At 42.8% G+C, this 288,358-nt stretch overlaps 2 protein-coding genes, 2 long non-coding RNA genes and 1 other non-coding gene across 18 annotated transcripts in view; 2 read left to right on the forward strand and 3 right to left on the reverse strand.

The window, feature by feature from the left end:
• LOC119089260 overlaps positions 1-622 on the forward strand; it is a 2,737-nt gene extending 2,115 nt beyond the window's left edge. The window contains exon 3 of the long non-coding RNA XR_005093128.1: positions 307-622. This is a non-coding gene — a long non-coding RNA (uncharacterized LOC119089260). The remainder of the gene's footprint in view (positions 1-306) is intronic.
• A 49,894-nt stretch (positions 623-50,516) lies between these two features.
• Positions 50,517-58,566, reverse strand: LOC114695647. Of its 2 annotated transcripts, XR_005089427.1 has the most exons (5): positions 55,889-58,566; positions 52,398-54,688; positions 52,194-52,304; positions 51,200-51,522; positions 50,517-51,102 (listed from the first exon to the last, which is right to left on the reverse strand). It is a non-coding gene; the product is annotated as an uncharacterized LOC114695647 (long non-coding RNA). The 2 variants fall into 2 exon arrangements; XR_003734894.2 differs by having other exon boundaries at positions 52,398-58,558.
• Positions 58,567-79,601: 21,035 nt separating this feature from the next.
• On the reverse strand, positions 79,602-82,818 carry Bbs10 (Bardet-Biedl syndrome 10). Its single transcript, XM_028873057.2, has 2 exons — positions 82,495-82,818; positions 79,602-82,139 (listed from the first exon to the last, which is right to left on the reverse strand). Exons 1-2 carry the CDS (start codon positions 82,677-82,679, stop codon positions 80,195-80,197), a joined length of 2,130 nt encoding a protein of 709 aa, XP_028728890.1. The 5' UTR covers positions 82,680-82,818; the 3' UTR covers positions 79,602-80,194.
• Positions 82,819-84,177: 1,359 nt separating this feature from the next.
• On the reverse strand, positions 84,178-226,919 carry Osbpl8 (oxysterol binding protein like 8). Of its 13 annotated transcripts, none has more exons than XM_037196774.1 (25): positions 226,831-226,919; positions 183,972-184,080; positions 166,918-166,956; positions 161,184-161,220; positions 153,711-153,848; positions 132,884-132,954; positions 125,774-125,851; positions 123,356-123,457; positions 120,907-121,110; positions 119,100-119,184; positions 117,430-117,601; positions 115,711-115,948; positions 114,844-115,028; positions 110,778-110,859; positions 109,008-109,106; positions 108,281-108,377; positions 105,088-105,186; positions 101,629-101,726; positions 99,942-100,031; positions 97,901-98,037; positions 96,110-96,295; positions 95,339-95,441; positions 91,672-91,777; positions 90,130-90,232; positions 84,178-88,257 (listed from the first exon to the last, which is right to left on the reverse strand). In XM_037196774.1, the coding sequence occupies exons 2-25, from the start codon at positions 184,014-184,016 to the stop codon at positions 88,125-88,127; spliced, it is 2,727 nt and encodes a 908-aa protein (XP_037052669.1). In that variant the 5' UTR covers positions 184,017-184,080; positions 226,831-226,919; the 3' UTR covers positions 84,178-88,124. The 13 variants fall into 13 exon arrangements, with proteins under 13 accessions (XP_037052669.1, XP_028728882.2, XP_037052671.1 ...); XM_028873049.2 differs by lacking the exon at positions 226,831-226,919 and adding an exon at positions 226,526-226,796 and having other exon boundaries at positions 95,354-95,441; positions 153,711-153,839; XM_037196776.1 differs by lacking the exon at positions 226,831-226,919 and adding an exon at positions 226,526-226,796 and having other exon boundaries at positions 153,711-153,839.
• A 30,694-nt stretch (positions 226,920-257,613) lies between these two features.
• On the forward strand, positions 257,614-257,715 carry LOC114695674. Its single transcript, XR_003734898.1, has one exon. It is a non-coding gene; the product is annotated as a U6 spliceosomal RNA (small nuclear RNA).
• Positions 257,716-288,358: the final 30,643 nt, after the last annotated feature.

Consider the following 288,358-nt stretch of genomic DNA (forward strand, 5'->3'; position numbering starts at 1 on the left):
TGTGACCAGCAGCCAGCTCAGGCTCCCTAACTTCCCACCACAGCAGACTGTGCCCGTAGACTGTTAGATAAAGTCAACCCTTCTTCCTTCATTAAGCTGCTGATCTAGTTTGGTTTCTGTTGCTGTGAAAAAAAAAAAAAAAAGCCAGCTGAAAGCAGCTTACAGGAGGGAAGGGCTGGCTTATTTGGCGTACACTGCTGTGTCGTGGTCCATCATGGCAGGGGGTGGACAGCGGCTCAGGCGGGGACGGGAGCAGGAATCATGACTGAACACTGCTTACTGGTTTGCCCTTCTGCTTCTGCTCAGCTTGCTTCCGTTTACAGCCCCAAGCCAGGGATGGCTCCGCTTCCTTTTCTCACTCCGCCCCTGTCTCTCTCACATCTGTGAAGACACGAGGAGAAAGTAGCCATCTATAAGCCTGGTCGAATCTTCTCTGACACCCTCATCTGGCGCTTCCTAGACTGTGAGGACAAATGCTTGCTACTTCAGCCAACTGGTCTGTGGCATTTGGTGATGGCATCCTGGGCCAACAAACTCACAAGCCAAATATACTACCACTTCTGCAGTGAAATAATGTTCAAACTAAGTGTGCTAAAGACAATAAATACTTTTTTTTATGGTTTTTCAAGACAAGGTTTCTCTGTGTAGCTTAGGAGCCTTTCCTGGAACTCACTCTCTAGCCTAGGCTGGCCTTGAACTCACAAGAGATCTGCTTGCCTCTGCCTCCCAGTACTGGGATTAAAGGCGTGCGCCACCACCACCCAGCTACTATTCTTATTTATAATAGATCACTAAGCAAAGTAGTTAAATAAATATAGATTGAAAAAATACCCTTCTAAGTTTGACTCTAATTATGTACTAAGATTGATTTTTCTACTCAACTGCTCTGCATGCAAATCCATTTAACAAATTTCCTCATAGAGTAGGATTTGTCTGTTGCATTAGTTATCAATTACAGATGGATAGCCTGTTAAACCCTGGGAACTACATTTGGAAGAGACATTCAGGTCCCTGACAAACCGTCCCTTTGAAGATCTCAAAGCCAATCATGGAGAATCCACCTACCACGTCAAATCTCTTACTAGACAGATGTTCTCCTTTTCACATGCTCACATGAAGAGATCAGTGACCAGAAATGATCTCTGTTTCTTAGGAAATAACTGCATCACAGACTGTAATCTAATTCCAGGCGTGCTTGGCCCATTACATTCACAGTTCATGCCTCAGTAGGGCAGTATACAAAGGTCTACATGCCAGGAAATATTTATAACATCAGGCTTTGCCACTGACATTATAAATACTTTCACAGCTAACATCTACCTAAGAGAGGACCTAACAAATTAATCAAAATGTTAGTTGCTTCCCCGTTAGCAGGAATGCTGTTATTCCAGGTTTCAGATGCATGACGATCTTAAACTCAGTGGGTAGCTGTGATAAGTTACATTTTATATGGTGATATGTTAGAGCATGGCTACCTGCTTGGCCAAACACGACTCACCCTGGTGTTGTGAAGGTGTCTTGTAAATGTGATTGACACTCTGCAAGCAGTTGACTCTAAGTCAAGGAGTTGTCAAAGTACTATAGAGTGATTATGCATATACACATCAAAACATCCTTCTAATTCTGCTTTTATGAGAAAAATCCAACCTAACACTTGAACTTTCCAAATGCTCACATTGCTCTCATGATTTAATCCTTGTTCTATTTTATAAGTTGCTTCTGACCAAGGATTGGTGCACACTTCCTTATTGTGACTGCATTTAATTAATATGTGCTTAGGATCTTGCATTATTCGGCCTTAACAGTGTTTTCCCATTTCCACTAGTTTTTGATTCTCATTTTACAGAGCATCTCCTGTGACTCGTCACTCACTTTTGAAGTTTCTCATCCTGTTTTGACTTCTGATGGTCTACTTTTCAGTACAACAGATGTCACGGTCCGTGACCCGTGGTCTGTAATAACTCCACTCGATGCATTATTGATTGCAACAGATACCCCCTCTCCTTCTAACTTCACTGTTACCTACAGGTTCAGCACTAACACATTTTAAAATGAATTTAACTCCAAATTTCAAAGGAGCACACACACACACACACACACACACACACACACACACACGCGCGCGCGCACACACACACACACACACACACACACACACACACACACACACACGCATGCACAGTGGGTACAATAGCAACAGACAAGAACGCTGAGTCACAAATGAGATTTGTCCTCAGTGTGGCCAGAAGGCTTCTACGGTCAGCACTTTGGGGATTCTGTAATTGCAGGGAAATGGATGGTGGACCTGTACCTGCCTCCTGACGAAATGTCACATGTTTCGAAATGTGCTTGTCCTTGTTTGAATAAGTATCAAGACAGAGTGTTCTCTGCAGAGAGAGCTCTTCCTGCCGCCCACTTTGGTTGCATGTGGGACATTAATAAAGTGACAGTGATGTCACCCTCCTGGCTTGACTTCCCTGGCTGAGGCTCCAGATGCACTCGGCAGAGCTGGCTGATGAGCTTGCCCTCCCAGCTCTCAGGACTCTCATCATTTTAAGTCCTGAACAACCTTCATACTCAGACAGAATCCTATATACACTAATGCCACACTCCACAGAGCTTTCTTCTCCTGCTGAGGGCCTCTGGCCTCCAGATTCCGGCCCCCCACTTAGCTTAATTACCTTTCTCACCAGTGTGACCAAAGACCCAACAGAAATACATGAAGTAGGGCTGGAGAGATGGCTCAGCGGTTAAGAGCGCTGGCTGTTCTTCCAGAGGTCCTGAGTTCAATTCCCAGCAACCACATGGTGGCTCATAACCATCTGTAATGAGATCTGGCGCCCTCTTCTGGCCTGCAGACAGAACACTGTGTACATAATAAATCAATCTTTAAAAAAAAAAAAAGAAAGAAAGAAATACATGAAGTAGGACAGGCTTCTTTCGACTCACGGTTCCAGAGTTCCAGCCCTTCATGGCCCTTTGAGTCTGGGTGTGTGGAGAAGCGGAATAAAACTCAGAGGAGGAGGAGGCTGCTCATCATATGGCTGGCAGGAAGCAGACAGCAGCAGAGAGGGTCTGGGGTAAGACACAAACCCAAACATACATCTTGAGTGACCTACTCCTCTGTCCAGGACACGCCTCCTAGAGCTGTCAGAACCTCCTAAGACAGTTCACCTAGCTGGGAGCAAGCATTCAGCTTATGAGCCTGGGGAGACATTAACCCTGGTGAATATGTTTTCTTAGTCTACTGACTCTATTTCATCTGTCAGGGCTACAAGGACATGGACAGGCTGATAGACCAGAGACCCTGAATGCCCAAGTTCTGTTCTGAAACAAAACATGTATGGAAAACCATGGGGGCGGGGGTGAGGAAGCATGTTCTCTTTAGATGGGTTCTCATACAATCGAGAGTGGGCCACGTAGACGTGAGTGTATGTTGCCCAGACTAGGCTCAGCTCCTGGGTCTTCATCCCTAGCTCTGGCCCTGTGAAGGAAAGGCATTGAGAAGCCTATAGCCTAGCCATACTCTTCCCTGTTCGGGGTGAAATGAGGAGATGCTGGAGGAAGAGGAAGGCGCTGGGACTGTCTCCTTGCCAACAGCATCTCTTGAGTTTTGTCCTACTTGTTATTCAGCCCTATTATGCAATGGGTTTCACATCCATCCTCATCTACTCTGGCTTCTGGGGGATGAAGAGTACCCAAAGAGCCAGGTTTAGTGGAACACCTTCCCCAGACACACTATTAATCATGCACAAAGAGTGGACTCCCCAGAAACCTGCCTGAGCACGTCCCCCTGCTTTTGACAGAGAGGCAAATAATGCAATGTGGGATGGTGGAACTCTGAGCTTCTCCTGGCTGACCCAGTGGGTGCTTTATGGAGTGAGACTGAGCACACGAAAACAGCCCATCTTCTTTCTAATCAAGAGCATCCCTCAGCACTGAATACAGAACAAAGAATACTGCTCAAGGGACCGGGGACATAGCTTCCTGGTGGGACTCTTGCCTGGCGTGTGCAAAGCCCCGATTTTGTTCCCCAGCATTGTAAGAACCATTACCACAGGCATCACCAACAAAAAAATGGCCACACCAGCCTCTTGCTTACCTACCACCTCAGAGGAGGTCATTCTCTTCAGCCTGGGCAGCAAATTAAAGCCACTGACAATATAGCTTCCAGTAGACCTCAATAGGCCCTCTGCGGTAGAGGTCACCCCAAGAACAAAGTCCGACCCACAAAGTACTTTCTCGCATCCTGTTTTCTCATTTAGAATCTTGGCCTGACGCCCTTGTCTGTTTGTGTTCCTTCCAGAAGTGTCTAGACCTTAGGTCTAATTACGCTGCATGTGAGAACACCCGCGCGGAGGGCGTTCCATCAAGCCCTGTCATCCTTGATAAGCTGCATCCTTTAAAGGGCCTGGATTCGTCTTCTGTCATTTCACGTGTGTGCCTGGATCTGCCCGGGGGCGGGGGGTGGGTGGGGGGTTCGTTTTGATATCTGGCAAGATCTGGGCTTACTCTCAAGTCTCACTGGAAACTCACTGTTAACATAAAAATTCATTTGTTAATTAATTGGAATTCTATCTCTGATGAGCTAATGGCACTCTCTTATTAATTATCATATGCTAAGTGGTCTGAAACAGCACCCCCCCAGTGTGGTTAATACAAAAGCCGCTTTGGGTACTAATGTAAGTAAAGGCTTAATCCTTTTCGTGAATTACAAGTTTACATGAGGAACACTTTTTCATCTCTAGCTAAAAGCCAAGAAATCACTAGAACTTGCCCAAGCCTAATTCGATTATTTCTAATTTGATTAATTAATTAACCATTAATTCTATTTGGCTGATAAGGAAACAGATTTGATTGTTTCTAATATGATTAATTAATTAATTATTAATTCTATTTTGCTGATAAGGAAACTGAGGCACAAAGAGGTATGATAAAATGCTCAAAATTATATAACCAGTAAAGCTGGAATTTGAACTACAGAGAACTTGCTGATAGACACTATACTTATAAACACTGTACCCAACTGTACCTCCCCGTCGGCCCATCTTAGCAAGGCCAAGAGGCCTTCTGTGACCAAGCCGCACACCCCTCAGAGGGATCATTCTTTTTTTTTTTTGAAATTTTTTTATTTTAATTTTAAATGCCAAATGTCATTTATTGAAGGAGGTAGGAGGTCTTAATCACAGGCTTACAGCACAATGGGAGGACCCCGGAGGGCAGAAGTTCGCTATTGATGTTTTACAGTTTTGCATCTAAGCTGTTAACGCCCATTATTCAGGATACACAGACAAGGAACTTCCCTTTAGCATTCAGGAGGGTGAAACCTGGCAGGGAATTAGCATAGGGAGGATATCAAGGTCAAGGTCTGCAAGCAAGGCAACAGTTATCCAAAACAGGGACCAGGGACCTACAGGTCCCCCTTTTATTAAAAAATGAGCTTCTGACTTGGGTTGCGTGGGACATCAGCAGGTCACCTTAACCGTCATGGAGATGCCTGCCTAGGCCACACAGGTGCTCTGTCTTAGGTTGGTGAGTGCCCCCCAGGCATTACATGAGGGATCATTCTTAGACAAGGTTATTCCACGCCTACCAGACAAGCCTCCCTGCTGCTCCTTGAAGATTTTCAACACACCCTCACTTTAGGGCACCTGAACCCTGTGCTTCCCATACCCACAAGGCTGTGTCTCTGGATAGCCCCAAGGTTCCCCCCAACACTTCTGTTAGAATCTAATCAAATATCACCTCCATAAAGCAGCCTCTTGATCTCTCTGTGCGTGAAGGGCCCCGCCTCCTCACCTTCAATCTTTTCATCTGGATTACGTCTCTTTGCGGCGCACACACACGAGCACACGCACAGAATAAATTGATGTAAAAAAATGAAAAACAACAACACACAAACAAAACAAGCTAGTATCCAGGCTCTGAGCTACATGCTTCCTGTGGTTTATGCCATTTTATTGCTACAATGTTCTTTAAGAGAAAGTGTACACAGTGTTTACATGTGTGAGCCTCGGGTCTAGATCTCACCGGGTCGGACTCCTCCGTTCCTCCATCCCCTCCGCCGTCTGTAAAGCGATCATACTGCTTCATGTTCACGGGTAACTGAGCAGCTGTGGGGGTTACATGGGTTTATTCAGGCGCAGCGCTTACACAGAGTTTGGAGGGTAGCAGACATTCAAAGTCCTAGCTATGATCAAGCTTAATTTCCAGAAAACCAAGGTGGAATGCTGTTAAACTCCTTGTCTAAGGTCTCAGACTGAGGCCTAGCTGGGGTTCAAGGCCTGGCTCTGTTTAGCATCATATTTCAACTAAGCAGTATCTTCTGCTCATCTAGCTCTGTGCAGAGAGCCTTCAGGGAAGTAAGGAGAGTCCAGAAAGACCCCAGGGTCTGGACCAGTGTTCTTTTTAGACATAGTACACAAAGGGCTGAATATTTATTACAGAATCACTGGGAAGCATCACTAGGGAATTGTTATGGGCTTGTAAATAAAACCGGGCTTGATAATGGTGACTGTGAGAGGCACTGATTTTATATTCTGTCTTGAAAAAAAAAATTGTTCCATTTTTCCTATGATGGGTTGATAAAGCTGAAAGGGAAAATAATTCTTCTAGAAGTAACTTTAAGAGTGAGCCTTCTGTCTTGATGCCATGCAAATATTTCTTAGGACACACAGAACATTAGCCAGGAAAAAAATAAATAAACTGAACTTTAGGAAATTAGGGTTTTTGTTTTGTTTTGTTGTTTTTCATCAAGACACATCAAAATAATGAGGATGAAAGCCAGAGAGTGGGGAAAGGTATTTACAATACTTACAACCAACAAGGGATTTATGTTCAAGTTATATACACAGACAGACAGACAGACACACACACACACACACTAATGACAAAAGTACCAGGTGACTCCATAGGAAAGTCAGCAAAGGCTGTCCTCCCTCCCTGACTCCATTCCCTGGGGACTCCTCCAAACCTCTGCACACCCAGCTTTCCTCCTTTCGGGGGGCCCTCTCGGCCCTCCATTCCAGCCCGTTTCCATTCCTCTGGCACTCTACCCGGGAACCCAGCAGCTAGGCAGGCTGGAATCAGGCCGTCTTCACTGTCCTTCCTGCTCTCCATTACAGATCCCCCAGTCTCATCCCCAGCCCTAGCAGACCCCTTGCAGGGGCTGTCCTTCTTTACCCCCTTTCTGCTTCCATGCTTGGGAACTCCACTGAACCTCAAGGCAGGTCCAGCTTTCTCCCTCCCTGCGGCCCTCTCAGCACCCGGTTCTAGTCCACTCCCTTTCCTCCGCTGAGTCAGCCACCAGTACCTGGAGGGACTCCATCTGGGAACTCAGCAGCCAGGCTGCCCAGGAATCTGCAGGCTGTCTGCACATTCCTTCCTCTGCTGCACTGCAAATCCCCCAGTCTCAACCCCAGCCCTGCAGCAGACCACATGCAGGGGCCTCTCTTCCATCTCTACCTCCATTCCCTGGAGACTCTACCAAATCCTGTGGTAGCTTTTCTCCTTCCTGGAGATGTTTCCCCTTCTAGCCCATTCCCATTTCTTCATGCCACCCCCTGTGGTGGTCTGAATGAGAATGGCCCCCATAGGTTCACAGATTTGAATTCTTGGTCACTAGGGAGTGGTACTATTTGAGAAGGATTAGGAGGCATGGCCTTGTGGGAGGAAGTGTGTCACTGGGGGTGGGCTTTGAGGTTTCAAGAGCCCAAGCCAGACCCACTGTCCCTCTCTTCCTACTACCTGTGATCCAGATGTAGAACTCTCAGCTACCTCTCCAGCACCATGTCTGGCTGTGTACCACCAGGCTCTCCACCATGACGAAACATTTGAAACTGTAAGCCAGCCCCAATTAAATGTTTTCCTTTATAAGAGTTGCTGTGGTCATGGTGTCTCTTCACAACAATAGAACACTAAGACAGCCACAATACCTAGAAACATGTTCTACCCGGGACCCCCAGTGGCCACACCTGGCAGGAACTCAGAAACACTACCTACCAGGCCACCCACAGCCACCACACACTCTCAATATCCAACAACAGAAAACAAGGAGCAGACTATCCATCCAACAAAGACAAGACCAGATATCAGCATCTCGAATCACAATCATCCCAAGTGTAAAGACACAATCCTTCACACCAAAGACAATATGTCTCCACCAGAACCCAGCAACCCTACTACAATCGTCCTGAGAAATACAGTCTAGCTGGAGGACAAGACAAGGACTTCAGAGACAGCCATTACATCTATGTTCAGGGACCTTAAAGAGATTATGAATGGATCTATTAATGAAGTCAATGAAATCACCAACTAGGAAGAGATGAAGAAAACTGTTCAAGGCATGAAAGGAGACATAGATCCACTCACTACAGAAACCCAGACTGGGATAAAATTGGAGATGAAAAATTTAGAAAGTCAAACATACTACTGCAGAGATACTTGCTCATCCATGCTCTATTCACAATCTCCAGAAAATTGAAACAAGCTACATGTCTATCAGTGGTGAATAAATTTTTTTAAATGTGGTACATTTATACAATGGATTATCACTCAACTGTTAAAAAAAGACCATAACATTTATAGGTAAATGGATGAAGCTAGGGGGAAAAAATCATCCTAAGGTAGGTAACACAGACCTAAAAATACAGATATGGTATGAATTCTCTTAGATGTGGATGTTAGCTTTTAAGTCTTTGATAAGCAGGCTATAGTCCATATAATGACAGAGGTTAGGTATAGAGTAAGGGACTAGGGCAGAGGGAAGAATCTCCTGAGGATGGGGAAATAGAATATATAATTATAGATGGTTGGGGGCAGGGAGACTGGAATGGGAGAATTAATCAGAGAGAGGGGAAGAAAGGAGTATAGGAAAGAGCAGCTAAAACTAAAGGCCATCTGAGGGTTCATATGGAAACCCACTACAGTAGGAACTTCTTAAACTATATACACATATGGAAGAAATCTAAGAAGAATCACCAAGCACTGAGGGAGACAAAGCCCCAGTTAGACACCTCTCACCACCAAGTAAAATCTCCAGTGCCAGGAATGGCTTATTTCTAATTGGTTTATTGGCCATGGGAACCCCATGGAAACCCCCAAACAACTCAAGCTATTGCCATTGCTATTGGTTGCTCCCCACAAACTCTGGTAAGGCCCTATTGCTGAAGACAACACCCATATAACTCATTGAACAAGGAGGGGTCGAGCTAGTGCCTACCTAGAGCTTTCCTCCCTACTGACCAGTGTGCATGGAACTAGAAGGTCCTCTGCATGCCACCAGAGGAGGAAGGTGAACCCAACCCAGCCACATACCCTTCGATCTACAGTGGTGGCCTGACTACATGATACCCTGGTGCAAATAGTACCACAAAGCTCCCAGGAGTAACCAACCACTGACTGGATTAAAGGACCTGGAACCCATGTCTGACATTGCTTGGGCAGCCAAGAACCTGAGACTTGATAGGCCATGGACCTAGCGGAAAACCAGACACTACTGTTCTGTATCTACAAAATGACTCCTAATAATATTCTGCTATACTCGTAGGTCATGTCTCGATCAGCCATCATTGGAGAAGCTTCCTCCTGCATTAGATGGCAACAAATACAGAGATTCTCAATTGGACAATGAACAGAAAATGAGAGGCCCTGGAACGCCCAGCCCTAAATGGATGTCTTTATCAAACCCTCCCCTCAGGGCTCACATAGCTGTGGATGAGGAGGCAGGAGGATGATAAGAGTCAGTGGGGATGGAAGCTATCAAGGAAGCTAACTCACTGATGTACGTATGAACTCACACAGACCGTGGCCGCATTCACAGGACCTGCACAGGCCCAAGCCACATGGGCCCAGCGCTGAGACAGGGAAGTAGATGTGAGTGCCTATCCCTATCCAAGACGCCACCCCCAACTGACGACCCCTTGCAAAGGAAAAATTAGTTTCTCCAAGGGCATCTCACTGGGTACACAAACCACACTCAAGGTCAGGCCCCAGGCCCAGCAGGAGACGGCCAACACAAAATGAACTCAGTGGTATCTTTGGAAGGTTTTTGTCTGATAATGTTTTGTCTGAACATTTTTTTTTAACCTAACAGGTCTTTTGCTTATATGGTATGTTTTCTAAAGGTTTGTTTTTATGGGATTTCTGTGTGTATGAGTATGTATGTCTCTGCATCGATATATGTTTCTTGTGCTTTTTCTTTGGCTTTTTTTTTCTGTTTGTTTTGTCTGATTTCATTTTGTTGTTGTTGTTGTTTCCTGTTTTCTAATGAGAGCAAGAGAGGAAGAAAAGGCGTGGATTTGGGTGAATGGGGAGGTGAGAAGTGTCTGGAAAGAATTGGGGAAAAGGGAACAGTGATCAGAATATATTGTACCAAAAAAAATCTATTTTCAATAAAAATTAAAGTCATTAAAACAAGAAAAGTCAGCAAAAGGCATTAACATGAATTCCACAAAAGAGGTCCCTAAAATGGCCAATGAAATTTGCTTATGTTTTTAAATCCAGAAAGTGTGACGAGTTCTCAATTAATATTCAAGGTAAGAAAATCCAGAAAAGTCCAATAGTATTCCAGCAGGATGAAGTGCCGAACTCTATCCAAGAGTCATCTTGCTGGAATACCGGACATGGTCAAGCTCCAGTTCACAAATGTGGAGGGAAAGTTTAAAGCACGGGGCACTACCAGGGCTTGAGTTTACATACAAGGAACAAGAAGACTTGGGCAGAGGTGACAGTGAGCTGTCCAAAGGCTGCCTCTCTTTAACTAGCAGCTTGGACAATGACGCTCTTGACAGTAGTTGGGACTGAGATCAATAGGGAAAAGTCTCAGCAAGTCTCCCAAAGTGACTCCTTAATGACGGATAAGGCATGTCAGTAAAAAGCTCAAGGTTGTACTGTGAGCACTCAAAGAAACTGATCAAAAGGAACCGCCTCTGTGGGTCATCTTTGCTCCATCCCCTTGTGGGGCAGCCTCCCTCTGGCTGGGGGGCTGATCTGCCTGTGGTCTCTTCCAACTTCCAGCCAGGCCTTTTCATTCCAGGCTACCGAAATAGTGGCTTCTCTCCAGCCTGATTTGTTCCATGTTTTCTTCAGGGGGTCGAGGCTGAGTCCAGACCGCTACAACTCATTCAGGGTTTCCTTTGTACATTTTCAAGGAACTCACTCCTAGAGGTCTTCAACCTGCAGAGGTTTCTGCACGGTTTCTGCTCATTTGTGTGAGACACAAAGAAGTTCCCTTAAGCAGCTTCAGCCTTCACAGAAAGAAGGAAAACAATGCCCACCAGGTGGCTGAATTCCAGAGCTGCCCTTTATCTCTTCAGTAAGGGTACCCCGGGGTCAGCCTCCTTTCTGCCAGTTATTCTAGTCCAAGGCACAATAGTATCACTGTTGACCTGGTGTCATTCCATGAAGAGATTTTTAAAAAGCCAAACCACAGCGTCTCTGCTATAAGAGCACTTTCCAGAGAAAATAATCTCCAAGTGATTTTTCTGTTTTACACAGGGTCTGACTATGGAGGGCAGTGGTTCTCATCCTTCCTAACGCTGCGACCCATTAATAAAGTTCCTCATGGTGTGGTGACCCCCAACTATAAAATCATTTTCATTGCTACTTCATAACTGTAAGTTGGCTACTGTTATGAATTGGAATGTAGATAGCTGTGGTTTTTGATGGTCTTCCAATCTGGTGCTAAAAGCTTGATGGATTCTCAGGGGGTCGCTGGTATACACTCCACAGTGGAAGACCAAACACCCAGTTCCGGTGTCGGTGAAGGAGGAGAGTAACAGTAGCAGCAGCAGCAGAGTAGATGTGCTCACCAGCAGGCAGCTAAGCAGGGCAGGCAACAGCAGCACGGCTTTCCCTGGGGCCTTTATATTTAGGCTTCTTTGGGACAAGGTGCTGTCTGTCCATTCTGGGGTCAGGTCTTCCCCACATCAGTTAATCCTTCCAGGAAACACCCAAGTTGTCAAGGTGCAAATCTGATCAAGTTTTTTCTTCTTAAAGTCTCTTCAGTATGGAGGAAAGCAAATAAAAATTCCTTGGCTTGGGATATAATTTCTTTTATGGTCTGGCCTCCCCTTTTATAAAACCCCTCTCTATGTTGGAACCATACTATTAGCAGTTTCAAAATCCTCAGCGCTCTGTGTATTCTGTGTCTCTCCCTATGACAGCCAGCTCTGTATGACTTTTAAAAATAACTTACAAAGAAAAAGGGGTTGTTGGTTCCATCATAGTCACCCATGCCCTTTTCTAGTCCCCTTCATTGTTCCAGACATCTCTCATGTCATATATGATATATGTGTACAATCTATGATCTTGTAAATGAAGAAAACACGTGCTACCTGTCTCTTTCTCTCTAAAGCCACTATAAATCACAATGCATTAGTCAGAGTTCAAAGTCACCAGAGATTTCAGTCTGTGACAAGTAGGCTTTATTGTTCTGGGCAACATCATAGCTGGAGTGTCTGGGTAATAAAATTACTCCTCTCACAGTCTAGGAAGCGGGACGGAAGGTTCTGGGGAGCAGACAGAAATGGACTGGGGTCCCACTCTCCCCTTCAAGGCTGCTTCAATAATCTGAAAGCCTTCTGCTAGGCCCCGTCTCCTAAAGGCTTTACCACCTCCCAATAGTCACCTGGGGAGCAAGAGTCTTAACCATCCATACCATCCTTGGTGACCTTGGCAATGGTCACTGCCATTCTCTTAGCACTGCTTGACTTTGTGGATGACCCTGCATGTCTGTCCAGCAAGGCTCCCTCGGTTCCCCACCACCACACCCACATCCACTCCACTCTCCAGGAAGAAGAAAAGGAAGAAGAACCAATGCAGCATGAAAGCAACGACGATAATAGTTAAGGTCCGAGGAGGTGGGGTACCTAGAAGGCCTCAGGGCCTTCTATTCTGAAAGCACTAGGAAGCCGTCTTCCATGAATTATGCTCCCCCAACTCATACAGATTATATAGTCCCCGCCCAATGCTCATCTGAGCTGTCTGTCTCTATGGCAACGTTCTGGAGCCGAGTCACAGAAGGTACGTCAGCTTCTGCTTTTGTGCTGTGGACATTCCTGAGTCACTTAGAGGAGGTTCAGCTACCCTGTGGAAGAGGTCATGGGAGGGGAGAGATGGAGCGAGAGAACCCACAGACCACACGGTAATGGGAAGAGATCAAGTCATCAGAAGCATCTGTCTATCCTTGGCATAGGGCCAGGCATGTGAAGGAACCACCTTGGTTGTTTCCACCCCATCCCTAGCTGCCTGAGAGTTTCATGAGAATTCCACCCGAGGGACTGGAGAGGTCACTCAGGGCTCAGTAGTGCGTACTGCTCTCTCCGAGACCCTGATTTGGTTCCCAGCACCCACATCAGATAGACCACAATTCCAGATCCAGGAAGACCTGACACCTCGGGCCTCCGAGGGCACCTGCACTTTAGTGTACATACCCAGACACGGATGCATAATTAAGAAGTAAAAAGAGCCGGGCGGTGGTGGCGCACGCCTTTAATCCCAGCACTCGGGAGGTAGAGGCAGGCGGATCTCTGTGAGTTCGAAGCCAGCCTGGGCTACCAAGTGAGTCCCAGGAAAGGCGCAAAGCTACACAGAGAAACCCTGTCTCGAAAAATCAAAAAAAAAAAAAAAAAAAAAAAAAAAAGAAGTAAAAAGAGAGGGAGAATCTGCCTGAGCCCAGGAATCATGGGAAATGATGTTTGTGCCAAGCTACTCAGTAAATTAATTGCTAAGTAAACCGAGCCCCCCTAGGTGAGAGTGATCCTTAGCATCAGCTTCTGGGAGAGTGTGTCAGGGAGAGGATGTGCAGCAACTTTCAATGAGATTCACATTTGGTTGAATGAAGCAGGACTCGGCCCGGACAGGTGGCCGGAGGGAGACACCACACATCCAGCAAAGCGTTACGCCCACACTTGTTGACCTAGGCAACCCTTCTTATTCCCTGTCATCCAATCAGTAAAAACGAACAACTTCAGTGTGACCTCTATCCAGGGAGCTGGGACAGGCAGGAAGGGAAGGCAGCCATCCAGCTGGCCAGGAGGGGGAAGACAGGAAGCCGATATCTGATTAGATGCTGCGGCAGAAATGGCTGGGGCTGATTACCCGCTCGCCCCGTGAACTTCTGGTCAAGGGCACAACTTTCATCCCAGCTCATTTGGCCATCGTCCACAGCCACAGACCAAACCTTTAGCCCCAGCCAGCTGTCCAAATTGGATGTCCTCTGCTAGCCTTGAAAACGCTAGAACAAGACACAGTGTTCAATGCACAGCTTTTTTTTTCTTCAGGAAAATGCTCTACAGGATGAGCCCATCTGTCAGGGGCAGTATCCGCATCCGGACAATAGGATTCTGACATTCTCCTTATCTCCTCTCTCTCTTTTACACCATCCTAAATTTGGTCCTCTACTTCAGTTCCCTATTTTTGTTAATAGGAACAGTTGCTTCTCCTTCATCCTTCAGGGTTAAAGCTTTGACATAATTTCATCCTTTTTTTTTAATGATTCCTTCATCCATCTATATACCTAAACTAAGTCTTGATCTTATTTGGTGTGTGCGCACGCGTGCATGCATGTGTGTGTGTGTGTGTGTGTGCGCGCGCGTGCATGTATGTACGCATGCATGCATGCACGCATGAGCCTCATGAGTGTTAGGAGTATAACTGTGTACCACCAGATGTGGCTTGATCTCCCCTTTCACATTGCTATTAATTTTTTTTTTTTGTTAGCATCCAAAATTTGTTTTCATCCTGAGGACTTCACACATGCGTATCATGGCACCTTGCCCATATTCCCCATAGACTTCATGGCTGGACTACTTCTTGGTGTGTCCCCTAATTCCCATTTCCATAGCTCTGCTTGGGTATGCGTAACTCTTACACAGAGTTCCAATGCTTCTTTTTTTTTTTTTTTTTTTTTAATTTTTTTTTTTTTTTTTTTTTTTTTTTTTGGTTTTTCGAGACAGGGTTTCTCTGTGTAGCTTTGCGCCTTTCCTGGAGCTCACTTGGTAGCCCAGGCTGGCCTCGAACTCACAGAGATCCGCCTGCCTCTGCCTCCCGAGTGCTGGGATTAAAGGCGTGCGCCACCAACGCCCGGCCCCAATGCTTCTTAATAGCTATTGCAGCTTCCAGGGTTTTTTGCTTCCCTCCAGTCTAAGCTTTTAGACTCCCTACAAGAGCAATTTTTGAAAAAAGAAAAATGTCCTGATCATGTTATTTTCCAGCTCACAATCTGCCCGTATTTCTCTAATACCTGCAAAATGCTTGCAATCCCAAGAATGCTCAGGCCATTGAAGCATGAGACCTGGCTGAACATAAGAAAACTGGGAGTTTTGTGACCTCTCTGGTGAGCAGAGAGCATAAATCCTGCTAATGGTGTTTAATACTGTCTTAACTCTTGTAGTCCACTAGGTTTCCTGGTGGCTGTACCCAGCAGGACTGCATAAGAGGCTGATTGAACCACGGTCTTGGGTACCAGGTGTTGTAAGGGTCTACACTTGGCTGTATCTAGCAAGGGGGAGGTCCTTTGCCACGCCCCTTGGCATTGTTATAAATAGACCTTTGGAATAAAGCTCTAGGCTGTTGGATAAGGATCCAGGCCCACCAGAGGCTATCCTGTGTTTCTATTTCTCTCCCCTCTTTATTTCTAACTAAGTCTCTTATCCCTCATTCCTCAAGAATCCTTGAGGTAAATAAATGTGGGGGCTGGTCCCCCATACTTAACTACATCATAAAATTCCACAAGACTAGAGCCCGTCTTCATCCTAAAGGCTTTAAGATTTCCATGATTGAGTCACAACCCAGAGCTTTCAGTGGCACTGTGTAGGATGTATGATGTGTGATGGCATTGGTACCACCACTCTCCCACCCCTGGTTGTAGTGGGTGCCTGTTCCATCTATGACCTTAAGGTGCCAGCCCCTAGGGTGTGGCCTTGGGGCTATCTTAAAACCTGAGGGGCATGTAGGCCTCGCTCTCTTCTCTCCCTCGTGAGCTTGGATGGTGTGGACTGACTCAGGCAGCAGAAGCAGCGTGGGACCGGCCATCAGCCTTCCAGGACTTTGCCATGATTTGCCCAATCCTGTTTAGTGAGTGTTCTCTCTAATTTATATCCTTATAAACTTCCTAATACTCCTTAAGCAGACTCCCTTGGATTTCATGATATACCTGGTCAAAGAAATGCCATCATGACTCACAGTGCTCTTTCCCTCAGGACACCCTCAGGATCCTCCTCATCACAGCTTCTCAGAGAGCAACGACAGACTGTAATTTTTTTTTTTTTTTTTTTTTTTTTTGAGACAGGGTTTCTCTGTGTAGCTTTGCGCCTTTCCTGGAACTCTGTAGACCAGGCTGGCCTTGAACTCACAGAGATCCGCCTGCCTCTGCCTCCCGAGTGCTGGGATTAAAGGCGTGCGCCATCATCGCCCGGCCAGATTGTAATTTTAACACACTCATTAACACCAGTTTGCTCCCATGTGCCAGTTTGTTGTCTGGGGGAAGACCAGTGCCGTGCCGACCAAAGTACTTGGGCATTTTGAGCAAACACCCAGGTCATGGCTTTCTTCTGGCACTCAATCAGTCACTTCACAAGCTGCTGGGGTAGAGAGGCTCAGTCATGACAGGTGAGCAGCTCTGTCTCTAGGGTCAGGGTAAGGGGCTGATTCTGATCCTGGCAGGTTGCCCAGAGATGGCCTGAAAGCCTCATCTCAGCTAAAGCATATTTCATGGAAAATCCCTCTGGTGATTTGAATGAGAACCATCTCCCCTAGGTCAGGTATTTTAATGCTCGGTCCCTGGTGGTTTAGATAGGTTTGGATTAGATAGTGCTGTTTAGATAGGGTTAGGTCGTAGGGCCTTACCGGAGGACGCAGATCATTGCGGGAGGGCTTTGAGATTTTATAGCCTTGCTCTACCCCCAGGTCTCTCTCTCTCTCTCTCTCTCTCTCTCTCTCTCTCTCTCTCTCTCTCTCTCTCTCTCTCTCTCTCTCTGCCTCACGTTTTGATTTGTATAAACTCTCAGCTTCCTACTCCCGCCACCATTCCAGACTGCTGCCATGCCTCCCCGCCATGATGGACCTTTATCCCTCTGGACCCGTAAGCCCAAATAAACTCTTCCTTCCATACGTCACTTTTGGCCATGGTGTCTGATGCAGGGTGTTTATAGCGGCAGAAAGTAACTGATACAGTTCCCTATCCCCACATGCCCAGTGTGGAAAGTGCAGGGTCAAATGCTGACTTCTGATCCACCCCTGCCCCTCTATGCTGATGGGTTAGGTTAACTCACAGCGGCCTAGCTAGTTCCCAGCATCCTGGAACTGGTGGGCCATTTGCCAATATCTATTAATGGGCCCAGCAGTCTGAGGAGCGTGTGGGAGATGCAGCTGTGGTACATGGCATCGCGGCCATAACAGACACAGTGAGCGGAAGATTTCTCCTTGAGGACCCTTTCCATTCTGAAGACATTGATTCAATGACTTGGCATGTGCTTTACTTTCCCTCACTGAATCAGAGCCAAAGACACAGCTTTCGTCCTTGTTCGGCAAGACTTTTGTTCTTTTTTTTTGTTTTGTTTTTCCCTAAATAAACTGGCTTTTTTTTTTTTTAATCCTACAGGAGAAAGTAAGACAGATCTTAACAGTATCTCACGCACTAACTCAGAACCTCCAGGGAAAGATCCACTTATTTTATGAGGTATTCAATGGAGTCAGTTCGTTCTCATTTTTGATCCCTTTAAGAGGTCTTCAGCCTGGAGCCTTCAACATTGGACATCACACCCATTTGATATGGATATGATATCCTAATAGAGCTGGACTATAGCAACATTGAATATGACAAAGGAGGGGTGTTTCATATATCATTCTAAATGCTACTCTGATTTTTTTTTTTTATCCAAGTTAACTTGCTGCTTGCAAAGCTATAGAATGATGATGGGGTTACTAGGGCAACCAAAGCTAGGGATGCAACAGATATGAGAGTCACAGCGTGGCATCCCACATTGATGAGCTAGAGCTGGGCGCGTAGACCTCACAGATACCCACTGTCTTCAACCACTGAGCATCATTTGTCTGTTAATAAGCCCTAGTAGTTTGGGCCAGTGAGAAGGAGTAAAGGCTCTTGATGCATGAGTCTTATGACCCTGGAACCCCATGGTAGGGGTGAATTAGCTCCTGAAATTTGTTCTCTGACCTCATGTATGCCCCCTTCACCCACAAAAATAATGATAATAAATAAACTAAAAAGAATCACTCTTACTTTATGTATTTGTTTTTATTCAGGAGTAAACTCTGCTGAGGACTGAATATTTATGTCCTTTTCATATCCATGTGCTAAGATCAGTGTGGTATGATGTTATTTGGAGGAGGGATCTCTGGCACATAGCTAAGTCATGAGGTTAGAGCCCTTATGAATGAAGGGAATCACACCCTTATAAGAAGTGAAGTGATATCATTTGAAAGAAATGATCTCACTCTCCATCAAGGGAGACTACAGTGCAAGGGTAGCCACCTGTCAATCAGAAGATCCACCAGACACTGAGACTGCCAGCATTTGATCTTGAAGCACAGAACTGTGAAAGAGAAATATCGTTTCTGAGACACCTAGTCTATCATGATTTGTCATACCAGGCAGATGAAAACAAACTCCCAAAGCATTAGCTACATGTTAAGACAGGAAGGAGATAAGAGCCATGCAAAGGACCATTTACAAAGGCTCTTTTCTAGGGAGAGAAGTTACTGCTATCGGCACAAAAGGCCAAGGAAACAGCTCACCCACAGAAGTACCTCCAGCAAAAAACCAATGTGTTTGTGTCTGCCTCCATCTCTACTAAAGACAAAGATACCAATGTGAGTGTGGGCAACGGGGGTGGCTTTTGCAAAAGGCAGAACGTGGTGGCAAAGAACCCCCAGAACCTATAATCCAACTGTATGTTCATCATCAAGAATTCTCAGCTGTGACTGTAGCATTGACTTCCCTTGTTACCTGACTACCTTGGCTCAAGGTCTGCATGCAACCTTAACTTCCCCACCCTGACTCTATGCAGATATCCAAATACAGGATGCTTCTAAGCCTCAAGGATTACCGAGCACATGGGGCTATCATTTATGAAAACTCATGAAGGATTTTAGAAATAATTTCAGTTTTTAGTGACCATCTTTTTTCCTGTTTGATTGAAACGATCACTTTCAGTGAAGACTAGTCCATGTCTGCTCCCACCATGACACTATCCTAAGTCCTTGTTTCATTAGCCACAGGGTAACTCTACTAATGTACAACACCATGGTGATGAGTCATGTCTGGAGCAACCTCCCCTCTGAGCTGGCGAGCTGTAGACTAAGGATGAAGACGATGGTTGGGTAAGAGAGCTGGAGATGTGTGGTGGTATTTAACACAAGGTCTACAAATGATGTTCTGGAGAAATGTTTCTCAACCTCTGAGTCGTGACCCCCAAACACCATCAGAAAACCTAGATATTTACATTATGATTCACGACAGTAGCAAAATCACAGTTATGAAGCAGCAACAAAAATCATTTTAAGATTGGGGGGTCAGCACACCATGAGGAACTGCATTAAAGGGTCACAGCATTAGGAAGATTGAGAACCACTGCTCTAGATAGTATAGTGGAAAGCTGACAAAATGGTATTTCTCCTGATCACTGTACAGATTTCAGCCTCTGTCATTAAGATATCATGAAATGAGGAGGATCTGGGAGGCATTGGGGGGAAAGGAAAGAATATGATCAAAATATTTTGTATAAAAAAATCATAAAAATCAGATCTTATTAAGAAATAAATAGAAATACCCAGTAAAAAATGTTTTTTAATCACAAGATGCCATAAAGAAATAATTAGAAAAAAAGTCCTGAAAGTGGTAACCTGTGTCGTTACGAGGTGTGGGTAGCAGGCTGTTCTTTCAAGGCATTAGTAGTCAATCTCTATATCATTGTGAGGTTTCTTGCAAGGCATTAGTAGTCGATTGTTTTATATCTCTAATTTTTTTTAAAGTCACCTTTTATGATCCTCAATATTCAGATTACTTCTCAGCAGACACTTCTTCTTTCCTGCTATATATAAAGTTATAATAAATCTCCTGTGATCTTCTCCCCACTGTAAATGGCAGGCCAGGCGACAGGCCCTGTGATGCTCTCTGAGTTACTTTGAATGTGGGGCTGTAAATAAATCATAAATGGCCCACATGGTTCATGAATTATTCATTTTGCTTGTGCTTTCTATATAACAGAGCGCATCAAAAGCAGATCCACACTACCGTTAGCTTGGGGGGGGGGCGGTGATCAGATCACTCCAACAACTGGTTATTCAGCCCCGGAGAAGAATTTTTTAAAAAAATCCATGTCCACATAGTAAGTAGCAGTCTTTCCTACCCCTACCAGGGACACAGAGAACAGTGGGAGCTAAAGGAAACAGAGTCATAAGGTCATGGGTGGGGGCTGTTCCAATAGAACTAGAAAGCATTGCTTTCTGATCATGTGTATTCTCGGTCTTCAGCCTTGCAGACCAATACCTGGCTGTCTACTAGGGTTTGTCCTCTTTCATAAAGAAAGCCAAGGCTGGACTCCACTCATGAGAAACCTCTAATCTCCAAAGTTCCAGAACTTGATTCTTTGGAGCAGATTCACCATTTTCCCCAAGGAAATAGGTAAGTGATTCTATCCCCAGGTTAGCCACAGACTACCAACTCACAGAGGACCCTAAATTGGGGCCAAATGGCAACCTGGAAAGTGGCCGAAGCGTGACACATAATTCCCGGAAACTCTCAGGCAGGCTTCAGTGTGGAGGAGGACGAGCTGCTCTGTGTTTCTGACTTCCTCACTTATGCCCCAGCTTCTTGCCAGCTGGTCCAGGGGTTGGAAGAGTGGGAAACAAGGAGATGTTTGCCCATCCAGAGCTGGGATGTATGCCCATGTGGGGAGGCGGTCATCTATTCCAGAGGTCTGTGAATTCAGACCCACGTTTTGGGTCTGCTTTCTGTGTGCATGTTTTGTAGCAAGGTAGCCTATTCAATCCCTTAAAGCAGTGGTTCTCAACCTTCCTAATACTATGACCCTTTAATCCAGTTCCCCGTGTTGTTGTGACCCCCAAACCATAAAGTTATTACATTGCGACTTCATAACTATGATTTTGCTACTGTTATGAATGGTAATACATAGGATATCTGATATGTGACCCCCAAAGGGGTCATGACCCACAGGTTGAGAATGGCTGCTTTAGGTCTCAGCTACCTACACTGGAATAAAAATTGAGAATCACCACTGTGCTATGTACAAAGAAGGCTCAGGTGAGAATTCTCAGCACATCCTCACACCATTTCCCCCTCCTGGCAATTCCCTGAGACATTTAGAACAAGTGCTCCTGTTATCAGGGCTCCAGTGATACAGATTTTTACATCCAAGTTCATCTCCTCACTGATGCCCCGGAAATAGTACCTGTACTGACTGGGTTTGTGTCAACTTGACACAAGCTAGAGTCATCGGAGAGGAAGGAGCCTCAGCAGAGGAAATGCCTCCCTGAGATCCAGTTGTAAGGCATTTCCTCAACTAGTGATCAATGGGGGAGGGCCCAGCCCATGGTGGATGGTGCCATCCCTGGGCTGGTGGTCCTGGGTTCTATAACAAAGCAGGCTGAGCAAGCCATGAGGAGCAAGCCAGTAAGCAGCACTCCTCCATGGCCTGTGCATCAGCTCCTGGCTCCCAGGTTCCTGTCCTGTCTGAGTTCCTATCACAATTGCTTCAGTGATAAACAGCAATGTGGAAGTGTAAGTCGAATAAACCCTACACACACACACACACACACACACACACACACACACACACACACACCTTGACATGCACTCCCTGGTCTCTTTTGGAAATCATGCTGAGAACACACACCTGTCTCCTGGACCCTTACCTCAGGAGGCTCCAAGGTCTGGGGTGTCTTTTTTGAACCTGCTTCCCTCCGGTGACCAGCCAGCTGGGTGTGACATCTGCAAAGGTGAAGCAGGAGAGGTTTTGCTGAGGTAAAGGACCATGTCCAACAAAGAATATCACAGAACTTCTCCAGTTGGGGCCCAAAGGAGCTCTGGAGTTTTGTAGTGAACACATCTGAGTTAGAGAATGCAAAAGCCCCATTTATCTGGAGTTTCTCTTTCCAGTTTCAGCTTCCCATGGTCGACGATAATCCAAGACGATTAAGTGGAAAACTCCAGAAATAAAAATGTGCCAGTTTATAATCGCATATCTTCTGAGTAGCACTCGTGAAATCTCACGTTGCCCTGCTCTGTCCACCCAGACACAGATCATTTCTTCGTCCTGCAAATCCAAATGACATATGCTACGTCCCCACGGGCCACTTGGTAGCCCTCTTGCTTGTCATGGCATCATCTGGCAAAAGTCTCACGGTGCCTGTGTTCGAGAGACCCTGGTTTTATATGGCAATGACCTCAAAGTTTAATTGTCCTGACACTGGCAATTTAGACACAGGGGGCTAGAAAGTGCTTCCTTTAAGCGAAATAAAGGAAAAATATTAATAAAGGGGGAAAAAACCCTCAATCTGATACTGCTAAACTCTACGGTAAAAACAAATCTGCCGCCGGGCGGTGGTGGCGTACGCCTTTAATCCCAGCACTCGGGAGGCAGAGGCAGGCGGATCTCTGTGAGTTCGAGGCCAGCCTGGTCTACAGAGTGAGTTCCAGGAAAGGCGCAAAGCTACAGAGAAACCCTGTCTCGAAAAACCAAAAAAAAAAAAAAAAAAACAAAAAAAACAAATCTGCCTTGGACACTGTGGGAAAGGAAAAAGAAATCGGTGCTAGTTTTTCTGTGCACACCTCGAGCTGGAACAGCGACAGTCGCAGAATGTGAAAACAGTTACCGTGGAAGGGACGTGAAATTTACCTGCGTGTTGTGTTGGTCAGCTTCGTGCGGCTGCGGCACAATGCCTGGCGTCCCTTAAGACAGGAAAGACTTCTTTCCTTCTCGGTTTCAAAGTTCCAGTCCTTCATGGTGAAGACGGTACCATGGAGCTGCTCACAGGAAGTGCAGCGGTGCAGTGACAGGAAGTGTGGCAGTGCAGCAACAGGAAGTGCAGTAGTAACAGGAAGTGCAGTGATGCAGTAACAGGAAGTGCAGCGATGCAGTAACAGGAAGTGTGGCAGTGCAGCAATAGGAAGTACACTAGTACAGTAACAGGAAGTGCAGTGGTGAAATAACAGGAAGTACTGGTGCAGTAACAGGAAGTGCAGTAGTGCGGTAACTGGAAGTGTGGCTGTGCAGTAACAGGAAGTGCAGTGATGCGGTAACAGGAAGTATAGCAGTGCAGTAACAGGAAGTGCTGGTGCAGTAACAGGAAGTGCGGTAGTGCAGTAACAGGAAGTGCTGGTGCAGTAACAGGAAATGCACTAGTGCAGTAACCGGAAGTGTGGCTGTGCAGTAACAGGAAGTGCAGTAGTGCAGTAACAGGAAGTACAGTGGTGCAGTAACAGGAAGTGCGGTGGTACAGTAACAGGAAGCAGCCAGTGAGGCAGGATAAGCAGCGGGTAGCGAGACATCAAGAATTCTAGCATGTGTAATAGTATTTGCTGTGATGTTGCAGGCATAGAGACAATATTCCTTTTAGATACAGATGTCCACGTAAGAATGTTAACAGCAATGGATCGTGCTCGGTGCCTAAGTATGATGGCCTTTCTCCTTTCCCACTCATAAATCCATAATTTCCCAGAAATCCTCTGTACAGTACAGGTCGCGTCTTAACCACCTTGTGTAACCTGTGACACAGGTTTTTTCTTCTCAGATTATAATCCTGACGGTCTTCATTAGCCACTTCATAACCTCATGTATCGAACAAGAGGAAACAGGGAGGAAACGGTTCTTAGCAACCCTTCGAGATGTAACTCGACAGCCACAAAGATCATCCTTCTGCCTATCGCTGAGCCGCTGACCCACAGCTGTCCTTTGGGAAGCCCGCCCTTTCTTTGAGAGCGTCTCTTGTTGTTGACCCCTGAACTTAGTCTATGCTCAAAACTTCCTTTTAACAAACCCAACTCTGCTTCATGCTGGCTTCTCTAGATATTCTTCTCTGCAGCATAATCAAGGATTCGCTTTACCTGAGTGGAGGGCCCTAAAGCGCAGGAGGACTCCCCAGGTTGCTGGTGACACTTCCGGGCTGAGTTTTGCTATACCACCAATGCTAGGACAAAATATTCCCCAAGGTTGTGGACCAGGGGGCTTTTGTCCTCCAGTCAGTTTTTCCTTCCTTGATGTTTACAGTTTTACCACCTTCCAATAGCCTGTTCAAACTTCAAACCTGTCACTGGATCGAACCGTTCATCAGGTCAGAGCCTCAACGGAGTCCTTTCTAGAAACATCCTCACAGGAACACCCAGAGTGCACCGAGAACCTTGTAGGTGTTTTCAATCCAGTCAAGATTAACCTGGTGTGTGTGTGTGTGTGTGTGTGTGTGTGTGTGTGTGTGTGTGTGTGTAGTAACACAGTGCTCAGAGTTCTCCACAGCTGGGATTCTCAGCATGCATTACTTGTGAATAAGGAGAATTGAATCTGGCCAGAGAGTGACTGATTTGGAGATAGACTTGAGAGACAGATGGCAAAATTTTCCTGAAAATGGAAATTTAAGTTCTCTGGTTGACTGAGCAAAACTGTGGTCTCAATGAGTAGGAAGTGGAATTGCCCAATGTGTGTGTTAAATATGTCACAGACTATAGTAAAGAGGTCTTCGAGAGGACAGGAGCGTGTCCTCCAGGGATCCACAAACATTCCTCATGAGGAAAGTGGGCCAGCTCCTGGTCTTTTTCCCTGAGAGAAGATACTCTGCAGCCAAGAGAGATGTTGAAACGGCACCGGCCAAATACCATTTCCGCCAAGTCCCATCACCCCGCTTCCCCTCTACCCTTTGCTCCAAACGTGCAGGAATCAGCGGAATCCTGGGGGATGGAAAAGGAGGGGCAGGTTGCCACAGCCCCCCACCCCCACCCCCGCCCCACCCCGTTTCCTGAATGCAGGTTCTGAACAGGAGACGTTCTTAATTAAGAGCCTGAAGGCTTGATGTTTCATCTGTCTGGATTTCCCAATAACGATAACTCGAGTTGTTTGACTATATCCAGGGGTGGCGAGTGAGGCAGAGGATCTGCCCGAGATGAATTCAAAAGTCGGGGGGTGGGGGGGGGGAGAGAAGCGACAGAGGTCTGAAGCCGTAGAGGGAGAAAACCGAGGAATCCTCCCGAGTGCCGCCGTTTTTTAAGCCGGTTACCCTGGTACTGTACACACACTGCACAGGATGGGGACGTGTGTAAGGCCACTGTTGTCATGGCCTGACTTAGCCACCAACTGGGGCTCAGGGAAAGGACACCCGTGTGCTGTGCACCGGATCTCTAGATTTCTCCATCCTACAAAATTCCCGTTGCTCTCTCCCTGGCTCCTGCCTCGCCATCCACTCAAGCGTGCTCTACTCCATTTCTATGTATTTGTTTACTTTATATATTTTTAGATTCCACAGGTAACTGGTAGATGTTACCGGTGAAGGTTTCTCCTCAGATCTTCTCAAAATAGATAAGTCAGCCAAGAGACACAGGGTGAAGCCGAAATTAATTTAACCAAGCAAAGGGATAGTACATTCCAGAGAAAGCAAGGGGTGGGCTGAATGGAAGGAGAAGGCAGGGTAGAAGTTCTCTGAGTTCTGTATTTTTTTTTTTATTTTTTATTTTTTTAGTTTATGAAGCACATGGAATATTCATGGGAGTAAGGTGGCCCTTCTCCCCCCCACCCACCCCCCACCCCCGCTGCCCCAAATCATGATGGATCGAATTTCCCTCTCGGATCAAACACCAAAAGGGGGGGGGGTCAAAATCACAGTGGAAATGACATTATAATAAACCCAGGGTCTCTTGGGGGTACAGACCCTTCGTTAGTGCAAACATGGTAACTGAGAAATCTTCTGGGGCCTGGGTTTCATTCATAGCAGGAGGATCCTAAACACAGTGTCAGTAATGTTTAACCACAGGATCATTCTTGGCATCAGGGGGCGGCACCCACAGCCCAGCTGTGGTTCCCTTGGTTACCTGTTACGTAACCACATACCTAACAGGCCGAGATGGTGCAGTGTCTCTCTTAGCTCAATGCCTTCCACTCTGAACCAAAGCAGCAAAATCATTTTCTTCCTAGTGACTGAATAGTATTCAGTTGTGTATACATGGAACCATTTCTCCATCTGCTTGCCTGTCAATGACACACAGATGCTGTGAATAACACCACATGTGGATCAGTTTAGGAGGTGTGACTTCATTTCTTTCAGTCACATGCCCAGAACAGGAATGCTGGACCCATGGCTGCTTTACGTCTAGCTTTGTGGGAACCATCCACACCATTTTTCAGAATAGATTTAGTAATTCCCTAATTTCAAAGAGTACAGATACATGGAGGTTCCTTTCTTTTTAATTTCGACAGTCTGTCTCGCCATGAAGGCCAGACTTCCTTCAACTTGAACGCTCTCACCTCAGCCTCCTAAGTGTTCCAGGTGTCTTCACACCTGACCAGAGGCTCCCTTCCTCCTTGTCCTCACCCAAACTTACTGAACCCTCTTAGTTAAGGCTGTGATGAAACACTATGACCAAAAGCAAATTGGGGTGTGGCGGGGAGGGGTCGATTTGTCTTACACTTCCACATCACTGTTCATTGTTGAAGGAAGTCAGGACAGGAACTCAAAACAGGACAGGAACCTGGAGGCAGGAGCTGATGCAGAGGCCATGGAGGGGTGCTGCTTATTGGCTTGCTCTTCACGGCTCACTCAGCCTTTCTTACAGAACCCAGGACCACCAGCCCAGGGATGGCACCACCCTCAATGGACTGGGCCCTCCCCCATCAATCACTAATTTAAAAAATGCCCTACAGGATTGCCTACAGCCTGATCTTGTGGAGGCCTTTTCTTAAATGAGGCTCCCTCCCCTTAGATGACTTCAGCTTACGTCAAGTTGATGTAAAAACTAGCCAGCACATGTACCACACTGGCGTGCTTGCTGCCGGTGACAGATCTGTGGTTCTGATGCGCATTTGCAGGATCATGACTGATGTTCTCACTAAGGGAAGTTCTACCCTCTCTTCATGCCTTCTATCTTCTGAAAATTTACATTTTAACCAATCATCAGTTAAGATGCAAAATTCATCTCCTGTAAACCCTGGTGTTACTAACTGGTACTGATAATATTTAGAGCAGTTTGGACATATTTAATGTAAGACAATATGCTATAGATATTAGGGTCTTCGATTAAGGAAAACATTAAGTGGATACTATTATTAAAACAACCATCCTGGTTGGGTCCACTGTGAAGCTGGTCAACAAGGTCTTGAGCACACTGAGCTCATAAGTAGTTTAGGTTTCTCTTATGTTGCTTGTTCTAAAATTTAGTGTAGTGAAGAAGATAAAACTAAGACGGGAAGCAGATAGAGACCCATTAAGCACTAGACGGAGTCCTCAATACTGTGTGAAGTCAGGAGAGGTGTATGTGGGCAGGTGCAATCAAACTCTACAGAAGTTCAGAGGTTCTTTAGCCACTCGAAGGGAGAGGGTGGGCCTTCAAGGGCTGAGTGAGAAAGAACATCACAGGACAGGAAGAAAGGACGCAAATGAGCGAGCAAATGCTCCCATCGCCCCGGTTACTTTTCCTTAAAGAAAGAAAAGCTATCTACATCTGTGCCTTTAATTATAGACATAGAGGATAAAATCCAAACTGTCATGTGATTTAAGATGTTTTTTCGTCTCCCGCTTCATTTCTAGCCACCTCCACCCCCAAACTCCATTATCAGAGCTACCAAGGGAAGGAAATACCCCAAGTTTCCTGAGACCAAGCCCTAAAAATCATCTTGGTTCCACGCCTCCATTTTCCTGGCTTGTCACCCAAAGAGACCCAGACACCAAGTCTAGAATTTTCACATTCTCTTTATAAATGCAAATCAGATTATTATCACTCCTCTGCTTAAATTATAGATACATAGATAATACATGCATACATACAAACATGATGGATGATAGATATATAATTGATAGATGATAGATAGATAGATTGACAGATAGATAGATAGATAGATAGATAGATGTCCTCCCTTTTCTCTCTGTGAGAAATTTCTATCCTTTTCTTTGAATGGATTTTCTTTAGGAAGTACATCATGTTATCACTTTGGAGAGGTTCTCTCTCTCTCTCTCTCTCTCTCTCTCTCTCTCTCTCTCTCACACACACACACACACACACACACACAGAATGATTTGCCCCTATTCTGTTTCACTAATAAGCAACCTGTAGAGTTATACACAGGGCTTTTTAAAACATTTTTTATTCATTTGGTTGTGTGTGTGTGTGTGTGTGTGTGTGTGTGTGTGTGTGTGTGTGTGTGTACATGAACATGGAGATCAGAGGGCAACTTCAGGGAGTAGGCTGTTTCCTACCCAACAACTGGCTCCTAAGAATTGAACTCGGGTTGCCAAGCTTGCAGACAGACACATTGACCTGCTAAGCCATCTCACTGGCAGTATATGGAGTTCTGCTGATGAACATATGACACTGTGTGCCAATTACTCGTTACTCTCCCCAACCAGACTTTGAACTCCACGGTGACGGGGTCTATGTCACACTTATCTCCAACGCCCACAATGCAGCATGCTTGCTGAACTGTATTGGGTGTTCAGTGTTTGTGAAACTAGTGAATGAGTTAGAGAATAGGTGAATTAAAATGCGGAGGTGGGAATTCTCCACTATGCCAACCTATTGCACCACGCTGTTGCAAGCTGTGCACGTATGGCAGAAGCAGAACATTGGTGCCCGGGTCAGAATACAGTGGAGAGTTCAGAGATGAACTTTGTCCCGTCGCTCCCCAGAGTTGGTTATGAAACCCATTTGGAATTCTCTTCTGTTGTTGGAATTCCAAGAACTTGCCTACACATTGCTCAACCCCTGTGGCCCCAAACAACATGAATCTCTGTGTTACAGACCTAGAGGCAAACTGTAAATTACTTCTCAGGGATAGGATAGGCTTGTTTTCAAAAGTGTCTCTCTCAGGTATTTCAGAGCCCACTGTCTTAAATAATACATCTTGGTATCTGATAGCATGAACTCATATACTCATTGATCCAGCATTCAGAGGAGGATTATAGCTGTTTTTGTGTGTATGTGTAGTGCTAGGAATCAAACTCATAGCTTCACATATATACTAGGTGTATTAGTAAGTGTTATTTAAAAGAACAGAACTGATAGAATATATACATATACATATACATATATATATATATAATGGTATGGGATATATTTGATTGGCTTATAGATTGTGGTCTGGATAATCCAACAATGCCTGTCTCCTGACAGAAAGGCTAAGAACCAGTTATTGTTTACTAACAAGACTGGTGTCTGAGAAGTTCCAGTCTGGTTCCGGAGTCCTGGAGGATTTCTAAAGAGTCTTCAGTCTACATCGGAGTCCCTAAGAAGTAGGTTCTAATACCAATAAAGGAATGCCTCAGCAGCAATGGTTAGATGAACTTGCCAGTGAGAATGAGGATGAGCAGGTAAAAAGCAAAAGCTTCCTTCTTTCATGTCCTTTTAAGTAACTGCCACTGGAAAATGTGGCCCAGGTTTGGGGTGGGTCTCCCCACCTCAATTGATCTAATCAAGAGACTCCCTCTTAAGGCATTTGTCCAGCGACATGAATTTTAGTTCATTATAGATATAGTTGGGTTGACAACCAAGATCAGCCATTATGCCAGCCAAGTGCTGTTCCCCTGGAGCATTATTGAGAAGGACATCCAAAATGGATACTGGCCTGGTATACAGGCAGAGGTTAAATTTTGCCATAACTTCACAGAGATTGTTTTTGTTTTGTTTTGTTTTAAGGCACTTCATCTCCCTGAATACAACCCTAGGTGCCCTGAGACTTCCTGAGGTACCTCTTGACCTCAAATAAGCCAACAACTAAAGGTTAGGTCCCAGTTTAGGAGACCCACTGAATCTAGCCATAGCTCATCTGTATTATCTGTCAAGTCCCTGTCATACCAAGTGTCAGGTTTTTGAATGATGCTCTTGAAACTGAGGTGCTTGAGGGGAAAGGCTCTGACAGGAGCGTATAGAGGGTTGGAGCAGACAGACCCTAGAGCCAAGGAATTCAACAAGCCTGGTGCCCTTAGGGAGGTCATACTGTAAGTTAGCTTTCCACCCTATACCAAAATATCAGACATAAGCTTGTAAAGGGAAAAAAATTGGCTTGGTGCTCAGTCTTGGAAATTCTAGTCTATAACTGAGTTTATAAGGAAGCAGCAAATCATGGCAGAAGCATGCATTTCTGGGAAGAAAAAGACAGGAGAGAGATCAAGGTCAGGGACCACCCTCAGTCACATGAAGATCTTCCATGTGGACTTTACTATTAAGTAGGCCCTAAGATTTTACCACCTCTCAAAAGCGCCCCTGATACATGAGATTTGGAAGATACTAAAGATCTAAGCTATGGAACCAGACTAAGGAGTCAGAGGAGAGAGAGCTGATCTGAGTGGCCTGTCAGCACAAGAGGAGCAAGGGCCATGTCTCTGGGGAACAAAGACAAGTCAGAACTCAATCCTGTTTCCAGGTTAATAACGTCAGAACAGGACCACCAGCCACAACTGCCTAGTTTAGCTTATTACTGTGTCTGGAAGATTAAGATTAGGAAACATGGCAAATTCCCAGTTCAGTCCAGTGTGCCTTTCCAGGGCTAATGAGACATCTGAGCAATGATCATTCTATCTCAGAGTTAAGGATGCAGAAGTAAAGAAAGGGCTCAGTTACGAGACATTTGATCACACTGTGAACTCTGACATTTCATTATTTAAATAAAATCAACCATAGGTCAAGAGGCAGAGCAAGCAGCCAGTTGACTGGAAGTAAACATAGAGGGTAAGTCTAGAGGTGGGGGGAGGGAGGGAGAGATAGAAGGGGGGAGACACAGGAAGTAGAAGGGAGGGACATCTGGTTGGAGGAGTGTTTTTTCAGATAGCATAGGAGGGAGCCCTCTTTCTGGGACCACAGCAGAGGAGGAAGGTCAGTCAGCTGCTTCCTCTGCCTCTCTGAGCTAGCAGGTTTTCACCTGAGCATCTGGTTCCTGGATCTTTATTGCTAAGATAAAAAGATAAGAGATGTAGTTAGCCGGGCGGTGGTGGCGCATGCCTTTAATCCCAGCACTCGGGAGGCAGAGCCAGGCGGATCTCTGTGAGTTCGAGGCCAGCCTGGGCTACCAAGTGAGTCCCAGGAAAGGCACAAAGCTACACAGAGAAACCTGTCTTGAAAAACCAAAACAAACAAACAAAACAAAAAATAACATTTGCCTCCTTACTTAAAGGCTGTGGTGGGACACAAAGGCTCTCCTGGCCATGGCCTCAGAACCAAGGTGGTGGCAGCTGCAGATGGTGCAGTCAGCAGTTGAGGCAGAGATAGGATCAGGTGCAGTTGCTGCGCCTCAGATTTAGAGCAAGTGGGTGGTCACCAGTCAAACCAGAAAAGCATGTCATCAATACAAGATGGAAAACAGACTCAAACTCTCCAATCCTGAGAGACAAGAAGTGATGTTACCTTGGGAATGAAGAAGAAAACTGAGGTAACATGCCCCAGGAACTCTTGAATCTCCACCTACCTGGACTCACCAGGAAGAGGTGCAGACACCCCAGAAGCCCACACTGTCGCCAAGTGGTTACGTGATGCATCAGTGAAAACTCGGAGAGAATGTGCACAAAGTGGCTTCATGTTTATGTCCTTCTTGATCATCTTTAGAAATCCAATACTGAGAACTGGATGTCGGCAGGGGGAGGACATTCTTGCTTTTGTTTTGGATGGCATTTAAATATTGGACTGGGAGCAACAGCTCAGTCAGACAGATAGCAACGACAAGGCTGAATTCTGCTCACGTGCCAGATGTAGATCCCAGACTCCTCTGGAATAAGAGAGGAGATGGAAAATTTGGGTCCAGTAAGCAGACATTCTGTCATGCCAGGCGTCAACAGCAGGACATACCCACAGGGTCAGAATCCCACTTCCTCTCAGAGGAACCATGAAAGTGTGAATTAACTATAGGAGACCTTGAGCTACCCTCTTACAGTCCTGGGAAACTTTAGGTCCCATGTTTTCCAACTCTGTCTCCATGACTCTTTCATGATTCTTAAATATACAAGAAGATGATCTTCCTGGTAGCATGGCTTTTAAGTTTCGTCAGTGTCTCTGCTGCCAGTGACCTTGTCTCTCACTCCCATACAAGTGTAAGTTTTCCTAGGAATACTCGTGGACTCCTGGTACCATTGGTGGGAAGGGGGAGGAAGAACTAACTTAGGGGAGGAGGGATAGAATACAGGTGATAGGAAGAGGAAAAACGAGTAACAGGGAGGTTTAGGTAAGGACACAAGAGTAGAGCAGAGGACAGCACAGGGACAGGGATGACACTAAAGGTGTTTGGAAAGCCATACAGAAACCTACTAATTGATATATATATATATATATATATATATATAATATTTGCATAAAATAGTTTATACTACATAGTCACCTAAGAGTTCAGTGTGTGTGTATATGAACTTAATTGGAGTTACCCTACATAGGGGGTAATGCTCCTCCCAGAAGCCACTGGTTGCCAACTTAAAAGCCCAGTGCCATGTGTAAGACACCTCCTATGATTTGTTGGTTAGCGATATCGCAGGGACCCCCCAAAATACAGGATACTGTCGTTGCTCTTGATTGCCCACTAGACCCTGAGGATAAGACCCTGATGCTGAAAATGCCCCATATTTTGGTCACAGGACTTGGAGAGATCAAGTTGGCACTAAACAGGATGCCTTCTTCCCACTGGCTAGTGTTCATAGTCCTGCAAGGTGCTAAGTAGGCTTCTGGGTGACGAAGTCATCAACCATCTTACCCACCTGTGAATCCCGTGTTCACAGTAATGGCTAGGGTAGCAAGATGTGCCCATGATGTAGCATGAATGCTATGGGTCAACCAATCTCTTTCTTATTGGATTGATGACCAAGTGCACAAGAGGAAACATATGCTTGATACTATGAGTCCCATGGTTGGGGAGCTAATGGTCCCTAAGGGTGAACCTCATACTGCTTTCTTGCTAAATGGACATAGTGTTGTAGCTGGAGTTATCTCCATTCCCGCCTGGGCCCACAGTCACTCAGATCCAAATAAACACACAGATGCTTATATTATTTAAAGTGTTTGGCCTAATGGCTCAGGCTTCTTGCTATCTAGTTCTTACATCTTAAATTAACCCGTTTCTATAAATCTATACCTTGCCACATGGCTCGTGGCTTTCCGGTATCTTACATGTTGCTACTCATGGCGGCGGCTGGCAGCGTCTCCTGCCTCAGCCTTCCACTTCCCAGAATTCTCCTCTCTGTCCCGCCTATCCTTCCTGCCTGGCTACTGGTCAATCAGCACTTTCTTTATTAACCAATCAGAGCAACACACTCACAGCATAGAGAACACCCCACAGCACAGTGTCAAACTTTCTAAACTTGTTTCTCTATACCTATAGATTAACAAATCTCTCAGACCTCACCAGAGGAGTTTCTTTGTGCAGTGGATGGGAGCTAATTTAAAAAACTCACAGCTGATCAGCATGCAGAGAATAAATGTCAGTAGAGGCCTCAGCAACAAACAGAACATCTGAAACACCATCCCGCCCCAAGGCTCAGTGGGGGGACATTTCAGCAAAGGGGTAGGGGGAGATTGTGAGAGGCAAAGGTTGTGAATAACTAGAAGGAGACTGAAGAGTCAGACATCATAGGACTGTGGCTCTCATGAACACAGCACTGTGAGTGCCTTCGTGAAACCTGTAGAAGATCAAGCCAACCAACATCCTGTCATGGAAGAAAGAGAGACTCACAAGTTCCTTTCCCTAACTGAGGAGATACTCACATTGAAGGTTTCTATAGGTTTTCTTTAAGGGTGTGCCTGGTAGGCCAACCTGCGCTCTAGTGGGTAGGTATGTGGTCAACGTGAATTTAGTTCAGTGAGGTAAGTATGTGGTCAACATGAATTTAGTTCAGTGAGTTGTTACAAAGGAAAGAGGGAGGACACAAGATTGGGCGAGGCTGGGGAGGTGGCAGTGGACCTGGGCGAAACTGGGGTGAAGGATGGGGAGGTAAATGTGATGAAATGATGTGTGTAAAACATAAACTATCACATTGCTCTTCTGCCCCAAACTCGACAGGGATATGTCATCTCCGTGAAAATCAAATCCAGCGGCTCAGCCGTGGTTGGCATGGACACATTTCTGGTTCTTTCCGGCACCGCTGTCTTCTATGTCCCAGGCCTCTGGCTCTTGTCATTAGCAGGACAGGGTTGGTCATTGTTGTTCCTGCACCTCAGGTAGTCTTTCTCAGAATGCCGTGCCAGTCTCCGCTCAAATCTTATTTCTTAGAAAATGTTTTCTTTCTTCCCAGTAGACAGAATGGCAGCCTTAGGCAAGGGAGGAAGGCCAGGTGTCCTGCAGAAGGAGAGCAGAGAAGGCACCAAAGCCATTCTTGTGTAAGAACACTGTGTGTGTAGCTGGGCCTATCAGTATCTAAGTAGAAGCTGTATTTCATGGTCATGCTTCTGGCAAAGCACGTCCAAGTGCTTGTAGCATGAATAGAGAGTGATTTAGGGAGCAAGCATGCCTTTGGAGGAGGTTGGAAGGAAATTTCTCTCTGTCTACTATGCCATTTTTGGGCTTGAGTTATTTGAATGTAACTGACCCAGAAACAAAATCAAACTTTCGAGCACAGATCTACCCCACACAGGGAGAAAGCTCTTGAAATAGTAATAAGGACCTTGATGTAAGAAACACAAACTGCGTGTGAGAGAAAAGCTCGGAGAGGCACAGTGGCAAATCAGCAGGATGCTACAGGACAAAAGGATGCAGCCCAAAAAAGAGAATACTTGATTAGTTCTACCTGGCTTGACATTTTTCACCATTTGTGAGAGTGTGGGAACATCCTTGCCTGGCAGGCTACAAAGGGAGGAGCATGAGGAGGTGGGGCAGCCAGCTCTGTTCATTTCCTTGGGGGAATTTCCACAGCCCTGTGCCTGGCTCCTCAGCAGACTCACCAACAGATTTTTGTCAGCATACTGGATGACTGTCTCAGGAGCTCACTGAACCAAGCTTGTGGGTGTGGTCAAGTTATTATAAGAACCGTCCCAGGAACTAGACTATGGCAAACCTACATGGGTACCTTTTCCTTTATGGGTAAAGCTATGTGGCAAGTCAGGTCATATGCTTTGTCAGGAAGCAGGAGATCAGGCCAGAAGGAATCAATGCACTGTACTTCTTTCCAGGCTGATCATGTCCCAGTTCCCCAAGAACAGACTGGGCCTCCCCTCTAATCGCACCCATGTCCTAGGAGATCCTAGTTAACTATAGAGTTTAGACATCATGAGATGTTCACAATTCAAAATTTTATCATTTTATCCCAGACTTCTTTTCTGGATTTACAACACCTATATCTATATGTATCAAATGCACAGACGATTCTCCTGCAATAGCACTAAGGACCTTGATCTAAACAGATCTAATCTATGCATAAAAGAATGGACTGCAGCCCTCTGGGAAATGAGCCCTTTCTCCCCCAAGTTGATTTTGCCTAGGTGTCATAGCAAGAAAAAGTAACTAGGACACCCACAAAAAGCTGGAAATGTACAGTGAACATGAAATACTGCCAATTAGCATTAACCAAGTTTATTCATGTATATACACACAAACATAAACACACAGATTGGTGAGCTATCTCAAAGCAGGCTGTAGATATATTTTTTCTCCCAAACTGCAGTGTATATGTCTCACAAGCAAGGATCTTACCCTATATCACTAGGTGGTTCCTAGGAAATGCAAATCAAATTATGTAATTCCTTTGCCAAAAATTCTCCAAAAGTTTCCCTCCACATGGAATTAAGGAAGAGAGGGATTTGGGTAAGAACAGGTGTTAGGCTTGTGGGCGTGCATGGAGAGAACAAGGTGTTCAAGAGTGGTGGGGGCGGGGCACAGCAGGGAGTGAATGCAGTGAGACAGGCATGCACTGAGCATCTATCCCCAGCAAAGCAGGGAGACAGGCATGCACTGCGCATCTATCCCCAGCGAATGCAGCGAGACAGGCATGCACTGCGCATCTATCCCCAGCAAATGCATGGAGACAGGCATGCACTGCGCATCTATCCCCAGTGAATGCATGGAGACAGGCATGCACTGTGCATCTATCCCCAGCAAAGCAGGGAGACAGGCATGCACTGTGCATCTATCCCCAGCAAAGCAGGGAGACAGGCATGCAATGTGCATCTATCCCCAGCGAACGCAGGGAGACAGGCATGCACTGTGCATCTATCCCCAGCAAAGCAGGGAGACAGGCATGCACTGCGCATCTATCCCCAGTGAATGCATGGAGACAGGCATGCACTGTGCATCTATCCCCAGCAAAGCAGGGAGACAGGCATGCACTGCGCATCTATCCCCAGCAAAGCAGGGAGACAGGCATGCAATGTGCATCTATCCCCAGCGAATGCAGGGAGACAGGCATGCACTGCGCATTATAAAAAAACAGGCAATGCACTAACGATGCATGAACATATCCCCAGCAAAGCAGGGAGACAGGCATGCACTGCGCATCTATCCCCAGCGAATGCAGTGAGACAGGCATGCACTGCGCATCTATCCCCAGCAAAGCAGGGAGACAGCATGCACTGCAAAAAAAAAAAAAAAAAAAAAAAAAAAAGCAGGGAGACAGGCATGCACTGCGCATCTATCCCCAGCGAATGCAGCAAGGTAGGCATGCACTGCGCATCTATCCCCAGCAAAGCAGTGAGACAGGCATGCACTGCGCATCTATCCCCAGTGAATGCAGGGAGACAGGCATGCACTGCGCATCTATCCCTAGTGAATGCAGGGAGACAGGCATGCACTGCGCATCTATCCCCAGCAAAGCAGGGAGACAGGCATGCACTGCGCATCTATCCCCAGTGAATGCAGCAAGGTAGGCATGCACTGCGCATCTATCCCCAGCAAAGCAGTGAGACAGGCATGCACTGCGCATCTATCCCTAGTGAATGCAGGGAGACAGGCATGCACTGCGCATCTATCCCCAGTGAATGCAGGGAGACAGGCATGCACTGCGCATCTATCCCCAGTGAACGCAGGGAGACAGGCATGCACTGTGCATCTATCCCCAGCAAAGCAGCGAGACAGGCATGCACTGTGCATCTATCCCCAGCAAAGCAGCGAGACAGGCATGCACTGTGCATCTATCCCCAGCGAATGCAGCGAGACAGGCATGCACTGCTCATCTAGCCCCAGCGAATGCAGGGAGACAGGCATGCACTGTGCATCTATCCCCAGCAAAGCAGCAAGACAGGCATGCACTGCGCATCTATCCCCAGCAAAGTAGGGAGACAGGCATGCACTGCACATCTATCCCCAGTGAACGCAGGGAGACGGGCATGCACTGCGCATCTATCCCCAGTGAATGCAGGGAAACAGGCATGCACTGCGCATCTATCCCCAACAAAGCAGGGAGACAGGCATGCACTGCGCATCTATACCCAGCGAATGCAGCGAGACAGGCATGCACTGTGCATCTATCCCCAGCAAAGCAGGGAGACAGGCATGCACTGCACATCTATGTCCAGCAAAGCATGCTGTGTCCACTAACAGGAAATCAGCAGCCGGCGGGACAGGGGAAAGGTTATGAGGGAACTTTGGGAAATGATGGATTTTTGTGTATCTTGATTATGACGGTTACGAAACTGAATGTGCCTGCTTAAACTTAGCACCATAAAATGAAGGAGCTGTGCTTTGTTACTACTTGTAAATTACATCTCAATAAACTGGACATTTAAAAATATTCTTTTTGTGTTAGCCAGCCTGTCTTGGTTTCGTTTCTGTTTTTATGATAAAATACCCTGACAAAAAGTAATGTAATGGGAGGAAGGGTTTGTTGGGCTTACAACTCTATGTGACAATCTATCGTTTTGGGGGAGCCAAGCAGGAACTCAGCAGCACAGCACATCACATTCACACCCGAGATCAGAGGGAAATGAAAGCACTCCCACCCCCTGCCTGCTGCTCATCTAAGTTTTCTACTGTCCCCACATAATCCAGCGCCTCCTGCCTAGGGAATGGTGCCGCCCACAATAGGCTGTTCTGCCTACATGCATGAACAGTCCAAGACCATCCCTACAGACAACCCCACAGACCAACCTGATGATAAAAAGTACTCTGTGGAGACTCTTCCCAGGTGATTCCGAGTTGAGGCAAGTTAACATTTAAAACTATCACAGCGGCTTTCTGTTACTGTAACAAAATGCCTGAGACAATCAACTTTAAAAGCAGAGACGTTCACTCTGGCTCACAGTGGTGGAGGTTTCCGTCTGAAGTTGGTAGCTGGGGAGAAAACAAAAGAGAAGATAGGAGCTAGAATTGGTCCCAGTCTCCCCTTGAGGAATGCCCCCGACGACATAACAACTGCCACCTAGACCCCACATAACAGCTCCACAACCTCTCCATAGCATCAAGTTGGAGACTAATTCTGATCCAAACATCAGCATTTTTCATACAGAAATTTTAGTGTTAGTGCATTGTAATTGAATTTTTCTATAATGTATTTTTCAATTCAAACAGTATCGATTCCTAATGTATCACAAAAAGACTGCAGCAATGAAGTTTAATGCCTATAGTGATTTATCTATAGTTAGGCCCTAAGTTAGTGTGAGGGGTGTGTGTATGTGTGTGTGTTTGTGTATGTGTGTTTGTGTGTAGGTGTGTGTATGTATGTATGTGTATGTGTGTGTATATGTATGTGCATGTGTGTGTATGTATGTGCATGTGTGTGCGTGTGTGTATGTATGTATGTATGTGTGTGCATGTGTGTGTTTAGGTGTGTATGTATGTATGTGTATGTGTGTGTGTATGTATGTGCATGTGTGTGTATGTATGTGTGTGTATGTGTGTGCATGTGTGTATGTGTGTGTATGTATGTATGTATGTGTGTGCATGTGTGTATGTGTGTGTGTATGTATGTATGTATGTGTGTACATGTATGTGTTTAGGTGTGTATGTAGGTGTGTGTATGTATATATGTGTGTATGTGTATGTATGTGTATGTGAGTATATATGTGTGTGTGTGTGTGTGTGTGTGTTGGTGTGAAATCAGCATCCATCAAAGTAAACTAAATACAATGGTTTTGACACCAACAGTAACAAGCTCTTACATCTATGTAAAAATCACAAAGAAGAGATATTTTGGATGTAATAAATCAAGGACTTTATTGTGAAAGCTGTGCTGTGTCCTACTTTATTCTGAGAAGCTGTTATACTGGGATAAGAGGTCTAGGATCAAAAATCAGATCGAGGAGACTGCTGCTTTGTGTCAGACTTCTTACCCACGCGAAGCAAGACAGATTTTCCTGACTCGGAGACTGATACGGTGGTGGAGACACCATCCTCGGTGAAGAGCTGGTACCTTAAGCTTTTGTTTCAAGAATAATGTGGCTAGTGGCTGCACCAGATTTAATTTTTTTTAAAAAGATTTATTTATTTATTTATTTATTTATTTATTTATTTATTTATTTATTTATTTATTATGTATACAATGTTCTGCCTGCATGTGTGCCTGCAGGCCAGAAGAGGGCACCAGATCTCATTACAGATGGTTGTGAGCCACCATGTGGTTGGTTGCTGGGAATTGAACTCAGGACCTCTGGGAGAGCAGTCAGTGCTCTTAACCATCTCTCCAGCCCCCAGATTTAATTTTCAACAGCTGAGCTCTTCAGAATTTCAAGATATGATGCTACTTATGAAAATATGAAATATGGAGGGAGGCCAGTGAGGTGCCTTTGTGAGTAAAGACATCTGCACCCAAACTGGAGGACCTGAGTTCAATCCCCAAGCCCCTCATGCTGGAAGAAGAGAGCTGATTCCCGTAAGTTGTCCTTTGACCTCCACAGGTGAGCTGTGGCACATGCATACATGCAGGTGTGCGCACACACACACAATAAATGAAATGTAAAGACACGAAAAGAAGATAAAATTGAGAGCATTCCATTGTGCAAACATACAGTCCATCTGTTCGTTACAAAGCAATGGGGAGGAACAGCCTTCAACAGCAGCTGCGCACAAATAACCAATGGCTCTGACAAACAGAAAGACCAGCTGCAGAAGAGCACAATTCATAGACCAGATGTGTAAAACCGGGAGACACTACTTAATGTTACAATGTGTCTGCTGCAGAGGGGCTAGGTGGTGTTGGGGTTTTTCTTTTGGCTTTTTTTTTGGGGGAGGGCCTGCCACCCAGCTCCCAAATAAATCACACTTGGAGTCTTATTATTACTTATGAATGCCCAGCTTAGCTTGGCTTAGTTTCTAGCCAGCTTTCCTTAAATTAGCCCATCCATCTTTTGCCTCTGGGCTTTTCCCCGTTCTCTAACTTCTGTAATCTTACTCTGTGCCTTGCTGGTTGTGCGGCTGGGTGGCTGGCCCCTGACGTCCTCCCCTTCTCTGGCTCCTAGCTCTTCCTTCCTCTCCCAGAGTTCTCCTCCTATCTATTCTCTCTGCCTGCCAGCCCCGTCTATCCTTTCTCCTGCCTTGCTATTGGCCGTTCATCTCTTTGTTAGACCAATCAGGTGTTTTAGACAGGCCCAGTCACACAGCTTCACAGAGTTAAACGAATGCAACATAAACAAAAGTAACACACTTTAAAATAATATTCAGCTACAGCTTGGAGCCGGCTACTGAAGGAGGAGGGCATGATGGGGATTCCCTGGGGTGGGCAGTGGTTACACAAATACAGTCTGTACTATTTGTTGAGCTGAGGGGGTCATTGTCAACAGATCACACCTCTCATATCTGAATGATTCTTCTCCTTTGTCAGCCCTAGGATACTTTAGCTGGCCCACAGACAAAAACTCAAGCATGCATCCTCTCCCTTTCCCATGCCTTCTCATTGACTAAGGTGTAGCCTTTTAATTTAGCGTCAAGGTGCCCGGACCAAGGGTGGCTTGGAAGATCTTGGAGCTGCAGATAAGAAAGGTGCAATAGAATGACTGTCTACCAACACTATTAGTCTTCTCTCTGGGTTTCTATTTGTGTGACTCTGTTCAAATTTGAGCAGTTTCTCTGGACTCCGGTGTGCATGTATGTGTGTGCTCCCATGTGTGGGTGTGCATACACGAGTAAGTACGTGGAGACCAGAGGTCAAAGCCAGATGGTATTCCTCATCTTCTATCTTGGGTTTTAGACGGACTCTCCCAGCGGGACCTGGGGCTTGCCCTTTACGTTTGGCTGACTGGCCAGCAAGCACTGAGATTCTCATCCTCTGCCTCCCTAGTACAGGGATTACAAGCACTCCCCCACTATGCCCAGCTTTTACACAGGCTCTGGGGATTAAACGTGTGCCCTCTTGCTTGTGTGGCAAACACTTTACCAACTGAAGCCCCGCCCCCGCGTCCACCCCCCCACCCTCTCACCGCCATGTTCTTTCAAGTTGCATTGGTTGTTAAAGCCACCAAGTTGCAGCTCATCTGAGCTGTCAACACAGCGGCAGGTCTCCAGGGCAAGATGTTCAAGATGGCTGACAGGGTGTAGATCGACATGGTTTTCTCGCAAGATCCCTTCAAATGACAGAAACAATTTAAAGTAATAACTCAGAAATGCTGGGGACTCAATAGAGACAAGGAAAAGCCTTTGAGAAGCCAAAGATGTTGAGGAACTGGCGAAGAAACAGTAGAGGGGTTGGATTGGCTGAAAGAGCCCAGGAACCCTAGTGAAGCCAAAGCCTCGAGTTTTTAACTGGGACCATTGTTTCCTTGTTGTTGAGCTTTAATAGATCTTTGTATATTTTTGGTGGAAGTCTTTTATGAGACATTTGCGTTGTAGCTATTCTGTCTTAGTCTATAACTTGCCTTTGATTCTTACAGAGTTTAAGTTGATCTAAGTGTAATGTATCGTTGTTTTACATGGATCTTAGCTATACCGGTTTCCACCCATCTTTCCTCTGAGAAGTTCTAAAGTATTGCATATAGTATGTCTATGATTAAGTTCAAGTAATCTTTGGGATATCTATTAATGTTATTCTGTGTTTGGGTGTGTCTGTGTATGAGAATGTGCACGTGAGTTCCAGGTGTCTGAGAAGGCCAGAAGCCTCAGATCTACCGAGAACTGGAGTTACAGGTGGTTGTGAGCCACCCCGTGTCAACACTAGGAATTGAACTCAGGACCTCTGCAAGAGCAGCGCATGCGCTAACTGCTGAGCTCCGTCTCCAGGCCCCTGTCTGTGTTTAAGGGAGAAAAAGCAGGAGGAGAAGGAGTAGAGTTTCTGCCCTCCAGGTCCAGTGAGAACATTGGGGCATAAATCCTCAGGATTTATGAAGCACTATCCATTTCATAACCACTCTCCTAAGTTAATTATCTAATTAATCTCTAAGGATGTAATTGATATGACTTCCTTTGAAAACTTTCATTATTTATTAACGGTAGAAAGCTGATGGAGAGATTTTTGTCTGGGTCTTTGCAGGCAAACTGGAATTCTTTGGAAACCAAATCCCAGTCCTCTCCAGGTCTGTTTTCTGAAAATCAACAGAACCCAAATTCACTGCAGCAGGTGGAACTTTGGGAAGATTACCTCCCTGCCACAGTCTCCTCTGGATAAGGTGGGCATCATCAGAGTCAAGACGGGGTAATTAAGATTTCATTTTTATTTTAAAAGTGTGCGTGTGTGTGTACCTGAGTGCAGGAGCCCTCAGCGGCCAGAAGAGGGTGTTGGGGCTCCAGGAGCTGGAGTTACAGGCTGTTTTGAGCCACAGCAGGTAGGTGCTGGGAACTGGACTTGGGTCCTTTGCAGGACCAGCAAGCGCTCTTCACCACCACACACCTCTCCAGTCCAAGGTAGGGTAATTCTGAAGGCTAAATGAGTCCTTATGTTGAAAAGGACTTAGCCTGGATCCAAGCCCGTGGTAAATGCCCAGGAAGTTATACATACGCTCCACAAAGAACTTAGGTATTTTGTGAGAATGAAAAAGAGACCCAGACTTGTGCTTGTATTTTTCTCTATGTCCAGATGGACACCGAGCAATGGTCTGATACATGGTAACTGCTCAAGGTTCTCTTTCTTTTGACCTCTCTTTGTCCTTCTGTTTGTCTTTTTACCCTTTTATTTTTCTTTTTCTTTTTCTTCTTTCTTTCTTTCTTTCTTTCTTTCTTTCTTTCTTTCTTTCTTTCTTTCTTCTAGACTTTCACTGCCAACTCTTTCTTAGTTTTTCCTCATTATGCAGAACAGTGAGGGGGCTCATGATTGGCTGACTGGTCTTGTGGGAACTCTTTGATCTAATGAAGTGACAGAAACAACCCTGGCCCCCTGAAGGCCTCTGAATTTGCTGTTTTCACCAAATTTATATCATGTCTGCATCTTTACCATGATTTTCTAAAACGATTTTAAAAGTTATGTTTATATGTGTGGGCATGTGCATGTGTGTGGAGGTGCCCAGGAAAGCCAGAGACATGTACTTCCCCTGGAGATGTCAGTTCTGGAACCGTGGAGAGTCGTGTCCTTCCTGATAGTCCCTAAATGATACAGACTTTAGGCTACATGTCTGTGAACAGGCAATCATGGTTCTCAGAATCAGAGCAGAATGCCTAAGAACAGAGGTGGGTTCCAGCCAAGGCTGCTTATATGGAGTGAGGTGGGCACCCAGTGATTGTCTGTAATCGTGTGGCATGGTGATTAAGACTAAGTGGTGAGGGGCAGGTGCAAACGAGTGTAACCACTACACTATTTCACAGCTAATTTTTATTTCCCCTTGCAACAATGCCAACTCACTATTATCCATGATCATAGGCACTGTTAACAATTTCCTGATGTCACATCCTGTTTAAGCACCATATCCCACGCACATACTCAGATGCAGGCATACACAACACACACACACACACACACACACAATGTAACATACACACTCACATGGGCATCCATATGGGTGACAGCTTGTAATGCCTACAAACCACAACAATCACCAACACAGCAAGCTACTCCTAAAGGCACAACAGTGGCACTCAGATCCTTGGAGTAACCAACCACCACCTAATTGGACTTACGGCCTGCTCAATAGGGGGAGTTCATGTGTGGCCCTGTAAACCTAGCCAACACCATGGCTGGGGTGGTCATGGACCCCTAGAAGAGAACCTGCTACCGCAACTTCCCTAAACCAGTGCGATTTCTAACTGCATTATGAACACTTGCCTCTGTACCCGCAGCGTGGCTCTCACCCTTCATCAAAGATGCTTCTTGTTGTGGGAGATGGAGACCATTAGAGAAAGCCACAACTAGTCAAAATGCAGAGAGCTCCTGACTGTGGGGTGCCTGGCCTGAATTAATACATTCACAATGCAGCTCCCACAGTTAAGACTCAGGGAGCAGGACAGAACAGGGGCAGGAAGATTGTCGGAACCCAAGGACAGGACCTAAGCTATGGGACGCTTGATTCTGAAAGACAGGGGAGGGGAAGAAAGAGGGAGAGGGACACAAAGTTGTTGGGGTAGAGAGAATGGGGTGGGCCAGGGAAGAGCTGTGAGGATGAGATGGGGGGATTTGATCACGACTGTATGAAATTCTCAAATTTTAATTAATTCTCAAAAAATTAATGAAATATTGTATATACGTGTGTGTGTGTGTGTGTGTGTGTGTGTGTGTGTGAGAGAGAGAGAGAGAGAGAGAGAGAGAGAGAGAGAGAGAGAGAGAGAGAGAGAGTTTTCTGAGCTCCTTCTTATCCCCAAATTTCTTTTTGGTGAGGGTTGCTTCCTTTCCGGTGGACAGGGTGGCTAGGAGGAAAAGGCCCTGCTAAGGGCCAATCCCGGGCTCATTTCTCATGGGGGAAGGCAGGAGGAAGGAGACCATGAGGAACAGGATCAGGATCCGCATCACCTCCCCAATCCACACTCTGATCAAAACAAGAAGCCCCCACAGATCTCTCTACTGGAAAAAGGAAAAACGAAGATGCTTGGATTAGAAAAAGCACACACCCCTTGGTTCCCTAAGAGTATCCATCGCTCCAGGGAATGCAAAACTCAAACTGGTTCAACACTTGCTAAGGAGCCAGGCCAGGCACTAAAGGAATGGCTCACTGATTAAAGGTAAACTGCTCTTGTAGAGGGCTTGAGTTCAAATTCAGTTTCCAGCACCCACATCAATCACTGTCATTGAGTGTTGACAATCTACAACCCCATCTCCAAGGGAATCTGATGTCTTTGGTTTCCACAGGAACCTACACTCACACTCACACAGACACACACTCACACACACACACACACACACACACTCACACAGACACACACTCACACACACGGGGAGGGTGCCCCTGGAGCTGCCACAAAACTTGCAATAGAGGAGAAAGTGGTTTTGGTGTCTTAAAAGCATGTCTACAAAGTGGCAGCGTCATGGCATCTGAAGTGTGTGGAGCAGGCAAAAGCTTGATACCACAGCAGCTTCTGATCAAAACCTGCAAGCCATTTTTATGTGAAGTGTTTTCATTAAAATGTATTTACAACCCGGTCCCCAAAACCTCCAAAGCAAAGCATCTTGGAAAAAACTAAGTATTGAAAAAAGGTGATCAAGTCTGAAGCTAGATGGGTAGTTGTTTTGCTATTTCAAAAATGTAGAGTTATTCACGCAGCCACGGCAGAGATCTTTTGCTGACATAAATGTGGAACTGCCGTAACAAAGAGGCTCCAGGAGGCAAGGATAAATAATGGCAGTTGATGTCACCCTCACGCAAGTCTGGAGTGTAGAGGCCAGGGGATTGGAATGACTCTGCTCGGTCATGCAGGGATTCAAGTCCCTTCCTTCATTCCTGGACCTTGCATCCCCCAGGGCACTGTTGTTGACTGTGGTCAAAGCTCAGCTAGAGACAAGTCCATATTCCCATTCACAGGTAAGACTGAATGCCAACCTTATTTTCTCTGATGCCAGCAAACAGAAGTTGCATACATCCCTTTTTGGAGAGAATGAGCAATTCCTGATCATGCTTAAATTGCATTCGTTAGACCCAGTCCTTTCCATTTGAAACACGGATACAGTGACATCTTTCCTGTGTCCTATGAGTAAATAGCTCTTTTGGCTGCAGTAGTTCAAGGATGCTCAATTATTTATTGCCTATTGGTGTGAGGATAAAAATGGCTCACGCAAGCTGGAGAAAAATAAGGTTGATAAGGTTCCTGAGGGCGTGTGCTTGTGGGAGGCAGGTTTACATGAAACTTTACAAAAACCCAGCCGAGGAGGAGGCATATTTGTTTTCTTTTCCTCCTTGTGGGGTAGCAGACTGCATTTCCAAAGACAGCTACCTCTACATATCCACTCCACACACGATTCTTACAATGTGACATCAACACTCTTACCACTGAGCTGTGAGGCCTGAGTTCTCTCCTTGCACCTTGGCTCATCCTGTGACTGCATAGACGAGGTCCAGGTGAGCTCAGCCAACCCCAGAGCCCTGGAAGGAACACAGGGGGCTGTTTATCACGCAGCACTAGAAAATGAGAAAATAATATTAATTTCAAATTGTCTCCACATCCTCTTGTCCCTGTTCTTTATTTCAGATTCTTACCATAGCTTGTTTCTTATTACAGGTCCCTTCAAATCCCTTGCAGGATTTAATTTAGTTACATTAAAAAAAAAAAAAATCCGGATCGGAACATGAGCGATCAGGTTGGTTGGTGGAGGAGGGAGCGAGAGAAGGTTGAGAGTACTGATAAGACTACTGGAAAGGGGTGGCATTTCAGGGTCAGGTAAAAACCTGGCACAAGGGAATCTCCCAGGAATCTACAAGGAGGATCCTAGCCTAGACTCCTAGCAATAGTGGATACACAGCCTGAACTGGCCGTCGCCTGTGACCAGACTGGTGCCCAGTCCAATCGTCATGACAGAGGCATCATCCAGCAACTGATAGACAGATGCAGACCTTCAGCCGGACATTAGGTGGAGTTTGGGGAATCCTGCGGAGGAGGAGGAGGGATTGTAGGAGCCAGAGGGGTCAAGGACACCACAAGAAAACTCACAGAATCAGCTAGCCTGGGCTCATAGGGGCGCAGAGACTGAATGGACAACCAGGGAGCCTGTGGGGGACTGACCTAGAAACTCTACAAAGATGTTAGTTGTGTAGCTTGCTCCTCTTGTGGGGCTCCTAACAGTGGGAGCAGGGGCTGTTGCTGGCTTTTGGGACCCTATTCCTTATGCCTTGCCCAGTCTTACTACATGGGGAGGTGCTTAGTCTTACTGCAACTTGATATGCCATGTTTTGTTGATATTCATGGGAGACCTGCCCTTTCCTAAAAAGAAACAGAGGAAGGGATTAGGGGTGGGAACAGAAAGGGAAAGGAGGGAGAAACTGGGAGGAGAGAAGGGAGGGGAAACTGCAGCCAGAATGTAAAATTAAATATATATATAAGGATTTAAGCCAAATATGTAAACACCCTAGTTTTTTTTTTGTTTGTTTGTTTTGGTTTTTCGAGACAGGGTTTCTCTGTGTAGCTTTGTGCCTTTCCTGGAACTTGCTTTGTAGACCAGGCTGGCCTCGAACTCACAAAGATCCACCTGGCTCTGCCTCCCGAGTGCTGGGATTAAAGGCATGCGCCACCACCGCCCGGCTAACCATAAAAATTACTCATCGGTTTCAGCAATCAATGAGAGATATATTTTTATTTTGTGTAGAGCATTTCTACATTTCTTTCCCTTTTCCTTTCTACCTCCCTCCCCATGCCTGATTTCTGAGATGGTCTCATGTAGCCCAGGCTAGCCTTGAACTCCTGACCCTATAGCCTCTAACCTTTCAGGGCTAGAGTTACAGGCACACACACAGTGAGTGCTCTGTTCTATGCTTTCTGTCCTCCCCCAGATAGATCTGTTATAGATTTTTTTTTTTAATTCTTCAGCTGAGACAGCAAGATGATTTATTGTACACAAGTTACACTTGGCCACAAGTGAGAACAGAACTAGTCCAGAATGTCTTGCGTTCAGGACAGAGGGCCAACAGGACTGTACTGGTTGTAATGAAGTCTCTCAAGTGGTCTCTGCGTGCAGATGGTGATGTTCCAGGTCCATTGAGACTTATACCGACAGTAGCACACAATCCAACAACTTGTACCAGTGTCCCAGCCTACAGCATCCCTTGCTTCTGTCCTTCAGCCTTGTGGGTGCACAAGCTGGCTCACTTGGGCCTCTGCCTCATTTTTGTCTTGTTCTTCAAGCCTGCACATACGCTTCTTCCTCCACTTGGCTCTCATGGCGCAGAAGTTTCAAGGAAGATGGTGCTAAGGCCAAGCAAGAAAATGCTCTTATGAGATTGTCTGTGGGGCATTTTCTTGGTGATTGATATCAGTGTGGAAGGGGCCAGTGTGGGAGGGTGGTAATGCCACCCCTGGGCTGATGGTCCTGAATGCTGAGAGAAAGCAGGTTAGGCAACAAGACATAGGGAGCAAGCCAGTAAGCAGAACTCCCCTTGCATCTGCTCTGCATCAGCTCCTGCCCTGTTTAAGTTCCTGCCTCAACTTCCCTGAGTTGTGGAATATTCCTTTACACTGTGTGAAGATATATCACTGTGATTAGTTTAATAAAAAGCTGAACAGCCAATTGCAGGCAGGATTTCCGGGCACAGAGAACACTCTGTTCCAGAAGGGAAGTCGGGGGCCTGTTATAGATTATTTTAAGATGTGTTACATTTATTTGTGTTGTGGAACATTTGTTTAATGATGCAAAGATGTGTTGCATTCTTCATGTTTCATTTGTTTCACTGTGTGAAGCTGTGTTACTGTGTCTGTCTAAAACACCTGATTGGCCTAATAAAGAGCTGAACAACCAATAGCAAGGCAGAGGAAAGGATAGGTGGGGCTGACAGGCAGAGAGAATAAATAGGAGAAAAAGAGAGGAATGAGAAAAGAAGGGGCCAGCCACCCAGCCAGCCACGGAGTAAGAATGATAGTAAGATATACAGGAGTAAGAAAAGGAAAAAGCACAGAAGCAAAAGGTAGATGGGATAATTGTTAAGGACAGCTGGCTAGAAACAAGCCAAGCTAAGGCTGGGCATTTATAAGTAAGAATTAAGCCTCCCTGTGTATGATTTATTTGGGAGCTGGGTGGTGGACCCCTAAAAGAGCTAAAGAACCCAAAGAGTAACATAACAACCAACAACTTTGTCTTTTGCCTCTGGACATTTCTAAGAAAACTGACCCTGTTCCCTATAAGCACCATGTGACTAACTCATTCAATAAATATGCCCTGAACACACACTTACTGGAAAGTCACTTTATGTAGACTGGAACACCCAGGTAGCAACCTTTCAAAGACAAACTTTTAGTCTACAGAAATCTAACTATTGACCTTTGACTCAGATTAAAAGATAACCAATACAAACCAATGGCACATCTGCAAGTCTTTCAGTGCCTTCAAAGACTGAAGAGTAGTTGAGGCAACAAAAGACAAAATGAAGCAAACAACCTGGCAGGCCATTAGAACTGCACAGAAACGTTGTGTAGCAGTTTAAGGTAGGCTCATCCATCTGTGAATGAATGCAGGAAGAGGCCATTCAAGGACAAGTCACTCCTTTTGCAGAAATGGCCGCTGGAAGGTTGTTCATGCTCCAGGAGGTGGACTCACACACATGGGCACATGAGCAACACTAAGTGGCCTCAGAGGATCATTAACAACAAAAACAGACACTGGGGACCTCTCCAGGGAGTTGAAGGGATGAACCGGTCAATGGATATAATCAAAATATATTGTCTGGATGGATAAGCTCTTCAAAGAATAAAAAATATTTTAAAAGGTACTCGTTAGATAATGTGGCGGTTTCAATAAGAATATCCCCCCCTAGGCTCATATACTTGAATGCTTAGTCATCAAGGAGTGGCATTATTGAGGGCATTATTGTAAGGATTAGGCAACAGGGCCTTGCAGGAGGAAATGTGTCACTGAGGGTTTTCAAAAGCCCACGCCAAGTCCCAAGTCTTTTCTCTCTCTGCCTAGGTATGGGTCAGCATGTAGTTTCAACTACTGCTCCAGAGTCTGCCGGCATGCCACCATGCTTTGTGCCATGATGATGATGGGCCAAACCTCTGACACTGAAAACAAGCCCCTGATCAAATGCTTTCTCTTGTAATGGCTTCCCTGATCATGGTGTCTCTTTACAGCACTACAACAATGCTAGATAGTTAGGCTGTGGTTCAAGTCATATAGTTCACGTCAGGAATCAGTTGTAGGCCAAATTTAACATATATACTATTTGATGCAGTTTTTATTTTCCCAAAATATTATTTTAATTATTTGAAAATTTCATACAACACACCTCAATCACACTTGCTTCGTATTCCTCCCTTGTGCCATTCTCCCCCAGAATAGAAAAAATACACTACAACAAGTCAAATATGTGTTGCCCATATACTCATTGGAGCGTGGTCAAACTTGCAGTGGCCAGCCACTTAAAAAGGAGTCCTTCCCCAAAGTCCCACCTGAAGCCAAAACTGTGAAGAGCTACAATTAAGCATCTTTATTACAATTTTCAAGGGCTCTCTTCAGTAAGGTCCTGTCTAGAGTGTTTCTTTTGGAGAGGGTGGCACAGAAGCCTTCGATGTCGTCATTTCAGTTATGATTCTGCAGCCATGGATACTACTACAAAAGAAGCTTCTTTGACAAGAAATGTCAGTGGCAGTACAGATCACGGACGTCCACATGCTTTCCAGCAGCAGCACAGGTCATGGTCCTCAAGATTTCTGGTGACAGCTTGGATAACTGACATCCATCTGGTCCCTAACTTCAACACAGATCACCAACATAACATGTTGCGGGAGGCATCACTGATCACTAACACCAGGATGCCTTCTTGTGGCAGTACTGACCACAGATGACAACACAGTCTCCATCAGAATCTGAGTCATGGATATCCAACTGGTCCTCAACATGCAGTCCAGACCATGAACACCAGCGTGGTTTTTGGTGGCAGCACAGAACACAGATGTCAACAGATCGGTAACATCAACAAAGTTTTGGACGGTAGGTTGGATCAACGTGGTTAGAAGATGCAGCAAGGAACAGTGACATCAACATGATTTCCTGCAGTGGCATGCATCAGGAGTATCAAATTAGTTCTGGATGGCATGTGGGATCAAGGAAATCAACATTATTCATGTTGGCAGCACAGAATACTTACCTCAGTGTGGTCTCAAGTGTCAGGACAGAACATGGACATCAACATCGTATCCAGGGGCAACAAGGACCACAGGCATCACCATGGCTTCCGGAAACAGCAGGGATTGAGTGGTGGGGCAGATCATGGGCAGCAACATAGCTAACAGGCAGCAAGGATCAGAGACGTCAAAATGTTCGCCAGTGGCAGTACAAATCAGCGATATCAACACAGCTTGGGGGGCAGATCAAACCCCAGACACCAACATGGTTAACAGCGGCAGCATAGAGGAGGGACAGCAGCATGGTTACTGGTATCAGGATGGAACAAGGACAACCACATGGTCTCTAGTGCAGCAAAGACAAAGACTATCAATGTAGCTTACGGAATGAGAAGGGTCATTGTAGCATGAATCTTAAAAGTTCTTATTAATAAAAACAAACCTGAGGCCAGCTATTGGGGTGAATGTTGGAAGGTCAGAGAAGCAGAACAAGCCACAGCCAATCTCACCTTGCTAGTTCCTCAGCTGATCCTGGTTCCTCAGACTGGATACCTCTGAGCCCTCATCCAGAATGAATCTCAGCTGAACTGCTGCTCCAAAGCCTGAAAGCTTAACCAGCCAAATGCTTCTAGTTTCTGGAAGCCTTATATATCTTTCTGGTTTTGCCATCACTCCCTGGGATTAAAGGCTCACTTCTTGGAATTAAAGGCGTGTGTCACCATGCCTGGCTGTTTCCAATGTGGCCTTGAACTCACAGAGATCCAGAGGGATTTCTGTCTCTGGAATGCTAGGATTAAAGGCATGAGTGCTACCATTTTCTAGCTTTTGTATCCAGTGGCTGTTCTGTCTCTGACCCCAGATAAGTTTATTAGGGTGCACAATATTTTGAAGAACACAATACTACCACAGATCATGGAAATGACATGGTGTCCAAAGAGAGACTAGATGCATCAACACGGTTACCAGTGGCAGCATAGCCTCTGGTGGCACATTTTACAGGGACATCAACATGCTTACCAGAAGTCAGAAGGATCTATGACATCACCAAAATTTTGAATGGAGGGTTGGATCATGGATATCACCATAGTTAAAACATGCAGCAAGGATCAGTGACATCAATATGGTGGCCTGCAGAAGCATGGGTGATGAGATACAACTTATTATTGGATATTAGGTTAGATCATGGAGAACATACTTCACATTGGCAACAAAAACATTTACCTCAGCATGGATTCAGGAGTTAGGACGGAACATCAACATCACATCCAGGGGTACCAAGGACCACAGGCATCAACACGGCTTCCAGAAGCAGTAGAGGCAGCATGGTCGGTCAGATCGTGGTAATCAACATGATAAACAAAGGAGCAAGGATCAGTGATATCAACATGGTTCAAGGACAGAATGAATTGCAGATATCAACTTAGGTTCAGATCAACTCATGGAAATCAATATTCTTCATGTTGGCAACACAGAAAACTTACCTCAGCATGGTCTTGGGTGGCAGGACAGACCATCAACATCAGCATCTTACCCAAGAGCAAAACGTAACACAAGGTATCAACATGGCCTTCAAACCAACAGGAATGGCATGGTAAGGCTCATGATAGACATCAACATGGAAAAGGAGGCAGCAGGCGGCAGGAACATCAATGACATTACAGGTGGCAGCATGTACTATAGATATCAACCTAGTTCACATGGTAGTTGAGATCACGGAAATTAACACTCATCATGATGGCAACACAGAACTCTTGCATCAACATGGTCTCAGGTGACAGAAGAGATGATGGACATCAATGTCATATCCATGGGTAAGAAAGACCACAAGCATCAACAAGACTTCCAGAAATAGGAATAACATAGTAGGTCCATCCCATAATGGACATCCATTTGATTAACAGAGGCACTTGGAATCAAAGACATCAACATGGTTTCAGGAGGCATCATGAATTATGGATTTCATCTTACTTTTGGATGGTGGGTTAAATCTTGGAAATTAACAATTTGCATATTGGCAACACAGAACACTTACTTTAATGTGGTCACAAGGGGCAGGAGAGATGTTGGAAATCAACAATGTATGCAGTGATAAGAAGGACCACAGGCATCAACATAGCTTCCAGAAATAGTGGGAATAGCATGGTAGGTCCTATGTTGGACATCAATCTGGTTAACAGAGGCATGTGGGATCAATGACATCAATGTGGTTGCAGGTGGCAGGATGAAACATGGATATCAACTTATTTTCAGATTGTAGATTAAATTTTGAAAATTGACATTTTTCTCATTGGCAACACAATGGCAGGAAAGATGGGCATAAACTTCCTATCGAGGAGTAAGAAGGACCACAGGCATTGACCTGGATCCCAGAAATAGTAGGAACTCCATGGACTATCTGATCGTGGATATCAAAATGCTTAACAGAGGCCGCGGGAACACTGGCATCAACTTGTCTGCGGGCAGCATGAACTATGGGTATGAACTTAGTTTCAGATGGTAGTTTAATTCTTGCAAATCTACATTGTTCACACTGGTAACACAGAACATTTACCTTAATATAGTCACCAGTGTCCAGACAGGTCATCCATATCAAGATGTTTTCCAGTGGTAACAAGTGGTACGATGGCCATCAACATGGCTTCCAGAACCAATAGGAATAGCATGGAAGTTCTGATCATCGACATCAACATGGTTAACAGGGGCAGCAGGAATCAATAAAATGACCATGGATGCAGGTTACACCGGGGATTATGAATATAAAATTAGTTTCCAAGACTGATGAAATCTTGGAAATTAACATTTCAATGGTTAAATCTTGGAACTTAACATTCTTCATGTTGGCAGCACAGAATATATAATTTAACAAGGTCAAAGACAGCAGGAGAGATCACAGGAATCAATATGGTATCTACTGGTACAAAAATAATGGGCATCATCGTGGATTCCAAATGTCGTAGGAATATCATTATAATTCCAATCATAAACATCAATGTGTCTAACAGAGGCAGGAGAGATATCAATGACTTCAACATGTTTGGAGGTGGCACCATGCATTGTGGATATCAACTTAGTTTTGGTTGGTATTTCTGTTCTTGGAAATTTATATTCCTCATGTTGGCAACATAGAACACTAATATGTTCATAAGGGGCCAGAGAGATCATGGCCATCAAGATGTTATCCCATGGAAACAAGGACCACAAGCATCAACATGGCTTCAGAACCAATAGGAATGCATGAGAGTCCATTCATAGACATCAACAGGGTTAACAGAGGCAGCAGGGATCAATGGCATCAGCATGGGTGCAGGTGGCAGCATGAATTATGAATATCTGCTAAGTTACCAAAGGTTCATTAAATCTTGGGAATTACTATTCTACACATTGGCAACAAGGAACACTTACCTTGGTCACTCATAGCAGGAGAGATCATGGAAATCAATTTGGTATCCAGTGGTAAGAAGATCATGAACATCAACATTGCTTCCAGAAGCAGTAGGAATAGCCTTGTACTTCTGATCACCAACATCCACATGTTTAACAAATGCAACAGGGATCAACGATATCAACTTATTTAGCAGGAGCAGCATGCATTTAGGATATTAACTTAGTTTCTGTTGGTATTTCAATTCTTGGAAATTTACATTCTTCACATTGGCAACACAGAAAATTTATTATGGTCATACAAGGCAAAAGAGGTCATGGCAATCATGATGTTATCCCATGGTAACAAGGACCACTTACATCAACATGGCTTACAGAACCATTAGGAATGCATGAGAGGTCCATTCATGGTCATCTACAGGGTTAACAGAGGGAACAGCATGGTGCAGGCGACAGCATGAATTATGTGTATCTGCTTACTTAGCAATGCTTGGTTAAATCTTAGAAATTAACATTCTACACATTGGCAACAAGCAACACTTATATTAACATGGTCACAGGTAGCAGGAGAGATCATGGAATCAACCTAGTGTCCAGTGGTAAGCAGATCATGAGCATCAACACTGTTTCCAGAAGTAGTAGGAATAGCATAATCTGATCATGGACATCCATATGGTTTACTGAGGCAGCAGGGCAAATCCACCTGGTTTCAGGTAGCAGCATGTAGAATGGATAGCCACATCTTTTCCAATGGTAGTTTAGATCAGGGAAATTAACATTCTTCATGTTGGAAAGACAGAACTCTTGCACCAACATGTTCTCAGGTAGCAGGACAGATGATGGACTTCAACATCAGATCCATGGGCAAGAAGAACCCTGGCATCAACATGGCTTCCAGAAATAGCAGGTCCACTCATGGACATTCACATGATTGACAGAGGCAGCAGGGATCAGTGACAGCAACTTGTTTGGAGGTAGCAGCAAGTATTCTGGATATCAACTGAGTTTCAGCTGGTATTTCAATTCTTGGAAATTCTTCACATTGGCAACACAGAACACTTAACTTAAGATGGTCATAAGGGGCCAAAGAGGTCTTGGCCATCAAGATATTTCTCATGGCAACAAAGACCACATGCATCAACATGGCTTACAGAACCAATAGGAATGCATTGGAGGTGCATTCATAGACATCAACAAGGTTAACAGAGGCACAAGGATCAATGGCATTAGCATGGTAGCAGGTGGCAGCATGAATTATAAATACCTGCTTAGTTACCAATGTTAAATCTTGAAAACTACCATTCTACACATTGCCAAGAAGGAACACTTACCTTGACTTGGTCACAGGTAGCAGGAGAGATCATGGAATCCACCTGGTGTCCAGTGGTAAGAATATCATGAGCATCAACACTGCTTCCAGAAGGAGTAGGAATAGCTTTGTAGTTCCAATCATGGACATCCACATGATTAACAGAGTCAGCAGGGATCAATGACATCAACTTGTGTGGAGGTAGCAGCATGTATTCAGGATATCATACTAGTTTCAGTTGGTATTTCAATTCTTGGAAATTACATTCTTCACATTGGCAACAGAGAACACTTACCTTAATATTATTACCTTAATAATAAGGAGAGGTCATAGGGGTAGAGAATTCATGGCAATCAAGATGTTATCCCATTGTAAAAAGGACCACATGCATCAAAATGGCTTGCAGAAGCAATAAGAATGCATGGGAGATCCCTTCATTAATATCAACAGGGTTTGCAGAGGCAGCACTAATCAATGACATCAGCATGGGGGCAGGTGGCAGCATGAATTATGCATATCAACTTAGTTACCAACAGTTGGTTATTCTTGGAAATTACCATTCTACACATTGGTAACAAGGAACCTTAAGGTGGTGACTAGTAGCAGGAGTGATCATAAAAATCAACCTGGTGTCCAGTGGTAAGAAGATCCTGAGTATTGCATTGCTTCCAGAAGTAGTAGGAATAGCACTCTAGTTCTGATCATGGACATCCATATGGTTAACAGAGGCAGCAGGGATCGATTAAATCCTCATGATCGCAAGTGGCAGTATGTAGAATGGACAGCAACATAGTTTAGATGGTAGCTGAGATCAGGGAAATTAACATTCTTCATGTTGGCAACACAGAACTCTTGCATCAACATGGTCTCAAGTAACAGGACAGATGATGGACATCAATATCAGATCCATGGGCAAGAATGAATCCTGGAATTAACATGGCTTCCAGAAATAATAGGAATAGCATGATAGGTCTGCTCATGGTCATCCAAATGTTTAACAGACACAGCAAGGAGAGAAGACATCAACTTGTTTGAGATGGCAGCATGCATTCCGATGTCAACTTAGTTTCAGCTGATATTTCAATTCTTGGAAACTGAAACTCTTCACATTAGAAACAAACAATACTTACCTAAGGAAACAAACAATGCTCCTAAGGAAAAGGAGAGGTCATGGCCATCAAGATGTTATCCTGTGCAAACAAGGACCACATGCATCAACATGGCTTTAGAACCAATAGGAATGCATTGGAGGCCCACTGATATCAACAGGGTTAACAGAAGCAGCAGGAATCAATGGCAGCAGCATGGTAGGAAGTGGCAGCACGAATTATGGATATCAGCTTAGTTACCACTGTTTGGATAAATATTGGGAATTAACATTCTACACATTGGCAACAAGCAACACTTACCTTAACATGGTCACAGGTAGCAGGAGAGATCATGGAAATCCACCTGGTGTCCAGTGGTTTAAAAAATCGTATCACATTGCTTCCAGAAATAGTAGGAATAGCACTCTAGTTCCAGTCATGGACATCCATACAGTTTACAGAGGCAGCAGGGATCAATTAAACCACATGGTTTCAGGTGATAGCATGTAGAATGGACAGCAACATGGTTTAAGATGCTAGTAGCTGTCAACAGGGAAATCAACACTCTTCATATTGGCAAGATGGAACTCTTGAATCAACATGGTCTCAGGTAGCAGGACAGATGATGAAAATCAACATCAGACCCATGGGCAAAAAAGAACCCTGGCATCAACATGGCTTCCAGAAATAGTAGGAATAGCATCGTAGGATAGTCCTGGACATCCAAGTGTTTCATGGCAGGGATCAATGACATCAATTTGTTCAGAGGTGACAGCATGCATTCCGGATATCATACTAGTTTCAGTTGGTAGATCAATTCTTAGAAATTTACATTCTTGACATTTGTAACATAGAACACTTACCCAAATATAGTCATATGGGGACAGAGAGTTTTTAGCCATCAGGACACTATCCAGTGGTAAAATGGACCATATGCATCAACATGGATTACTGAAACAATAGGAATGCATAGGAGGTCCATTCATAGACATCAATAGGGTTAACAGAGGCAGCAGGGATCAATGGCATCAGTGTGGGTGCAGGTGGCAGCATGAATTATGGATATCTGCTTAGTTATCAACATGTGGTTAAATCTTGGGAATTACCATTCTACACATTGCCAAAAGGGAACACTTACCTTAACATGATCACACATAACAGGAGAGATCATGGAAATCAACCTGGTGTCCAGTGGTAAGAAGATCATGAGCATCAACGTTGCTTCCAGAAGTAGCAGCTTTGTAGTTCTGATCATAGACATCCATATGGTTAACAGACAGCAAGGATCAATTAAATCCACATGGTTTCAGGCAGCATCATGTAGAATGGATAACAACATGGTTTCACTGGTAGTTGTGATCATAAAATTAACATTCTTCATGTTGGCAACACAGAACTCTTGCATCTACATGGTCTCAGCTGACAGGGTGAATGACAGACTTCAACATCAGATCCATGAGCAAGAAAGAACCTTCATCAACATGACTTCCAAAATAGTAGAAATAGCATGGTAGGTCCACTCATGGACATGCATATGTTTAACAAAGGCAGCAGGGATCAATGGCATCTATAGATGTAACCAACCGTCTTATTAAATAAGAAACACAGAAACAATGCAAAAGAGAAAGCCGAGAGGTCAGAGCTCAGAGCTAAAATCTCACCCTTCCGCCTGCGGTATCCCAGCTTCCCGAAAGAGAGCCTATTTCCTGTCTGTTCGTCTATTTAAAGTATTTTGTTCTGCCTTCTCATTGGTTGTAAACCCAAACACGTGACTGCCTCGTCACTGTCTGAATGTACAGCCCCCTCGGTCTTAAAGGCATATGTCTCCAATGCTGGCTATATCCCTGAACACACAGATATCTATGGGATTAAAGGCGTGTACCACCACCGCCACACTCTTGCTATGGCTCTAATAGCTCTGACCCCCGGGCAACTTTATTTATTAACATACAATCAAAATCACATTTCAGTACAATTAGATTACCACCACATTTCCCCTTTTCTATTTTAATAATAAAAAAAAAGGTTATAACTAACAAAAGAAAAACTATATACAAAAGCACAATAACTATATACAATATATACAAATAATAAATACCTAAACAGGTATTGGACAAATCAGAGAAAATAATTCCATTATCTATCCTATTTTGGTAAATCCAAGATGTATCTAATACACTTTCTATCCTAATTAATTTTCAACTATAACTAACTAATCTTCAACCATAACTAACTAATCTTCAACTCCCTCAGAGACCCAAGAAGGAAATAATATTAGCTAACAAAAATAAAAAACAGGAAGTGCATGCAAGCAACTTCCAAAAAATTTGTGAGTTGACAGAAACAGTCAGCTGCCTGGGCAGTCACCTGAGGTTTCTCAGCAGTGTTGGGGCATCATCTTCAGCTTATGGGCTTAGTGTATCTGACAGACTCATTTGTGAAGTAGGATGTACACAAGGTCAACAGTTCAACCTCACATTGGGTGAGAGCAGTCCATGTACCAGAAACACCTGAATTCCACTAGTGTCATGTCATGATTCAGGATTTTGAATTCTGGAAATTGTTGACCGCTTTTGAATTCAGCTGTCCATTCTTCTTGGCTGTGTATATATGGCTTCATCTCAGCATCCCCTTCTTCTCCACATCCCTCTATTAAATGCCAGTCTACTATTGAGAGGCATGAGCTTTCTGTTGCTGTTCCATTGCACAACAGAAGCCATCGGCCCACTGCCTGTTCAGCTGTCTTCGAAGAAAAGGACACTGTACCTTTTCCAGATTGTGAAGGCCACTTCAGGGATGGTGCCATATTGTCCTGGCCTCAGAAGATGCCTTTTGATAAAACCATAACCACACTTGTTTTGGCAGGAATTGGTAGTCCTTTGTTTCGTGTTCTGTCTGTCCATTTTTTCCTGTTGATTCGAGGATACTTTGTTGTCCAGTGGCTAACTTTTGCCACAATGAAAATTAACTCCATATGCAGTTTCTTCAATGCCCATATTTTCTCTGAAGTAGATTGGTACTGCCAGGAGCCGACATGTCTCAAAAAAGAAAAATTTCTAAGTTATTAAAACATTTTAAATGCCATATTCAGTAGATCTCTGAAGGGTTTGAAGATGACCTGTCTAAAATATCTCTGCTCAATTTTTAAAACATATCTAATATGACTACAAGTTCTATTGTAATGTCTAACTACTAACTTTCATTTCTTTATATCCTAGTAGTTGGTAATAATAACATTCAAGGATCAGAAATTTGTATTACATTGTTAAATGAATGGTATAAATACAATTAGAAATATACATATAGCATTTTCTAACAATATCAGTTTCAAATTTGTATACAATATAAAACAATTCAATCCAATGTAAAGTATTAGTAATTGTCTTTTTCTTTTCTTTCTTTCTTTCTTTTTTTTTTTAAACAAGAACCTTAAATCTAATCTCCTTTGCTTAGCCTTTTTCTTAACCCTTGACAATAACTTCAAAATTGCTCTGAGCACCTTGTAGTTCAAAGCTGATCTGTGGATGATGTTTGTCAGCTTAATGATATTATTATTGTCCACGTGGAATTGTTGTTGTTGTGGGGCCCCATCTTCTTTTTGGAGACTTCAGTTGATGTTAGGCCTGGCCATGATTTCCTACAGAAAACTGATAAGAGACTCGAACACAAAAACATATATATGCAGCTAGCCTTTTTTCTAGAATTAATTAGTACTCTATATGACCATTCATATCTTAACAAAGTTTAAAATGTATATATATCTATATATCTTTATATGTTAATCTTGTAAATTTTGATATAAAATTCATACTTTAAGAAAAGTTTAAAGAATCAGAATAGAATCAAAGAGTTGAGATTAGTAATAGAATAGTCCCTTAATTAATTTTGCTTTTGTCCTGTACCATAGCAGAAGATGGCTCTTATTCTGGCATGATACAGGGAGTTTGCATTTTCCTTTTAACAACATGCTTGAGTTTAAAGAAGGAGAGAGCCATTCTCCAACTCCAAAGTCAGCTTTAAATTTTAATTGAACTGGGACTATTAGAAGACCAATAGTGTTAAATCTTTAGAGAAAAGCAGAAACAAACATTTAGGAAGACATAAAATTTTTTAGATAATATATACCCATACACCGTTTCACTCTGTTTCTTGGGATAGATGATTTGTCCCTTTTCTTCAGTTGTCTCATTTGTCCAGTGTTCTTCAGATTCCTTAACCTTCATTCTCCTAAAAGACAAAAACAAAAACCTTTCCCCAAGACTAATTTTGGGGATGTTTCCTTTTGACAAGTTATTATCTGATTAAATGAAAAGGCATGTGTTATTGATACAAGTTAGTTTAAATTGGATGTTCATGCTGGTTGATGAACTATCACCTCCTCAATTAAGAGGTCTCTCTTGTTCAAATCGAACCTTTATCAATTTTGATGGTACCCACAGCTTATCTTCTCCTGTAGAAACAAAAGCAAAACCTCGTCCCCAATGTAATACATACCCTGGTTTCCATTCTGAGGTCAGCACATCCTTAAAGTATATAGGCTGATTTAATTCTGTAGTTTTTTCTATTATCCAATGTCTCTCTGCAGCCCGTTGGAATAGGTTCCAGGCCCTCTCGAGGCTATCCTTTATTTTCTATCTGTTTATCTCTGCAAGATTCTCTGCTATAAATCCTTCTATCTAATATTTCCTGCTGCTCGCACTCAAGAAAACTCTGGGAAGCTGTGGGGGTGGTGGGTAAACGCCCCACAGGCATCAACTTGTTGGGAGGTGGCAGGATGCATTCTGGATTTCAACTTAGTTTCAGCTGGTATTTCAGTTCTTAGAAATTTACATTCTTCACGATGGCAACACAGAACAATTACCTTAATATGGCCATAAGGGGCCAGAGAGGTCATGGCCATCCAGATGTTATCTCATGGTAACAAGGACCACTTGCATCAACATGGATTACAGGAACGCATTAGAGGTCCATTGATGGACATCAACAGGGTTAACAGGGGCAGCAGCATGGTGCAGGCGACAGCATGAATTCTGTGTATCAGCTTACTTACCAATGCTTGGTTAAATCTTGGGAAATAACATTCTACACATTGGCAATAAGGAACACTTACCTTGACTTGGTCACAGGTAGCAGGAGAGATCATAGAATCAACTTGGTGTCCAGTGGTAAGAAGATCATGAACATCAACACTGCTTCCAGAAGTAGTAGGAATAGCGTTATAATCTGATCATGGACATCCATATAGTGAACAGAGGCAGTAGGGATCAATTAAATCCACATGGTTTCAGGTGGAAGCATGTAGAATGGATAGCAGCATAGCTTCATACGGTAGTTGAGATCAGGGAAATTAACATTCATCATGTTGGCAACACAGAACTCTTGCATCAACATGGTCTCAGATGGCAGGACAGATGATGGACTTCAACATCAGAGCAATGGGCAAGAAAAACCCTGGCTCAACATGGCTTCCAGAAATAATAGGATAGCATGTAGGTCTGCTCATGTACATCCGCATGTTTAACAAACAAAGCAGGGATCAATGGCATCAATTTGGTTGAGGTGGCAGTATGTTTTCTGGATAACAACATAGTTTCACTTGGTATTTCATTTCTTGGAAATTTACATTCTTCATGTTGGCAATAGAGAACCATTATCTTAATATGAATATAAGGGCTGGAGAGGTTATTGCAATAAACACATTATCCTATGGTAATGAGGACCACTTGATCAACATGGCTTCCTGAAGTATTAGGAACAATAAGGTATGTCCATTCATAGACATCAACAAGGTAAACAGAGGTAGCAGGGCTGAATGATATCAACATGGTTGCAGATGGCAACATATTGTTTGGGTATCAACTTACTTTTGAATGGTGGGTTAAGTATCAGAAAGCAATATTCTTATTCTTCACATTCAACACAGAAAACTTCCTTTATATGGTCACAATGGCAAGAGATAATGGAAATTTAAGTCAGTGGTAACATGGTCCAAGGTCATCATCATGGCTTCCAGAAGCAATAGCAATAGCATTATGTATCCATTTGTGGACAACAACATGGTTAACATAGGCAGCAATGGTCACTGAAATCAACATGGTTGCAGGTGGCAGTATGAAATAAGGATATATACATAGTTTGGATTATAGGTGAAATCACAGAAATGAGCATCCTTCATGTTGCCAATGCACAACACTTACTTTACCATAGTCACAGGTAGCAGGAGGGATCCAGAAAATTAACATGGTATTCAGTTTTAAGGAGGACCACAGGCATCAGCATGGGTTCCAGAAGCAACAGGAAGAGCATGGTATATCTGATCATGGACACCATCATGTTATACAGAGGCAACAGGGATCAATGACATCATCTCAGTTGTAGTAGACAGCATGAAATATGGATATCCACTTAGTTTGTGATGGTAGGTTAAATCATGAAAATTAACATTCTTTACGTTGGCAGCAATGAACACTTCCATCAACATGGTCTCACATGGCAGCACAGATCTTGGTTATCAACATCATTTCCAGGAGCAACAAGGACCACAGGCATCCACATGGCTTCCAGAATCAGTAAGGATAGCATGGTAGGTTGGATCATGTATATTAGCATGGTTAACTGAGGCAGCAAAGATTTGGGACATCTACATGGTTGCCATTGTCAGCATGGATCCTAGATATCAACTTATTTCAGATGACAGTTCAGATAAAATAAATCAACATTCTTCATATTGGCAACAAAGAACTCCTGCATCAATTTGGTTTCAGCTGGTAGAACAGAGCTTGGACCTCAACATCATATCCAGGGGCAACAAGGACCACAGGCATCAACATGGATTCCAGAAACATTAGGGACAGCATGACAGGTTGGATCATGGACATCAGCATTGTTAACAGAGGCAAAAGGGACCAGTGACATCAACATAGTTTTGTGTGACACCTTGAATTCTAGACAGCAACATCATTATAGAAGTAGCAAGGATCAGTCAGATCAACATAGTTACTGGTAGAAGCATGAACCAGGAAAATCAACCTCCTCTGCATTGGTAGCAAGGACCAAGGCTATCAACATGGCTTAGAGAATCAGTATGTACCCTGGACATTACATGGTCTCTGGTGGCAACAGGAACTATGGGCATCAACATGCAGCAGCAGCAAAGATCAGTGACATCAGCATAGTTTGGATGGTAGTTAGGATAACGGACATCAACATGGTCTTTGGAAGGGGCCCTGATCAAGGACACAAACATGGTGTCTAGCAGCAGCATGGACCGTGGACATCTCCATGTGTTTTGGTGGAAGCTTGGATCATGGACATCACCCTGGTGCCCAGTGGCACCATGGATCGGGATAACAACAAGGTTGCTGGTGGCAGCTGGCATCATGGACATTCTTTAGCACTCATATTACTTCAGTATTAGCTACATTTTGTTATTGTTAACATTGTCAGTGCTTTTCAAAAGGATAAATGTAACAGAGCAAAATGTGATATGAACATACAATATGTCATCTTTTATGATTTTATATACAATATCAATTTTGTCATTTGAAAATTTTTTCTGACATCAAAAATCTAGATTTTTAAATAATCTCTTCCAAGTAAAAGTGCTATACACAGCTTCCCATGAACTTACAGTTAATGTTCATATCTGTATGTTTTTCTTGTTCTATGTCTCTTATGCTTCCTAGAAGTTAAAATGTAATAAAATACGAAATGTGTAAATTTAATGTTTTGCTTCTCTCAAGTTTTCTAACCTTAGAAACATTAACTAGCTGGATATAAATGCTAAATTTTCTTCTATACAGGTGATCTATTTAATATTTCTGTTTTCCAAACATTTGTGTTTCACCTCTATTATCTTAGCTGTTCCCTTATATATAACCCTTCTTCATGCTTTATATTTATTTGTTTCACTTACTTTCCTTTCCTTTTGTTGCTTCATACGGTCCTGTATTTTATGTAGTAGTAGTCTTCCATTCTGGTAGTCTTCCAGTTTTTCTCTGTTTATCATTTGTCAAGTGATAAACTACCTCAAACATCTTCCCCTTTACTTCAAACACTTAACTTTATGTTGAGAAAATGCTAGTAGAGAGGCAGTAGGCAAGAGCTCGTTTTAGAGAAAGGGCAAGAATTCAGAGAGTGCTAACAATGACTAACAGGGAGGGACGACCCAATGCCCCTAACTATAACGTGTCCCCTTGAGAATGTGAAGATGCTCATCTCTATGGGTAAATTTCAGTACAAATTTGAGGAATATTCAGGTAACTGTGGCAAGCACAACAAGAATCTTACTTATGCAATGTTTTCAAACTTCATGTCTCATTCAAAAATTATAATACAATGAGAAAAGTAAATCAAGGGTTTATGTTGAATAACTGAAATATTCCAGAAGCCAAATAACCTGGTGTTATTCTTGCCTTACTAATATATGCAAGAAATTACTCATATGAAAGTTCACTGCTTTCATTATAGTTCACAATTTTTAACATTGTTATTTTATTACATTTCAGGTACTGTGATAAATATTTAATGACACAAAATTTTAATTCTCAACTAGTTTAAACAAGGTAACTATTGGAAAGATGCGAATCTTGAGTTATTCAATGTTAGGGAAATTTTCTCAAATGTTTATGGTGATTCCTTTATACGACTATTTCTATGATCTTTGGGCAACCACAGAAACGATATCCATATATGCGTTTTAATACAATAGAAATACTGTCCCCACTACAGAGAATTGTTCTGAAAATTAAAATGTAAACATAAGGCATGCTTTATAATACCTAGTATGGTGGTCAGTATTAATTAATCAACACTTAGGCAAGCCACTCAGCACACCTATGAGGAATTGTATAAATTAAGATTAATCTGCCGGGCGGTGGTGGCGCACGCCTTTAATCCCAGCACTCGGGAGGCAGAGCCAGGCGGATCTCTGTGAGTTCGAGGCCAGCCTGGGCTACCAAGTGAGCTCCAGGAAAGGTGCAAAGCTACACAGAGAAACCCTGTCTCGAAAAACCAAAAAAAAAAAAAAAAAAAAAAAAAAAAAAAAAAAAAAAAAAAAAAAGATTAATCTGAGATTGTCTTTGAGGGAATAACGATTATGTTACTTGATACAGGACAAGCCAACTTAATTTTGCTGAGAACCAAGAAACCAGTGAGATGAAAGGGACCACTGCAGGGTTAGTGGTGAGAGCAATGAGGGCAGCAGGATCAGGTTACACGTGATCTGAAGGAGGCCATGGAATAGACAGACAGCGAGGGAGAGAAATACAAACGGAGGGTAAAACAGCAGTAAGGATGTCTGAAGGAGTCCTAAGAAATCACGCTGTTAAATGACTACATAAATACCTCTAATAAACATACATAAGTTGGTAAGTGAATGAATGCACATGGTTTAAGTAAAATGTTCTAATTTTAATTTACATATTAAAGCTAATGTATACAATTATGTCTTTTAATTGTACCTTACGTAACAATTTCTAATCATGTCCATTTTGCTTATGATAGGATTACAATTTTTATCACAACTGAATATTGACCAAACATGTATGCTGTGGTTTGTGTGGGAGTTGCTTAATACTATATCCATTTAGCTAAAAAATAATAGTACTATGTTCTTCCCTAGGGCCTATGACACCCCAAGATATGGGTGCATGGGTCTTGAATCCAATCAGAAGCCTAACTTCTGATGACTAAAGTTACCCAGTTTCTTAATTCTTAACTGATGGGTGAGTTTAAGTTAAAAATAAAAAAGCCAAAAATTGGAGAATAAGAATTGCAAATTGTATTATCTGTAATGGTGTATAATTTTTTTGTTGACTGAGATTTTCATACATGCATATAATGTGTTTTGAACAAGTCCAATCCTCATTTTCTCCCTTCTAATTACTCCTCTATCTCTCTACCACTATCACCCCTATATTTTATGTGTTCCTTTTGTTAAATCCATGAAATCCACTGTATTAGCTACTTTCCTGTTGCTATGATAAAAACCATGGTCAAGGCATTTTATACAAGGAATAGTTTATTGAGGCGTATGCTTTTAAATGAAAGAGAGTCCTTCAAGGTAGGGTGGTATGGCAGCAAGTGTCAGGAACGGTATAAGTGGGAAGCTGAGAGCTCACATCGTTTACTATGAGCACAAAGAAGGGGACCATTTTGGAAGTAGAGCAAGGTTACATAATCTCAAAGCCTGCCTTCAGTAACATACTTCTTCCAGGATGGCCATAACCTTCTACACCTTCCCAAACACCACTACAAAAGGGGGATCGAGTGTCCAAGTGCCTGAGCTTTCTCATTTAATCCAGCACATTCAGTTACTGCTGCCATTAGGTGCATGGCCACATCCCTAAAGGAAAGAAATTTCCATCTCCAAACAGCCACCAGAAACCTGTTAAATTTCCATACCTAGCAGTGGGACTTCCTGATTGTCTCTTCCCTGCAAGCTGGGATTTTGTCTGGTCTGATCTTGTGCTGGTCTTGTGCATGTAGTTAGAACCACTGTCTTTTCACATGCACAACTGTCTTGTTGTGTGTGGAGAAGAGCTTCTCTGTAATTATCCACCACCTTTGGTTCTGTAGTGCCCCCACTGTCTCCTCTATGATGATCTCTGAACCTTGGGGGGATGAGTGTTGTTGTGATTTAAGGAAGAAATACCCCCCATAATTGCTGGCATTTGAGCTTAGTCCCAAAGTGGTAGTTTTGCTTGGGGAGGACTAGGGAGAAGTAGTTTATTAGAGATGGAAATTCAGAGCTAGTATCTTCACACATCTTCCAGTTCATTCTCTCGGCTTCCTGCTGCTCCAGAGGTGAGCACTCAGTATCCTGGTCTAGCCTCCATCTTTGATGCCTCCACTTTTCCTGTCTCTCCACTGTGATCATCTCTTAACCTTCTGGACTCATAAACCCAGAGAACCTTTTCCTTCTGTGAGTTTCCTTGGTTATAGTGTTTTATCACAGCAAAAGGAAAGTAACTAGGGAGGGTGCAAGACGGATGTCCATTGTGGAATAGTTTAAGGTGTGTTCCATCTGTTTATGCTGTGGAACATTTGTTTAATGATGCAGAGATGGGTTGCATTCTTTGATGTTGCATTTGTTTAACTCTGTGAAGCTGTGTTACTTTGCCTGTTGAAAACACCTGATTGGTCTAATAAAGAGCTGAACAGCCAATAGCAAGGCAGGAGAAAGGATAGGCGGGGCTGTCAGGAAGGGAATAAATAGGAGGAGAATGTGGGAATGGAAAATGAAGGAGTGAGAAAAGAAGGAGGTAGGCACACAGCGAGAAACCGAGTAAGAAGGACAGAAAAGGTATGCAGAAATAGAGATAAGTAAAAGGCCAGAGACAAAAGGTAGCTAGGATAAATTAAGAAGCTGGCAAGAAACAAGCCAAGATAAGGCTGGGCATTCATAAGAAAGAATAAGTCTCTGTGTGATTTATTTGAGAGCTGCGTGGTGGGCCCAAAAAGAGTGAAGAGCAAAAAGAGTAAAAAAAAAAAAAATGTATGTATACACACACACACACACACACACACACACACACACACACACACACACACACTCATATACATGTATCAGTGTTAGGCTCTTGAATTTCCATAGGGCCTGATAAAGCTTAAAAAAAGGATACGGCTCCTTTAAGAAGTTCTGCTAGAAGAGGCGAGTGACTCTTCTCCACCCAGAGTCCTGTCTCTGGACCCAGGTCCGGGGGCAGAATCCATGCCCCGCCACCCCACCCAGTGCTGCCCCAGCTGCAGGCCAGCAGGGAAGACTCCTGCAGAAGGCCTCCCCACCAACACCCCTACGGGACCCTGCAATCTCCAAGACCCACTCCTTACCCCAAGGCCACCCATCCTCCTGCAACTTCAGTGGCTCCCTGAGACACAGAATCTGCCAGCTCTGACTGGACCAAGAGGTGAGTGGCTCTTCTCCCACACAGACAGTCCTGCCTCTATGACCTAGGCCCTGAGGCACAATCTGTGCTCCCCACTCCCACCCATTGCTGTCCCGGTTGCAAGCCAGCAGAGAAGACTCCTGCAGGCAGGCAGCCCCACCAACACCCCCACTGGTCCCTGCAATCTACAAGACCTACTCCCTACCACAAACCCATCCAACCCCTACAACAACCTCAGCTACTCCCTGAGACACAGAATCCACCAGCTCCAATTAGACCAAGAGCTCTGCCTGGACCGAGAGTGGCCCCCTCAGACACAGACACAGCAAGCACAGATTGGACCAAGAGCAGCTCCCTCAGACACCTCTTGCACCTATTGGAGAAAGAGATGGATAGACACCAGTGAATAAATACATACAACAACATAAAGAGCAATATGGCACCACCAGAACCTAAAAGTTCTACAACAGAAAGACCTGAACATCACAACATAGAAGAAGCAGAAGAAAGCAACCTTAAAAATAATTTTATGAAGATGATAGAGGCCTTTAAAGAGGAAATGAAAAATTCCCTTGTAGCATGAATCTTAAAGGTTCTTACTAATAAAATCAAACTTGAGGCCAGTTATTATGGTGAATACTGGAAGGTCAGAGAGACAGAACAAGCTACAGCTATCTCACCTTGCCAATTCCTCAGCTGGTCCTGTTTCCTCAGACTGGAAGCTTCTGTGTCCTCATCCCAATGGCTCTCAGCTGAACTGCTGCTTAAAAGCCCAAATGCTTAACCAGCCACACCTTAGTTTCTGGTCCTCACGCCTTATATATCTTTCTGCTTTCTACCATCACTCCCTAGGATTAAAGGCTTGCTTCCTGGGATTAAAGGTGTGAGTCATCATGCCTGGCTGTTTCCAATGTGGCCTTGAACTCACTGAGATCCCAGATGGATTTCTGTCTCTGGAATGCTAGGATTAAAGGCGTGTGCTATCACTGCCTAACTAGTGGCTTTTCTGTTCTCTGACCCCAAATAAGTTTATTAAGGTACACGATATTTTGGGGAACACAATACCACCACATTCCCTTAAAGAAATTGAGGAAAAGACAGAGAAAAAAATCGCAAGAAATCAATAAATCCACTAAAGCAAGCCAAGAAAACCAGGAAAAAGCAATTAAACAGGTGAAAGAAACAGTTCAAGTCCTGAAAATTGAAATAGAAAAATGAAGACACAAACCGAGGGAACGCTCAAAATAGAAAATCTGAGTAACTAGAAAATCTGAGTAACTGAAAAAGAACTACAGACACAAGTATAATCAACAGAATACAAGAGATGGAAGAGAGAATCTCTGGTGTGGAGGACACAATCGAGGAAATTGATCTGTCAGTCAAAGAAAACACTAAAGCCAAACATGTCATAACACAAAACATCCAGGAAATCTGGGACACCACGAAAGGGCCAAACCAAAGAATAACAGGAACAGAAGAAGGAGGGGAATACTAACTCAAAGGCACAGAAAATATATTCAAGAAAATCATACAAGAAAACTTTAGCAACTAAAAGAAGAAAATGCCTATGAAGATACAAGAAGCTTACCGAACACAAAATAGACTAGACCCCCCCCAAAAGTCCCCTTGCCATATAATGATGAAATCACTAAACATACAGAATAAAAAAAGAATATTAAGAGCAGCAAAGGAAAAAGGCCAAGTAACTTATAAAGGCAGACCCATCAGAATAACACCTAAATTCTCAATGGAGATTCTGAAAGCCAGAAGGTCCTGGATAGACATTATGCAGACACTAAGAGACCATGGATGTCAGCCCAGACTATTATACCCAGCAAAACTTTTAATCACCATAGACAGAGTGCACAAGATATTCTAAGAAAAAACCAGATTTAAACAATATCCACAAATATAGCCCTACAGAAAGCACTAGAAGGAAAACTTCAATCTAAGGAAGTTAGATGCATCCACAAAAACAAAAACATAGGCAACAGATAACCCCACAGCAGCAAATCCCAAAGAAGGGAAATACACACACACTACCACCAAATAATAATAATAATTATAATAATAATAGGAATTAACAATCACTGGTCATTAATATCCCTTAATATCAATGGTCTCAATTCGTCTATAAAAAGACACAGGCTAACAGAATTGATACAAGGCTGCATAAAAGAATTACACTTCAACTTCAAAGACAGACACTACATTAGAGTAAAAGCCTGAGAAAAGACTTTCCAATCAAATGGACTTAAGAAGCAACCTGGTGTAGCTATCCTAATATCTAACAAAATAGACTTCAGACTAAAATCAACAAAAAGAGATCAGGAAGGACTTTACATATTCTTCACAGCAAAAATCCACCAGAATGAAGTCTCAATTCTAAACATTTATGCCCCAAATACAAGGGCACCCACATATGTAAAAGAAAAAATACTAAAGCTTAAATAGCACATCAAAGCCCTTACACTTATAATGAGATATTTCACCCCACTCTCACCAATGGACAGATCTGCCAGACAGAAACTTAACAGAGAAATAAGGGATCTGACAGATATTATGACTTAAATGGACTTAAGAGATATCTACAGAACTTTCTACCCTAACAAAGAAAAATATACCTTCTTCTCAGCACCCATGGAATCGTCTCTAAAATCAATCACACACTCAGTTACAAAGCAAATCTCAACAGATAAAAAAAAAAAGTGGAATAAATTCCTGTATTTTATCAGGCCACCATGGCTTAAAGCTAGATTTCAACAATAACAACAACAAACAAACAACAAAATTACAGAAAGCCTACAATCACATGGAAACTGAATAATACTCAACTGAACCACCATTGGTCAAGGAAGAAATAAGAAATAAAGGCTTCCTAGAATTCAATTAAAGTGAATGTACAACATACCCAAACTTAATGAGACACCATGAAAGCAGTGCTAAGAGGGAAATTCATAGCACTAAATGCCCACATAAAGAAGTTGGAGAAATCTCACACTAGTGACTTAACAGCACACCTGAAAGCTCTAGAACAAGAAGAAGCAGAGTCACCCAGGAGAAACAGACGCCAGGAAATAATCAAATTGAGGGCTGAAGACAATAAAACAGAAAAAAAGAAAACATTATAAACAGTCAATGAAATAAAGAGTTGGTTCTTTGAGAAAATCAACAAGATAGACAAACCCTTATCCAAACTAACAAAAAGGCAGAGAGAGAATATCCAAATAAACAAAATAGGAAATGAAAAGGGAGACATAACAACAATAATGAGGAAATCCAGAGAATTATCAGGTCATACTTCAAAAACCTGTACTCTACAAAATTGGAAGATCTACAAGAAGTGGATGACTTTCTGGATAGATACCACATACCAAAATTAAATGAAGACCAGATAAACAATTTAAATAGACCTATAAACGCTAAGGAAATAGAAATAGTCATTAAAAGTCTCCCAACCAAAAAAAAGCCCAGGACCAGATGGTTTCAGTGCAGAATTCTACCACAATTTCAAAGAAGAGCTAATACCAATCCTCCTCAAATTGTTCCACACAACAGAAACAGAAGGAACATTAAAAAACTCTTTTTACAAGGCAGCAGTTACCCTGACACCCAAACCACACAAAGATGCAACTAAGGAAGAGAATTACAGACCAATCTCACTCATGAACACTGATATAAAAATACTCAATAAAATGTTGGCAAAATGAATCCAGGAACACATTAAAAAAAAAAAAAAAAACAACCCACCACCATCACCACCACCACCACCAACAACAAAAACACCCACCATGATCAAATAGGTTTCATCCCAGAGATGCAGGGATGGTTCAGCATGTGAAAATCTGTCAATGTAATCCAACACATAAACAAATTGAAAGAAAAAAAGATCATCTCGGCCAGGCGGTGGTGGCGCACACCTTTAATCCCAGCACTCGGGAGGCAGAGGCAGGCGGATCTCTGTGAGTTCGAGGCCAGCCTGGGCTACCAAGTGAGTCCCAGGAAAGGCGCAAAGCTACACAGAGAAACCCTGTCTCAAAAAACCAAAAAAAAAAAAAAAAAAAAAAAAAAGATCATCTCAATATATGCTAAAAAAAAAAAAAAAGCCTTAGACAAAATCCAACACTACTTCATGATAATGGTCTTGGAGAGATCAGAGATACAAGAAAAATACCTAAAAATAAAAATATTCTATCAGATGGAAAGTTAATACCAAGTGAATTTATAGTAATAGTCCTCTAAAAATTGTACAGACCTTGATACAATGGTCATTATAAGATGATGCATTTCTTAATAACTAGATACTTCCGATCTAGTGAAAGTTATAGAGGCTCCACACACAAACATTTCCAATGACCTACATTGGATTTTTTTTTTCCTTTCTTCACCCCTATACTGTTTTGAGTCATTGTGGTTCCCATAACAAGGATATGTAGGCCAAGGTAGAGGGTAGGAATCACATTGAACTAAAATCTATTGTTGCTTGCTGGAGACTCTGGGATCCTAGTACTGAGACTAGCAAGTATAGAATACAGTGTACTAAACAGGCAAGAAGGAAACGTTCTTGGAACATGATAATATAGGGCTATGTCAATTAAAGTGGCAGGGGCAGGAAGGTATACTTCAAAACTGTGGATAGATATTCCTGATCAAGATTTTATGGTACACACAGACATACTCATACTAACTATATAGTATTGCTTTGCTTTCACAATTATGTAATATTTTTCATAAATACATTAAAATGGTTTATTCATTTTGTTGGAAAACAAAATTTTTGTTGGAAAAGCATTGATTACTTCTATTTTTCTATTACAATGTGATGGATATTTGTACATTCATCTTGGTTTAAGAACATGAAATTTCCCTCTAGTGGAAACACCTAGAGCATATCATCATAGGATAGCAATTATTTTATCTTCACGATATAATTCCAAATTATTTAAACCTAATTAGAATAACTAAACTCATAAAAAACATAAAATGCTCTTTTCCACATAATTGGCAGTACTTATTTTTAGAATAACTCCTATATTCGAGATTTTCCAAATTAGCTTATGGAGTTCAATTCCAAATTGTATTTCATAGTTTTAATTCCAATGTCTTTGGTTACTAATGAGCATTTTGTATTTTACATTTATTGGTATCACTCACATTTGCCAGTTCTTTAATACTTTTGAAATACTTATTTTATGGCATTTCTATTCAATTATTCATATGTTTTTCTGCTGATACCTAGTGAAAGCCAAAAGGAGGCCTTTAGGAGGATGCATTAAGTGAGGGAGTATGGGAAATTCTAGGAAAAATAAGAGCATCAGACTTCGGTGATTGGAAAGACTTAGGTTGGTAGGAACATGGAAATAAGAACTAAAATGGGGGTACGGAAAGATCTCAAAGAAGGGGTGGATAAAACCTCTATCAAAGCCTATGATCCCATAATCCAATCAAAATATAATTGGAGGGAGAGTAAAATTCATGGGATATGAAACTAAAAAGACATGTAAGGGAGTTAAAAGAGTAATGAGGGTCAAGGAAATGAGGGAGAAGAGCAAATATTGTGATGAATTTAAAAAACTATGGATGCACTAAAAATATTTTATGGGAACTCACATCTTAGGTGATTTCCAAATACAATTTAAAACAAAGAGTTCAAACATAGTTATCTTGCATGCATCGACAATTTCACTCCCACAAAACACGGGCTATTAAATGAAAACCACAATGTAAGAAATAAGACACCTCACCTTGAAGGACTGGCCAAAGAGGCCTCAACAGCCTTTAACCCCAGCACTGGGGAGGCAGAGCCAGGTGGATCTCTGTTGAGTTTGAGGCCAGCCTGGGCTACCAAGCGAGTTTCAGGACAGGCTCCAAAGCTACACAGAGAAACCCTGCCTCAAACACCCCCACTCCCAACAAAACAACACAAAACAACAAATATTTTTCCCACTGTCCTTGGTTACCCACCACAACTTGATGATAAACACCTAATGATAAAGGTGCCACACACTTTAGCTAAAGACAGAGAAATCCATTTCACAATTACTGGAAAACTACCTTCCTGCTGGCTACTAGTACACTTTCATAGTGCCAGAATGGGATTGGGGATCAAAGACACCCATGTACTTACCCCGTGCTGGGGACTGTATGCTCTAACACTGACTTGCCAGACAAGATTTGCCCACTGTTGCTATGGTTGCATCACTATTATGATGTAACCACCTACTTTCTTAGTGCACTGGACCTGCCCAACATAAGGGGATTTCATACTTGGTATTATAACCATAGTCAAAGGCTCGTGGCTGGGGAGGTCATAGGTCATAGGATAGAACCTGCTATTGGAACTTTTCTCAGAAGTGATGCTATAATATCACCTTCTAAATATTTCTGTTTATACCCATAGATTGTTCTCTATCTTGGTAAAAAACAAAACAACAACAACAAAAAAAAAACTCCGCCTGCCCCCCCCCCCCAACTGAGGACCGAACCCAGTCCTTGCGCTTGTTAGGCAAGCGCTCTACCACTGAGCTAAATCCCCAACCAAAAAAACCTTTTTGAAGTAGGCACCAATCACTACACAGACCCACAATTTGCCAATGGGCAGAGAATTAAGTGCCAGTAGAAGCAAAATCCCCAATGGACAATGACGCCACTTCCCACACCCTCCAAGTCTCAGGGGACAGCACAGGAAGAGGAAGTAACAAGAACATAAGAGAAAGAAAATGAGGAGTGTCCCAACATGCTCTCTTCTGGACAGGCTAAGGGTATTGCGCTTATGAACCCACGGGAACTGTGGTTACCTAGATACCCATATAAGAACAAGCCATCCAGAAGTTTGGCATTGATAGAGGAGTGTGTTCTCATGCTTTGCCTCTTATGAAGAGCACTCGGCAGTTGGCAGCTGTTGGAGGAGGATGTTCTGTTAAGATTTTCAAGGCTCTACTGGCTATCCTCACATGGAAGCTCAGATGAGCAGTACTCGTACAACTTAGTATTAGATAGTAGGTTAGATCAAGGAGAAGAACATACTTCACGTTGGCAACAAAAACATTTACCTCAGCATGGATTCAGGAGTCAGGACTGAACATCGACATCAACATCATATCCAGGGGTACCAAGGACCACAGTCATCCACAGCTTCCAGAAGCAGTAGGGATAGCATGGTAGGTCAGATCGTGGTAATCAACATGATAAACAAAGGAGCAAAGATCAGTGATATCAGCATGGTTCAGGGACAGAATGAATTATGGATATCAACTTAGGTTCAGACCATAGGTCAACTCATGGAAATCAATATTCTTCATGTTGGCAACCCAGAAAACTTACCTCAGCATGGTCTTGGGTGGCAGGACAGACCATCAACATCAGCATCTTATCCAAGAGAAAAAAGTACCAAAAGGCATCAACATGGCCTTCAAACCAACAGGAATGGCATGGTAAGGCTCATGATAGACATCAACATGGAAAAGGAGGCAGCAGGCAGCAGGAACATCAATGAAGTTACAGGTGGCAGCATGTACTATAGATATCAACATAGTTCACATGGTAGCTGAGATCACGGAAATTAACACTCCTCATGATGGCAACACAGAACTCTTGCATCAACATGGTCTCAGGTGACAGAAGAGTTGATGGACATCAATGTCGTATCCATGGGTAAGAAAGACCACAAGCATTAATAAGGCTTCCAGAAATAGTAGGAATAGCATAGTAGGTCCATCCCATAATGGACATCCATTTGATTAACAGAGGCACTTGGGATCAAAGACATCAACATGGTTTCAGGAGGCATCATGAATTATGGATTTCATCTTACTTTTGGATGGTGGGTTAAATCTTGGAAATTAACAATTTGCATATTGGCAACACAGAACACTTACTTTAATGTGGTCACAAGGAAAGGAGAGATGTTGGAAATCAACAATGTATGCAGTGATAGGAAGGACCACAGGCATCAACATGGCTTCCAGAAATAGTGGGAATAGCATGGTAGGTCCTATGTTAGACATCAATCTGGTTAACAGAGGCATGTGGGATCAATGACATCAATGTGGTTGCAGGTGGCAGGATGAAACATGGATATCAACTTATTTTCAGATTGTAGATTAAATTTTGAAAATTGACATTTTTCTCATTGGCAACACAATGGCAGGAAAGATGGGCATAAACTTCCTATCGAGGAGTAAGAAGGACCACAGGCATTGACATGGATCCCAGAAATAGTAGGAACTCCATGGACTATCTGATCGTGGATATCAAAATGCTTAACAGAGGCCGCGGGAACACTGGCATCAACTTGTCTGCGGGCAGCAGCATGAACCATGGGTATGAACTTAGTTTCAGATGGTATTTTTTTTTTTTTTTTTTTTTTTTCCGAGACAGGGTTTCTCTTGTGTAGCTTTGCGCCTTTCCTGGAACTCACTTGGTAGCCAAGGCTGACCTCGAACTCACAGAGATCCGCCTGCCTCTGCCTCCCGAGTGCTGGGATTAAAGGCGTGCGCCACCACCGCCCGGCCCAGATGGTAGTTTAATTCTTGCAAATTTACATTGTTCACACTGGTAACACAGAACATTTACCTTAATGTAGTCACAAGTGTCCAGACAGGTCATCCATATCAAGATGTTTTCCAGTAGTAACAAGTGGCATGATGGGCATCAACATGGCTTCTGGAACCAATAGGAATAGCATGGAAGTTCTGATCATAGACATCAACATGGTTAACAGAGGCAGCAGGGATCAATGACATCAACTTGTTTGAGATGGCAGCATACATTCCGGGTGTCAACTTAGTTCCAGCTGATATTTCAATTCCTGGAAACTTACATTCTTTATGTTGGAAACAATATTTACCTAACATGGTCCTAAGGAGATGGAGAGGTCATGGCCATCAAGATGTTATCCCACGGAAACAAGGACCATGTGCATCAACATGGCTTTAGAACCAATAGGAATGCATTAGAGGTCCATTGATGGACATCAACAGGGTTAACAGAGGCAGCAGCATGGTGCAGGTGACAGCAAGAATTCTGTGTATCAGCTTACTTAGCAATGCTTGGTTAAATCTTGGGAATTAACATTCTACACATTGGCAACAAGCAACACTTACCTTAACATGGTCACAGGTAGCAGGAGAGATCATGGAATCAACCTGGTGTCCAGTGGTAAGAAGATCATGAGCATCAACACTGTTTCCAGAAGTAGTAGGAATAGCATTATAATCTGATCATGGACATTCATATGGTGAACAGAGGCAGCAAGGATCAATTAAATTCACATGGTTTCAGGTGGCAGCATGTAGAATGGACAGCAACATGGTTTTCAATGATAGTTTAGATCAGGGAAAGGAACATTTTTCATGTTGGCAACACAAAACTCTCACATCAACATTGTCACAGAGAGCAGGACAGATGATAGACATCATCAGATCCATGGGCAAGAAAGAACCCCGGCATCAACATGGCTTCCAGCAGTAATAGGAATAGCATGATAGGTCTGCTCAAGGTCATCCAAATGTTTAACAGACACAACAGGATCAAAGACATCAACTTGTTTGAGATGGCAGCATTCTGGATGTCAACTTAGTTTCAGTTGATATTTCAATTCTTGGAAATTTACATTCTTCACATTGGAAACCAACAATACATACCTTAACATGGTCCTAAGGAGACAAAGAGGTCATGGCCATCAAGATGTTATCCCGTGGAAACAAGGACCACATGCATCAACATGGCTTACAGAACCAGTTATTTTGAGGGAGTCTCACTGAATCTAGAGCTTGTCAACTGGCTGGACTGGCTGGCAGGCAAGCTCCAGGGATCTGCCTGTCTACTCCCGGCAATCCCCCAGTTGTGGGGTTACAGAGGCATGCTGCCAAGCCTGGCTGTTAGGTAGGTATTGGGGATTCAGAGGCAGGTTCCTCATGCCTGGGTAGCAGGCCAGTTTCCCAGCCTACTAGCTTACAAACACATTACTAGTCAGAAACATTTCAAATACAAAGGTGCTTTTGTTCTACTTTTTCTAAATTCAATTACAAGCCAATGTTTATCTATCTATTAATCTCTGAAGGCACTGCTTGACAGCACAGCAGAGCCAGCATCTAACTGAGTATTTGCATAGTAAGGATTTACTGAATGAATGAACGAGAAATATGTATTTAGGGGGACCGGTGTGATAAGTCACTTAACAAGCACATTTGAACACTTGGCATAAAGAAAACATTGTTTGGGGTGTTACAGAGAATCACTAAAAGTAGAAGACACTGTTCTTATTCATGACTTGACACACAGTGTGCTGTTTGCACTCAGAAGCTCTTAAAGTGACATGCAAACACATGTCAACGTACAATACACAACTGTCAGTTTGCTATTGAATTCCGGCCATGCACCCAAACTAAGAAATACTAGCCACTGCATTAAATCCTTCCAGGGCTTTCAGAGCCAGGAGAAAATGAAAAGTATAATTTCCCATCTTTTCTGGCATTAACTTCTAATTATAAAAGAGGAATTCGCAGCACAAAGTCATTTTTGAACAGGTATTCAAGGGTGCAGATTTTGAAACTTTACCCTTTTTGTGTGCATGCAAGTGCCACGGTGTACACACGGAGTCCTGAGGACAGCTTTGTGGAACTGGTTCTCCCCTTTAAATCCAGGGTGGCAGGCTTGGCTGGCAAATGCTTTCCAGCTGAACCATGGCCCCAGCCCCCAACCAGCTGCTTTCAATAGAAATAAACAAACCAAATGACACACAAATTAATGTATACGCTTTTACAGAGAAAATTTGACTTTATTTACTGCTTTACAAATTTTTCTCATAGAAAAACTACTTTAAATAAAACATAACAATTTCATATTCATGTTTATAAACAACAGGGGATAGCATCGGAAGGCCTCTTTCGGTGGGGAGATCACATGACTATGAAATACAGAACGTTCAAGGAAATGGAGTGGGAAAAAAATATAGAAAAGGGAAATATAGCAACATGCTACCTTAGACACAGATAACACAGACCTGAGACAGACTACATAATGCAGGAAAGAGACGTATTTAGCCAAGTCTTTGTTCCCTCGAGCTAATATTTGTGTCTGAATGGTCTGGGACTCAATGCACTTAAGGTAAATACTGGATTGCCTTCAAAGTTAGCCAGAAGCCCATTTTGATTTTTAGCTTGAGTTGAATAAAGCTTTTTCCTAACATGTAGTGTGTGCATCTGAAATGTGTGTGTAGGACACAGGACAAGCCTCAGGACTCCATCTTCTCCTTCCAGCCAGTGAACTCTGGGCATTGACCACAGGTCCTCTGGATTGCTCTCTCCCTGGCCCCGGACTCAAAGTTTGAGCAACAAAAAACCGACAGTGTTAGAGTTCATCTTCTGAATCTTGGTCACCGATCTTCTGAGGTTGTCTCTTAATATTGATTACTAAATCAATGGTTAGTATTTTCATCAAACACTGAAGAACTGAAGTTAGTAACTGGTACTTACCAGCTACTGGCTCCAAGCCTGACTGACCACTTACCATGGGCTGACTGGTTTGCAGTGCATGCAGAGATCGCACGTACAGGTGTGGAAAGCTGTCCTTTCCTTTCTTAGACTTGTAAAGGATTTTCGGGAGGCCTAAAAGTGCATTGGCTATTAACATACTGACCAGGGCTTCATCTGACTGCTGGCATTGTTTGGCATAGTTGAGAAGATAATAATGGAGCAAGATCTCGAAATTACCACCCACTGGCAGAACACAGCCTGCTGGGATAGTTGACGAACAATAACCCTGGGAGGTACAGGTGTCGAGTGACTTGTATATCACTGGCAACGTGTACCCTTTCCCAGGATTATTTGTGACCTGTACATTTTCAGAAGAAGTTTCAGTTCTAGTGTCTTCTACTGTAGGATCTTCAGTGGAATTATTCTCAATCAACAGTTCAGAGTCATCAATTACCCAGTTTTTTTCTGGAGACAAGCACTTCAGTATTTCGTCTGTTTGAGATGTATCTATTGGTGTCTCCTTGTGTGCCGCCCACGGCATATGTGTTTTTAATTCTGTATCTGAAGCCGCCAAATTTGAATATACTTTTAAGTATGTCTGAGTGTTTTCCAATTTATTTTGGCTTTTTACTCTTGTGTCCTGATACTTACCATTGCTTTCTCTGCCATTGCTATAAGTAAGAGGACTTGGGTCACTCTGGTCTTTGGTTTGTATAATGTAATTTAGATCAAGGTCAGAAAATAGCTGTCGAAGCATCTTAAACGCTCCATGAAAAGCACTCTCGTGTTGTTGAACGAGACCCAAAACCGGCCCACAGAGGATCATACAGTGAGGTACAAACGCACATGTGCTAACCAAGCCAAGATGAACATACCTTTTGGATCTAAGGATAAGAGGCTTACAAAATTTCACCAAAGTAGTATCTGAAATTTCACACCGTGAGGTGACCTGTGATAGAGCACATGGAAGGAGACCAGTGATCCTCTGGACAAGAGAAACCTCTTCGGATGACAGGCACTCCACCACCGATATGCTATTTAATCGTGCACAGTAAATAACCAGGTCTGGTTGCTTCACACTGGACAGGAGCAGTTTTATATTCTGACTATGCATATGTCTCATTACTGCTTTTGTCCTTTCCATGACCCAACACTGAGATGCCTGAAACTGCGCTTCTGAATTTAGAATAAACTCTGATCCGGATGATGAGAACAGAGGCTGGAGGATTTCCGTTACCAACACCACCCTTATATCACCATCTGCTGGGCAATACACAGAAAAGTCTCGGTGCAGCACCAGGCCATCCACAATTCTAGAATCTGAAACAGGGAGGCCTGTCACACCAATATTCAACTCCACAAAACAGTTGTCCACCAGCTCAAATACTTCAATCCATTTACAAGCCATACACTTGAAAACGTAGTCACACATCAACTGTGAAATAAATCTGCCATTGTTTCTTCCCACTCTTCCACAAAAGTATGCCTCCAGGAGTGACTCTAGAGAGTGCCTGCACAGTGTTCTTCCTTTAGCAGAGGAAGAAAAGACAGACAAATAGTGCCTGCTTAAGTACTGGTCCACAATACAATCTAGTATTTGTGTCTGAAACGTCAAGAGAGCCTGAGAAATAGATTTCCACTGACAACAGTTTCTCCAGTGCCTTTCATGGGTCTGAATATTTGCAGAAGTGAATGATGAATCTTTTTCTTTTCCTCTGGTTGCATGAAGTCCTCTGAGTAAATGGCAAAGAAAAATAATAAACGTTTTAGCACCATCTCCTGTTTTTTTAAGGTGACTGGAAACACACGCCACTATCATCCTGTATAGAGAGGAGGGGGAAAAAAAGTAACTCAGATTTTCTACATTGGCGCCATGTTAAACTCATGTTTTCATTGCTACAGACATAAGGACTATCGTCTTTTTGACACACAGACTTTAGTTTTTACTTTTCTAAACTACTTTGTTCTACTCTGAGATCCCAGGGGTGGGAAAGGAGAAATGTTCACGTCGTTGATGAGGTTTGGGACCCAGGACTAAGTCGTTTGGGCGGCGCTCTAACCTGAGGTCTACACTGGTCTTACAAGATGTTTTTATTCCAGGTCCACGGCCTCAGGACCGGATGGGGGGGTGGAGGGAGCCTGCGGGCCTGGTGGACGGCAGGTGGCGCGAGGTACCTGGCTAAGGGATGCTCTAAGTGCAGCGCCTCCAGGAGGCGGCCTCCATCCCGGCTGAGCAGCACCTCGCCGGTGGCCTTCGTACACAACACTTGCCCGCCCTCGGGCCCCACGCAGCGGCTGGCGATGGTTTCCAGCGCCTCGGCCACCCGCAGCGCCGCGGTCACGGACCCCGGGGACGCCATGGATCCGGGTCCCCGCCAACCGCTTCTGCCACACAGAGGGCGGGAGGTCAGGACCGCCGGAGGGCGGAAACGGAAGAGGCGGGGAGGAAGCCGGAAGTGCAGCAGGACGGCTGGCGTGGATTGGCCCTTGCCTCGCGCGGCGGGCGAGCCCCCGGGGCTCTGCAGCGGGGTGGAGTCCGCCGGGCGGGGGCGGAGACTGCAGGCGCCCTGGCCACGCCCCCTAGGTCTGCACCGGGAAAGGCTGGGACCAAGGGACTTGCGTGTTTTCCCGTCCTACTCCTGCAGGGCCCGGATCAATTACTCTCCTTAACTTCATGCAAATGGTTTTAGGATGCAGGACGGACGCGGAGAGCTTGGCCACCGCCATTTTTAGGCTGACTTCCGCTGGGGTGTGCTATCTTTCCTGCGTTCTGGTATCTGAGAAACCCAACTAGTTTGACCACTCCAGCAGAAATAGATGTTTGCCCTTTATTCACATCGATGATTAATAATTCGATCCAACACACATTAACCTCGCGTATTGGATACAACCCCCAAACAGAAATGTTCCCAGTTAAAACACAGGCTTCAGGGAAACCATGGACTCTGAATTCACAGCTGAGGTGGTCCTTCCAGTCAATCATCCGTGACATTCAGCAAATAAGTTATGTGGTCCCCGCTTTCCTCATTAAAAAAAAAAAAAAAAAATGGAGATCATACACTGAAAAAAAAGTTCTGAGGTAGATACACTAGAAAGTACTTTGTACAGTTTCTATCACAGATCAAGTAGAGTCAAGTACTTGTCATTTACTCACAACATTCTTATGGTGGATCATAACTCTTGGGCTGTTATATCCATAAGAATGCAGATCAAACATGTCAGTATTAGCAAAAAAGTGATCTTGTAGATACACACTGATGTTTAACACTGAGGTTTTTTCCTAACCTGTATTCCCATGCAAGGCAGAACATTGTAGGTTCTATTATTTTTAGAAGTAGCAAATGGATTCTAAGGGGTAAGCTAGAATGGGGAGAAAGGAGGAGGAAACCAGGAGTCAAACTGTACTGGAGTTTATTTGAGGTTTACTCAGTATGGACTCCTCACTAACAGGTGACTAGAGGGGACAACATTTAAATGTTCAATGGTAATGCTTTTGTTGTATTCATCACTTGTCATTATCAGAATATAGACTTAAGTAGTGGGTTATTTCAAATATTTAAATACTACAATCATGCTTCTACTTGAGTGCACTGTGTAAACATGATTCAAAACGTTTTTAGCTTTTCAGAAAGATTGTGCTTTCATTCTTACTGTTTAGTTCTTGAGGTCATCTAGAAACTTTGCGACTCATTTTTAATGTATGAAATATGTATAATTTCCACTTATTTAGAAAAACATACATTAGGGATTCGGTTAAATCCCTGTAAAGCCTGCCCCTTTTGCATACACACCCCCCAACAAAGCAAAATGAGAGAAGATTAATTTAGTTACTACATTATATCAGCAGGAGTCATTGGATCTGATTGCTTTTAAAAAAAGTTTATTTAGAATACCTACTTGTAGAAGTTAACATAATTTTACAGATCATTAGAAAAATTCTTTTCTCTCTGCAAACATGACAGGTTAGGAATAATAGATTAGAAATGTATACATTACAAAACCGCCTGTGACTATCTATACATTTACTATGCACCTTAAGAGAATTTAACTGAAACTGTGGGTAACTTACTGCCTATCATACAAAACTGACCAGTGGTAGTTCTTGACTTTATAAACAGCCATTAACTGATGTATTTAAAATTAAATGTGTACTTTACATGCCAAAAGGTGAATATAAACCCAACTGAAGGTCTGTGGCTCATCATTCAAAGGTTTCATGGCAATTTTTTTCAAATAAAGAGTTTCAATATTATGGTATTAAAATAACTTTCATGATAAATGAAGAGGCTAATTTTTCTAAATACTTCATAAAGTATAAACACATTCATTTTTGTCAAGGTTTTCCTGTGGCTCTCACTAAGTATGTTAATCTTATTAATAGACCCTGGTCCTGTACAATTTTAACAGTCCATCTTCAATTAAAAATTGTAACAAAATAGTATTGTAATTGTAACAAAAAGTGGATATACTAAACCCACAAAGTACGTAACAAAATGAAACCAACTTATGCAGCGGTGGCAGGTTTACATTTTAAAGAATCTCTTTATACAGGTAGTCAAATAACAAAGAGGTTGAAATGTAAACTCATTGAATTATGGGAGTTCCTCCTATAGGTCAATTTGGAAAGTTTGATATAAACACGAACATTTTATTTATATTTAACATAATTCAAAGTAACCTGTAGGCTCATGTGTGGCTCATCTTATGCCATCATCCCTGTACATAAGACAAGAAAGCAAAACAAAACTATTTACTGCTGACTAGAAGTGCTAAACACCGGAAAAAGATGGAATTTTATACATTTGTTTTTTAAAATTTGATGAAGATATTCTTCAAAAAGTTAAAACTGCCTTCCACAAGGTTCTGTGAATATGGCACGCGTTGACACCCAAAACAGTGTGAATTCCATCAAAAAGGCACTGTTTACAATACTCAGAATTAAGTTTACTTCGATGATGTCTGAGTAAGAATATATTTGAAATCGGTAACGAGACAAACCCTTATAAAAGTACAGCATGACTGTTTACATCGTCTTCAGCTATAGAAAAGGAAATAAAGTGACACAGAGAAGTGACCTTTTGTGACAAATAAGCCCAACAATACTTGGAACACACTGTAGTTCTGTAACACAAAATAATAAAAGTATCTCCTTAAAGGCACAAAAGCATGAACTAGGAAATGAGGATTGTATCTTACGAGGCCAGCTGTTCAATGGAATGCAGCTGTCAACTGAGCTGTGACACAGATGGCCACTGTACCTTTCTAAGCCACACACACACACACACACACACACACACACACACACACACACACACACACACCAGCACACTAACATCTCGTATGCCTATGACTGTATTTCCTAACCAGCAACGTCTCTCTAAACGGGGGACAACTAAAGACATTTAACACCCGAAAGATGAAAATGTCAATAATTATTACTACTCATCTAAATGTTCACGTGAGCAAACAAGGTTTTAGGTAAATGAAGAAAACTGGCCATAGCGTCACAAACTGCGTGGAGTTTTCAGACAGTATGCAAGAGTGAGTCACACACATTATGAAACCATTTCTGAAGAAAGATAACCCTCAAATCAGAATGTTCAAAGTCAGGTCACACAGTCTGGCTAGACTCAAGGTCAACTCTACACTGTTCAAAGGACTTCTAGAAGAATCCACCAGTTCCTGAGTTTTGTATTCAGTTCACAGAAAGAAACTCCTACAACTAAAAGCGTCAGAGAAACATCTGATTGAACATTAGCTTTCAGTGTGTAAGAAAGTCACCCTGTTCATTAGCTTCTGACTCCTTGGGTAAGGAAGGACCCATTAACATCAGCTCTGAAGTGAAATTAAAAAACAAAACAACTACCTTTCCAGTCTCAGATGCCAATACAAATAAAGCACTGTTCAGACCACATATGACAATACAAAGGAGTAAGACAGAGCCCTAAGGCAGGTCACCAACAATTGAACATCTCAGGGTTTAACGATGAAACAACTTTTAGTGATCAACCAATTAAGTTATATATAATATAAATTAATACTAATTTAAAATCATATAAAGATCAAGTTGTACAATATTTACAAAATATCACATCAATGAACAGGCAGTTGAGCAAAATATTGGTAGTAGAATATGAAATACAAAAAATATATTGACAAATATGAAATATAACCCCAAACTCCATAATAATGAAATACTGGAGACAGGTACACCTTGCTTACGCTGTTAAAAGTTTAAAATATTTTCCTATGAAGTACAGCACTGTTTTGCTAACACCGACCATGTGGGAAATGGCTTTTCGTGGGACCTGAAGGTACAGGAGATAGTTATAAGCAGCTGCAGCAATGAAGCAGTCATCTCTTGGCTTTGCAGTCCTCACACAGAGCTGACTGCAGCCCCATCTCAGTGGACTGACTTGCACCTCAATCTCTCCCTAGCTGAGGGCAGGTGGAGCCAGACCAACAGCTCTTTCTGAATTTTTCACTGTATAAACTTTCTGTAACCTGTAGTTTGGAGGAATCTAAATTTTATGACATGTCCCAAAACTTAATTAACCTTTTAAAGAAGTGGGGTTTTTTTTGACAATAATAAAGAGTCAAAATATTAAACTGAAGAAATAGGCAAAAACCTTTAGTAACAAAACCTGCCTGAGCCTGGACAAAAGGGCTTGTACAGAACTGTGGCTGGAAACAGGACGATGGAAGGAGATGATAAACTTCCTAACTTCATATTCTCAAATGCTCAACTTATTGCACATTTAAGCAAGTTGATTTTAATGTTCTTAAAATAAAGGCCACTGCAGTATCTTTTCTTACTGCCTTTTTTTTTTTTTGCTTCTAAAGTAAAATATTAGAATTTTTCTCTTCTATTTACTCACTGAGCACTCCAGTGTCAAAATGAATGCTAAAATGTTTTCCATAAAGAAACACCAAATGATCAGGATTTCACATACCCTATAAACACTAACATCTAGACAACATCTGGATGATGTCCTAGACTAGCTGACTTAATAAAACCAGGAAAGGATGGCAAACAAACTTGACCATTTGTCAGCAAGTACTTAAGGTGGGACTGACTGTAACACACAGCTCCATGTAGCTACAGACCAGTCTTTAATATTGATAGATTGTATATATATATAACTACGGATATACCTACATCTGTAACATTAAGTTCTAGGGATTAGAAAATCTTGTGTAAACTCTTAAAAACTTTCTACTTGTTCCTCACAATATATTAATTCTGACCACTCACACTTTTTTCTTGGTGTTTCTAAGACAACTGAGCTAGATACCTTGGAGATGGTTTTAACAGTATAATGTATTGACTTAGTCATAATATATCTATTATCTATCATTTCCCCACTGTAATTCCTTAATAAAGGTTGTATGCCAGTCTTCTGAAGAAAATAGTTGACTATACATATATTTATAAGATTGATGGCATTTCTGTTATGAACAATGGTATCAGAATATTTCCTAACATATGGTAGAACACAGAAACTACTGTCAGGTAAGAGTTCTTGTGTACACATGTGGATTTATTATACTCACATGTAGGCACAGTCTCACACAAGTGTTCTGGCACTTAACACATAGCCAATTTTAACAACCAAACAGAACAGCTCTTGTTTCTGCTTAAGGACAGAGATGTGAAAAGTAGCAGACACTTCTACATTTATCTCCTAGTTTTGTTTGTTGGATTTAGAAAGATTGTGATGCTTTACTAAAGAGCAAACCAATTTGAACACTGGTCCCAGGCCAAATCTGATCTTTCCAGTTCAGTGATCAACTCTTGAGAACTTCTACTTAAACATGAAGTTTATTATGACTTGAAGCAAAATCAGAAGGAAAATGACGAAGTAGTCTTTCTGTTGCAGAAAATAATCTGTGGCCGGTGTACTCGAAAGTAAATGATTTCGAAGAGCCATAATGTTTCTACAAAATAAACAATAAATTTGATAATTATTTTTCAGAAGTGTTAGTACAAAACATCATTGTTACAATTATTATATTATCACAAAGTAACTAGTTCAATCAATTACTACTCTAACCAAGATCTGAGATGCCAGAATTCAGGCTAATGTGCTTTTAAGTACACTGTATTTACTTTATGACATATTAAAGAGAATCATCACAGATTAATAATACAAAAATATATTATCATCTCTGTTATTACAGTAGTTTTAAGAAAGGTAATTTGCTTTTTAATTGACTAAGTTTCTTTTATCTTTAATTGAGAGACATGAGTGGAGAAAAAATTCCAAAAGGAAAAAATGCAACAGAATTCCTAACAACCTCAAATTGAAGAATACTCAATAGTTTTCTTCTGCTACAAAAAAAAATGTGAATTTAGTCATGAAATATAGTCTCTTCATGACATCTTAAATGTTTTTGGCTAAAAGCAACTCATGAGTCAATCACCATTACATTTTTTTTTTGGAATTGTGCTATGAAAAAAAGGCGGCAAACACAACCAAATAGGTTTACACATATAATGAAATTAAATTATATAATGTGGACACCAATTTAAGGCCTGATTAAGGTCTGATGATACCCAAGAGGTCATGCTGTCTGCTCTGAGGGAGCTAACAGTCCAGAGGGGCCAACAGCACACCTGAGAGCAACTCTGCAGGGTGCTCCAAAGGAGGCCGGAGGGAGAGTCGGGCCAGCTCCGGTAGAGGAGGGCAGGGTAAATGGTCACGGGGCTGCAAGAAGGGGACATGGGAAAGCAACCTACTGGATATGCAGAAATGTTCTTTTCTGTCTCTCTGTTTTTGAGACAGTGTGCCTCCCTCCCATCTCAATCCCCTGCAATGCTCTACCTAGAGCAGGCGAGAGATTGGCCTGTCTCTGCCCTGAGTGCTGGGACTGAGTGTGCACACCATCACACGTGCTGGCCTGTCTCTGCCCTGAGTGCTGGGACTGAGTGTGCACACCATCACACGTGCTGGCCTGTCTCTGCCCTGAGTGCTGGGACTGAGTGTGCACCATCACAGGTGCTGGCCAGAGTTTTTCTTGATGAATAAAGGAAAGAAGGGCAATCTGAGAAGCAAACTGAAGTATGGGCAATGGTCCAAACATGAGCGTGCACACACGGCATGGAAGACATGAGAAGCTTCATACGACAGAAGCACGGGACAGGACAGGTCCAGGGAACAGCAAAGAGGCTGAAGATAAAACTGCAGCTCCAAGAACAGAGAAAGACTGTTCATATTTAATTACCCTGAACTTACATCCAATGCTGAGTGATGCATGCATAAAAAGCAGGAAGGCTTAATAGTAAACATTTTTAAAGCTCATGTAGCTAGTCTCCGTAATGAAACAGGAACAGAAACACCTTTCCTCTAGGACCCTCTGTTAAGTGTTAATAACTGTTAGGTGCTAGATCATAGAGTGGTGTGTGTGTGTGTGTGTGTGTGTGTGTGTGTGTGTGTGTGTGTGTGTCTGTCGCGCACGCTCACACAGTGATACATTACAATTACACATTAGCCATACACAAAGGGGAACCACAGGAACAAGCAAGTCTGTCAACTTTCTCAGAAACAACCCTACCTCCACACCCAACACAGCTACATTCCTTAGCAGTGAAACATTTACGGGGGGGTGGGGGGGGCAGATCTCACAGCTCCATCTCCCCTGGAGTTCAGTGTGGGAGGAATTTCTAAGCTTCAGACTTCAGGCACCAGGGGCCAGGGCTCTGTTTTTAAACCTTAGCAGTGTCATAGAATGGAAAGTCGGCATGTTTTCCCTTCACAGTGTCTTTACTCCTCTGGGCACAAACAACTGGGCTCTGTCAGAATCTATTACCTTTTAATTTCTTCCTGGGTTTGTTTTATAGATTCGATGGAACTCTGAATGTCCCCCAGGTCTATCCCCTTCTTTCTTCGTGTACTCGGTTTAACAGACTGAGCTAAAAGACATTTAGAAGCAAGTTGTAGTCACAATCTATAGTTGAATTTAATGACTTGTATAATAAACATTTTTCTAGACATTGGTTTGAATGGCCTACAGATTAACAAGATAAATATTCTGCATTTTTAAAGTCTCAAACATATCAAACCCAACCTGGAAAACTGCATAGAGTGGTTACAAATTACTTGTGGAATCAGTTTTATTTTTTAAATTCATTAAAACAGGCAAAAAGAATTCATTTAAAATCCGTATTAATTTTGGGAAAATAATAGTCTCTTCGCCCCCAACCGCTGGCACAGATCTGAAGAGCTCAGCTACTGTTAACTTCATCCCTTTCCGGCTGTGCTCTCCTCTCCCTCCAGGTCTCTCTTTTTCAGCTAAGGTTAATAGGACTGCCCCAAGTCCACACAGCTGGAAGGTAGCAAGTGGTCAATAAGCAGCGGCAGACACATTACAGGAAATACAGTGGTACTGAAAAGAAAGCCAATGAAAGAACTAAAAATATCTCTACACGAGGTACCATCCCACATACCCATCGGCGAGCTCTGTGACCTTGTGCAGGCTACTGAGTCCCAAGGTTCAGAGTTGCTGTTGGTCTCCTCTGTTGTAAAATGACTAACACTGCAGCATTCTCTTTCCGCTATCACCCACATCCCTGTACTGCCAGCTTAGTTCAGGATGCTATCCCAGGTATGTCCCAGGCCTGGGGCAGCTGTCACTGGACAGCCTAGTAACTCATCAGGGATCGTCCAAGAACCTTCCCCAAGCCAGACTGCGCCCCTTTCTGTTAAGCCTGCCATCACTTATCATCTTTGTCCTTATGTTTACTATGTATTACTCTAGTGCTGCCTCTGTAGGTAAATTAGGCTCCCTAGTTTAGTGTAAACTCAGACACTGCGTTTAAGCAGATTTTTAAAAATTACTTTTTCAGTTTCCTACAATGTCTAAGACGTTACCTTAATCCCTTCTTAATTGTATCTCAATATAGTCTGAGACAGTCCGCACAGTATCTGACTTGGTGAAGACACTATTTAATCTAGCAGTCCATGAGTTTACACATTTATATTCTCACTTGTCTGCATCTTCCAACACTACTAGTTAATTCGGGAACGAGAAACTCTTTTGAAACATGAACTGACTCAACACTTCAAATCTGCTTTTTGAATTTAATCAACAGGTTTTCACGGAAAAGCCAAAGGGTTGCTACTGTAGCGTTTTGTTTTGTTTTTTTCTCTGCATCCCGCCCTTCTTCATTCCCATGCCGTTATCTCAGAGTCAGCTCCTTTAGTCAGAAACAGCATCACACCTGCCTCCTGTCTCCATACAAACGCTCACAATCTTTAGCTAATTTGAGAACCACTTACATACACCTACCAGCACAGTAAAAGATTTCTTTAAAATGTGCTCACAGTCAACAGTCTGTGATAAATTCTTTACCTTCACTTCCGGACGAGTCCTGGAGGTCGGGCTCTGGGGAAGAATAGCCTTTCGCCACTTTCTTCTGTTGCCTTGTTGGTTTATGCTTCATTTTTGGAACACTAACCTGAAATAAATCTTATTACTATTAGGTGAGTTTGCACTATATCCTGTAACTAAACCACCTGTACAACTGTCAAAACCACTGATGGATGTGATGCTTGGGAATCAAAGCACAATCTAATGAAATTTAACAAGTAAGACACACTGCACTTAGCATTCCACTGTCTTAGTGGATTTCACTGGGCACAAAGATGAAAAAGAAGAAATGTATGAAGTAATTTCCCTCCCATTCCTGACCGTTATACAGACTTCATACATACAGATGTATGAAGACTCACTGTGATCTGTAGTCTATTTAGAAGGAAGTGCACGTCTCATGTGTTTCCACCATATCAGTGGGACATAATTTAAAAACATTTTACACCCCAATCTCAGCAGAGGCAGGGGCAGGTGAGTTTCTGCGTTTGAGAACAGCATGGTCTAGACAGTGAGATCCAGGCTAACCAGGACTACATAGTGAGACCCATTCTGAAAAAAATAAATCCAAACAAAAGTTTTGCAATTTAAAATTGTGATAGCACGTATATATGATAGAGTTTTGCCATTTTAAAACTACTACATACAACCTGCTAGCAGTAATCATCTCAATGTTGACCATAGCTATCTTCAAGATTCTGTAACTGCTCACCCTCTTCTTCCTCAGGTCACTGGGAGCCTGTAATCTACTTTCGGACTCTGGGAATTTGCCTACTCGGAAACCGTAGAACATTTGTCCTTCTGAGTCTGTCCGTGTCGTAGCATGGAGCGGAGTATTCTATAGCGTGTTTATTTTATGAACATCCCCTTCTACGGACAGACTGCCTTGTTTATGCACCTATCCGCCAAAGGATCCTGCCCTGCTGCTCTCTCCCGGCCACTGTGAATAGCCTGCAATGAACACTGTCCCATCGTATTTCTACTTCTGATTTTCAACTCTTTTGGAGCGGAAGAGCTGGGTCACGTGGTCATTTGGTATTCCATACTCTCTTCGGACCCTCTAAACCGTGTTTCCCCTCAGCTGCAAAGTTTTACATTCCCATCAACAACGTGCTGGGCTCTGGTTTCCCTGAATCTTCACCAACACTTTATTTTCTATTTTAATTTTTAATCACAAATTAAGTGGGAAGAGACAAACTAATTGTGATTTTGAGTTGCAGTTCATATACTAATATTAACATTTTTATGTGGTTTTGGCCATTTGTGTATCTTCTTTGGAGAAATGTTTAATCTAGTCATTTGCCTTTTTTTTTTTTTTAAACCAGGATGTCTTTCATTAAGTCAGGGATTCTTGAAATATTTTGGATATTTAAACGCTGTTAGATAAATGATTAGCAAATAGTTTCTTTCATTCTGTAACTTGTCTTTTTGCCTTCTTCATGGCATCATCTGATGTTTAAAATGTTTAAGTGGGATCACTGACTTGTTTGTACGTGGGTGCTTTCCTGAAACTACATATGGACCACTCGTGTGCCTGGTGCTGGCAGAGGCCACATGGGGGCATGAAAGCCCCTGAAGTGGGAGTTACGGACACCTGAGAGCTGGTGCTGGAAACAATCCCAGGTCCTCTACAAGAGCAGCAAGTGTTTTTAACTGCTGAGCCAGCTCTCGATCGCCCATAGTTCAGCTTTCTGGTGGCTGCTGCTATTAGTGCTTTCAGTGTCTTATTTCCAAAGACAAGGTCATGATGACTTATACTGTTTTCTAAGAATTTTATAGTCTCACCTCTCATTTTATATATAGATCCATTCTAAGTTACTTTTTGTACAGTAGAAGTCAGGTGGCTATGGCTCAGTACAATTTGTTCAAGAGACTAGTTAGTATTTTTCCAAGGAGTGGGAGAAATAATTATCTAAAATAGTTTTCAAACCTTCCTTGAACACTTATTTTATGTGTATGCGTGTTTACTTGAGGGTGTCTCCACACATACATGCACTATTTGAGGCAGCCAGAACAGAGTGCAGAGCCCTGGAACTAGAACTATAGATGGCTGGAGCAGCCATGTTGGTGCTTGGAATGGAACCCAGGTCTTCTGGGAAAATAGCAAATGTTCTTAACTCCTGAGCCATCTGTCCAGCCCCTCACATGTAACTTTTATGGGTTTAAACTGGACTTATTTTATGCCACTGGCCTATATACGAAGCCTGTCTTTATATCAAAATGACTGCTTTGATTACTGTGTGGGATGGAAAATATGTCTTACGACTTTGCTCTAAAACAAACAAAAAAAGAGATTATTTTATCTATGCAGAGACCCTCACAATTCCATATGAATTTGAGGATCACCTCTTCCACTTCTACAGACTGTTTTGAGGTAGCACTATTTTGGGGTACCAACATAAACTCTTCTAGCCTAAGAAAACAGACACTCTTTTTACTTATTCATGTCTTACTGAAATTCTTTAGCAATGCTTTATAGTTTTCACTGCACAAGCCTTCCACATCTTAGGTCTCATTTACTGTCAGGATTTTACTCTTCTGAATGCTACTATAAACTGAACTGCTTTCTTAATTTCCTTTTGCAATTCCTCACTATACAGAAACACAAATGTTATTTGTGTGTCCATTTTATAGCCCCAATGCTGCCAGAGTCATTCATCAGTGTAGTCTGGCATCTGGAGCCTTTAATTAAGCATGTTTCATGCATTTCTGGCCCTGATCATGTGGACTCCCTAATTCATACGACCCAGCAGAGGGTGCTCCTGTGGGTCTCTAAGGGTCTGTTTACTTTTCATCCATTTGTCCCTCTCTTTCTCACACCGGATAATGTGAGTAGTTTTATCTCTTATGTAACTGACTCTGCCTTGTACTGACTTAAATCTGTTGTTAGATCTCTCGCACAACCTTCCCATTTCTGCACTTTTCAGCTCTCATGCTTTGTATAATTTCTTGTTGCTGACAGTGTCAGAAATGAGTGCCTCCACACGTGCCCTCGAGGTACCCCAGAGGTGGGGTGTGCACGTGCCTGCGTGTGTGCCCTCGCTTGTGCATGCGTGTGAGGTCTGCTGTTCCTTCTGGCATCAGGGGCTTACACTGGAACACAGACCTCACAAGACTGCAGCTGTGCCCAGGAAGAGGTGAGGCAAGGACTTCTACAATACTATAATGATGTCTTCCTGCTGCTTGGAAGCCCCTTCTGGTCCTTCATTCCCTTAATTGCTGCAAATGTTTGAATATTTGGCGAGTTCTTCTGGTAGATTCTGCTCTTTGGGGGGGGTGTTTGGGGTGTCAAGAGCTTGAAGCTGCCTGTGATGTCACTTTACTAACATAAAATTTTAAATTTTAGATGCAATTGTCATGATACTAAAGATTTAGCAAATTTGAGCCAGGTGGTGGTGGCGGCGGCCGCGGCCCACACCTTTAATCCCAGCACTTGGGAGGCAGAGGCAGGTGGATCTCTGTGAGTTTGAGGCCAGCCTGGGCTACAGAGTAAGTTCTAGGACAGGCTCCAAAGCTACAGAGAGAAACCCTGTCTCCAAAAACCAAACGAAATCAAACAAACAAACAAACAAATAAAAAACAAAACAAAAAAGCAAAAAGGAAAGAAAAAAAGATATAGGAAATTTATAAGCCCATTAGACCTACCTACTTTTATGTTACATACCATTGGAGTGCGATGTTTCACTTTGGTCTGGATAACACCATCCTTTTCAAATTGTATCATATCATTAAGTGGGTCCCATGGTCGGGTACTAAATAGAAAAAAGATATTTAAATAGCTACAGAACTTAATTTTATTAAGTAATTATAAAGGCTGTTCTAATCTTAAGATTTGTCTATATGTAATCTTTCAATTCTTAGCTTATTTGGAAAACGAACTACTATGATAGAATGTAAAGTAAATAATTTCACATTAAGAAGCCAGGCATAATGGTGCCCGCCTTTAATCTCAGCACTGGGCAGAGGTGGGTGGAACTCTAAGTTCGAGGCCAGCCTGGTCTCTATAGCAAGTTCCAGGACAGCCAGAGCTACATAGTGAGACCCTGTCTCAAATAAATAAATAAGAGAATGAATAAAAATAAAATTTTCCCACTATGAGCTAAAGAGGTAGCTTAGTGGTTAAGAGCACCTACTGCTCTTGCAGAGAACCAGAGTTCGGGTCCCAACACCCACACAGTGGATCACAACCATCCATTTCTCCAGTTCCAGGGCCTGACATCCTCTTTCTGACTTTCATGGGTTCCTACACCCACATGGTATTCATAAACTCAAAAAAGCTGGCATACACACACACATAAATTTTAAAAGTCTGTAAAATAAAAGTTCACCCTAATTCCTATGTTGATAATAAATATACTCGAAATATAAAGGCAATACATTATGCTAATATATTTTTGAAATAAACGTTTACATTACTTACTCTGAAAACTTATAGTGCCATTCTCCTGTGAGTGGATCAAGTTCAAATAACTTACAAGCCCACTCTTCATTTTTTGTTTTCCGATCTCTGGCAGCTTGTCTTTGAGCTTCTTCCAAAACATACTTTTCTTGAGTAGCTTCTGTTTGGTCTTTGGCATTTATAGCTCTTGTTACTCGCTGCCAGAGTCTAATAGACATGTAAAAACAATATTTCAGACAATCAGATCTCTACAGACTTTAGTCTCTGTTGGGAGCAAACACTGCTCATGTGGAGGATGTCTACTTTGACCGTGCTTACGCTCATATGCTTAGAAATGAGTCAAGAAACAAAGCCCAATGCCTCGAGCCGGCAACCACCACTAAGTGAGGGCTAATTTCTTCTTGGCAAGAGAAATCAATTCCATGGGTTCTTAAACACAGTGAAAACTGCTGACTGAGGCTGACAGGACTCTAGCGAAGAAGTCCTCAAGGTATTCTACATTTTTAAATAGCTCTTTAGATGATTCTGACGCACACTACTCAGGAAGCTCAGGCCTCAGGATGATCCACCCGAGAGCTTGGGTGCATGAATTACCAGAGAACTTTGAAATTCAGTCTCTAGGAATAGGAACAGACTCTAAATGCTTCTAGATTTAAATACACCAATACTGTTAAGAACCACTGATGTACCAAAAAACAGCATGAGAAAAATTATTTCCCCTTTTAAAATTTAGCTTTTTCACCAGCTAAATGAGAGTACAATATCTGTATCTCATCCATCTGAGAGGGCAATATGTCAGAACTGAAACAGGCCTTGAAATTTGTTGTACATAGGTTAATTTTCTATGTCTTCCACTTAGAATCAGCTAAGTCTTATTACCTCATCCTTAAAATATGTAGAGCTGGACTGGGTAGAGGAGGCCTATGGTCCCAGTACTGGGAAGTAGAGGCGAGAGGGTCAGTAATAATAGTTTATGGTCAATTTCAGCTATACAGCAAATGCAAGGCCACTTTGCTCTGCATGAAACTCCATATTAAAAAATAAAAATCTTTAATTATATACACACATCAAAAATGGCTGCATATCCCTTTGGACAAGGAGCATCGTGTGGTTACACCTGAAATAGAACTTTAAAAATTGATGCATATATATTTTCCAAAGCTGACAACTGTATTTTAGGTAGAAAATACAGTCATGTAGACTTGATTCACAGAAGCAGGACCATAGAGTAAGGACCCCCGGTGCAGAGTAAGCAATGTTTATACAGGACTCTTTGACACAAAGAGATACAAACAGCAAGTTTACCCAAAAGTGTTAGGAGTTCTAGAAAGAGTTTCATGACTTAAAATGAAGCAATGGCATTAACCATGGCACTGACTACTAATTTAAGTCCTTGGAAACCAGTGCATCGAGTGGCACTATTCTTGTCTCAGAGGACAGAACAAGAGTAGCTGTTTTCTCTCTATGTCACCTTTCCACAGTGTATACCAGACCAGAAAGCAGATGCCAGGGAGAAACTGAGAACATGAATTGTTCTATAACTTTATGCAAACAGAAATCTAGAGCACTGGAGTAGAAGAGAGAAAAAGCAGGACATTTTAGTTTTGAGCTGCAGAGACACAAGATGATTTGTGAAGTCTTTGTGTCACCTACACCAACACAGAATGCCCTCAGTCTCACAAATGACAAGATCTCTTGCTGAATTAACTCAACAGCAGATAGAGAATAGTGTGACTACACTATTATGCAATTTGAAATACTCCTTAATGTTCATAAGGTTAGCTAACAACAACAACAAAAAGGTAGACTTACTTCTCTGATTCAAAATCATCCTGCTCTTCAAATTTGACCGTGTGCCTTATTAATCGCCACTGCTTAATGTCAGGTGTCGGATTCCAGAAAATCTCTGAGTTATCAGTCTTTTTGTCATTAATGAAAACTTCACTATCCTATATTGAAAGGAATTAAACACCAATAGTTATTTCTACAAAGTATACAAAGGACTACAAAGTATAGCAATACACTAATAAATTCTTTCTGCTGTTAAATTTCAAAAATATTTTAAAACAAATGTAACTAGTGCATTTCTCAAAGTCCCAAATTCTTTACATTTGTATGAAAACAGTAGTTTAAATATGTCATTCCAATCAACTAGAAAAACGGGCTGGCTGCATAGAGAGCTCATGAGGTTTTAGAAGTTTCAAACATGACAAATTTCAAACATGAGAGGCAAAGTCTCAAGCCTCCTGTCTGAACTGTCGCAGAAGAACATGGTGTGATGTTGTGGACAGTGCAGAAAATCAAATCACTGGAAAAGTTCAGAGACTTAGCATTAAAAATTGAGCTCAACCTTAGACATTTGATGTTTTTAGAACACCTGTTTTTCCAGGTATGGTGGCACATGCCTTTTATCCCAGCACCCAGGAGGCAGAGGCAGATAGATCTCTGTGAGTTCGAGGCCAGCCAGGGCTGCAACATAAGAGACCTTGTCTCAAAATAAAATAAAATGACTAAGATGGCTTTATCATTGTTCCAAATAATATTCAGATAGGAAGTCAACATCTTTCAGGGTCCAGGGAGAGGACTCTATGGGCAAAGTAATTGCCATCACGCTGATGACCTATTCCTGAGACCCACACAGTGAAAGGACACGAACACACACACACACACACACACACACACACACACACACCCCTCTCTCTCACACACACTCACAATCTCACACACACCACTCTCACACACACTCACACACACAACACACTCACACAAATTTAAAAAACATTTTGCGGAACTTATGTAGCCACTGGCTGAGTCTCTAAACCTGGCTTCCTTTTCTTCCTGCATTTGCTTACTATATGTAGAATAGCACATACTCAGTGTTTATAGTGAAAATGCACCTAAGAAATACACCGTACTCCGCTTCAGCCACGTAAGCTCCTGGTAAGAACGTACACAGATGTGAATCTGGGTGACAGAGATGAGGTCAGAGCCACTGCTGTTACACACCACTGCACCTCCCCCTTCCTCCAACAGAAACCCGACTCTCACTGACCAGCAGAGCTCTGCGCAGCCGGCCCGGGGCTCACTGCCAACTATGCAGACGCTCCGGCCGTTGGCTCCCTCCTTTTCAAATGGGCACATCTTAAGCACGTGTCGGCCAGACAGCATGGCTAGCGAAGGTGCGTGCCTGCTGCCAACTCTGACGGCCTGCGCCTGACTCCTGGAACCCTCATGGTAGGACGGGAGCACTGGCTCCAGTACGCTGTCCTGTCTTCCACACGTGTGCCATGGCACATGCACACACACAGAGTAAATAAACATATACGATGAAAAATGGGTATCTACGTACCGATTTCATCAAGTCCAACTAAGTAGTAAATGATAAATACGGGCTACCTTCCTAATAACGTACACAGCGAGTACTGTACGACTTCTACTCATTTAAATGTCTTACAAACATAAAACATTTATAAAACAAAGTGTCATTGGCAGCAGAGCAATACCAAAATACCCGCTTTTTAAAAAAACATATTTATTTATTTATTTATTTATTTATTTATTTATTTATTTATTTATTATGCATACAGTGTTCTGTCTGCATGTATGACTGCAGGCCAGAAGAGGGCACCTCATCTTGTTATGGATGGTTGTGAGCCACCATGTGGTTGCTGGGAACTGAACTCAGGACCTCTGGAAGAGCAGCCAGTGCTCTTAACCGCTGACCCATCTCTCCAGCCCCCAAAATATCCGCTTTTAAGATGAAGTTTATTTAGTGATACTTTTACAATATAATTGTCCATTTTCTCCATCAGATAAAATTATTTTTGCAATGCTAATATATAAAAGTACTTACCCAATGGCCTTCCAAAGTAGCTAGGACTTCTTTTCCCAGTTTAAGTTTCCCTGATATTTGGTTAACATAATCACTACTTCCTAGAAATGGCTTTAAAACAGAAAATATTGAGCATTTTAGTTTATATTTGCATATATTATAGATAACCAAACATCAAAGAAAAAATAATTATATAGTTACCATATTCTTGAAAGTAAAAACAGTGAAATCCTGACTCAAATTTAAATTAGAGACTTTTTTAAAAATTTAATTTGAATTGTGACTATGAAAAATATATCTAAAACAGACTATGAAATCTAAATAATTCAGAAAGATGACCCAGGTATAAAGACCTATGACCTTTGCAATCTCAGTGCTGTTCTTCAGGACTGAACCCCATCAATGTGGTGACACACCAAGAAAAAGAACTCAGAAAACAGAGGGGATTTAAAAATTTGAAAACAATCCTTCAAAAACTAAAATCACAAGGAATACACTTGGGTCCCTACACTGTCTTACTAATGTCTTTCCTTAGAGACACAGTTTTGATGCTTTGGTACTTAATGGCATGAGTAACTGCTTAAGACCCCTCTTATCAAGTAAAGGGCACACCAGCATCAGATAATACTCAAGAACGTCTTTTCACTAGAAAGAGATTCTGGTCACTGGCATATCAACAAGGAAGTAATTAGCAACACCTATTGTTATAGTGCCTATTTTTATCTGAACACAATGTACTAAATGATAACTGACACTGTGACAAGGCTTCCAGTTTCCCTTTTGTTGAAGCAGACAGAATTTTCCAAAGATGGCTCTCTTGACACCTACTCACTTCCTCTCCAGCCCCCAAGCTCTTCTCAAGGAGACCTCTGCCAGCCTCCCACCGAGAGTGCGTCACCACCCTCCTCCCGAGCTTGAGTGGGTGTGTAGCTCCTCAATGAAGACAGAGGATGTGTATGTAATTTGGCTTCTAGACCAGTGATGATGGGAGACAACTGAATCCTCAGCGTGCCGCTAAAGATGACCTCCAGCTGCCTTAGAGCTGCCGTGCTATCAAGAAGCCAAGTCACATGGAAAGGCCACATCACCAGGTCCTCACAGGAACAACAGTCCTGGCCTTCAGGCAACAGATGCATAAGTGGGCAAGTCTTTAGTGGATTCTGGTCTCAATTAAATCACTCATATTTTCCAAGATTTCCTGACGTCCAACACTTTTAAAGAGAAAAACCATCTCCAATATTCCCCATATAATTTTTTTGAAAATCTGATGAGGAGTAGCACATGGTTATTCTTAAGCATGTGAGCTAAAACAATTTTTTTTATACAGAAATAGTAACTAATATGAAACTGTCTTACTGTATGCAACCCGAGTCTCTCAATTCATATCTACCTTCTGGGGTTTTCTAAAGCACTGTTTTAATTCACAGAGATACTTCAATCATTTCTTAAGTCTTATTTGCTCTATAGCATCAAGTTTTATCATTAACATTTCAAATAAGGAATGGTGGCTCTCATGTTAATTTATATCTTCTAAGGCTGTCTCAGGCTGTCCCAAGACACTCAGAGAATGTCCCTGAACCCATTTCTCTTTGACCTGGCATAATCCATGTTTTTATAGTTAGTTCTTACTCTGCAACTAATCTGTATTTTTTCTTCAGTATTTGCAACGCAGCTTCCCCTTAATTAGGTGGCACCATCATTTACCAACCTTTAGCTTAAATTCAAGTACTGCACTGTATCCAGTCTTCTGACAGGTGATGTTGACAGTTCCCCCAAGCTCCAGTGTCATTGTGCCATAGAGAATACCTAAAGAAAAGAGAAACTTGACAAAAGCTGAGGACAGGGGGCCGGGGACAGAAATAAGCGGCGCTCTGCAATTTGATATACCAGGAGAAACCTACATCTGAGACCTCCTGCCTCATCAACGGAACACATGTAATATAGACAAAGTGTTACAGGACCTACAGAGCATATTCACATCATGCTTGTTGGCAAGTTTCCACTCTATTTAAAGCGCAGAGGCGGGCCAATGAGATGAGTCCGAAAAACACAGTCCTCCTTCGGCAGGATATTTTGTTCATGTGTTTTGTACCTTTGTGCTTTTTGGTTGATGCTTTCGCTGTTGGAAGCCGACCCAGGGCACACTGAAGTGCTGTGGTACAGTGTTCTGAAGTGTAAAGCTATGCTGGACCTTGCACAGGAACCCATGCTAACGCTTCATTCAGTTGAGGGACAGTGTTCACTGACAGTTCACTGGCAGTAAGTCAGTAACCCACCACGACTGTTCAGTGTCTTTCCATGTGAGCACACACAGTACAAGGTTATGTGCCCCTTAGTTGGTGGGAACACTGTAGTAAGAGACTGAAAATAATGTAGCCTCATTACCTTCCCTTGAAAGCACAGTTCAGTATGAGCCAATTCAGTGTCTGTCGTCACTTTATACAATGTAATTACTACAAATAACAAGGACCAACTCCAGGTAAGCAAAAACAAACAAACAAACAAACAAACAAAAAACAACCTCAAAAACAGGTTCTGTGTTCAAAACACATTCTAAGTTAAAGAAACTTGAACAGGTTAGTTCAAGTGCACGTTTCATTGAATTAGGCAACTGAGTTGGCCTTTAATAAACACACAATGTTAACTTCTGCAAGGAAACAGACTATGAAATGTTTCTCATAATTATTTGGCTATGGAACTCCTACTTTATAAAATAATTCATGGAACTTAGCAATATAGAAAATACATAGAAACTCTTATTTTAAAATTTTTCCTATTTTAACACAGTGGGAAATACACTACTGTGGAAAAAAATTCCTCACTGCTAGTTGGGCACTGATGTAATAATGATATGAAATTTAAAAATACTGCCGCGCACCGCCTGCATCCGTCTGGGGAGCAGGTCCTACGCCTCCCCAGGGCAGCACAGCAGAGCTGTCCCAATGGTAGTGAGCCGGCCTGAAGACAAAGAGTGGGAGAGCTGGCCCCACAGCCTGTCATGGGGTGGTGTGGGCGAGGGAGAGACCTTCCCCCACCCCTCACACCTACTGCAGGCAGAAAAAGCTGGTCCCTGGGTCACAAGAGTGGGCGAGCCGGTCCTGCCCCTCACCATCCACAGCACACGAGAGTGGGCATGGCACGTTGCCTGGGCAGCACACCAGAGCTGACCCTGTTGGCGGGGGTGGGGGTGGGGGTGGGGGGGTGGGAGGGTAGAGGAGAGCTGCCTCCGTCCTCTCCCTCATATGCCATGGGATGGCAAGGTATGACAGGCTGACCTCAGGGACATGAGAACATAAGAGCAGGCCTGTAGTGGGTAACTGTTCCAGCTTTGACCTGGAAGTTCCAAGCCCCATTGAGGCTTCAGTAGCTGTCATGCCTACAAGGTGGGGCCAAGAGAGGGCCCTGAAGACCCGAGATCTAGATGGGCCAGTTGTCTTGGTTCCTGGACCCTGGACACTGGAGATAGACTGAGCAGAGTTCTCCAGAGAACACCACCAGACTGTGCTACACCTTTCCCAGACCCTGTTACCTATCCCTTCATTTGTAAGTTACCCCACAAAATAAACCTCCCTTTTAACTATGTGGAGTTGCCTTAATACTACAACCAATACTGGCCTGCCCCCTCACCAAGTGAAGCAATCGAGAGAGCAGGCCCTGCACCTAGCCTGGGCAAAATAGAACTGGCCCTGGTGGTGTGAATGGGGGTGAGCTGGACCTGAGGGTGTGAGAGCAGAAGAACTGGCCCTACTCCTTGCTGGCTGCTAAACTGGGTGAGCTAGCCAGGGCAGTGCTGGAGAGCTTGCCTGGGTGGTGATGATGAGGGCAAGCTGGCAAGCTGACCAGCCCAGCTACCACCCTGGCCCAGAGCCAGGATTACAAGGTAGCCCACCCCAAGCCCCACCTCATCTATGAGCTGCTGCAGCATGTGAAGGTGCTGGTCCTGCAGATCCAAAGCTGCAGGATCTCCATGGCACAGGCAACAACAGGACACTCAAGAGGATTCCCAGTGAGGGCCCAGGATCAAGGGTGCAGCAGATCCAGAGGCCTCAAAGCAGACCACTGCCTCACAGCAACAACACAAGATGGATGGACTAAGGGTGAACTGTGCGACTCACTGAGCACACTGCAGCTCCCCAAATGAGATTCTTTATTTGGGGTTGTTGTTGTTGTTTTGTTTTTACTTTTAAATTTTGTTTGGGGGTGTTGCAAACGCAGAAGATGGACGCAAGGGGATGGGGAGATGAGTGGGGTCAGGATGTATGACGTGAAATCCACAAAGAATCAATAAAAAGATTAAAAACTGATTCTTATTTAAAATTGTAGGTATTGCACGTCATTCCTATTTTAAGAACTAGATACAAAGCTCAGAGCACTATCTAGTTTTTTGCCAAATATAAGCTAGGTGTTCCGGTACATATCAGTGATCTCAACACTAGGGAGACTGAGGCAGGAGGATCCTGAGTTCAAGGGCAGCTTGAGCTATACTGCAAGGTTATAAATTAACAACACCAAAACCCAAATGGAGAGACTGTCAAATGAGAGTGAAGAAAAACAGTGAAAGGACTTGATGCACTGAAAAATAGCAGATGGAGCTGGAGAGATGGCTCAGCGGTTAAGAGTAATGACTGCTCTTCTGAGGGACCCGGGTTCAATTCCCAGCACCCACATGGCAGCTCACACTTGTCTGTAACTCCACAATTCCAGGGCTTCTGACACTCACACAGGCATACACACAGTCAAAACACCAATGCACATAAAATAAAAATAAATTATTAAAAAAGAGAAAAATAGCAGATTAAAACATTATAGAGGGTGTAAATGCAAGAGTACGTAAAGTATCTTTTAAGGATTCTAAAATAAGTAGTTTGATTTAATTTCAAAACTTTCACACAAGATAAAAGCAAGGAAATTCCATTATTATAACTAAATTTCTTACAAGGTATGTATCACAAAAATAGGTGTGACTATTATGTGTGAAGTAATTCACCATAGAACTAGTCAGCAAACAGCAATACTCTGAAGTAACTATGGGCCAAGGTTTTCAAACAAATATGTCTGACTATCTCAAACAAAACAAATTCTATTCACATACATTTATTTACAAAAACCAAACCAAACCAAACCAAAACCAAGAACCCAGGAAGAGCTGCTGTGAGGGGAGACTCACCTTTACAATGAGCGTACGGCATTGTCATCACATAATCTTCACCTCGGTTCAGGAAGGTTAGCCGGGCTTCTCCCTCTAGTATCGCGGAAAGTGAGTTTCCTTAAAAAAAAAAAAAAAAAAAAAAAATTAAATTTCACAAAACTAATATGACCAGTTCAAAACAAAGTATATTTGGGACATTTACATTTCTCCAGGAGAAATATTTAAAACACTTCAATCGTGATTCATGTGTAACAACACGTATTCATCACCTTATAACTAAAACATTACTTCATTTATATTCCCAATCTTATGAGTCTTTTCAAAAGGCATACATAGGTATTTGTTTAGGAAAGTCAAATGAAAAAAATCCCAACATGTCCAACAGCCAACAAAATACTGCTTTGTTGGAGCCCACTAGGTTTCCTAGTGGCTGCACCCAGCAGGACTGCATGAGAGATTGATTGGTCCACGGGCCTGGGTACCAGGTGACTGTAACTAGCAAGGGGGAGGTCTTTTGCTCCACCCCTTGGCATTGTTATAAATAGATGTTTGGAATAAAGTTCTGGGCTGGTAGATAAGCATCCAGGCCCTCCAAAGTCTATCCTGTGTTTTCTATCTGTTTCTCTTCCTCTATTTCTAACTAAAGTCTCTTATCCCTCATTCCTCAAGAGTCCCTGGGGTAAATAAATGTGGGGGCTGGTCCCCCACACTGCTTCATTATACAATCTAGTTTGACTCTTCTGAATCAAAATATTAATTCTAGGTCACATATAGGTAAGTCTCAAGTTTTAAATATTTATAATTGATTCAATAATCCTATTAATGATTTAAAAATCTGCATAATCCAGGTGATAAAATGCCAGTGACTTCTTTTAGCTTGTCTCTATGTCTTTTTTCCCTTAACATCTGCATCTTTAATGGAGTATGACTAACATACAACAAACAGCCTATTCCCAGCATTAAGTGTGATAGTTATGTGGTACCACATAGAGGATTCCTAATTACACCACAGAACTGGCTTGGTAGCACATACCTGCATCAACATTTGGGAAGTGGGCACAGCAGGGCTGGGGCTTCTGCATCAGCCTGAACTGCACAGAAAGACCATCTCAAATGACCGAGGGGTGGGAATGTAGTTCAGTAACTCTGCGTCAGCCTGAACTGCACAGAAAGACCATCTCAAATGACCGAGGGGTGGGAATGCAGTTCAATAACGCAGCACCTGTCTGCCATGCACAAGGCCGGGGTTTGATCCCTGTTCACTTGTCTGTCTATCTCCCTGCTTGCCTACCTGCCTAAACCATCATCCTAAAAGGCCCACATTACCCCTAGGGAAACACTGACATTTCCTATCATTGTATTTTAAAATATGTCATTTATATTTGGCTTATTTTCACCTTGCACATGTTTTTCAGATTTGTCTATACTACTGCATCAAGCATAGTTTTTTGAAATTGATAATCAGTATTCTATAGCTATAAGAGGTCTACAGGAATTGATGTTAGGTTTGGTTTATCGGTGAACCATTATGAGTTAGTATGAGCCATTAGAAATAATGTCATGATATTTGTATAAAATTCTGCAAACATTTATGCACAACCATGACTTTCCCCCCGCCTCTACATCAACATGTATAGATTCCAGCATGAGAGATACCACGAGATATATGCTAACAGGCTACTTCATAAATTATACGTCATCTCCTCAGATGTCTTTACTCGAAGAAAAAGTAAGAATTTTCTTTTTGTGAACTCTGGATTCATTCACATTATAAAGAGCTAGCTAGCCCCAATGCACATAAGTCATATTCACACATAAGAAAAAAGAAAGCAAAGTGCAGAAGCTGCACCTGAACATAAACCACGCACCTGGTGCTCAGTAAAAAATGTCTACAGTCTATAGGGATGGAACGACACCCACTAAAGTCACCTACGCTGTGGCTGGGGTGGGGGAGGGACTGAAGCCAGAGGGAGGGGTATTATCAATACAAAACATGTGGAGCTTCTGAAGAAAAAACAGCCAACCCAAATCAAAAGAAAAGTAAGTAGGGGGAGCATCTTTAAAAACCTAAAGGCGGAGCTGGAGAGATAGCTCAGTGGCTAGAGCACTGGCTACTCTTCCAGAGGACCCGGGTTCAATTCCCAGCACCCACATGGCAGCTCACAACTGTCTGTAAAACACCAAGATCGGACACCCTCACACAGATATGCAGGCAAACACCAATACACATAAAATAAAAATAAATAACTTTTTTAAAAAACAACATTAAGTTAGGGCTGGAGAGATGGCTCAGAGATTGAGAGCACTGACTGCTCTTCTGGAGGACCCAGGATCGATTCCTAACACCTACATGGCAGCTCACAACTGTCTGATACCCTCTAAGATCTGACACCCTCGCACGGACACACACAAGGGCAGAGCACCAGTGCACACAGAATAAAAATACAAGAATAAAAATCAAGAAACAAACAGACAAACAAACAAACGTAAAGGCATGTGCCATGCTCCTAATGGAAAGCGGTTACACTTTACATTTCCTGTCACAGACTAGTTTCTGACTCTGGCCTCTCATGGAATTAAAATTTAGACTTCTGTGTACACATTTTATCTTTTCTATTTTACCTTTATATTTATTTTCTCTCAGCTTTAAAATTCTTTAGTTGAATTTAATTCTCTGAGTTTTTAAATATCTTTAAAATTAGAAAGCCAAATAACAGCATTTAAAGATAAATTCTACCACTATACAGTTTTGACTGTTTCCTTTCAATTGTCAAAGGCATTGTATTAAGGTTTCCCACTAACAGCACATTTTTCTACATTCCTTTCCTGTACTCACAAACATTTTCAATAGTATGTTATTTGGCCTGAAGTTAAAGACCATTATTGAATGACCCAGGGCCCAACTGGATTCTTTCGATACTCAGACTCAAAGAGAAAGATCAGTCCCCTCAGGTAGACTGCGACAACACTCAACAACTGATGAGGGTGAAGAGAAAAGAGACCAGCATGCAAGAGAGAGACGGAGGCCCTGCTGCGTCGTTCGCAAGTGATGCTTTCCATGGATGCGGTGAGGTCAGATAAAATGTGCAAGGATTAAACAGCAATCAGGAGTACAGACGATGCCTAAATGACATGAATTCCTTGCCAAAATGACAAAAACTTACCAGAAAACACTTTGGAAAAGCACAGTTTAGAACAAGGGAAAACTCACCATAAAACTTGGACTTAGCCAGGATGCTACCACTGAGGCAAAATCCATCTTTCCGGTTACTAACATAAAAGGCTGATATTGGTGGGTGATGGGACACCTATTGAACACAGGAAAGATTGTGACATTGAACAAAAAGAGCCTACTATTATGCTAGCATCAAAAGTTCAAATCTAAGAATGAGTAAGAAGGAACAGCTGGTAAGCAACCAATGAATGTTAATGACTGCAGTCCAAATTTCTGTCTCCAAGGAAATCCACCTCCTGGCATTCACACTCCAAGGCAGGGTGTGAATCAACCAGTTTGTGTGGGAATGATAATACAGCATTTCTAACTTGAGATTATAATATGCCTTCCATGGGGGAGGCTTTCAGGATACCCTCTCCCTCTCCCCACCCCAACCTCTCTCTCGCATGCATGCACACCACATAAGCGCCCAAAGTTCCGAGTAACAAGTTTTTGTGCTGTAAAAACTGTTCAGAGGGGCCACATGCTGAGAATCTAAATTCCCTTCACAACTGCCATGTGGGTGATCATGGAGAGCAATCGTCCATACCAGCCAAAAGTAAGGATAAGTATAAACTGGCTGACATCTTGACTGCAGCCACACAACACAATGATCATCAGTGTGTTATGGAGTAGCATTCAGTACTAGAATATCAATGCTTAGCAAACCTTCCCTAAGAAGAAGCTAAACAACAGTGATGTGCCAAGTTAGCATTTCTCATACCTGTTCAGCAATATAGAACGTTTTGCTGTTTGTTCTGGGATGAATCCATAAACAACGGAAAGTCTCACCAAGTATAGGATTATATGGTTTCTTCAGTCCCTGGTTAAACAAATAAACAAACAAACAACAACAAAAAAACAAGTTAAAAATTACAAATACAGCTGGATGGTAGAGGCGCCCACCTTTAATCCCAGCACTCGGTAGGTAGAGGCAGGAAGATCATTCTGATCTACAGAGCGAGATCCAGGACAGGCTCCAAAAAGCTACACAGAGAAACCCTGTCTCGAAAAACCAAAAAAAGAAAAAAAAGAAAAAGAAAAGAAAATTACAAATACAGGTGTAAAGTTAAATTTTTTTTGTCTGGAAGACCACCTTATAATGGTTCACAGTAAATGAAATTTACCTGAAATAAAAATATAACTTGGCCAGGCAGTGGTGGCGCACGCCTTTAATCCCAGAACTCAGGAGGCAGAGGCAGGCGGATCTCTGTGAGTTCCAGGCCAGTCTGGGCTACAAAGTGAGTTCCAGGAAAAGGCACCAAAGCTACACAGAGAAACCCTGTCTCAGGAAAAAAAAAAATTATATATAACTCGTGTGTGTGTGTGTGTGTGTGTGTGTGTGTGTGTGTGTGTGTGTAAAACTTTACTCAAGATATAATCTAGATAGAAATTTTGCAATTTCTGCCAACAAACAATCTAACGATTACACAATAAGAAAGCATCTCTTAGAGACGCAGGACATTCCTGTAAGATGTTACCTCAAGAGATCAATGGTTGTTTTTTTTAGCCCTGACAACTGACTGGTTCAACGTCTCTATCCACATTCACCTGCTGAGCCTCGTCTATATTTTGGTCACTGCAAATGGTACGTCAATGAACATGGGGTGCAAGTGTCCTTTGAATATAAAGATGCCATCTCTTCTTTGGCATTTACCCAGCATTGGAAATGTCAGGTAACACAGGATTTGTATGTCAGCAACTTCAGCTCTTTTGAGATAGGCCTAAAATTTAAGTGGTTTGTCCATGTTCACACACACAGTTCACAATACTCTTACAAATGAAAACTAATATTCTAATTTCTGTTTTAAGGTTCCTTCCACGAAGTGCTCTTGTGTAACAGTGCTCACTTCCTGCTTGACCAGCACACTGCAACAGCACCGACTCTCCTAACTGGAGGAGGGTGACACCCCCTTTCTTAACACCACACTTCTCCGTGGACTCAGTGGCGGCCCATCACTAGGGCAGTGGTGGGTTTTGACTGGTGGTAGCTGCCCTCCCTCCACTGGCTGCTTCCTCTTTCCAGACTCAAGCATTTTATTCTAGTCTCGTATCTTTTCCCGCCACTGCCCCTTCAAACCCGTTTGTCACTCCTGCTTTCTGACTGTACGCCTTGGGATGGAGCAGATGACCTAGAACACAGAAGACTGCTTTGACGACAGCCCCCACATAAATGCTGTTTATCGTAGGTGCTACTTAGGTAACACTTACCGGTCTAGTCTAATGATTAAGGAAACAAATGATCACGAACACGAACTGCTCAGACACTCTGGAGAGTTCCGGGGGGTTTTCTGAGTGCCCGGGCAGTGAGTGCCACAGCAGGTGCAGGCACGTGTCTCCAAGTCCGACTGATGACTTGCTGGGTTCCAGACTTACATAATCTAAGACAGAACTGCCCTCCTCCATGTGTGCACCATGCACGGCACCCAAATACCCCCACAAACATACAAACGTAAGTAAAAAGGAGGAAAAAGAAGCAAAAGATAAACTTTACCTTTGGCTTTTTATAGAATCCTGACAAATACCATTTCACGACTTTCTTCAAACGGAAATACGGATTTTCTTCAAGAGCAGCCCTAAAAAAATGGTAAATATAATCATTTAATGCAATCACAAATTCTCTCTCACACTTACTGTGACTTATAGTTGGAAACCTAATTCGTATTTAAATAAACATTAAAACAGTCACATAAATTTACTTCTGGAATACTTTTCCTTGTTGCCGGAGAGATGGCTCACAGGTTAAAGCTGCTTACTCTTTTGCTAGGGGACCAGAGGTTTTCTAGCACCCATGTCCAATGGTGCACAACAAACTGCAACTCCAACTCCAATCCCTCCTCTGGCCTCTGTGAGTTACTGCATTCAGGTGCATATACCCAGGCCCCCAACAAAGAGACACACAATTTTTTAAAAACTAATAAACCTTTAAAGAATCATTTTTCTCTTTTAATCTGGTTGCCTTATCCCAATTTTCTGATTCTTTCATGTACTACCTGGACACTGCTGAAAATGTTTTTGGAAGTTCCAAACCAAAGCGTCTGAAATGGGGTTCTGTAGAACCCAGGATTAACAAGGAGCTCTGTGAATAACTTCAATTAAAAAGGAAACACTCTCTGCTTTTCGAGTTGGCTGGAGATGTAATCTCTCAGCTTCCTGCTCAGGCTACCTGCTGCCATACCTCCCCAAGATTATGGATTCCCATAAGAACTGTAAGCTAAAACACAAACAACCCTATTTCTTCTACAAAATTAAACATAGACTTTTGAGATTCGTGCACTGCGTGGTACCTTGAAGCCCAGTCAGCAGCCTGATTAGAGGTCCCCAGTCTCACTTGCGAGAGAAGGAGCATCAGTCACTGTTCACCTGGTTGCACCTAACCTGAACAGTGGTGGTAGAAATGAACAGTACACAGAAGAGAAAACAGAAGGCTGACGGAGCCTTTCCGATCAAGGGGTGTGTGGGTTTGCGTGCCTGCTGCAAGGCTCAGGATTCATATTACAAGTGTGGAAGAAGAGTTACGATCACTTCAGTCCACAGTGTTTTCCCAGTCACCGCCCTTCGCCCTTCCTGAATGTGTCACAATCTCCATCAACAGGGTTTTGCCAGCCCTCCAGTGTATATTGTAGTACCAGCCGAACAGACTACCAGTGTAACAGCTGGTCTCTACTGAAGAAACCTGGAGGAGCCATGACTCAGCTTCCCTCTCTCCCTGACCATGTGACTACTACTGCAACCGCTACAAAGCAGTGACTGTGAACCTTCAAAGTGACTTTATTGGCAAGTTGTTTTCATGTTTGTGATGCAGCTATGTATTAGACCCTTATTTACAAAAAGGCATTCTCTTTCACAAGCCCATCAGACCGGAATCTTGATTTTTGAAGATAAGGTGCAAGGTGACAGAGGCTAGTCCTAGGTTTACTGCTAACCAGAAAGGTTGAGTTTTTCTTTAATAACAAACTGAAGTCTCCTTTAAAACCTTTTATGACTGACGTGCATACTGCATCAACTGATGTTTGATTTCTTCACAGTGTACCTCCTTCACTCTTGCACAAACAGTTCTGTGGTGGTTTAAAGGAGAACTGTCCCCCCAGACTCAGGCTTCATTGAACACTTGGTCCCTTCTTGTGGGGACTGCTCGGGAAAGCTTAGGAGGTGTGGCTTTGCTGTAGGAAGTATGTCCCTGGACACTGCTATGGATATCGCTCTGTATAAATAAAACACTGATTGGCCAGTAGCCAGGCAGGAAGTATAGGCAGGACAAGGACAGAGAAGAATTCTGGGAAGTGGAAGGCTGAGGCAGAGAGACAGTGCCAGTCGCCACCATGACAAGCAGCACATGAAGATGCCAGTAAGCCATGAGCCACGTGGCAAGGTATAGTTTTATAGAAATAGGTTAATTTAAGATATAAGAACAGTTCGCAAGAAGCCTGAGCCATTAGGCCAAACAGTTTAAATAATATAAACGTCTGTGTGTTTATTTTGTAAGTGGGCTGTTGGACTGCTGGGGGCTTGGTGGGACCCGGAGAGAACTCTCCAGCTACAGGACACAGACTCTGAAGAGCATATGGCCTTGTCCTATTTCTAACCTGCTCTCTGTTTGTGCCTGTACCTGAGATGTGCTGTTTCCTACTCCTTCCACAATGCCTGCTCCCTGCTGGCATGCCAGCCCCACTCCCATGTCACGAGAGACTATTATAAACCCTTCTCTCAGTAACCTGCCTTGGTATTTTGTCATAGCAGCAGAAAATTAACTAATACAGGCTTGGTTTTTTTGTTTTGGTTTTTTTTTTTTTTTTGGTTCGAGACAGGATTTCTCTGTATAGTTTTGGTGCCTTTCCTGGATCTCACTCTGTAGCCCAGGCTGGCCTCAAACTCACAGAGATCCGCCTGCCTCTGCCTCCCAAGTACTGTGATTAAAGGCATGTGCTACCACTGCCCGGTCTCAAGCTTGTTTTTAAAACACTTTGAGGAGAGAGCTCAGTGGTTAAAATGCAGAGTATTCTTGCAAAGGACCTCAGTTTGGTTCCCAACACCAAAGTCAAAAGGTTCACAACCACCTGTAACTACAGCTCTAGAGGACCCAATGCCACCTCCTGACCTCCACAGGTACCTACACTAATGTGCCTGCATGAGCACACAAACATACATAATTTTAAAAATAATAAAAAATAAAAATAAACAATTATTTTTTCAAAGTTTTCTTCAAGCATAAATGAGCAAATATAAACAAACAGTCCCACTTTTAAAAACAATGTAAATTATATTTCTTTTGTACCTTGGTAACTATTTTATCATTTTATGAATTTCTTCCTTTTATATGCAGATGTACCAAATATTTTTTTTAGCCAGGGAACTATGGCTGGCACATGAACTATTCTGAATGTTTGAGTACTTTGGTCCTGCTACAGCAATCCTGATGTCAGTTGGAGGATGTGGAGATACAGCTGTAAGAGTGGTGCACATAAGCAGCCAAAGGACGAGAGACCAGCCACAGCACTGCCACAGCTGCTATAGCTCACAGGTTGCATCAAACTGCTCCAGAGTGCTCACTGCCTCAGAATACTCTGGAGCCACGTGTGCTGCCAGAGAGCTGTGCCCACCCTTCTGATTAATTCATTTATTTATTACTTTCTTTAAGGTAAACCTTCCCACTGGTGAAAATGGCAAAAATTCACCGTAGGAGCTCTAAGTACCTGCTTTCCACACTGAGGATGACTTTCCAAGACAGATGAAGGAAAGAACTACAGAAGCGAGCAGAACAAGTGGGAAAGCTCTCCATCAATGGGTAGATGAATGAAACTATGTGCTCCAGCCTTTATCTGCTGCTGCTTATTTTGCATGGGGTTCCAATTTAAGAACTGTTTCTATTTCATTTTCCCACTTCTTTTTCTACAGGTTATTGGGTATCCTCACTCTGTTTCTAAGAGAGAGCTTGCTAGCTAGCTCCTTTTATTACATGGAGGGGGATGAATCAGTCTTGCTATAGAGCCCTGACTCAAGCTCATAGCAATTCTCTTGCCTCAGCCTCTTGAGTGCTAGGATCCAAATGTGCACGACCATGCTGGCATTAAGAGCTCTTTAAACTCTTAGAAGAATTAGTACTTTTGTCTACTACATAATTTGCAAAGTTTTCCTGTAACATATCAATCACCTCTTGATTCAGCTTATGATGTTTTCAATGTTTACTAATGTAATTAACAACTACAATTGAAAACAGATATGGACAACAGATATTGGTGCAGATTCTCAAGTCCAAATCACTGGACCAAAACTTAGTAGCACAGAAAACAGTGCTACAAGACTCCACAGGTGTGGCAACAGGTGAACTATGGAATGGTGAGCAGAAAATTGCTATTCCCCAGAGGATGACCTCAGGTATCATTCCTCCCTTGTTTGTTGAGGCAGAGTCTCTCACTGGCCTTGCTGAGCCCCAGGAAGCCACCTTTTCCCACCTCCCTACTGCTGAGATTACAAGTGCATGCCACCATAGCTTTTTGTTACATTATTGAGACATTCTAAAACCATTCAGGGATCTTCTATTTCTAGAAGACTCTACTTACTCAGACAGGAAATCTGCATGATAGTAGTAATCTGAAAGTTTATCCAGGAAAGAACGGGGCTCCAAAATAAATGTAGGAAGAACCACCCTGGACAGGTCCATGCCAGGACGGACTTGTTTGAGCAGAGTCCAGATAAGGCTTTTGTTCTCTTCTGACACAGTTTCCGTTTGAGAAGCCTCACCTGCCTTTAACAATTATAACACAGCACCCTGAAACATTTTATCTTAGACAGACATATAGACAAGACACTGAAAGATAAAAACAGGACTCTCCAGGACTATCCCAAGCATTATGAAAATATGCATACAATCATTTAGGTAATAAAGTCTAGGCTATAAAAGTACCAGGAGAGCTCCAAGAAGTACCAAAATAACAGCATATGCAAAAGAACCAAATTCTATTATTATTTTGTTCAAAAAAATTTACTTTTCTATTGGGATAAGGTATCCCATGCTGTCTTAAAACTTGCGAACTTCCTGCTTCATCTTCCCAAGTGCTGGGATTACAGGCATGGGCCACCATACCTAGTTTTGTTGTTTATTGTTTTACTTGCATTGGCAATAACTGGCAACTTTTAAATTTATGCTACTTCCAATTTACTTTATACCTGGCAATGATATCAAGTAATATCCTATTTCAAAAACACACTTGAAAATGTAACTTGAAGTTTAGCAGACCACACTGGCATTCGGGTATGTTTTTGGTTGCTTATAAATATAAACAAATTTCACAATACCACTTTGAAGAAACATGTGGCATCTAAATATTCTTTGGGGAAAACAATAAGCCCGACAAATAACATCTACAATTCCATGTGGAGCTTTCTGGAGTTAGTAAGCCGAGACTCTGCCACTAGACAGTGCTCACCTCTCCGAGTTCCTCATGGCTCTGCTCCATGTAGGTGGTCTCCTTCAAAGGCTCAATGGGCTCAGGCTCAATGTAGGAATCATCTTGCCTTTCTGATGTGTCTGTATCACTTTCTTCACTTTTCCCCAGCACCTCATTGTCAGATTCATCATGCTCTTGATCATTTTCTTTGTCAGATTTATCAGAATACAGATCTTGGTCCTTAAAGTGCTGTCTTTCAATTTCACTATCATTCAACCTTAGTGGAATAAGAACAGAGGAGGCGAAGACTACAATCCATAAACTAGAATCACATGTGGCATTACGATGTGCAGTGCACAGTTCTAAGTGATTTACTTGGCTTAGCTAACGTCATCTTTGGGATTATCCTATCTGGCAATATTGTTGTTCTTTCACAGATGAGTGAGAAAAGGCACAAAAAAATTAAAAGAAGCCTGCAACGGAAGAGGACAAGCTGAGCGCTTGCCTCTCTAACTCTCGGGACTGAAATGTTCTCACAACAGAATGTAGACTAAGCTCGGTCCACCCACCTACTGTTTTAACAAATGCTGTCACCAGAAGCAGGATCACCACCACATCTGGTTTGAAGAAAAACACTAAGTCAAGACCATCATGTTCTCAGCTTAGTGAACTATGACTTTCCACTATAAAGAGCTCCAAAGTCACCCCAAAATAACCTCTTAGAATAAGAAGAAAAACATGCTTTGAGATCGATTTCACATTTATCTGATAGGCTTAATTGTGAGCAGAAAATGACAGGGAACAACGGGAATGACAATTTCTGCTTAAGGAAATAAGGCAACAACCCCAAAGTGAAGCTTCAAATGATGAAAAGAGGGGATGTTGTTATACAAGCAATAAAAAGATGCCGGCACCTGAAAAGTATCTGTGCACCGCATCCCAGTTTTGCCAGAGATATTATGTTAGTATTCGCTACAATGATGCTTCAGGAGACAAAAACCACAAACCAGACACAGTTTCCACTCAAAATGTGTCCACAGGGCCTGGAGAGACAGTGCAGTGGATAAGAGAACTGGTCCTCTTAGAGGACCCAGGTTCAATTCCCAGCACCCACATCATCTGTGAACTCCTGTCCCCGGGGACCGGACACCCTCTTCCGGCCTCTGAAGGCACAGCAGGAATGAGATGCCCAGACATAAATGCAGGCAAAACACTCACACACATAAAAATGCTTCATATAAGGCAGGCAAATCCAGTTCCATTACAAACCATGCTAAGAGAAGAACAATGGAGGAGGAGGAGAGGTATCTCATTGAGACTGAAAGCTTCACAAGGGATACAGTAGTCAACCTGATCTTGAAATGGGATATGACAGAAGGAGACACAAGAAGGAGAAACCATTCTTAATGCAAGGTACACTATGCACAAAGACAAAGTAGACACTCAGTTCACTTGTGCCTGGAAAAAAAGAATAATGCAAACTGGCTAGAATAAAGAAAATCAATCTCTATGCCTGATTTATAGCAAATAAATTAACTTTAAAGGCCTATAGTAATCATATAATAAAATAAGCCTTCTAACAGTAAGACAAGCAACTCTCAACACTCTACAAGTTACTAGGGTAGTAGAAGTGACAACTGATTTATGAAGGGACAGTCTCTGAAAGCACTGATTTATGAATGGACGGTCTCCGAAAGCACTGGTTTATGAATGGACGGTCTCCAAGAGCATTATCAATTAGCAGCAGCAGCCACTTACTGGAAGTTGTCGCCACTGTGGAGATTGTTAGCACGCAGCAAACCGTACAGAGTCACGTGGGAGTTATCTGATGAGATGCTCAGGTCATGCTCCTTTCCTTCCCTGATCATTGTGCGTTTAAGAAGACTAGAACATTTCAAAGCCAACTCCAAGGCATCCATCCAGCACCTTCCTACAACAACATGGGTTTACAGCAAGACAATGAATGAAACCAGCCTTCATTTAATTTAACCCTCTGACCTTGAAACATATTGTTTCTTTGAGAAACAAGTACTAGAAAAGTTAATTTAAATATAAAAGCTTGTCAGGATTTTAATGCAATCTTTTTTAATAAATGCTTTTTAAACAATAAGCATTTTAAAATTACAATAAATAGGAGAGAGAATGCATTATGCAAGCATATCCAATCTAAAACTTTAGAATATTAACATGCAATTTTTAAGTATCAAACAAGGGACATAGAACACACTGAAGAGAGTATGTTTCTACTATAAACTAACTGAAACAATGTTTTGTTGTTGACAAGAGCCCTATCCCCAGGCATAGCATCCACTTTATGTCCCTGTAGGAAAAGATGCTAGCATGCATTAGTCCATCACGAGCTGTGCTGTGGCATTTTCACGTGTGCTCTAACGGATGGAGACCACATTCTCCTCACCCCTCTTAGCAGCTCCTCCACTCCCTTTCCTTCCTAACATTTGCTTCTGCTCTCTGTCTCTGCTGCTTTGTTTACATCTCACATACAGATGGAGAAAACATGCAACACCCGTCTTTCTGAGCCTTGCTTGTTTTGCTTAACACAAAAAATCTAAGCCAAGAAAATACCTATACAATGCTATCATTAACTGCCATGACTGTCAATATTAATAGCTTTCCTTTATAATTTAAAATTGTATCCGTGGAATTATGAAATATATTAATATATTTAAGCACTGTTAAAATCCATACATACTTGTTTCAAGATCTGGCAGAAAATTAAACCATATAAAACATTTTCATATTGAAATCTCATGTCTATATTTTAATATAAACAGTAATTCTCTTGTATAATAAGAGTCAGTACTGGAAGGTTATAAGATTCCCTACATCAAGCTAATCTAAACTATAAAGTGTGACGGTGAAGAAAAATCCATTATTACTTATTTTATGTTGCATATGTATATGTGTGTTTGTGTGTGTGTGTATGTGTTTGTGTGAGTGTTGTGTTTTGCTCTATTATTTGCCAAATGAATTATGTATCTGGCTATGAATGAGGGTTGTTGATAAAGTTATTTGTATTTTGCTGTCTTATATAAAATCAAATCAAATCAGTATTATGTGTTCCACAATTGTTAATGTATGACAGCTTACAGGTTGAATATCTCACTTCAAATGATAATGTTTAAAGAATTACTACAAAAAAATACTATTAAGTCCCAAAAGAATTGCTGTGTCAGTGGAGAATGAGAGAGAAGCTGAGCTGCAGACAGTGTCCAGTGACATGTGTCTTTCCTATCAGAATTCTTCGTTTGCAAAGCGAGGAATGTATTTAGCATTCTACATAGTTTATGGTTACAGTATTTTGCTTCAAGTGTTCTACAAAAATGTGATTTCCTCCAAGGTTAATACAAAGTAATACAAAAAATAATCCCTGAAAATTAAAGCCAGCCAGTCCATCAAAAAGTATTTACCATCTGACTCTGAAGTCGCTCGGATAATCAAGTAACTGCTAGGTAAGGGTTGAGTTATGGATCCAACGGCTTCACCCTTTGGACCCTTAATAAGAAAACAGATGGTACAGGGTAAGTATTGTGATAGAGCAACAATAAGTTAGCATTATTATTTGTATCAGATGTGGGTTATAGCAGGCACAATTATAATCTAAAAGCAAACCAACTTTAATTACGTCTGTCTTAAGAATGCCAATTTTAGTATTCAACTACTCTTTCCCAACAAATATGCCTCCTTAATAGAAAGCTGAACAAATGATAACATTTATCACTTAACTATTGCCTGTAAATAGTGCTCATATACTAAAAACCTAATATTTAACACACTGACACAATTACAAAGAGTATCTATTTTACAATCTGAGAAAGACTGTATTTATAGAAGTATGAAAAAAGTCACTGGAAATATAATTCACTAGATAAAGCAAAATGAATTTTGACTGGATCTATGAGAAAATATACACTTTATATTCAATTACTATCTGTTTTAAAGACTAATCTCAAAAACTTTTACTTTTTCTGAACCAAGAAAGAAAAGAGAATTGCTTCATTTACTGTGGTTATTTAAAAAAAAATTTTTTTAATGAAAACAAACACACACTAGAACCTAGATTCAGACTACTTAAATTTTAATCTTGTCTCTACTAGGAAAACTACTACAGCAAACACTTTAGGATTCAATTTTCTCTGTATCAGGAAAAATCTATATCCTTCTAAGTAAGAGGATGAAATAACAGACTCCCTGCAAAATACATCATCTATGGGTTAAGTTCTTCACTTTGTAGTCAGTCCACATATGTTGTTCATATAGTAAGAAAATCTAAAATTTACCATACTAATACAATTTTAATGTTAACAAGAACTGTCATCCTATAGGTATCCCTAGGTGATAAATACTTTACTTCTAAAGTCTAAATTAGGTAGTTGGACATTTAATTATAACTCACTAGTAAAAAAAAAAAATTGAATTCCAAAACAGAAATAATTCTGTAATCCTAACTTTATTCTTCAATGAATCTAGACTAATGTGACAAAAGGCCAAATCCTTTCCTAGGGACATCAATATTGCCTGGTATACAGTTAGTTGTTCTTTATTCAAGGTGAACTAATTCACTACCCTAGAGACAAAATCAATGATCTCTCTGCAAAAACTTAAGATTTGGTCATCTGGTTAATGTAAACAACATTGTTCATGGTTTGTAGAATTTCTTGATGATTGATCAGAGAAAGCATTTCTGTTTCCTGCTTATTGCTGGTGTTATAGCACTCAGGGACCAAACTGATACTTTCAATTATAAAAATTAGTTCCCTGTCTTTAAAGACAGCCGCATCTTCTAAGAGCAAATAGGACAGCTTCTGCTCCCAAGCATCCCATCACACATCCCCATCACTACAGGGAAGGCCACAAAAATGTGTCAGCTTCTGTTTTAGACAGCCATTCTGAGGAAGAATGAAGAGTCAGCCAACATTACACAAAGTTACAAACAAGAAGTAGATAGGATCCACAATTAAGGAAAAATATAAATTTAATCTTCAATGACAAAAGATGTAATATGTTGGGAAAATGTTCTCAGGAAAATTGTTTTAGGTCTTAAAAGCAAGCGAAAGGCTCTTTGATACCCAACTGAGTACAGTTAGAGACAGAAGGATAAATAAAGCTATGGAAAACAGAAACAATTTTATGCGTCCTGTCCAAGGACATGAGGCATTTGGTTGACTTACCTTACCTCTGTCACTTTTACCTTTACCTCACCAAGTGCTCACATACCTTCACTGCCCAAATAGACTGCTCCAAAGGATGAAAAAGCTTGAAGCAAAAGCCATCCTTTTTTGATGGACGTTCAATGATCTCACAGGCATTCAGAAGGACTGTGCCAACCCACTGACCATTTTTTTGTGTTTTATAGATCAGAAGCACCCCAGGTTTCAACACACACCACAACTTGGTCCAGCTCTTTAGGGTACCACGAATCTACAGAAAAACAAATTTATTTTGAAGATTGATATCTGTTTCTCTTTCTCTAGACGACAGAATAATAAGCTGAATAATGTTTTAATCTAACGTTATATTGCACATAAATTGATACTGAACAGGTCTTTAGTTAAAAGGCTACTTCATGGCATGCAGTGCAGATGAACGTGGAGACAACATGGCCCCTGATTCTAAGAAGTTCAAATTGTCATAGAAAAGCATGCCAAAGTTTCAAAATTATACAGTAAGTAGAATCTGAATCTCCTTTATCACCTAAGGGGTCATTAAAACAAACTTCTATAGTACTGAAATTATTCTTTTTGTAGCAGTTGTTACAAATGATATATGGGAATAAATGATTATTTTGCCTTTTCTATTTTTCCTTTCTGAACACTTTTGGCACATCAAGACCTTCCCTTAAATCTTTGGGAAACAACAGAAAGAAGAAGGAACCTCTACATGACCAGAGAGTCACCTAGTCCTCACACTGTCCTCCTTAGGGAACTGCTCTAGCTGGTACCTAAGGTATGCTATATAAACGTCTAGGAAGAAGAAGCCTTTAAATGTAAGCACACTACTTATTTTTATGAAATGTTTCAAGAAGCAAAATGGGCAGAACCACAGTAATCCCAAGATACAAGAAATTAGGGAGACTCTGGAGCCAGGAATAAAAAAAGAAAAAATATTTAAGAAAAGGGGTGTGTGGGGGGGTATGCACGTGCACATGCATGTGTATATCTCTCTATATAAAAGAGATGGTAAGCAGAGAGAATCAAAGGAAAGATAGTTACTCTGACATAACACTCTTGATCTTGGATATGACAACAGAAAAGAGGGTCAACCATCAGAAATGAAGGGAATGTTTAAAAGGCCAGCCACAGAGTTAGGTGTGATAGTGTACACCTGTATAATCCCAGCATGGAGGTGCTGAGGCCAGAGGACTGCCATGTGTTCAAGGCCAGTGGGGGCTACTACATAGATGTGGCGATATTTTATTTGTGCTTTAATAAATAAAGCTTACCTGAAGATCAGAGGAAAAAGCCAGCCACAACACAGAAATCATGCAATGTTAACACACGCCCTTAATCCTATCAACTGGCAGGCAGGGATCTGTCTGGATCTCTGTGAGTTCAAGGCCACACTAGGGAACAGAGCCAAGCATTGTGACACATGCCTTTAATCCCAGTACCAACCATAGAGTTCTGGAGGCCTGTACAGACAGGAAATGACAGAACTGGCCAGGAAGAGGAAGTGATGTAGCTAGACAGAGAGCAAATCAGATGGCAGAACAGCAAGGCATCTAAGTCTGGGTAGACAGGAAGTCACTCTCTTTAGAAGCTGTGGAGTTGGTGAGGTGAGGTTAGCTCGTGGTTTGTCCTAGTCCTCTGATCTCTCTAAGGCTTTCACCCCTATGTATCACTCCGTGTTTTTTATTTAATGAGACTATTTAGAAATTCGTCTACACATAACAATACTGTGTTTCAAATAACGGGGCACGACCCTTCCACCCTAAGAATGCCTGGGGACTTGGAGAGGATGAGTTTGGCTCTGGAAAAGAAGACAAGCAGGATCCAGAGCTAATAAAGAAGAGATATGGTAAGTCGGGATTTATTTTCAGCACAAAACTGAAGAAAACCCTTGTTGTATTTGAACTGTATGCAATCATGATTAGCACTCACACTGTAGCAGAAGAACTTTTAAAATGTTTCTAGGAATCATTTGGTAGCAGTTTTGCCAACTCAAAGAAAAAGAAAGCCTTTAGGGCTGTGGTAAGTGTCAGACACCAGAGCTTCCTGGGAGAAAGTCTTACACATTCACTTTCAAAGGTCAAGATTCCTGCAGCTATACCTCAGGTAAGATTGGGAAAGAGGACAAGGATTGGGGTGAGAAAAACAAAATACAACAGCAGTGTGTACTGGACAGTGCTTCCCAGGGCAACTTCTCTACCAACTTGTCCTCATTTTGTCCTAATAATACAAATTCCAATCTGCAATAATACCTAAGGGTAAGTGAAATAACACAGTTTTATAATGCATTATATCAGACAACATAGTACCACACTAATCAAAATGTCTTTTTAACAGATTTGCTGTCCACATGTGATGCTCCTAGAGTTCCTTTGTGAAGACTGGCATACAGAACACAAAAACACTTTCCCTCCCACTGAGAATCTATCTTATTTTGTCTTCAACTTTCTCATCCCGGTGAGTAAGCACTCGGCGAGAGTTCAAACCCAAGCCCTGACCTTCAGCCAGTCGGCCATGACAATGACAGAGGGGTCTGTGATGGTGCTGAGCAACTCCTTCGTGGCTCTCTTCTTCTCCTCACGGTAATTCTTCTTTTGTACCTACGTTATCAGAAATAGAAACAGAACACTCAGGAGAAGAAACCGCTTCTTAGAACTCCGGGATTTAAGAAAAACAAATGGACAGGAGCTTTTGACAAGACAGGTGGGAATCCGGCTTCCATGAGAAATCATTTTAAGTCCTCCACACAATTTTAAATCACTTTTATCCTTTCAGATACAATCTGAAGAAATACACAGCTTCTGGGTTTTGAAACACATACAAATATCCCACTTGATTGATTGTTTTGTTTTGTTTTTGTTTTTTGAGACAAGGTTTCTCTGTGTAGACCAGGCTGTCCTAGAACTCAGAGATCGGCCTGCCTCTGCCTCCCAAGTGCTGGAATTAAAGGTGTGGGCCACCACTGCCAGCTCTGGGTTTCTGTTTGTTTGTTTGAAGAATGTCTATGTCCATCAGATTCTTTTAACTCTGCTACAGGATTTCCAGCATATATAAAATATTGAGAGTGTTAACATGGAGTGCATTGGTGAACTGTTATTATTCTAAATTCATATCTATAACATCACTTCATTTAACAACCACAGCTTTTCAAGTAGATTTATTATTAGTCTCACTGCATTCAAGAACACTGAGGCAGAGAAACATTGAGGCCCAGAATCACAGAGCTATCAAGGTGTGAAGCAGGATCCAAACAAATGCAGACTGGCTTCCAAGGCCGGGATCGACATCGCCAGGCTAGGTTTTCCTACCCTATCTCTTACTGGTAGAAATCTTAGCTTCTTCTTAGCTTTTGTTTATTATGCTGCAACTGCTCCCAACTGGAAGATGTGCCCTTTTGTTTTACTAAAATCTAAGACTGAAATAATTAAGAAAAACAATTAAGAGATCAATTTGTTCAAAGTATTAACCATTTTACTTTCATAGGTAAATTACTTCTATGAAATAACCCAAGAAAGCAGAAGTGAACTAATAGCTTTATTACTGTCTTGTTATTTGAATGGGGAAAGAGTAATAACCTACTAGTGTCTATATTTTTTCTTAAATGGTAAGATTAAAAACCTATCAAAGTTAAATTTGAGATTACATACACATAATAAAGTTTAACTGTTATGTATCTCTAATGCCTTAGACTTGTGGCCCTTTTTTTTTTTTTTGAGATTTTATTTACTTTTGTGTATGGATGTTTTTCCATCCCACATGTATATCTGTGTATCATGTGCATACAGTGCCCATAAAGGCCCCAGATAAGGCCATCAGATTTACAGAGCGTTGCTAGCCATCATGTGGGTACTAGGTAATGAACTCGGGTCCTCTGGAAGAACAGTCAGTGCTATCAACCACTGATCAATCTCTCTGTCCCCCTGTGGTCCTTTAAAATATCCATGTCTAAATGAATAGATTTACTATGAGACTGCCAATAGAGATGCACACAGGACCATCCATAGAACACAGACAGATGAGATGGATCAGCAGGGACCATTACCAGTAGAGAGCAGTGTCCTGTAGGCTCCAGGTTCTATGGCCATTCAGGAAGGTAGCCCCAACACTCTACATCTCTTAAGAGAAGTTAGAAATCTGGACTTTTATTGCCTCAAAATTTAAAACATGGTTCAAGTCAAACAAAATACATATTCCTATGGGCCTGGTAATTAGCAAACTAATTTAAATGGATGCCAGAATCATCCACTGGGTGTTTCACACACAATTAGGTGCTCACTCTACTGTTTAAGCTGTGAAGGGCCTGTGCTTTGGCTAGCTGTGGCCTGAAAGGGCGTGCTCTGGGACAGTCGTCAAAAACTATCACCTGCTGACCTCACACGACCATAAAGACATGAACGCTGTGCATGTGTGCTTGCCTTTCCATTCCCTGGAGTTCTTCCTTCCCCTTTAGGAGAGCACGCAGAGATACTTCTTCTTAGCCCATTTCAAAGGCACATATAAAGCACAATGTGACAGGATCAGGGAGTCCCACCAACACGACTGTCCAAATGTAAAGGGGACAAGAAAAAGCCCACAGGCCTCAACCCCACAGGAACAACTACAGACAACTGAGGAAAGCTGGGAGCAGGACAGGTGGCCTTCCCCAGGGAAGAGCACCCCAACTGGCTACCCAGTGCCAAATGGCCAGCTTGAACACATACCTACGAGTCACATTATATATATGGATGGAGTGGATTACATTAAGGAATACATATACAGATATGCGCAAAAACAATTAACAAAAGAAGAGGCCATGAATTTAGGAGAGCAGGGAAGGGCACATGGGGGGGGGGTTTGAAGGGAGGAAAGGAAAGAGAGAAATATTGTAATTATAATCTTTAAAAAAAAAGCTTAAAAAAGTAACTATAGAAACTAACCTTAAGAGACTCTTTCTTAGTGAGCTTACTCGAAGTTGAACTGTCCTTTTCTGAGCCATTATAAAGTTTAGATTCAGACTGAGATGAAAATGAAATAAAGAAAAGATAATTAAAACTTAAATTTATCTTACATACCACATAAACTTAATGTTGCTTATACACTTCCCATTTGCTGCTATGAATTAAGCAAATAAAGATTTTCAATACAAGGCTTTCCCTACTTGGTATTTGTGTTATCATACACATACAAACACGCATGCATACACACATGCTCAAAAATTAATCTGCAATGTGAAGTCAATATTTCTAAATTTACATTGTATTTCTCAGAACATTTTTAAGAAAATATACAATTGTTCAGTTAGTCTTAGTATAAAAAGCAGTGTTAGAATGACCGTTGAAAAATCTAAACAAAAAAGGAACCCATGTGAGTTTCATCCAGTTGACACACACACTACCCACTACCTCATCTCCTCCATCTTCAAAAACTAAGACTAAGCCACTTTACTTGTCCAGTGTTTCAACATCAATACCCCCAGGACCTATCTCCTCCCACCTTCCCAGTGGACTGAAATTATGATTAATGAAAAAAGCTGTAGGTTAATAGCTAACAGTTATTTAATCTTCATAAAACCTTAAAAATTGAACAGCACATGTTTTTATATTCCTTTTACATGATCAAAAAGAGAGGCTCAGAGAGGTTGATTAGTTACAATCATTAACACAACAGCAACCAAAACCCAGACCTCCTGAGCCAGTGCCCATAATCTTTCACTAGGGTGCAAGAGCATACATTTGAAAGGCATTTCTATAAATCTTCGAACAGCAGTATCAGTCTGCGTCTTCAAAGTCCTCTAATTTTTCACTGTCACCATTGTCAGACACAGGGAAACAGACCAGCAATCTTAGTAACACTCCTCGGATCAAGGATTACATGGGACTCCATCCAAATGGTGGCTTTCAAATGTTGAACGACCAGACCTGCATGGCATCACTAGCTCTAATCAAAAATAAAAACGCTTAAATACAAACTCCTTCCTCCCATGGTGACAGCGCCATGTTATTCACTGGCGACAGCAGTGTGCCAGCTGAAGAAAAGGAATGAGTCAAACGTTTCTTGATAAACCAACCGAATGAAAATGCCATGAAAGCTTATGTCTCTTGTCTGTGGTTGGTATGAAGTACTTCTCATAACGGGGAATGAATAAGGTTATGATGATGGCAGTAACTGCAGATACTTCTCAGTGCAGAAGACAGACATCAGCCGGATCAAACGTGCACACTGCTGACCTAACTCAGCTTGAAATACCATAGTGTTAGCTCTCATGGTGACGACATGCACTGTGATACCAAAACCATCTAGGAAGAGTGCACGTTAGATGCACCATCTGATGAAGAACACTCGGACTGTTGGCCTGAATGTCGATGAAGTTGATGGCTGCTAACTACTCACAAGGTACTGCGTGTGCACCACTCCACTTCATGCCGAAAGCAAGCCTCAGATAGTACCCTATATAACACCCCCTTTACTAATAAGGAGACTGTACCTACAGACTAAGTATCTTTCCCCAAATCATACAGACACCAAATCAATAAGCAGGCCTTTGTATCTTGGTCTAGCTATCTAATTCTTAGCCTCAGAGTTAGTAATTGAGTAATCTCACTATATTGGTTTATTGCTTTTAAAAGCTCCTCATATACTATATATAGCAACCAGACTCAAACGGAAAACTTATCTTTATAAACAAGAGAAAATGCGTCCCCCAACAACTCCAAGTGACAAGATCTGGTTTGGTTATTACAAGAGTGCACTGTCATATGAATAAGCGGGCTAGAAGCATGTCGTGTGACACAGGCCATCAGGGCACAGACACCTTCAGCCGACTGACATGCTGTACAGTCTAGCTATGGAAACAGTGAGTCAAACGTCACTACCTCAGCTTTCTGAACCAGCAGCACATTCTCTTTCTTAACCTTCGGTGATGCTGGGGTTGAACCTATGGCCTCTTGCAGGCTGCTAACGACTGCTCTGCTGGAGGCACTACACCTACAACTCCCCTCTTCCTTTTTGAAATTTTGAGAAAGGGTTTTACTAAACTGCTCGAGCTGGCCTTGAACTTACAATCCTCCTGCCTCAGCAGTCTCCTAAGTAGCTGGAATTCCAGGCATGTCCCACCAGGCCTAGGTCTGAATTAACATACCTTTAACAAACCAAAAAACATGAACCATCTTTATTTCTTTGTTGAAGACATTCATCTCTTCCTTCAAAAACATGAGTGGTTACCAGCTTAATAATGACCAAAGGTTTTAAATACGTAGAATTTCTTTTTATTTAAGTGTTTATTTATTCTTTGTGTCTTTCACCTCATGCCTCCCTATCCCACCCATCTCCCTCCCGGCCAGAATGAAACAAAATAAAATTGAAAAGGAAAAAAGGGAGAAAGGGAAAATCTCATCCTGGAAGCTGCGGTGCGGCAGAGTGAGTCACGCAGTAAAGCCCTTTATCTGTACATTTATACATGCAGGCCTTCATCACAAAGGATTGGTCTGGTTCAAGGTCCCTGGTCTCTGCTACACCACTGATGACGCTGGGCCCTCACTGGGACTCTCCCCGGACATCTTTTGCTGCCCTGTGTCATGGAGATCCTGCAGCCCTAGGTCCAGAGGACTGGTCCCACCCCCGTGCCCCAGCCAACACACAGCGCTGGTTCTGGGCCTGGGGGCAGGGGTGGCCAGCCTGCCAGCTCTCCTGTCTTCACCAGAGTGAGTTCCAACCCTGCCCTGGCTAGCGGGTCCCTTGCAGCGATGAGCAAGGGGCGGGGTCAGCTCTCCTGCTTTCAGTTCCCCCACGCCTACACCTTCAGGGCCAGCCCCTCTGTGCGGTCCAGAAGAGGTGTAGGGCCACTTTCCTGAGCGCTGCAGCTGATGAGGGGCAGGGACAGCTCTCTCACTCTTAGGACCTCAGGGTCAGCTCTCCCACCTGCCTCAGGTGCCAATGGGTAGGAGTGGGGGGATGTGGGGTTGAGCATTTCCCCCTCCCCTATACCGCCTCAAGACAGATGAATAATGGGAACAGCTCTCTTATGCTCATAACTTCAGGTTGGCTCACTCATACTTCCGCCTACAGGGTCAGCTCTACTGTGCTGCCCAAGTGAAGTACAGGGCCTGCTCTCCAGAGTGCTGCAGCTGGTGGGTGACAGAAACAGCTCTCCCACCTGCCTGAGGTGGGGTGTGTGTGTGTGTGTGTGTGTGTGTGTGTGTGTGTGTGTGTGTGTGTGTGTGTGTGTAGGGGACATCTCTCCCCTGCTCACAGATTTTCTTGAATCTGTTAAATGGCTTTTAAAATACTAGCCTGCCCCCCCCCCACACACACACACACTTAACTATTATGGTCTTACAGGCTATGTGACTTTAAGAAGTTATTCATCTCTCGGGTCTTAATGTCCTCATTAGTAAAATATCCTTATTTACTGCTAACTCACAAGGCTGCTTTGGGGATTAAATAAGGTAACACATAAAGTGTTTAACATAATACTTGGTATACACGCTCTGATTCAGGTTTCTAATTGTAGTCAAACTCCACCTTTCAGAGTAAGGCATCAACGTAGAATATGTCTTGTCATTTCCTTTAGAAACTACAAAACACAACATTTATAAGGAATAATAGTAAGTTACTGTGATTACAAAGCTACTTTGGGTTGGAACGGAATTTTAAACATTCAGGCAAGCATATCTTTTTCAAACAAATAGTAATAACTTTGAACTTATAGGCAGGTTCATAGATGTTGGAGGATCAAGTTAAGGCATCTATGTTACAAAAACCTCTTATCCTAGCAACAAGGTTCCATTTATCTTACTACTCATAATGGCCATTCCTGTCACAGACACAAGATATTTAAAAATGCTGTTTGGGGAATGGAGAGACATCTTGGCCTTTAAGAGCACTGGCTGGTCTTCAAGAGAACCAGAGTTCAATTCCCAGCACCCACACGGTGGCTATTTAAAAATGCTGTTTGGGGAATGGAGAGACATCTTGGCCTTTAAGAGCACTGGCTGGTCTTCAAGAGAACCAGAGTTCAATTCCCAGCACCCACACAGTGGCTCACAGCTGTCTGTAACTCCAGTTCCAGGGGATCAAATGCCTCCTATGGCTTCTCTGGGCACCACACACAGTACAGATATATATTCAGGCAAAACACCTACACACATAAAAATATAATGTTTAAATTTTAAATGTGTTCCCCTGAATAACTTGAAGAAGAATAAAAACGAGTAGGTATACATTAACATATTTAGGAACAAACTAGTTCCTATAGATCTCATGAAAAACAGCAGAATGAGTATAATTGTTACCAATCCCAAAGGTTCCCATGTTAAGAGCTGTTCACTCTAGATTCTGCTTGCTTCTCCAGGACAGGGTCACAGAGAGCCCAGACTGCTCGTCAATTCACTACAGTTGAGTCGTCTGGCACGGAAGCCACTAGCCATATGTAATTACTGAGCATCTGAGATGTGCCTAGTATAATGGAGACTTGAACTTCCTACTTCATTTTAGAGATCAACACTCTAAATACTCTTCTATACAAAGCACAGGTGCAACAAGGCACCTGTCGTCTGTCTTAGTCATTAGTGGCCATCACCGGCTGCAAAGTTGGGTTCCCCAGTCCCTGCCCTATCTCTGCAACTACACAGATGGGAATTAGAAGGCTGTGGCACATCGGTCTTGGTGTTCATGCTTTAGAGCTTCTGAGACGGAATATTCCTACACTGGATATTCAACGATTCTGGTACAAAGTATGTAAAAACAAACTTTAAAAAATAATTCTACTGTATTTCTAACTACAGTGCTTAGGGTACATTTTTCTTTGATTTTTAAAAATTACAAGTTATAAGCCAGGCGGTGGTGGTACACGCCTTTAATTCCAGCACTTGGGAGGCCGAGGCAGGAAGAGCTCTGTGAGTTCGAGGCCGGCCTGGTCTACAGCACGAGTTCCAGGACAGCCAGGGCTACACCGAGAAAGCCTGGTCTAGCAGAGCCCAGCACACAGTGTTCTAAACCCAGCATCCTAGCCTTCAGCTTATTTTAAGATGAAGGAAACTACAGGACAAGTACAAAGAAGAAGGCCCTTCTCTGGCTGTATCTTCTCTTTCTTCCTGGGAACAGGCCATAAAAGAAATTCAACTTTTCCCTACAGCAAATGCTCTCCTATACTTGCTGGAGGATCCATTGACACTGAGACACCAAGAAGCAGCTCAGCAAATGAGCCTGAGGGCTGCCCTTCATTATCCCCTCTCTGCTGGACACAAACTAGAGTGGCTGGGAAAGAAGGGCTCTCAGCTGGAGAATTACCACCATCAGATTGCTTGTAGGCATTTCTGATGGAGGAGGGCCCAGCCCACTGTGGGCGGTGCTAGCCCTGGGCTGGTGGTCCAGGGGCACATAAGAAAGCAGACTAAGCAAGCCAGTAAGCAGCATTTTTCAGTTTCTTCTTCAGTTCTCGCCTCCAGGTTCCTGACTGAGATCCTGCCCTGACCTCCCTCAGTGACGGACTGTGACATAGACATGTAGGCCAAATAAATCCTCTCCTCCGGAGAGCTGGCTTGGTCAGTATTTTATCACAGCAATTAAAAGCAAACTAGAACATTCTCTTTGTTTGTTTGTTTATTCTTAATGGAGCTAGCTGGGAACCGAACCTAGAGCACTGCATTCTAGACGAGGAGCGTGCAACTAGTTCGTTCAGACCTTTGTTATCCTTTTTGCTCAATCATACCTGTACTCTCCATCAAACCAAAACATAAAAATAGACAGGTTTCAAACCTATTTGTTTTGCAGGGGAGGGTTGTCTTCATTTCTGAAGGCTCCAACATTACATGGCAGTCGAATGTTAAATAAATATGCATATTTTTATCTTGTTAATACGCCTGTTATCTGGGACTCAGCTATGAACCTTGCTGTAGGTAAGAAAAGAAATGTTACATAATAACTACAGTGCATTGGAGCTGGGAGATGGCTCATTTGGCAAAACACATGCTTGGAAAGCATGCGGTCCTGACTTAGACCCCCAGAACCCACAGAAAACAGTGGCAGGGCGGAATAGGTATGGCCATGTGTGCTTATAATTCTAATGCTAAAAAAGTGAGGGGGGGGGGCAGATTCTCTGGGGCTCGCTGTAGATAGTCTCACCTACTTGGTGAATGAATTCCAGGCCAACGAAAGACCCTGTATATTAAAAACAAGATAGATGGTGCCTAGGGAAAAACAGTCATGGTTTTTCCTCTGGCCTCCATATGCACATATGTACATGTGTCTGCACATATGTACACATGTACATGTACCCAATAATAAAATGTTAACTACGAATAGTATGTACAAAGTATGCATCAAAACACACTCCGTAATCCTCTCAACTATTCCTAAGCCCAGGAGAAGAACACATAGGGCAGGATGAGCAAAGGCTACTGCTGCAACAGCAGAGTCAGTGCACTGGGCTAAGGAGGAGAGTCTTCTAACCACTGAAGTCAATTCCAAAATCTCTACCAACGCTCTTGTTGCTGCTATTACATCTTACCAGAAAACAAATCAGAAGTCAAATCCCTTGACAAATTTTGAAAACTCACTCAACTTTATCAATCTATAGAAGGCCACCACATCACTACAGTGGTGTTTTTAAAAATACTGATTTAGAATAGCCATGCCCTATTTTAATTATAGGATAGCACTACAAAGATCTTTGCTCATTACCTGGTAAATGTATGTATTTTGACTGTCATATAAATACATTTAAAATACTTAAGGGTGTTTTGTTAAACTTGTGAAGCCTGAGACATCTCTTAATGGCACTCTGAGATTCCAGTTTGAGAAGTTCTGCTGTAGCCCACACACCAAAACCAGTGTCACTCTAGGGGAGCAACCGTGACCAAACAGTACTTTCCAAGTACTCAACAGCACCTCAGTCAGTCCGAGTGTAGACCTTCATACTTCCCGCATATACTACACGGCTTCAACACACCGACACACCAATTCCTCTCAGCACTCACAGGACTCCAGTCCAGCACCCTCCTTTTAAATGTGGGGGTGTCCTGCCACTATGGGGACAACAGTTTGCCTACCTTGCTCTTGGACATGGACAGTGAAGAGTCATCTTTATTTTGAGAAATATCTTCTTTTCCTCTTTCGAAACCTTTGGGGGAAATGTCAATATTCAATTATTACAACTTTTGAATGTACCATCATTAAACGTAAGAGCAAACATGAGCCATTCACTTTAGATACACGTGACATTCATCTGTGCTTACAGAGCTCGGACTACCGTGGCTTATCATCATCTCACCGCACTTCTTTAAAGTTAAGTGGAGCCAAGCTAGATTCGAAGGGGCTTGAAAGGGGGTGGGAGCCTGGAGAGAGGCTCAGGGTTATGAGCACTTGCAAGTCTTCCAAAGGTCCTAAGTTCAGTTCCTAGCACCAACATCAGGCAACTCACCACTGCTTCTAAGTCCAGCTCCAAGGGATCTCTCACTCCCTTCTGGCCTCTGCACCCACAAACACATGGTACTCATCAAGTCAATCAACCACATGTACACATTAAAAAATGAAAAGAACAAAGTTGGAAAGTGAAGGGAGGAAGGAGAGTGTGTATCTGGGAAGAGTTGGGGGGTCTGGAGGGTGAATATGGTCATATAATAGAAGTATGCTGTGTGCACTGTGAAATTCTCAAAGAATAAAAATAAGTTTTTTTGGTTTTTTTTTTTTTTAAATTAATGCAGAGAGAAGCAATCAAGAGCTCCCCGAGTCCACCAGTGTCAAGCTGAAGACTGGTTTGTGCTACTGGACCACTTTGCAGGAAACCATCCTCTCAGGGCTTTTATCCTAGAAAGCTCATTTCTTAGTTTTCTTCCCTGTGTCTTTCTTCTGAGACAGGCCCTCGTGTAGCTAAGGCTGGCTTTGAACTTGCTATGGAGCCAAGAAAGGCCTGAACTTCTGATTCCCCTTGGGTTTACACAGGCTAGTACCACTTGACCCAGTGTACACAGTAATGGGATCCAAATCAACGCCATGTACATGCTAGAAATGCTCTCTACTATTCAAGATACATCCCCAGAACGCTAGTGAGCTGATCTAACTTCTCTCTCTCTCACTGTCAAGCTGGGATGACATTCCAGAAGGTGATAAAGACAGGTGGGAAAATAACTCCTCAGTAAAGGAGAAATCAGAGAGGGAGAAGGCACAGGAGAGGACACGGGGAGGAGGGAGGGAAAGAAAGAATAACAAAAGAAAGGGAGAAAAGGAGGGGAAGGAAGAGGTGAGGGAACTCACTCAATCAACCAACCAACCAACCAACCCTCCAGTCCTGGTGTGGGGGTGTGTGCCTGCAGTACCAGCTATTCGGGAGGCTGAGGCAGGAAGAATAGCTGAATCTGGAAGCTTGAGACTAGTTAGGGTAATACAGTGAGACATCATCTCAAAAAGTGAAATAAATATCTAATAATGTGTTTAATATAAGAATTAGATGAGCATGTATATAAACAGCTGGCACAGAAATTTGCATGTAGTTTATATTGTGTTAATGTTGACCCTTATCATTTCTAAATAGTCTAAAAGCGGGAATCTGAAATTCATGAACAGGGCTGGAGAGACTGTGGTTAGAAGCACATGTTCTTGCAGAAAGCCACATGGTGGCTCCCAACCATCTGTAATTTGAGTTCCAGGAAATCCAACTCCCTCTTCTGATCTCTGGGGAAATAAGGCACACACAAAGTACACATATATACATAAAGGCAAAAGGTAGACATAAAAATAAATAAATCTAAAAATAATAAAAATTTTAAATGCATGAACACAGTGGGACAAACATGTCTGTATCCCGTATTCAAATATAGCCTTATGCAAAGAGCAATTCAGTTATTACTGCAAGAGTCCCATTAGCGAAGACAATACTGAAATGTATGAGGCAGGTGTAGATGATACAAAACTTAATGAAGTTCCTCTTACTTCTAAGGGTAGGTAATATTACCTATTCCCTATACTGGCTCTGCCTGTACATCACCAAGATGTATCAACAACAGAACCAATGCCTGAAGCACTTCAAAATAATTTTTAACACATCAATGATAATATAATTTATTCTGCTTGGGATTTATAATTAAAAATTATTTGATTCAGATATTTTAACTAAATTAAATCTGTAGTATGAGAAAATATTTCTCTAGAAAAAGTAAAGATTACTCAGCTCTAATATAGGGAAGGGGAAATTTTCATGAATGCAACATGGATTTTCAAATGAAAACTTACAGGAATTTGGAACTTAAATATACAGCACACTGGTTGAGAGACAGCCCGAACTGACCTACTCTGGTGATGGGATGGCCAAACACTCTAATTGTTGTGCTAGAAACCCCGTCCAATGACTGAGGGATCTGGATGCAGAGATCCAAGGCTAGGTCCCAGGTGGAGCGCCGGGAGTCCAATTAGCGAGAAAGAGGAGGGTTTGTATGAGCGAGAATTGTTGAAACCAAGGTTGGATAAAGCACAGGGACAAATAGCCAAATGAATGGAAACACATGAACTATGAACCAATGGCTGAGGGGCCCCCAACTGGATCAGGCCCTCTGAATAGGTGAGACAGTTGATTGGCTTGATCTGTTTGGGAGGCATCCAGGCAGTGGGACCGGGTCCTGTGCTCAGTGCATGAGTTGGCTGTTTGAAACCTGGGGCTTACGCAGGGATGCTTGGCTCAGTCTGGGAGGAGGGGACTGGACCTGCCTGGACTGAGTCTATCAGGTCGATCCCAGTCCTCGGGGGAGACCTTGATCTGGAGGAGGTGGGAATGGGGGGTGGGCTGGGGCAAGAGGAGGGGACGGGAGGGGGGAGAACAAGGGAATCCGTGGCTGATATGTAGAACTGAATTGTATTGTAAAATAAAGTAAAATAAAATTAATATATATATACAGTACACTAAAAGTTACAAAATTAAACTTGAAAATTTTAAAATGTATTCAAAGCAACAAATATAGCAATAAAGAATTCTCAATACTAATGACTAATAACTTCAAAGAACCTCTAAATATACACAGGAAAGAACACATTCTCTAAAAGTACAATTTTGTAAACAGAAAAACAATTCTTATTTTGCTTTCACATGAACAGAATTCCCTTTTTCCCGTGCTGTTTTTGTGTCGCTCAATCAATACGAACCTATTTACCATGTTAGAAAAGTGTCCAGCTAACTGCCTATTTAAAGACAGAACAGCAATGAAACAGCTGTGAAGTAAACGTTGTGGTTGTGTGCTCACATGTATGTGTGAATGTGCGTGTATGTGTGAATGCATGTGTGCTCACATGTATGTGTGAATGTGTGTGTGCTCGCGTGCATGTGTGCTCGCGTGTATGGGTGAATGTGCGTGTATGTGTGAATGCGTGTGTGCTTGCGTGTATGTGTGAATGCGTATGTGCTCACATGTATGTGTGTGTTCAGAGGCTGATGTCATCCTCTTTCTCATCCCAGCTCTCTCTGAACCTGGAGCTTGCCCATCTGGCTAGGGCCAGAAAACCCCCGGGATCCTCCTGTCTCCAGCTCCCAGCACTGGGATCCCAGGCCTGTGTTGCTGTACCTACTTTTTACAAGAGTGCTGGGATCTGAACTCAGATCCTCATGTTTTCACAAGAGTAAATTACCAACTAAGCCATTCCCCAAGTCAGTCCTAAAGCAAACTTAAAAAAAAAATGTAATGACACACAACATTTCAAATGCTGGAAAATGACATTCGTGAACCTAGATTACGTATTACTTGTCAAATCAAAGAATTCCATTTTAAAAGTCTTATACTTTGGGGTTTGTTTTTTTTCTTTTTTCTTTTTTTTTTCCAAGACAGGGTTTCTCTGTGTAGCTTTGCACCTTTCCTCGAACTCACTTGGTAGACCAGGCTGGCCTCGAACTCACAGAGATCCGCCTGGCTCTGCCTCCCGAGTGCTAGGATTAAAGGCGTGCACCACCACCGCCCGGCATAAAAGTCTCATACTTTGAACTTGCAAATCATATAATTAGATTTATATCATATCATGAATAACTGCAAATTATAATTTTAACTATAAATGAGTGAAGTATACAAAATCTGACCAATTCCTTGAATTTCAACTAAATTTCTAAAGTATACAAATATTCTTTCTAAAATACACATATCCAACCAATTCCTTCAATTTCAACCAAAGTTTTTAAAAAAAGATGACCAATATAAAACACACAAAATGTATTAAAAACCTCTTCTAAAAGTCCTAAAATTAAAAAATTTCCAAATTACACACCGGATTTCCAAGAGAAATTATTCCAAGGCAGTAATGTAAAATATTATTGCTAGTGTTTACACTAGGTCTTCCCATGAGACTGGATAGATCTGAACTCCTAAAAAGGTACAAAATAATCTATCTTTAAAAAAAAAATCTTCCATAAAAGTGTATTTATCATGACCCTTTCTTTAAAACTTAGGCCATGAAAATATATTTATTAGGACCTTTGGGACTTTGTCAAAAATATTTAGTAGTGGCCAGGGATGGTGGTGCACGCCTTTAATTTCAGCACTTGGGGAAACAGAATCTGGTGGGACTCTACGAGCTTGAAGTCAACTATCATTTATTTGTCAGAAAAGGCTGGTGCCTAGAGAGGAGCCACGTCCTCACGCATAAGTGTGTAATACTGGGCTATCTGCTTACGAGGAAGGCAGCAGAACAGTAAGGACAAGCGACGGAGGCCAGGCACTGGCACCATCACTCATCAGCTGCAGACCTGGGAGAAGGAAGCCATTTAACCCAGTGGTTCCACTTTGCTCTGGGGAGAATGCTAGGAGATCTAAGGACAGTACCATAGACACTCTCTAAAAACAAAACATACTGATGCCTTTCCAAAATGTTCTCATCAAAGCTAATACAAAACAATTTCCTAATTACAGTGCCCCAAAACAAATGAATCACACATAACTTGGCATTTCAAACACCTATCACATCCTTTTGTGCTAGTATTTTCATATTTGGCACAGTCATAGGCTTGCAAGCATTCTACTGACTAGAAATCTTCCATCATGCAGTTAGAAGAAAGCCATGTCAAGTTGTGTTTAGCTTCTATGACTTTAGTTTCTCATCTAAATAAATTTTACATTAGAAAATTTCTTATTAGTACATAGGGTTTTTTTCTAATAAAATAGAATGCTAGCTCTAAGTAAATCAACTTTCTAAAGAGTAAGAATGCTAGCATCATTGACCAGGTTCACTCCAGGAGCAAACTTGGCTTTTAAAAATTGGGTATACTGGGTTGGGGATTTAGCTCAGTGGTAGAGCACTTGCGTAGCGAGTGCAAGGCCCTGGGTTAGGTCCTCAGCTCCAGGAAAAAAAAAATGGGTATACTACAAATGTAGGTTTAACAGCCATCTACTAAGTAAATAAAGAATTATCACAAACACTTACTATGCTGAATATCCAAGAACTAAAAAATTGTACGGAAACAAAAGCTGCTAAGAGAGCCGGAAAGATGGATGAGCAGGGAGCGGGCCACAGTGTTTGCCATCACACTGAGCATGACAACCTGTGGGAATCTCTGAGACTGCAGGGTGGAGTCACTCAAGTCCTGCACGTTTTTCTCTGACCTCCACACAAGCCCACAGCATGCTCCCATCACCAACCACATAGAAAAAATAATTGTTATTTTTAAAATGTTACTAGATACGTGTGGGTAATTTGCCTGCATGTATTTATGTGTACCATGTGCAAGCCCGGTACTCATGAAGGCCAGAAGAGGATGTGGGAACCCCTGAAACTAGAGTTACAGGCATTATCAGCTGCCATGTGGTGCTGGGTATTGAGTCTGTGTCCTCTGCAAGAGCAGCCAGTGCTCTTAACCCCTGAGCCATCTCTCCAGCCCTAAATAATTGTAATTTTTTAAATTGAAGAAGTGAAAAGGTACTTTTAAAGCCTGCAGAGAAGTTTATAGCCTTTTACAGGTGAGTTCCTTGCTAAAGGTTTCCCACAACTCTTAGGTAGTATTCTGGAAACAAGGACAATGACCACAGCCATAAAAAAGAACTGAGGTTTAGAGACATAATCAGACTCAAACTAAGCAAAAGCACACTGCACCCAGTGTTATTGTGAGAACCCAGCAGGGGTGGCGCTCTAGGATGCAGGTCACCATCAGGGCTAAGACAAGACATTTCTTGAGTTAGAATGGTTTGGGGAGAGAAAGATGGAGATGGAAGCAGAAACAGATCAACTTTCCTATGAAAACTAAAATGAAAAAAAAAATGGACATGTGTAACAAAGTTGAAAGATCAATAACATAGAACTAATTTCTACTCCAATGCTATTAAATGAAAGCAAATGCATTTAGGATAGTTTTTCAGTACAATAAAGTATCTCAGAAGGCATCAGATATATATTTCTTTTTACCTTTAACTTAAATACACAACAAAAAGCCCTTTCTCTAGAGTACCTGATTCTACTGCATAACTGATAAAGCTGATATTTTTGAAGAGCCTTTATCATGTATGAAGCATCCTGCATGACTTTCTATACTGGAAGAACTGAGAGACACAGCAAATCATGTATTACTCATCTATTAAAACAAAACTATCAAAAATTATTTTAAATACATTCTTTGACAAGATAAACTCACAATTATGCCTTTGGTCACCGAATTAAGTATATGTCAAACTTTCAAACAGGGAAGTTTTCTATTGTTGAAATACTAAGGTCACTGATTATTCATTAATACTAAGCAGATGTGTGGTACGAAGGTCAACAAATGGCATGTACTGTTATACCTAGCAATGGTTTTAAAAATACAGTCAAGAAGATAATATAAAAAAGAACCAGTCTCACTGTACAAGTTAGTACTTAACAGTATCTAAAAGCTTCAGGGTAGTGCATTTGAAAACCACTTCTGAATAAAAACACACCAAAAGCTGACACTACCTAAGGACATAAAAAAAAAAGGCGTGATCACAGCCACACTGTGTTAAGAAGACAATATGGATTAAATACTGTTCAAAGCTGTACCTAGGTACAGCTTAAAATTATGGATTTTTTGAAAACATTGTTTAAAAAGAATGTGAAATTAGTGAATTTATAATTATTTAATTGTTTAGGTATCTCAAAATAATGCATAAACTTATCACCATGATTATTCACAAACAGCCAAAAATAAAGGTTGGGGATAAAACAGAAACTCTATTTCAAATTCAACAAATGTAAATGTCAGAAAAATACATATAAATTCTAGTCAATATTTATTTACCATGAATTTTAAAATTTTTAATGTAGGGGGAAAAGGCTATAATTTTAATTTTCATAATCTGAAAATATAAAAATTACATTAAAATGTATAACCAAATATTTACCTCAATAAATCATTTTCAAATAAAAGCTCAAGTTGTCTATATCTTATTGACCAATCATTTAATGCCTAGATGATAACTGTAAAGTATCTAATTTTATTTAATATTACTGTGTATGTAACATAATTTTCTTAGAAAAAATTATCTTCGCATAAATAAGCCTAGCAACAAATTTATACTTAGATGGAGACCTTCACTCTAGTGAAGAATACAAGGCCGTAGTCTAGCACATATGCTAAACATCCATTATAACTGCTACCTTACAGACCGGCTATTGGTGTTAAGGATCTGGGTTTCATCGGCTACAACCTCTGTCAACACCATTTCTTTAAAGAAATACATCTGCACTGTATGCCAAATTCAGACATGCTCTGATTTATTTCTACAATTCAGTCAAAATGCACACAATGAAAAACGAAGGTTCTTATTTCTCTGACTCGTTAGCTCTCAGGTTTTAGCTGGAGACTATTGAGAGAGACCCTGGGAAAGCGTAGTCATAGAGGCAGTCACGGGAGGCTAGGCTTTCAGAACAGAATTGTTTACATGAAGCACAGCATTCTGATTTTAAGATTCCCTGGTTTATTTTCAGTAAGAATATACAAGAAATGAAGGCAAGAACGCAAGCTTAGACAAACAAACCTTGCAAGGAAGGAGAAAGTTCATTGTATCCTCCAAATGAAGCATTCCGGACAAGCTTTCGGCCATCAATTCGTGGAGGAAATAAAACCGACGAAACCCCAGCACATGACGAAAATCTACGCTGCTGTGAACTCCCTTCTTTCATGGTTAGAAGGTCTGTTTAATATATATGCTCACCCAGAAGGCTAATTAGCCCAATATGGCAAAGGCGGCTTTTCTCTCACGTCCAAATGGAGCAAACCCCACGAGCCACACAAACAAAGGACACACACATTTAACAGCAAAGGAGGACTAGAGACCGTCAAATCAGCAATAAACAGATAGGGAGACTGACAGGAGAGGCATTGAGCCAAGCTCCTCATTCCTTTTTCACCAATGAATTGATTAAAGGGCTACTCCACTAATGTTTTACGCTTGTATCAGAAGAATGATGCCCTCCACCGAACTGCTGCCTTAGAAAACAAAGCAAGATCAATACTTAGCCATTCTGGATGAAGTAATAGGGTCTCTTCTCAGAACGACGACGAGCCTTTTACCACATCTATTACGTTTCTGTAGTGTCTGGCCACGCTTCCCTCCTCTTCTGACTCTTTTCCTTTCCAGCTTTTGGTTACTTCAGAAATAGATCTCAACATTATACTTTTTATCTTTCCTGAAGCTTCTAGATTTATATCTAATCTGCTGCTTGTCTTGGCCATGATTAAGAATTCATAAGGAAAGATATTCTTTCAAGTACAAGTCTGATGGATCTCAACTGCTACAGCAGAGAATTACCACGTAAATTTTACTTCTAGGAGGAATTCAGGAGTCATTAAGACAAGGTTAATGAGAGCCAATCAACACAGCAGATTCAAATGACCCCCTAACAACGCGTGCGCTCTAACACACTCCCTTGAAGCATTAGCCGCTCCAGCCCCTCTCCACTGTGCTGGAGTGCTTCAAAATCTATAATCTACCAACAACCTTTGCCCACTTAAAACAAATAATTTCCTATTTCAGAAGTAATAAATGATACCATCCCCTTATGCCTGTTAAAATTCCCAAGAATTTTTCTCATTTTATTAAATTATTTTTGCCTTACTCTACCTTACTTCATTCCAATTAAACTTGATGGTTTAGTCTTACAACTAAATCTTTGTTCTAAGATCAGTTTTTTCTTTACCACGCACACACTTCAAGACTGGCTCTTGGTTCATAAAACATCTTTCCATATAATCTGAGTGTTTCTCCTTTATTAGAAAAGGCATTTAAAATCTCAATTTCTGATAGTCATGGTGGTACATGCCTTTAAGCCCAGCACTCAGGGGGTAGAAGCAGGTGGTCTACATAGAGAGTTCCAGGCCACCCAGGGCTACATAGCAAGACCCTGTCTCAAAAACAAAGATACACAACACAATTGGATTTCCTGTGTAATGATACAGTCTTTTCCTTAGCAATGGCATTTCAAAATTCCGGTGACAGGAAGTTTACAGCTAACCCCACCAAAGCTGCCGGTGTGCTGTCTCTGGTTTTGTATTGTTTTACTCCTCCCCATATCATAAAATGTAAACTACTATTACCTGTAGACAGTAAGGGAACTATAATTAATTCATGTAGCTGGCGCTTGCCTTTCAAGGAATAAAGAAGATATTATCACAAAAGGCATTATCCTCTAACAGTCAGATAGGGTTTAAATTTAATGGGGTCTCCATTTCCTTAAATATAAAATGCTAAGCATCTATACTATAGGATTATTATGTAAAGTCTACGAAGGCTCCAGGTTGAAAATGGCAAGGTGAAAATATTAGAATGTGTTCTCTCCTACAATTCAAGGAATGATAGAAGAAAGGAGTTTTTCTCAAGAATATAAACAAGTATGGGAATACATCTGCAACACAAACCTGACAGCTGAACCTGCGATTCACAAGCAGCCATGGTCTTGCAGAGGCACAAAAGCCAAGTCACATGCCAGTGTTTATATCAAACAGTCCTTTTGTACACAATTCACAGCAGCAAATCACACTGGAGCACGTGGCAAATGGGTTACTGATGGATAGTTTTTAAATATTCATTAATAATCCTAGAAAAGGCCAATGTCTTCAATATCTCAAGGAGAATGATGCCTCATTTAGAAATCCCAACCCTGCCAAACTCCTTATTACGTATTAGAATACACTAAGATATTTTTAGACACTATAGAACTCCAAATTAAATTTTTCATGCATGTTTCTATTTTCTTTGTTCTCCATGCGTGCTTTTTAAAGAATCCTCTCATACACCTCTTCTCAGTTCAGGTTCTACAGTAGAATCCAATGTACTGCACAAGGGCATCCATTGTTCGGAAGGAGTTCATGATCTCCCAGGGCTCTGCAACATCTCCAACCACATACTGTTTCTTTTTTGTGTGGAGAGAACTGAGAAAATACTCATGTAAGTAAATTCCTCTAGGGCTTACTTCTGCCCCAGGACACCAGGCTGGAAAGGCAGTACCAGCATATAGACCGTGCATAAAGTGACGTAAGTCACCACTGTGTGGCATGTAAGAGATCAGCAAATGTAAAAGAGCCGCTGTCACCAAAAAGTCCCCTCCAGGGCATCACCTTTCTCAAAGAGAACTGCTCGGGTCAGCTTTGCCCAAGTTCTTCCCTGACCTTAAGCTTGTTCTAGTGTATACCAGAATTTTGTCTCTTTCCCTAAACCCGCATTTGAATTAGGGAATACTTCTAGTACACTGAAGTGTCCTACTTTTCATCTATTCTTGATAGGATATTGTGAGCTACCCAGTACAAAATACTTCTGCCATGTTCCTGCTACTGTCCAGAAGCAAACTGCAAGCAATCCTGAACACCCGAGTTCTCCAGGCCTCACTAGTAACGATTCTGCCCAATCTTCGCCACAGAGCCGTAAGGCAACTGAAAAGGGAAAGGAGGGGGTTGGGCTCGTGGTTTCAGAGCTTCAGTCCATGTGTGTTTTGACTTGTCCTGTTGCTAAGGTATGTAGTGAGAAAGAACATCATGGTGGTCGGAGCATGTGGGGAAACCTGCTCACTTCACACAAGTCAGGAAGCCAAGGGAGACAAGAGGAAAGGCCTGCAGACAAGCTATACCTTCTACTAGTCTATTCAGATGAATAACCAGGGATTTATCAAGGATTTAATCCACTGATGAAGTTTGAGCCCTCAGTATTCAATTTCCTCTTAACATCACCAATACCTGGGGACCAAGCCTGGAGGAACACATGAGCCTCTGGATTCACTTATGTCCAACTATAACAAGACTCTTACGAAACTCTCAAAGACTTCAAAGCCAAGCTCTAACCCAGAGAGGCTTAGTCTTCTCTGGTAACACTGCCCCTTCTTTGCACAAGTCAATTTATTAAATAGGCAGAAGATATCTGGACTGAGGCTGTCTCTGTAACTTGCATTCCTACAGAACAAACTATAAAACAACTTGCTGACAAGTGAATGCAAACTTAACTGGGTCTAATTTTACAGCAGAAAGCCAGATCTCAGCCAAGACCATAAAGCCACTGAGCTTCAGCCAGTCACAGGAAACTAACTGATCAAGCCATGCTCAAGTAAGGCAAAAAGCTATCCTGTACTCCACTCTGAGTTCCTGTCTATCAACACACTGCCCACACTGCAGAGCAGAACTCTTTGAATCTCTTTCTGGTACCAAATGCTGCCTGATACATGAATTATCCTTGCTCAAATAAACTATTCAATTTAACTAAAGTTTTTCTTTGAATACTACTTAGTGCCTCCAAATAAAATTTTTCCCCCTGAAATAGGGTTTTACTATGTAACCCTTGCTGTTCTGAAACTCACTCTGTAGACCAGGCTGGCCTTGAACTCACAGAGATCCACCTGCCTCAGCCTCCCAAGTACAGGGCTAAAAGGCACACACCACCACTGCCCCGCTCAAATTTCTTAGATATGCACACATGACAGTATCATTACTATAAATACAAGGCAAGCAAAAGCCATGGGTGAGAACTGTGGCCATCTGGTGCACAGGTGTGACAGCGAATGGGATTATGGGTCACAGCTGAGGACTTCTAAGTACTAGCAGGGATCCCTTCTCAACTTGCTGTCCTACGTAAACAAGTGCGGTTTTTATTATTTTGTAACTGCCAAGTATATTTTACGCATTTACATGGAATAGTTCATAGTTCGTAAACATATTAATTTCCTTCTAACGAAGCTGTTAAATTGTTACCAAATGCACAGAAAACAAACAGAAGCCACTACGGTGACCAGAATTTAAATCGTGTGTGTGTGTGTGTGTGTGTGTGTGTGTGTGTGTGTGTCTATATATAAAATATAAACAGGAGAGTATACTTAGATTTTCCTAACAAAGATGATTAAGTCCCAATAGCAAGAACTAGTATCTGATAATCCTTCAAGTATCTTAAGTTAAAAATACACTTATAACATTTTACCAAGAAAAATATCCCTTATTATTCTTATAGTCCTCTTTTTACGTTGATAAAGAAACAATTTTAAAGGCCCGGCAATGATAAGCCAGATCATCTCCACCCCTAGTTTTAAGCAAAGATGCTTAAAACAAAACTGGATTAGTCATTTTTAATTTTCAGTAAATGCTTTCAAGTTATTTTAGTTTCCCTTGTAAAAGCAGTGTTAAACATAGATACTGTAATATTTTACAAGAGGAGTTTAAAAAATCTTATATTCTTAATTTGCAAAATATGATATTGACTCTCATTATGCTATGAAGCAACTTCCTAAACGCAAGGAACTACAAATCAGAAAATAACCTCATCTTCAGAAGCTTCGGCAACTTCAGAATCGAATGCTCTAAGGACTCAAAAACTCGGAAGGCGGCACAGCCTATAATTTACACCATTTCTAACTAAACTACCTACGGCTGGAAGCCAACGCAAGCATTGGGATGGGGGAGGGTGTTAAAGACAGGAGAAGGAGAAAATCAGAGTTCTCTTTAGACAACAAAATTTTCCTGAGATATACTATTCAAGAACGTATCTATGTGTTTATGGTATTGGTTCAGATGTTCAAATGTCTTACCAAGAAAGGAGGAATTGCTTCGATTCATGGAAGAAAGTGACTTGTAGGTGTCTTTATCTGTAAACCAACTTAATGACGGTTCTCTTGTGTTTGTCATCTAAGATTATACCAGCAACACCTAACACGGTCACCTGGGGAATATGATACAGCCCTTTACCATAGAAAGCTGCTTCAAAGAAAGCCTGCCTTCACCCTCATGTTTTTTATTAGCTGTCGGTGTAGACTCCTGTCATTTTTAATGCTGCCAGAACCAAGAGGGAACTGACTTTAGGTTGAAGAGAATTTACTATGAGATGACAGAAATGCAATACTCAGACAGTCTATGTTGACTTTAATGAAAACAGGATAATCACTGAACAAAGGCTTTTGCTATGAAATAATTCAAAACCTTAACATTTAAGAATTAGTTCAAGCCAGATATAATGGCACATGCCTTTAATTCCAGCACTCTCAGGAAGGTGAGGCAGGAGGATTATAAATTTCAAGCCAAGCTGAGAGGTATGGGGAGCCTATGTCTCAGAAAGAACAAAATAAAAATTAGTATAAAAGGGGTTGAAGTTCCAGCAAAGAACACAGGCTGTTCTAACACAAAATAATGTCTCTACAAGGTAGCTTAGCAATAAAAACGTAGAAAATAGCTTTTCACAACAAAGAAGGTTAGCTACCAATCACAACACTTCGTGAAGCTTGGTAACGAGTCTGAACTATGACCCCGAGGGAATGAGCATCTCTCAGGAGATGAGCTACGTCTCAGTGCCATCCTCCTTTGGCACTCCTGCTCTTTAGAAACAGACAGAGGGAGAAAACAGTAATGAGTCAACGTGTCTGCCTTTCCCAACACACAAACAGGTCAGAATGAAACCACCCCTACCCTTTCTAGATGGCAACAGTACTTAAGCTACTAGGAAGGAAGCCGGTTCAAAAACACGGGGGAGCGGGGAACTGAAGAGATGGTTCCTGGTTGAGAGCACTGGCTGCTCTTCCAGAAGACCTGCGTCCAATGCCTAGCATCTACTGGTGGCTCTCACCTGTCTTTAACTCCAGTTCCAGAAGATCTGATGCCCTCTTCTGGCCTCCACAGCACCAGGCATGCACATGGTACATGGGGGGACACACATAGACAAAATACCCATATACATACATTTTACAAAAGTTTCAATGGTAAGATAAGCTGATATGGAAAATATGCAATTTTTGGAAGAAACTAAGTCATTGTTATAATAGAACAGAGAGCAAAGATTATCCTGACAAATATGTGTTGGGTGAAGAGAATCACTCTCTCTAGCTATTCCAAAGAAAAACAGGAAAACCCCAAAATCATGGGAAGAAATTGTATGTCCTTCAGAAAGCAATTATGTTTTAATCAATTATGACCCCTCCTTTAATTTGATATGAATCGACTGACACAGGAAAGAGCCACAGCTAGAAAAATGGAACAATGAAACTAAATGAATTTACTGAATAGTATTTACTAAGCATGTCACTGAAGACATTTAACTCCCTTTACAAACCTCCTTGTTGAATCTGAAGCTAAACTCTACTATAATAACCACATAGAGGAGCAAGTTATAAAATCTCAAGTACTGATAAGGGATTTTGAAAATGAAGACAGCAGTATCATTTCAACAGGTCTTATAGAGGAGTAAATATTTAAGCTGCATCTTCAAGTCAGGAAGGGTAGTGTGCATCAGTATTCTCAGCACTTGGGCAGTTGCTAGGTAGGCACTCAAGACCTTCCAGAGTTCAGGGCCATCCTGGCCTCCATGAACGAAAGACTAGATCAAGGAAACAAACTGCGTGTTTAGAAATGATCAGCAACTACAGGGAAGAAGGACAATTTACAATGGAGACCAAGAAAAGGCACAGTCAACTGAAGGACAGTGAAGGAAACCAGCCAGCAGGGTTATGGAGAGAAATCCAAGACAAAATCAGGAGACTAAAAGTGGACACACTTAAGAGCCTGGACTACCAGATAAAGAAGTTACAACTTAAGCTCTCAGTGGACTCAGTTACTGCTTTCCATTTGCTGGTTCAAATGATGCTGCATGAGACAGACACACTTGGAGATCTTTATAAACACGTGTTACTAGGCTTCACTCCGGAGATTCTGGGTGGAGTAGACTCTGTGGCTGAGCAAAGCTCCTAGGTGATCCCAGACACAGCCCAGTACATGCCACAGCTCTAGGTAACAGGGAGCCGTTGTCTTTTCACTAGTGGGCGTGGCACAAACGCAGGCAAGTCACCTAAGCAGTTTTCAATTACAGGACTGGAGAATTAAGAAGAGCTATCTTGAATTATAGTTTTCTGTCTTTACTCGTGTTATTTTCTTGGAGATCTACTGTCTACACCCCATGCACTCTTTGGCCACATGCACACATCTGTAGAGGCCTCTATTTCACCGTGACCTCACTTATACTAACAACTTTTTATTTCGTTGTTCTCTAAAGAAAGATGGACCTGATGTACTAGAAGGCCAGGGCTTAGGAGAAGAACAGCAGCAAGCCACACAGTTATAAAACATGGAAGACCTGACCTAAGACAGTGACGTTAGAACGACAGTGACATTAGAACAACAGTGCCGAGAGAGATGAAGCCAGGCATGGTGGCACACGTCCGGCGCTCAAGAAGCCAAGGCAGGAGCATCAAGAGCAGACAGTGAGTGTGAAGCTGGCCTGAATTATAGGAGACCCTGCCTCAGAAAATACATGAAGGGGGTGAGGGGGGAGGGAAGGGGAGAGAGAATGAATACATCCTGATACTCTCAAACTTGTAAAATAAAAAGATTTCTTTAATATGAAAAAAAAAAAAAAAGCTTGGGGGAAAATTACAAATCTGGCCTCATTAAAATTAAGAACATCTGCTTTGTCAAGGAGACCATTACCACACTGATAAGGCATGCCAAGATAGGAAGAAAATATAATAGACAAGGCATGCCAAGATAGGAAGAAAATATAGTTCAGAGCCATCAAAAGATGGCACAAATATATTTAATAGCTCTTAAAACTCAATAATAATGCAAGAAGCCAAGCTTTTAAATGGGCCAAATAAGAACTGACACTTTATAAAAGGTACACAGTAGGCATGAGAAAGAATGCTCGACACGAGTCAGTAAGGAAATACAAAGCCAAACAAACAAACAAACAAAAGCCCCCGTGGTTCCACTACACAGCCTGCAGAAGAACCGAAACAAGAAGACGAGGCACGTGGCACATGGCACAGTCCTGCTCACAGGCTGCTGGCGGGCACCTGGAGGTGACGGACTACTTTCAGAGCAGTGTGTGGTCTGAAACCCCAGCTCTCGGAAGGCAGAGGGTCAGTGCTGGACTAAACGGTGAGACCTGGTCCCAACCTTCCTACCACCCTGAAAAAAGTTTGGCAACTTTAAACCTTACAAAAATGTGAGGGGTTAAGAACTGTATCTTTGTTTTAACTATTCAAACAGCATGGATATATAGTAATACTTAATTTCTTCATGATATTAATAAAAACACTTAGAAGTCCAAACCACAAATTATCACCACTAGAAGCAGACATTAGCCAGTAACTAGACTCTTAGGTACTACCCAAAAGAAATGAAACAACTATCTCTCTACAAGGCATTCTGCACATACTAGGACTGTTACCAAAAGACAACCACAATTATTAAAGTTTGGAAAAGTTAAGTCTTAAAACATAAACCAACTAAATTGGTCAAAACTTAAGCTACCAAGTGCCAGGAAAATCCAGACTAAAATTCTTTCCCAGATTAAAGCTGTTTTCTACACTGTGTACAGTTGGTCAAGGAAAATCATTCTTCCCAACTGATCAAGTTCCTCATTTGTAAAGAGGGAAATGATTTATACACCATGCTCCTATAAGAATTCTATGAGCTAACACATGTAAAAGCACTGGAAGACATTTGTCTTAAGCATTAATCACTGCACTTTTATAACTAATTCTTCCCACTCAGAAGCAATTACTGGATTGAATATCTGACGTATTGTGGGCTCTCAGGGTTTTCTAGATGTGTTTATCTGCTAGAGCAGATCATCTCATCAGACTTAACATCTTTGTTTTTATGGGGTTGTTGGTTTCAGACAGGGACCCTCAATTGAGAAAGTGCTTCCATAAGATCCAGCTGTAAGGCATTTTCTGTTCTATATAGAACTGTGAGCAAAAGAAACCTTTTTTCCCCAAGCTGTGTTTGGTCATGGTGTCTCATCACCTCAATAGGAACCCTAACTAAGAAAACCATCTTCTGGTAAAAAGATTTACAAGTAGTTAAGAGCATTCACTACGATTTCAGAGGGCCTAAGTTCAGTTACCAGTACCCACACCAGGCAGTTCCTAATTGCCTGCAGCTCCAGCTCCAGGGAATCCAGACAAAGCCCCTCTTGACCTCCGCAGGTACTCCACCCACATGCACATACTGCCACACACACAAATAAATCAGTCTTGAAAGTCATAAGAAGATGTATGTAGATGCTGTTAGGTGAAAGGTTGATGGAGAACAGGATGTTTGCAGGGTGCCAAACATAGCATTTCTGTTTGACTCAGTCAAAGAGGAAAAGCTGCAACGTCCAATCCAGTGCCCCTCGATCCTACAACTCAAGCCCATGCCCCCACTAGTAGGACAATAAGAAATTGAGTGAATCCTCATGTGTGCTGGCACATGTGGCAATCCACCGCCTCTATAAAATACTACTTTTCAAAAATAGTCCCAATTAATGTGATTAAATCTTGATGTTTCTCCAAATTTACAGGAAATACAAAGGTGAAGGAACTGAGGATACGGGGCCAGTTTACTGGAAGGTCAAAGGCACACGGGACAAGAACAAACAAACAGGTCCTTCCTTCGGGATTGAAGATGTAAGAGCATAACAACCAAATTATTTTGACTTCAACAAGCCTATCAAATAAAGACCTGGGGCTGGGATGCAGCTCAGCGACAGAAGTCTTCCCTAGCATGCCGAAGATTCTGGGTTCAATCCTCAATACGACATAAACTGGGAAGGTGGTACCCACATGGCATCCTGGCACTCATGAGGTGAAAGCAGAAGGATCATGAACTCAAAGTCTTCATCTCAGATTACATAGTTTGAAGCCAGCCTGAGTTACTCGGGACTCTGGCTCCAAACCAAGATGGGCTGAACAAGCCTAGTCTCAAAAGGTAATTCATAAAGTTCTATTAAAACCTGACAGAGGGGGTTGAGAATTGAGCTCAGCGGTAGAGCACTTGCCTAGCAAGCGCAAGGCCCTGGGTTCGGTCCTCAGCTCTGAGATGAGAAGAGAGGAAAAAAACCAAACAAACCTGCCACAGCTAGTGTAATTATGATAGGGGTCTAAAGGTAGTTTTAAAAACTACAAGATAACTAAACCATAGTCCCCTTTCCCCTTATCCATGGATATTACATTCTAAGACTTCAGTGGATTCCTACAACCATAAATAGTACTGTCTTTTTTTTAAAGATTTATTTATTTATTATGTTCTGCCTGCATGTATGTATGTATTTATGTATGCATTTATTTATGTATTTATGTATGTGTTTGTTTGTTTATTTCTTTATTTCTTTATTTATTTATGCCCGCCAGAAGAGGGCACCAGGTCTTATTACAGATTATTTATTTATTTATTTATTTATTTATTTATTTATTTATTTATTTATTTATGCCCACCAGAAGAGGGCACCAGGTCTTATTACAGATGGTTGTGAGCCACTATGTGGTTGCTGGGAACTGAATCCAGGACCTCTGGAGGAGCAGCCAGTGCTCTTAACCACTGAGCCATCTCTCCAGCCCCACTAGTACTAAGTCTTACACAGACACACCGAATAATGCGTAGTCTATAAGTGGGCACCATAAAAGATTAACAATAAACAAGACAATAATGACACCAATCTACTGAAGTAGAACTTATAGCGACACCCCTCCCATGCCATGGCGGGGGTGTTGCATTGAGCAGAATACCCTGAACAAAGGGATGAGTCACATTCCTGGAAGGACAGAGCAGGATCTTGGACAAGAGTTCATCACAATACTCAGAATTGAGTGCAACTTAAAACTGGAATTGCCCTTAACAATTTCAAACCATTATTCAGAGCAGATAACTGAAACCACCCAAAATAAAAAATAGAACAATAAATTCAAGTTCTTAAGTCTTAAAAGCAAAAGCTCTTCCACGGCAGCTATGGAGTGCCACAGGGAACCTGAGAATACGTAATAAAACTAATTGACTACCAGAACCTTCCATAAACTAGAAAGTGCAATCCATGGGCTTACGGGAGTCTCTAACACCCTTTTATAGGGTCTTCAAGGCCAAAGCCAGTTTCATAATATTACAATATTAGTCACCAAATTCTTGCTGCCATATACTCATGGAAAAAGAATGTGTTTTGTTGACAAACGTCTTCAAACAAGCACTGAAACTATTAATCTTGAACCTTTTATACAAACAGATATAAATATTCTGTATGATAAAATGAGAAATGTATAGACCACTACCAAGTAGGATATTTTTAATACAAATTTCAAAGCAGATCAGTTTTAATTTAGTAAAGTGCAAAAAGTTCACAAACGCATTTTCCAATTCCATTTTGCAGCCAACATTTAAAGAGTACTATTCATCAGGTTTTACTGGACAACACAGAAGAATGCCTGATTTGATATGTGTATATGGTTGTATGTCCATATTTTATTAATATGCTTTAAATTATCGTATCATAACACATTGACTATATAGAAGCAGAAATAAAAACACAGGGATCTTTTTATTAAGCTAGACATTAAAAGTCTTACAAAAATACCAAAGAGTAAGGGAAGGGGCATCGTTTTTAATAAAAAAAAAATATTATTCATGATCCAGCAATTCCAAATACTCAAATGAAGGACATCAGTATTCAAGTAATATTTGCAATCCAATATTTACTGAAGTCACAGTAGCCATGATATAGAATCAACCTACATGCTCATGAATGGATAAATAAAATGTGAAACGTGTGTGTGATGTTCAGCCACAGAAAACTAAATCTTATCACTCATAGCAACACGAAGAGAAATGGAAGATACTGTTATTAGACGAAGTAAGCAGGCACAAAGCTCAAGCACCCAGAGGTCGGGAGCTAAAGAATCAGGACGTGGGAGCTAAGAGAACTGGCCTTAGAGAACTGGGTATAAAATGGTAGCTATAAACTACTGGAAATGGAGAGATACGGGGCGTGGGGTAGAGGAAGAACGGCTAACTCTCACCAGCTGCAAGCATGTCGAATTACTTCCCTGTTTCTGCAGACAGGTTATCACGGTGTAGCCTGGCCTGGCCTTGAACTCACGCTGTTCTTACCTCTGCACCCTGACTGTTATGATCCTGAGTGTGTACTGCTGTGCAGCAGCAGGGGTGACTTTAGATGTTCTGTGACACAGGACAGTGACTGTGGATGACCATAGTTAACCATGTATCTCAAAGTAGCCAGCAGTGCAGATTTTGAAAATTTCAAACACAAAAGCACATGAAGTGATGTTAAACAAAAATTCATTAATATTAAAATGTATTATTTTAATTCAATTAATAATAATTTTCTAATTCCATAGGGTTAATTTATATTACAGTAAACATCAGCAAATGTAATTCACATAAACAGAACCTCTTCGAAATTTTAAGTATTTTTCTCTGGATGTAAGGAGGCCATAAGACCAAAAAGTGAAAGAATACCTGGTTTATAAGAAACAACAAAATACACTAGTAAGTCTAAGAGCAGTCAAGTAACTAGAAAGGAAGGTGCATTCTAAGTCCACCGCAAATGATACAAGCAAAATCAACAACAATAACAACAAAAACAAATCTGCATAAATCCAGGTAGCAACGCTCTGTGGTACAACCATGTCAGCCTTCCGCAAACAAACAAGAACTCCAAGCCTGTGGCCTCTTACCCTGACTGTGAAGACTGGCAGGACTGAGAGACGGCTGGTGCGGCTCTTTAGTCGGTGTTGGGTAAGCTTCTTTCCCTTGGCGCTGACTCATCTTTCCTGGGGTCAAAAGCTGAGATTCGTCACTATTTGCTACAACAGCTCAAGGAAAGAAAAGAAAAGTAATTACCAGTAAAGTCATGGGTTTTATGACATAATTAATAACTGGGACTAAAACTGAAATTCTTTTATGATTATAGGAATCTTACTACTTTAATAAGCTTGCATAATCATTCTGTTTTTATGTTCATTACCATAAATCCCAGAGGAGTAGACAGCTAAGCCTCAGTTTACACATTACAGACATTGTACATATCCACCTGGTAGGGCCCCCTATGGTTTACTGTGTATCTTTCACAGGGTAACATAACTCCTCATTATCTGCCAATGCAGCAGGAAAAAGACAAGTCATTTCAGAGAAGAGTCACAAATGGAAAGACTTACAGCCGTATGAATGATCAGCAGAGGAGAAAACCAAACTGTACATGCAACTGAATTTCTACTCTGGTTTCTAATTTTTGATGGCAAGATTTCAGTTTCAGAGACAGTGAAATTTGGGTTCAGAGACTGCGTTCCCCAAGACTAAACAGCAAATAGCAGGCGAGATTCAGTCTCGCACTGGGTCCCAAAGTCTGTCTTTTCAAAAGGCTTCTGGGCAGGGGCTCAGCAGTTAGGAGCACCTGATGCTGCTGGAGGAACCCAGTTTTGTTCCCAGCCCCCACACAGTAGTTCACAGCCATCCGTAACTTCATGTCTCGGGGACCCAATGCTCTCTCTAGACCTCTGAGGTCACCAAGGCCCACATGTGGCACACAGACATGCCTACAGGAAAAACACTGATACACAAAAGCCTTTAAAAACAAAACAAACAAACAAAAACGCCGCCACCCCAACTACCAGTTTGTAGAGAACTGTGCACTGCTTCTCACGCTCCTGACCACGCTACCAATGCACAGGAATAACCCAAAAGGATGAAAGGAAATTGAAAATGAAAACGATGAGGGAACGGAGCAAATCAAACCCACAGTCCCTATTACCTCCACATACCTTTCCATGTTTCTGTGCTCGCGAGACAGTTTAGTTTCATCTTAAAAATGAATGATTTGGTCTTCACTTGCCAATTAACTAGAACCTCTCGTTAATATTTTTACCACTGTATCTTTTAAAAATCAAACAGTTTCACATATTTCCTATTGTGCTAAAGTTTTCAAAATTATATTTTAGCTCCAAAATATAAATATAAAGCCAAAATACAAAGTACTCATTTATTATCCAAGTAAAGGTATGAAAAACATTTACCATAAAGTTAAAACAAACAAAAAACCTATGGACAGGTAGCCCCTAGATTTCTATCTCCACTTATAATATCTCCCACATCCAACTGCCAGCCTGTGGAAAGAGAAACTGAAAATGAAGAGAACAGAAAAAGAGAATGAAAACAATACCCATTGCTAAAGTCAACAGGCATCGTGGACAGACCTGGAGCACAGCCTTGGCTCTGCTTCTGCTACCTGTCTCTCCTCTGTCTCCCTGCTCTTCTGTCCCCACTTTCCCAGGGCAAATGCAGAGATGGTCTTTCATTTTCCTTTCTCTCACACTTCATATCCAGGAGTTCATGGACTACCTAGACTCTCCTTCAGACGATTCTGGAATGCTACCTCTCCCCACCTGCACAATTCCTACCCTGGGCTGACCATGTTGCCCTTCGCTGTGTGGGGTTCATTTTTCACCCAATGGCATAAAGAGTCATTCTAATTTGAGTTACTAAACCAGATACACATCAACTGGAGGTATTCTTAATAGCTTTCCATTTTATACAGTGCCTGGTGCCACAAGCCTGTAATCCCAGCTACTGGGAAGACTGAGGCTCCATGCTGGCCCAGGCTACAGAGTGCTGAAGTGCACTCTTTCAGCTCGTCACTATAGCCTGGGTGGAGTGCTGGTGCCATCCTAGTGCAGGGCCCTGGGTTTGATCTCTAGTAAAAAGAAGAAAGGAAGAAAGTGGGGGGGGGGACAGGGGGAAGCAAAGGGGGAGAGGGAGGAAGGGGGAGAGGGAGGAAGGGAGGGAGGGAGGCAGAGAGAATTCAGAAGAGCAAGCTTTGCTTTCCTTTCTTCATAAACCCATTGCCTCACGAGCCAAAGGGTCTGGCATCTTTTTATCTTTTCAATTTCCACTTGGCTCCTGCGATAAGGGCTACCTTAGTATTCCTCAAAAACGCCACCTTGCAGTTTTCTGAGCCTGTTCTATTTCTTTTGTAAGATTTATGTTTTAGTGTGTGTTGTATCAATGTGAGTGTATGCCACCCGTGTGTGGATGCCTGGAGACCAGAAAAGGATGTCAGATCCCTCTGTCACAGTGGTCCTCAGCCTTCCTAATGCTGTGACCCTTTAATACAGTTCTTCATGGTGTGCTGACCCCCAACCCAAGCATAACTTTATGTGGTTGCTACTTCATAACTGTAATTTTGCTACTATTATGAATCATAATATAAACATCTGATATGCAGGCTATCTGACATACAACCCCCAGGGGAGTAACGACACCCACCCACCCCCACCCCACCCCCGTTGAGAACCGCGGCTCTAGAGCTGGAGTTACAGGGGTTGTAAGTCAGCCATTGGTGGTGCTGAGAACAGAACTCAGCCTCGGGAAGAAAAGCTCTCAAGTGCTGAGCCCTTTCTCCGGCCCTTGGGGCCTCCTTCTTGTTCCTTCTATCTGGAATACTCTGGGCCCTGACTTTGACTTCCTGTTTCCTCTTGCTCACTGTCTGTATTCAAATGCTATCTGTTGGGAAAGTCTTTGGGTGTCTTCATGGTGCTTTCTCCTCAACAGGTCTTGGTTTAATGGAGCTCAGCTCATCAATCTCTCCGTTAGTGTCCACCCATCTCAAGCTATCGTCTGTCATCATGACTTCCACGGTAGCTCGTGTCACTATCACGAATATGGAACTATTGCCTCTTCTCCTCCACTAGAACTTCAATTTCATGAGTGCAAGGCTTTTGTCTGCCTCATTTCCCCGTAAATGCCTAATCCTGATCTGCTTCCTGACATACTAAAGATATTGCTTCCTGTTAATAAAATGTCACTTAAAAAAGTCAATCAAACTAGCTTTCTATTTTTATAAAGCTTCATTATCATAAAGTATATATTATGGCTCCTCCAGCTATCTGATTCATTTGATTGATTAAAAAATAAATAACAGATTTATAATTAATAGCTGGAATGCACAAACTCGAACTCATTGAAACACCACTTCAGGAAAACAATAACAGATCCCTTCAGATGTGTAGTCCAGATACATAACAGGGAAAGACAAGGCACTAGGACAACTGATTAGGCGAACCAGACACACAGATTCCATCCTTCCTCGTAACACATGCGAGCAATAGTCCCATGAAAATTAAAGAAACCAATGAAAAAACAAAACTTGAAAACTTTTAAAATGTAAAAGAGTATTTTTATAGATTTGGGGTAGGCAATAATCCCTATATAAAGATGTAATAGCACTAATAAAAAAGGAATTGATAAAGACTATCACTCCAACATCAAAATTATGAATTCAGTCATCAGATAATCCCATAATGAGCTGAAGAAACACTGAACAGGAGAAATTATTCACAGCCACATAGTTAACAGAGATTGTATCTAAAGTGCTTTAAATCTATAGCTCCTATATATCAATTAGAAAAGACCAACAGCATCACAGAAAAACAGAAGGAAGAACTGAACAGTATTTCACAGAAAATGTACATGTCCAGTAAGTTCATGAAAAATATTCTTTCTACTTAATAATCAGGGAGGTAGAAATCAGTTTCATAGCATGATATTTTATAGTAATAAGAACTGAAAAAGTTAATAAACTTGATAATATCAAATAAGGAAGATGGGAGGAGTATAAATTGATACCAGCACTTTGGAGACTAACCTGGGACACACTTGATGATACCACATGCTCTTGTTCTTATACCTAGAAAAACCCTAATGTGTTCTAAGAGACAAGAATAAGAAGTTTCAAACAACACTGTCCAGAAAACAAATAAACAAAGCCCCTCAAACAGCTTAAACACTGGCCAATTAAAAATCAAATGGAGTGGGGGAAGGAGCGCTGGAGAAACAGCTCGGTCAATAAAGCACTAACCGCTCTTCAGATGACCTGGGCTGGATCCCTGCACATGACAACTCACAACCATCTGCGATTCCAGTTCTAGGGGCATCACCAGCCCACATCTGACCTCTGCTGGACCAGTGCACAGACACCCATGCAGGCAAAGCACACATAAAAGAAAGCAACGATAATAATTCTAAAACTTCAAAATGTTAAATGCTTTAGCCAAGTGTGTGGTGTACATCGTTATTCCCCGTACCGGGAGGACACCGACAGGAAGATCTCTGTTCTTTAAGAGCAGCCTATTCCCCACAGCAGCTTCGAGTCTCTGTCTCATAAAAATAAAACAATAAACGGGTTAATAAATTGTGTTATTAGCATAAGCTACATGTATATGGTACCTATTTCTGGATCAAACAGCAAAGATGAATCACAGAAATACATCAACTACAAAAAGCAAGTTCTCAATGTATTGCATACACTATGATACAGTCCTTTCAAAAACAGGGTTGGCAGGGCACTTGCCTAGCTTGAGAGAGGTGCCCTGGATCCAATCTCTCATATTATAAAATAAACAAGCAAGAAATCAAAAACCAGCACAACTTAGGGCTCCAGGGACCAGAGAGATGACTCAGTGGGGTAAAGGCACTTGGACTCAACCCGGTGACCCACGTTCAGGACTCCCACAGTCGTACTCTGACCACACGGCTGCTGACACACACATGCACGCATGCACACAAAAAATACTTTAGATTAAAAACCTTAGAGATACATACGTAATTTAAAAGTTTTAAACCTGAAAAAGCAATCCTTTTTAAGCAAAAATTAAAACTAAGAAAGATAAATAAATAATAAATAGTCATCACGTGTGAGGAAGGCCACAAGGTAGAGAAAAGGAATAGATTAAAGCATGCTCTAGCATTTCATCAGTAATGCACAGGTCTGTGTCTTAAATAGTAGCTCTACTACATAGGAAACAGCTCAGCTCACCTCGTCCCAATCCAGTGCTCGTGTGATTTTTTTGGAGACAGGATCTCATCACAGAACCCAAACTGGACAGAACTCACATATTCCTGCCTGTCTGCCTCCCTGATGCTGGAATTACAGACCTGTGTCGTCATGCCCAGCTCTCAATCTCTTTTTTCAGAGTGCCTGACAGCAAGACAGAAAACCTATCTTCCTATTTGTTTTGTCTCAACCCATTCACAAACATGAACCATTTACAGATGAAGAAAGCTCTTCATAACACAACTTATTCCTATTTGTTTCGTCTCAACCCATTCACAAACATGAACCATTTACAGATGAAGGAAGCTCTTCATAACACAACTCATTCAATGTCCTACAGCAAGTGCACAACAGTGGACTCTCGGAACGGAAGCTTAAGAAGCACAAGGACTTTGTTTTTGTGTGTATCCACTGACACAATTGATCAATATTTGCTGAGCAACTGGAAAGCTATCTGGCAGTTTCTGTCAAGTGATTCACTTGTGACATTACAGTGCCCTCTGCTGGTTCCACTTATAGTGCAAGCAGCCTACTTGGCATCTATTACCTAACAAAAATCACACTGGAGTAATTCCTACTGTTTACTATACCATCTGTCAATCTATCACCTTCCTTAGTTCCTGGAGTCAACTCAAACATTTCAAGAATTTGCAAATTCTGCTGTTTTCCCGTAGGCTACATGGAAACCAAGAAAAGAAGCCTAAGTAACCTGCATGTCAACCTGACTCCCCTTAACGTTTATGAGGTCTTTCTTTTCTAAAATTATGGTAGTGATAGGATACAGTAATATCTGTAGAGGGTTTTTAAGATTTAAGAATATTCTTGGCAAAATAAAAAAAAATGGGTAAGAAAAGATTTATGCTCTACTTTTAAATTTTCTACTATCTGATAATATTGCTGTATAATATGCAACATAGTTTAAATAGTTAAGGACTGTTGCAATTTTTAAAAATTAGTGTATTACTTTAAATTATCATTTTATAAAGGTAAATATGCTTTCTAACCAGTATTTGAGAAAAAACTACCGTAGACTAAAAATTATATATAGATTTTTCTTTTTATTAAAATATCTTAATTGTGGAAAAGAATGGGTTTCATTAGACATAATGTATGTAATCATATTCAAGCCACCAATTACCCTGTCTGTAGAATACCAACAACAAAAAGAACCTCATTAGAAAGAACTCTTGCATTACCTTGCATAGTCCCTTTCTTTGAAGCCCAAAGCACAGCGAGGGCTTGCAACAGTGAGGTGACTTTTAGACAGAAATACTAAAACTTGTCAATCAGTTTCCTATGCTGCTACTCAACAAAAATCAGAACCTCTGTCCAATTTATGATCGAATGAAACTTTAATGATTTTGACAGACCAGCTTGCAACCAGCCACATTTGGCCCTCACTTTCTAGTGGCAGAAACAGTGGTACACAGTGGATGAGCAGCCAACGTGGCTTCCCGGGTGTGTAAGCTTTAGCTTCAGTCTCTTCGTTTGTGAAATGAGTCTTTTATTAACTGATCTAGGAGGCTCTTTGCAGTTCAGAGCTGCTATGATTTTTAATGGAACTGCTGCTTCTGTCCCTGTTTAGACTAAAACAACCCTGCAATGTTGTGTTTTATCTGTTGCACTTACTCAAAAGCTACCACGATGGGCAACCTTGTTCAGAAAACGAAAACAAAACTAGAAAACTGTGTTACAGTAGACTGAATATAATTTTATTTTAAAGGATAATCTTTTAGATCTCTAAGATAAAACATATTTTCAAAAAAACAAACAAAAACTCACAAATTATATTAAAATTCTACAAACTAAAACACTATTTCTCATTTTGACGAGGCAGTGAGTTCCTTATATGATCTCTTTATGCCTGTGATGATTGTACAAGTCTTATAAGAAAGAGGTCCTAAATAATGAATCATTCTCTAGATCAGTGGTTCTCAACCTTCTTAATACTGTGATTCTTCAATACAGTTTCTCATGTTGTGGTGACCCCCCAACCATAAAATTAATTTTGTTGCTGCTTCATAGCTGTAATTTTGTTATTGCTATGAATCAGAATGTAAATATCTGTGTTTTCTGATGGCCTTAGGTGACCCCTGTGAAAGGTCAATTGACCCCAGAGGGGTCACAACCCACAGGTTGAGAACCACTGCTCTAGATGCCTGTGATGTCAGTACAGATTCTGTCCATGTGGACAACAGCAACAGACGAACAGTAGGCATTGAGCATTTCTACAATCAAAACTGAAATGTTATTTGTCATTTATAAGTAACACCAAAATATTAGCATGTCCTCAAAACATGACATTCCAACGTTAGCTACTTACTTGATGGCCCAAGGACATCTTTGCTATCACCAAGAAGCTTTTAATGCAGAGGGATTGAGCAGCAAACACACACAATCCAAACCAGGAAGAAGCAGACACCGACGGAAGCAGCAGTGAAACAAAAGGACAAGAGGAACAGCGTTAGTCTGTGAGTAGGAAGCGCATGCACATTAATGTCAGTCATCGTAATTTATAAGACATTTCCTTCTCTACACCCAAAGACTCTTGGCTTAGGCAATACCAAATACTTGTTTTAACTTGGGGAAGTGAAGAGAAAACGGAATCACCAAAGTCTGTTGCTTTGCAATGACTCCAGTCAAAAGTTCCCTTGATTCCAATCAAGGTAGGAATTAGCCGTAAGGCTTCTTCAGAAAACTAAGAGCTCTGAGCATTCATCCTTTTAAATTTAAAGCTTTAAAACTACTTACCATTCACACTCTACTAAACATTAGCTATGATGCCATCAGAGCACTCTCAACAGAGATTAAGTCTGTCTTATACAAAAAAGCAGAATCTTTACTTGGTGCTTATTATATGGCAAGTATGATGCAAACAGTTTCTACAAAGACAACAACAAAATACATCATTTTTAACCAAACAGCAAAAATAAAAAGGAAAGAGAAACAGATTTATTCCTCAAGCATAAGTTTTAAATCAGACATAATTTTCTCAGGACTTGCAGAATCTAGAGCTACTCGTCCTTCAGGAAGTCAGAGGACATTCCATACCTCCCAACCCCAACACAGCCTCACTAAGTAACCTAGGCTGGCCTCAATCCCACAGTCCTCCTCCAACCTCCCATGTTCTACCGTACCAGGCCCCAGATTCAGTTCTTTAATGAAGACGTTAAAATGAACATCAACAGAAAAGGGCTGCAGACCTCTATCTGGAAACGCTTTTAACCTACAGTATCACGGCCTCCCTCAGTGGGTACACAGCTCTCAGCATCCTGCACTTCACACACCAAACTGAAAACTTCCCACTGATCACATTGTTTCTGGGCACAGTGACTGAACAAGGTGAGCTGTGTGCTTCAGCTTCTGTCACCTCCTTGGAGAAATTCTCCTACCTGTCACTTTCCTAAAGTGATAGCTATTGAGCAATTCTGGATATCATGTTCTAGTGTCTATTTTTCTTCAGATGCCAATCCATGCTTATTCTTCTATGAACCGATTTCAGTTTCACAGAATACAGCTCTGCTGACAATGAACTCATTGTGCTCCGGTCCTTATTAAAACAGCAAGCTTGAGGGAGGAGATTAAAAGGGGTGAAGGATTAAAGTATTTGTGAATCAGGGATGGAGACCTGGCTCAGCTGTACAGAGCACCTGAGTCCACCACCACCTGTAACTCCAGCTCCAGAGAATTCACTTCTGGACTCTGCAGGCACCTGCATTCACACATGCACAGACCCACAAAAAAGGCGCACACACAAACATGTAATTTCCATAAAAATAAATCTTAAAAACTAAAAAACCACAGTATATGTGAAGATGATCTAAAACGGCAGCCAGTGGTCCTTCTTCCCTTTTCTCCCAGAGTGTGCAGACCTGCTGCATTTCCTTTTGCTAGTTTTGCTTTGGGGGCAGGAGGTATAGGCTTGGTTTGAACACAGTGAGTGCCCAGGCTGTTCTGAAACCCTTCGTCTTTCTGCCTCAGCTCCTAGACTGTAAGCAGGTACCACCATGCCTCGCTCTCTACTCATAAAGAGAAAATGGCAAAAGGATGGTGGCCTCTTGAGATCAGGTCTTGGTTCCAGCACTCTCTCATGGTCAGTCTCCAAGATGGCTCTCCTCTCGGTAGCCTTGCAGAGAGGCCTGCCAGGCAAACGCTGAGGTGAGGCACTAAATGGAGTTGAAGAGGATCTCTCCTCTCCAGCCAATCAAGTTTTCAGTGGAGTTAACAGTAGATTTTTCTCCCTAATCCTAACTGCAACCAACTGCTCTTGGATTCCTGAGTCATAAAGTTTGAAAGAAATGCTCTGTTTAATATGACTTAATTCTGGGATCACTTATGAGACAATAAATCTATAAATAAATAACACTGGAAAACTGTAAAAAGCCAGGAAGCTGACAGAGACAAGTACAGGCAACTTTAAAAATGTTTCAAATGTATCATCCATGTTTAAAAATCTTCCTGCAATGAGAAATTTAGAGAAAACCTATATTTATTTGTCTTAAAACGACCCCCTCCAAAAAATTCTAAAACAAACTAAAGGAATACAGCAGTTTGCATCCTCTGGAGAGAATGGGGTTGTTCACCAGGGAATAAGGACCAACCAGTGGGTGTCATTTTGGATTATCACAAATATTTCTGTCTTTCTAATTTCTTAGATTTTTTTTTTTTACTATTATTTATTTTCCCCTAGATTTACCGGTAACTTCACAAAGGAAAACTGTAGTTTTAATCACACAAAAGCACACAAGAGCAAGAACATGTGTGCACATGTACACATACCAAAAAATTTTTAATTTTACAAACCTATGTATTTGAAGGTTTTAAAATCCATCTTCTATTTGGAGTAAAAGATTAATAAGCTTATTCACTGTACAGTTTTGTTTTATATTCTCCAATTCTGTTGGTTAACAGGCCTGTGCTGACTTTTGTGCAGTTTCTATTCCTTACCTATTCACTCTCAAAAACTAATTTCTAACATAGACAATAACCATAGGTATTGTTCCAAAAACTGTATTATAATATTAACATTATACCTTTTAGCATGTCTGTGCCATTTATATCTTATACCACTGGATTAATCCTAACTTGTTCAGTTTGACACAGTGACTGATGACCTGAAATACACACTATCAATACATCCAATAAATATTTACTGAGAAACAACTAGAGACATATCATTTTAAGCACCAAAGGATAATAGCAGTAAACAGACAAAAATCCTGTCCTAGGCTGGGTTTTGTACCTCAGTGGTAGCATGTGCCTACCTCTGGCCCTGGGTTTGACCCACACACCACCAAAATCAGAATTCTGTCAAAGTAGTATTTCAGTTTTAGAGGAGAAAACATATAAGACCATAATAAATACTACATGGTTTAAAAGTAAAAGGAGAAGATATGCACAGAGCAGGGGCATACTGAGCCTCAGAGGAGAGGAGCTCCAGACCAGACAGGCAGCCTAAGATCACCCTACCACAGTACTCAACAAAGAAGATAAGGAAAACTGCCAGAAAGGATTCTACAGGGAACGAAAAGTAAATACAGAGGACCGGGAGGTGAGCCAGTGCCCAAGGCCTGGCACCAGTGTGAATGCAGAAGCCAGGCCGCATCAGGAAAGTCAAGAGTGATTACACTGAAGTCCGTGAGGTAAAGAGACGCCAGATTATGGAAGTCTTTGCATGGCCTCAGTCAGACTTTGGTTGCGTTTTGAATAGGATTAGGGAAGCGATAAATGGTTTTGAGAAAGGGACTGACTTGGTCTGATTCTGTTTTAGCAGGATTGTTCCAACTTGCTATTTTGAAAATACTGTAAGAACAGGAGTATAAAGGGAGTTTACTGAAACAATCTGGGGTAACACAGCAGCAGCAATGCAGGTGATGAAAGGTTATTCAGTTCTACAGCAGGAGGATTTCCAAGCAGACCAAGTGCAAGACAAGAAAGAAGGAGCCAAGATCATCTCAAGTGGTCTGAATTGAGCACCTGCCTGATGGAAATGCCACCAGCTGTGTTATAAGAGAACGCCAAGGAGCTCGGGAAGGCTACATGTGAGACGTCTGTTAAGATATCCAAGTGATGCCAAGAAGGCAGCTGTATATACGAAATCAGTACAGAGAAAGGTTCAAGCTGGTAGAAGAAGCACAAATGGTGGTGTGTGTGAGTTCGGTTGATGACCTGACTGCCTTGGTCACTGACAACTGACAAATGTCCCAGTATAAAGGAACAGGCACCAGAAAACCAACGAATACTGGACAATAAATCTACAACTCCAGTGACAGCACTCCCAAGCAACGCTGAAACACTATGAGAACAAAGCATGTCTTCCGAACATTGCCCAGGAAGGTGTGGACAGGAGGCATTCCATGGGATGTCAGTAAACCATCCTCCCAAGCCACCTGAGAATGATGCTAACAGAATGGGGAACAAGTGAGCATCTTCCTGTCAAGTAACTTTCTTCCCTGAGGAGACACTAATGTGTTGGCTTTTCATTTGGGGGATACAGTACCACGTTGTGTAATACAGAAAGGCTGTGCAATAACTAATGTGGAATAACTCTACACAAGTATCCGGTACCTTTTTTATAAGCTGGGCACTCTATGGCTTTAGCTAAAGTACTAAAATACTACGCACATCTCAGAGAATCCAGAAACTTCTTAGAGTGAAAAACCATTAAGACAGGACGAAACATTTTCTTTTTAATCAATAAATAGCCAAACTCATTTCCGTAATGTTACAGAAATAAATCTTCTAATATGACTAAAAATAGTTTTAAAAAACTAATATGACTGAAAATTTTTATTTGGGAATTTGTGTGCTACAAAGCACTTTCATTAAAATCACTTAATATTTACAAGAATTATTTAAATTAGTCTGACTCTCATAAAAAGAGTGCATGTGCCGGGCGTGGGTGGCGCACGCCTTTAATCCCAGCACTCGGGAGGCAGAGCCAGGCGGATCTCTGTGAGTTCGAGGCCAGCCTGGGCTACCAAGTGAGCTCCAGGAAAGGCGCAAAGCTACACAGAGAAACCCTGTCTCGAAAAAACAAAAAAAAAAAAAAAAAAAAGAGTGCATGTATGGAAACCAAGATCTAATGGTACTGTATGCCACTGAATCTCTGCGTAGTCCACCTTTAAGAAACACAAAGGACCAAGTAGAAGGCTATCACTGTGCCCTCCAACCTAAGTCTCAGTCAAAGCAAGGCAGCAGTCACCCCGAGGCACAGAAACGACTCCCTGGGACGGGCTGTGGTTTTGATGCACAGCTTTAAGCGGTCCTTTCTTCCTTGTGTACACACTAGCTTGACTTCAGCCCTTTGGTGGCGGAGGGGGAAGCACAGAGAGCGCACCCAGCGGGGACACAGCTGGCGCACCTCTCTCACCCCCCTACAGTTCGCTCCTCAGTCGTTCTGGAAGCAGTCCTGCCGCTGCGGCAGCTCCCAGAGCCCACACTTGCAGGGATTACACAAGGCATCCAGGGCGTTCTTTTCAGTGTTATCTTTGGCTCCGAGAATAAGAAACTTCAGTTAAGGATATATGTTGCAGCTGGGAGCTCCTTGTTCTTAGAACAGGAGTCATCACTCTCTACTGAGCTTGAATTTCTCATATTCCTCTAATCTGCAAAACTGTGCCCGTTTTATACTTGAGCTTTACATGAAAGATTTTAAGCCCCACTCCCCCCACCCCCCGAACTTGAGCTTATCACTGATGGCTAGAGAATATACTGTGGTCCACTAGGAACTTTCCCATTTTTATATCACTTAATAGAAGACAAACACATATAAACTTAGGAAAGATACACCAAAACATTAACAGTGGTTATATTTGGGCAGCAGAGCTTTACTTATTACGGTTTTACGTATTATTTAATTATGGTACACTACTATGCATTACTTTTATAGTGAAAAATAAGAAGTGGAAACAAAATTTTGAATTGATTCTTCTAGCTTCACTTGCTGTGTTGTATAATGACAATGTACAAACTGTAGTGGGAAATATCCACTTCCAATTTGAAATCATAGAAAAACAAATGTTAGCATCTTAAACACAGGATCATACATTACTCACTGTCTCTTGAACTTCAGCAACTTCTGAGTATGGCATGATCTAAAAAACAAACAAAGTTTCTCAGGAGCACTGTAATCTCCAATACCTGAGGTCTGAAGTGACAGAGTACCCAGAGTTTACAAAGGACTTAAGTGAGGAAACAGTATTCCCTAAAGTAACATTTAAAGGAAGGTAAGGGGGTTCAAGAGCACTTTCACACTAGGAATTAAACCCTTCACTTTTTTCTTTTAAATTCTGTGGCTTCAGGAAATTGCAATCTGTCAAGCTAAGGAGTTCTCCAGAACACTCCAGAAGGAATTTCATTTTCGGTATTTCCTGCTTGTACTAGTGTGACCCTGTCTTAGTGCACTGTGTCCTCTCAGTGGGTGAGCGGTCCCAGATGAGGCCTCCAGGTCTGCTGGTCTCTTCTGCAGACGGAGCTGACCTTCCAACACTTCTACCCATGCATTGGGACATCGTCGGGAATGCACTTCTAGTTCCAAAAGTCTGTTAGAAAGGAAGGCTTTTAGGCTATTTTAGAAAGCACTTTTTTGTCAAAAATAACCCTGATTACTCTCTCTCAGAAACCAGTCCCTATACCCACTTACCCCGTATTTGACCTGCTCAGACAGCTCACCCCTCCCAGCTCTAATGCAGTCACTAAGTTCTGATTCTTCTCCTCTACACTGTTCTAGTTCACATCCGGTCTTCGCTTTAATTTCCCACTAATATGCCCTGCCATCTCTCAGCTTTTTCCTCCCCCTTTCAAAAGCTGCACCCACAATGACTGTTACACCACTCATTCATTAACCTTGCTAGATACTGAAATTCAAAAAGTAATAAAAACATGCTTCCTACTGCCAAGACTAACCGTGTGTGTTGTGTTCACTTGACACTGAGATGCGTTGTAACTGGACTACTCAATTTTGATCATTCTTCAAGCCAGCCCGTGAACTCCTGTGATGTTTCTTTCTCCTCTGTGACTGCATTGGTCGTTCAACTTTCTCACTCTCTGGAGCTACTGTGAAGCTTCCTAACAATGTGTTTAAGCATACTGTCCGGTGTCCTTTCAAAGTACGACAACACAAAGAACTGATCTGACAGTATTCAACCTAAGAGAATTTCCTAAACGATCATGCTGACTGTGTTATTCCCCTAGTCAAAAACATCTGATACACGGTTCTGTACAACATGAGCCTCAAACTCTGGATTTAAAATCTACAATTCAGCTAAATGATCCAGCCCGCAGAAATGTCCTGATCTCCTGTAAGAAAGCCCTGAAACTCCACTACTCCACTTTCAGGCAGTTTTGGCTACCAGAACTGACTGTACAGGGATTTGGAACCTGTGCCCCCCACCCCCACCCCTACCCCCCACCCCCCACCCCAGCTTTTCTTTCTGTTTAGCTGTCTAAGTTTGAAAATCCTTTCATCTTGGTGGCTCAATTTACATAACTAATTATGTTGCCCAAATCCAATCTGGAGGTATCCTTCCCAGTCTCCGGCTTCTTCGGAGAATTTTCCTGACTGCTTAGTGTATAAACATGACACTCCATCTGTATTGCCACTGCATCCTTCTGTTATCATCAGACAGGGCTGGGACAGAGCCCAGTGCCATCTATTCCTTCAAACACTGGCCCTGCACCTAGCAGTTAAACCCAACCACCAGGCGACTCAACAGACGCCCACTGTCACTTCTCTATGCTTAGAGAACACCCTTGTAACCAGGCTTGGTTGTGCAGACCTGTAGCTGCAGCTACTTAGCAAGCTGAGGCAGGAGGATTACAAATTCAAGGCTTGCCTAAGCTACAGAATGAGTACAAGGACAGCCTGGGGAACTTAAGCACATTCAGATCTTATCCCCAAATAAAATGTATGAGAATGGACAGAGCACTTTCCTAGCATGCATAAGGCCCCATGTTCATTCTCCACCAGAGGAGGAGGGCTAAGGGAAGGTGGGTAAATCCTCAAGATTCTGCTCCAGAGCTGCTCCACTAGAAGACATGCTTTACAGTCCACTCCTTAGTCTACAGTCTATCACTCTCTCTCCTTCCCACCATGCTTTAGTTTTCATCATATTAACACAGGACATAGTTTTATCTTGCACCATTCAGATATTCCACAGGAGCGAGAACTGGGTCTCTTTTGTTCACTGCTGTATTCCTTAAAGCAACAAGAAAACCTAGCACATTATAGACACTCAACAAACAACGAATGAATAAGTGCGTAAGTGAAAAGAAAAGGCTTAAAAATTACTATAAACTCGATAAACAGTAACACTTCTAAAGTATTATTGTTGGGGTAGTGGGGGCTGCTCTTCCACAAAGTTGGGGGGGCTAGAGGACAACTCTGTAGAGTGAGTTCTCTCCATCCACCTTTACATGGGTGCTAAGGTCAAACTCAGGTCTTCAGGCTCTTGTAGCAAGACCTTTCCCCAGTGAGCCACCTTACTACGCCCATGGGAGAAATGTATTCCTCATGTGTGGTTTTCTGCATTCCTGTCTACTGAAGGACTAGTTCAATTTCTCTAAGACAAAAGTAAGTCTTGCCCATCTTTTTTTTATTTCCACAAATGTTAATGTCTAATGTCTTAGGGTTACTGTTGCTATGATGAAACACTATGACCAAAGCACCTTGGAGAGGAAAGGGTTTACTTGGCTTATGTTTCCTTATCACTGGTCATCACTGAAGCAGGCAGGAAAGGAACTCACAAGGCAGGAACCTGGGAGCAAGGAGCTGATGCCGAGGCCATGGAAGAGTCCTGCTGCTGGCTTGTCTCCTATGGTTTACTCAGCCTGCTTCCTTATGGAACCCAGGACTGCCAGCCCAGAGATGGTACCACCCCCTGTGGACTGGACCCTCAACCCCTCAATCACTGATCAAGAAAATGCCCTACAAGATTGCCTGCAACCAGATCTTATGGAGGTGTTTTCTCAGTTGAGGTTTCCTCTTCTCAGATGACTCTAGCTTGTGTCAAGCTGATATAAAACTAGTCAGCACATCTAATATGACACACAAAGAACAAAGAATTAACACAGAGTCTAAGTATAAACTCTGAGTTTCTCTTTTTATGTCTTAAGACAGACAAGCCACAAACTAGTAGTAGAGAGTGATAAGTAGCAGAAGGTGACCTTGAACTTCTAATCTTCCTGCTTCTACCTCTAGAGTTTATAAAGTCTGAATTATAAGCCAAACTTTATAACAATGTAAAAGCTATAGCCTTGAAGAGTTATCTTGAATTTAGTTTTTCTTATTTACTCAAAAGATCAAGTCAATTCCTAAAATTTTGTTACCACTAATATTTCAACACAGAAACTGGCCCAATCCCAACTAAGAACATCCTTAGTTTTCATGCACGACCTAGTCAAATTTTCTCCCATTATTACTCTTTAGATTCTATACAGATTTATCAAGCTATATCCACTTTTAGTAATGGAGCATAAATGGCAATTCTTCTGGTGCTGGTAGCTTCTCGCCATAACAAAACTCACCTCCTTCATCAAAGTCCTTACACAGGGAGCAGCTCAAAACTGACCAACATGATTTTCCTCTGTAACTTGTGCCATTCAAATGGGGGGGGGGGGGGGACGGGACAGGAAGAAAGCTGTGGTTATAAAACAAGGAAAATGTGTTTGCTGTCCACGGAATGACTAAACCTGCGAACCTAGCCTTTGACCTCACGAAACATTTTCCTCTAAATCTGACCAACCAGTTCAGATTAACTCAATCAACCAGTTACCTGGAAAGGTTATGGAAACAATACAACCCAAATCGTATTATCATACCACAATCACACCAGGTAAGATATGAGAACCGGTTATATCAGAAATGCAGGTAATATTTCAGAGTTGATCTTAACAACATAAGCTTAATCTTACAACGGGTCTAAATTGTTTCAATTTTCAGTCTGAAAGAAGAACTTACCTAACCTAGATTTTTAGCTGGCAAATCATTTGCCTTGTTTACACAAATACATGGATTTTATGTTTGAGTGAGTCAAGACCAAGATGTGAAAGAAGACATAATAACAAAAATCTTCTCAGCTTCTGGAAGTCTATTCTGTTTCTAAAGATTGCTGCATAAACGAGTATGCTCATCCATAAACTTGTATACCTTGCTGAGTATTATCAGCCACAAACAGGACTGCTAATGCTATGGAAATGGTGGTCTCTGTACTTCCAACTCTACCACAGATAAGAAAACAGTTGCTGGTTCTTCAGGTCTCAGAAACAATGTAGTGCCCAAGGATCAACATAAACCTCGGACACAAAGTCACAATTAGCTACCAGAGCAACACCCTGGAAATGATCATGTACCACATCACTTTCAAAGTGTGCGTTATAATAATACAAAATACTTTAAAAGAATGCTTCAAAGAGCAAGTGTAATATAAAGTTTCTGACATAGTATCTGTCTTTGCACGCAACGACAACAAAAACAGAACTGAGTAGCTGTGCTCAGATCTCAAGATTATCCTCTTCCTGGCTAAGAGACCCTACTCAAATGGCCCCCTGAGAGCCTCGCTTCTTCATTTCCACAGAGAATACCTACACTTCATGGTAACATGGAGACTACCATGCAAAGTGTGTGAGACAAGCAGCTCAGGACAGAGCACATAGATAGTTAAGAATGCAAGAAATCATTTTCTTCCCACACAAGGAGAGTTGCACAACAGTCTAAAATTCAGAAAACCAAGGGTGCAGAACACTAGCAAATGTTACAGCAGCTCCTAGAGAAAGCATGAGGAGGTGCTTAACGAGTTTCTCACCTACTCCTGTATTCTCTTGAGTTTTGCCCCAGAGACCAATAGAGCAAATACAAGAAAAAGAAAAGCCTTGCAGCAAAATGAAGAATAAAATTCCACTAGGCCCAACTCCCCCAAACAGAAATAGTGACCACGTTCTTTACTACTATATTATGAACTCACAAATGTCCTGTCTAAAAGCAGTGCTCAGTAAGTACCACAGACACATCAGAGACTGAACTGAACTTTTGTACGGACTGCCGTCCCTCCACCGTATTCTAGCCTCTCTAGACAGACATCACTAACCAGAATGCAACTGAAAAGGCTGTGACTAAGAGAGAATTAAGAATGAACAGTATCTTGAGTAACAGAGAAACAAGTGATGGAAGACGAAGAAAGAACCACTGTGGAATTAAGAGCCAGGTGTGATGACACCAGCAACTGGGTCGTGAGGCAGGTACCAGGAGTTCAAGGCCGTCTTATACCTGGTGAGTTAAGACCAGCCTGAGCTAAATGAGACCCCATCTCAAAATAAACCAACAAATAAAAGCGAAGAGAAACATCTGTCTCTAAAACCCATCACAGCCCACTGGTCCTACTATGCCGTACAAGCGTGCTTCACTTCCTCAATATGCCGTGCTGTACGGCATCTTCTTACAGCGCTCCTCTGCCTGCCTGCGGGGCACTCTGACCCTCACGAAGCCAGTAAAGGGCCTGGGTTCCTTTCAATACTCAAGTCAAGCATATCTTCAAAGGCATTTTCCTCACAACATTTTCTCTCCTCCTTTAAAATAATTGACTCTTCTGCCCCGCTCTGTACCCTACACTATCACCTACCCATACATTATCACACCTACTATGTATGAATTGTTACATGTATTGATGCCCTAAAACTCACAAACAGAAAATACTAACAGATGTGCAAGCCTGGAGTCCACTTTCTACTTGCTCTCCAACTTTGGAAAGGTACATATTTCCCTAATCTTAGTTTCTGCATCTGTAAACAAAGGACGCTGGCATGGACGCTTCAGGTCCTATAGAGACACGTCTCTAACTCCTTCCACACATTCCGCATGGCTGCTGCTCCCCTGCCGGCTTTAACTGCTGTTAGATGACTCATTCTCCAGTCTGACCAAGAGCCTCTAGCCCTACTGTCAATCTCAGCTGCAACTGCAATCGCCTGGACACCCTGCAGGACCTGGTGCCTGCACCTCACAGGAACAAGGACATGGCCATGCACTGCAATCTCACAGAGCACACTAGACAGCTGCAGTGATGAGATGCTGGTGCGTGGGGACAGGGTCTCTGTGCAGCTCTGCTGTCCTGGAACTCTCTATGCAGAGCAGGCCGAGCTCGGCTGCCTGCCTCTGCCTCCCGAGTACCGGAATACAAGGCGCACATCACAAGGCCCTGCATCGGATTTAGTGGTTACTCACAGCTGTCAGCATATTTCTGAAAATTCCTCTACTGCAACACCTGGCATGGCCATGAGCTCTAAACCCGGTTCTCAGTGGGGTAGGCGTGAGTGCAGCAAGACACCGTGCTCATGGCACGTGCTCAGCGAGGTTCAGTTCTCCAACATCACATGTAAATGTTTAACAAAAAGTAGCTTTTCTGCAGACATGGGCGCTGTGTATCTCCTCCCAAGCTTGTTTCTGCCTCACGGCGCTCTTCTCAACATATTAACTGTGATAAGACTTTGAAGGAGTTACATAAGCAGATGATGAAAACACACTGACTGCTCCACTCCCGCGAGATAAAATGGCAGTGGGTTTGCTGGCTTCCAACTCAACTTTATCTTCACGTGCGTCTGACACGTAAGATGTCTACTCCTGCTTCACCTCAGACACAATAAGCAAGTCCACAAAACAACGGTGCCGAGACACTTCCCACGTGTGGGGCGTCACACTCTGCTCATCGCTTCACCACCCTCTGCCTTCGTCTCCCTCCTCACTACAGCTCTCACTGCAAACATACCCTAGAGTCACCAGGAGAGGAGTGCACGGCCGTCCTCCTCACTACTGCACACTAGAGTCACCAGGAGAGGAGTGCACGGCCGTCCTCCTCACTACTGCACACTAGAGTCACCAGGAGAGGAGTGCACGGCCGTCCTCCTCACTACTGCACACTAGAGTCACCAGGAGAGGAGTGCACGGCCGTCCTCCTCACTACTGCACACTAGAGTCACCAGGAGAGGAGTGCACGGCCGTCCTCCTCACTACTGTACCCTAGAGTCACCAGGAGAGGAGTGCACGGCCGTCCTCCTCACTACTGCACACTAGAGTCACCAGGAGAGGAGTGCACGGCTGTCCTCCTCACTACTGTACCCTAGAGTCACCAGGAGAGGAGTGCACGGCCGTCCTCCTCACTACTGCACACTAGAGTCACCAGGAGAGGAGTGCACGGCCGTCCTCCTCACTACTTACACTAGAGTCACCAGGAGAGGAGCGCACGGCCGTCCTCCTCACTACTGTACACTAGAGTCACCAGGAGAGGAACGCACATCACCAAGTCTCTAATCCTGCAGTCTTCTCTCCAGAGCTGTATGGACTCCTTCGTTCACTAGTAAACTTGAGATGGATGTGCAGTTTTCACTGACTTGGAGACCTTTGGCTACATCCTGCTTACAGGAAGCTCCTTCCCATAAGCCTTAGAGCTTCTGGAAAACAGGTCTTAGTGGCGATTATGAAAAGCCTTCAATCCATCCATTTCAAACCTCGGAAACTGTATTATTTATAAACACGGGAAGAAATAAGCCTTTAAACCCAGTTCTCCTCAAGCCTAGTTCAGCAAAACAAAAAGCTTTCTATTTCTGTTTTCTGGCTAAAAATGATACTGTCTATACTGAGTAAATAGCACCTAAATCCCTATCATTTTTATTTAGGTTTCTAAACTGTGAGAACGACACATGCAGCAGAGGAGAATAAGCCCCTCCCCCATTTTTAGAATTTTTTTTAAATTCCAAGCCACTGTTTGGAATCTTTGGTTCACTTTTAGTCACACTACACATAAAGAAAGCAACGTTCCTAGGAAAGAAAACAACCGTTTGCATGGAGGAAGTAAGCCCATCACCACTGTCACCAACCACATCCCAAGAAATGGAGGACGAGGCAACCGTAGAGCAGGACGTAATTTTGGAAGTCTATAGAAAAGGGATAAACCTACTAAAAGAGACAATTCTATAAGGACTCTCCAACTCTTACCTCTAACTATATACGCAGGAAGCCCAGGTTCAGCTGTGAGGACCGAAAAGCGAACCACAGAAAGACCGACTACAGACAGGTGCAGCGGCACAAACCTGTCATCCCAGCACCTGGAGGGCTGAGGAGACCTTGAGTCCAAGGCCTTCCTCAGCTCCATGTAAGTTAGGGTCAGCACCGGCCCCAATGTGAGCTCAAGAGCAGCCTGAAAGGCAGCAGATTTTACTTCTGAGCTCTTCCGAAAACTCCTTAGGCCATTCTAGTCATAAGAAAACAGAGTCCAGCCAGACGTGGTGGCGCACGCCTTTAATCCCAGCACTCAGAAGATAGAGGCAGGTGGATCTCTGAGTTCAAGGACAGCCTCATCTACAGATTGAGTTCTAAGACAGCCAGGGCTGTCATACAGAGAAACCCTCTCTCAAACAAACAAACAGAGAGGAGCAGGGGAGGGAAGGAAGGAGGGAAGGAAGGAGGGAAGGAGGGAGGGAGGGAGGGAGGGAGGGAGGGAGAGAGGGAGGGAGGGAGGAAGGTGGGACCAACTCCAAGTAAGAAAGAACTTGCAAAAGCACCTGGTGTTTCAAAGCTGTAAGGTGAAGCGGGTGTTTCACGCCCATCATCTCAGCACTGGGGGCTGATGAAGGACTGTCGCTAATGGTATGGTGGTCTGGGTTGCATTCCAAGCCAGCATTGTATGAGAGTCTCTCAACAAGAAGCAACCAAGTCAAGGTTTATTAAAACCAAGTCAAGCATAACAACCTGCTGCCGCCTAGACAAGCCCAAGGAACATGACAACTATGCACTGTGGCAGCCCAGCTGGGACCCAGGACAGAATATGAGGATTAGGCAAAACTAAGCAAACTGGAATCAAGAACAACTTCAGTTAATAATAACTGACTGGGTCAGAAAGACAGCTCACTGAATTCAACCTGGCAACCCAAATTCAATCTTCAGGATGCATATGGTGGAAGGAAAGAATGAACTTCCACAAGTTGCTCTCTGACCTCCCTATGTGCACCACAGCACATGTGCACACACAATTAATTAAATATTTAGTACTGATAATCAGGGCAGAGTGCTTGCCTAGCATGCCTGAGGCTCTGTATCTGATCCCCGGACCTCCATCATGGAACATGCCATTTCTTAGGAGATGGGGGCAGGAGTCAGCAGACGTTCAAGAGCATCCTCAGCTACACAGCAAGTTCAATGCCAGTCCCTGTATTTAAAAAGAAATCAGAACGAGGGAGACGGCACAGAGAATGAAGTGCTTGCCTGAAAAAACATTAAGATCCCCAGCACCCACATTAAAAAACAGGATAACACGATGGCAGGAGCCTGTGATCTCAGCTCTTCCAGGCAGATCGATCCAAGAGGGCCTTGAGAAAAGCTCACTTGGCCACTCAGCTAGCAAATCAGTGAGCTCCAGTGAGCTCTTGGTGAGAGATCCCATCTTAAATAATGTGAATAAAGAAAAACGTCACACTCTGGTGCGCGCGCGCGCGCGCGCGCACACACACACACACACAAACCTGTGTGTGCACTGCCATAGACATACGCCAACAGGAACCCATACATATCCTCCACACACAAACGTACAACTTTTTATATGCGTATATTCGAATATGCATACATCCATGCCCGTGTGTACAAAATTAGCATGGGTTCATTATGTCAAATTCACCATACTAAATATAAGATGATAGCAGGGGGAAATGAATACAAAAATTATGGAAACTATCTTTGTAATGTTTCTGCAATTCTAAAAGAAACTTCCAATGTCAAAACTTGGAGCTGGAAAAAAATGAAGAGAACTTGTTCTTGTGGAGGATCCAGGTTCCGTTCTCAGCACCCACATGCTCACAACCATTCATAATTCCAGTTCCAGGCGACCCAGTGCTCTCCTCTGATCTCTTTGGCACCAGTGCATAGATGTACATGTGAGAAAAAACCCACTCACATAAAATAAAACAGATAAAAAAATTTAGCAAGGTCAAAATATCCTGTGGAAAAAATTAAACTAAACAATTGAAATCACAAGATTTCACAAGCACATCTTCAAATAAATAATACCAAATCGGTGTACAGGTACAAGAACGTAAGAAAGAAGCAGAAAGAGTTAAATACCATGGTATTGTTACAAGCATAATTAATCTCACATTCTGTGAAAGTCTTTTTGGAACTGAAGAGTCCTGGGAACATAAGGTTTCCAAGGAGGACTGGGGATGTAGTTTAGTAATAAAGCATTTGCCCATCATACTCAAAGCCCTGTGTTCTAACAGCACCAATGGGGAAAAGAAACCTCCAAGGAAAAATGCAAATCAAAACACACAATTTTTAGCGAGGCAATCTGCTGATACACTGTGCAGAGGACTGGCTATTTTTCTCACTTTCTTGTTAACTAACTCTTCCTCTTACTGGCTTCCTCGAATTTACTGAACAGTCTCACTGTAAACCTGGAATATTTTATTTTATTTTTATGTAGGTAAACCTACTTTAAATATCAACATGAAATTGTGTAATTCTGAAAAATCAGCTTTCAGTTGCATTTTGCTTTTTTTTTTTTTTTTTTGGTTTTTCGAGACAGGGTTTCTCTGTGCAGCTTTGTGCCTTTCCTGGAACTCACTTTGGAGACCAGGCTGGCCTTGAACTCACAGAGATCCACCTGGCTCTGCCTCCCAAGTGCTGGGATTAAAGGCGTGCGCCACCATGCCCAGCCAGCTGCATTTTGCTTTCTTAAGATTTACTTTCTTTTGTGAGTTGGGAACATACCTATGTGTGTGGGAGCATACGCCACAGCAAGTAGGTGGAGGTCAGGGGATAAATGGACAGAGTCAGTTCTCTCCTTCTATCAAGTGGGTTCCGAAGATCAAAGTCAGACTGTCAGGCATGGTGGCCAGTGTCCTTACCCAGTGACCCATCTCACCTGCCATATACCCAGCAAATCTTATCACCACATTATTCAAATCCTGAGTAAAATCAACCTCTAACAACTACAAAAATATGTAACAAAAAGATGAAATCTTTAGTACCTATTCAATAGGAAAAAAAATAAGCAGTATTTTCCCACTTGGGAACTCTTTTTTTTTTTTGGTTTTTGGAGACAGGGTTTCTCTGTGTAGCTTTGCGCCTTTTCCTGGAACTCACTTGGTAATCCAGGCTGGCCTCACAGAGATCCGCCTGGCTCTGCCTCCCAAGTGCTGGTCCCACTTGGGGACTCAATGACAAATAATTGTTATTAACATAGTTTTCACAAGTTTTAAAAAGATACACAAAGTATAAGGCCTTTCAAATTATTCTACACTTTAAAAAAAATATTTCCCTTTAGTATCCTCAGTGTGCTGACTAGTCTTATGTCAACTTGACACATAAACTAGAATTATCTGAAAAGGAGGGAACCTTGAGAAAAAACCTCTGTAAGATCCGGCTATAAGACATGTTCTTAATTAGTGACTGATGGAGGAAGATTGAGCCCATTGTGGGTGGTGCCACCCTGGGGCTCATGGTCCAGGGTCCAATTAGAAAACAGGCTTAGCCAGGAGTGGTACATGCCTTTAATCCCAGCACTCAAGGAGACAGGCAGGCAGATCTCTGTGAGTTCAACTTGGTCTACAGCATGAGATCCAGGACAGCTGGACTGTTGTTACTCAGAGAAACCCTGTCTCGGAGAGGTGAGGGAAGGGGAGGAAGGAGAGGGAGGGGGGGAGGAAGGAGAGGGAAGGGGGGGAGGGGAGGGAGGGAGGGAGGGAGGGAGGGAGAGAGGGAGGGAGGGAGGGAGGGAGGGAAAGGAAAAAGCAAGCAGGATAAGCAAGCCATGATGAGCAAGCCAGTAAGCAGCACTCCTCCATGGCCTCTGCATCAGCTCCTGCCTCCAGGATCCTGCCCAGTTTGAGTTCCTGTCCCGACTTCCTTCAGTGATAAACAGTGATACAGAAGTACAAGCCAAATAAACTCTTTCCTCCCCTAACTAAGACACTCAGCAAAGTTTTTAAACAGCAGAAGGACTAATAGTCTAGACGACAAACACATTACAAAATGTGATTGGTTAGTCGGCTTGCTTAAAACTCATTATAATTGTCATTTTCTCAAACCCTCATTTTCCTAAGTTAGCTGCGTTAACAGACACGACTCCCATTACCACGAGAAGAGAGAAAGTTCACGCTGTAGTCTCCTGGCGGTAAGACACAAAACCATCTATAAAGCGCTCGTGGTAAGAAAACTGAAATCTAAATCTAAGCAATCCTCTACCAATTCTAACTTCAAGAAACAGGGACTGGGGAACACCTTTAACAACATAATCGTGTTTTTCTTTTTTAGTGGGTCAATGGGTGACGGGCTTGCTATGTAGGCATGAGAACCGGAGTTCAGTCCCTCAGCCCCGTGTGAAAGCTAAACACAGCAGCACACATCTGTAACCACAGTGCCTGGGGAGTGGAGACGGGGAGCCAGTGAGGGGCCCTGTCGCAGAAAACAAGGTGGAGAGCAATGGATAAAGACACCTGACATCAGCTCGGGTCTTCATGTGTTTCGGGTTCCTCATTCTCCAAATTCAAGGGTTATCATTATCTGAATATCCAGTCCCAAAATTCTTGTTTGGGCACCATATCTGTATGTCTGGTCTTTATCTGCTGTGGCAATCATTTTCCACATAAACATTGCCGATTCCAATCTGATATATTCCACTTTTACCTCCAACTTTAAACAACGTATTCCCTAGTGATCCTCGCCTCCTATTTCATCCTGAAACGTTCTCCTGGCTCATTTTCAATCCAAAGAGCCCCCTTCCTTCTGTTTTCACAATTAATATTCTCTTCAAGCTTTTCCACAATGGAGAGACGGCTCGGTGGTTAAGAGAAGTAGGTGCTCTTCCAGAGGACCTGGGCTAGATTCCCGACACCCACCTGGTGGCTCTCAACCATTTATAACTCCAGTTCCAAGGGTCTGGTACACTCCGCTGGCCTCCACGACACCAGGGATGCATGTGGTGCACAGCCATACGTGCAGGCAAACATCCATACACACAAAATAAAAATTTAAAAAATAAAGATTTTTCCAACTATCCAATGTATGCAAATAGACTTCACAGACTTCTCTTATTGATCTTTTTGGAGAGAAGTTTTTTTAAGTAAAAGCCATACTTTTAAAAAAAATGGATTTTTTTAAGTACTCTCTCTCTCTTTTTTTTTAAGATTTATTTATTTATTATGTATATGGTGTTCTGTTTGCATGTATCCCTGCAGGCCAGAAGAGGGAACCAGATCTCATTACAGATGGTTGTGAGCCACCATATAAGTGCTGGGAATTGAACTCAGGACCTCTGGAAAAACAATGTTCTTAACCTCTGAGCTGTCTCTCCAGCCCCCTTAATGGATGTTTATAATGTATGCAGCATTAGTCTTGGTTTCAATTAATACTCAAAATCACTCTGGAAGGCAGACATTACAGTCATCTTGACATATTTCATAGGGAAACTGTAACCCTGGGAATTTGTATTCATTACCCACATCACATTAAATGGCAGAGTTCTTTTCTTTTTCTTATTTTCCTCATGACACAGGTCTCACTGGGTAAAGCTTCCCTCAAATCCGTGATCCTTCTGCTTTAGCTTGCTGAGCAATGAGACTGCAGAGGGACCCACCACAGGCAGATCTGCTCAGATTTCTAGCTGCAAGTCTTCAGAACCAAGTTCTCAGCCACCTCTTCTGTGTGTCAACATAACTAGCTCAAGGCACGAAGTCCAATGGGGCTATTTTATAAATAGTTAACTCAAAAGTGAACCACAACACTAGTTTGAAATTCACATTTCTGCAGTTCATATTGAAATTATCATTATTGAGTCTCTCTACAATAAACTATAATATATCACAGAAGAAACAATGAAAGGAACAGAACAGTTTCCCCTACTTCTTCAAATCTTTGCTCCAACTTCTCAGGGAACAGAATTTAGAATTAAAAAAAAAATAAATCACTGCAGTTTCATCTGCTTCTGGCACAGAATTTAATACTACGTAGTTCGTACTTAGTTTCCTTTCTGTTGCTGTGATAAAAGACTCTGAACAAACAACTTGAGGGAGGATTTATTTGGCCTATACTTTCAGGTCATTATCCATTCTCCGCCCCACCCCCAGAAAAAGAGAATATAGATATGAGATAGATCATCGAATCTACTCTGAGAAAAAAGATAAAGAAATAATAGGATAAATAGGTAGATCACTGAATCTACACTGAAGAAAAAGGGGAAGATATAAATATGACAAAAGGTAGACTAATGAATCTATTATAAAAAGAAAAAAGAGAAAATATGGATATGATAAGATAAAAAGGAAGATTATGGAATCTACTTTTAAAAAGGAACTACTTGTTTTAAATAAGATAAGTAATGAAAATTTTTTGGTCTGAGTTTATCAGATGTTACTGGACTGGACATTGTTAATATTTATATAATGGAGTTTTTTGTCTGGATCTGTCAAATGTTAATGGACTAGACATTATTAATGTAATCTTGACTGTATATTGCATATACTTATTGAACATAGTTTTTCTTGTATTAGTTATAAGCTTTTTTAATTTTAGACAAAAAGAGAGGAAATGTGGTGGTATTATGTTCCCCAAAATATTGTGTACTCTAATAAATTTATTTTATATATCCGCCCCACCCCCACCACCCCACCACCCCCACCACCACCCCACCACCCCACCACCCCACCACCACCCCACCACCACCCCACCACCACCCCACCACCCCCGAGACAGGGTTTCTCTGCATAGCTTTGCGCCTTTCCTGGATCTCACTCTGTAGACCAGGCTGGCCTCGAACTCACAGAGATCCGCTTGGCTCTGTCTCCTGAGTGCTGGGATTAAAGGCGTGAGCCACCACCGCCCAGCCACGGTCCATTCTTAAGGAAAGAACTCAAGGCAGGAACTCATTCACAGCCAAGGAGTGCAGCAGAAACCACGGAGTGCAGCAGAAACCATGGAGGAATGCTGCATGCTGGCTCGCTTAAGCTCATTCTTTCTTATGCAGCTGAGGACTACCTGCTCAGGGAATGGCACTACCCACAGTGGGCCTGGGCCCACTATATCCCAAGTCTATTACTGACAATTCTTATCATCACTAAGGCATCAAGGACATTTCAGCCATAAGAACAGTGAAACAGCTTTTCTAAAGATGATTATGGTCAAGTAATAATACAAGGTTTAGTTTTAACTTTTTCTGAAATCACAGTAAAAACAAAATAATCATCAGTTGCCCATTTCTAGCCAGCTACCATGCCCTGTATAAACTATATTATTTCCAAGCTCATTTTATTCCCTATTAACAAGTGATCACTTTTAAGTTTAACTTTTTTTTAATGTTTAAGGAACCAAAGGAAATCTGAACGAGAAATTCAAAAAAGGTTTGAATCAAGTTAATCCAACTCAATAAAACTGCATGTTGCTATTAATTACTACACTGTCCCTACACTGGGGCCTGAACAAAGGACATCCGCTCAATTAAAATTTACAATCACCTTGATGAAATAGTAACTCATCTCCGTAGTAAAATCAAAGACAGGAAGCTGGCCACTGCCTTGCTCCCGCAGGAATTTTCTTTAAGAAAACGTGTAGGTATGATGCTTTAGCTTAGTGGAAGAATGCCAGTTCCATCATCACCACCACCAAGAACCCATTCACAAATAAACGAACCCTTGACGACATTTCATAGAGGAGACCTTTACTTTGGGTAGGAGCAACACTGCTAACAAAAATTCTGTAAATCAGTATTTAATAGAATCACTCAAATATAAGAGCTAAAATGATTATTCTGGAGTAAAGCCTTTATCTTATAATAACATAGCATCTACTTATTCTATACCAGAGGTGAATTTTTTTAATTATTGGATAGTATATACTTTCCCTGCTATCCACATTTACTTTAATTTCAGAATCTACTTCAGGAAGCATTGTTGATTAAACTTTCAATTTTCCATACACTATACAGTGCAGTTGCTTTTAATTCTTTATTACTTTAAATGTTTCATTCACTCTCCTTGCTCAGAGCTGCACTCAATTTGAGATTTAGAGGTATTTAATTTTCTTAACAAATAATAGTCTCTTGATTTTACTAAGATCCAAAAAGAGTTTGAGAAAGCAAATACAAACTATTACATCAGTCTGAGACAATATAACTGGGATGGAACAGAGAAGTGAAGGATCTGAAACAGAAATACCAGAAATTTGACAGGGCTCTGCTCCAAGAAGCTGTAAACAATCTGTAATTCTCATAACAATGTGGCAGTTAAAGTATGATTTTTAAAGTACTTCAAGTAATTTGCTTTTGCAAGGCATGTGACACTTGCCTTTAATCCCAGCACTGGGGAGGCAGAAGAGGCAGACCTCTATAATTCAAGGCCAGCCTGGTCCACAAAGTGAGTTCCTGGCCTGCTAGGTGCTGTGGGATGTTCTGTATGTCCTGTGGGAGCCCTTCTTGGGTTCCTTGTGGCGTTACCCAGCAGGTCCGTATAGAAGATGATTAGGACCATGGGCCTGAGTGCAGGTGTTTGAGATGGTCTGCACTTGGCTGTGCTGGGGGATGGTCTGTATGTCAAGTTGTTCTGATTGGTTAATAAATAAAACCTGATCGGCCGTGGCTAGGCAGGAAAGATAGGCGGGACTAGCAGAGAGGAGAAAGAAAAGGGACAGAAAGGCAGAAAGAGATGCTGCAGCCGCCGCTATGACCAGAGACACTGCAGCCGCCGCCATGACCAGCAGCATGTGAAGATGCCGATAAGCCACCAGCCACGTGGCAAGGTATAGATTTATGGAAATGGACTAATTTAAGCTATAAGCACAGTTAATAAGAAGCCTGCCACGGCCATACAGTTTGAAAGCAATATAAGTCTCTGTGTTTACTTGGTTGGGTCTGAGCGGCTGTGGGACTGGCGGGTGACAAAGATTTGTCCTGACTGTGGGCAAGGCGAAAAACTCAAGCCACAGCTAGGGCTGCAGAGTGAAACTGTCTCAAAAATAACCCAAACCAGGCAACCAAATAAACAAGCCTTTGCTCTCAGTGAGTTGTCAAGAATGAAGTACGGCTCACATCACGCACTCCACAGCTGTAGGTGACGCGTCCTTACTGTACTGCTTTAAACTACTCACCGATGCTCTGTCAGGGTCTCCGCCGTCTGCTAAGCCTGCCTCCATAGTGGAAGGTCGACTTATGCTTCTCCCTCCATTAACGCTTAGCCATTCTAGAAGTCTGGAAAGCCTAGAAGAAGAAAATTGTATGTATTAGGACTGGCTAACAATTAATGCAAGTAGAAAATAAACATTAATTATAGTAGAAGGCGAAAACATTTTATACTAAGGTTACTGGAAAATTAAACAAAAAAAAAACAGATTTTGACAAAGTTTTTTTTTTGTTTGTTTTTGCTTTAAGAATTAATCTTAGTTATTAATTAGATGGCTCAGTGGTTAAAAACACTTGCTGCTCTTGCAGGGCACCTGAGTTCAATTCCCAGCATCCACTTGGCAGCCAACAGCCATCTATTACTCCAGTTCCAGGGGACCCAACACCCTTTTCTGGTCTCCATGGTCACTGCACACATGTAGTGACAGACATACATGTAAGCAAAACACCCATAAACATAAAATAACAAAATAATAATCATACATGTTTTTTAAAAGAATAAAAGTTCGAAGAAAAATGAAACAGAAAATTTATCTCAGGTGAAAAGAAATACCTAAAGGCAAGCTTTAAAAAAAAAATGCAACTGAGCCAGGCGGTGATGGCGCATACCTTTAATCCCAGTGCTGAGGAGGCAGAGGCAGGCGGATATAGAAAAACTATATACAAAAGTACAATAACTATATACCATATATACAAGTAATAAATACCTAAACAATGTCTAGTCCATTTGTATTTGACAAATTCAGAGAAAATAATTCCATTATCTATCCTATTTTGGTAAGTCCAAAATGTACCTAACTCACTTTCTATCCTAACTAATCTTCAACTATAACTAACTAATCTTCAACTCCCTCAGAAATCCAAGAAGGAAAATAATATTACCTAATAAAAAATAGCCAGAAACAGCCAGCTGCCTGGACAGTCACCTGAGGTTTCTCCGCAGTGTTGGGGCATCATCTTTAGCCTATAGGCTTAGCGTATCTGACAGACTCATTTGTGAAGTAGGATGTACACAAGGTCAATAGTTCAACCTCACATTGGGTGAGAGCAGTCCATGTACCAGAAACACCTGAATTCCACTAGTGTCCTGTCATGATTCAGGATTTTCAATTCTGGAAATTGTTGATTTTTTTTAATTCAGCTGTCCATTCTTCTTGGCTTTGTGTGAGGCCAGCCTGGGCTATGGAGTGAGTTCCAGGAAAGGCATAAAGCTACACAGAGAAACCTTGTCTCAAAAAATAAAAAAATAAATAAAAAAAAAAAAAAGCAACTGCCCAACATCTGGGAAGCAGAGGCAAGAAGAGTGATGAGGCTCCATCGAATTCTACCTCAAGAAAACAAAAACCAAGGATATCTTCTGGTTTTTTACATGTTGTATTTTAACATAGTTCTGTTTATGCCAATGTAATAAAGAAGAACTATTTTATTCACTAATCATATATTGACTAGAACTAAAAGACTTAGGCATCCCTTCAAAATAATATTTTATATACAAATATAAAACAAAGTATTATATATAAATATAAAACAGGTAGACTAACTAAAATACAAAAAATGGTGAATGGATAGCCTGAAGTTGAAGCTGGTGGTCTTAGGAATACAGTTGGTAAAATAGGATATGTACAGACGTGCAAATAAACAGGATTTGGAGACAGCAGATGGAAACCAAGAAGCACAGAGGTTCAACATTTGCCTAATGACGACTCTATCGTGATCCAGGTGTGGTACATGGGTACCTCTATTCTTAGTACTCAGGAGACTGAGACAGGAGGATCACTAAGAGTTAAGAGGCCACCCTGGGATACATTAACAAGAAAAACAAAACAGAAAACCCAACTCCAACAGTTAATAAACAATACAAGGAAGAAGTAATTAACAAAAGAAGCAGAAGAAACTTGCTGCACTGGAAAAATATAGGTCTTCATAATGAGAAGACCTCTTTGAAAGCAAACAGAACTATTCAATGTCTCAGCCAATCTGTGGCAACTTCATAACTAAATCCTGCACATTCCAAATGCCACTATGTAGACAGAAGAGGAATTTAAAAAAAGCATTGGGTGACTTTTCTTCATTTAACTTACTGGAGTAGGTGTAATTATCCTTTTCCTTTTCTCAATGACATTTCAAACATCTAGAGAACAGCATAAAATAAATATTGCTGACAATGACCTTTTTTTTTTTTTTTTTTAATCATGGACTCCAAATGAAAGTAATACCTCCCCTGAAAATGTCTTGCCATCCAACAAAGCGGGTAAAAAGACGAAAGCTATGTTGAAGTGAGTTACAGAAGCCAGAGAAGTTCCAGAATCCATCCTTCTTTAACCCTGCCTAAAAGTCAGTGTGTATTCTTCCCAATGTAATTCTCACTTAGAGCAGGGAGAAGACTCGCTCATAAAGCCCTTGACATAGAGCCTGCGGACCTGAAGTGTATCCCCAAACCCATGATAAAGGGCATGCTTGGTGGCACGTGCATGTAATTCTAATTACTGGGAAGAGAGAGACAGAGGGATCCCTAAGGCTTACTGACTAGCCAATTGGGCCAAACCAGTGAGCTCCAGGTTCAGTGGGAGACACTGTCTCAAAAACAAGGTAGAGAGTAATAGAGGAAACTACCCAGTGTCAACCTCTGGCCTACACACACAAATGCACACATGTGCATACACACACAGAAAGACAATACACATACAAGCTCACAAAAACTTCATGTAACTGAACCTTATATATTTAAACTTTTAATTCAGGGGTACAGGGCATGTGATTAAACCATAGCACATAATCTAGAAATTATCTTTATAGTTCTAAAGGGTTATAAAGGAAAAATAGAAAGAGCAGTGAATAGGAGGACAAAAATAAGTAACACAAGACACTAGACCACAAAGCCTGAAGTCCTAACTAGCCTTGACAATGATGACAACTGGGTCTCACATAAATGTTTCATCCAAGGGTGACCTCAACAGTGGGAGAATTTAATGAGCAAATGGATAGCGGCCCATTCTGTGATGTCAGGGAGTCTTTCCCCCGGGCATACCTGTTTGCCCAATAAATTCATGAACAAAGTGGTCATGGTGGCAAGGATGGAAGTGGGATCAGGAATATGGCTTTCTATTCACCAATTAGGCAGGCAGCAATATCTTCCTGGAGCATTGCTCACCAAAAGCTTACACATACATATTCTGAAAAAGAATTCTACTATATAATACTGCTTCTCCATTAGTTAGGGTACATACTTCTCGAGGTCTTATTTCCAAAGGGAGGAAGGCTACACTTGGGAGACACAATAATGATCTCATGTGACTAGAGATTGAAATTACACGCTAGCCATCTTGGAGTATCAGTGCCTCTGAAACAACTGATTTCAGTTACTACAGAGACACCACACTGGTGGTCTACAATGAAGGTAAGAAAGGCTACATCCGAAGTATAGGAAAACCCTTATTAATCTCTTTGTATTACTATTCCTCATGATTAATGTTAATGGAAAACTACAGTAGTACAATCCAAACACCGTAACCAGACAAGATGCTTGCAGAGAGTAAACAATATAAAATGGATATACTAGAAGATACAAATATATGTGTGCTGTGACTATGAAGTTACAGAGAACTATACTTTATTTTGAGCATGTCCATGTGCAAATCAAGTAAGTTTGATTTCTTCCCTCTCACTGGCTTATAATGTAAGATATACTGACCTCACATTATATTTAAAGCCATTGGTAACTCTGTGTCAGTGGTGAAGTTACAAGCATGAACATCACTCACATATTATGCATCCTATTCTGGAAATCACATATTATGCAGCCTATTCTGGAAAAAAGAAAGTATTATTATGCTGCTTATAAGGAAGCTGTACCAATGTCAAATGTATGACCTTGTTATTGCCTTTGGGATCAAGCATGTTATTAGTTTACTAGGGCTGAGTGATGGCTGGCTATTCTTGGCTGTCAATTTGATGACATCTGGAATTAACTAAAACCCAAATGGCTGGACACACCTGTGAAGGATTTTTTTTTTTTCCTAATTAAATCATTTGAAATGGGAAGACCCACTTACAGTCTGGATCTCTGAGGTGTGAAGATCCACCTTTAATCTGGGCCACACCTTCTGTGAGCAGTCTAAAGGACATGGAAGAAGAAAGCTTGCTCTCTCTTTGCCTGCTTGCCCTCACTCTCACTGGCAAGTCCATCCCTTCACTGGCATTAGAGTCTACTTCTCCAAGATTCTGGCGTGTACTGAAGACCAGCTGAGACATCCAGCCTCGTGGACTGAACAACTACTGGATGCTTGGACCTTCTGTTAGCAGACAGCCATTGTTGAACTACCTAGACCACAGCCTGTAAAACATTCTAATAAATCATATATATATGTGTGTGTGTGTGTGTGTGTGTATGTGTATATATATAAAATGGGGGAGAGAGAGAGGATTCATTCTATAAATGCTTTTCCTCTAGAGAACCCGAATACAAGCTGTTTTAACAAATTATCACCGACTGGGAGGCTTAAACAAGACTAGAAATCCAAGGCAAAGGTGTAAAGAGGTTAGGTTTCTCCTAAGGCCTCTCCCCTTGGTTTGCAGGTAACCACCTTCTCTCCGTACATGTCTGAAGACACTGTTATTATAAGAACATCAGAAACACTGAATTAGTACCTACTCTAATGACCTCATTTTACCTTTAACTTTCTTGTTCTCTTAAATTAGTAATTATTATTACTTATCATTGTTATTACAAATGTACACATATGATGGGAGGGATGCACAGGCTATGATGTAAATGTGGAGGTCAGCACATCAATGGGTCCTTTCCTTCCGATGTGGATTGCAGGGATCAATGCAAACTGCAGGGCTTGCATGCATGCAGGCCCTTCTACCCCCTGCGCCCTCGCTGACCCTCAGCTTCACCTGCGCAAAATCCCATTGTCTCCACATGCAGCTACAGTCTCAAGTACTAAGGCTGGAAGTGCATTGCGCATGTGTGAGTGTGGTTTGCAGAGGCACAGACAGTGCCAGGCTGACTTCACAGGACCACTTGGCTGCACTGTGGTAACCAGACATTCCGTCATGTACAAGTCTAGATGATGCTGAGAAGGTAGCTTTCAGATGTGACTAACATTTAACCCCTCAAAGTGAAAGTGAAATAGGTTAATTTCCATACTGTGAGTGGAACTCAGGCAATTAGCTGAAGGCTGGGGGGAAAAAAAAAAAAGACTGACATTCTCTAAAAAGAAGTAACTCTGCTTCCTGATCCCCTTTCATTCAAGACTCCAGTACCAACTCCCTAGGTTTCCAGTCTGCCTTGCATATTTCATAAATACAACTCCTCACCAGTGCAATGAGCCCGTTCCTCAAAATGGGCAGAGTAAGGGGCTTCATTAATCAGCCAAGCCTTGAGGAGAACTATGATCCTCTAAAGAAGGAAGGTGGCCTTGTCAATTTCAGAACTGTCCGTTTTTATTTGTGGGTTTGTGTTGTTGCTCTTATTTCTTCAGTTTTAGACAAGCTCTTGGAGTGTCGTGGCTAGAACACCCTGTGTAGCACAGGATGACCCTGAACTCTGATCCTTCTGTCTCCACTTCCCACACGTTAGGATTACAAGCATGCACTCTCCAAGCCTTCTGTATGCCGGGCAGCTACTAGTTATTCTACTAACTAAGCTATAACCCAAGTCCGCAGATTTTATTTCTAAACCCCAACAATTACATTAGCCAATTCCTCAAAATCAAACATTTGATATCCTTTTACACACACATACAAAACTGATTATGTTTTTCTATAGAACCCCAAGTCCAAAAATATGTAGGCCTATGTGATAGTTTAAAGGAGATGTACCCCGTATTCTCAGGCATCTGCATACCTAGTCCCCAGTTGGTAACGATGTCTGAGTAGGGTGTGGCCTTGCTAAGGAAATGTGTTTGGAGGTTTCAAAGGCCATGCACTGTTTCCAGTGGGCATGTGGTTCAGGGTGAGCTCGGCGCTCTTCCTGCTGCCCTGCCTGGTGTTTACTGCCGTACCTCCTTACTGTGAAGATGGACTCTTATCCTGGAACTATCAGCCTGAAACAAACCTTCCTTTCTATGTGTTGCTTTGGTTTTGGATGTGTTATCACAGCAACAGAAAAGTAACTAATAGAGCACATGTTCCCTGCACAGGCACAGATGCATCCCATCATCCAGTCTCAGTGCTTTTGTGCTTTCCTCTGCATCACAGACACGGGAGGCATGAGAACTCCACTTTGCAAACATCTTTGCCTTGGAGATTCTGAATGTGTACATCATGAAGACAATGCATGCAATGCTATGCATGCTGCTGGGAAGGTCCAAAAGAGATAGACACCAATCCACCCTTCATCTGAGCTCAGTGAACATGGATTTGGATAAGCACGATGTTTGGGAGTGATCACCAAATGATTCCATGTCAGCTACCACTTGGCATGGCCAGACAACTACAATTATCACCAGTGACAAAATTAAAAAGCAGGAAGTGTCTTCTGTTTTCACATCTCTAGTTTTCTGAATAAACTTACCAGTATCTAATTCCTCAGACTAATTTTCCTTGGACTTTAATTATCTTCAGTAATTTGCTTTCTCAAAAGCTCTCTAACCTGATAATTTTTAAATAGCATTTAACGCAAAAGAGAAAAATCAGGCAGGGAAGAACACAAGAGTTGGACAGGGAGAATCATGGATGGGAGGGAGGGCCTCAGAGATGATCCCGAGTCAAGACCCCAGGAACACGGGGAAACGGGCCCCACAGCTGTCCAGAGAAGCAAGCGAGGGCAAAGCCCCTGAAGCAGGACCCGGGCGTGTCTGCAGGACAGCAGGGCTTCCTGCTGCAAGTGGGTAAGGAGAACGGGGAGCAAGAGAAGAGAAGGGCAGCTGTTCCCGACCACCGTGAGTCCCGCACCACAGACCACACGACTTCACCCTGAATGAGACGGGAGAAGACGCTGCTGAAAGTAAGCGCAAAAAGGGACTTGACTTCTGTAGGGTCGGTGGGTCGGTGGCTCTAGCTGCTGGCTCTGAATACAATAACAAGTGAGTACTTACTGTGCGATACAAGAGACAGCGGTGGCCTGCACCAGAAAAGCAGCACACATGGGAGACGCCGCCAAATTTTTATATACCTCCTATATACAGTGAAACTTCTATTGACGAGCCTCATACATAAGGTATAAACCACAGAGGAGGTTGGAGAAACTGGCAAGGATTTCGCTTTAAGCAACTAACAATAAAAAATGGAGTTGCCACTAACAACAGGTACTCAGTATATCGTAGGAAGACTTGGGAAGAGCGTAAGTGGGTATGAACTCATCTCCAGACGGACACTCATGGGATACCACTTAGACCTCTGAATGGAGACGTCACGGAAGCCACTGAGGAGCTGGAGAGATGGCTTAGCTGTGAAGAGCAGTTGTGGCTCTTGCAAAGGACCTGGGTTCAATTTCCAGCACCCACATAGTGGCTGACAACCATCTGAAACCCCAGTTCTAGAGGTTTCAACACCCTCCTCTGACCTCAGGCAGCAGGCATGCACATGGTACACATACATACATTAAGGAAAAACATTCATACAATAAAATAAATCCTCGAATTAAAAAAAAAAAAGGTAAAGGAGGAAGTTGAACGTGCAGACCTGACTCTGAGGCGGGTCAATCTAGCAATCGAAAGTGACAGTCTGCACATGCAGCAGAATTCAAACCAGATGAGATCGTGTTGAGAACTGGGGAGGTGAAGCTCAGTCCAGGACCATGCGATACTCACATGTGAAAAGATCAGTGTTTATTTTTTAATCTCATTTTTAGTTTTCAATGTGAAGAAGTTTCTGTTGGTACTCTTTGCAAAGGCAAACTCTCTCTATAAAAAGGGCTGGAGAGATGGCTCAGAGGTTAAGAGCACTGACTGCTCTTCCAGAGGTCCTGAGTTCAATTCCCGGCAACCACATGGTGGCTCACAACCATCTGTAATGAGATCTGGTGCCCTCTTCTGGCCTGCAGTCATACATGCTGTATACATAATAAATAAATCTTTTTTTAAAAAAAGGACAGATCCGCGCAAACTAAATCTTAACATGTAACAATGGCTCAGGAGAAGGAAAGGAAGCCTGAGATTAACAGTCTGTGTGTAAACTCATCACCTCTGAGAGCAGAGTTAAGAAACACTGCTAACAGCAAAACCCTGGCGGGAGAAGGTGGTGGCGGCTGTGACGGTTAACATGCGTTTCAACTTGAAGGATTAAGAAGCATCTAGGCAGGCAGGCGGGCGCAGGGCCCAGCCGGGAGCCTCAGCCCCCGGCCTCACGCCATCGACGGGTGGGGCACGGGCGCGGGCGTGGCCTCCTGCGGGCCCTTGATGCGGTTGAGGCTGTGCTGGACCATGGCGGAACCCGCCCGACGGCGGGTGCAGTAGGAGGCGACGGGGTAAAAAATAAAGTAAAGAAAAAAAAAAGAAAGAAAGAAAAAGAAGCATCTAGATAACATACCTCTGTGAGGGTGGAGGCAGGTGTTTCCAGGGAGGTGAAATTGGAGGGTGTGGGGAGACCGACCCTGACTATGAGTGTCAGCATCCATGGAGTAGGAGCCCAGACAGAGCTGGAGAAGATGTAAGCTAAGGCGCAGCTTTCCTCTTTCCCTGCATCCTAAGTGTGAGTACAGCATACCCGGGTGCCTCAAGTTCCTGGGCCATCCACGCCTTCCCAGCGTAAAGAAGTCTATCCTCCAAATGTGAGCCAAAATACACACACTTCCTCCCCCCTCACGTGGGCTGTTTTGTTACAGCAACTAGAAAAGTAACTAATGCAGAAGCTTAAGGATCTGTGCATCCATCTCACAATCTCTTAGGTGAGAAGTTAAAGACATTTCTATAACCCCCACTTAGAAAATAGAAGTGTGGATTGTTTTAACTAAAACGGAAGTTGAAAGCAAGCTCAGTGGTAGTAAGTTTAAAACGCGGGCTTGAGGAAAAGATAGATAGTCCCCTCTGTCATTCAGCAGCTTTTCAGAGTTGCGTTCCTTCAACACCAACACAAGAGCTTCAGGACTTTAAGAGTTCTGTATCAGAACACTCAGGTCTCACTTCTCCAAACTGCCAAGTGAACCTAAGGCTGTATGTTAATTACTAGCTGAATTCAAAGTTTAAAAAAGGCCATGTTCTCTCTTTTGTTATCAGTACTCTAAAAAGACTGCTCGGAAAACTGGCCCCTCAATCTCTATACTTAGTCTAACAAAGTTCTTGCAGAACCTAAGTATAACAAAATTTCTTCTGTATTTTGGGCTTACATTACCATTTTGGTCACAGACAAAAGGCACAGAGAAGCAAGTACCAAGCAAGGCTAATGCCATTTGCAGCCATCCTACAGGGTACCCCAGAGGTTTTTTGTTTCATTTTGATAAATACATACATAAGAAAAACAACAGCTCTTTCATTTTGATAACTAAATCCACTGTACTTTTAAATAACATATTTTTATCTCTCAAGATAATTTCACTCTGTCAATTCGACTTAAAGAAACAATTTAAGGTTGCCGGCCCAGCACTGTGGTTTGGCGCGTCTGCGACTCTTCAGAATCTGCGGTACAGCACAGACCTGTGAGTTGGAGAGACCTGCACGGCCTCTGAGGCTGAAGCAAGGCAGAGAAGCAGCCCTGGGCCAAGGAGCAGGAAACGGCTGCGAGTTTACAAGTGGTTTGGATCTACACAGAGACTCTCAAAAAAGGAACCTGACACATTTGAATCTACTCTCCATAGTCTTTAGCTAAGAAGAGGTAAGCCTCCGAATTTAACAGACCTGCAGAAGACATCACATTCGATGATGTAATACCTTTCCTCCCCGTCATGGGGGCAGTGTCAACAGCCCTTCCATTTAACTTCACAGTAGTTAGGGATCCTCACTAGTGTAATAAAGACAATTTTAAATTCTAAGAAGTGAAAGAAAAGAAATTAGATTTGCAGATGTGACTGCACACAAAAGAATACGAAAATTGGTAGAATTCTGTATAATGACTAATCTTGATCATCAACCTGATTGGATTGAGAGTTGTCTAAAAGCTTAAGTAAACACAACACTAGCTGTGTCTATGAGAACATTTCCAAAGATGAAGATGCCCATAATGGCTCTGACAAAAATCAATGCTTTAATCCTTTGACGGATCAGATTCTTGAAATCAGACTACTCAGAAATGATGGCACTGCAGGGGCTGGGACTGAATCCGAGGAAGCAGGTCGGCGTGTCTTTGAAGGGCTTCTCCTGGCCTAGGCCACCTCCGGCTCCTCTGCCCTGCTGGCTGGCTGCCAGGAACTGAGCACTCCTGTCCTCACGCTCTCTCCATCCCACAGCGGAGGCTTAAAGCAATCGAGCGAGCTGGCTGTGGACTGAAGCCTCTGAAGCCATCAACTCAACAAATCTTTCTGTTCCGTTGTCTTCTGACGTGTTTATCACTGAGATCAGGTTTAACGCAGTGCAGTGAGCAAGATTACGATACATAACGAAAATCATGCCTACAGATAGGAACTGTCAGAAAATGATTCCATTTGTAAATGAATGTATTTCATATACTTAGAAAATAAACCCAATATAAATATGAAAGGCTTCTATAATGCATAAAAAGTTGCAAAATGTCACAAAAGAAATAAAGAAAATCTAAACAAAGAAAAATATACTATGTTCCTGGCCTAGAATGCCTTGATATTTTTAAATTGTCACTTCTCAGGCTGGAGAGATGGCTTGGCAGTTCAAAGCACATACTGCTTTCACAGAAGATACAAGCTCAGTTCAAAGCATCCATGTGGGGTAGGTGTTCACAACACTCTGTTTCTCCAGCTCTAGGGGGATCTGATCTCACTGGCCTCCATGGGCACCTACACTTCACAAGCATATACCCATAAACAGACACACAGAGAAACATACACATAACTAAAAAGCAAATTAAATGCATTAAAAGTTATTACTTCTCAAATTAATTTATATACTCAAAACTGTAACCAATCACCCAACAGACTTTTTCTCCCTTTTTTTGTAACTAAACATATTGATTTTATAAATAGTATGTAAAATCAAATAGGAAAGGAGGACCAGAGTTCACTCTGAACAGATATTTGTTATTGTTCTTGGTATTGTTTTAAGGAAGTAAATAAAAAAACAGGAGGAACTTCCAGTCATGGTAGTGCATGCCTTTAATCTCAGCTCTGAGGAGACAGAGAGAGGCGTTCTCTGTGAGTCCCAGGCCAGCCAGAGCTACACAGTGAGAGCCTGTCTTGAAAACAAAAACCAGAAACAACTCAATCATCCTAAAGCAAAACTAATTTCAAAAGGTACCAGGAGTAGGATGCATCTCAGTGGCAGGGCACTTGCCTGTCATTTGTGAGACTCTGGATTCAATCCCTAACACTTAAATAAGTGGAGAAGAATTTTAGAGTCCTTTTACAGGACTCAAATTCTAAAGATCTAACAAAATCACTTCTGCAACAGAGTGGCCCACCAAACCTAATACCAGTGAGTTTTCTATCAACTTGACAGAAGCCAGAGGCAGCAGGGAGAGGAGGGAGATTCCATTGAGAAAATGCTTCAATACGATCAGACCATAGGCAGGTCTGTAGGGCATTTTCTTAACTAGTCATTGATAGGGGAGAGCACAGCCATTGTGGGGGGTGCTGCTGGTCCTGGGTTCTATAAGAAAGCGGGCTGAGCAAGCCAGGGGAAGCAAGCCAGTAAGCAGCACCCCTCCTTGGCCTCTGCATCGGCTCCTGCCTCCAGGTTCCTGCTGGGTTTGAGCTCCTGTCCTGCCTTCCTTTCATGATAAATAGTGATTTGGAAGCTTAAGTCAAATAAACCTTTTCCTCTCCAATTTGCTGTGGTCATGGTGTTTCATCACAGCAACAGAAACCCTAACTAGGGAAATAACATAGGAGAGCTTAGTAGCATTCTTATATTAGCTGCTGTTGTAAATTCAACTTGTGGATTTGAAGGACCACTTTTGAAGTATGACCACTTAAGATTTATTTTTATTTTTTAATTCTCTCTTTCTGTGTGTGTGTGTGTGTGTGTGTGTGTGTGTGTGTGTGTGTACTTTGAGAGAGAGAGACAGAGGGAGGGAGTGTGTGTGTGTGTGTGTGTGTGTGTGTGTGTGTGTGTGTGTGTACATACTTTGAGTGCAGGGACCTTCAGGGACCAGAAAAGGGCATTGGATCCCCTGGAGCTGGAATCACACAAGGCTGTGAGTCACCCAGAGTGAGTGCTGGGAAGGAAATAACCCGGTCCTCTGGAAGGGCAGCAAGTGCTCTTAACTGATAAGCCCCAAGTACCATCACATTAAACCACAGCCGAGTTGTTAAACAGGATATCTGGGACCTTCTCAGACTTCTGCTTGCTTGACTCCTCTCACTTCTAAGTTCATCTACCCCACTGCTGCTGATTTATCTACGTTCCGAACTGTAAGAACCGACCCCCTTCAGATTTTCCACATAACCTTTATTCGTCACCTGAACAGTTTCTACTTCTCTCATGAATGGTTTGCAATACTGTACTTGGTTCTAGAATTCTACATACTCCTGGGACTATATCAGACTGATACACTGAAAATATTCCGTGTCTTTCTCATTTTTAAGGGCTACACTTTACTTTCTAATCATGTGTATATGTTCGCATCTTCGTATGGGTGTGTGTACTTGAGTCTCTGTGTGGGTGTGTGCCCATGGGAATCCAGAGGGGCAAATACCTCTGGAGCAGGAGTCACAGCAGTTGTGAGCCTTCTGACACCCGAGCTGGCAACTGAACCCACACCCTCTCTCTGCGAGAAGAACACGCACCTCTTAACTGCTCAGTTACCTTTCCCGTCCCCAAAGACTACAACTGAAATAGTTCAATAAATTAAAGATAGGATCAGTATGCAGGAAACAAGAGTAGGGGATGCTCCTGAATATAAATTGTACTAAATGCTTTATTAAAATCTGTTTTTATTTTATGTGTGAGTGTTTGCTTGAATGTATACCACGTGTGTACCTCATGCCTGTGGAAGCCAGGAGAGAACACTGGATCCCCTCAAACAGGCAGTTAGCCACCACGTGGGTACTTGGAACGGAAACCAAGTCCTCTGCGAGATCAACAAACTCTCTAAACCACTGAGCCATCTCTCCAGCTCCAGCACTGAATGCTTTCCAAGACAAGGTTTTTTTAAACCATTAAATTAACAGAGACACAGACTTTCATTATTTGTCTCAAAGCCTAGTGGAACTGAGTTCACAGCACTAAGTCAGCCCTTTAGCACTCTTCCCCAGCTGTAATGAAATGGTTTGTGTTTTCTCCTTATCTCTCTGGTGTGCACTTCACACCTCTAATGAGCCCCGCCCCCCCTGTATCTCACCTCCTTGCTGTCGCTCTAACCCCGTGGCTTCAGCCTCCATCACAGGCTGACTAGTCCCAGCCCTGTCTATTCTGAAGGGCTCGTCCCACATCCACCGGCAGCTTTTCCACGACAGAGCCTCCGTGTCTGCACCTGGGTCCTCTCTCCATACCTACCTCTGCAGTCCTTCCCCTTCCCCTTCCGCTCGCTACAAGGGGCTTCCGATTGTATACTGCAGTAGTTTTCAGAAATAGAAGGCCTATCGTGTCCTTCCTTTCTCAAATTAGTTAAAGGGCTTTGCCACCTGTCATCCCACTAGATCTCCTCATGGTCTCCTCTGGCCCTCGATGATATGAGCCACTTCCAGGCTCAGCTCCTATGCCTCAATGGAGGCTGTGAGAACCTGGCCACTCTTCATTTTCCTAATGCTTGCCTGTTGTCCAAACTGCTCAAGAATCCCCTCTTCTGAGAGAAAGAGGATTTCCTCAGCCTGAGACACATACTTTTCAAAGGGCTGGGGAACTTACCAGACGTGATGGCCCATGCCTGTAATCCCAGCACTCAGAAGGTGGAGGCAGGAGGACTGCTCTGAGTTCAAAACCAACCTGGGAAATATGTATAATAGAGCATGGGTTACAGAGCTAAACTCTGCTTCAAAACTTTTTCTTTACACTTCTGTTTCTTCCTTTATATTTTTAGCATATAGATCTCATTTAATGTCTTAGTAATTACCCTGTAATTTCCATAAATGGGGAAAACTCACTAAACAATACAGGGGAAAATGTAATTAAATCACTTACTCAATTAAGAGCAGCAATGGGTGCTGGAAAGAGGGTCTAATGGTTAAGTGCACTGGCTGCTCTTGCAGAAGACCTAGGTTCAGTTCCCAGCACCCGCATGATGGCTTACCTTCAGTTCAAGGGGACCCAGTGATCTCTCCTGGCCTCCAAGGACAACAGTTAGGCATGTGGTATATATATATGTGTGTGTGTGTGTGTGTGTATGTATGCAGGCAACATTCACACACATAAGATAAAAATAAATCTCTTGTGAAGAGTATTCACGAAAGACAGGGAAGCGTCACTGGCATATAGAGTGGGCCAGTCTTTAGGAGCACTTAACAAGTCATTTTACTGCGAGGGCCAATCTCTAAGGACTGGAGCGTCTGGGCTAGGTCACACCGTTGGAACCTCTAGCAGTACTTGTCTCACACACAAGAGACCTCAGGAAAGCCATCGGGGAGGAAGAGTTTGAGAGCACAGTCCGTCCTGGCAGGGCAGGCGGCAGGAAGATGAGGTTACAACGTATCACAGTCAGGAAGGAGAGAAAGAGGACATGCCTGCTCAGCCAGGGCACCAACCCAAGAAACGATACTGCCCACTCTGGGTGGGGCTTTCCACCCCAGTTAATCTGATCTATAATCTCCCTCACAGGTATGTCCATCTTTGTCTCTAATGGGATTCTAGAGCCTATTGGTCAGCAGCCAATTTAAACCATCACAGAGGTAGATTTTGGTTTTGATCTGCCCAATCCAGTTCCTTTGGAAACAAGAGCTAAGTGCTATCTTCCTTTGAGGAAAGCAGCTTTTTTCCTGATGTACGCAATCATGAAATGTCATTTTCTCCCAGCTATAAAAAAAAAAAAAAGGAAATACACCTCAAGGAGGAGGACCTCAGTCTCCACCGCACTGGAAAACTATCTGCTCCATGAACAAGGTGTGGACACAGTAACTGATGACTAACTAACCCTCCCAAGACCCTGACCACAGCCTACCCCATGTCAGCAACTGTAAAAGGCAGTGCAGATGAGACTCCAACCTCACAAAATGAAGAGAGGAGGGCTCAAAGAAGACCTTGTCTCAAAAGAAGCAGCAGCTCGGGTGTTCGGAACTCAAACTACTAACCTCCGGGCTACTCATCACCTACACATTTTTTAAATTCCAAGTTGTAACAAATACCAAGCTTAGAAATGTCTTTAACAGGAGATATGTAAATTCAGCAGGAAGAAAATGTACTCCAATTTTTTTCTCTAGCCTAGCAAGTATTAATTCCTCTGAACAAATTAAAGTGGACATCCAAGATCCATCAGCATTTCCATTATGTGAAAAATTAAGAACAGGAACATAAAATAAACAGACTATCAAGTCCTTATCTTCTCCTTAACAACTTAATTGGAGGGACCAAAACTATATATGAAAAAATCCAGACAAAAATCATCACACCCATAATCCCAGTGCTTAGGAAGTTGAGGCACAGGACTGTCATTGAGCTTAAGGTTGGGCTCCTCTGTGTAATTTCCTGGCCAGCTCAGCCACTCGGTGAGATCCTGTCTCAGGAGAAAAAACAAAAAACAAAACAACTGCAGGGCTGGAGAGATGGCTCAGTGGTTCAGAGCACGGGCTGCTCTTCTAGGGACCTGGGTTTGAGTCCCAGCACCAACATGGTGGCTCACAACCACCCGTAACTCCAGTTCCAGGGATCTGATGCCCTCTGCTGGACTATGGACATCACAGTGGTGCACAGACATAAAAACTGCCATACATGTAAAGTAACATTAATAATAATAATAACAATGTGTTGGCTTTCCTGTTCCTTTGGTGGCTTAGGAAAAGAAGGAAGAACAAAGTATTTGGGTGATCTTTGAAAACCACGTTGGGTGTTCGTACTGGTAGTCACAGTGGCCTGCAAGTCCAGCATTTCAGCGGAGAGGAAGAAGATTGTGAGTTCCAAGCTAGCCTGGGCTACATAGCCAGACTCTGCCTGGACTCTCCAGCTAAGCCTTCACAAAATCTTCATACTATGGATCTGCCCCTTCTCTGACCCCACTCACTCTGTATCTAACTCGCCCCCACTAAATACCGACCCCCAGCTAAGCCTTCACAAAATCTTCACACTATGGACCTGCCCCTTCTCTGCCCCCACCCACTCTGTATCTAACTCGCCCCCACTCAACTCCGACCCCCAGCTAAGCAACCGTCACTGGCGCTCCTCTAATGCTCACACCAAAGACTGGTTCAGGTAAAACCAGGATGCTTCCGGGAAAATGTACAAGACAGTGAGGAGAAGCAACACACGGGTCCAAAGTAACTGAAAAGTTATAAACTCATTTCTTGACAAATATCAGGTCCTCTCACAGAAGGACAGAACTTAAGGTCTGACCTATGATAGAAAGGTTTCTACCACCAAGCTATACCAAGTCCCAGATTCCATATTTCAATACCACATTTCTGATACACAACTCTAGTTACCGCAGTCCCAAACTATCCATCTTCCTAAACATTAGTAAACTAGTCAGGTGTGGTGGCATATGCCTTAATCTAGCACATGGGAGGCAAAGACAGGTGGATCCCTTCACGTTTAAGGCCAGCCTGGTCTACATAGCAAGTTCCAGGACAGTCAGGGCCACAGAGTGTGACTATCAAAAAACAGAAACAAAACAAAGAGCAACAACCACCACAACCACAGTCTAGCTGCAAGCTTTGGTTAGCTGCTCAGACTGAGGACGCACAGCTGGAGAACAAGAGCTGCTGGCGAATCCCCACTGACCAGCTCCAAGTCCTTCGCCTCTTCCTTACTACAGGCAGTACTTAACATTCTAGAAAACAGCAAGCCAAAGTCTCTGTTGGAGGAACTGGTAAAACATCAGCTCCCCCCTCCCCAGACCAAAAATATAAACCATGCCAGGCGGTGGAGGCGCACGCCTTTAATCCCAGCACTTAGGAGGCAGAGCCAGGCGGATCTCTGTGAGTTTGAGGCCAGCCTGGGCTACAGAGTGAGTTCCAGGACAGGCGCAAAGCTACACAGAGAAACCCTGTCTCGAAAAATCAATATATATAAACCATGAGGAGGGAGTCCCTGAATTTCATGTACCAGACATCATAAAAATGATACTCTTATTCAAAAGCATAGTTTTCGGGATGTAGATGGAGCTGGTAGAGTGTTTGCCAAGCATGCATAAAGCCCCTGGGCTTAATCCCCATTACCATAGAAATCCAGGTATGACAGTACACACCTGTAATTGAACACTTAGGAGGCAGAGGCAGGGAGACCAGGAGTCCAAAATTGTCCTCAGTTATGTAAGGGTTGTGTGCAGTCTACTCTACATGAAACATGTCTCCAAAAAAAAGTATAAAGTAATTCTTAATGGAGAGGAACTGGAGAGATGCAGTTAGGAGCACTGGCTGTTCTTTCAGAGGACCTCGGCCCTGTTCCCAGTAACCACATGGTGGCTCACAACTATCCGTAACTCCAGTTCCAAAGGCCACAACACCCTCTTGTGGCCTCCCCACTCACAACACTACAAGCATGTGGTGCATACATGGAGACAAAACACTCATACACATAAAATAAAAATAAATAAAATCTCAAGAAATAATTGAAGCCAATAGAAGAACTGAGTTTAAAAGAAAAACATGATGAGAAGCACTAATGAAAGCAGATGAAAGACTCCAGAGCCAGACTGATATCTATAATCCAGCACTCAGAAGGCTTAAGCAGGACTGCCCTGGGTGCAAAGCCATCAAAGACTACATCATAAGACATGGTCTCCAAAAAAAACAAAACAAACAAAAAATTCTATTGGTTTACAAAGAAAATTAAGATATATGTGGAATTCAAGCAAGATGCTCAGTTCCACTAGTCACCAACAAAATGCACAGAAAGGCACAATGACACACTACTGAAGGGTGACAAGGACAGCTAAAATATTCTTAGATTACAGTGCAAGAGCTGAGGATGAGCAAGAACCAAATCAAACACTCCTACACTGTAGGCCCAAGAGAGATGGACAAGTAGCCAGCCAACGACCTGTAACACGGATTTCCTTCTAAAACAGCTTCATTTATAATAGCCAGAAACAAACTAAGCCAAATGCCTGTTAACTGGTGAGCAGATAAATGAAGTGCAGCACAGTCACATTTCAGCGAAACAGTCCCCAGCTGTGACAAGGAACAGTCTCAAACTTCTGCTGAACAAATGAAGCCAGACTACAGTATATCCTCCAATTCTAACGGTATGAATTAAGAAGAGAACCCAGGGCAGCTGTTACCTGGGGAAGAGTGGGAAAGAAGAGAAATCAAGGAAGGAGGAATGCGGGGATTTTAAAGGGCTACTGGAAAAACTGTCTAAATTGTGGTGTTGGTGTCACGGGTGTATACAACTACAAAACACAAACTGTCATTTTAAATGGGTACATTTTTAAATTTCATGCACACCATATCTGAATAAAGTAGTCTGGGGTTTTCAGTTGTATTTTAACATATGAGAATTATTACAGAAAGAGAGAAAAGCAAGATTATACTATCACAAACAATGCTGTCAGGCATCCTGGACACACTTTTAATCCCAGCATTCCAAAAGGCAGAAACAGGGGGATCATGGTGACTTTGAGGCCAGCTTGCAGCCTGTGTTAATAGTGACTTAAGGCAACCTGGGCAACATAATGAGGTCCCGTCTACACACACACACACACACACACACACACACTCACACTTTAAAATGAGGGGGAAATGTCAAATTTTAGCACAGCTGAACCCACGAGGATGCCTAAAGGAAAGCCTGTAGTAAGGAGAAAGTGCATGTGCTCTGCTGTCCTCTGGAAGTAAGGCACAGAACGGCTGTGAAAATCAGACAGGGCAGTTATCTGCCTGGCTGCCAGCAAGTCACAGCTACGCAGCCCACGGACCTGAATCCTGTGTCTGTATGCAGGTGAGGCCGAGACAGTAAGCGTTACACGGAGGAGACGATGAGCGGCTTCCCGGAGGAAAGGATTTCGGATGGTAGTTTTGGAGGGAGAGAAGGAAATGAATGGACTGAAAGGGGGGGCACCACAGGTGGGGGCTGGTGCTGTGCAGAAGCGTGGAGGTGGAAAGGAGCCGTCGTCGTCGTGGAGAGATGGCAAAATTAGTGTGCCTATGGCACCAAGTCCATATATGGGAGGAAGAAGTCAGTGTCTTCCATCTCATGCAAATATCCATTTAAAATTCACAGGAAGATCCAGAATTGTAACTTCTTCTTCTAGGGGATGCTACATTATGTAGGAGAGCAGGATATTCAACTGGGAGAGAGCTCTTCCTGTTTAAAAAAAACAATGTGAATGTCCATATTCACCAGTTTCACGCTCTTGGATGTCAGCCATAGCCTTCTCTAGAGCAAAAATAATGATCAACTGTAATAATAGATACACAGCATATGGACCTGCTGTGCATCCGTCACCATGTGCTTCAGAATTTTTGAAAGCCTTTACATTTTTCAGAATCTCCATTCAGTTCATTTGGAAATCAACATGAAAAAACTCTCCCCAGAAAACTATTCAGGCATGGTGGCACATGCCTGAAATCCCAGCATTGAGGCAGAAGGATCAGGAGTTTAAGGCCATAAACTCCCTTTTTTACATAGAAAACTCAAGGAAAGTCTAAGCTACAGGATACCTTGTTTACACATAAATAAGAATTAAAAACTAAATAAAGCAATAATCTCATCACATCACAACTGTATTTCAGAAACCCAACGGATTTTATGGTTTTGGAGCAGAGTTTTTTGTTTTTGTTTTGGAGGGTGTTTTTTGTTTGGGGTGTGTGTATGTATGTGTGTGTGTGTGTGTGTGTGTGTGTGTGAAGATTTGAGACAGTATTGCTACATATCCCACACTGACTTTAAACTCATCATGTAGCCCAAGCTGACCTGGATTTCTCAGAGATTCACCTGCCTCAATGACCCAAGAGCTGGAATTATAGTGTGAGTAAAATAATGTAAAAAAAATTTTAATTTTGAAGTATTTTTATATTAATATATTTTAATGATTACTTCTCAATCATGGACATGTTCAAATGTAGAACTGACGAAAGAATACAGAATTGTTCTTCTTACAATACTCAAACCAGCAGATTTTCATTAGGATTCTGTACATGTAATAGTGATTCTTTTCTACATTTTATATACAAAGGGTCCTTTTAAAGTCTTATTTCTTCAAAAGGACAGCTACAATACCTAGTTAAAAATCGGAGCCATTTCATTCTCCGCAGAAGAGAACTGTGTGCTGAGAAAATGAGACACACAATGAGCACTAACTTTAAAGATCAATACTGCTGACCTTGCAACAGAGCAGGAAGCAAGGGTGCAAGGTAGGCTCCGTGCTGGCCTCCTGTGACCTTGGACAGGCTACGCTCACCGGAAATGCCTCCAGAAGAGGAGAACGAACACACGAAAGGGCATTTTCTTAATTCGTGGTTGGTGGGGTTCTACCTCCACCACCAAAACAAACACCAGAGAGAAGAACGGACGGACGGACGGACGGAACAGAGCATGTGAGTGGGCACGGAGTACACGCACAAGAAAGATGAAAGCTAGCCAGGCTGGGCCAGGGAGACACCCAGTGGATGAAGGCATTTGTTGTCAGCCCTGGCCAGGCCCCCCATGACAGGAGAAAACCACTCCTGCAAGGAATCCTCCGACCTTAGCATGTGCACTAATGTGCACACGCATACACGTGAAAAAAAGAAACATACAAGAAAAACTGAAAACAGAGACAAAAACGTAAGAGCATTCAAAGATAAAAAACTAAAAGGAAGTAAAATCAACAATTTACAATAAAAAGGCAAGAAACCAAAACCGGCCTTTTGTTTGTTTCAGTGTTCGAATAGTCCAGGCTGACTTCAAAATCCCCACACAGCCAAGCATGACCCGACATCCTGATCCTCCTGTGGCCATAATGCTCCCAAGTGCTAAGATTATAGGTATGTAGCCCCCCCCCCAGCCCCAAAGTTATGTTTACTAACCATAATCAATAATTAATAACAATAAACTAGCAATGGTATTCAAAACAACACCTTCACCCAGCAATTCTTAAAACTAAGACTGCTTTCCCAGGCAAGCTTACAAAACAATGTTAAGGCAGAAACCAAAGACTGGGAAGCACACTCCTGGCTTTCTTTCCATCAGTGGTTCCTATGCCTAGACTCCCACCCTGCTTTCCCAAGGCATTCACTGTGAGAAGATGGAATAATTCTCAAGAAAAAAAAAATAGTTGAGCAGATCAGAGATGGAACTAGTCTGACCTTCCAAGAGCAGTCAGTGATACAATCATATTCTCAACACCTCCCCAAAAGCATGATTTGAATTTTCAATCAAAAATATATTCAAGGTTAGTATAGCAGTGCATGGCTATAATCCTAGCATCTGGAATGTAGAAGCAGGGGGATTAGGAGTTCAAGGCCAGCCTAAACTATCCAAAATAATGCCCCCCACCCCCAGTGTCTGTCTGTCTGTGTCTCTCTCTCTCTTTCTCTCTCTCTGTCTCTCTCTCTCTCTCTGTCTCTCTCTCTCTCTCTCTCTCTCACACACACACACACACACACACACAACCACCTACCATAAGTTTCAATGAAGCTACTTTTTCCCATTTGAGGTCATTGTTACGTTAAAAGTAGCAGATCCACTACTGGGTACACTAGAAGTCGTCATCGTTTTGAATCCTGTTCCTCTTGTTTCTGACATCCACTCTGCCCCCTTCTCCTCTGCACCATCATTTTTAACTTGCCGAGAGTCTATCCCTGTAAGTGTTCACAGCTGGATTGAGATAATCACTTTCTATATATAATGCAAAGCCTGCTCTTTAAAGCCCTAGCGTTCCTCAATAGCATTTTAGAGCAATTAGGAAACTTCAAATCAACCCTTCAACACCATTTATTTTACAGATGAAGAAACCAAGCACAGAGTGACTATGACATCTGCCTAAACCATGGGGCAGGAGGCCAGGCCTTAGTCTCTTCAGAACTGAGCTAATGTTTTAAGACAAAAATCAGTACGAGGACTTACTAAGAATTAAAACTGATCGGTGGAAAACTGAAAACTAGCATTATAACACTGCTCTGGCTCTGGTCTAAAACATTCCACATACAAACATAAAGATGCATTTGCTGTGTTCTCAGAAAGAGAGAACAGGGGAGAAGACCAACTGGGACTCCTCCGACTCTTTCAGACAATGAAGAGTCTGGTGGTCAAAGACCAGAGTCTCCATAGCTACTGGATGTTCCACTGAGTGCGTGCGTGCGTGCGTGCGTGCATGCTGGGACGGAACCGAATCTTTTCCCTTGAAGAAAACCTGCTGGTCATGCTGCTGCACACCATTAATCCCAGCACTCGGGGCAGAGGGAGGGCCAGAGGCCAGCAGGTCCTGGGCCCCGTTTTCAAAGAGATACCGTTTCAAAAAGGGGGGGTGGGGGGGGGTAAAACTAAGAAATTTTGGGGTAAAATCAGAAGACAGTTTAAGTTCATATCTCTTGAGCCCTCCCTCCCTCCCTCCTCTTTATCAAACACACAAGCTCACCTCTCACCTCTTCAGTGTATTACTTTATAACCAACATTGACCCTGAAATGATGTTAACTGGTCTGCACATTAAATGTGGTCTTCCCAGCTGAGTGTGGTAACATTAGGGGGCTGAGGCAGGAAAACTGTTTTAGTTCAAGGCTAGCCTGAGATACAGAGTGAGACAGTCTCAAAAACAAAATAATTTTTAAAAGTGGCTTTCCCTTTCGACTATCACAACCTCAGCAAGGTGTGGTCCGTACCTGCAATCCACATCTACACATGCAAGAGTCCAGCACGCAGGAGGCAGAGGCAGGCAGATCCCTGTGAGTTCGAGGCCAGCCTGGTCTACAAATCGAGTTCCAGGGCAGCAGGTATACACAGAGAAACTCTATTTCAAAAAACAAAAACAAAAAAAGAGAAAGAGAGATAGCATAACCTTTAATAATAATAATTATTAGAATTATTCTAACAAGTTAGATTAATGAAAGAAAGGTTTGAATTAGAAAATAGATTTAAATATATTTTGTAGGCAGAGCCAGGCGGATCTCTGTGAGTTCGAGGCCAGCCTGGGCTACCAAGTGAGTTCCAAGAAAGGCGCAAAGCTACACAGAGAAACCCTGTCTCAAAAAAACCAATAAATAAATAAATAGATTTTGAAATCTAAATTTTTTTTTAAACAGATGCCAACTATTCAAGTATTTTGTTTTGAGACAGGGTGTCATGTAGCTGGTGAGGATCTTGAATTCCTGGTCTTCCTGCTGCCATCTCACCTCCCTGGTGCTGGTGATTACAGACCTGGTGCATCACCATGCCTGCTTGTTAAACTGGCTTTACTCATGTTTTTGTTGTTGTTGTTGCTTGTTTGGTTTTTTTTTTTTTTTAAGATTTATTTATTACCTATACAGTGTTCTGTCTGCATATATGCCTACAGGCCAGAAGAGGGCGCCAGATCTCATACAGATGGTCATGAGCCACCATGTGGTTGCTGGGAATTGAACTCAACCTCTGGAAGAACAGCCAGTGCTTTTAACCACTGTGCCATCTCTCTAGGCTGGCTTTACTCATTTTTAAGAGCATTTTTGGCAGGCCACACATCCCTACCTGAATCTCCTCTGTACGTTTAAATATTATTATGGTATGCCATACCTTGAAGGCTGGTGAAGACAATGATGAACGAGCTCACTTCTAAGAGTAAATTATGGGTTTTAGAATTAGTAGGCACAACAGTAAGAGAGTATTACACACTTACTGTCTTACACCAGCAGATCTCAACCTGTGGGTCAAGACCCCTTTACCTAAGACCATCAGAAAACAAAGATATTTACATTATGATTCATAATGGTAGCAAAATTACAGTTCTGAAGTAGCAATGAAATACTTTTATGGTGGGGGGGGGTCACCACCACATGAGGAACTGTATTAAAGGGTCACAGCGTTAGGAAGGTTGAGAACCACTGTCTTAGTCTATTTTCTGATTGCATAACAAAATGTCTGGAACTGAGTAATTAAAAGAAAGTTACTGGGAAGTCCACAATCAGGTACCCACATGTGGTGAAAGTAGAAAGCTGCATCGGCACACAGTGGAAAGGGCAGGTGGGGATGGATGCCCAGGGAAAGTGGGAAGGGCAGCCTGACTCTAACCAACCACTCAGGAGAATCAATCTGATTCCACAGGAACAATATTCATTACTTCAAATACTCTCTTAAAGGTCCCGTCATCTCTCTTACATTCATGATCACATTTCAACATGCATTTTGGAGGCAACAAACTATACTCAAAGCACAGTAGTTGTCCAAAGACTCTTACAGTGGGATGTCTTCAAGGTTGCTTACCTTTCACAGTTTAAAGAGTAAGAGATGTCTTAAGTGAGGAAATGTTTTCTTCCAATTCCCTTCTAACACATGGAAAAGTAGTTCCCATCCTTCTAACTTTTCTACTATAAAGCTCATTTATCACCAAATCTAATGGTCACTTTGCCTCTCCATTCTCTAGAGATGGTCTTGATCCTCTAAACTGGAGTTCACCCTGTAGCCCAGAGGCTGGCCTGGAATCGTCAAAATGCTGGCCTCAGCCTTCAGGTGCTAAGACTACAAGAGTGTGAGAGCCTTGGCTCTTGATAGTTACTCTCTTTTAAACTATTGCTTCATGTAGGTATTTTCTTTCCTTATCACCAGCCTACACTTGTATTCAAAAACCATCCATCAAAAGGCCTACAGCAACAATTCAAAATCTTTCTTTAAAAGATTTTTAAGTGTGTGTGTGTGTGTGTGTGTGTGTGTGTGTGCGCGCGCGCGCGCGCGCGCGCGCGCGAGCGCGCGCGCCCCCAAAGGCCAGAAAAGGGTATTGGATCACCTGGAGCTGAAGTTGCTGGCAGTTGGAAGCTCCTGACTTGGGTACTAGAAATTATACTCAGTTCCTCTGCAAGAACACAGACCACTTTTAACTGCTGGGCCCCAGGTTCAAAATTTTTTAAGATGAATCAGAAACACGCTCAAGTTTCTGACTCTGTGGGTCTTCAGTGGAACAAGGACCTTCATTTCAGTCTGGTGCTGGGGATCAAGCCCAAGGCCTTGCCCATGTTAGTTGAAGCAAGTGCTTTCCCATATCACCACACTCCTAGCCCATCCCCTCCCCTTGTTTTTTATTTTCTTCCTTTAGACTGTTTCTTTATTATCTCTAGTGGAAGGGAGCACAAGTGTGGAAGGTCCAAGGACACCCTGCAAGAGTCGGTTCTCTCCGTCCACCCTCCGAGAGCAGGGCCTTCACAGGCCTTAAGGTATGCTCAAGGAGCCGTCTAGGTTGGCTCCCCTCACACATGACTATCAAGAAACCTGGAGGGCCCTGATACAAATAAATGAGAACCTTAGAAAGGGTCTTTGGAAGGCACTGGAGCATTCTGGCATTGAGAAAATGAGAGTTTCAGACAGAGGGAGATTCCAAAAGGAATGCTAGTGTATGGATTTTACCTATTTCAGTTTGTCTGACCAAGGTGACCTAGCCCCAGCTAGAGATGAAGAGCCAAGCTGATCAGATGAGGGGAGCGGCACTTGACTGGCCATAAAGACACCCAGATGGCTAACCAGGCCCACAGTGCACACTGTGGGGATAAGCAGGACCTCTTGGGGTTATTGAGGGAGAGAGGAACCCCACTCAGGCTTTCCCTAAAGGCAGGGATCAGGTGGCAGTGGCCCCTCCTCTACTTGGTGACCACTGGAGGGACCCCAGCCAGGTCTACTGTTGGATGGTTGTCATGTCTGTGGGAATGCTGGTGTGGCTGAACTCCAGCTCCGGAGTGGGCAGCTTGGAGGACAGCAACAGAAAACCGTACCAGCGAGCTGTGACTGACTTTATGGCACGGTGCAGGGCAGGGAGCAACCCAGGTAGTTCCTGGGGGGAGTGGGGGGGAAACGGGACACACCTCCCCTCACAGCACCGCTCCTCCTGCTCCTCCAGCATCAGTGTGCCAGCATCTTCCACACGGGCATCTCTGGCCGTTCACACTGCAGCATGAAGCGCAGGGCATGTTGTGCTCCTCCAGGCACAGCAAGCTACAGGATATGCTGGGTCCCTGGGCAGATGCCCTTCCAGAAACAGCCAAGGGTCTGCCCAGCATGGACGGCCATAAAGGGTACGCTAGCAACAGAGCAGCTCCATACTGAGGCAGTTCACAGATAGAACAAGACTATGGGCTTGGGAACCCTTAACACAGAAACTACAACTCTTAAGTTGGGTGTGGTAATCCAGATTTGTAATGCCAGCACTTAGGAGTCAGGGACAAGAGTATCAAGAGTTGAAGGTGGCCAGGGATAGGGGTACATGTAGCACGAATATTAACAGGTCTTATTAATAAAATCAAACCTGAAGCCAGGTACTGGGGTGAACGCTGGAAGATCAGAGAAGGAGAACAAGCCACAGCTTCCTCACCTCGCCAATTCCTCAGCTGATCTGTTTCCTCAGACTGGATGTCTCTCAGTTGAACTGTGCTCCAAAGCCTAAAAGCTTAACCCTCTAGTTCCTGGTTTTCACGCCTATACCTTTCTGCTTTCTGCCATCACTTCCTGGAATTAAAGGTGAGTCACCATGCCTGGCTGTTTCCAATGTGGCTTTGAACTCACAGAAATCTGGATGGATCTCTGCCTCCTGAATGCTAGGATTAAAGGCGTGTGTGCCACCATTTTCTGGCCTGTATGTCTATCTATCGGCTGTTCTGTTCTCTGACTCCAGATAAGTTTATTAGGGTGCACAATATATTGGGGGACACAATATATCACCTTTAAATGCTGCACTTTGGAGGCAGAGGCAGCAGGTTGATCTCTGTGACTTCTAGGGCAAGCTGGTCGACATACCACATTCTAGATGAGCCAAGGCTACACAGTGACACCCCGACACCAAAAAGAGAGAGAAAAAGTCACAGTCATCCTCGGCTGCGTGCACAGTTTGAGACCAGCCTGGCCTATGAGACAACATGCTATCCTGCCCTGGAGCTCAGGAGTTAGGAGTCAGAAGGCAGACAGAACTCTAACTCTTAGATGCTCTCATGCCTCAGATGATCTAATTCTATGGTGATATTTTATTTGTACTGAAATGTGATTTTATTTGTATGTTAATAAATAAAGTTGCCTGGGGGTCAGAACTAATTGCAAGCCATAGCAGAGCTGGGCATTTGTGGCGCACGCCTTTAATCCCAGCACTTGGTAGGCAGAGCTAGGTAGATCTCTGTGTGGTCAAGGATACAGCCAGCATTGGGGACACACGCCTTTAATCTCAATACCAACCATAGAAGACCTGGAGGTCTGTACAGACAGGCAGTGATGAGGTGGTCATGTGGTTGGGTTTACAACCAATGAGAAGGCAGAGCAGAAAGTCTATATAAAGACAAACCCTCAGGAAGTAGGTCTCTCTTGGCTGAAGAGGCTAGCTGCAGCAGGCGGGTAAGGCTCTTAGCTCTGATCTCTTGGCTTTCTTCTTTGCATTGGTTCTGTGTTTCTTATTTAATAAGATGGTTGGTTACATCTACACAATTCCCTCCCTAGTACTCTCTTTTTCACACGTTTTCCCCTAGGTACAGTGAATTCTTTCAGTTCCTAGCAAAGGCTGAGTTCCCTTGCTTTTTCTGAGTCGTTAAACAAGATGCCCTGACAGAAATATTCCTTTTTCCTTCAGCTCATGTCAACTTCTTTGGATCCCCTCACCTGCTAGGTCAGCAAATCCTTATAGCATCCTATACTCTTTCCTATTAGGAATTCCCACAAAGTGAGTTTCAGTTGGAGCATTAGTAGTTTACCCCGGCGTCCCTTCCCTCCTGCACACACACAAGCTCAAGGAGGCCTGAGCACATATCCACCTAGCTCCTACTCAGCTGTTGGCTCCTGTAAGGTGATTTGCACTCAAACTGATTTGTGGTCTTGTAACGGTGACTTATCTTAGAACCACAAAAGGAAACTTATTACTGAAAAAGTAATAGAAAGCTAGGCATGGTGGGGATATGCTTATAATCCCAGCAATCAGGAGACTGAGGAAGGAGGACTGCAGTAGGTCAGTGCCTGCCTGTGCCAGAGGACTCCATCCTGAGTTACAGAAACAATCCTCGTCTCAAAAACTAACAAAATAAATTTATAAAACAAAGCTAGAAAAACACTAGAGATGTTTTTCTTATCTTTTAATTTTAGAACTGAGGATACACCATTAAACTCAACCATCTGGAAGCTTTAAAGGGAAAATAAACACCTTCACAAGATAGATTAATATCACAAATTCCTCCACATTCCTATCTATTTATTATTATTAGCTGAACTTAGTACACTGATATCCAAATGCTATGCAGTTAGGGATAATGTAACCTATAAACCTAAATGGGGTTGTTGTCTAGTTTTTGTAACAGGGTTTCAGGTAGCTGAAGATAACCTCCAACATGCTATGCCGCCACAGATGACTCTGGACTTCTCATCTTCTTCCCCCCACCTCCAGAGTACAGGCAGGCATATGTACCAGGCCTGCTTTATACAGTGCCGAGGACTGAATGCTAGCCAAGCACCCCACCAGCTCCATCCCCAACCTCCATTATCTCAAGTTCTTAAGAGAAAATGAAATTTAGATGTAAGACACTCAGATGGGGTAGCTGCTCGGATTTGTACTAAGCCGCAGACAATCAAAAATTATGTAACACTAGTTATATTTAACCAATAATTATCATGCAAACTTCTGCAAACTGTTCTACAAAATCTGACAATCTTTAAAATGGAAAGAATTCATTCACCAACTTATTTCTCTAAAGCATGGTGCCAGATCAGCACAGCATCAACCTAAATAGGAAAGAGAACTAACAGAAATAATCTCAGGGCATATTTTAACTAATGCAGCAGAATTTACATCCATATAGAAATTACCTCAAGCAAGGCATGGGAACACAGGCCTATAATCTGTAATCTCAGCCCCTCGGAAGTGGAGACAGGAGAACCAGGTGGTCAAGGTTTGAGAACAGCCTGGAGTACACGGGACCCTGCTCACAAAATAAGACAAGACAAAACAAAAAGTCACCTCCATTCAAAGGAGCTACATTTAGTTGTTGTTTTGTTTTCTGAGACAGGGTTTTATGTAACCAGGCTGGCCTCAAACTCCTGACACTCCTCTCTCTGCCTCCAGAATGCTCTATTATAGGCAGAAACCACCATGCCCAGCCAGACTATTCCTCTTTAGAGACTATTCAAGCTGCCAGTGCACAAAGCAATTTTAAAATGACTCTTCTCATCACCTTATAAGAGACACCAGAATAAGTGTTCTTCCTCTAGTCCTGCTTATGTTTAACTAAAACTGACAATTCTCATTTTATTTCCTAAGTGCAGATGGTTTGGTTCAGAATGAGTTCTTGTTTTTTCCAAACATTGAACTTATTCTCAAAAGATCTAATTTAGCCGGGCCAGTGTGGCGCACGCCTTTAATCCCAGCACTCGGGAGGCAGAGGCAGGCGGATCTCTGTGAGTTCGAGGCCAGCCTGGGCTACAGAGCAAGTTCCAGGAAAGGCGCAAAGCTACACAGAGAAACCCTGTCTCGGAAAACAAAAAAAAAAAAAAAAAAAAAAAAAAATCTAATTTACCACACAGAATGTATGTGAAAATAATGAGGTCAAAAGCACTATGAGAAAGTCAAAAGAGCTGGGCATGGTGGCATATGTCTGCAATCCCATTCTTGGGAAGCAGTGGTCAGGCTTGGCTACTGGCAAGTTCGAGGCCAGCCTGGGCTCCATGAGGTCCTGTGTCACTAATCACCTCCTGTATATAAGCTCTGGTTTACCTATTTAAAAGCTGGTCACATTTGTACTGTGGACACAAGTCATAGACAGGGTCTAACAGCTGACTTCTAGTTTTCCTGCTGTAACACAAAACAACCTCATTACAAACTACAGATTATGAAAGGGAACAAATTGTAGAAATACAATTTGATGGTCTAATGTACAAGCATGGTTTAGGAAGGTAGTGTGGCACACTAAAAAAAAAAAAAAAAAAAAAAAAAAAAACGTGGTCACAGCACAAGATAGGCCAAGGTTCAACTTCTCACTTGGCCCCTTAGCAGCTCACGACCAAATGTTGCACCTAAACATGGTCTATAGAAATTGCAGTAATTCCATCTGTAAAATGGCAGTAACATTGATTCCAGAATTGTTTTAAGGATTACGTAGTTTAGCACATTTCCTGATATGGATTCTAACCTCTAACATCTTCCTCAAAAGACCCCCCAAGGCCATCTGTCCCCAGTGCTCTTCCTTAGAAGACCCAGAGCAGCCAAGTGGTTGTCAAGGGCACACATCTACTTAGAACGGTGACACCCTTCTGGCAGGACTCTATTTTCCCAGTGTGTCTGTTTTCTGAATCGGTGTTGAAATGCTAGGTTCCTCTGGCCTATCACAGGGGTCTCCAAGAGTAACTCAAGTCTTCTTAAGGACTGTGCTCACAATTATGTGCTACAAACCACAAATTAATCATTTAGTTCTATATAGTAAATGTTTAAATGTTTTAAAAGATACATATTTTAAGTGAAAGTCAAAATTCACCTGACTCTACATATTTTTTCTATTTTCTTGAAAGTTTTTTTTTTCTAAGAAAAATATTAACCTTGTTTTGACTTGAGGAACTAGAAAAAGTAAATGTGTTTCTCATTCATTAAGTATGGCAAACAGTTATAATAAACTTAATTAGTTACCCAGTATCCCACAAGTAAAAATTCATACCCATACTTAAGTTGAAAATCTATTAATAATCAAATCTTGAAATGCAAGATCTAATCTTAATTCAAAATAGTCTTTGTAATTTTATTACTAATATTCTACTCCAAAAACAATTTCTTCAGACTTGATAAAGATTTAGAATGGCTTTCTGACTTGGCCATAAAAGAAAAATATGTAGTTGAATACCTACCTAACCCTGGCCTAGATGTTCCTTGGTTTTAATTCTAGGTATAAATTACTACAACCAAAGTACTCATTATCTTTAATTTATAATGCAAGTAAACAAGATTCTTAATTACACTTGTATATGCTGACTCAAAAAAGATCTATGAAAACCAACACAACTTTTACTATTTAAATTAAGAATAACTACCAAAAATCAGAAATACTGGAGATGACAGTTATACTAAAAGAAATTCTGATCAACCTCAAGGGTAGAAAACTTGTAGTGAGAAACTTATGTCATTTTATTACTACTGTGTGTGTGATGCTGGGGAGGGAGGGAGGTGCACACGTGTCCCAGGGCATCTGTCAGAGGACAACTTTCAGGGGTCATTTCTCTCCTTTCACTGTTTGTGTTCGAGAGATCAGAGCTGGGGCAGACTTGCACATCAGGCACTTTTAGCCACGGGGCAGTTCATCTGCCCTAAGTGAATTATTTTGGCAAGAATGTATCTTCTGTATCCAATGAAAATCACAAAACTCTACTTTGAGTTGAGAAGTCTGAAGAAACCACTATCAGTCACAAAGTCCTCCCAAGTAAGCAGTAAGCCACAGCTTACGAGTTTCCACACTGAAGGAGGCGTCACAAGCAAGCTCTCAGATCTCTAGGTTCTAAGCACTGCTCCCCGGGAACTGAAAGACAGCTCCTTTTCTGTGGCTTGTGTTGGGTTGTGGTGGTCCTGGGGATGAAACCCAGCACTTTACAGCTGTGGCAACCGCTCTACTTGTTGTGCTTATAGTTTTTATTTTTGCTTTCTTTAATTCCTACATCTTTTCCCCAGAAAGAAAATGAAAATCAGGCAGGAATGCCCACACCAAGTAGAAGGGTCTGGCATTCAAAAGGCCTACAGCCCTACTAGCTAGCTACCTCCCTTTTAACCTAAAACAAAGCTGGCCAGAGGACAGACTCGACTGCCCTGATCTCAGATGCCCCATCCAGAACTCCTACTCAAAAGAAAAGCCTAACACAGGTAACAGTTCAAACACGGTAGAAGGGAAGGATGCCCAGACCTTGCAAACTCTCTGTCAACCAACCATCACCAGGCATCTAAGGGAAAACTAAGCCTGAAAAAGAAGGATTACAAAAACACAAACTGACCACAGGGGATAACGCTAGTACAGCATAAGTGGGAAAGAAAATCTGTTGACCAACCTCAGGAAAATGCTACGCCCCCCCCCCCCCCCCCCCCCCGCGCGAAAAGAAGCCCCTAAACACAGACAGGAATCACAAGGATGAAAGGAAAAGTAAGACAAGCAGGATCATTCTAAGAACCCAACAAGCAAGCAGGAAAACAGCAGCACCAAGGACATAGTAGACAGGCATTTCATCAAGTTAGGAAAGGCCTAGGATTCGGACTGCAATGGCAACTGTGCAGAAGAAATTCATCCTCAAAAAGGGATGGAGTAGTTTGAAACACAAGTCTATAGCCAGGCTCTGTGATTCACAGGCAAGAGGCAGGAAAGGGAGCTGAATATGGGATTATCGCCACCAAAACAAACCCCCTTTGATGAAACTCATTTGCCCAGGTAAAAGATCCTGGCTTCTCGGAGTCTTTTAGCTAGACACTCACCGACAATGTCTCAGTAGGGGACCTTCCTGGTATCTGTGAAAGGGAAGGCTCTGTGAACTGTGGCCACAGCCAGAGCAACAGCTAGATTCTAACATTATATTCTTACAGAAAGTCCACAGCCATCCTCAGCTGTAAAGTGAATTCAAGGAAAGTGAGGACTACATGGGCCCCTGTCTCAGAAAGAACAAAAGTGAGCTGAGGACATGGCTCAAGAGCAAAGAACAGGTGCTGAGCAAGCATGAGGACCTCAATTTGGATCGCCAGCACCTAAAAAGCCAGGGAGTGTGGCCTGGGCTGAAGGGCCTGAAACCCAAAGACTGAGACAGGAAGACCACTGGAGCTTGCTAGATAGCCAGCTTAACCAGAAAACCAGCATGATCCAAGCCCAGTGAGACCCTAGCTCAAGGGCAAAAGGTGAAGGTTAGGCTTTTCTTTTGAGTAGGAGTTCTGGATGGGGCATCTGAGATCAGGGCAGTCTGTCAGGCCAGAGTCTGTCCTCTGGCCAGCTTTGTTTTAGGTTAAAAGGGGGGTAGCTAGCTAGTAGGGCTGTAGGCCTTTTGAACTCCCAACAATCGTCCTCTAGACACACTCTCTCTCTCTTTCTCTCACACACACCTCAAGAATGTATACCTCAACAAGAATATAGAGAAAAAGGAAGCCATGTTTCCAGTTACAGAGTTTTAGAATGAGGACCGGGCATGCTAGCTCACTCCTATAATGTCAGCACTCAAGGGAGAAGGACTGCTCTAAGTGCGGATCAGCTGGAGTTCTGGGTTAGCCTAGGCTACAGTGAGAGACCCTGTCTCACAACAAACAAAAAGTATAACAAAGAACGTTACAGGAAGAGACCCAAAGGCAAACTGTCTGGAGACTGACAACTCAAACTGAACACAGTGCAGGAGCTAATGGGATGGAGGAAGCGGACGGTAGTAGGGAAGACTATGATAGAGGCAAGCACCGTAAGCAAAAAGGACGTAGTCTGTGCACACGACCTGACCCAGCCTTCAATAGTATTTACATAGTCACTCTATCAACATCACTTGTTTTCATCACTTGTAAACAACCTCAGCACGTGATGCAGAGCTAAAGTTACATAGCAGAAACTGTGTTTATATAGGAAATATAAAGTGGCCATAATTTTAGGAGTAGAATAAAGAAAGGGAAAGATGGAAACGTTTTGTAATGTCTCACCTGGGCTGACAGTTAACTGGTAGTGCTCTTGCCTAGAGTACTCAAGGTCCTACATTTGACTCTTGGCTTCATGGGGGCTAGGGAAGGCCTTAAGTATGAAGTTGATAGAATTAAGTACGGGTCAAGATTGAACAGCAGTTAGACATGGTGGTACATAGTTATATCTCAGCATTGAGAAACAGAAGGAGCTATCAGCCTAGTCTAGACAGTGAGTTCCAGACCAGCCATAGCCACACAGTGAGAGCTTGTCTCAAAAGGAAAAACTAAATGAATAAATAAAAAACCAATAGAAACTAAGATCTTTACAAACACAATACAGCTTTCCTTCCCTCCATATACATAAAGCACCTCCCATGAACCCGAATCGATTTCCTAGCAGAACGAAGAAAAGTTCTTTAAATAAAGAGGGTGATTCTTTGTAGCTTAAAATGTCTTTTTCCTTCAGGTTCACTCTGTCTTTAAGGGACTGATTCTCTACTGGAAGTGACCTCACTTCCCCCAGGGGACATTTAGCAATGACTTGAAACATTTTCCAGTTGTTACAATTAAGAGAAGTACTCCTGGAATCTAGTGGGTGCAGGCATGGGGGTTGGTTACCCATTCTCTAGTGCACAGGAACCACAACCAAAAACTTAGCCAGCTAAATACTGTATGCCAAGCTGAGAAATTCTTCTCTAAGAAACTCTTCTAGCTTTTAGTTTTCTCTTCCAACGTCTTATGATAATCTCTGCATACAAGACAAAGTGTTCATGGGCATGGAGACGGTCAGGATTCATCTAAATACAGACTCAAGGACTGCCCTCTGGATCTTCACAGGCCTCTCACGTCTGGCACTGGCTCTCATAGAGGCCATGGCATATGCTATGTGCATGATGTAACAGCATCATTTCAGCACCACCCACCGCAGCCACCGATCTTACAGATATTCTTAGGACCTCAAACATGTCATCTATTCGATGGCTTACAGCTGTTACAGCATTAGCTACCTAACCCCAAATTTTCAGTAGCTTCCCACAATCAAAATTACAGTCTGCTGTTGTGTGTTCCTGTTTAGTGCACAACTTTCTTCCATCTGGAACCAGTCTGTTTACTTTGCAGGTGTGTGGGGGGGGGATTATAGGTGTGTGTACAGTAACACATGGACAACTTGTGTGTGGAGGCCAAGGACAACCTCGGGTGTTATTCTTCATGCACTGTTCACCTAGTTTGTCTGAGACAGTCTATCTGAGCCCTGAGGCTTACTGATTATTAGGCCAGGCCAGCTGGCCAGTGAGCCCCAGGCATTCACCTGTGACTGAACTCAGGTTCTCAAGCTCGCAAGGTCCTCATGCTTGGGCAAGCATGAGCGAGCTACCTAAGCAGGCGGCCCTTGCGAGCACTTCACCTGCTAATTTGGGGACTCTAGAGTCTTTGAGCCTATGTCTATTACCCATAAGACCTCCAGTCTCCAGACCTGGCTTTTCAACTGAAGAGAAAGTTAAAAAAAGAAAAAAAGAAAAAAAAGAGCACCCACTCCTGTCACTTCAATCCAGCAGTGACAGCACACCATTTCTACCACATTCACTAGACAACAAGGACTATGGTAAGCAAGAAACGGCATCTGCCCTTCCTACCTCTCTCCAGCTGGTCTCCTCCCTCCTAACAGCAGCCTCAAGACAAGCTTAGCTAATTTGTTTCCTTCACTTTCTAGTAAAAAAAAAAAAAAAAAAAAATCCATCTCTTCCCTAAAAGTAAGAACCATGAGAAACTACTCCCAGGGTGTGTCCATGGCCTTCACATGGCTTCCTTTCAACCTATCAATTCAGCTTAAATATGCATTTTCTTCCCTTGTGGCCAGCCCTGGTCGGTGTAGAGATGGTGAGTAGTTCCGAACCCAGCCTGACACCAGGCCAATGCTGTTCTGCTCCTCTGTATTTCCAAAATAATGATGAGAAGAGAAGGCACTACTAGCAATATTTGAAAAGCATCCACGTGGTACCATTATAAAGCCACGCTATGGTGCACAATGCTGTTTTTCTTTACATCTCAACCGCCCATCTTAAATGGTAGGATGGACACAAGACACGAAATGACACACTTAGCACACCTGGTTTCTGGAGTCCTTACCCTAGTCTCACCTGAACAATGGACCCAAGCCCTCTAGTCACCAGCTTCCCAGCTCTTCACTACTGCTCCCAAATGCTGCTGAGACCAAGCTCCTCTCCCCAGAGGGGCTGCACTCCCTCTAGAGATTCCGTAACCTACAAGGGCTGGGTTTCTCTGCAAGACACTAGGGAACGTTATAAACTGCTGCTCATATAAAGCATCTGGCAACCAAAAATCCAGTGCCTTTAGTGGCAGTCATTAGAAGTAACTGCAGTGAGCACTTAGATGCAGGGCAGATTCCACTGTCAGGTTAAACTTCAAGTTCAAATCCTTCTGGTGGGCTCCACTACCCACACCTCAACCTCTGAGCATCTTTTAAAGAATAACTTGGTTTGAGAGGGTGGTGGTCCTTGTGAGGATTAGACATGGTATGTGTCAAAGGTTTAGGAGGTCATAGATAGGAGTCACATTAGCTACTATTATCACAAGCAACTAACTATTCCTCAAAGACACCCACGGGAGCTACAATTCCCTTTCAGCCTATCAATTTTTAACAACCCTAAAATAAGAAAGTTTCTTTTTTATTTGAAAAGAGCCAAAATCTAAAACCATAACCCCTTCCTTCAGGCTCTTGTTAAAAGAGAAGATTTGTGGTAAACAACTTTTTTACCATTTAGAAACTCAAAGTCTATCTATCAAAGTATATCCATTATATGTGTGTGTGTGTGTGTGTATTCCCAAACAGTTAATACTATATATATTTTTTTAAAGATATAAATTTATATATTATATCTAATACACACACACAAGAGGGTTCAAGGGTTTAAGTGAGACTAGGAAAAGGACTTTTAGAAACTAAGTGTGCTAAGTGTATAATATATATATATGCATATACATTTACATATATCAGAGTGCTCCACAGACCATGAAAATACAAAGAATTCACAAAGTATAATGAAGTTTTGAGACTCATAAAGAACAAGTAAGTACTGGAGCAAAAAGCTTAGCTAAGAAATGCTGCAAAGTCTGCTCGGGAGAGAGTTGGACATTGAAGGGCTTGCACACAAGGACGGAGTTCAGTCTCTAGACCTTGGGCAAAAGCTGGACAGTGGCCGACCTTTACAGTCCCAGGGCTGGGGAAGCAGAATTCAGGACATACGTGAAGCTCGCTGGCAGCTAACCAGTCTAGCCTCCTCAGCAAGCACAACACTGGCATGCATGCATGAGTATATACAAATATGCTCGTACACACGAGCACACACCAAGAGAAATGGGTTGTAAAAGCCTATTAACTCAAAAACTACTGAATTCTAGAGTAAAACAGAAAGGAAACATCTCCATGGTTTACACTCATCCATATCACTAAAAATAGAGAATTTTTTTTTAGTAAATGTTATTGTAACTTGAAAACTTCTTGTCTTTTGATTTTCAAAACAATGGACAGAAAAATGTAGTGATAAAGATAATTTCTTTTAAAACCAAGTCTAGGGGCTGGAGGGATGGCTCAGCAGTTAATAGCACTAGCTGCTCTTCCAGAGGACCTGGGTTTGGTTCACGGTACCAATATCAAGTGACTCACCACAGCCTACAAACTACTAACCTAGAAACTCCAGGTCCAGAGGATGGATGCCCTCTTCTGGTCTCCATGGGCACCTGCACTCATGTGCACGTACCCACACACTGACACACATATACACATAATTAAACAACATATGTACTTTTTAATTTTACAGGGAAAAAAAAAGCCTAAAGGGTCAGATTTCTGCCACTCATGTCCCTTAGTTAAAACTTTACAGTTCTAAAGAATCGAGCATTCCTTGTGATCTGTGACAAGAGACAGTAATACAATTAAAATTCCCTCTTATCAGAAAACATTAAGTTTCACTCAAAGACAACTACCTGTGGGGCACAGTGGGGAACCTGTAATAGCAGCACCAGACTGAGGGTCAGGAATTCAATGTCAAACTGGACCACAAAGAATCTGAGAGGGGCAGACACAGACCGAGAAAGCACAATCTATCTCAAAAGAGATTACCATTGGTCAGCGAGGCAAATCAAATACACAGGAGAACTCAGGATAACCAGCCTAGTTAGTTCACTAACAGTCCAGTGATAGAGCACTTAACTAGTATATGCAAGGCCCTAAATTTAAATTAATGATACATGAACTAAAATAGCATTTAAAGATCTAGAGGCAAAGAGAAGATTTTACATAATTTTATAATTGCTGAAATTTCTCCACATGCTAAATATTGAGGTAGGCATTTGAAAACACATATAATTTCATTCTCCCAACCATCATGTAAGGCAGTGGTTCTCAAGCTGTGGGTCATGACCCCTTTGGGTTCAAATGGTCCTTTCATGGGTGTAGCATATCAGATCTCCTGCATATCAGATATTTACAGTTCATAACAGTAGCAAAATTACAGTTATGAAGCAGTAATGTAAATAATTTTATGGTTGGGGGGGTCACCACAACATAAAGAACTGTATTAAAAGATCACAGCATGAGGGAGGTTGAGAACCACTGATGTAAAGAATATTATCCCACTTTACAAATGAAAAAGTCAGTAATTTGCTCAAGGGGACATTACTTATTTAAGATATAATTAAACCTCCCTCTAAAATTTTCTGATATTCAGTACAGTTTCCTTGGTCTAACTGTAATACTGACATTCCTGAAAACTCAAGTATTCTGTATGTTCACTCTTACAAAATGTGCTGACTTTTTTTTTATTATCATTATTCTTAGGAGAAATAACCACTGGGATGGGAGAAGTTTTCCCTAATGTAATAGGAAAAATAAAATAAAACAAAAACACTGTGTTTATTGTGACATTATTTAAAGTGTGTTTGTGGGTTTGTTGCTGTTGTTTTGTTCTGTTCTCTGACTAATCTACATCCATTTCCAACATTCTTTCTTACCTTCTTTTTTTGGGGGGTTAAGGGGGCTGCTTTTTGAGACAGGGTTTCTCTGTGTAGCCCTAGCTGTCCTGGAACTTAGTCTGTAGACAAGGCTGGCCTCGATCTCATAGATCGGCCTGCCTCTGCCTCCAAATGCCAGGATTAATAAAGCACATGCCACCACCATCCGGTTCTTTCTACTTTTAACTACGTTGCTAAGGCCAGTCTCTCTTGCTTTGCATTTACGTACTAATTTATAGGGATGGACAGTGCTGGTGTGACAGAGGACAACGTAAGGAAGTTGGTAGTCTCCTCCCAGCAGAGACCACACTCAGAACTCAGGTTATCGGGCTTGGCAATGCTTTTACGAGCTAAGCCATCATGCCAGCATGTTCAGGCTGATCTTGAACTCACTCTGCACATCAAGTGGGCTTGGACCCCTTCTCAGACTCCCAAGTAGCTGGGATTACAGGCCTGCAGCACCAGGTCCGGCTTTGGCTCATTCTGTCTCACCTCATAAGATACTAGGTTACCTTCAGATACACAACCCACACCAAAGCATAACATAAAACTCCTCTTCTCCAAGAAGTTCCCAGATTAAATGACTCCCTCCATTGTCTCACCACTTGTATCTACTCTGAATGACACTATCACACACTCCATTTGTCCTCCAGCCAAGTTTTTATTCATACAATAACGGATAAACTAAGTGGACTGTTGCTATTTTGGAGCGTCTTCACTGCTGGTGAACAGCAAAATGGATTATTGCTATTTTGGAGAGTTTGCATCGCCTAGAATGATAACAAAGGTGATTTTATAAAAGGATAAAGCCTGGGAGTATGGAATTCCAGGCTAAGGACTTCTTTCCTACAAGCTGCCTGACTCACAACATGTTTGGGGAAGAAAAATCCCTATTATTATGTCTTCTAGATTCCATCTTTGATTTCATACTTTTATAAGGGTCTGTAATACAGACTAAGGTAGAAAGGATAAACCTAAAATCTCTAATCTGGTTCTTATATACTAACATGAGATCTACCTATATAGTAGTCCATATGTCTACCTATGGTTCCATCCACAAGAAAACTACCTCAACCACAATTGCTCCAATTAAGTACTTCTGGTGATCTCCTTGCATTCAGCCACCTACATTAAAAGTTTCTCAGCGGTTTGTGGGGTTTTTGTTTACTAGGTTTGGGTTCCCTTTTTCGTTGACAGGATCTCAAGGCTAGCTGCAAACCAAAGGTAACCCTCCTTTCTCTATCTCCCAAGTGCAGGATCACCAGCAAATGACACACCCAGCATCTCAGCAGCTCTAAGTTGTATTTATGCCCCATTTGTAAATCATATTTATAAGAATAAGGTGTGATCTTATCCTCTACTTTTGATTGCCTGATATTCCAAGATTATTGTTGTTCATGTTTTCAACTTTGGATATAAAACAAATATCATAATATAACACTTCAAGTTTTGCTATAAGGGCAAATGTTTTCAAAAATAATATTACAACATCTATAAATTCTGTGTGTAAGTTATCAATTGCTGATGGACTCATAATTACCCAAACCAAGTTGAAACATACTAAGACCACTCAACATTTAGCTAACATCTTACAATTTGTCCCTTAAAAACAAAGATTTTTGTGTAATGGTACATTTTATAAATTCACAAATGTATCAATTTTTTTAAAAGGCAAATGGAAAGAGAACTTCATCTCACAGGATTGCAGAGCTATCTCCAAAGTAGATTTTTAACTCTCAATTCAAAAACGAATTCAGAATTTTTTAAAAGTTTTCTAAATATATCTAAATTTTATATTTTACTTTAAAAAACTAAAAAAAAAATTAGATATTTTACCAATTATCTAGATCCTATGAATGTGTTAAGAAACATTCACTTGCTTCAAAAATGTAACAAAAGCCAGGCATAGTGGAATACACACCGCAGTCAGAAGGCTGAGGCAGGAGGATTTTGCCAAGTTCCAAGGACAGCCTTAGCTAAATAATGAAGCCATAGCCAGCTAGGGAACAAAGCAAAACCCTAACTCAGAAAACGAAAGCAAACAAACAAAAAATAAAACTGAAATGAAAAAACATCTGCACAGATGAGACATTCAGTAATGACCACAACTCAATGAAAGAAACCATACCCAGTTTTAATTAAACAAGCATTTTTAGGCACCTGTGTTGATCTCTGTGGCTCAAACTGTTCACATGGAATTTGGCCGCAACAACTTAATCTCCATAATTAAAGACCTTTAGGTAGGTCTTAGGTTTCATCTATTCCCTTTACTAACACTTTGAATTGTATTCCTTCTACATACTTGCTACCAAAAGAAAGAGTTACAGATTTGAAGTTAGTGGCACTTTTAATAGAGTGCATTTTAAATCGCATGGCCTTTTCCTTCCTTCTCCAACCTGTTTTGTAAAATTAGCATCTTAAGAATCTTACTGCAAAACAGGTTCTAGCAAGCAGAGCAACTGATCGCAAGTCTCTCCGCATGATCAAATTCAGTGGAAACCCTAAGGGAGGAGGAAATGTAACAAGCAATTTACCTGCTCCTCGCTTGCTCTCTTCAAGAGGCAGAAACTGTTTTAAAAGGTTATCTTAAAAGACCTTAAGTTGCACTAATTTGGGGCTGTTTACAGTGAAATTACTTTAAACAAAACAGCCCTGCCATACCCAAGATATTCTAACACTACTAAATGTTACTTAAGTCTTCCAGCAGCAAAAAAGGCAAGAACTTCATTAAGTTATTTAAAGCAGATATGCTCTTATCATCGACCAGATAAGTTTTCCCATATGTTTAGAGTGTAACCTAAGTTCGTATTTCTGACGGCATTTAGTTAAAACGAAATTAGGTTATGTTTCACAACGCAGATGTCGCTCATAAAGAAGTGTTGGATGACTTTCGTGAATGGAAAATCTGCATCTACTGTTGCTTCGCATCAGCTGCTCTTGAGTGGGTTGCTCAATGAACCAAAAGCATGCTCCCTATCAAACTCCCTGGAACCTGATTGCACTTTCCACAGCGGTAGCAGCAAACAAAACGGAAGAAAAAAAAAAAAAAGTGCAACGAAGCCCCCCCCCGCCCCGCCTTTTCTCCGGTGTGTGGCAAGGCCACCGGAGATGAGGTTTAGGGAACACTGCGACTCTCTCTGCAAAGGCTGGTGCGGTCTGCAGAGCCCGGCACAGCCTCTTCAGGGGCTGTCACAGGAAAACCCCAAAGCCTTGCCTTTAAACCGCCCCGAGCGACAAAGCGCCAGGTCTTTTCCCCCGTCCGCGGCGCAGGGGGGCTTCCGGCGAGCCCCGCCATCGCCCTGTCAAACTTATCCGGGCGGGGCTGACGCTCGGGACCCAGAACGCCGAGCCGCCCCCGCCCCCATCCCAGGTCCCCGCCGGGCTTTGTACCGCCGCAGACGCACCTACCGTGGGCCCCAAAACACGCCACCGCCGCCACCACCACCACCACCCCGCCGCCAGCCTGGCCGATCTCCCATCCACCAGGGACAAAGGAGCGGGAGAGGAACTCGCGGCGCGGGGTGCCCGGGGAGTGTCCACAGCCCGAGCTCGGGATCGCGGGACTGAGGGAGTCCAGTCACCGTCCCCCCACCTCCCACCCCACCCCACCCCACCCCCGCAAAGACACGACTCCGCTGGGCCCCCCCAACTCCGGGGACAAGCGCCACTCACCGATGCGGAGCCCCCTGGGGAGGCGGCTCGCGGGGAGCAGCAGGCTTCGGTGGGATCCCAGGGACGCCCGAGTCCCGGGTCCTCGGGTCCGGTGGGACCCCAACCCCCTCCCCGCAACTTCTCTGGGTCGCGGTCGCCGGCAGCAACCACGGCGAGCCAGCCCCGGCGGCGGAGGGCGCAGGCTAGCTAGCTAGCTGCGGCGGGGGGCTCGCTCGGCCGGAGCGGCGCGGGAACTCGGGCCCTCGGCCCCGCGGGCCAGGGCGGGCCGGGGCGGGCGGGCCCTCCCCCTCCTTTTCCTCCCCTACCGCTGCCGTTCTCGGCGACGGCCGAGTCGGACGCCGCTGCCGCTGCGCCGCCGCTCGGGCTACCGCCGCTGCTGGCCGCTGCCGCTGCCGCTGCCGCTACCACCGCCGCCCAGCTGGGAGCGCGTCGCAGCCGAATGCTGTCATCCGCCCCTGACGCCGCCTTTCTGGGCGCCGCGAGCCGCCACGAGCCGGCCCACGCCAGGCCCCGCCCCCTCGCGCCCCGGCCACGCCCCCAGTCCTGCCCCCAGCCCCGGCGCCCGGCCACGCCCCTTTCCCGTCACGTGACGCCGCCTGGGGAGGCGGCCCTGGGCATCTTTTTTTTTTTTTGCAGACCCGGGGCGCCCAGGCGACTGAGCCTTAGCCGTGCTGGCATGCTGTCGCGGACACCTCGCCTCCTCCGCGCGCGCTCCGCTAGGTCCCCTGAGGTGAGAGGCTTTGCGGAAAGGCCTGGCTCCCCTAAGGAGGTCGCCTCCCGACCTCCCTCCCGGCTCGGTCCAGATCCAGATCCAGATCCAGCCAGCCTAAAGGAAGGGAGCTCGAAAAGCGTTTGGGAACTGCTGCTTCCTTCCTCTTTGCAATAGAACGTTCACTGTTGCAGATGTTCACTCGTTTGCTGTGTTCCCCCTGAAAAGGTTTGAAACGTGGATTTCAGTCACACTGGGATGAAAATAGCCTAGCAGGGTTTTTTTTTTGTTCCTAGTCATGTTCAGGATCCTCGTGCCAGCTCTTACAGTCATTAAGTTTTACAGTGAGGCTGGTTGGTGGACAGTTTTAACAAATACGTGGCGATTTGGCACTACCTCTCAATTGGAAAATAAAGCCTAATTTATTTTTTAAGTACCTCAACTCTTACATGAAGATACTTTGGCTTTTTTAACCATGACCTCACCCCAGGAACCCCTCTCCATCCTGTGGATGAGAGCACGTGGTAGACAGAACTCATCACCGGAGGAAAGCAAGTTAGAACACAGAAGAACAGAAAGAGGACACTAAGCCCCGCTAACAAAGCAGTTTTCTGAGATAAAAATTCAATCCTTTGCTCTCCCTTCTACTTTAGAACTGTTTTGTTGTTTCAAGTTTACCCAACTCCCATTACATTGTCTGGCCAGGAAATCGGATGACATCCACATCATCCTCAAATGATACTTCAAAATAAATAGGCCACAGAGTTTGGCCTGTTATTGATAGCTTTCATTAGCAGCTCTAAAAAAAAAAAAAAATTACAGACTTGACTGGCCATTACGTTGCCCAAGGAAAGAGCAACTGCCTGCCCAGTTAAATGATGCCAGGCTACTGATCGTTCAGACACGTCTTGAGTCAGATATGTTTCAACATTTGAAAAACAATGAGACTCTTGTCATGAAGTGCTCTCCCAATGGGGGAAAGATTCTGCTGTGTCCTGTTCACAAACCTGAGCGATTGTACTTCACATAAACCTAAGTTATGTGAAAATAGTAACTTTGCAATTTGTTACCAGATCAAATTTTTCACCTGTTTTTTGTTGTTGGTGGTGGTCAGACCAACTGAAAAGCCAATTTCATTTTTCTAATAAATTAGGTTTCAATAGAATATAATTTTTTTTTTTTTTTTTTTTTTTTGGTTTTTTTTCGAGACAGGGTTTCTCTGCGTAGCTTTGCGCCTTTCCTGGAGCTCACTTGGTAGCCCAGGCTGGCCTCGAACTCACAGAGATCCGCCTGGCTCTGCCTCCCGAGTGCTGGGATTAAAGGCGTGCGCCACCACCGCCCGGCTAGAATATAATTTAAAAGATAAGAATGCATAACATCCCAACCAAGCAAAAATGAGTTTGTGGGAGGCTAGAGAGATGAGCTCAGCAGTTAAGAGCGCATGTTCTTGCCAAACCCGGTTTCTCTTCCCAGCACTCACATGGTGGCCCACAGCCATCAGTTCCAGGGAATCCCACCTCTTCTCACCACCTCAGGCACCAGGCATGTACATGCAAGCAAAACACTCATATGCATAAATCTTTTTTTTTTTTTTTGAGCCAGGGTTTCTCTGCGTAGCTTTGCGCCTTTCCTGGAACTCACTTGGTAGCCCAGGCTGGCCTCGAACTCACAGAGATCCGCCTGGCTCTGCCTCCCGAGTGCTGGGATTAAAGGCGTGCGCCACCACCGCCCAGCAATCTTTTTTTTTTTTAATTACTTCCTAAGTAGCTGGGTGTGGTAGCCCATGTCCGTAGTCTGCACTGGGAAGACAGAGGCAGATATGGGAGAGTTCAAGGCCAGACAGACTGTTCTACATAGCAGGTTCCAGGCCTACACAGGCACAGAGAGAGACCCTGTATTTAAAAAATAAATAAATCAGGGTAAAAGTGTGCCCCCCCTGCTGTTATTTAAATTGCCTTTCTTACTGTGAGCTGCAGTCAAGTCTATTTAAACAATGCTCCTAAAATATTAGATAACAAGGAAAACGCACGAGCTCAGCTGTTTCCTCTGTACGCTGATTTTACTCTGGTAATTGAGCCTGAAGATTACGACAAAGGAGGCAAATTGCCTTGCATAATTTTTTTCCTGCCTCAGCCCCAATTTCTCCAATTGGCCTTTGGAAATCTGGCCGTTTGCTGCAGTGGAACACAGGGTCTGAGGAACAAGGAGAGCAGCATTATAGACATAGCTAATTAGATATGAGTCAAGATAAATTACTCTGCATTTCCAGTTCTGAAAAAAAGCGGGTTGGACTGCATACTCATTATTAAGGACTGACAACTTTTTCCCCTCAGTAGATAAGGCAAGAGCAAGAACTGCTCTTAACCATTGAGCCCTTTCTCCAGACCCCTACATTTGTTTTTGGGTGTTTGTTATTTTTTTAATTGTTTCTTTAATCTCTTCTTACAAAGGCAAAAAGAAAGGTACTATTTAACATACTGAAACTCAAAAACTTAATCATTTCCTGGGAAAGGTGAAACAATCTGCAACATGCTTCACCAGGATGCCAATTCATCTGCCAACACCAAGAAAATGTAAATGAACATGACAGACTGTCCCCATCTGCACCTACATTAACTACTATTCAATAACCCTTGCTCAAGCCTAGATACACAGCACACTTCTTTTTCTTCCTTCTTTAAAAGTGTTTTTTGTTTGTGTTTTTCTTTTATCAAAAATAGATTTTTTTTCCTCAAATAATGTATCCTAATTATGGTCTCCCTCCCTCTAGTCCTCCCGGCTCCTCCCTACTCTCCATCCCATCTGGTTCTACACCCCTACCACCCCCACCCCCCACTCCCCCACCCCACCCCCACCCCCCACCCCGTCTCTCATTAGAGAACAAACAGGCTTCTAAGGGATAATTATAAAATATAATCCGATAAAACAAAAACTAGCACATCAGAATTGGAAAAAACAAACAAACTAAACTGGAAGCTATAATATATACTCGGAGGACCAGTAGGGTAAAAAGAGACCAGAAAAATATATGTGTAATAAAAATTTTAAAAATAAGATAATATTGGGAGGAGAGGGAGGAGAAGATCCCTGACAGAACATTATGAGACAAGGAACCCCCAGGGATGCTGGGGTTCATTTCTGTTGGCTGTCTACTGCTGGGCATACAACCCACACTCAAAAGTAGTTTGTTTCCCTCAGTGAAATTCCTTGGAGGAAACTAATTTTACATTTCCAAGTGGTTATCCATTGGAGACAGCTTCAGGGTTAGGTACAGGGACATGTGTCCACTTCTTTCAGACCCCATCTGGTGCAGACCTGTGCAGGCTGCCTCCGTCTTTGTGAGTTCGAGTGTAAGTTGACCATGTTGATTTAAAAGGCTTTGCTTTCTTGGTGTCCTTCATCCCATCCTTCATCTGGCTCTAACAATCTTTCCACCTCCTCCTCTGAGGGGTTCCTTGAGCCCTGAGAGGAGAGATCTGACACCCCTTTAGGCTTAAGCGTGCTGAGGTTTGTCACTCTCTACACAATGTCTGTCTGAGGGTCTACGTATCTGTTCCCATCTGCTATAGAAAGAAGCTTCTCCTATGACAGCAGAACAAGGCACTGTTCTAGGAGTATAGCAGAATGCCACTGGGAGTCAGTTTGTTGCTATGTTGATGTTGTTTTAGGACAGTAGTATTTGATTTTACCCTAGGTCTCTGGGCTATCTAGACTCAGGTTCTTGGTCACGCAAGCAGTATTAGGTATGGGTTCCATCCCATAGAGTGGGGCCTTAAGTCAAGTCAGATACTGGATGGTTACTCCCACAAACCCACGCTAGCATATCCTGCAGGCAGGAAACCATTGTAGCATCAACAGGATTGTGGCTGGGTTGGTGTTTACGTTTCTCTTTTGGTGGTGCGCGGAGTACCTTCCTGTACCCAAGAGGCTAGAATGTGGGGGTGAAGGGTCGGTCTATGAAGGCACCAGCTCAACCTCTCCACGTTCAGTGATTTGAGTAGGTGTTGTCCGTCAGCAATGGGACTTTACCATCAGTTGGTGGGGAGCAACCTATAGTCTTGGCAACAGCCAGGGTTATTTGGGGATTCTCCTGGGACCCCTTTGGCCAACAACTCAATTACATGTAACCCAACCCCAGTACCAGTTTCATTTGGGGACAAGAGATGTCCAGCAGGGGCTTGGTCTCCCCCATTATCTGGTGATTTCATTTAGATTGCCTACATAAATGTATATATATATTTATGAAGCTTCTACTGTATTGAGTTTCCACGCTACCCCTCAACTGGCCCTTAATTTTAGCCATCTCTCCTTGGATTACCTCATTCCATCACACTCTTTCCTTCTCCTCTCCACTGGATCCTCCTGTTCCAGTCTCCACCCACCTCCATCCATCCATAACTATTCCATTTCCCTTTCCTAGGGAGATCTGTCTCCCCCAGTCCCTTGCTCCATACCTAATCCTTATGTTCTATGGGTTGTAGCTTGATTATCATTGACTTAACAGCTAATATGCACATATAAGCAAATATATTCCATATTTCTCTTTCTGGGTCTGGGTTACCTCACTCAGGATGATTTTTTTTTTCTAGTTCCATCTGTTTACATGCGAATTTCATAATTTCACTTCTTTAACAGCTGAGTAACACTCAACTGTATAAATATACCACATTTTCTTTGTCCATTCTTCTGTTGAGGAACATCTAGATTGTTACCAATTTCTGGATATTCTGAATAGAGTAGCAGTGAACATGGTTGAGCAAGTATCTCTGTGGTAGGATGATGCATCCTTTAGGTATGTGCCCAAGAGTGGTATAGCTGGTCTTGAGATAGATGGATTCCCATCTTCCTGAGGAACTGCCAAGCTGATTTCCACAGTGTTTATACAAGTTTGCACTCCCACCAGCAATGGAAAATGTTCCCCTTGCTCCACATCCTTACCAGCATGAGCTGTCACTTGTTTTATTGATCTTAGCCAGGGTAAGCTGAAATCTCTCAAAGTCATTTTGATTTGCATTTCCCTGATGACTAAGGATGTTGAATATTTAAAGTGTTTCTCAGCCATTTAAGTTTACTCTTTTGAGAATTCTGTTTAGATCTACACTCCATTTTTTTAACTGGGTTTGCTTGATTCTAGTTGTGTTGTTGTTGTTTGTTTGTTTGTTTTTGTTTTTTTGAGACAGGGTTTCTCTGTATAGCTTTGGAGCCTGTCCTGGAACTTGCTCCGTAGACCAGACTGGCCTTTAACTCATAGAGATCCGCCTGCCTCTGCCTCCTGAGTGCTGGGATTAAAGGCGTGCACCCTGCGGGATATCTAGTTTTTTGAGTTCTTTATATAGTTCAGATATTAGCCTTCTCTCAGATGTGTAGTTGGTAAAAATCTTCCCATTTTATAGGCTGATGCTGTGTCCAAATGACGGCGTCCTTTGCCATGCAGAAGCTTCTCAGTTTCATGAGGTCCCGTTATTAATTGCTGACCTTAGTGCCTGTGCTGATGGTGTTCCGTTTAGAAAGTCTTCTCCTGTGCCAATGCATCCAAGGCTGTTCCCCACTTTCTCATCTATCAAGTTCAGTGGTCTGGTTTTACACTGAGGTCTTTGATCCATTCAGAGTTGAATTCAGTGCAGGGTGATAAGTATGGATCTATTTGAATTCTTCTACATGCAGACATCCAGTCTGACCAGCCCCATTTGTTGAAGATGCTTTCTTTTTCCCATTGTATTTCTGGCTCCTTTATCAAAAATCAGTTGTCCATGGGTGTGTGGATTTATGTCTGGGTCTTCAGTTCCATTCCATTGATAAACGTTACCTGTTTTTGTACCAATACCATGCTGTTTTTTATTACTGTGGCTCTGTAGTACAACTTGAAATTGGGGGTGGTGATATGTACTTCTCTTATTATTCAAAATTGTTTTAGCTATTGTTTTTTCTATTTCCATCTGAAGCTGAAGCTTGTCCTTTCAAGATCTGTGAAGAATTGTTTTTGGAATGCTTACAGCGATTACATTTAATCTGTAGATTGCTTTGGGTAGGATGGCCAATTTCACTACATGTGTCCTCCTGATGAAAGAGCATGGAAAATCTTTCCATCTTCTGATATCTTATTTAATTTCTTTTTACAATGGCTTCAAGTTTTTATCATATAAGCTTTTCACTTCCTTGGTTAGAGTTACCCCAAGATATTTTTATTATCTGAGGCTATTGTGAAAGGTGCTATTTCCCTGGTTTCTTTCTCAGTCCATTTGTCAATTTTATATAGGAGGACTGCTGGTTTGTGTTGGTTGGTTTTGTATCAAGCTACTTTGCTGAAAGTATTTATCAGCTTTAGGAGTTTCCCAGCGGAATTTTTAGGGTCACATATGTGTACTATCATATCAACTGCAAATCTCGAAACTTTGACTTCTTCCTTTCCAATTTGTATCCCCTTGATCTCCTTCATTGTCTCATTGCTTATGGAACTTCAAGTACTATACTGAATATGTATGAAGAAAGTGGACAACCTTGTCTTGTTCCTAGTTTTAGAGGGATTGCTTAAATGGGTTTCTCGCCACTTAAGGTGATGTTAGCTAAGGGCTTACTGTAAATTGCTTTTATTATGCTAAGGTATATTCCTTGTATCCTTAATGTCTCTAGGACTTTTATCATGAAGGGATGTTGGATTTTGTCACAGGCCTTTTCTGAATCTAATGAGATGATCCTATGGATTCTGTCTTCCAGTTTGTTTATTTGGTGGATGACATTTATTCATTTACTTATGGTGAACCAACCCTGCATCTCTGGGGTGAAGCCTAGTTGATCATGGTGGATGATCTTTTTGATGAGTTCTTGGATTAAGTCTGCATGTATTTTATTGAGAATTTTTGCACCTATGTTTATAAGGGAAATTGGTCTGTAATTCTTTTTCTTTGTTCAATACTTATTCATTTGGTATCAGGGTAACTGTGGCCTCATAAAAATGAATTGGGCAATGTTCCTTCCATTTCTATTTTGTGGAATAATTTGAGATGTATTAGCATTAATACTTCTTTGAAAGTCTGGTAGAATTCTGCAATAAAACCATCTGGCCCTGAGTTTTTTGTGGTTGGGAGACATTAATGACTGCTTCTATTTCACTAATGTTAGAAGATTGTTATCTGACCTTGATTTAACTTTGGTAAGTGGTATCTATCAAGAAAATTACCCATTCTATTTCAATTTTTCCAATTTGATCAAATACAGTTTTTAAAGTAGGTCCTTATGATTCTCTGGACTTCCTTAGTTTCTGTTGTTACGTACCTCTTCCCATTTCTAACTTTGTTCATTTGGACAGTCTCTCTCTGCCTTTCATTCATTTGAAGGACCTGACAATTTCACTGGTTTTTCTCAAAGAACCAACTCTTTGTTTCATTGATTCTTTGTATTTATTTTGTTTCTATTTTATAGATTCCAGTCCTGAGTTTGATTATTTCTTGCCATGTACTGCTTTCTATTCAGATTTCCTCTTTTTGTTCTAGAGCTTTCAGGTGTGTTCTTAAATTATGAAGATGAAAGCTCTCTATTGTTTCGATTGTTGATATCCAGAGAGGATGCAGTGTGTTATCTCAATTTTCTTGGACCTGTTGAGACTTGCTTTGTGTCCAAGTATGTTGTCAGTTTTGGGGAAAAGTTTCATGAGGTGTTGAGAAGAAAGTATATTCGTTTGTGTTTAGGTGAAATGTTCTGTAAATATCTCTCAGGTGCATTTGTTTTCTTTTCTTTTTTTTTTTTTTTTTTTTTTTTTTTTTCTTTTTTCTTTTTTTGGTTTTTCGAGACAGGGTTTTTCTGTGTAGCTTTTGCGCCTTTCCAGGCTGGCCTCGAACTCACAGAGATCCACCTGCCTCTGCCTCCCAAGTGCTGGGATTAAAGGCGTGCGCCACCACCGCCCGGCACATTTGTTTTCTAATGTTAGAGCTGGCATTTCTCTGTTTAGTGTTTGTCTGGATGACCTACCTCTCTGTTGGTGAGGGTGCAGCACTGAAGTGTGGTATGGGCAGTGGGTATTGACCCACTACCAGTGTGGGAGGGTCAGTGTGTGACGTAAGCTGTAGTAGTGTCTTTTTGGGTTTGTTTTTGTTTTTATGAATTTGTACCCTTGGGTTTGACGCATAGATATTAAAATTGCCATGCCTTCTTGGCGAGAATTTGGTGTCCTTCCCTGTGTCTTCTGATTAATTTTTGTTTGAAGTCTTATTTTGTCAGACATTTTTCAGGCACTGGGGGCTGACGGGAATGGGATGGGGGGTCGTGGGCCTCCACAGGAGGGAGGAAAGCAAGGTATTCCAGGGGACTGAGGATGTGCTTAGTCCCCTGGGGACAGAGACAGAGAGTGAGGAGAGGCCACAACAGGTAGTCTGCTACAAAGCTGGGGGGCGGGTGGATATGGAGGAGAGGAGGGGAAGTGAAGAGCTGAACCTCGCCTTTGAGATGCAGCAACTGACGTGAAAAAAAAAAGAGTCAAACAACAGGATTGGTTGTTGCAAATCACAGAGATTTTAAGACTGCCTTTTATATAACATAATCTCATACACTGTCTAAAGTGAGCCCACCAATTACTGACTTAAAGGCTAAGTGTACTATAGAATAACATTCAGGCATCTATTTAATAAGAATCAGCAAACTACTCAGACAGATGGCAAACATCTAAAATAGATGTTTAAAAAGTGGTCTCTCCAGGTATGGGCTCATATACTTATAATGCTAGCACTTAGGAGGTGGACTCAAGAGGGTCAGGAGTTCAAGACCAGCCTCATCTACATAACCAGTTCAAGGCTGGTGTGGGCTACCTGAGATCTTGTTTCAAGAAAATGGAAACAAAAAGAAGGAACAGGATAGTAGTGTGCACCCATGGGTAGGGGTGAGCTTCTCCAGAAAGAGACAACAGTAGTTCAAAGCCAGACATGGTGGTGGCCACCTGCAATCCCAGCACTTGAAAGGCTGATGCAGGAGGATTGGACCCTCATGACCAGCCTGTGCTACACAATGAGTTCTAGGATAGCTTGGACTGCAAAATGTAACCCTGTCTTAGGAAACAAAACCAAACCCAATATTTAATTTAATGACCTTTCAATTTACAGTGTTCAAAAGATTTAAAAAACATATATATATATATATATATATATATATATATATATATATATATATGTTTTTCAAGATAGGGTTTCTGTGTGTAGTTTTAGTGCCTGTCCTGGATCTCGCTCTGTAGACCAGGCTGGCCTCGAACTCACAGAGATTCCCCTGGCTCTGCCTCCTGAGTGCTGGAATTAAAGGTGTGTGCCACCACCACCCGGCGGTGTATTTATTTTATCTAAACAGCTCTTTAGTAACATTTTAAGAGAAGCTATGAGGTTCACTATACAGGTTTACAAGCTGTAAAATAAAAACACAGGTCCAAAAAGTTCAAAGGAATAATCACTATTCATGGGTCCCATGGAAGCGAAGACAATTTCTGACTATAAACAAGGTTCATAATCTTGTTTGTGAGATTTTTCTCAGAAAAGTGATTATAGTCCTTTGCAAGCAGTTTGGAGATTCTTGGCAAGCTACTCAAACAGATGGCTGGATAAGCAGTTCTTTTCCCCTCCTGTGACCTCTGTGTCCCCTGTGCTTTGATCTGACCCAAAAATGAGCCTTGCTTTCCACGTGTCCTCATGGGAGAGACACACAAGAACCGAAGAACCAAGGATGATTCTTTAGCTGTCAATGTAAGTTAGAAAAGTAAGCGTGTCTTCGCTAATGCTCTCCTCTGGAGTTTACAAATAAGAAAATCAGTGAATAACCTTAAACCTTGGCACCCAGTGGACAAGTGGAAAGCAAGGACATATCTGAGCATTTAGAGCCACAGTCCAGTCCTCACACGAGCACCTGGGTAATCCCAAGGACCCTTAAGCTGATAATTATTGATTTTGACTGATTGCTTCCCCAGACACCTGCAAAGCAAACAGCAGTCCTCTCTGGAGGAACCTATACTCATCTGAAGCCTTAAAAAAGATACTATCAAGGAAACCCTGAGAGAAAAATGACCTGCTCACATTTTAAAAGTAGTAAGTACAAGAGAAGTAGGTTGCCCTGTCTGGCTAGCTTCATGTCAACTTGACACAAGCTGGAATCACCGGAGAGGAGGGAGATGCCATTGAGAAAATGCCTTAATAAGATCATGCTATAGGTAGGTCTGTAGGGGATTTTCTTAATTAGTCATTGATGGAGGGAGGGCCTAGCCCATGGTAGGTGGAGCCATCCCTGGGCTGGTGGTTCTGGGTTCTATAAGAAAGCAGGCTGTGCAAGCCAGGGGGAGCAAGCCAGTAAGCAGCACCCTTCCATGGACTCATCAGCATCAGCTCCTGCATCCAGGTTCCTGCCCTGTTCAGGTTCCCGTCCTGACTTCCTTCAGTGATGAATAGTGATGTGGAAGTTTAAGCCAAATAAACCCTTTCCTCCCCAACTTGCTTTTGGTCACGGTGTTTCATCACAACAATAGAAACCCTAACTAAGGAAGCCGCCATTAGTGAGAAGCCATTGTAATATAAGACAGTAACATTTACAAGGAACTAAGACATTGGATTCATGGAAGACAAGCTGTAAATACCAGTAGTAAAGTAGGAATGAAAGACAAGCATGAAGGCTAGGAGTGGTGATAACTATCTTTAATCTCAGCACTTGGGAGGCAGAGGCAGGCAGATCTCTGTGAGTTCGAGACCAGCCTGGTCTACAGAGTGAGTTCCATGACAGCCAAGTCTAAATTGTGAGACCCTGTCTCAAAAAAAAAAAACAAAAAAAAACAAAAAAAAACAAAAAAAAAATGGCATTATGTGAAAAAAAAAAAACAAAAAACAATAAACTATAATAATGAGTGAGGATATTTAGGAAAGAAAGATTTTTTCTTTCCTGTGTGAACTGTATATACATGTCTTAGGGTTTCTATGACTGTGAAGAGACACCATGACCATGGCAACTCTTATAAGGAAAACATTTAATTGGAGTAGCTCACTCACAGTTTCAGAGCTTCAGTCCATTATCATCATGGGGGAGGAGGGGACATGGCAGCATGCAGGCAGATGTGGTGCTGGAGGAGTAGCTAAGAGTCCTACATCTTGCAGGCAACAGGAAGTCAGTATCCTCAAAGCCCACCCCCACAGTGACACACTTCCTCCAACAAGGCCACACCCACTCCAACAAAGCCACGCCTCCTCATAGTGCCCCTCCCTATGAGATTATGGGGGCCAACTACATTCAAACTACCACAATGCACATCTGTGTACACGTACATGGTCCGTGTGCACGTAGAGGTCAGAGAACAGCCTCAGGTGTTACTCCTCAAGAGCCTTGTTTTTTGAGAGAGGGTCTCTCAATGTTGAGCCTGAGGCTCAACAATTTGTCTACACTGGCTGGCCAGCAAGCCTCAGGGATCTGCTTGTCTCTGCTTCCTCAGCACTGGGGTGACAACTGAGCATATTTTTTTATGTGGGTCCTGGGGATTGAATTCAAGTCCTGGCTATCTTCGAAGACGGCTAAGTAGAATTTAAGGGACTAAAATATAAGTCATATCTTAAAAATCAATGAAGAGGTGGAATAATCTATTTGACACAGCTGAAAAACAAGATGATGGAAGATAGAAATAAAGAAGTATCCTAATGCAACAGGAAAGGTGAAATTTGAAAAAGAAAGGAGATTTGCAGTGGCGCCACATGACTGTGAAACCAGCACTCCAGGGGTACAGGCGGGAGAATCAAGAGTTCAAAGCCATTCTCTACAGGGAAAAAAGCTACACAGGGACTAAAAGGCCAGCTTGAGCTATCTGAGAACTTATATTAAAACCAAAAAGACTCAAGGAGAGAGTGATGTCTCAGCAGTTCAGAGGTCGTATTGCCCTTGCAGAGGACCTGAATTCAGTTCCCATCACTCACACTGAGTGAATCACAATGCCCTGCAGCTTCAGCTCCAGGGAATCCATCACCTCTGGCTTCTGAGGGCACCTACACTCATGCACACACACACAGACACACAAACACACACACACACATATCATACATTCATTGTACACCCAGAGATGGGGAAAGAGAAAGAGGCCCTTTTTTTTTTAAAATTTTAAATTAAAAACAAAAAGACTTCTTTGTAACTAAGTGTATGAAATACGTATGAAAGAGAAATCTCAGTGACAATTGAAGACATTGTGAGATTTAAAATAAATCTAACCATGGTTTTGGAAGAAAAGCAGAAAGACAATAAGCAGAAGCAATTTTTGACAAGATAATGGTTGAGAACTTTTCAGAACTGATGATAGACTCCAACACACAGACTTCGGAAGCTCTCCAAATCCTAGGCAATTTGAAGAACAATAACTTTGCACTTCGATACGCCACAGTGAAGCAGCAGAATACCAAAACCACAGGGAAAGCCGTCTGAGTGGCAAAGAAAAGAGGTTTTATCAGCAGCAATAGAAACCCGAAGACTGTGGGATATGTTCAGTCGGCAAAAAGAAAATGACTAGCCCGCTATCCCAGTATTCAGCAACAGAGGCACAGAAGCAGGAGGATTTGCGAGGTAGGGGCCAGCCTGGACTACATAGCGAGTTTGGGGTCCATTGGGGTTAATAATGAGAACTTCTCCCAAAACAAAACAAAGTAAAAACCTGTCAGCCTTAATTCTAAGTCACCTTGAAATGCCCTTTCAAGAATGAGGCTAGCTGGGTATGATGGCAGAGGTCTATAATCCCAGTGACTTGGGAGATCAAAGGAGGAGGATTATAAATTCAAGGTCAGCCTGGGCAACTCTCTGAGAAGCTGCTTCAAAAAACTACAGAGCTGTGGATGGAGCTCAGTAGTAGAGTACCTAACTCAAAGCAACAAGCCCTAGCTTCCACCCCTACCACTGAAAATAAAATAAAAACCCTAATATCACAAAAATAAAAAAAGTATTTTAGAAAAAGCAAAGGCAGAATTTGCGGCAAAGTTGCAAATATGGGCACTAATGGAAAATCTAAAGAAATTATTATTATTTTTTTTAGTTAGAAAAAAAAAAAAAGATCCAAAATGAAAGGCCTGAGAAGTGAGAACTAAAGAGCGTTGGAAGTGGTAAGCATTTTTAAAAGTCAGGGTTGGAGAGATGGCTCAGTGATTAAGAGGACCAGCTGCACTTCCAGAGACCCCCGGTCCTGTTCCCAGCACCCATGTGACAATTTACAGCTGTATGTCGAATCCTAGGAGATTTAACACACCCTCTTCTGGCCTCCAAGGACACCAGACATGCATGGTACCCATAACTCCATGCAGGCAAAACATTCATACATATAAATAAAAATAAGTCTTACAAAAGTCTTTAAAAAATTGTTTTGAGACAGGGTCTCATTGTGTAGCCTGAGCTGGCCTGGAACTCTCTATTTAGACAAGACTGGCTTTGAACTCACAATGGTCCACCTACCTCTGTATGTGCCTCCACACACCCCTCAGTTTATTATTATTATTATTATTATTATTATTATTATTATTATTATTATTATTATTATTTGAGACAGAGTTTTAGGTATTCAGGCTGACCTTGAACTCACAATGCAGTTGAGAAAGACCTTGAACTTCTGATCTTCCACTCTCCTAAATGCTGCTATGACAGATACTTCTTTGATGCTGAGGATCGAACCCAAAGCTTCATACTCAATAAGCAAGCAGTGTATCAATAAATCTAAATCCCACCCCAACATCTGCAAAACTCTAAAAAGCATTCACTATACAAAAACCACAATGTTTTTAAAAATTGGTTTAAGCAATAATTTCAAAACAATAAAATCATGTTAAGGAAATGCCTGCTATCAGAAATAGATCTAACCAGATTCTCATTCCCCATCGATTGTTAAATAGACCTCATCCAAGTAGTTTATGTTTGTACTATTTTTTCTATCTGGCATATGCCTTAAAAAGCGAAAATGCTACACACAGCCACTGGCTTTCTCTTCTCTCTCATCCATGTGGGCAGAATTATATTAATATTCTCTAGGTGTTCTCTTTTGAAATAACTGTGCTACTCTTACATTTAAAGTGTTTTTCTTTATAATGACATCCTTATTTCAAATTTGCACAGTGTACCAGTGAAGAAGATTTATTATGCAGTCAGTAATTAGTATATATTTAGGAGCTGATGATATAAAGCCACAGAAATCAGAATTATATGATTCTCACATAAGCATTAATGATTCCTACCACAGAAGTCTAAAAAGGAAAATTCATCATAACAAATTACATAATTATGCATTCACAGCTTAAGAACAATTAAGTCTTATTGAAAAGCTCCGCCCACTCTTTCCGCCCACATTGCCTATTCAGAATTAGGTATGGTAAGTTTTAACAGCTTGCCCCAGAATAGCCTGAATTTTAGGTTCAAAATATAAGGATTGACTCCTGAGTTTTAATTCAACTCATAAAACATCCTAAACTCAAATTCTAAAAAGAGTAAGAAACCAAGTATGGTTGTTCATGCCTCTAACCCCAGCTTTCTGGAAGCAGGTGCAGGAGGGTCATCTAAAGTTCAAGGCCAGCCTAGTCCACATAACTGGTTCCAGGCCAGCCAAGGCTACAGAGTCAGACTCCATCTCAAATGAATAAAACAAACACAAAGAATAAGAATCCATTTTTTTTTCAGATTATTACATAGATCACATGGACATTTCCTGTTGTAAATGTGTTTTTCTTTCAGTTCTAAAATGGCAGATAAAAAAGCAGCTTTTCACAAATGTGACTGCACATTGAAATATCTCAAAAAGCTAAGTAAACACAGGAATATCATAACTCATATTTCCAAAGCTGTAATTGAGTCTAGTGCAAAGAAATTGTACTTTGTGGGGTTGTTGTTTTTGGTTTTTTTTTTTTTTTTTGAGGGTCTTACTATGAAACCCTGACTGGTCTGCAACTCACTTTGTAGACTAGGCCTCAAACTTGCAAATATAGATCCCCCTGCCTCCACCTCTCAAGTGCTAGATCAAAGGTGTGTACCACCACACCAGGTACCTTGCATTTTTTTTAGATTTTATTTTATGTGTACAGATGTTTTGCCTGTATGTATACCTGTGCACCACATCTGTGCAGTGTCTGTGGAAGCCAGAGGAAAGAATGGGGCCTCTGGAACTAGAGTTTCAGATGGTTGTGTTCCATCATGTGGGTGCTGGGACTCGAACCCAGGTCCTCTGGAAGAGTAGCCCAGTGTTCTTAACCACTGAGCCGTTTCTCCAGTCCCACCTTGCATTTTTTTTTCTAAATCAAAACTCTACTTCTTCCTTCCTTCCTTCCTTCCTTCCTTCCTTCCTTCCTTCCTTCCTTTCTTCCTTCCTTCCTTCCTTTCTTTCATTTTATTTTTTCATTTTTCCAGAACTGAGAACCAAACCCAGGGCCTTGTGCTTGCTAGGTAAGCGCTCTACCACTGACCTAAATCCCCAACCCCTAAAAACTCTACTTCTTTTGTCTGTATAACACTATACTTTTTCAAACTTTGCCTACTTCTTAATACATTATTGATAAAACCAGATCTATAATTTCTCTGCAGAATGCCCACATGCCTTTTATTTACCTCTTTTTGTTTTGCTTGGTTTAGCTTGGGTTTTTGAGGTAAGGGTCTCAAGTAGCCCAGAAAGGCCTCATATTCAATATGGAATCAAGCATGACCTTGAACTTCTGATTCTTATGCCTACATTTCTCTGACAGCCAAGACTGTCAACACAGATCACCAAATATAGTTGTTTTATTCAGGGCTGATGCTCATGCTCAAGGCTTTGTGCATACCAAGCAAGCATGCTATTAACTGAGTGGTCTCTCTGGCTCCTCTATCCTTCAGTAGAAATAAAATGCACATATTACTTATATTCTAGTTTGTGACTAAATGTATCGATAATATTAATAAATTATTAATTTATAATATTATTATTGTTTATATTATATAATTATCAATAAATGATGTTATTTATTAATATAAATTATATTTATTAATATAAATTAATAAATAACTGCTGCAGTTAGTTTATCCGATCTGTATTTATTCAACTCCTGAGAAGTCTCGATGATATAGCCACGTTGTATATACTTCTTCCAGCTTACTAAGTTGTAGTTTTTACTGAGTCCTAGCCTCACCCTAGTCGCACACAATTATCCAACATTTCTATGGTCCTCTGCCTTTGTTCTGAAATAAATGCACAGCCAGCAAGGCGCCTTCACTCGGTAAGCCACAAGAGTTTAGAGCGTCAAAGCTCGCGGATGCTGTTCTCTGAGAGCGAAGGTGCCAGGCAGGCTTGCAAAATTACCAGGGAGCAACGATAATTACCACTATCGCCTCTTGCAGTGACGAGCATACATGCCTTCTCCCAGATCTTCAAGATACCTCTTTACTCTCCCAAACCCAGGTGAAATCGGGGAGGTGGGGGGTGGGGGCGGGACGGGACTTGGAGGAGTGGGTTCTTTTCTTCCAACCTGTGGGTCCCAGGGATGGCATCAGCTTGTGAGGCTTAGAGCCAAGCGCCTTGACCCACTGCACCATCTCTCGCTGGCCTGAGAAAGGCGACTACAGGTTCCCATAGAATCCCTCTACTGTAGGCTCTCCAGATTCATCCTTCTGCTCTGGACTCTCTGGATGGTCTCCCGTCTCTGTTTCCAGTGGCTCTCCAGAGAAGTCTGTTATTCTCACGTGCAGAGCTTTAATTAGACTCCCAACCCCAGGCCTACGAACTACTTGCTGGAAATAGACTGTGGTTAATAACAACCCTACCGAAAACTTGATCCTTTTGTTCTCTTCTGGCTTTTGTTTTGTTTTGTTCTGTTTTAATGTGGATGTGTGTGTGTCTCTGCTCGAGCTCATGGGTGCCGCCACGCACATGTAGGCGCCTTCAGAGGTCGGAGAGTTGACTGTCTGCTGGATCGAACTCGAGGGACAGGCATTTGTGGGTCGCCCGGTGTTGATGCGGGGAACTGAACCTCTTTCAAGAGCAGGAATCGCTCTTCACAGGTGAGCCATCTCTCCAGCCCCTGTTTTTTTGGGGGGTTTTTGTTTGTTTGTTTGTTTGTTTTTTGGTTTTTGGTTTTTCGAGACAGGGTTTCTCTGCGTAGCTTTGCGCCTTTCCTGGAGCTCACTTGGTAGCCCAGGCTGGCCTCGAACTCACAGAGATCCGCCTGACTCTGCCTCCCGAGTGCTGGGATTAAAGGCGTGCGCCACCACCTTGTTTCATTTTTGAGACTTGTCTCGTGTAGCTCAGGATGGTTTCAAACTCACTGTGTGGCTGAAGATGACCATGAATTTCTGATATTCTTGCCTATACTTTCCAAGTGCTGATATGACAGGTGTGGGCCACCATCCCCAGCTCAAAACTACCTTTGAAGGTCGACTGCTTTCTAGAGATCACAACTCCATGGATACTTAGTGATCTCACAATGTTACAAATTTCACCTTGCACTTAGCCAAATCTTTGGCTAATTATTTTCATCTAAATTTACATTATTTACAGCTGCCTTTACTTTCTTAAATTGCTAAAGTATACCATTTGAATATATCTAAACTGAGGGAAAAGAAAGGTCAATGGAGAAATGACCTTTATTAATTAAAAATATGACAGGTGCACATACATCTGTATCACCAGTGCTTGAGATTAAAAACAGAAAGATCACTGTAAATGTAAGTCCATACTGATCTACATAGCAAATTCTGGGCCAGCTTGTGCTACATATGAGACTCTATTGGGCGGCGGGGAGAAAAAGAAAAAGACAAAAAACCCTATAGGGCTGAAGACATAACTCAGCTGGCAGAGTATTTGTATAACATGCAAATGTGACCTCCAGCTCCTACACCAGGAGGGTGGTACATACTTGTAATCCCAGCACTTGAGAGGCAGAGGCAGGGGGAGAAAAAGCACTATTAACTGTCAACCAAATGCAGTGGATGGACTTTTAATTAGATTCTGATTCAAACAAACTGCTTTTCAGTCATGAATGGCAGCTCAAACCTAGAAGGTTATCACTTAGAAGACTGAGGCAGGAGGATTACCTGGAGTTTGAGGCCAGCCCGAGCTACACAGCGAGTTGTAAACCAGCTTGGACTACAGATTAAAATGTTATTTCAGAAAAAAAATAGAAAGAGAAAATAAAACAAACAAAAACAATTATGAAAAAGACATTGATGGCCAACTATGATGACGCTCTCCTGTAATTCCAGCACTCGAGAAGTGGAGGTGGCATGATCAAGAGTTCAAGGTCATCCTCTGCCACTCAGTGAGTTCGAGAGCAGCCTGGGCCACACAAGACACTGTCTCGAAATAACAACAAAAGGCAGGGCAAATAGAAATCATCGGGGCCAGGTGGTGGTGGCGCACACCTTTAATCCCAGCACTTGGGAAGCAAAGGCAGGCAGATCTCTATGAGCTCGAGGCCAGCCTGGGCTACAGAGTGAGTTCCAGGACAGGTGCAAAGCTACACAGAGAAACCCTGTCTCGAAAAACCAAAAAAAGAAAAGAAATAATCAGGCAAGTTTTCATATGCTTAGGAATGGGATGATATCAAGAAACTACATGTGGTGATGATACATGGTTGGATGCTTGTTTGTTGAGAGAGAGTCTCAGGTAGCCCAAGGTGGCCTCAAGCTTACTAAGTGGCAGATGATGACCTTGATCTCCTGATTCTCCTGCCTCCATCTCCCAAGAGATGGATTTGCAAGAATGTGCCACCATATCTGTTCTAAACGGTGCTGGGGACAAAACCCAGGGCCTCATGCATGTTAGCCAACTAAGATACTTCTCCAACCTAGATATATATGATTTGTGTGTGTGTGTGTGTGTGCGTGTGCGTGTGCGTGTGCGTGTGCGTGTGTGTGTGTGTGTGTGTGTTGTTTCTTGGATCCCTTGGGGGAGAGGGTATGTCAATTTTTTTTTTCTGTACATGGAGGTCAGTCACATGGGTATACACCATAATTAATGCATATTATTTTCTTTTATCTTTAACCAAATATAAAACTATAAAAAGCATTGCCCCCTTATCATACCTTAAAAAAAAAATAAAGCGCACAACCATTGCAAAAGAACTATGGTAAGTGAACACACGAACATGTTCAAAATTATATAAGGCGATCTACAAATACAGATTACTCTAGCGACGTGAAGAAACAGATGTACAGACTCTTCTGTTCACGTGACTTGGCTACAAATAGAATTTGAACAGATTCCAAATGCACAGCTGTCAAGTTCATAAAAGGTAGCAAAAAAAAAAAATCAAGTGCAAGCTTAGACTTTTGGAACAGTTACTGCTGTTTGAAAGAGGAAAAAAAAAAGTATTCAGTTAATGTTTTCTTTTTTCCAGTGCTAATATTTGACAAGAACTGTACTTTGATTGCACTTTGGTTTTATGCATGGATGTCCCTGTCGGGTTAAGTGACAGAGTGCTAACCCAGAAGCTGTTGGGAGTTAGTACGCTCCAAAGAAAATCTCTTTAAAAACCTTTCAATATCATGACGTTCATTAATGTAATTTTTTTTTTTTAGATAATGTTTCACTATATAGCTCATGCTGGCCTCATACTCCCCAGATTCCTTCCTTAGCCTCCCAGATGAGGGCTGGGATGATAGGTATGTGCCACCACACTCGGGTAATACAGAATTGATTGACTGGCTTGCTACGTTGTAAAGGAGTTGAACTCCCAGACAAAAGCTAAACAGATCTTAGTTCTAATCCTGCCCCTGCCACTTGCTAGTTATATCACCTCACTTGTCCTTTCTCAAATGTAAAAATCAAAGGTCAACCCCCCCCCATGGGTGGTGGCAGCGGTGATGCACGCCTTTAATCCTAGCACTCGGGAGACAAAGCCAGGCAGATCTCTGTGAATTCGAGGCCAGCCTGGTCTACAGAGCAAATTCCAGGACAGCCAGAGAGATACACAGAGAAACCCTGTCTCAAAAAACAAGAACAAACAAACAAACAAAGGGTGTTTATTTATTTACTTTATGTGCATTGGTGTTTTGCCTGCATGTCTGTGTGAGGGCACCAGACCTTGGAGTTACAGACAGTTGTGAGCTGCCATGTGGGTGCTGGGAATTGAACCCGGGTCTTCTAGATGGGCAGCCAGTGCTCTTAACCCCTGAGCCATACTTCATATTGCTTAAGATACCTTGATGGTTAGACGGACAAGCTAGAACTGAGGTAGAAGTTTCCTCCCTGCTGATTAGCTTCCATAGTACCCATAGGTGCTGTTCAAGCTTCTGGGGAGAACTGTCATCAATATCTTACTCAGCTGTGGACTCTGTGTATCACACTACTGACCAGCCGCAGAAAATGCGCCCATTGGTACAAGAGGGGCATGATGGGTTGGGGAGTAACCAATCACTTTTTCACTAGATCTGAAGTCTGCTCTGCAGAAGAGGATTCATGACTGCTACTGTAATCCTGGTCAAAAGCCCCCATGGCTGAGAGATCATAAGCCCTTCCTATCAGGGAAAGTATTGCTGTTGAGATACAATGTGCCGTTCATAATGTCTCATATGTGTGTGTGTGTGTGTGTGTGTGTGTGAGAGAGAGAGAGAGAGAGAGAGAGAGAGAGAGAGAGAGAGAGAGAGAGAGAGAGAGAGAGAGAGAGACTAGTACTGCTATCAGCTTTGCTTCTTTTTGTAGTGGGCAGGGGTTACCAAAGAGAATGTAAAGAGTCAGAGCCTAGAATAAGTGACTAGGAAATGCTCATCCATAGAGAGAACATCTATATTACCCTCCCCAAGATCTAGGAAACACTGAAGAAGAGGGTGTGGAAAGAATTTAAGAGCCAGAGGTGGAGTGCTGTGGAATGCGGTCCGTTGAACTCTTGAACTCTGAGCTGATGCAATTACCTGCACAAGACTGGAACAAGACAGGGCCTATTAACATTCCGCTGTAGAAAGGGGAGGGGCCTTGAGAGGTCCTGCCCCTCCTAGACAGTTAACGGCTGCAGGAGAGAAATGTAGCCAGTGGCAGGGGCAGGATTAGAACTAAGATCTGTTTAGCTTTTGTCTGGGAGTTCAAATCCTTTACGACGCAGCAAGCCAGTCAATCAATTCTGATCTATGATTCAATGCCATTCACGTCACAGAAAAAAGAGACCTGTTAAAGAGAAAGGGAGGAGAGGAGGGAGGGAGGAATCAAGAGGGGTGGAGGGGGAGAGGAGAAGGGGGTAAATTCAGCCACAATGTCAAAAAAAATGAGGATCTGGCCAACATGGGGTTTGTATTCCTCCCTCCTCCTTCCCTTCCCTTTGTCTGGTACTGGGAATTGAACCTGGGGCCTGGGTTTGATTCCCACACAGTGGTTCACAACCATTTATAACCAGTTCTAGGGCTCTTCTGACCTCCATGGGCATTGCGTGCGTGCGTGTGATGTACAGACATGCAAGGAAAAACACCCATACACACAAATGACAAATAAGTAAATGTGCGAAATAAACTAAATTCTTAAGTTTAATTTTTAGTATGTCATAAAAAAATCTATCTTACATGTACTAAAAACATAGCCATAACATAAAAAGTTTCTAAAATATTACAATTGTCTCAGCATGTTGGGGCTGCTGTCACAAATGCCACCCCCTGGGGTCTGGTGGTTGGATGGCTTTGGTTGCAGAAACTTATTTCTGATAGTTCTGAAAGCTGGAAAGTCTGAGATCAAGGCATCAGCAGATTCACATCTCAGAGGACCCACTACCTCATAAGTAGCTGTCTTCCCAGTTTCCCAAGTGAGGGCATGTCTCTCGGCCTGCTTCATAAGGATACCAATCTCATTTACGAAGGCTTTGCCTACATCATCCAGTCACCTCCCAAAGACATGGCTCCTAGTGTCAGTCACCATTCTGGGGTGTGTGTGAGGATTCGAACATATGGATAGAGGAGGAAGATAAGCATTTACATCATAACAGCAATGATTCATCCATTGGTGTTACAGCAAGCCACCTCTTCTCCCTCATGGCTTCCCTACCTGGCTCTTACATGACTGTAAGGAACAGTAATCCCATGTTTCTTTCCACTGCCTTTCCCAAATAGGAGGATTTCAACTAATAATTAGGGGAGAAGATAAGACCCACCCCCTTTCTTGTTGTCTCTTTCAAATTTGCTTACCCATAATAAATTGTGTTATCAGGTGTCAGTCTCGACTTCCAATGTTAATCCCAAAGATTCAAGGAGAAAGACCACTGACCCAAATCATCATGGCCAAATTAATTCAAGCAAGCAATTAAAGCAAGCTTTTTTTTTTTTTTATTCATGTGCATGAGCTGCTTCCCTCTAAGGTGTTCAAGAGGTCAGCATCAGACATGGGGAGGATAAGGGTTTTATAGCTCGGGGTAGGGGTTTCCAGTTGGGGGATTTGGCAGGCATATAGGCAGGATTACAGACACAGAACGTAACAAGGTGGTCATAACAACAGTAGTCATAACAACCTCCTGAAACAAAGGTAGGGTTGCAAGGTGATGATAACAACGTTTTTAAACAAAGGCACAGTTGCCGTTTCCTGGAAGAGGCAGCACAGAACCATTTGTAGTTAAGGTCACAGGTGTGCATAGCCCACTATTTGAGAAACAGAGATTTAGTCATAAAAAGTAATGAACCTAGTTTGTCTTGGCTATAAGATGGTTTTCAAGCCTGTGGTGGTACTGTGTTCCCCAAAATATTGTGTACCCTAATAAACTTATCTGGGGTCAGAGAACAGTAAAGCCACTAGATACTTAAGATAGGCAGTGATAGCACACGCCTTTACTCCTAGCATTCCAGAGGCAGAAATCCATGTGTTCAAGGATACAACCAAGCATGGTGACACATGCCTTTAATCTCAGAAAGCCAGCCTTTAATCCCAGGGAGTGATGGTAGAAAGCAGAAAGGTATATAAGGCATGAGGACCAGAAACTAGAAGCATTTGGCTGGTTAAGCTTCAGGCTTTTGAGCAGTTCAGCTGAGACCCATTCCGGATGAGGACTCAGAGGCCTCCAGTCTGAGGAAACAAGACCAGCTGAGGATCCGGCGAGGTGAGGTAGCTGTGGCTTGTTCTGTATCTCTGATCTACCAGCTTCACCCCAATACCTGGCTCACAGGTTTGATTTTATTAATAAGACTCTCTACGAGAGCCGGGCGGTGGTGGCGCACGCCTTTAATCCCAGCACTCGGGAGGCAGAGACAGGCGGATCTCTGTGAGTTTGAGGCCAGCCTGGGCTACCAAGTGAGTTCCAGGAAAGGCGCAAAGCTACGCAGAGAAACCCTGTCTCGAAAAACCAAAAAAAAAAAAAAAACAAAAAGACTCTCTACGATTCCTGCTACAGCTTTAGCCCAAGATGGAGGCAGGCTGTTTCAAAATGAAATAATACTAAAGTAACCTGAGATCCAATTCTCATCCTTTCTATTATTGACAACACCCATGAAACAAGTTGACCCTACACAAGTCTATCTGACATCTGAGTTGATAGTCACCTCCCATTTATTCGTTCGTCCGTCCTTCCTTCCTTCTTCTCTCCCTCCCTCCTTTATTTCTTTTCTCTGTCTTTCTCTCTTTTTCTTTCTTTCCTTCTTTCTTTCCTTCTTTCTTTCCTTCTTTCTTTCCCTCTTTCTTTCCCTCTTTCTTTCCCTCTTTCTTTCCCTCTTTCTTTTCCTCTTTCTTTCTGCCTTTCTTTCTGCCTTTCTTTCTGCCTTCCTTTCTGCCTTCCTTTCTGCCTTCCTTTCTGCCTTCCTTTCTTTCTTCCTTTCTTTCTTCCTTTCTTTCTTCCTTTCTTTCTTCCTTTCTTCCTTCCTTTCTTCCTTCCTTTCTTCCTTCCTTTCTTCCTTCCTTCCTTCCTTCCTCCCTCCCTCCCTTCCTTCCTTCCTTTCTGAATTTTGCTTTTGTTATGCAGGCTAAGCTGGTCTGGAACTCGCAGTAATCCTCCTGCTTCTGCTGCCGGAGTACTAGGACCAAAGGCATGTACCATCACACCCAACTCCCAGTTGTTCTTCAGGAGAACTAATTTTTTAAAAACGGTTCTGGCACTTGGGAGGCAGAGGCAGGCGGATCTTTGTGAGTTCGAGGCCAGCCTGGGCTACCAAGTGAGTTCCAGGAAAGGCGCAAAGCTACACAGAGAAACCCTGTCTCAAAAAAACCAAAAAAAATAAAAAATAAAAAAATAAAAACGGTTCTGGTTGTACATTGGGTTCATGTGGTTCAAGAAGCTTTATCAGTAAGGGTAATAAGATTTTTTTCTGTTTGGGTTTGGTTTTTGGTTTTATGGTTTTTGCCGTGGCGGTCGTGATGGCACTATGGGTTGAACACCAGGGCCCCCCTAAGTCAGGCAAGCACTTTGCCTCTGAGCTGGAGCCCCGCCCAGTGACGTCCCTTTCATCTTCCTCCTCCTCTTCCTTCTTCTTCTCCACTTTCTCTGATTTACCTTCCTATTTGAACTCAGATTACACTTAAGATACATGACAAGAGCTATTACTGCTGTGGTATGTGTGTGTGTGTGTGTGTGTGTGTGTGTGTGCGCGCGCGCGCGCGTGCGCATGTGTGTGTGTGTGCATATGTGTGTGCATGTGTGATATACATGTGTGAGCACACATGTGTGAGCGCACACACATGTGCTACCTCCACATGTGTGGAGGTCAGAGGACAATATTATGGATTGGGTTCTCTCTTTCCGCCTTTCCTTGGGTTGGGGAATTGAGACCAACGATCAATAACCAATTAGGGAGTAACCAATGAGGTTATAAGGCTTGCGAAGCAAGGGCTTTACCTGCTGAGCCAACTCATGGGTCCCATCCTCACTGTTTGAAGTAGGATTATCCACTGAGTCATCGCCCCAGCCTCCTAAGACCCATGAAAAATTTTTTCCTTATACTGAGAGTTTAACTCAAGGCCTTCTTCCTGGTAAGTAAGCACTCTTATCACTTAGCTAACATCTCTAGACCTTCCTCATTTCTCTGTATTTCATTTTGAAACAGGATCTTGCTGAGATGCCCAGTCTGGCCTTGAATGTGGCAATCCTCTTGCCTCAGCCTCCCAAGCAGGTGGTATTGCAAGTGTGCGCCTTCATGCCCGACTTCTGATTTTTTTTTTTTTTTTTTTTTTTTTTGGTTTTTCGAGACAGGGTTTCTCTGTGTAGCTTTGCGCCTTTCCTGGGACTCACTTGGTAGCCCAGGCTGGCCTCGAACTCACAGAGATCCGCCTGGCTCTGCCTCCCTCTGAATTTTTTAATTCAATTGATTGGTTGATTGAATTTTTTATGATTATTGTGTGTGTGCATAATATGTGTGGGGGTGTTTGTAACACAGGGCACATGTAAGGGCCAAAGGACAACTTCATGGACTTGGTTCTCTCTTTCTACCTCTCCTTGGGTCGTGGGAATTGAACCCAGGTTGTCAGGCTTACCCAGCATATGCATTTATCCACTGAGCCATCTCACCAGCCCCTACTAAATTTTTTTTTTTTTTTGAAACAGGGTGGGTCTTACTATGTAGTCCTAGTTGGCTTGGAACTCTAGATGGAAGCCAGGCTAGCCAGGAAGTCACAGAGATCCATCTACATTTCCCTCCCATGCTCTGGGAGTCAATGGATAAACCTCCATGCCCAGCTAGCGCAGCCATCTTCACAGGAATCACTTGGCAAGGTAAGAGAAGACAAGAAGAAAGCCCTTGGGAACTCATAGTGGCCTTTCACTCATCTTGAAAGTGACACATGTCAATTCTTTCCTTGGTTGTTTTCTTTTGGGGGGGGGGGCGGGAAGCCATATTTGTTTTTGCTTTTGTTTTTTGAAACAGCATCTCATGAAACAGTAGTACATGACCTGGAAAACCCAAGAAGCTGAGCCGGACCATCATGAACTCTTGATCCTTCTGCCTCCATCCTCCTAAGTGCTGGGATCGCCAGTATGGACACCGAACCTGACTGATACAAGCCAGTTCTACAGCATTTGCCCAATCAGGTTACGTCATCAGCTTGCAGGGCCACCGAAAAATGCCACCCCACTGCATGTCCACACGGGGAAGAGCAGCGAACGCCGCTTAACAGAGCAAAATGTACCGCAAGCAGCCGGGATGGTTCTCTTTGTACAGGAGAAGAAACGGAGAGCTACATCAAAGCCAAATAACTCATCCAAACTGCATACAGGGTTAGCTGGGGAGCCAGTCGGGGAAGCTGCACAATCCAACTAGAACTTTCCCTACATCCTACCTTGTCTTTTTCCACCAGCACCACACCGGAAGCCTGGCAGAACCCAGAAACCCCCAGGGAAATTAACTCAGTCATATAAATTCAGTTCATATCACACGTGCATGCGCGCACACGTACGTGTGTGTGTGTGTGTGTGTGTGTGTGCGCGCGCGCGCGCGCGCCACAGTGCACATGTGGAAGTCAGAAGACAATGTGCTCTCTCTTCCTTCCATGTAGGTCCCAGGGATCAAATTCAGGGTACAAGGCTTGGCAGCAGGCATGTTCATTCACCTAGCGAGCCACGGTGCCAGATTCACGTGCAGTTTAAAAGTCAGCACACACTTGCTGGATATCCTTTGTTCTAGTATTGCAATCAAACCTAGATCAGGCTTGGATATTCTCACCACGGAAGATCGTTTCCAATTTTTTTTTTTTTTTTTTTTTTTTTTTGACTGTTTATCAACAAGTAGGACAACTGTGATGATTAATTTTGTATACCGAGCTGGCTGGGTCATGTTGCCCAGATATTTGGTTAAACATTATTCAGGATGTTTCTGTGATGGTGCTTTTGGAAGAGATTAACATTTAAATGAGTGGACTTTGGGTAGAGCTGAGTGCTCTTCATAATGTGACTGGACCTCCTCCAGTTGGCTGAAGGTCTTATTACATCAAAGACGAGCCTTCTCTGAGCTGGAAGAGCATCTGCTAGGATCTTTGCCTCAAACCGAAACCCTACCAGGTCACCACAGTCACGTGTACGAATTCCATAAAATAAATATTCATCTCTAAACAGCTACATTTATACATTTTATTGGTTTCGTTTCTATGGAAAGGCTTAAAAATTAGTCTCTATGTAGTACAAGCCAAAGGATGGGGGGTAAGGGGTGGGGGTGGGGAATTGTGGAACTTTCCGGGCAATGGTGTGGTTGTAGCGCTCTTAGACAACAGTAATTGTGAATACCCACGGTAAGACCTGCACATGACTGGGCCTATGGTGTAAGCAGAGGGGCTTACAAGGTCTGCACACACACACACACCCCGGGTGGGTCTTTAGGCAGTTAATGGTTGCTAAGACAGAAATATTTTCTCCTGTGGTATACCCATCGGGAAGGTGCCCATACTACTGTAAACATGCCCTCACCAATGCTCCTGTAAGCACTGCTTAAAGGAACCCACTAGGGCTGGGGGTGGGGTGTGGGGACATGGAAGTTCCAAGGGGACAAGCTGAGTAGAGAGGAAGGAGATAAGTGGGAGTAGTGGTGGGAGGGAGGAAGAGAGGGTGATGGGGTGAATATGAGCCAAGTGCATTATGGGCATGTATGGAACTATCATAATGAAACTCATTGTGTGTCATGCGCTAATAAGGACATAAAATTAGCCTCCTCGAAGAAGGCTAGAAATTTATTCAGAAACTTCCCTTTTTTCAAGATTTATTTTTTCCAAGCACTTGTGAGCCCCCTGATGTGGGTGCTGGGAACTGAACTTGGGTCTCTTCCAAACACACCATGTGCTGTTAACCACGGAACCGTCTCTCCAGCTCTGATCCAGTAGGGTTATTTCCGGGTAGAGATTAAGTTGGAAACATCTTAAGTTGGAAGTACATATGTAATACACCTAACCTGCTGGTCATTATTACTTAGCAGGGTATGGAGAGTTTCTGTTACATACCCCCATGGCCACTTGGTAACACAGGCCAGTACTGTTCTACATCTCACTAAGGGGGAAAAAAAATCAAAATTCAAAACCTGGAGCATGGGTTTGTTTTGTTTCTGTGGGGCTGAGGGCTAAGGCCAGAGCCTCCCACATGATAGTCAAGTATGGTTCCTACTGGATGAAGGTCCCTTTCACACCAGTGAGGAGTATAAAATCATTAAGCTGAATCATTTTAAGTAAGGCACTACTTGTAGCAGAAGTCTCTCCATTTCCTTAATTTTAGAATACCTAGTGAAATGCAGGACAGCCCTAGAATACTCTACCGAAAGAAGCCTATCTTTATTAATATTCTTCTTATAATACAGGAAGTTAAAAAATAAACTAATCCATTATAAAGATATAAAACACTGAAAGCCCAACCCCAAAACTCTAGTCCAAATAGACCTTGGAATGTGGTTTTATAATGTTCTCTTAGAAGAGTGAATTACTGAAATTCCAACCCCCAAACTCCAGTCCAAATAGACCTCAGAACGTGGTTTTAGAATCTGTTTTCTTAGAAGAGTGCTTTCAGTTATTTTCACAAATTCAACGTGTGAAGGAATGTGTGACTAGGTCGGCTCCCCCAAGTGCCGGAGGGCTCAAAGGGCTCTGTGAGTGCAGGAGACTCCACTCCCTGAGATGGGAGAGTCACCTGCAGGCTGTGATCACTTCGGGAGAGAAACAACTTGACATCTTTTGTTGTAAAGGACTAACGTACCTTCAGCATGCTAACAGAGGCACAAAGGCATACAGCAGATGATACAAGGGCACAACTCTTGGTCTCACAAGGAGGAAGAGAAGCCAGCAGTTACGTTTCAGTTGTGGCTGTGGGGGTCACATGTCATGCAGATTGTACAGTGGTCAAACAGCAAAAAGCTGAACTTAAACCACACGCCCTTTGTTACAGAAAGTGTCCCCTTCCGTGGCTTTTGAAGGTTGAGTGGCATTATGTAGTGATCTTTTTTGTTTGTTTGTTTTCAAGACAGGGTTTCTCTGTGTAGCTTTGCGCCTTTCCTGGAACTCACTTGGTAGCCCAGGCTGGCCTCAAACTCACAGAGATCCACTTGCCTCTGCCTCCCGAATGCTGGGATTAAAGGTGTGCACCACCACCACTGCCTGGCTGTGTAGTGATCTTAACAGTATAAAAACATGAGCCAGGTGGTGGTGGCACATGCCTGTAATCCCAGTACTCCAGAGGCAGATCTCTGTGAGCTCGAGACCAGCCTGGTCTACAGAACTAGTCCAGGACAGGCTCCAAAGCTACAGAGAAACCCTGTCCCGAAACCCCCCCACCCCACCCCACCCCCCACCCCCCTCACCCCCCACCCCTCCACCCACCCCACCCCACCCCCCGGGGGAAAAAAAAAAAACCATGATTTGGTTCCTAGGCCATTTTTAGAGTTTATGCTCAAATACAGGACTAGGCAAAAGCAAATTGACATAAATAAATAAATAAATAAATAAATAAATAAATAAATAAATGGATGGATGATGGATGGATAGATAGATAGATAGATAGATAGATAGATAGATAGATAGACAGACAGACAGACTAGTTTCTCACTGGCGGAGCTGGAAATGGGCTGAAGAAGTTCCCACAGTGTGGTGAATAGGTGCCATGGAAGGATAAGCGCATGGGGGAAGGGCGCCTCAATCCACTGTCTTCCCATCATCTCTCAATGTCCTATCCTGAACGGTGTGTAACTATCAGGGAGAGAGCTCTGGCAGGCTCCCATTTGGGCTTCGGAGAGGTGGCCAGTCTGAGGGTGCATCAGAGCCCTGCGGGCAAATGGACAGCACGTCTCACACTGGATGACATTCTATTTTCAGAATTTTTGTGTTTGTAGATGGAAATGGGTTTAATAGCCCACCATGATTCTGATTTGCCTTATAGTCATCATGTCTTAAAACCCTCGTCCATGTTTTTATAATAAAAATTAAAAACAAGATAGACACATATGAATACCAAAAACCCAAACAGTGTAGCACAGACAGGCCTTAGCATGTGGTTTTATAATCTGTCTGCTTAAGAGTGCTTAATTATTTTCACAAATTGGAAGTGTGAATGTGTGACTAGGTGTTAATTACCATTTTAAGAGGCATTCAGCTGTCTCGCACAGCACAATGCCAACAGACAATCCCAATTTTAACTTTTTTTTTACCCTTGCACAGGGTGCCATTTCCAAGTATTTAGTTGCCCCCTGCTGGCCATATAATTACAGAATTCCTTTTTAAAAATTCTCAATAGATGGATTAAGTGTCATAAAGATAAGATTCTGAAGAGATGTATTTACCTTTTTAAAAATATGTTGAGGGGATGGAAAGATGGCTCAGTGGTTAAGAGCACTGGCTGCTCTTCCAGAAGACCTGGGCTCGATTCCGAGGATCCACGTGGTAGCTCACAACCATCTCTAACTCCAGATCTAGGACGTCTGATGCCCTCTTCTGGCCTCCGGGGGCACCAGGCAAGCACGTGGTGCACAAACACTCAGGTCAAATACGTGTACATAGAATGAAAACCCATGTTTTAAAACAAACAAACAAAAGCTATGTTGGGCGATGACTTTGACAGCGCATTTGCTAAAAGTGAAACAAAACAGATTAGCATGGCCCCTGTACAAAGAATATAAGCAAATTTGCGAAGTTTTTATAATAAAAAATCACTTTGTTGTAATGAATTCACAAATAGAAACACCACCCAGCTCGAGCAAGGCAGCTACTCAAACATTTGGCCAGGCTAACCTCTGTACATCTCAGTGGCCTTCAATACAGTTAGAATGGACGTTCTGAAGCCCGGGAGCTTCACTTAGGGTTTTATACTTGGATGATCAGCTCAGCTACATTTTATGTACTTATCTACCACAAAGAGAGAGAGAGAGAGAGAGAGAGAGAGAGAGAGAGAGAGAGAGAGAGAGAGAGAGAGAGGAAAACAATAACTTTATATCATCTTTCATGGCTATTTTCCTTTCTTGGTCTCTTTTTTAAATATTATACTATATCCAAACTTACAGGCATCTACACACACACACACACACACACACACACACACACACACACACACACACACTATACACACACACTATAAGCTAAGATCCATGTTTGAGTGAGAACATGTGTCTTTTTTATTTTTCTTTCTGAGATTGGGTGACCTCACTTACTACTATATATTCTAGGTCCATTGATTTTTCTGCAAACTGCGTGATTTCATTTTTCTTTAGAGTTGAATAATATTACACACACACACACACACAAAAAAAAACCAGATTTTCATTATCCACTCATCTGTTGAAAGACATCTAGTTTGGTTCCATTTCCTTAGTGTAGTAAACAGAGCAGCAGGCAAGATGGTTATACAAGTGCGTCTGTGGCAAGATATGGGGTTCTCTGAGTGGTATGCCAGGAACAGAACAGATGGGCCATATGCAGTTCTGTTTTCGTGTTTTGAGGAACCTCCAAATTGATTTCTATAATGACTGTATATTCTGTCCTCTCACCAGCAGTGAATAAGGGTTCCTCTTACCCTAAGTTTAAAAGTGTGTGTGTGTGTGTGTGTGTGTGTGTGTGTGTGTGTGTGTTGTTGTTGTTGTTTAGAGACAGGGTCCCACATATTATTAAGTTGACCTCAAAACTGCCTGAGTAGCAGAGAGAGGACAGCCTTGATTGAAGTTCTGATCTTCCTTCCCCTACCTTCCAAATTTAAGGATTATAGGCACACACTGTCTGGCCTGGAAGTATTGTTATTTTTGTTTGTTTTGTTTTGAGACAGAGTGTTCCTCTGTAACCCAAACCCGCCAGGAACTTACCACGTAACCTAAACTAGTGTCAGATTCACAGCCACCCTCCTGCCTCAGCCTCCTGAACAGGATGGCAGGTGAGATCCGACTCCAGGGGCTTTGTTCAATAATCTTAAAAAGCATATTGTGGTGTGGTTGGTATGATGGTGCACGTCCTTAATCCTAGCACCCAGGAGTCAGAGGCAGGTGGAGCGCCATCGTTTCGGAGCCAGCCTGGTCTACATAGCAAGTTTCAGGCCAGCCAAGGCTACATAATGAGATACTGTCTAAACAAACAAGCAAACAAACAAAAAAACCAAAAACAGATTATTATGCTGTATCTGCTTGCATCTCTGCAGATAATCTTGGACAAGATTGTTAACTTTCTCTTTTTCTTTTTTAGACTCCTTTTCCCTGTGTGAGTGTTCGCCTGCATGTATGTGCACCGTGTGCATGTTTGGGCCTTTGAGCTTCTTTTGATACCTAATGCTGCCTTATTGAAAAATGGGTAGAACTGACACTAAAGAACCTGCATATAGGGCTGGAGAGATGGCTCAGTGGTTAAGAGCACTGGCTGTTCTTCCAGAGGTCCTGAGTTCGAGTCCCAGCAACCACATGGTGGCTCACAACCATCTGTAATGAGATCTGGTGCCCTCTTCTGGCCTGCAGGCATACATGCAGACAGAGGACTGCATATAATAAATAAATAAATCTTAAAAAAAAAAAAAAGAACTGGCATATATTTCAAGTTTATAATCTGACAGCCTTGATATGCACTGAGAAACCATCCTGACAATCAACATACAGTGAGCACACTCATCACCCCCAAAGTTTCTACCTGCCATGTTGTAATTCCTTTATTCTGTCGTTCAGGCCTCTCCCACCCTCAAGTACCCACCTGTCTGCTCTCTGTCTGCAGACAAGATCGAATTTTCTAGTAAAAAAAAATAATGTTTAAATTCAGTAGTTTGAGAGTAAAATGAGATATGGACCTAGACCTGGTGCCACCGGCCTATAATCCCAGCTACTGGGGAAACTGAGGCAGAAGGATCACAAGTTTGAGTCTGGCCTGGGCTTCAGAGTGAATGAAATACAAAAACTCTCAGATGCCTTTCAACACACATACATCTATACACATAATACAGTTTATATATAATATGCATGTCTATATCAGCCATCAGGTTTCCCTAGCTTGACCCCCCCACCCCCAAAGCAGTAGTATAAAGCTGGGGTTAAAAGCTCAGACTTCTGACTCATCAGCCATAAGCCGGGATCTCAGCTCGGTCATTTACAAGCTGTGTGACTTCGGGCAAGTTACTCAACATCCTAACTGAGGCTGATCGTTGTCCCGTGCTTCGGGACACTAATAATAGCACCTCATCTCACGAGGATGTTGTGAAATGCCATGCGAGCGCTTGGCTAAGACCTGTGATCACCACCTGTCTTCAGTCATTGTGAAGAGCACCATGTCAACTCTAGGGAAAGAAAATGAGAGCTCTGACCATGAAGCCAGTGCTAAGCTCAAGGGAACATTTCTGAAACATCAGCGTCACTCACCAGTTTGACATGGTGTCCAGCTGACTCTGACTCAGGTCTTTTTCTTAAGCACCCAACGGCTTTCCTTTCTCAAGTGTCATGCTATCCGTTTCTTCATAGTCCCGACCTCTGAATTTAGGACCTTAGGGTCATTTCATTTCACCTGGCTGGAGACAGCCACAGTTACTCAGACATTTGAGGGGGGCAGGCATTTTGGAAACACAGATGTCTTGGGTAAAGTTCCTATAGATGTGATGAAACACCATGACCAGAAACAACTTGGGGAGGAAAGGGTTTCCTTTGCTCACAGTTCCGTGTAACAGTTCATCCTCTAAAGTAGGCAGGGCAGGAACTCATGCAGGATAGGAACCTGGAGGCAGGAGCTGACGCAGAGGCCATGGAGGGGAGCTGCTTACTGGCTTGCTCCTCATGGCTTGCTCAGCCTGCTTTCTTATAGAACCCAGGACCACCAGTCTGTGGTGGCACCACCCACCACGCGCTGGACCCTCCCCATATCAATGACTAATTAAGAAAATGCCTTACAGTTGGATCTTACGGAGCCATTTTGTCCATTGAGGCTCTGCGGCGCGTTTACCCACCACCCCCACAGTTCCCCAGAGTTTTCTTGAGTGCGAGCAGCAGGAAATATTAGATGGAAGGATTTGGATTGTGGAGATAAACAGATAGAAAATACAGGATAGCCTCAAGAGGGCCTGGAACCTATTCCAACGGGCCCTGATTGTTTCTGCCCCAGGGTATTTATAGAGACGCCAAGGAGTGGAGCAAAAGACCTCCTCCCCCAGCACAGCCAAGTGCAGACCATCTCAGACACCTGCACTCAGGCCTGTGGTCCTAATCATCCTCTATGTGGACCTGTTGGGTAAAGCCATGAGGAACCTGAAAAAACCGGCTCCCACAAGGCTCCTTCCTCTCTGATGGCTTTAGCTGGTGTCAAGTTGAAACAAAAGTATCCAGCACAACAGAAAACTGAGATAGCTGGTGGGTTTTATGGTAATATTTTCTTTTTGTTGTTGCCTTTTTTTTTTTTTTTTTTTTTCCGAGACAGGGTTTCTCTGTGTATCTTTGCGCCTTTTCCTGGAACTCACTCTGTAGCCCAGGCTGGCCTTGAACTCACAGAGATCCGCCTGGCTCTGCCTCCCGAGTGCTGGGATTAAAGGCGTGCGCCACCACCGCCCGGCTATTATTGTTGCCTTTTTTTGACACATAGTCTCACATAGCCCAGCCTGGCACTGAACTCACTGTGTAGCGAAGACTTCCCATGCGCCCAGGTTATAAGCATTTGTGGTTTGTGATAAACACTCTTTAATAGTTTTCTCTTTTACATCCACTATTATTGCTACTCTGTTTTGAACTGTCAAGAGCTGCCAAACTCATACTTGGTGAAGTTCTCTCCCTACAGCATGAGCTACTTCAATCAAGTATGTAGAGATACAACCTGGCTGGAGAGGTCGATCAGCAGAGAACTGCTTTCTGTGCAAGCCTGAGGAACTGAGTTCAGATCCCCAGAGTCCAAGTAAAAGGACAGGGGTCGTGGTGTGTACCTGCAATCCCAGGATCGAGGGCCACACATGGGAGGATCCCAAGGCTTCTCAGGCCGGTTAGGTTAGCCAATCAGTGAGCCCTAGCTAGGTTCCATGAGATAACCCTGTCTAAAGATGAAGAGCAGTAGAGGGAGGCACCTGATGTCAAACTGATGTGCACAAACAGGTGTGTACACCAGCACACACAAACATGTACACATTTGCACACAACACACATACACACTCGTATACACTGCTCTAGTCTCAGTAGGCCAAATGAATAAGTATATAAACCATGCAGTAGAGTTCACCAAGAATTGGCTGCGTGAATAAAGGAGAGAGGAACATTTATGCATTAGTTTCCTTCCCCTGTGGGTAAGTGTGGCAGACACCCCTGAAGATAACTCTCCATGATCCCTTGATTTAGGGACTAAGAACTTTCTTTAAGCCCTCTCCCTGAGTCTGGGTAGAACCGGAATTGATTTCAACCCAAAGACTGTGACCAAGGTGGTAAAACTACCCCTGGGATTACATCACAGCATCTGGCCATGTGATGGACAGTCGCATCACTTAAGAATCCATCTCACCAGCAGATGCTCACATTCACGTCGACCTTGGAGAAGCAAGCTGCTGTGATGTGGCCTGCCTGTGGAGATGACCACCTGGCAAGAAATTCAACTGCTAGAATCTCAGGCCACTCCAAAAAACCTTGAAACTGTTATTGACTGCTTTCTTCCAAAAATCTAGGTGAGCCTGTAGTTGGGATTTTCTTTTGTCCACCAACCAACTCCCAAATAAAGACACAGAGACTTATTATTAATTATGAGTGCTCAGCCTTAGCTTAGGCTTGTCCCACTATCTCTTTTAACTTAATTTAACCTGTTTCTATTCACCGACGTTTTGCCCTGGGGCTTTTTATTTTTCTTTCATTCTGTATGTCCTACTTTCCTGCTTCCTCCATGTCTGTCTGTCTGGCCCCTGGAGTCCCCCTGCACTCTCTTTTTCTTCCTTCCTTCCTTTCCAGCCTAAATTCCTTCTTCTACTTACTCTCCCTGCCTGGAAGTCCCACTTATACCTCCTCCCTCGCTATTGGCCATTCATCTTTTTATTAGACCAATCAGGTGCCTTAGGCAGGCAAGGTAAAACAGAAACACATCTTTGCATAGTTAACCAAATATTCAACATTTCCCTTTTTTGTCTAAATAAAAAGAAAAATTTTAGCTTTAACATAGTAAGACTATATACAATAAGAACAATTATCAAGAAAGAAATATATTTACAGTATCCAGTCCATTTGCATTTGGAAAATTTAGATTAAATACTCCATTATCTATCCTATCTTGGTGAGTCCAAAGTTGTGCACCTAATTTACTTTCTATCCTAACTTGTACCACCAGCCCAAAATTATCTTTTTAGACCTCAAAACATTTTTTTAGATAAGTAATTTAAACTTTTATGTTTCCTAACATCCTAAATTTTATATCTCTTATGTAAGTTTCTTTTCTAAATTTGGTAACAAGGAAAACTATAACTGTCTCATCTTCAACTCCATCAGAGACCTGAGAAGGATACAATGTTACCTGAGTAAACAGGAAGTGCAGAGCAAGCAAAACTATAGAAATGGCAGAAACAGCTAGCTGCCTGGACAGTCACCCAAAGTTCTTCTGCAACATTGGGGCATCCATCTTCAGCCTACAGGCCTAGAATATCTGACAGACTTTCCTATGAAGCAGGAATTTTGAAGGACTATCCCACCTTGTCCTGGCAAAGTTTGGTAGTCCTTTTCCTTTGTGTCCTGCTTGTCCAATTTATACAGCATACTGTCAGCAGTCAGGGCAAGGGTACTTTCTTACCCAAATGTCCAGCTTTGCCACAGTGAAAGTGAACTCCATATGGAGGTTCTTCTATGCCCACCATCCTTTTATGAAGTAGATTGGTGCTGACATAGTTGTCTCACTGTCATGAAAAGCCTTAGGTTATTAAGCATCCTAAATGCCACATTCTGAAGCATTTGAAGAACATCTGTCTATCTAAAAATAGATCTGTTCAACCTTGAAAACATACTTAACATGACTACAAGTTTGGTTGCTATAGATGACTAACTACTAACCTGCATTTCCTAATTATTCTAAACAGTTTGTAATAATAGCTCTCAAGGACTAGAACTTTATATTACATTTTTAAATGGGCTGCATAGGTATGATACCTTAAACAACAGTAGAAACATATATATGGTATAACAAAAATAACCTTAAATTTGTGTCAATACAAAAATCCACACCAATGTAAAATAATTGAGATGAATAGTTGTCTTTTTATCCTACATTCCTATATCCTCACTAAATGATGACAAACATCCATAACCCACTGAATGACCAAAAACCAAACACTCACCTCTTGGGAATGTGGGTGTTATGTTCTCTAGACTGTTTCCTGTTGTTTGGGGCCAACGACATCCCCAGGGGACCCTGAGAAAATTGAGATAATGGTCAAGTCCTAAGAAAACTAGCTATAACATTTGTTGTCTAGTCTTTGTGTAATGGGAAAGCACAAGGCTTTTCTGAAGTCCTGGCTAGAACAGTGTGTGGGGCTAGACCATCTCAGCTAGCAGCCTTGAAGTTGTTCTGAATTCAGAACTCTGTGGAAACTGCAACAGAGACACTCTGAAAGGCTGGATCATCTGGGCCACCCATTTTCATTGGTTTCTGGTTCCTTTGCTCTGAAAACACACAAACTTTCAAAGGTAACATATATATCTGTATTAACATAAGTATGGACTGTGCATTGTACACAAACCAGCCAAAGATAATTTTTTTGTTTTTATGTTTGAGCAGATAAAAGACATCTGTCAACTTTATAAGTTTGTTTGGACTCTATAACCAAACCTCTATCTGATGGGCATCCATCTCAAAGGATGGCATGTAATAATAAGTCATGAGGACTCTATTATCAACAAAATTCATCATGTCTCATCCAGTCTCAGAGCTGTCCCCATGTCGAGGGATCAGTATATACATCACCTGTCTTGTAGTTTTTCTAGTTTTTATGCCTATAGCCAAGTTTTTAGGGGGTCTCCCCCAGTCAAATCTGGTCTCTATTAATTTTGAAGGAATCCACAGCCTTTCATTTCCTGTGGAAACAAAAGTATAACCTCTCCCTTAACACAATATATTTTCTGAATTCCATTTTAAAGTTAAGACATCCCTAAAGTATCTAGGCTGGTTAATTAATTCAGCAATTCCTTTTACAATCCCATGTCTCTCAGCCACTGCTGTTCACTCATAAGCATTCAAAAAATTCAAAGTCAACAAAACACCATACAGAATCCAGACTCCCCATGTATTTCCTATTTTTATATGGCTTATTCTTTGTATATTACTTTACTCTTTCTTTAAAGACTTTACTTAATTTTTTTAAACTATTTTTTTCCCTGTTTATACCCATTTTTTCTTTCTTTCTTAAGCACTATGTACATTGTAGCCTGTTTAAAGGGTTTTTCTGGTCTGGACTTGTTTTTCTATGCACCTGTAGTATCTTCTGACCTCTTGAGCCAAACCTCAAACTGCTAAGTGGCAGCTAGGCCCTCTGCTGTGTGGCTCTCGTGGTTGGCTCCGCCCTCTCCTTGGCTCGGTGAGAGCTGAGCCTTAAGCCTACAGGCCTGGCTAAGAGCTGCATTTAACCACAGCTGCACTGAACGGCCCCAGCTCCAGGAAGTTAGTGCCCACACTGTGGCAGGTGTTTGTACTCAGCTTGCTGTTTCTACTTATCATGCTGGCTGCTCAAGTGTTCTACCACACAGCAGCACCTCTCAAAGGAACCGTATTTGGACCCGTGGTGGTCCCAGCACTCGGGAGGCAGAGCCAGGCGGATCTCTGTGAATTCGAGGCCAGCCTGGTCTACACAGAGAGAGATCCAGGACAAAGCTACACAGAGAAACCCTGTCTTGAAAAAAAAAAAAAAAAAGGAACCATATTTGTTTTTTGTTTGTTTTTCAGCTTTCTCAGACCCTATGTGGAAATCTGGGCCCCACATTGGGCACCATTTGTAGTTGGGATTTTCTTTTGTCCACCAACCAGCTCCCAGATAAAGACACAGAGACTTATTATTAATTATGAATGTTCAGCCTTAGCTTAGGCTTGTCCCACTACCGCTTTTAACTTTATTCAACCTGTTTCTTTCCATCTACACTTTGCCTCGGGGCTTTTGACCTTTCTTTTAGTCTGTATGTCTTACTTTCCCGCTTCCTCTGTGTCTGCCAGCGGGACCCAGGTGTCCCTCTCTCACCTCTTTTTCCCCCCCTTCCTTTTGAGCCTAAATTTCTCCTACCATTTATTCTTCCTGCCCAGAAGTCCTGCCCATAGGAGCCTATTTTTATGTCCTGTTTGGTTTTTGTTTGTTTCTTTGAGACAGAATCTCACTCTGCGACCCAGGCTAGTCATGAACCCATAGCAATCCTCTGGCTTCAGCCTCCCAAGACACAGACCACCATACCTACCTCTCTTTTCTCTGCTTCTTGCTATTCTGAAATATGAAGAGTTGAATGATCCCTGATGCACATTCTTGTTAGAATGGAGGGGGCGATCTGCCTCTCTGCGCACCCCCCCCCCATGTACTATACCCCCTCAAAACCAAACTAAATTTTTCTTCCCTTAAAAAAATATGTGTAGATAGATAGATGGATGGATAGATAGATAGATACCCCAAGTACAGTGGTGCATACCTTTAATCCCAGCACAGGGAGGCAGAGGCAGGCGGATCTCTGTGAGTTCAAGGCCAGCCTGGTCTAAAGAGTGAGTTCCAGGAAAGGCACAAAGCTACACAGAGAAACCCTGTCTTGAAAAACCAATAAATAAATAAATGAAGGAAGGAAGGAAGGAAGGAAGGAAGGAAAGAAAGAAAGAAAGAAAGAAAGAAAGAAAGAAAGAAAGAAAGAAAGAAAGAAAGAAAGAAAGAAAGAATGAATATGGGGCTGGAGAGATGGCTCAGAGGTTAAGAGCACCGACTGCTCTTCCAGAGATCCGGAGTTCAATTCCCAGCAACCACATGGTGGCTCACAACCATCTGTAATGAGATCTGGCATCCCTCTTCTGTATACTAAATAAATAAATAAATAACATTTAAAAAAAAAAAAAGAAAGAAAGAATATTATGAGGCTGGAAGAAGCTCAAGTTTGGGGCCAGCCTGGGCTAGCTATAAAATGATGCCTATTTCAGAAAGTCCCTGGGTGTGTGTGGGAGTTGTGTAAGGCCCTCTCATAGAAGTGTTAGCCAGAACCATGTTGTTTTGTAAAATTCCACTTTGGTAGCATTGTGCCAATTCCAGTAACCACAAGTGGTTTAATTTCTGGAAATTAATTAACTTGTTTCTCTAGATGCTGGATTGCCCTGTGAACCCCGAGTAATGGCCAGCCAGGAAAGACGTTTGCGGATCACCTGACGTTCTTTAACTGACTCCACGCCAGTTACTCCTAGAAACCACCAAACTCCAGCCAAAATAGGAAAAATTTAACCTTCTTTCCTGCCCCCGCTTCTGTCCTGTAAGTACCCTAGCTAAGTAAACAGATTATGATTCTTTCAGAGAGACCTCTGCAGCAGCCACCCCCTCTAAAAGCCTGGACTGTCTTAAGTCGATGATTTCCTTGTCTGTCTTCCTTTTCCAACTGACATTTCAAGGAGGCATCGGATAATCTTAGACAATCAGTGGGAGCTACTGGAGATATCTGTGTGGATAAAGAGATAGCGTGGTGAAACATGCTCAAAGGGTTCTGCTTGGATTTAGTTGGCAACTGCATTCCAGATAAAATTTGATGGGGAAAGAAAGAAAGCTGAAGCGAGAAAACCAAGTTGGAGTCCTGAACGAGGGTGGGTAGTAGCCGGAGACATGGGGATGGGTGGGGGCAAGTTTTGAGAACAATGTTAAAGATCAGTAGGTGATAAGACGGAAGTTGTAGGTCAAAAATAATTACTGTTTCAAGCAGTAACAGTTTCTGGGAGGTGGTGATGCCAGTAACAGAAATCAGGAAGCCAGAAAAGGAACTTGGTGAATTCAGTTCTCTGCCTGCTGGACATTCAAGTGGTTATATTGAAGGAGGAAATGTATACATTATTTATAACATTTGTGAGAACTATATCCTCACAGACAATAGAAGATTTGCCTTACAAGGCCAGGGATGTAGTCAGTGGACGGAGTTTCTGCTTAGCATACATGAAGCCCCCTTCTAGCTGGGTTTGATCTTTAGGCCCACATAAACCAAGCATGCAGGTTCAGGCTTGTGTATCCCAGCACTGGAAAGGTAGAGACAGGAAGACCAAGAGTTCAAAATCATCCTGGCAATCTGGGCAACAGGAGACATCGTCTTAAAAAAAAAAAAAAAAAAAAAAAAAGATCGTGTTTATTTGCAATATAAATGTCAAGGGGATTAAAAAAAAAAAAACACTACTCACCTTTGTATTTTCTCCGTAGTTTCTCTCTATACAAATTTAGCAGTCATCTAGAGCTATCACAAAGATAGCTCTTCCAAAGTGGTAAATATTTACTGCATGGCTGTGTCATTGGTGCTAACATTTCATATATTTTATGTTAATTAACCTTCTTCGAACCTCAGATATTATCTTGATTTTCACGAGAGAAATTGGTGGAGGGAAGCCCACGAAGGGACGAGAAATAGCAGTCTTTAACCCCCACCAGGAATTCTCCCAAGCATGGAATCCTGAATGACTAGCCAGGGAATGTTGTGGGCGACGACCCCCCACTCACAACTGAAGATGTACACACCCTGATAATGGCTGTGCAAAACTGAGAATAGCCCCCCAACAAACTCTTCTTCCTCTCCTAGTCTAAAGGGTCAACTTACTTGCCACCTGAGTGAACTGAAGACAGGACCGCTCCATAGTATGCAGGCAGGGGAGGGTTTTGTTGTTGTCTATGAGAGAGAGAACAGCCAGAGGCACCTGGAAGAGCCCAGAGCAGAGAGAGAAAGAAGTAAACTGAACATGGCCAGCAGACTGGACATGGCCCAGGCCATCTGTGAGAGAGGATAGAAGAGCAGGGTATAGAGAATAGCAGAAAAGGAATAGCAAGGGTTATAAGGACTGTGAGTAGCTGGGGGGAGGGAAGGGCCAGGAGACTGGCATGGGGTCTGTAAAAACAAGTACTTGTGAGTAGGGATTGAGGGAACCTTGAGGCTAGCATGGACATTGTTATGCTAATAGATGCCGTAGGTCTGCGTTAATTGGAGAGCCATGTGTCCCTGTTGCTATGGGAAGGGAAATGACTTCTTTGGTAGACAGGCAGCACAAGTTCCTGAAGAATGTTGGCTTTTGAACCATCAGAAATCCAGGTAATTGGCGTTTCCTTTGGACCTGACACCACCCTCCAATCCCTTCCTCTCTACCATAATAGCAAGTCACCTTTAAAAGGCTCTATTGCTATAAGAAAAGCAGGTTTTAAGTGCACCACAAAGAGGAAAGCGGGGCAGACTAACTAGAGTACAGCTTCCTCCCCTGAGGGCTGGAGGAGGGACTCTGCACTGGAGAGAAGTACCTTCACAGCTAGGGTGGCTTTCTTCCTGGCATGTAAAGCGCATGCAAAGGTCAGGTCACATGACCTGGTGTGCAGTTCTGAGAGGTGAGCTTGAGTTACTGTACACAGAATTTCCAGTTGGGCAATCTTGACCATGCAAAGTGGAGGGGGTAGGGGGAGCATGCAAATCCAAGCCATCCAAATAAGAGCAGTCCTGCTCAATCAAAGCTGGGTCCTGACCAAAGGGTCAGAGCACAGGATACTTCGCTGCAGATTTATGGTGTCAGAAGACAGCATTCCTCCAAAGGCAGTTTGGGATTCCTGGGCCATGTTTGAGAAGATTCCTAACGGGGTTTGGTTCCATTCTCTGATCTCTCATGAACAAGTTTTATGGGGTGTGTGCTGGCTAGTTTTATGTCAGCCTGACACAAGCTGGAATCATCTAAGAAATTGAGAAATTGCCTCCTATGATCAGGCTGTAGGCGAGCCTGCTGGGCATTTTCTTAATTAGTGGTTGATGGGGGAGGACCCAGCCTATAGTGGGTGATTCCACCCCTGGGTGGATCTTGGAATGTATAAGAGGGCGGGCTGAGCAAGCCATGGAGAGCAAGCCAGGCAGCAGCACCCCTCCATGGCCTCTGCATCAGCTCCTGCCTCCAGGATCCTGCCTAGGCTTCCTTCATTGCACTGATTCAGGATATGTAAACCAAATAAACCCTTTCCTCTCCAAGTTGCTTTTGGTCATGGTGTTTCATCACAGCAATAGTAACCCTGACTAAGACAGGGCATAAAGAGGTTATCCAACTTCCCAGGGTCAACCAGGAAGTGTTGGAATGAGATCTGAACGAGGTTCTTCCGGAAGGGTGTCCAAGCCCTATTTTTCCTCTCTGTCACTATTTACCTTCCTAGCCTATTTTTTTCCACAGAATGAAAAAGAAAAAAATGTCTGTTGACACAACACTTGATCTTAATTATGTGACTGTGTTGGGGGACTCCTGTGCTGTCTACTCAAAAGAACTATTTCAGGAAAGGCTGGTTCTCAGGGGTTCCCCAGGAAACTGCTTTCCCCATGACTGGTAATTCCTTTGCTTCTCTAAGAGAAGTAATTAATTTCTTTACTAAGAGAGGTACTAACTAACAAAATAAATGCCAGTGAAGTCACCCTTTAGAAAGAACAAACATTAGCCATGCTGCATGCCTTTAATCCCAACACCCAAGAGGCAAAAGCAGGTGGATCTCTAGAGGTGAGTTTGAGCCCAGCCTAGTTTATAGAGCAAGTTCCAGGCTAGCCCAGACTCAAAAAAGAAAAGGAAAAAAGGAGGCGAAATAAGATTGACAACATACTGGAATGAGGCATGTAACTCACTTGGTATAGTACTTATCTGCCATGCACAAAGCCCTGGGTTTGATCCTGAACAATGCATAAAATAACCATTGTGGTCCACACCTGCAATCTCAGCATTGGGAAGCAGAGGCAGGAAGATCAACAATTCAAGGTCATCTTTGGCTTCAAGGCCAACTTGATCTAGAGGCCATGTCTCAAAATGATGATAAAAATAATATAGAAGAATGCTGGGCGGTGGTGGCCCACACCCATAATCCCAGCACTCTGGAGACAGAACCAGGTGGATCTCTGTAAATTCGAGGTCAGCCTGGTCTACAGAGCGAGATCCAGGACAGGCACCAAAACTACACAGAGAAACCCTGTCTCAAAAAACCAAAATGATGATGATGATGATGATGATGATGATGATGATGAAGCCAATGATAATAAAGTAACAGAAAGCTAGTCAAAGTCCTTTGAAGCCACCATACATTTAGACAGATGAGGACTGGGGGCATGCCCCAGTGGTAGAGAGCATTTACAGAGCGAGTGTCAGGCCCTGGGTTTGATCTCTCCAGCACTGAAAAAGAAATGAGATGAACAGCAGCAAACCCCTTCACAGCGAGTCTCACCAATGAAGTCCGATCACTTTGTCAGGAAGGAAGAGGGAGGAGAAGGAATCTTGGAGATTAATGTCATAGGTAGAGACTCCAAAACAGCCAGGACAATGAGCCAGAGCCAAGACACCCGCACCACGTGCACTGCCTGGTGCCTGCCGAATGAGGTCCGTCCCTTACAAAATGCTTTCCCACATCTCCCTCCTTTACCTCTGTGTGTAGGACAGGACCCCCTGGGGGAATAAACTACCTTCCCTGTTGTGCTGTAGAAGTACCGGATGCCACTGCTTGAAGCTGAGAATGGTGGGGTAACTGTGGCTTGGTTCCTCCAACCTGGGTGTCCCCGGTTCACAATCTTCCATTTAGAATTATTTTTTCTTTGACCACTGAGCTGTGATAATGAGAGGACCCCTAGGAAGGGTCTTTCTGGACTTGTGACATTTTCTGGGTAACTTGAGTAAATGTTCCCTTATGCGGCAGCTAAGGATGATACCGTTAAACACTTTATGTTCAGAATTGCGGGCGTGACATATTATATAGCAAAGATATCCGAGCCGTGTAATTTCACGGTTACCAAAGGAAGCGTCGGAGGAAGTCTCAGACATGAGGTGAACTTTAAGGACTGGCAGGATTTGTGTAAGTCGGGAACGCTTCGATGGCTTGCCAGACCTGAAGAAAGGCAAAACTAGGTTTGGGAATAAGCTCAGCTGGAGAGTCCTCGCCTACTACGCACAAAGCATAATCCCCACTACCGGGCAAAATTAAATATAATGGCACACACCTGTAATCCCAGCACTCAGGAAGCAGAGGCAGAGGGATCAGAAGATCAAGGCCATACTCAGCTACGTAGTGATTTGAGACAAACTTAGGCGACACGGGACCTTGTCTTAAAAAACATACAAAATATGGAAATCATAGTGTGGCTGTGATACACTAGTAAAGACTAGTGTAGCAACAGAGTAAAGAGAAACCGCAAATCAGATTAACTCAACCTTCAGAGGCAGACAATTGGGGATGTTGACCAACAAGGTTATTATACATGTTGGCTATGATGTATATAATCATGTGGGATTTTTTTTTTTTGCATATGTCTGTGTATGTGGTATGCACGTTCACATGTGTTTGTGTGTGCATGTGGAGGTTTGATGCAGGGTCTCTCACTGAACCCAGAACTCAGTGTTAGTTTAGGGCTAGCATGTCTAGCAAGCTTTCTCTGGCATTCTCTGTATATTTCTCATACTTTGGTAATACAGGCCGACTGCCATGGCCACCTGGCTATTACATGGGATTCAGGGATCTAAGCTCTGGTCCATAACACATGTAAGGCAGATGCTTCCCCTGATGATCCATCTCAACAACATGTGGTTTTTCAGATGGAAGATTATTTATAAGTCAATCTACATTATCTCTGGCACACTTGTGTCTATTTCTGGACCCTTATTCTTGTAAAACGAAGCGGGAGGTAACTCGTCACCAGCAATGCCGGCCAACCAGTCCCTGAAGAGGATCCACACAGGTAGTCTCCAAAACGGCGCGGGCAAATTGTTCTCCCTCCTCAGTGCTGGACAAGGATCCTCAGAAATGGTAAGTTCCTGACTGCGCCGAGCTCAGCCTCTTACATAGAGGAATGCTGGGAGGATGTTAGGGGACCGGAACAAAGTATAGCAGGGTGGGTGGCTTGAACGACAGAGGAGAACTTTATCATGGTCCCAGAGGGCAGAAATCTGAGATCGCGATGGCTGTATGGTTAGTTTCTGGTGAAGGCATTGGGATTCCCACCCCCACCCTGGGACTGTAGATGCTGTTTCTGACCTCGGTGCTCACAGAGCCTTTTGAGAGAGAGACAGAGACAGAGAGATACAGAGACACAGAGAGACAGACAGAGCGAGAGCGAGAGAGCGAGAGAGCGAGAGAGCGAGAGAGAGAGAGAGAGAGAGAGAGAGAGAGAGAAAGAGAGACAGAGCGAGAGCGAGCTAGGCTCTTGACCTAGGCTCCATATATATGTAAAACATGTATATGTGTATAATGCATATGTATATATGTAAAATATGTGTGTATATTTGTATGTAAAATCACTAATCACATCCTGACAGCCATCCACGCAACTCTAATTGTTTCCCCAGAACTCCTTCCCCAAATACTGTCACACTGCGGGTTACATACAACCTTAGTGTATGAATTGGGTGGCAAACCCAAGTATTCAGTGCACACATTGTTGATCATAAGGTAACAGAATAGGCTTTTCTAATTGCCTTCATACAATTCCCAATAAAAATACCAGGGAAGCCCAGTGCACACCTGTAAGCCCAGCACAGGGGAGCATGGCAGAGTTCAGAAGATCAGAAGTTCAATGCCAGCCTCAGTGACATGGCAAGTTTGAGTCTAGCCTGGACTACATGAGATCCCATCTCAAAAAAAAAAAAACAACAAGCCAACAAAGAAACCCAAACAACAAAATCCCAAGATAGCATTTGAGTAACCCAGGATGCCTAGAATCAAATTGAAATGGACCTGCATTAGATATAATACACACAGGTCATATTTTATATCTGCATTCTACTTGTTCATTCAACAGATGTTTATGACGTCACTATTATATGCTAGGTATGATGTCATTATTGTATGCTAGTTACAGTAGTCACAAGAGACACAGTTCCTGACTTCATGGAACTTGTAATCCCGGGAGAGGGAGGGATTTAACATTTAATAATATAAGATTTAATGTATTTTTCTCTTAGTAACTTTTTTTAGATGAGTCTCATGTAGCCCAGACTAGCCTTGAACTACCTATGTAGGTGAGGATGACCTAGAACTTCCAAATCTTTGCCTCCTCCTCTAGAATGCTGGGATTACAGATGTGCCATACGTAGTTCATACGGTGGCTAGGGATCTTGACGGGGCTTCGTGTATATTAGGCAAGCACTGTACCCGCTGAACAACCATTTCCCAGCAACCCTTACTGGCCTGGAACTCAGTGTGGAAACCAGGTTGGACTCAGATCTGTGGCTCCTGAGTTCTGGGGTTAGAGGTGTACAGAGCCACCATGGCATGTCCAATATTACACATATCCAATATTGTCTCCTTTGCCCCCAAATCCCATTTCTAACAGCACGCCACTCTCTTCATTCCATTTGCACAATTATAGCACATTATCACTCTGGCCAGTGAAAGCGATAACGGGATCTTTAGCGTCCTCACTGAAATACCTTTCTCTGTCATGCACCTCAGGAGACATGGAACAGACCCTTTCATTCCTGTTTTAGAAAGAGAAGAGCTGCACTTTCTTTGGTCAGAGAGTTTATGGACCCCATGAGGTCTGAAAAACCTGTTTCTGAAGATGACGCAGCGGAGAGCGGAATACAAAGACCCACTTGTTGGAGGCTTGGCGAGTTTTCTTTTGTGTTAATAAAAGAGCTGGATTTTTGAAGCATGAATTCCCTCAGGTTTGTAGCATAGGTCCCTTTGAGGAGACAAAACCAAACATAAGGATGATCTCATTACACTGCCCTCAAAAGCATTAGAGAGGCTCTTTCTGAGCGGCCAGACAGATGCAGTAAAAATTCCTGTAGACCAGCTGGGTCTCAGGGTACACATCTCTCCATTAAACATATACAGAACTTTCAGAGTTGGATAACATAATGTGCTTTCGTTATACCTCTGAGCTGACACTCACTGTCATCAGAAATATGAATGCTAGAACTGTTAACATTCTTCTAAAACCCTACAAAGATGAGAAATCATACTACTTTTTGTTGTGTGTGTGTCGGGGGGTTGCCCATATCACAGTGCTCCTGTGATGGCCAAGGAGCAGCTGGGTGTCAAATCTCTTCTTCCACCTTGTGGATATTAGAAATCAGTCTGGCTGTCAGCGTGGTAGAAAGTACCTTCACTTACTGATCCATCTCACTAGACTGAAATCTTGCTTTTACGCGATGGTTTTAGTCATGAATGATGTTAATTTATTCTCTGGGATCCCCCGACTAAAAGCATTAAAATATGTACCCAAATATTATTTCTTAAAAGGTTCCTTTATTCTCCACATTTGGAAATATGTCCTTAAATAAAGAGAATTGAGCTTTCTATATTGTCATTCCTTTTCTTTTTCTTTAGTTGACAGAGAGAAAAGCGGTTGGGCACTTGGGAAAAGAGCCCTCGGGAAGCAGAGGCAGGTGTGTCTCCATGAGTGTGAAGCCGGTTTAGTCTACATAGTAAGTTCTAGACCAGCCAGGGCTACAGAGTGAGATCCTGTCTCAACGCAGCAACTAACAGAGGAGGGGCATGCTGGGGCAGATGAGGAGAATGAGGGGAGGGGAGGGGAGGGGAGGGGAGAGAAGGGGAGGGGAGGGGAGGGAGCACAAGAGAGGAGAGGCTTGGGGCAGACTCACATATCTCCAACTGGCTTCATACTCATTGTACCAGCAAAGATGTCCTTAAACTCCTGATCACCCTGCCTCTACCTTCCCAGTGTTGGGATTACAGATGTGCACTTTCAAGTCATCTGGTTTATGAGGGCTGGGGACAGAGCCTGGGGCTTCAAGCATGCTAGGCATGCATTCTATCAACTGACCTACATCTCCCAGCCTGTGTTTGTGTATCTATGTATTTAGTGTGTGCGTGTGTGTGTGTGTGTGTGTGTGTGTGTGTGTGTGTGTGAGAGAGAGAGAGAGAGAGAGAGACAGAGACAGAGACAGAGAGACACAGAGAGAGACAGAGAGAGACAGAGAACATGCATGCCATGGTGCACATGGGGACTTGATCCGAGGGCAAGTTTGGGGGGTTGCTTCTTTGTCTTCCACCTTTGTTTTGAGGCAAGGTCTCTCTTGTTTGTTGCTGTGCAGTGTATTTCGGGCTAGCTGGTCTGGGAGCTCCCACGTGGTTGGTACATTGTATCGTAACTAGCTTTTGATGTGAGTTCCAGGGATCAGGTTTTCAGGCTTTTACCCTTGGAGCCACCTCTCAGACCCTGGAAAGTATTTTAAAAGCTGGATGCTTTGATGTGGTTTAGATATAAATGAAAGCTACTGGAGAGACTCGTGTGGCTTCACTTGGCATTGATGTTTCTGTTCCTTTGTGGTTTTTTTCCACGACTGTCCACCAGGTGGCACAGCTGTCGTGGCGACCTCACAAGTAAGCAAAAGCCCCTTTATTTGTGCCGTGCTGAACTTAAAGATGCTTAAGCACGCGCGCGCACACACACACACACACACACACACACACACACACACACACACAAACACACAAAGAGAGGGGCAGAGAAGCAACATCTGGTTCCCTTTTCTTTCCAGCAAACATCTTGGGGGGGGGGGGGTCTCAAGGAGTCTGTCCTGCTGTCCTCTGTCCTCTTGGATGTTTTCATTCATGGAGACACCCTCCCTCCTCCCCACCCTCCACTCCTCACTTTTTTTTTTCTTTTGCTTTGTTCTCAGTGTAACAGCCCTGGCTGTTCTGGAACTCACTCTGTAGACCGGGCTGGCTTCAAACTCACAGAGATCTGCCTGCCTCTGCCTGCTGAGCGCTAGGATTAAAGGCATGCACCACCATGCCTGGTTGAGACAGCCAAACTTGAAAATGGCTAATCCAAACTTCTGTCTTTTCTCCTCAGGTCTATGATCTTCCAACCTCTCAGCTGCTCATCCAGAAACTGGAAAAGCATCCTTGATAATTCTCTTTTCTCACCTTCCACGTTCTAACCCATTGTCTAATCCTGACTGACTCTTAGCTGTAGTATTGCCCCATGATGACTCCAATAGCCTCTTGACTGGACTCTGTGTTCTCAACACCACCGGGGGTAGCATTATCTTAAAAACATAAATCTGCTACATTGTCTCCCCTTTTAAATGCTTCAATGATCTCCTTTTCATCTAGACCAGCAGTTCTCAGACTGTGGGTCTCGACCTGTTGGGGGTAGGATGATCTTTTTGCAGGACTTGCCTAAGACCATTGGAAACCATAGATATTTACCTTATGATTCATCACAGTAGCAAAATTACAGTTATGAAGTAGCAATGAAAATAATTTTACAGTTGGGGGTCAGCACAACATGAGGTGCTGTATTAAAGGGTTGCAGCATTAGGAAGATTAAGAACCACTGTGCTAAGAAGATACAGCATCTTTAAATTGGTTTCTGCAGCTAGGCAACCTCATTTCCTCGGACCCCCACCACCCGTACTGTGCTCCAGGTAGTCGCTGGCATATCAGTTCCTCATCCATACTGAGGGTCCGCCCTAGTAACTGAAACAACTTCAAATTCTTCCTGTTGATCTCAAAACCAATTTCTAAAATTAAACCGCATGTGAAAGACTGAATTTAAGAAATTTCTGACATCTTGAAGAAAATCTTTTTTTTGGGGGGAGGGTGGTTTCGAGACAGGGTTTCTCTGTGTAGCTTTGCGCCTTTCCTGGAACTGGCTTGGTAGCCCAGGCTGGCCTCGAAATCACAGAGATCCCCCTGCCTCTGCCTCCAGAGTGCTGGGATTAAAGGCATGCACCACCACCGCCTGGCTTGAAAATCTTTTTTTTACTGAACTTAATTAACATCTTATTTACGATACCAGATTTTGGAATGAGGTATTTGATGTGAACAGAAGGCAAAGCGATACACTATATCACCCTGTCTCTAACTGCCCAATTTAAGTGAGGAAGAAATTCTCAACTGAAAATAAGTTGTGGGTTTAGCATCCTCTGGTACAATCGGCATGCCATTTACCAACAACACCCTCCCCCTACACACAAAATCCACTGCTGTGGGTCTGGAGAGCTGGCTCAGCAGTTAAGAGCACTGGATGTCCTTCCAGAAGGTTCAGTTCCCAGCTTGGCAGCTCACAACTGTGTGTAAATCCAGTTCCCAGGCTTCTGACACCCTCACACAGAGAGACATGAGGCAAAACACCAATGCGCCTAAAATAAAAATAAATAAAATTTTAAACTCCACTGGCTTTAGAAGTACATCAAAAGCATATCTTCAGTATAGAGACACAGTTCAGTAGCTAAGAGCACTTGCTATATAGTTCCAGATGAGCCAGGTTTGGTTCCCAGAAGTCCTGAAGCAGCTCACAGTCATCTGGAACTCCAGTTCCCAGAGATTGGGTGCCCTCTTCTGGCCTCCTTAGGCACTGCATACATATGGTTCTTGAAATACATACACTCAGCATTCACACAAATACATAAAATAAATATTTAAACAAAAAAAATCTTACGTCAAAAGTTGTAAAAATCCCTTGGGACATCCAGATGTGGAGGCCATGCTGGTACTCTCAGCTCTCGGTATGCTGAAGCAGGAAGGTCATGAGTTTGAGGCTAGCCTAGGCTAGCGTTCTCCCCATCCCCACTAATGCTTTTGTTTGCTTGTTGAGAATTTTATACGCTATGTTTTAATTATATTCTTTTCTCTCCCCTCTTCCCAGATCCTGCTCTCGGACCCTACCCACCCAACATTCATTCTCTCCCTCTCTCTGATTTTTTGTTTTGTTTTGTTTTTCGAGATCGGGTTTCTCTGTGTAGCTTTGCGCCTTTTCTGGGACTCACTTGGTAGCCCAGGCTGGCCTCGACCTCACAGAGATCCGCCTGCCTCTGCCTCCCAAGTGCTGGAATTAAAGGCATGTGCCACCACCGCCTGGCCCCATCAGTAATTCTAACTCTGGGGTATACTCTTTTGACCGCCTCCAATATCAGGCACATACGTGATACACATGCATACCTGTAAACAGAACACACAAACATATGCTCTAGAGCGCATGCTCTAAAATTACATTTTAACTTGGTGCATGTGTGTATAGCAATAGGGATTCCTAGGCACTCCTGGGACCACAACCCCTTGGTGTCATAACAAATGGTTCCCTTGGGGTTTTTAGTCTCCAGCTTGGCTGTCTTTGTTATTACAACATTGCTTGAGGGTTGGTGCTACAGAGCCTGGAACAAAGCTGGGTGGGGAAAAGGGGGAGAACATTCCCTACTCTCTCTGACCCCTAAAAACCTTCTCTGGACCTTGGACCAAAATAGAGAAGCCCTGTTGGAGCCTTTTCTGTTGGAATTCACTGAGCAGTTCCAGATTCAAGGCCAGTTTGGTGTGCAGAGTAAGTTCCAGGCCAACCAGCACTCCGTAGCTAGATCCTGTCTCTTGAACAAAGAACAGTCAATTGAAAATGTGGGGTAGGGAGCTGGGGATGCGGCTCAGTGGGTAGACATCGGTGCCTGACATGCATAAGGCCCTGGGTTGGCTCCCCAGGGGTATATAACCTGGGCATAGGGACACATGTCAATCATCCCAGCCCTTGGGAGATGGAAGCCAGAGGATCAGGGTTTCAAGGTCACCTCAAGTGAGTTTGAGGCCAGCCTGAATTAAAACACCCTGTCTCTAAAAATAAAAGACAAAAGCCAGGCATGGTGGCACACACCTTTAATTCCCAGCACTTGGGAAGCAGAGGCAGGTGGATCTCTGAGTTGGAGGCCAGCCCGGTCTATAGAGTGGACAGTCAGGACAACCAGGGCTAGACAGAGAAACTCTATGTCAATAAATGAATAAATGAATGAATAAATGAATGAATGAATGAATAAATAAATAAATAAATAAATAAATAAATAAATAAATAAATAAATAAAATGAATAATAAAAGACAAAACTCCATGGTTCAGGGACTGGGCATTTGATTCAATAGCACAATTCAATACTTGCCCAGTAGAGCTGCCCCCGTGGACGGGGATGCAGGGATGAGAACCTGAGGGTGGGAAATCTGGCCCCACCCCTCATCTGCTCTAGGGTGGCAGGGGGCAAGGGAGAGATCCCCTCCCCTCCTCCTGCCTGCCGCTGCCTGCGGCTGGTGGGAGAGCCGTCCCTGCCCCTCACCAGCTGCAGGACTTGGGAGGGCAGGCCCTGCACCCCACTTGGGGGTGGCAGTGTGGGGCCAACCCTGACAGCGGAGGCGCAGGGGAACCAGTCCGGAAGGTGTGAGCGTGGGAGAGCTGGCTCGGTGTGGAAGCCCCTCCCAGCCCTTGATCCTCATTGCCAGCGGCAGGCGGCGGGGGGGGGGGGGGGGAACGGACCCTCCCCCCTTACCAGCTGCAGCCCGCGGGAAAGCGGCCCTGCACCTTGCCTGAGCAGCACAGTAGAGTCGACCCTCTAGACAGGGGTGCAGGTGAAGCGGCGGGTGAGCTTGGAGGAGCTGGCCTCATCCCTCATGCCCTATGGTGGTGTGGACAAGAGAGAGATGCCACCTCCTCTCCAGCCCCACACTGCCTGTGGCAGTTGGGAGAGGAGGCCCTGAGATTATAAGAGTGGGAGAGCTGCCCATGCCCCTCACCAGCTGCAGCAGCTAGGAGAACAACACCTCACCCAGCAACATAGTAGCGCTGGCCCTGATAATGCAGGTGTGGGTGAGTCAACCCTGACGGCGTGAAATCGGGAGAACCTGCCCTGTATCTTACTCACTGTTGCATAGGGTGAACTAGCCGGGACCATGCAGGAGAGCTCCCCCTGGTGGTGAGGACAGGGGAGAGTTCGCAGGCTGACCAACCCTGCAACTACTGAAGCCCAGAACCAGGGTTATGATTTGGCCCACCCCGACATCCACCCCATCTGTTGGAGCACGGGAAGGGGCCAGTCCTGCAGACCCAAAGCTGCAGGATCTCTACAACACAGGATGTCCAAGGGGAGTCGCAGTGAGGGTCCAGCATCAATCGTGTAGCAGAAGCCAGAGGCCTCGAACCAGAACAATGACTCTGCCGTGAACGCTTGCAAAGAAAGATATACGGACAAAAAGGATATATGGTATGTGATCCACTGTGTAGCACTACAGCGTTTATGATGAGATTTTTTTTTCTTCTCTTGAAATCTTATTTTATTTTGGCAGGGGGGTTGCAAGGGCAGATGGTGGATACGCAGGGATGAGGAGATGAACGGGATTAAGATGCATGATGTGAAAGACATGGGGATAAATAAAAAGAAAGTTAAAAAAAAACTGGACTATAAATTGGAGTGTTCTACCATAGATCAATATTATGGCCATCCATCTCTCAGCTATAAATAATACATGTCAAGTGCTTTATGGAATAAGACGGACACTGAAAAACTAGAGTTAAATGACGTCTAGGGCAAGAATCTTGCTAAATAAAATAAGAACCATTACAGGGAAAGTCAGGCAGTTCCCCATGATGGCCAACAGGTGGCACCAGAGCCGCTTCGATGCCAACCCAAACAATAGGAGGACCTAAAAGCCGGTCAAATCCCAGCCCTCTTTTGTTGAAAACCCGGCACCCCAACTGTGTTTATGTTTGTCTTCCTACATCGTCCACTGCTTGAAGTGAGGGGCACTTTCGGCACGACGAGAAGCTGAGTGGGACCTTCCCGTGCTTTGGATTCCTCCCAAAGAACAGATATAAAAATAATGCGTACTTTATAGGTGGCTACAAACATGCAAATGCAGCGGTACTGAATACAGAGCGAGCGGTCAGCAGGAGTCAGTCATTTTGACACTACCCCATGACCCTGAGGTGCACGTAGCAGGAAATGAACCCATGCGGACGCAGAAGCGAAGGAGATGCTTGCAAACCTGGTGTTTATAATTCAGAGGTCACTGCGTATCAAAATGTTCGTAAAATAGACCCATACGAAAACAATCCTTTACATTGGTAACCTGATTTTATTATTATTATTATTTTTTTAATAGCCTCTCATGTAACCCAGAACGGCCTCAAACTCACGTATTCTGTTGCTAAGGCTGCCGTTTTGATCCTCCTGTCTCGGCCTCCCACGTGCTGGGATTATAGCCATGCACCATCATCCCCTTCTGGCGTGTGGTTATTTTTTTAATACATATATAACCTCAAGAGTTTGTAGAAATGGCAACTCTGTTTATCTTCTTTTGCTAAGAAATGTCGGTCTCAATGATTTCAACCCTGTTCAGACACAGATTTTTTTAAAAAGCCTTTCAAATTTGTGAGCACAGTTTTAGCATTACCTAGAATGGCGGTTCTCAACCTATGGATCACGACCCCTGTAGAAATCAAATGATCTTTTCACAGGGGTCTCCTGAGACCATCAGAAAACACAGATATTTACCTTATAATTCATAATAGTAGCAAAATAATATTAGCAACAAAAATAATTTTATTGTTGGGGGTCACCACAACATGAGGAACTGTGTTAAAGAGCCACAGCATTAGGAAGGTTGAGAACCACTGAGCTGGAAGGTCATTTGTTTAAGATGTTAGGCTGTGAGAAGATGGAGCTGGGAGATCTTTCACTGCTCTACACATATAAGCTTCATCTTTTGTAAGGCAATCAGGAATCTCAGGGACTTGTTTAGCAATCCAGCTAACTTATTCTTCCTACATGACTCTGTAATCTTGGGGGACTGTGATAACATAAGTTTTTTTACTCTCCATTTTATTTGTGTATGTGCATGCATGCATGCACATTTGTTTGAGACAGGGTCTCACTGTGTAGCTCTGGCTGTCCTGAAACTTGCTATGTAGATCAGGCTGGCCTAGAACTCAGTGATCTGCCCGCCTATTTCCTGAGTGCTGGGATTAAAGGCATATGCCTAAAGGCCTACGCCGCCGCCGCCATTACCACCACCACCACTACCACCATCACCACCACCACCACCACCACCACCCAGCAGACTCTCAGATCTTAAACTTCTACCTAGCATCAAGGTTTACATGACAATTCTTCCTGAGAATGTGGCTCTGTTCCTAACCCCAACCAGGGCCTTAGCTACTTGCTACTTTTTAATGTCTTATCCTGATGTTTGAACTATACCATTGCCCCTCAAACACTGGATGGGATCCTGCTTCAAACCACGTGGCTCTTCCTGAAGTGATTATTCTCGGAGTGCGAACACTACCGTGGGCAGAGGGACACGAACTGTCACATGGCCTGTCAGACGTGGTCCCAGCCCAGCTTTATGCCTCCCTTACATCATTGCTGGTCTGTTATTGGCCCTGCGGAGTTTCCATGAAGGGGCGGGCCAGGGACAGGACTGTGCCGCCTTTACATCGTGCAGTTCAACCTCCTTCTTTTCTTTTTCTCCTGGTTCAGAAAATCTCATTCATGGTCCATAGGAAAGGTGGACAGAAACAGAATTAGAGAAAAGCAAACTATACAAGGAATAGGGGAGATAAGAGTGCTTTTGCTCCAGAGAGAAGATGCTCTATGTAGGAAAGGGGAAAACAAGGCACTTCTGGGGTCTTAAAGTGAGGGAGGAAATGCAATTTCATGGAGACGCAATATGAAATAAAATTGGGGTTTAGCTGTGAGTTGCATCTCCTCTACTTACAGGGTACCTAATTTATTCAAGCTTAGGCTCTCCACTTTCTCACTACACAATGTGCTTATAAAAATGTCCACACTGCACACAAAAAACCCACCCCAAACTAACGGCCTGGGGACGTACTCAGTCGACAGAGTATTTATTTGCATGCATGAGGCCCTGGACTGCTATCCTGGGCACTGCGTCACCAGGCGTGGTGGCCCACACCTGTAATCCCCGCACTCGGGAGTTGGAGGCAGGAGAATCAGGAATTTAAGGCCATCCTTGGCTACTCAGGGAGCTAGAGGACAGCCTGGGATAGGGACCCAATCTCAACATGAAACAAAAACTCTACCAGCCACAGCCATAGTGCAGAGCTGCTGTGATAAGGGAGACAAGGAATGCAAAGGTGTTTTCTTAACGGGTGGTGGCCATCTTGTCGTGATCAATTCTTATGTTAGAGACTGAAGTAATAACTCTGTGGGTTGGATATGGCTCGAAGATATATTTTGTCCAGCTTTGTTTGGAGGGGTTCCCATGACTACCCCAGTCTGGGTCGATCACTAGACAGGGCTGCAGGACTCTGCACATGGCAGTACTCAGCATGCAGGGTGGCATTACTCAGGACTCAGGGTGGAAGTACTCAGAACTCAGTGTGTGGTAGTACTCAGGATTCAGTGTATGGTTGTAGCTGAAGTTTTCCTGTGTCCACCCAGCTCCTGCAGCTGCTCAGACCCAAGTAAACACGCAGAGACTTACATTGCTTACAAACTGTATGGCCATGGCAAAATCAGCAAAAGAAGAGGCACCAGGAACAAGGTACACGGAAAACCAGGTGCAGAGGTCCCCGCCCATGAGTCACACAGGATGTACTCAATTGCCCCACTAATGACTGAGACAGCCTTTGGGAAATGCTGACAACCAGGAAGCTCAGTAGAGACTCCATGTCCTGAGTGTTACTGGGGGGACTCAGGAACGCAAGCAGCCTCTGCCAGACATCTACAAAGACCCACACTCTAGACTCCCAGAAGGAAGGCAAGTGGCCAGTTGCTCTTAGCAGGCTGAGGATGGTGGGAACCCTTCTGAAACCTGCCATCCCAGAGGCCAGCTGGGCCCACTTTGTGAGCTTGCTTTTCTCAGCGGAAGCAGTCCAATCTATCATGCTAGCTCTTCTCTGTATTGGCCTACAGAGGGTTTCCCCCTTCCAGGTTTTATTCAAAGCCATTGAAGTTAACTCAGAGTTATTATCATTGGGTTCTATTGGATCTCATTTAAACATGAAGAAATTTCAGTCAGGATCTCCAATATGTGGAGAGTCAGAGACTGCAGGGGATATGGATCCATAGTCCCATATGGCAACAATTGATAACTGCCTATCAATGATCAAAGGATTAGTATCGGCTCAGGATGGCCAAGACCAAGCTCTTGGCACAAAGGAGATTTATTCGCCTCAGAGGGACAGAGGGCAGGGAATGAGAAACAAAGGCAGGAGACAGAGGATGAGGGAGGAGGGGAGGGGAACAAGAGACAGGGGGCAGGGGTATTTATTTGTCCTGGAGGGGAACAAAGGACTGCCTCTGGATAGCGAGGAGACAGACAACAGATGTGGCCCATAGGAAAACGGCAGTTTATAAAGATAAAGGGGAAACCCTGTGTTAGGATGAGGTGTTTGATTTTAATTGGGCATGTTAATTAGGTGAGCCAAAGGGGGCTTCTGATTGCTTCACTTCAATCTGTTGATAGCTGGACCTTGGTAGTCTCAGGAGGAGGAAGTAAGCAAATAAGGGAACAGACCTTCACGGCTAGTTTTAGGGATGTAATCTAAAAGTTGTTAGCAAAGCAGAGGGGAATGGGGGAGAAGGGCAAGGCCTGCCAGAACCATGTTCGCCATGCTCGAGCTAGCCAGAGTCCCTTCAGATGAGGCTTCAGGTGCCCGTGAACCCCCCTTGTCTGTACGACCCCAGTAACCTTTGCACGTGGAGCACCAATTGCCTGTAACAGTATCCACGCTCTTCTGGGCTGCTTGAGTCAAGAAGAGCCCGTGACAAGAGAGGGCAGCAGTCTGGTAGCATACCACGGAGTCATGCTAATTCATGATTATGCGAACGGATCACGGTTAGTGAATTCCTGCTGCTCAGTTTCCCAGACATGCTGGCAATGTAGAGCTCCCCTCGGCTCGTCTATCCCAACAGTTATTTGTGAGCATTCTTGGATCGCTGTGACAGTATTTTCATTATAACTGCATTGTAACTCTGCTCTATTTAAGCCAACTTGAGCAGACTCCGTTCCTATCCATGCAAATATTACAGATTAAAATAGTGACAACAGAAATTATTACATATAATGTCGGTAATTTGTGTAAATGGAAGTCCCTGTTAACCTACCATTCAGACTTGCTAAAGTAGATTAACATGTGTCAACAGAAAGAGAAATCTTATTCAAAGGAAATGCCTATGAAAGTATCTTTACATTTCCATGTACATCAATGTATATCCAAGTAGCTCTATATACCATTGTACCCACTTATTCATTAATCCAGCTATTAAAGAACAGAATAGACAACAAAATAAGCTTTCATCTTTATGTCCATAGCTGCTGAAATAGTTCTAGGCATTTGGTTGAACTCAATGTGAGTTTCCCACCAGACATGGGGGCACATGTCTGTAATCCCAGCACTTGGGAGATGCAAGCAGGAAGAACTGGAGTTCAAGGTCATCTTCAGCTATATAACAAGTTTGCGGTCAACTTGGGATAAATGAGATCCTGACTCAGTTCCCCACATAACACATAAACCGATCATTTCCTGACTTTATAAATCTCACCTGTAAGAATATCTGGAGACCCAAAGACAGGGGTCATGAAAATCAGGTTAAGGACAGGGGCAGGCAGGTGACAGGCTGCATGCTACCCCACAGGATGATGACCAAGAGCCTCCTTCTTCACTCCAGCTATGAACCCAGAACAGACACAAGTCAGGGAAGAGGAACAGCGACCACAATGTCTGTTGACAAAGTTTTATCCCACTGGAAGACAAGAACGTAATCTAATCGTTACTTGCCTCCCTGATGATTTCATTTCTGGAAAGACCAAGAGGCAAACGAGGCAGTGTTTGTCCTCCAATCCTTTGCCTTCTACCAACCAGGAAAAGGATGGGCTGCTGAAGTTACAGAAGCTGCAACCGTCGCAAGGAAGAGCAGCCGTGTTATATAGAGTTGGACACCGGAAGTAGAATCTGGTCTCCCTTGTATTCTCTTAGTGGCGACTGGCAGGAACTAGAATTAAAACCGGCTGGGTGGTGGTGGTGCACGCCTTTAATCCCAGCACTCGGGAGGCAGAGCCAGGTGGATCTCTGTGAGTTTTAGGCCAGCCTGGTCTACAGAGTGAGATCAGGACAGGCTCCAAAGCTACACAGAGAAACCCTCTCTCAAAAAAAAAAAAAAAAAAAAAAAAAACCAAACAAACAACAAAACAACAACAAAATACAACCCAACTCAGGCACAGCTGGATCCAGGTTTACAAATGAAGTCAGCAGAAATCAGTAGTTCTCTACTTCAGGGGGAATTATTTGCTCTCACGGTGACCAGGTGATCGATCTCCAACGGCTCAGAGATCCCACCACGTTAGCAATGTCATTAGAGAATAACTCTTTCCCTGTTTCAACTATTGGATTAAGTCTAGGGCTTCACAGTCCGTTGAGGGGCTTGTAGTATTAGGAACCCAGCCCTATACCCGTTAAGTGAGCTGGGTAAGGACCCAGAGCAAGAACATACAGGAATACGCCTGATGAAGCGAAGGAGAAAGAGGGCACTAGCTGAACCAGGGGGAGGGACAGAGAAGGAACAATTCCGTGAAGGAAAGACTGAAGCACTAAGAGAAGAACTCGAGATGATTTACTAAGGGACTACTACAAGTAGGCTTGTTTCGAGTTTTAAGTGTGAAATGGTAAATAATAATAATGGGGAACAATGCTTTAGGGGCTGAAGAAATAGCTAAGCAGTTAAGAGTACTTGTTCCTCTCACGGAGGACCTCCGTTTGGTTCTCAGCACTCACGTGATGGCTCACAACCACCTAGGAGTCTAGTTCCATGGGCTTTGATGGAATTTTTTTTGGGGGGGCGGGGGTTTCGAGACAGGGTTTCTCTGTGTAGCTTTGCGCCTTTCCTGGAACTCACTTTGTAGACCAGGCTAGCCTCGAACTCACAGAGATCTACCTGGCTCTGCCTCCCGAGTGCTGGGATTAAAGGCGTGTGCCACCACTGCCTGGCATGATGGCATTTTCTTTATATATTGTAAAATATATATATTATTTTACAATACCATTCAGTTCTACATATCAGCCATGCGTTCCCCTATTCTCCCCCCTCCTACCCCCTCCTCTTACTCCCAGCTTACCCCCCATTCCCACCTCCTCCAGGACAAGTCCTCCCTGGAGGACTGAGATCAACCTGGTAGACTCAGTCCAGGCAGGTCCAGTCCCTTCCTCCCAGACTGAGCCAAGCGTCCCTGCATAAGCTCCAGGTTTCAAACAGCCAACTCATGCAATGAGCACAGGACTTGGTCCCACTGCCTAGTTGGCTCCCAAACTGATCAAGCCAATCAACTGTCTCACCTATTTAGAGGGCCTGATCCAGTTGGGGGCCCCTCAGCCTTTGGTTCATAGTTCATGTGTTTCCATTCATTTGGCTATTTTTTTTCAATAATTGAGTAAAACTGAAATTTATTATAAGCCACAGTCATCCTAG

This window comes from Peromyscus leucopus, chromosome 18 (assembly GCF_004664715.2).
Source record: "Peromyscus leucopus breed LL Stock chromosome 18, UCI_PerLeu_2.1, whole genome shotgun sequence".
Classification (NCBI taxonomy): domain Eukaryota; kingdom Metazoa; phylum Chordata; class Mammalia; order Rodentia; family Cricetidae; genus Peromyscus; species Peromyscus leucopus.

Bases quoted from the DNA above. Each gene is read 5' to 3' on its own strand.
- Bbs10 (XM_028873057.2), bottom strand. From the start codon at position 82,679: ATGGCGTCCCCGGGGTCCGTGACCGCGGCGCTGCGGGTGGCCGAGGCG. The intron at 82,140-82,494 runs GTACCTCGCGCC...CTCTCTATACAG, and splicing joins TTAGAGCATCCCTTAGCCAG to GATGATAGTGGCGTGTGTTT.
- Osbpl8 (XM_037196774.1), bottom strand. From the start codon at position 184,016: ATGGAGGCAGGCTTAGCAGACGGCGGAGACCCTGACAGAGCATCG. The intron at 109,107-110,777 runs GTAAAGTTTATC...TTGTTTAACCAG, and splicing joins GATTCTATAAAAAGCCAAAG to GGACTGAAGAAACCATATAA. The intron at 98,038-99,941 runs GTAAGTACTTTT...CTTTCAATATAG, and splicing joins CTACTTTGGAAGGCCATTGG to GATAGTGAAGTTTTCATTAA.